Consider the following 256796-nt stretch of genomic DNA (forward strand, 5'->3'; position numbering starts at 1 on the left):
TTTGGACAAAGAAAAGTGAGCCCCGTTCGCAACCGTCATATGGACATGCAGTGCTGCACGGAGCCCCGCTGTAACTCAGAGAAGCCACGGAGGACTCTGATACTTCTCCCAGCCTTTAGTCGACGTGAGGGTGAGTAGATAATGAGAAATGAAATTTGAATTTTGGGTGAACTATCCCTTTAACACGTATTATTAACGTATCAAAAACATTTTAAAATGCATCACTGTTGCCATGGGTGACAAGCTCCTTCATCACCATGAGCACATAGACACACCACCCTGCTGCTCCTCCTATTTCCTCCTGTTTGTTTGATTCAGTCACAGTGAACACACTTTTTTTTGAAAAAAATGATATTTTCATCAGGAACCAGTGGGCTCAGATCTGAGAGCAAAGGAAGGAAGTCAGGAAGTGTCGAGATAGGACTGATCTGTTGATGATAAGAAAACACCAGAGTGATTCTTTAAAGATGGCGGAGGAGAGAAAAAGGTGCAGAGGAGGAAAAAACGACTTCTGAGATGAGGCAGGAAAACTGGCCAACAATGCAACCAAAGGAAGGAAAGAGGGAGGATGGAAGGATGAGTACAGGAAATAAAGACAGTAACAATTTAACAGAGACAAGGTTTAAAGGTCTCCCACGTCTAATCATTTATTTATCCAGAGTTTAACTTCACGTCCAGGTGAGTGTAGTGTAGTGGTTGACTTCTGACGGACAGGTCTGTGGCACAGCTTCAGTTTGCAGCAGCAGCACTGACCTCTGTGTTTGTGAAGGAACTATAACTAACACACTGTGTCTTTCTGTTTCCTCCTATCGTTTTTTTTATTATTATTATTATTATTAACTATGAAATATACAAATACATTGTCAGGATCTAACCGTCACCTCCACCGCACAGTAACAGCTGAAGTGGACTGAAATGTGAGCAGACTGTGTGAGTATGTCCAGGCCTCAGGATCCCTGCAGGCTGCGTCCCAGATTATATTTGATACGTGGCTCCTGTTTGTTGTTTTTGGGGAAAAGATCTATTTTACCTGTGTGTATCCAGTAAGTCGTGTTTTTAGGGTCCGTTGTCTTGCTGTGTGAGTTGCATCCCGCTCATGTAAAGAATAAAAACTTCACTCAGTCATGAGATGTTGTTCTAGCTGGAGAGCATTTTGCATTTTGTGTGTTTGATTTCAGAAATTCTAGATGCAATAGAATATAATTTACTGAGTATTCATAATGTTAACTGTGTTGAGTTTGAAAGAGGCATTTGGTGTCATTTTATAAATCCTTTAATTTTCTTGCAATGAGGATTTTTTGTTTGGCTTCTAATGTCACCTTTGTAAAGTTTTTGATTTAGCCAGTGTGTCATTACAGATTATACTACGTTTATTTACATTTATTTTCAATTATATCTCAGTTCTGTACTTTTGCCATATGATTATTGCAGTGTGTTACATATGGGAGAAATAAAAACATGATTTGTCAACAGAACTATGATTCTTCTTTAAAGTGGCAATTACTCCAAACAATCATTTAAAATCACATACTGTAAGAACTGGTTAAGGTCAATAATGAAGGAGAGTAAAGGTGCATCTCAATAAATTATGGAATCATTTTTTTAATGGTCTTTTGTAATATTCACATTTTTTTGAGATACTGAATTATAGGTTTTCATTAAATGTTTCATTCTGTGTGTAATGGATCTGTATAATGTATTAGTTTCACTTTTTGAATTGAATCACTGACATAAATAAACTTGTCCATGATTTATTGAGATGCACCATAGGATAAATAAAGTTTTCTTTGCATTTCTTTTGATAGTGTGAGAGAGATTCAGCAAAGTCAGGAAACAGCTGCTGATGCTACATCAACTCTGTCTTGTACTGTATTTAATTTCCCACATTTCTAAATAACAGGGGAAGTGTCAGCTTTGTTTGATAATATATAAAGCTTGACAAAGTCTAGATTGAAGGACACACAAGTTTCTCAACCACCAGTGAAAACAATTTTTGGTGTAATGGCTGCACAATATGCTGAAATGGAGAAAAAAAAGACCAAACTCTAAACTTCAACAAATCTTGTGCTGGGTTTACTGTGAGCTGCCTTTGTAAAAAAAAAAATTAAAAAAAAAATGCAAGTCACATTGGGTTTGTTCTGACCTCAAAACAAATAGAAGCAAAGTCCAAGATTAGTTTAGTTTTTCAAAACATAAAGATGTAGTAGCTAGACAGTAAGATATTTAGTGCAGCTGCGCTGATCTTTAAAGATCAGTTTCAGTGTCAGTGATGGTAAGGCTGTGAGCTTTACTGATCTTTACATCAAGGCAAAGTATTTAAATAGAGTACAGGATATTGCATGGTGGAAGTAAGAGAAAGTGTGTTATGTGCAGGGGAAAAAAAACCTTGTCATGGTGCAGGAGCTGAAGGAGTTCTGTGGTGTGGTCATATGGAGGCAGGGAAACAGGAAATAAGACATCTGTTGTTCAGTTTTGAGGTTTGATGCGCTGAGACCTCAGAGATGCTCCTCTTGGTTCTAACAAGGGGTTATTTTATTTACTGATGCATTTGTATCAACTCAGCCCACTCTGGCATCAACAAGGCCTCTTGGCCCAGAGAGCTATACAGCTCATTGGATGTTTTCTCTGTTTCTGACCAATCTCTGTAAAACTTTAAGATGTTTATGTGTAATAAAAATCCCAGGAGAGCAGTTCTGAAATACTCAGAACTCTGAACAGCTCAGCACCAACAACCACAACATGATGTTAGAAGTCACTTAAATTACCTGTCTTCTCCATTCTGATACTCAGCTTGAACAGCAGATTGTCTTCAACACATCTAAATAGCTAAATGAACTGAGTTGCTGCCTTGTGATTGGCCTATTGGATGTTTGCCTTAACTAGCAGTTCAACAGGTGTTCCTGATGAAGTAGCTGGTGAGTTCATAGGAGCCGTTATGCTGCCCCCTGCTGGAACCAGCTGGAATCACTGCAGGTCAAATGAGCTCTAAACAGCTGTGTTCTCTAATTAGATGTGATCTGTGTTCTAATCTGTTTTTTTGTTGTTTTTTTTACACCGTTTCTAATTAAATTTTTAGGTAACCCTTTAATTTACAGGCCATTAATTGTGATAATTACGTGATAATGTCAAGAAATAGCAAAATAATAACAATTAATTGCGTAGTAAAGTCAAGAAGTACCCTAGAAATAACACTCAATTTCATAATGTCATGTTTTTCATTAAGGCAAAAGCTTACACATGCTTTTTCCACATTTGCTTTCAATTTTTTTTGGAAAGGCGAGAATTTTTCTCCACCAAGTCCTTGCAATCAATCGTTATTTCTAGGCTATTTCTTGACATTATGATGCAATTGCTTTTGACATTATCACATAATGAGCGGCCTGTAAATTAAAGGGTTACCAGTTTTTACAGTGAGCTATCTTTCCAGTCAAAGACAGAGCAGTGTTCAACAGGACTTACCTCAAACATTTATCTGTGTGGATCACATATGTGTTGAAGTGTTGAGTCACATTATGCAGAGGTCAGTTAAGGCATCTTCAGCTGACAGATCAACATGAGCAGACAGACATTAACTCTCTGCTTGTTCTCAGCCACATGTTGAGAAAAGAAAAGGGACGCTTTAAAGAATTAGATTCTCTACATCCAAAATCCAACAGTGAAAGTGAAACTACAACTTTAATGTGTATCCATCAGAATGTCGGGAGGTCAACTGTACCCTGTAAACAACTCATTCACATTTAATGTTGACAGTTAAAAGCTAAAATGCTACACAATAACAACATTTACATTCAGTGTGACTCCTCAGTGTCATTCCTACAGAAGCTGAGTGTGGACGTAGATTATTTAGACTTTAGACTCACTGAGTCGACATTAGGATTAAAACCCATTATCTCAAGAAAACCAGGTCTGTGCTTGTTCTTCTCCTAAGATCAAGACCAGAAGAAACCAACTGCTGCCTCAGGATCATGCTCATCATTTCATAATCTGCACTGATGATGAGACTTGTCTTGTTAGTTTTTAATCAACATTCCTGCTCTTTGGTGTTGATGACACATCTGCTCATCATTTTGTGTTGAGCTTCCCTCTGACCGCTCATCGCTCATCACACAACGGAACATACAGTGTGTAAACTGATTTGTTATCTTGAGATAATGAGATTAGAATAATCAGCAGCCTACCTCAGCTTCTGTACATCTCCTTTTACAGCAGTGACAAACAGTAACAAGCAGGAATAGTGGACGGTGTCCAGCAACAGTAAAGCAGGGTTTGGCTCATTCACATCAAGGTATGTGGTAAAAAAAAAAAAAAAAAGAGTTATGAGAACAGAAGGTTTCCACTGACCTAATTATTTTTTAAAAAGTCCACAAAACCTCCTCTCTTGGTTTAGGTGGTAACATTAAAAACAACAGCATGTTATTCATTCACATGACAACATGAACACAAGGACACATTTTGTACACCTCTCTTCCTTCCACACGGTCTCCGGTCGGTGGATGGAAACGTTCCTCCTTCCTCTACAGTTTATGTACACGTGGACTTGTCAATCAAAAACATTGCTAAACATCTGATTGGCTCATTTCTTAATTTAAAAGATAAAGAGATGTGTTGGTCTGATTCAACCTGAAAGACATTCAGCATGTATAACCAATATGAAAATACAGGCTCATCCACTGTAATGTAGCTGTAAGCAGGACTAACACCCACAGACAGAAGCTGCTGTATAAACAGACAGTTGAATCAAACACAGCTAGAATAATATACATGTCTACATTCATTTGAATAAATACTTAAACATGTCCTTACTGTTGCTTACAACTGCATCATAGTGTTGCAGCTTGTTTAAATACTGATTATACACACTTAACACTTTCACTTGTAATATGATGCTGTAACAGAGATTTAAAAATATCTACTTTTCTTTCTCTGAATGAATTTCTGCAGAGCCTCCACACCACCAGCTGGGGGCGCTGCTGTACCTGATGGAGCAGCTCTGCTCCTTTCCTTCTAAATCGAAACTTCTTGTTGCAAGGAAAAACATTTTAAACAGTTCCAGGGTTCCCACTCTTTTCTTGAAATCATTTTCCAGCACTTTTCCAGGACATTTTCAGCTGCTACAGTATGACAGACATCACGCCAACACATCCTCCGTCCCATTCATGCTTTGGAGAAGTATTTTCAACAGTTGTAGCTTATTCTGTACATTTAACCACTTTGTTTCTATGAGAGAGAGGGATAACTCTCTATCATTCTCTCTCCCAGAAGTCTGATTTAAAGATGTGCAGTCTATGGCTCCAACTTATCTATGACATAATATCTTACATGCTTAGAAATTAAGACAATTTTATCATAGAACAACGCAAAAACATGTTGTTTTTGTTTTTAAACCACACCTACAACAGTTCTCTGTCATTATCTATCTGTCCTTCATCAGAGAAGACATTTGACTATTTTTCTCAATTTCCATGTGTTTTCCATGACTGGAAAATTTGTCAACTTTTTTCCAGGTTTTCCAGGACGTGTGGGAACCCTGAGTTCATTGCTTTAAAAAAGTCCAGATTTTATTTCCGTTGTGCTCCTATTTCAGTATCAACAAACTAAATCATGCACAAACTAACGAGGGAAGGATGCAGAGGAAGGATGAAGTGGACGACTGATTGTTATGTGCTTTTTGTGCCTCTTGCTGAGCCACTGACGTCTGATCCTGGAGCAGCTCAGATGGGTTCAGTCCATGGTGAACTGCTGTGAAGAACATTATGTGTTTCTGTTTGGTTTCCACGGCATCTCCACCTGTCAAACAAGTCCATGCAGTCACTTAAAAGTTGACAGAGACGTCCGCTTGGTGATTCCGAACACAGGGCGCGCAGATTCGGCTGCAGACTGAGCAGAATGTGATGAGTCAGTGTTTCCTGAACAAATTAAAGTAAAAAAAAAAAAAAATCTCAATTAAATACTGTCAGCAGCCTGAATCAAAGAGGCCACAGCTTCAGTCTGCAGTGTCTGACCGTGGCTGCCCTCTAGCGTACAGGTGCGTGTAGCGCAGCACCCAGACCCAGGTACTCCAGGTTCTCCGCCGCCGGGAGAAACACACCGTTGCTGGTTAGAGACGTGGTGGTGGTGGTGGTGGCCTGGGGCAGGAAGTCCGCCTGGTAGTCTGGGTTGTCCAGGCTGTCACTGGTGGGCAGGGGAAGTGAGTTCTGGGCCGTGTTCAGGTATTCTGGTCCCTCTGGAGCTCTTGAGGCCTTCAGCGAGGCAGCGCCCCAGCTCAGGCTCAGGTCCTCGTAGTTGGGATTCAAAACCTCAGACAGTCTGCTGCCGTGGCTGGTTTCACTCAGGCTCTGGTTCATGTATTCTGGAGGACAAGAAAAACATTTGATCATTCAGTCACTGCCTGAACATTTATCTCACTTTCCTTTCCTAGACTTTTATTTACAGTTCATGGGCCTCATTCACCAATAAAATGATTTTCTTAAAGGTACATTGTGTAAGAATTACTCCCATCTAGCTTTGCGGTTGTATATCGCACGCAACTCAATCGTATTTTTCATGCTGCATTCACATGAAATTGGGCAGACGGCAGACGGACAACAGCCGCTGCACGTAACGGCATAAACAAGCCTCTATGTAAACAAGTGGTCCGTCAGCACGAGGCAAAACAATACACGTGACAATATGTTGTCATGGCGATGTGGTATTGTTAACCTGACCCACGTTTTACCGGCTTTCTCTGGACTTCTGTGACTAAAATGACATCTGGTTTGCTAGCGACGGCCGTCTGCCCGACTGCAGGTGAATGCAGCATCAGTGTAAGGCTCCATTCCTCCTCACTGCGTTACCACGGTGACTTTTCACAGACGCCACCTCCACCTGAGCTGACAGCTCCGGTGTCTCCGCTGAGTTTCCGTGGTTTCCTACCGTCACGCTGCCACTGAACGTAAAAACATGGAGACACCACATGGCAGCAGCACCGAGCTTACCCGCTCCATGGAGATATGAATGATATGAACGGCTAATTCAGAGCTGAAAGGAACACTTCAGTTTGTTGATGGGGGGGATTACTGATTAATGAAAAACAGACTTTTGAAAGAAATAATCAATTTTCGTGATTAGATAACAGGAAAAGTTACACAATGTCCCTTTAAAGTTGTGAAGAAATTTCTCAAGAAAACTCTACGTCAGATTCATGCACGCAGAACTGTTCACAGCTGTGTTCCTACATTGATGAATACCATCTTCTCGTAAGTTGAGAGCGCGTGCCAAGTGATCCTAACATAGAATTAGCAGGTAACTGCCCCATCAATGTCTGTAAAAGGGCATGAGACTGCAGGGCCGTGTGCACACAGAAACAACAGACACTGAGCAGAGAAGGCCAAGTGAGAAAGAAAGTTAAAATGCTCTGCAGAGGGAGCACCAGACTTCAAACGTAAAAAGAACTTTACTAGTGCTGAAGTGGAGGAACTGCTGCAGGAAGTGAACAAGAATAGCTGTTATATTTAGTAGCATCGACAGTGGATGCAAAGTAACAAAAAAAAAGATGCCTGGGATGCTGTCATTGACTCAATGTTGTATCTGGAGAAGAAATGGTTTGATCTCAAACCTGTGGTTAAAAAACGTATTTGCAAACAAAGAAGAGAGATGCACTGGAGGGGGACGGGCTGGTCCAGACTGATCTGAGCTGGACCAGCACATCAGGTTATTATCAGAGTGACCGCACCCTCATAAATATCATCATATCTTCATATGATCAGTCAGATGCCACGGTGATTCCCAATAAACATAATTAAAGTGAATTAAGTGTCTATACTGTTTTTCAAGAGAGCCTAATGCTTTGTAAAATAATTACAATAATGATCAAAAACATCATAAATGATAAGAAAACTATTCTAATTCAAACCATATGATATTATACAACTGCAGAACAGAAGAAAACAATCAGTTATTTAGCACAAGTGTCAGCTCTCAAATGTGTGTAAGTGCTCTTGAACAAATTTGTTGGTTGGTTTGTGAATGAGGCCCATTGTTTTTTATTATGATGATGAATTTGAATGAGGTTTGGTGAACAGACGTGTACAGTACCATGGCTGGTGAACTCCTCTCTGTCCAGGGAGTTGTGAGTTGGGTCGGTGATGTATCGGTGAGCGATGCTGTTCTCTCTGACTGGATAACCGTTCTGAAAGGAACATGATAGAAACAAACAGTAACACAAGGAGGGGCCGTACAGTACTCACCGCAGGATGCATTTGCTTTTCAGAGCACTGGACCCCTTGCATCATTTTTTGTAATCCCACCCCACCACTACCCAGGTGTGAGGTGGGGGGGCAAGCGAGTCCCAAACCAATTTGACAGAATAGCCTTTTTAATTCTATCAATGCATATTTATTAAGGATTCCAAAAGGCAAATATGCTATTTCAAAGTTGTACACCATCTTCCTGTGCAATATTTCACAATAAAAGCCCAATTAAGAAATGAATGGACTGTTGACTGAAACAGGGGGGCTCAAAATTTGAAAAGAACACAGGAAATGTTGAGTTTGTAGTAACAGCATAATGCACTAAATTTAACAAGATAAATGAGTGAATCCAAACCATCAAGATGTGGTTCATTATTAAAATATGACCAATTGGGAAAAATGCCTAGTTTCTGCAGTTTAGACAATAATGATGGCTCCATTCACTATTTTAGTAAAATGATAAATGTCTGTAAAGGTCACTCAGTAAAATGATATTTTATCATTGATATTTCATCAAATGATATTTTATTATTTTATAGTAAGTACCTCTTGCAATTACACCAAGTATCACGAAAAGGGTCCGAGTAGCCCTGGTTGAGAATCAGTTGTCTAATGCAGTGTGCATTAGACAACTGTTCTGAAGTCAGGTCACACAAAGCTATGAGTGTATGTGAAATGTGTGCATGTGAAATGTGTGCATGTGTGTGTGTGTACCGTGGCACTGCAGGGATGGCTGTCATGGTTACTCAGTCCTTTATAAGGTAGCAGGTATTCTTCAAAGTCGACCACGCCCTCAGTGTCGTCTGAGCTCAGCAGGCGAGAGTAGAACCTGCTGTCTGACGGACTGGGGAGGTCGCCCTGAGGTCAGAGCACATTCTGGTCAGACTTTCAAACTTGTAGGTAGAAAAAGAGTTCTTCTGGTGCAGTTCAAGTGTTTTACTGTTGGCTTAGATAGGTTCACAAATTCACAAAAAGCCACAAATGTATCTGTGGTAACAGCACCGGTTTGGTTGGAAATATAAGAACATTTTCTGTCAGATATAATTAAAGATCTCATGAATTCACTTGATGAACAAGACTGACAGCTTTAATGTTGTAGTACTGGAGACCAGTCTTGGTCTTGAGACCACATCTTCAAGGTCTTGGTCTTGTCTTGGTCTCGGTCGAGCTGGACTCTGGATTTTTTCTCAAGACCAGTCAAGACCACAGCTGCAGTGACATCTTTTTTTTTTAACCACAAATGTCTCTCCATCTCTTGCTCATTTTGGTTTCTGTAATGTAATTCAATAACTTTAAGTTAATAAAATTGTTCTACTAAAGTATCTGCTTGTGTAACCATCTGAAAACTTGGTTGCATCAGTGTACAGAGTGAGAGACTTCAGCAGGTTCTGTGCTGTGTTCTTCTGTTCAATCCAAACTCTGTTTCAATTACTGTAAATATGGTAAGGACTTTACATAACATTATCTTTTCTTTTTTAGCTGAGGAATAATGTAAATATAAAGTCACATGAATATTATGAGCACTGGTACTGAATACAGTACTGGTCTTGAAAATGGTCCCGCATTGGTTTGGTCTTGGTCTTGACTCAATATCAGGTTAGGTGGTCTTGACTACAACAGTAAGCTTTAAAGGGATACACCAACATTTTTTTTTTCGTTTCTTGCTCCACTCCCAAGTCTATGACAAGCAGATAGACACCATCCTTTCGACTGTGCGTGCAGTAACAAGATCGCCCGTATCGCCCATAATTAGCTTAGCTCAAACGCTGGAAGTGTGGTAGTGTTAGCCTGCCTCCACCTAAGTCATCAGAGAAACTCTTCAGCAACTCTAAACAGAAATCTTCGTCTCAGAGCTGACAAAACTCTCCGGTAAGGCATCTTGAGCGGTCAGATGCCGGTAACGGGACGAGATCGGTCAAAACGGAGGGTTCAAGCAAAGACAGTTTATTTTGGTTCAAGCTAGCTACATCGAGGGTAGGTTAGCTTCAAAGTAAAAGCACAAATTCTATCGTCAGGGTTTTCTGTATGTAAAGGGCAACGGGTGTTTTATTTTGTTAAAGTAACCAGAAGTGCGTTGGTCACAACGGCTAGCTTGAGTAGCGCCGAATTTGTCCGAACAAAATTGTAAACAGCTGGTATTTAGACAAATTAACCACACACTGCTGATCTAAACGGCTACTTTCTCGCCTAAAAATGTTTGAAATGTTGATAATGTGATATATTTACAGAGTTTAGAGCTAAAATGAAATCAGCTTCTGACTGCTGATTTCGTTTCGGGTAGGAGGCAGGCTAACACTACCTATACACTTCCAGCGTTTGAGCTAAGCTAATTATGGGCGACATATCTCCCTTGTTACTGCACGCACAGTCAAAAAGATGGTGTCTATCTGCTTGTCATGGACTCGGGACTGAGGAAAGAGACGAAAAAAATAAATGTTGGTTTATCCCTTTAATAAACACTTGTTTACCTGTATGACCAGGTATCTGGATGGGTCTCTGGCCATTTTAGTGAACTCTCCAATCAGCTCTCTGAACCGGGGACGACTGGACGGCTCGATCATCCAACCTGAACAGAGGGAGAGAATGTGAATTATCCAGACGACTGTTGGACAGATTTTCATCAATGTTTATCACATTTTCACACAAAGACTTGTAATAATTTGACTGTAATTCTCTTACATTTGACCATGATCATATAGACGTCGATGGTGCAGATTGGGGGCTGAGGCAGCCGGTCTCCTCTCTCCAGCACCGAGGCGATCTCACTGGCCGGGATGCCGTCGTACGGTTTGGAGCCGAACGTCATCAGCTCCCAGACAGTCACACCTGGAGACAGACAAACACACACACACACACACACACACCAGCTGCTGTTACAGTAAAGCTGACTCAGGCTGGTGGAAGTATGTCAACATAAGTCCAAGACAAAACCGTTCAGAAGACAGTCATCTTTTAGGCACCTTTCGAAACAAAGACTTCATCTTGTGGTGTTCTGGTACTGGACCATAACCCAATATTTACAAATGAAATATTGTGCATAACACACATATGAACCTTTAGTGATAGCAGATATGTGTCTATCAGATCTGTTCTCACTTAATAATTGTTATTTCTCTCTGTTGTTGCACAGACTCTCCCTACACCCATATTTAAGTCTAATTTGTGCCAAGAAAACATCATAGTAGCATTTTTAAATCTTTCATATTGTGAAAACACTGTTATTGTTGACTCTTTTTTCCATGATAACTATGTAGAGAAAACCTGATGTGATTGAGCCAGTTATTAGATTGAGATGAAATCTGCCTGATCTGCAAAACCCCAACAAAGTGAATCTGAATGTCAGATGATTGGATCAGTTACAGATGACACTCATAGTTCATCTGTCTCAGTTATTTATATACTGTAGCCCACAGTGCGTACACACTGTTGCCCATAAAGTTGGAATCATTTTGTTTTCAGACACATTCCTCTTTTTTATTCTTTTTTATACACATCAGCAATCACCTTTACATACTCAGTCCCAGTTACCAGGTGAAACCAGTTAATGCTTGTGGACAGCATGCCATGATGTCTTAAAGGGATAGTTCAACATTTTAACAAATTGGCCCATTGCCATAATCCCTATAGTCATAGCAGTAGGTTTGTTACCTTTAATTGTTGGTGCAAGCTATTTTTAGAACGGTGGAGCAGAGCCGCAAGCTGCTCAGAGCTACGTTACGGAGGCTCATGGGATTTCTTGGTTTCTCTCATCAAACTCATCAAATACACAATCCAACAACTCCAAAACGCTCTGGTGGACAAGTTGTGACCTGCACATTTACCACACTATGAGATAATAACAGAACGTTGGATTGTGTATTTGATGAGTTCGATGAGGGAAACCAATAAATCTCAATAGACTCCATAGCGCAGCTCTGAGCAGCTCGCAGCTCTGCTCTGCTGTTCTAAAAATAGCTTGCACCGACAATTAAAGGTTAATGAACCTACTCCTAAAACTATAAGGATTATGGCAATGGACCAATTTGCCAAAAATTTTGAAATATCCCTTTAATCCTGAATACACAATTTGCAAAGGTATAATATGGTCACATTGATGTTTGGAGGAGATTAATCAATAAAATTTTGAGAAGACAGACTTTATCTATCAAGAATAATTTCATGAGAAGAGGCAAAAAAAATATTTTACCTCCACTTTATAAAACTTTATTCATCAACAGTGTATATATAGCTGAGACAGATGAACTCCAACATGTCTTTACCTGGAGACTTTAGCTGCCTGTGCTCAGGCAGATGTGAGACACAACACACAGACTCAGTTATTGCCACCAGGTGGCAACAAGACCACTGGGGGCAGGTAGACTCTGACTCACCGTAGCTCCACACGTCACTCTGATGTGTGTAAGTCCACTGGAGGATCGACTCCAAGGCCATCCACTTAATGGGAACCTACAGAGAGCACAGACAGGGAGGGAGGGAGAGATAACCTCACCTTACTGTGTGGTGGACAGAAATAAAACATCTGGAAATGTGATTATAATTAGCACTAAATCTAGGTGGAAAGGTGGACAAGATCAACAGCTTCTTCTCTGAGTCCAGGACAAACAGGTGCTCTGAACCTCACAATAAACCTCTCACTTTCTTCTTCATTTGTGTGGAGTTTTGGAAGAACACACACACACCTTCCCTCCGTCGGCGTGGTACTCCTTCTCGTCAGCAGTCAGCAGCTTGGCCAGGCCAAAGTCTGTGATCTTGACGTGGTTGGGAGTTTTCACCAGGACGTTCCTCGCCGCCAGGTCTCGATGCACCAGGTGACGATCCTCCAGGTAGCTCATCCCCTGCACACACACACACACACACACTCTTTAGGCGTGGAGAAACACATGTCTTGTTCATGTTTTTATTGATTGATCCATTAATACTGTTTGATCTCCCATGGTCTTTGATTGATCTGTGTTTGATCAGCCCTTCTTCTCTGGAGGAGGGTCTGGCGAGCGAGACAAGTTCAGCCCACTTGAGTGTCACCATGACTTTTATTTTATTTTATTTATTTATTTATTTATTAGCACATGAGACACTGTACTGTATAAAACAGCATGATAAAAGAGTAGAACAACAACAAAAGATATACAATATATAGAATAGATACAACAAATGTGCAGGAGAATCCAAAAAAACCCCTAGGGGCTTGTCAAGTGGTTCTCCTAGAGACAAACATTCAACATAAAACATAAGATTTACAATAATGTGAAGAACATCATAAAACAATTAAGAAAAGTGATGATATGTAGTGGTGTAGTTATGCATTGCTCAGCTGGGCCAATAAAAATGAATTATTTGTTTCTTGAAGAAATGTATGCTTGTGCAGTTTCTAATGTGAATTGGTAATGTGTTCCACTTTAATAGTGTTTAGCTCTAGTGTTGATGTGAAAAGTGACAGAAATATTTGTGCAAAACATTAAAAAAAGTTCAAAGCCCGGCTCCTCTCTCTCCTCCACACAGCAATCACTCACTGAGGGAGGGCTAGATGTTGTAGATGTCCTGACAGTGCGTGTGTGTGTGGGGGGGGGGGGTTCTGAACATAATCCACCCCCAGACACACAGTGCTCATGACCTTGTTGTTTGAGATTTTCCCAGCACTTAAAGATCCAAACGAGATTTAAAACAGAGTTGAACAGATTAACACTCTCTCAACACACACACACACACACACTGTTGTTTTCAGGCTAATAGGCCTCAGCAGGCTTTAGAGTGAGCTGCAGACAGAGCCGGAGCCTCAGGTGGAGACGGAGGAAGATTTTCCTCTAAACTGGTACATGAGCGGAGGGGCTGCTGCTTTGTTTTAGATTTACTCTGATGGTTTCCACTCAGATTCTGGGAGAGAGGCTTAAAGCCCCAGTATGTAACTTATTTGGCTTTTTATCAGCAAAAATCAAATATGTCTTGTATTTAACTGAAGTGGAATCACACCCTCATACAAATGAAAGCTTTCTGGTACCTTAGAATGAGTTGTTACAAGTCGTTACAAATACATAAGTGGGCGACGCACCGAACCGAGGCGGCCATGTTGCATCGCCATTTTTTACGTTGAGTGGCAGCGTGACCGTAGGTAACCACGGAAACTCAGCGGAGCTGTGGGCTCGGCCTGTTAAAACTGTCACCACTGTGTAGTGTGAGGAAGGACGGAGGCACTGATGTTGCATTCAGGTGCAGTCAGGCAGACGGCCGTCGGCAAACCAACCGGATGTCATTTTACTGGACGAGAGAAAGACGGTAAAACGTCACGCCTGTATTGTTTTGCCTCGTGCTAGTGGACCACTTGTTTACATAGGCGCTTGTTTATCCTGTTACATGCAGCGTCTGTTGTCTGTCTGACGTCTGCCCGATTTCACGTGAATGCAACATCAAGAATACGTTCAGATATGCAACCGCACCGCTAGATGGGGGGAATTCCTACATATTATACCTTTAAAAAAAAAAAAAAAAAAAATTATTTCGGCTCACCTTGGCGATCTGGACACACCAGTTGAGCAGCCACTGGGCCCCGATGTGGTCCCTGTGGTGTCGGACATAGTCCAGCAGGCAGCCGTACGGCATCAGCTGAGTGACCAGCTGGACCGAGGACGTCAGGCAGATTCCCAGCAGTCGACACACGTGAGGGTGATCCACGCTCGCCATTACATAAGCCTCCTATCCACACACACACACACAAATATATTAGTATCTGAAGCATCCGCAAAATTTCACTGAAGGATGCCCTGCTTGTCTCGGCTCTTGTACAGTAATCTAATTCTTTCACCCCCTTGAATTTCACTCAATTTAATAACTTGACCTTTCAAATGACTTGATTTAAGTCTTTTCTACTTTGAGAAGTGAAACTGGGAATTTATCCATAAATCTCAAAATATCCAAACTGAATTAGATGGAGGGTGGAGGCATGTGAAAGTGGGGGACTTGATATAATACAAAAAATATAAAAGGCAACAAATACTAAAGTAATAGTTATTTCGAGCACAAATCAGTGAAGAAGCAACGAAAATAGAAACAAATTATGCTGTAATGGCTCGAGTCCGGGCTATTTGTGGCAAAATTTCTGAGCAACAAACAGGAGAATAGGAAGTTAAGACAGATGACATTATAATGTTCATTTTGCACCAGTTGAGGTTTGAACCCACAACTTCTGGAACCAAAGACCATTGTCTATCGCCCTGAGCTATTTGGCAAGTGGCAATTCAGTAAGTGAATCCATAAGTGAATAATTGATGTTTAAATGCCATTCTTGCATTGACTCCAATTGTTAACATGAGAGAAAAAATCAAGAATTTGCAGGTATATGTTTACAGTAGCGTTTACACTCAAACATTTTGATGCACTGTAGGTGCAAAATCTGTGTAGGACAGTCTGAAGATGCTCTCTAGCAAGTTTGGTGTCAATTGAGGAAGAATTGTGGGAGGAGATAGGTTTAAGAAGGAAAAAAAACATAGTGATGGACTTTATAATTTTTAATAGGTTTAAATGTACAAAAGTTTCTTCAATATTGAAGCTACAGTTTGACGAACCTGTAGCACGTATGGTTGATTTGTTATGAATGTTCAAAGTTTTGAACTTTAGACGCTTGCTGTAGCGCCACCATCAGGACTATTGTCTTGAGTTTACAGCTGAGGTAATCTGACATGGGACTGGACCTTTGTGCAAAGTTTGGTGAGTTTTCACCCATGGGAAGAAGAAGAAAGAAGTAAATAACACCCATGGGAAGTATGATTTCCTACAATACAATAGTGTCCTGGCAGTTTAGCCGGTCGGACCCTAATGAAGAAGGGAAGAATCTTAGAAAGAAAACCAAAAAGAAGAGTCTCACATCTAGGATTTCTTGGTTGGCTTTAGGTGATGTGGCCTCCCTGAGAACTTTGATGGCGACTGGGATCTTCACGTTCTCTCCTTCAGGGATCCACAGGCCCTAAACACACACACACACACACAAAATCACACAGACCTGAATCTTCACCTTCATTCTTTCCCAATCAGCTCCAAACAGCAGCCGGTGATGTTAGTTTTACCTTGTAGACGGTTCCAAAGGCCCCGGAGCCCAGCACCCTGATCTTCTTAAACTCTGTCTCCTTTAGGATCCTCAGCAGCGCCTGGTTGGGAGCTTCACCGCTGGGAGTCAACGGCTCCACCAGCTGAGACCACACACAACCAAACACACCACTTTCAATAGATATGTATACACTATATCATCTGACTTATTAATTATTGGTCACAGTGATTGTGATGGAAATGAACACCGGCCTCTCCCACCTCTCGCTCCTGCAGCAGTCGCCGCATCGTCCTCTTCCTCCTGATTCGTTGTCGCCGTAGCAACACAAAGATGACCAAAGACACGATTACGGCGACCAGGAGCCCTCCGACCACGCCCGCCGCCAGCGTGGAGTGGGTGGCAACGCTGTGAGACCACACACAGCACAGGATGGTTGTGTTTTAGATGAGATATACAACAGAATAATCTGTAGAAGTTGTCTCACATTATCGTCTAGCAATTATTCATTCATTAAGTTTGTCAATGAGTTATTTACATTGAATTCAGAATTCGTATTTACAGGTGCATCTCAATAAATTAGAACATCATAGAAAAGTCCTTTTCCAGTATTTCACGTCAAATAGCCCCATTGAGTGCATATAGATGGACATACTTTTCAGAAGGACAATATTTCCATAAATGCTTTTTTAAATTGGTCTTGTAATATTCAATTGTTTTGAGATTTAGAATTTTTGGTCTTCTTTAAATGTAAGCCATAATAATTACAATTAAAATAAATGAAATAAAGACATTATATGTTAAATTCTGTCTATAATGGATAAATATAATGTATTAGTTTCACTTCTGAATTCAATTAATGACATAAATAAACTTTTCCATAATATTCTAATTTATAGAGATGAACCTGTACTTCCACTGAAATTCAACACAAATTGCACAATTCAGTTTAAATTGAAAATTAAGTTGAACAAGAGTTCAGATTGACACCCATTAAGTCGAATGTTCTATGGCAGAACTCCTTTGGATCTACCCTCTGTTAGCACGCTACTGGTAATCCCACTCACTGTCATTCAAATTTGGCAAATTGCGGGATGTTAATGAAGCAAAGTGAAGTACAGTGGAAGGTTTTTGTTGGCAGATTAGGACAAAATTGAATACACTCATCTTATTTCATTACACAAATTAAAACTTATTGGTGGAGCTCTGGAGAAACACCACAACAACACTGTTATCTCTCTGCTGAATCAAGACAAACTGTCCAGTAGTTTTACCCTGTGCATCCAGACAGTCCAGGACCTGAACACCTGGAGACAGAGAGAAGAGAGAACCTTCAACTCATCAGTCACCGTTACAGCGTAATCAGTCTGAATGATGATGTAGTAACATGTGTCTCACCCCTGGCTGCAGTTCTGGTGGCAGGACTGACACTGGCCTTTGTCGTCAGGATACTTCCAGATCACAGTGTCTTTGCCTCCTGGCACACCGTGGGGGCAGCGCAACACGCAGTGGGGGCCGTCTTTAAAATGGGCACACTGGGAACACTGGTCTGGACCCTGCAAGTGGGAAAGAGAGGAAAATCTCTGTCCAGTTGTTTTTTCTTTTTAACACATTGAAAACGGTCCAAAATATTTTGGAAAACAAGCAATATGTACAATATGAGATTAACTACTGGTATTCCATTATTTAAAGGGATAGTTCAACATTTTGGCAAATTGGCCTATTGACATAATCCCTATAGTTTTAGGAGTAGGTTCGTTATCTTTAATTGTTGGTGCAAGCTATTTTTTAGAATGGCGGAGCAGAGCCGCGAGCTGCTCAGAGCTACGCTACGGAGGCTAATGGGATTTCTTGGTTTCCCTCATCAAACTCATCAAATACACAATCCAACACCTTCAAAACACTCTTGTGACCTGCACATTCACCACACTATAACGGAACGTTACGAGACAGAGTTGTTTTCAAGGCAAATGCTCAGACTGCTTGCCAAAAACTGCCCCCGACATGAACGTGCATCAGCGGTTTTGCATGAATTTACCTCTAAAACAACTCTGTCTCACAACGTTCCGTTTTTATCTGGTGGATTTGCAGGTCACAACTTGTCCACCAGAGCGTTTTGGAGTTGTTGGATTGTGTAAAAAAAGGGAAATCCTCCGCGCTTCAGCTTGACGAACTCTGGATTGTGTATTTGATGAGTTTGATGAGGGAAACCAAGAAATCCCATTAGCCCAGTATAGCTCCGAGCAGCTCGTGGCTCTGCTCCGCCGTTCTAAAAATAGCTTGCACCGACAATTAAAGGTAATGAACCTACTGCTATATGTTGAACTATCCCTTTAACATTTCTATCACATTAAAATCTGCTGAACTTTTATTTCATGGCACATCAACAGTTCCTTCCTGTCCTGTTCATCCATGTTTTTGTATTTTCCATCATCATTTTATTCACAATGATTCATGTGTACTCATGACTGATCAGATACAGCTGTGTGTGTGTGTGTGTGTGTGTGTGTATGACTGACCGGTCCATGGCAGGTGGGCATCCCAGTCTTCAGCAGACACTCTGGGTGACACTCGACACAGCTGCTGTTCACCTCCACCTCTCTGGGTTCACTGCAGAAAAACACAGAGAGAGAGGGATCAGGAGTCTGGACGGAAGCCCACAGAGGACAAATTGACTTTACCTTCACTATAACCAGTGATAGACTGAGGAACTGTTCTGAGGTATTTGTAGTTGACCAGAAATGTATGCTTCATCAGGTACACATTTTGTTGTTATCCAGTAAATGAAGCCAACCACCAGTGTGTAACTGGTGTCATGTTTTGTCCTGCAAACATAATCTGTTCACCTTCTGTGTCATTTTGGTGTCTCATTTTTCCATTTCCTGCCATTGTGTGTGACCGTGGACCACACCCTGAATGTATTACACCTGTGTCCAGTTGTCTTTCCCTGCTAGTGGATGTAGTTTACTCACTTCCTGTCCTCTGTGCCAGCTCATCTTGGTTCTCAGTAGCACAGTTCTCTGTATTTGATGTGGTGTATGTACAGCCAGTTGCTGTGTTGACCTTAGCTTTTGCCTTTTGGATTTGTTTGCCTGGCTTGTGTACCGACCTAGTCTGACGTGAAAAGCCTCTGGTCTCTCTCTGAGTTGTATGTTGAGAGTCCCACTCTTTAAATGCTGCTCACATGTTAATGATAATCAGTGTGTCTTTTATATTTAGGTACATTTCTTTGATTTAACTAAAACCTTGAATGCAGCACGTTCACTGTGATGGACTGTTTCTACACTTTGCTAATGTTGCTTTTGTTGGATGAATAGATTTGAAATAATAAAGCACCTACAGTATCAATAGTTCTCTTGGATAACACCAGTTTATAATGTAGGTAATGGAAGATGCTATCTGTGCTGATTTACAACATTGGATTTCTTTAGCCCCGCCCCTCCTGCAATCATGGCCGCCTCTATCACAAATAAAAATGTAGCTGAACAACAAGTCGCAACCAGAACATCAAGGGCACATTCCTGATATTACAACAAGCATTCAAGGGAACTGAATTTAATCATTTTGGATTATTTAAAACATTTGCTTTAAGTTCTTGCTTATTTTTGCTTTTAACTTTTGTTTTTTCCAGTTACACAACCCTCATTCCTATGACTACATATAACACTCAAGGAAATCACGCTACATGTCTGATTTAAGCCAGTTAAGCCTGTGACTGGTGAGACCAGTGGGTGCAGTGTTACAGGATGTGAAGTAAGGGTAGAGTAGATTGAAGCAAGTTGTGATGTGGAAGATAAACTATGTAATGAGGCCTTTGGAGCTTTGTGTTTCTGTTTAGTTGTCTTTACGTTGTGTATGAAGTGTTGATTTGGTTCTGATCAGTGATGCACACACAGCACAGCTACAGTCACATTGTAATTACAGTTTTCTCCATTGGTTTTGGCTCATTTTTCGAAACAGAAATTACATTCTCAAACATCTTGGCAAATGTTCACAATTTGTATTTGTACACAAATGTATTTCTCATTCATTTCATCAAATTGCAAATGATGAGGATCAGGTAGCTGCAGTAGCACAATGTCCAGGTGAATAGATCTTGTTGATCTAAACTGATGGTTAATTCTCAGTCTAATGGTTGTTCTCTCCAAAACGTGTCAGCCTCATTTCATTGTACAAGTCGTCACATGCACAATAGTCTGTTCAATTGTCAAAATTAGTCAAGAACATAAAACCATGAATACCATATATTTATTTTCTTTTTTTATATTTATTTACAGACTGTAGGCTACTTATAATTTCCCTTGTTTTTGTTTATGTGTGTATATTATAGTATATTATGCTGTATACATTTTCTTATTCTGATGAATGGAAGTTACTTTATATGTGTCAATAAAAATGGCTACTTTTCCTTGACAGTATGAGTGCAATGTGTGATGTCAAACCTTATAGGCTACTCTTACCCTACAATCCTGTTTTTTGGGGTTTTTATTTATTTATTTTTCAGTTTTATACATAATTGTATTCTGTTAGCTAGACAAAAAAAAACTAGTGCAGAAACTATTGTCAATGAAGCACTGGGAGGGAAAGACTAGCTAACTGAGAGGAGGACATGAGGAATATTTCAATGTTCCTGCCATAGTGATTAAACATATGAACATTTGACTTGCGTTGCTCACACAATGCCAAAGGGACGATGCATTTTGAGGAAACTGACTATTTATATGAGAAGGAAATTTAGTTTTGACACATGAGTGAACTGTTTTGAGAGAGAGATGAGCTTTTTCCAGTGATCTATGGTGTTGTGTTGAACTGTATCACTGTTTTTTGCAAATGATCTTAGAATTTTGAGAATGTAATTTCTGTTTAGAGAAATGAGCCAAACCAATGGAGAAAAACTGTAATAAATGTGATATGCTGGTTGGAAGCCATGCTGCTGATGTGCTGTTGAGCCAGGATGCAGCTCCTTCTTACCCCTGCAGCAGGTTGCAGGACGCCACACAGCGCCCCCGACGCTCAAAGTGCAGACAGGAGACACACATGGCCGGACCGGGACCCCAGCAGCCCCCTGCTGTGCACTGCTGATCGCAGGTTTGATTCTGTTGTTCTGCACACACAAAAAGATCATTTTGTTATTTTAACTGCGACCAAACTCCAAAGTGAAGTCGACGCACATCCAGAGACCCACCGCAGTACTCGGCGGGAGCGTTGTTGCGCAGGCTGACGACCTGCTCGGTGGACCTGAACATGCGGGTCCACTGGTCGCTCTGGCTGTAGCAGAGCTGAGGGTTGTCCTTCAGCATCACCTTCCCAGCGCTCACCTCCTTCAGAGAGCGCAGCCCCAGCCAGTGCAGGTGCTTCGTCCTCACCACCGCCAAACTGTGCAGACTGGAGAGGAGAGGAGAGGAGGGGGTGTTAATCATCAACCACTGGTACTGTGTTTCCTCTGGGATGGTTTATCATTGGTTCATCTACAGTACTAACCTGGAAAATGATGTTAAAGTTTATTTTTACATTGCACATTTAACAGTCTAGATATTACTTTAGTGAGTACAAGAAAAAGGGTAACACTTTATAATAAGTACACACTATTAAGCATTAGTTAATTTTTAACTGTGTTTATAAACTACATACTAATGAGTATCCATGTGTTAATGATGAATTAAATATTTAATGCTCAACTAGAACTTAATAGTGTGTACAGACAGTTATGACTGAGCTTTTAGTTAGGGCTGGTTCAGGTAGCTCTGAACCATTTTATAGCTACGCTGCTATAGGCTTAGACTGCTGGGGGACACATCTGGTTACATGGAGCCCTCTCCTCTCCTCTCCCCTTCTCTCCAACCTCTCATCACATACTGTAATGTAAAGACCCTTACCTCTTTGGACCCCAACTGAATTGATTTCATGCATCCAATTTTTTATTATATTTATTTTTATAGTAAGCACATGGGCACCCTTTATTTATGTATCTATCTTTTATTTCTTTTCTTCTTTTTATTTAAGTACCTATTTATCTTCACTTATTAATAAATTATTTTAGTATTTATTTTTATTTTTTCCCTCTTTGCTCTTGGGGGATGTTCTTTTTCTAGTTCTCTGTTCTAATTCACCATATAAAAGGGGGGGGGGCAGCTGTGGATTAACTTTGTATCTTATATTGATACTTGTGAAATGCTGGGAAAAAAAAGATAGTGATGATTGATTGAACATTGAAAAACTCTACTATCAGAATACAGTAGAAAGCACAGAGCAACAGTGTTTCTTTCTGTTTCATTCTGAACCATCTCTGCCTTTCAGCTGCTGCTGATAAAAGGCCGATGTTCACTGTGATGGATTAACTGTGGAGCACTCTGCAAACATATCTGATACCGAGAGCTAAAAACATACAAAATCAAAATGGCAGAATTCTTTATAACAGGAAACCAATCATTAATGTGAGCATCATAGTGTCTGACAAACTGTAGCCTGTTGCTCCAAAAACCAATGAATAATTACTTCTAATTATGAACTCACGATCGTGTTGTTCTTCCTCTGATGATCTCCAGGTTCTCGAACACTGACAGAGAGGTCAGATTCTCTGGCCACGACTGGATCAGCAGGTACCCTGAGGACACATGGAGGTAAAGGTTTAAACTTTATATACTGACTCTGAATGGACAGAACCACGCTAGTGATCTCTGGCCTACCGGTGATCTCCTTCACTGTCCTGAAGTAGTCCAGCTTCTCCAGGTCCATGGGCGGGATTTTATAGTGTGCGTCCCTGGAACAGCCAATCAAAACAACCCTCACTTTTAAACTCTGTTGTTGTAGCCATTCAGAAGACCAGGGAGTCAACATGTATGTTTCAGACATGTCACTGCAGTTTACTAAAAGAACCAGTGGCACTAGACCTGTCACATTTATTACATAATCGCCTCATCGCAATTATTTTGCATAATGGTTAAAATGGTTTCCATTCATCTGTATAAAAACAGCTGGGTGTGGAGCGTCGTATAGCTCAGTGGATTGAGCAGCCATCCCATATACAGAGGTTATAGTTCTCGCTGCAGCCGGTCCCGGCTTGAATCCCAATCTGGCCCTTCCCTGCATGTCATTCCCCCTCTACCCATTTCCTGTCTCTCTCTGACTTTACTATCAATTAAAGGCAAATAAAATAAAAGACCCCAAAAATACTTGGTGGTGAGGTTTGACTGGTCCTCTTTTAATGACATCATCATCACACTGCGCCCCCTTCTTCTGCTATGGTTTAATGACACATGACTGGAGCCATAAACTGTTCATCTTGGTACTTCATTTCTAATATTCGAAAAACACATTTCATCTATTGACATTAGAATCATAGATTTAGTGTCAAAGCCTAAAGACAAACAGAAATGCAATTTTTATTTAAATGTTCCAATGTGCCAATAAATGGCTCTTCTTCTTCTTCTTCTTCTTCTTCTTCTTCTTCTTCTTCTTCTTCTTCTTCTTCTTCTTCTTCTTCTTCTTCTTCTTCTTCTTCTTCTTCATAAGGTGTATGTGAATAATTAAACTATGTTTATTCTTATACTATAATAGTGGCATAAAATGATCAGAAAAAGACAACTAAATCGTTAATCGCAATTATTTGTTTTCAATCACCATCTAAAATTTCATGATTGTGACAGGCCTAAGTAGCACTGACACATCAGCTTCTGGGGCCATGTCTGCTTAAAGGGGTAGTTCAACATTATGGCAAATTAGCCCATTGCCATAATCCCTATAGTCATAGCAGTAGGTTCGTTACCTTTATTTGTCGGTGCAAGCTATTTTCAGAACGGCAGAGCAGAGCCACAAGCTGCTCAGAGCTACGCTACGGAGGCTAATGGGATTTCTTGGTTTCCCTCATCAAACTCATCAAATACACAATCCAACAACTCCAAAACGCTCTGGTGGACAAGTTGTGACCTGCACATTCACCACACTATGAGATAATAACACAACGTTACGAGACAGAGTTGTTTTCGAGGCAAATGCAGAGACTGCTTGCCAAGAAACTGGAATGTACAGGTCACAACTTGTCCACCAGAGCGTTTTGGAGTTGTTGGATTGTGTATTTGATTGTGTATAATTAAACTATTTCTATTCTTATACTATAATAGTGGCATAAAATGGTCAGAAAAAGACAACTAAATCGTTAATCGCAATTATTTGTTTGGCAATTAATCACCATCTAAAATGTCATGATTGTGAAAGGCCTAAGTAGCACTGACACATCAGAAAGTCGTCCCACTGCTGACAAACAGTTCATATCAAGCCATCTTAGTACGGTGGCACTGAGAGCTCAGTGCACTGCAGCTTCATAAAATACACAACAAATTGAGAAAGCAATCATTTTGTCAATGCATGGCCTACAAAAACTCATACTGTAACATCTGCAAATACACAAATTCACAAAACATCTTAGATATGTTGTCATCAATTTGAAAGCACATGCACTGCAAAAAGTCACAACACAAAGCAAGTGTTTCCAGGGACACTAGCTTCACCTGAATCACGTGATATCAGTGTTACAATAAACCAGTCAAACTCATCTTACCGCCAAACCACATTGACACACCTTGCACCTACTGTATGCCAGGTTGTGAGCTGTGCAGTGCATGTTTGTGTTTTCTGAATTTACAGTGTGCATGTTAATCAAGGCTGTGAGCGCAGCACCCAAACTCTCACCCGGTGAAAGTCGTTTCGATGATGGAGATGTCCCCGTTGATTTTGGTGCAGTTCCTGAAGGACTCGATGTTGGAGGCGTTGACCGCCATGGCTTTAATCAGAGAGCCCACCCCGATGCCATCGCAGGCTGCAGCACAAACAGGACCAGGTCAGTTTACATGTTCAGTATTCATTATTCACATGTCTCTTTCTGTCTCTGTGTCGGTGTCTACCTTTAGGACAGGGTCCGTCACATTCTTTGCAGACTTGGACTCCGTTCTCCTCCACCTCGTACATTCCAGCGCTGCAGGTTCGTACACATGAGCCGCCCGTCACCACATAGTTATCTGTACACAAAGAGAAGTGTCAGGCCTGCACTCCACTTGAACCAGTTTTACCCTGAGGCAGCCCTGAGGCTAAAACTTGACTCCCATTACATGGCTGTTTAATTATTTCCCCAACCACCCAGAACCACAAAGCAGCAGCCTTAATTAACAGTCTAATTAATTGGCAGTGATGCTGATAATAATCACTGCAGTAGATCTTTGCTGTTTTCCCTGTAGAGTCGACATCTCTGGGTTTTGAGTGTTGGTGCAACAATGAAACAAAACTGAATATGATAACTTCAATCTATTAGTTATTTGACATGATTGTCTGACATGGAAAGCAACTGGTGGATTCAGCCTTACAGTTCTCCTCACAGAATCATGAGCTTGTCTGTTAATGACTTGACACACTGAGAAAAATGGTTTTAAAACACAACTCTACATCACATAAGCAGCAATTATAAACCAAAACCCTGAGATGAAGGACATAGGATCTGTAATATAATGTACCACCCTGGTGGAGATTTCTAATAAGATTTGTGAGAAATAAAGTAAATCTGGAGCTTTTGGGGTCATGTCTGCTTAAAGGGATAGTTCAACATTATGGCAAATTTGCCCATTGCCATAATCCCTATAGTTTTACTGTAGGAGTAGGTTTGTTACCTTTAATTGTCGGTGCAAGCTATTTTCAGAATGGCGGAGCAGAGCTGCGAGCTGCTCAGAGCTATGCTCATTCTTGGTTTCCCTCATCAAACTCATCAAATACACAATCCAACAACTCCAAAATACTCTGGTGGACAAGTTGTGACCTGCACATTCACCACGCTATGAGATAATAACGGAACTTCACGAGACAGAGTTGTTTTCAAGGCAAATACAGAGACTGCTTGCCGAGAAACTTCCCCCGACAGGAACGCGCATCAGCGATTTTGCATGAATTTACCTCTAACAACTCTGTCTGGTAACGTTCTGTTATTATCTCATAGCGTGGTGAATGTGCAGGTCACAACTTGTCCACCAGAGCGTTTTGGAGTTGTTGGATTGTGTATTTGATGAGTTTGATGAGGGAACCAAGAATTCCATTAGCCTCCGTAGCGTAGCTCTGAGCAGCTCACGGCTCTGCTCCACTGTTCTAAAAACATCTTGCACCGACAATTAAAGGTAACGAACATACTCCTAAAACTATAGGGGCAATGGGAAAATTTGCCAAAATTGTTGAACTATTCCTTAAATAGGTACAACCGAAATACTTTTTACAACTCATTCAGCTGTCTGAGACCTACAAATTAGTACACTGCCCTCTAAGTTTTTTGTTACTTTTGCCCAACATGTCCACATGATCCCCTTCAGAACAAATCACAAGGTTGATGTTAATAAAATCCAGGGTTCCATACGTGGGCAGGCTTTGACACAGGTCGCCCCAAAGGTGTACTTGGCGTTGGGGTTGACGACCACCTGGTATGTTTTGGGGTCATACAGATTCAGAGGAGGACATTCATTTTTACAGGTCCCATCGTCATAAAACTCCTTGCAAGCCTGAGGGGAGACAGTTAGAGACAGTGACAGTGAGAGAGACAGTGACAGAGTGAGAGAGACAGTGACAGAGTGAGAGAGACAGTGAGGTGCGTTTCCATTATCCCTAGAAATGCGCAAAACCTAAATATCGAAATAACTGGTAATGGAAACACCCGCAAATAGCAATTTCAGAAATATCGCTTTTATTTAGCGAAACTCTGTAATGGAAACGCAGCTAGTGAGAGACAGTGACAGGGTCTTTTAGTTTGTATCCACCTGCAAACCATTTAATCTATTCAAGTTAAAAGCATCAGAATAATGCAGTAGTACAACAGCTGACTACCTGACTAAATTATAAACACACACCAACACACAAACACACACACACACACACACACACACACACTGACCAGGCAGTCGGTGGCTCGTGGTCCGGTACACCCGGCAGCACAGTGCTCGTTACAGCAGTCGCTGGGGTTCGGACCCAGACACCGTCTGCTGCACTGCTCTGCACACTGCAGTTTGGTGACTGGAGGACACACAGGAGGACACACAGGAGGACAGGTCATTACAGGACTGATCATAATGATAATGTTTATATCTTTATTTATCAAAATTTTGAAAAAGAAATGATGAGATGGACTGAAAGCATTTTAAATGAAGTCTTCCACATGGTAAATAATCAATACATCCATTAATATCCTGCAGATAAAAGAAGGAGAACACTGTGGAAGAGTGTGTGCAAATGAGTGTGTGTGTGTTTACATCTCTGACAGTGATCCGGCCCTGCTGCCCAACACGAACCGTTAACACACCCTGGGTCGCACTTCTCACCTGTACACACACACACCACACACACATTAACACTGAATATCCTGGAGAATAATTACTGACAAAGTAAAACACAAAAATATCACATCATAATCATTCTACATACATTTACGGTCAAATGTGTCCACCTTGAAAAGCATTGTGGGATTGGTGCTTTTGTCCAGGATGTCCCACCACTGGACGGTCTCAGTGTTACAGAGCAGAGGATTGTAGGTCATCTTCACCCCGCCTTTCAGGATCTCTGTGAGGATGAGGATGGACACACAAGAGGAATTCACTAAAGGGGGTTAGGGTTAGGGCTAACCCTTTGAGTGTGTGGTCAGTCTCATCAGGAGGTCACTGAGGCTCAAGCTTGTGTGGAAAACAAACAGGTGTGGGTGTTTGGGTGTGTGCCATAGGCGTGTGTGGTGTGTGTTGTCCTTCAGAGTTCGAGCACAGTTACAATCTTAAAGGTATAGTATGTAGGAATTCCCCCCATCTAGCGGTACGGTTGCATAACTGAACATATTCTTGATGTTGCATTCACGTGAAATGGGGCAGACGTCAGACAGACAACAGACGCTGCATGTAACAGGATAAACAAGCCTCTATGTAAACAAGTGGTCCGCCAGCACGAGGCAAAACAATACAGGCGTGACAATATGTTGTCATGGTGATGTGGTATTGTTTACCTGACCCACGTTTTACCGTCTTTCTCTGGTGGAGTAAAATGACATCCGGTTGGTTTGCCGACGGCCGTCTGCCTGACTGCACCTGAATGCAACATCAGTGCCTCCGTCCTTCCTCACACTACACAGTGGTGACAGTTTTAACAGGCCGAGCCCACAGCTCCGCTGAGTTTCTATGGTTACCTACGGTCACGCTGCCACTCAACGTAAAAAATGGCGATGCAACATGGCCGCCTCGGTTCGGTGCGTCACCCACTTATGTATTTGTAACGACTTGTAACAACTCATTCTAAGGTACCAGAAAGCTTTACTTTGTATGTGGGTGTGATTCCACTTCAGTGAAATACGTATTTATGAAAGCAGTATTTTATTTTTACTAATAAAAAGCTAAATAAGTTACATACTGGGGCTTTAAGTATTTGGAGAAATGTGTCTGAAATGGTTCATAAAATAACGGCAGGATGACTCAGCTATTAATGCTTATTGTCACCATAACCCACTTGAAAACATTCCTAGAAAAAACTATTTTCCTCAACATTTTCTCTTTCTACAATTAAACCATTATCACATGACATCACACATCTGTCAGAATCTCAAGTTCCTGCACGTCCTGCGCTTGACAAATCTACAGCTTAACATACGCCTCCTCTCTGCCAACACAGCTCTGTGGAGGTACAGTACACTTAATACAGACACAGATGCAGAAAAGCATCGACACTGTGTGAGGTATCTACGTCATCAGGCAAAGCCTGTGTGGGCGCGGTCTATTTCCTGATGCCAGAGCACAGTAAAGTGTTGACTGAAGGTTTTATAATGGTTTGCCAGCTCCGCCCGCCTCGGCCCGCCGCCAGAGCGCTGAGTGAGGCGACATCCCAGCGCTCCCCCTGAGATTTTAAAGTGAAGTGAAGCAGAGAACAACTAGAAAAGGAGGAATTAAAGTATAAAGTGTTGCATTTACACAACGACAACCACAAAGCCACATGGTGGGTTTAATCACTTCATCACTTTTCTTCCATGACTTTCACAATCATCTAACAGAGGCTTCACTTTCCCTTCCCACTGGCAATTGGTGCAATAAATAACGTGTGAAAAAAAAGTGAACACATAAGCGAGTTCAGTTGGTCAAGGTGGAGATACTCCAGGATTGATGTCAGGAGTGGGCAGACTGGGGAGTCGAGTGGTTAAGAGCACGTCCCTTGTTGGCAATGTCCAATGCAGGGATCGCTGGATCGAATCCCATCTGTGCATATCATTCCCCTGGCCTCTCTCCACTATTCGGTCAATTAAATGCATAAAAGATATCTTGAAAAAAGAAGTGGACACACTGTCAGTCACCTCTGGATCCAGACTCTACTGTGACAGTCTGCCTCAGTGGGTCTCAACAGAAATCAGAGTGATACAATTTTAGGTTTTAGATCAGCAACTTAAGATGTCACACACTCACTGGTCTGCATCACAGAGCTGTTTTCTGTTTATGACAGGATACTGTAGCTGTATGGCTGCGTTTGACTGATTAGCAACAACCAACCTGTCCCACAACACATGTGGCAGAGACATGTGTCCTTCTCTTCCTGAACAACAACAGGAAGATCCAAAGATTTAACCCAGAGGTTTACTGAGCTCAGTAATGAAAGTGAACACCACTGACTGACAGAGAGCCTTACAATCACACTCTTCAATCTAAATGTTGTGTTTGAGTAATGACACCTCAGCTGGTGACACAGAGAAACAAAGTATCTGTCAATGTGAACGGTTAAGCCAGTGGAAGATGGAATGATCTCCTAAAAGTTAAACATGAAACACTCTTTTTCGATATTTCAATCAATATCAGTGTATTATTTAGTTTTCAGAGTGAAAAAGGAAAACAAAGCAGCAGCCTGCAACAGAATGGGAAACCCAGGAGACTTGAGCTCTCAGAGAACTTTGACCATGGTATCAGACAAGATATTTACTATTTACAAACTGTGATAGTTTCTAAAGGGGGGGCTACTTTGCTTTTCTGTCATTTTGAAAATGTAAAAGATGAAAATAAAAAATAAAAACTTCACATTAACAGAAATTTGGACCAGGGGTTCCCAAACTTTTTCATGCCACTGTACTTTGGGTTTGGCCCTCCTGGACCCCTGGCCCCTGAACTGAGACACAGTTTGTCTCTAGTCCCTCAAGGCCATAGTGCGAAATACGGGGGGGTTTGGGGGGGTCGGACCCCCCCGATTAACCCCTTGAGACCCCCTGAAAGACTCAAAAGCAAAATCTGAGGGGGGTCTCAATCTTGTCAAAAAAATAAATAATATAATACAATAATTTTATTGTGGTCAATTAAATGTGTTTAAGATCACCATGTCCAGTATTCATAATTCAAAACATTTATTCATTTAACATTAAGCTGAACCATGTCACCTGCGCATTATGCAAATTAGCCATGTGCGCCAGCCCAGCGCAGGAGTCGAGCCCACTCGCTATCAGAACAGAGGATCCCGTTCCTCTCCACCCTCTGCCGAAGAAAGTGAAGTTGAGGCCGAGTGCTCTGAAGACGTAGCCGCAGCCCCTGCTGCTAGCACTGGTGATTGGCCGCTTTTCTTTTTCTTTCTTTTTCTTTTTCTTTTTTTTTTTTTTTTTTTACACCTAAGCAAGTGGGGTAATGGAAATACCGCAACCCTTGGCTTGACATTAAGGCAGGAAAATAACTTAAGGTAAGAGGCTAGCCTGCTTCAGCATGCCTGAACCCCCAGTGGTGTTGTTTGGCCAGGCGCCTGTTGTGAGCTATTTGTCTGTGCTTTTTCAATTTTTATGATGGCCCGTTATACGAATGTGATTTGTGGATGTGTTCAATGCTGTGTTTAAACGTATTTGCTAGATGGGTGGTTAGATAAGGCTACATGATCGGTCATAGTTGCAGGCTGAGGATCTCGTCGTGCACATAATTGCACGTCAGTCTCCGATCTCCAGATTTATACAGTTGGTTGTTATTCGAGTGCACGAGTTTGGTGTCTTTCATTCATTTTAATTGTTGTATTTTATTTATTGTCTATTCGTTTCTGCATTGCCCTGATCGGGCCAGTCTCCTATACCTGGCATTTATTCATTGTTCAAGTGCGCCAGTGTGGTGCCAATTATTGTCTTTTATTTATTTGAATTATCGTCTATTTATCGTCAATTACTTTCTGCATTGTAATGCACAACTTTGCCTCTCCTTTTTAGGCTATAGGCTAATTTTCTTGGCTTATTGTAATGTTATAGTCCTACTTTATAAAAAGAAAAAAAAATAACGGTATTGCGCAACAATCGCGAGTTAGGGACCCCCCCGAATATTGATGGGTATTTCGCACACTGCTCAAGGCCGTTGCAGGACCCAGGTGAAACTGCTTCTGATGATGCTCTGGGAAAGAAAGCAGGTCTGGCAAAGCTGTGTTTTGTGTTCTGGTTTTAGGGCTGGTCCAGTCTGGTTCTCTCACACAAACCTGGCAACCCTGCAGCTGGCCGAGTCGGTCCAGACCTGACCCCTGAATTACCCAGTGGATCAGTGTATTTACGGGTAACTCTACAGTTTGAATGGCCCCTGAACTTCTCACTGATGACCAAGAGCCCTTGAACTACTCACCAGCTCAGTGAAGGGTATGTTGGGGTGTGTTTGTGTACATCATGTCTTGTGTTTATGTATGTGTGTGTGTGTGTGTGTGTGTTCATACCGGTCAGACTGCTGAGCTGCAGCTGTCTCAGGCCGCTGGTGTAGTTGAGTGTCGCTGACGAGTGGTTCCTGTTGTAGTTGGACATGACCAGCAGAGCGTACTGACCCTCGTACAGGTTCTGACCTCGGATCAGCCTCAGATTGACCAGCGGGATGGTCGCTGCCTCGTTCATGGCGATCAGAACGTAGCCACTGACTTCCTGTATAGACTGAGGTCGATAAAGAAGAGAGGAATCAATTTACACACTTTAATTTCCTCAGATTGTTTTCCTTTGAGGCTTTGATTCACTTAAAGGTCGTCATCTGTTATTAATTTTTAATCAAATTGATAGTAGAATATTTTGATGGACATCCTGCACTTAAGTCAGCTGTCTGCAGAGCACAGTGACTTAATGCTACTGCTGTTTTCTGTCTCATCTAATTTGTGTGACATTATTGAGTTATATTTTCCACTTTGAATTTGTTGAAAAGTAACAACAGGGAGTCAGAGCGCTGCGATTTGAAGTGATGAAATAATTTAATCAGATTTGCCTCTAAATTGCCAGATTACCTCAGATTTGGCACAGATTAAAGGTTATCACGTTGATCATTTAGGAAAACTCCCTGCAACTGCAGCTCGCAGTTTGTTTGAGACTGGCTGCAGAGGGTTAATCCGTCGCCGTCGGGGTGACGGTTACATTGATGTTTACTGGACGTGCAGCTGAGAGCGGCAACTGTGTCAAACTCCCCCCCGTTGCCGTGGTGAAGGCCGGGCGCCCCGACCCACATGATGTTGTTGAATCTGTGTGAAAACAGCTCCTCAAGGCCAAGCACCGTTTGGCATTTGACCATCAGTTCACAGATGTCTGAGCATCCTCGAATGCAACACAAGGGCAGTTTTGGAAACGCTGCTTGTTCACATCTGGACCCAGTTGTTCAAAAGGTGTAATCTGGATCAAAATTATCCAGATTTTGAAATCCCTTCTTTTGTTATCCAGGATCACATAATCCGTCTTACCTTTATATACTAATTGTTCAAAGCAAAGTTGGATTGAATCAGTCTGATCCTGATGCAAACTTTTTTAAATTACCAGATAATGAATGCTCTAAATGGGACTGTGTATCACACTGTATTGTTTTCTGTGCTGTTTGTTGTTTCTTCAATGTCTTTAAAACAGCCAGACTCCATCTGGTCTGGCTGTTTAAATAAATAAAAGAAATGAATATACAGCACATTAGTCAAACACACTGTGGATATTTCAAATTCAAACTAAACATTTCAAAATTCAAACTTCAAATTTCAAATTTGATTTAATTATCCAGTAGTTGGGGGAAAATAATCAAAAGTTATCTTCATTTACTTATCACTTTCATGGTTTAAAAATCAGGTGCAAGATATAAATCAATACATGTTTGTATACTACATTATAAATAAAGTTTACTTGACCAGTTTGAATTCAATTTAAATCACATTTTGTTCATGAACTCCACCTTGAATCCACCAAACTGCTGGGATCAGAATAATCCTGATCTTTTAGATCAAAGTTTCCCTGATCCTACTACAAAGTTTTAAAAGACACAAACTGAGGGTTTGATCCAGATTACAACCCAGATTGGATTACGTGATCTAATCCGATCTCAGAATCCGTTTTTAGTTTTGAACAACCCATTTTCAAGATGTGATCCAATCAATTATCCAAAATCAGATCAGATTATCTTTGAACAACTGGGCCCAGGAAAATGTCACTCTGACAGGAATAAAGAAGGCGACAGTGTGAGGCTACACACTGCTGTATAAAAAACTGGAGACTTATCTAATGATTCACTAGATAACAACAGTTGATAGGTTTTCCTTATGCTTCGTTTTGGTAACATCAACAATATAGGACACACTGATAATAACAATAATAATAATAATGGTGATATCATCGGTAATTTTCAATCAGACTACAATCTCTTACTGTCTGAAACCCAGGAGGAAACATAGCGCCAGGAATCTGTCCTCTAAACCAGCTCCTGGACATTTTCTAATAAACAGAAAATTACAAGGCACAGCGGCCGTACTCTATTAATAAGAGAGGCCTTTTGGTGAATTCAGTATGAGCAGATTTCAATTTTCACAGGGATTAAATAAAACCAATGGCTGCCTGAGGGGAGAGAGGTTAATAATAAAAAAAAAAGATGTTATAATAAAGTTAATTAGACCCACGTTAAACTGTGCTGTAAATAAAAAATGCATGAGTTCAGAGACAGACCTGGAGGAAGGACAGGTCGTGGTGCTCCAGAGCGTAGGTGATCTCCAGGTTCTCCATGACCAGGGAGCAGTTGGAGTACATCCTCACCATGTTGTCATAGTGATTTTCACGAGTCCCCAGCAACGTCAGCTGGTTACTCATCCCCTGACACACTGAAAGACACACAGACAGAGAGATAGATATTAAAGCAATGCTTTTGTAATTTTGTAATCTAATTGGTTTGTAAAATAAGACTGGGCACAGGAATACTTTACAAAATCCAGAGATGTTACAGGTTTTGATTGGAAAATTCCACAATCCACACACACTGGGATGCTTCTGTTTCTCATGTGTAAAATCCTGAACTCACATATAGCATCTTATAGCATCGTTCATGTCTTCTACACACTCCTCTCACCTCCCCATCAGATTCTATTGGTCCAAAGCCACATGACCATATTCCCAAACCCAACGGACGCAACTCACAGGCGGCCATATTGCGTTGGTCCATTCGCTCTGACTCCGGCTGCAGTAGATGGGTGATCCAGTAATCTGCACTAATACTACTACACTATTTATAACTCAGTGAAATTTTTGACCATATATAACTATTTGTATAATGTTACTTTCATAGAAATGTACATGATAAAAATGAATCGTAATTTTAAGTATTCCTGAAAATTGGCCAGAAACGGAGCAGGTTGTGGTTATTTCAGTAGAACATGCTCCATAGGTCTAATGCTCTGAGGCAGCGAGCGGACCGACGGACCGTGTGGCGACGCCGTGTCATTGGGCAGCAGCGTTGGGTGAGTCATCTGCCAATCCAAAAAAAAAAGTCACACACTCTAATATTTCGTTGAACCGCCTTTAGCTTTGATTACCGCATGCATTCGCTGTAGCATCGTTTCAATAAGCTTCTGCAATGTCACAATATTTATTTCTGACCAGAGTTGCATTAAAGCAACATTGCGAAGTTTGTTGGCCTTAAAATAATGTTTCCAGACTCATTGCAATGGTAGAAAAATGGTTAATAGGATGAATGGTGCTGCCGCTGCAGCCTGAGCCAGGTCGCGTCGGCTGAAACTGCACTATGTAACTTCCCTGCACGGGTAGGTGGTTGTTTAATAAATGAGACTGCATCAGTTAGGGTTAGATGCTGTAAGTTGTTGCCAGCTGAAACATCACCCATGCAGTAATTATCCAATGGGAGGCTCTTATCTAGTAGCTTAGTTAAATCCAAGTGGTGACTTCACAGGTGATCATTTGCTGTTATGTTATGTGGATGCATATGATTGGCTATGTTTGTAAACCTTTTGTTTTAACTCCTTTTATAAGTGTTGTTTTTTGTAATGTGTGTCTTGATGAGCTGATGAAGGCTATAAGCCGAAATCTGATAAAGTTGTTTTTCTTAGCTGCAAGTGTTGTTGGAGCTTTTTTGTTCTTTTTCAAGTTTCCTCGGTTCTCCATGCACTTTGTCAGTCTCTCTGTGAAACCTCAACCAGAAAACAAACTGGTAACTCAAAAGAAGTTTACGCTGGTATTTTCTAAAGTCTAAACCTTACTTAACACGATGACTTAACTTCAGATGAATGTGTCAAGCTCTGAGCCAGTGGAGGATGAGAGCCAGGCTTCATGCTAACATCCTGTATGGGTATTTCTCAGCGTATTATTTGGGTCGGGCGTCATTACACGAAGGAGTATTTACAGAAACATCCAGGGAGGAGCAGGAAGGACTCTTTTCCAAGACCATTTCCAAGAAACTACTTCCTGCAGAAACGAGTCCAACAGCAGCCTCAGGACACATCTGACACGCCGACGACCTGTGGCTGTCACCGTGGTGACTGAAACCTTCCAGCATCAGTGTGTCGCCCACAGTAGCTCACAGGTTAAAGATGAACAACAAGCCTCCAGCAGAGACTGAGACTCGGTCAGTTCACTTTGAAATCTGAAGGAAAATGCCAAATAGCAACTTGTGGGATTTAACTTGTTCTAAATGTGTCGGGAGGAGCTGAAGCTTTTAAAAGTTACATCACCGACCCATCAGCATCTGTGCAAACAGCCTGCGGACGCGTCTCACCTGTCTTGCAGGTTTTCCTCCATTCAGCAAGAAACACCGCATGACTGAAGCTAGAATATGTCACAGATAAACGTGTTGCAAAGTAGCAGCATGTCAGGTATTAAAGGTCCAGTGTGTGATAATTGGCAATGAATATTTGTTTAAGTGTATAATCGCTACAAAATAACATTTGTTTGGTTTTCGTATAGCCTTATAATTATTCTTTTATATTTATATACTGTATAGCAAGGGTCTTGCTTTAGAGAGTGTCGCCAGCTTGCGCCGCCATGTTTGTACAGCAGCCTTAAAGCCCCAGTATGTAACTTATTTGACTTTTTAGTAGCAAAAATCAAATATGTCTTTCATAAATACCTATTTCACTGAAGTCCAATCACACCCACATACAAATGAAAGCTTTCTGGTACCTTAGAATGAGTTGTTACAAGTCGTTAGCTACAAATACATAAGTGGGGGACGCACCGAACCGAGGCGGCCATGTTGCATCGCCATTTTTTACGTTGAGTGGCAGCGTGACCGTAGGTAACCATAGAAACTCAGCGGAGCTGTGGGCTCGGCCTGTTAAAACTGTCACCACTGTGTAGTGTGAGGAAGGACGGAGGCACTGGTGTTGCATTCAGGTGCAGTCAGGCAGACGGCCGTCGGCAAACCAACCGGATGTCATTTTACTTGACCAGAGAAGGACGGTAAAACGTGGGTCAGGTAAACAATACCACATCACCATGACAACATATTGTCAGGCCTGTATTGTTTTGCCTCGTGCTGGTGGACCACTTGTTTACATAGACGCTTGTTTATCCTGTTACATGCAGCGTCTGTTGTCTGTCTGACGTCTGTCTGATTTCACGTGAATGCAACATCAATAATACGTTCTGATATGCAACCGCACCGCTAGATGGGGGGAATTCCTACATATCATACTTTTAATGGAAAATCCAACCAGCCAGAGAGCACGTTTTACGAGTTTCGCATTCAGGAAAATGGTTTAGATCTTCAACTCATCGCTCCATGCTCCTGAAATACTCCCAGTCGTGGTAAACAAGTTTTTTTTGTGCTCGGAAGCCACCGTCACTTTGCCAATGGGAGGGGTGAGTGCGAGCGAGCGAGTGAGTGCTACAATTTAGAATCTGAACACTAGATATCACGGTTTTACGACCTTTAAAAGTCAAAGAGCATCAAACAGTGAAGCAAAGAAGAACCTAAATATACAGCAGCTACAACTGTTAATGCTCCAAAAGCACCTGATGCTTTATGATAAATAATAACTTTATCATAGAGTCCTTAATTGATTTAATTGCATCAATTAAATATGTTATAAAGTGTGTTTTCATGAGCATAAAGCAGTACAATATCATCATGCTGAGGTTGTATTCAAATACTGATCTGAAGTCAGCTGTATCATGTCTTGAGGTCATTTGTTGAAGTGAAGATTTAAACATCTGTTGCTGCTTCATCAACGTCTGCGCTGGATTAGACCAAATAATAATCATAATAATAATAATGCTCCCTGCCTCTCTCTGATTGGCTGATGGCTCACTTTGGGGCAACACATTGGCCAGACCCTCAGGGAGAGCGGTCCACATCTGGACACACAGACAGACACACCCAGATACACGCACACACACAAACACAAACACACTCTTCTCACTGTTGTTCACACTTGTGTCATGTACAAATCAATTGACTGTGTCTTTAGTCTAATAATAACAGCAGCACCACTCTCTCAGGTTACCCCAACAGTCACACTGTTTCTTTTTTCATTCAGCCTCCTCCCACTCATTCCTCCCTGTGGTCTCTTGTCTTCCGTCCTCCCCCCTCCTCCTCTGTCCTCCTCTGCTCCTCTGTCAACAGTCCATCTTTTCTACTGTTCCCCAAGTTCCTACATTCCTTCTTTTTCTTCCTCTATATCACTCTGTTCCCCACATCCCAGTCAGATCCTCCCGGCCTCTCTAAAACTCCTCTGCTACAGTTTGGGACAGTAACTCTCTGTCTTACATTAGACTCTAGACAACGACTCTCTACAGTTTTTACCTTTAACTAGCTCACATCTGTATAATTGTTTTCATCACCAGCAGTTTGATTAGTTTAGAGTATAACACAGATGCAGATGCTGAGCAACCACATTCAGTGCTGATCAGTAAGGACTTATAAATAAGTTTGATCAATAGGTGTAATAGGTGTCAACAGTTGGAAGATTATTCTGTTTTATGGCGTGAAAGTATCTTGGGAAAGGTTTGGTTAGGATTAAGATTAAGGAAGAATCATGGTTTGGGTTGTAATTATCGGCTTTGTTGCCAAGGTTACATCAACACATGCAGAGTGAATGCTAAAGAATCATTGGGCATGTGAAAAAAAAGAGAGAGTTAAAACGAGATTTGCAAACAACCTGATAAAAACTGGCATACAGTCTGAGGTGACCACTCACACTGCCAAAAAAATACACAAATCTACTGTATAGGCTATCCTCTAGTGTTCAGTGAATAAATCACACTGACAACTGTTACCTCCATCTGAGTTTTCATTGCTCTTTAATTGTCTATTTTTATACTTAGTTTTTTATACCTTTTTATGCTGGAATTTGTGATGTGGACACAAAGTAAGAATTTCATTGCCAGGTTTATATGAACCTGTGTGGTCTATTGGTACAATCACAAGTTCTTACACTGTGGAGGCTCCGCTCAGACAAACCTGAAGCCAGTTACACAAAGTCTCCTCAGTTGAGCTCATGTTCAACTCATGTATAGAACTATCTAGTGAGGGTGTTTGGATGGGTTCACCCTCTTCAATTATCACCATAAAATCAACTACATTGCAGTTAAGATGCAATGAATGCAATGCAATGGTTTAACTGAGTTAAGGACAGAACCTCAAATACTACTTTGATATATTTAAAGCAACATTGCGGAGTTTCAGCTCAGTGCTTCCACCATCTGGTGGGAAAAACAAAATTTAACGAAAACGAAACTTATTGGCCAGCGCATCCAGCGTTTATTCCCATTAATAAAGGACAGTATTTCCCACATGTTTGCAAGGAGACTGTATGGCGGGTGGTCGGGGGGGATGTGGCGGTGGCGACGACGACCGGAGGGGAACCGTAAGTTTCGCTTTTACCCACCACGTCTCTCCCTCGACGCAGAGGGGAGGAGGGGGAGGAGGGGGGGGGGGTTCGTACCCGTGCAGGGAAGTTACATAGTGCAGTTTCAGCCGACTCGACCCTGCTCAGGCTGCGGCGGCAGCACCATTCATCCTATTAACCATTTTTCTACCATTGCAGTGAGTCTGGAAACATTATTTTAACCCTTTGATGCACAACATATGCATACCCCCTCTAATGCGCAACATGGGTCTAAAATGACCCGCATTCATTTTCCATGTGAATTCATGCTGGGTGAGTGTTTCTTTGTGGTATCTTTTAAAATCAATATATTTTATGATTGAATCCTCCAAGTATCATTTGAATATCTTGTTTTTAATTAGTACAGGGTGTTATTTCCATTTTTACTTTCTTATTTTATGAACAAATAGACAAAAAGTCTCAGAGAGTGGACCAGTTAGCTAGCTAGCAGTTGACATTTCTACATTCTACTGTATTAGTTAACTACAGTAGAACATGTCACCAGCTAGCTAGACTGAGACATGTTCTAGCTGGTGTCTACATAGAATATTATTCTATTGTTGTCAGCGGAAGAACATGTCATCAGTTAACAGTTAGCTAACTTGCTACATAAGGTATTTCCTTTATGACAAGTAATGTAGCTACTTATTCAAGGTAACTAAAACCTTATCAATTATGCACAGTTATCTTTAATGAGTCATCAAATGTTTCTTTAGGTAAATTGGAATAATTGTAAAACAAGTAAATATGATTATATGTGCTTAAAAAAGAATATTTACTGAAGAAAATTGAAATAGCCTACTCAAATAGAATAAACTATGACTAGCTGTTGACCACAGTAGAATATGTCAACAGAGCTATTAATGGGGGAAAAAGGACAAGTAATGACTAGTCATTATTGTAATCAAGGAAATAATGGTCTGTGAGTAGATAGTGAGGGAATGCTAAAATTAAAGTATTCTTGCTATACTTGTTTTTTCAACCGGTCCACTCACTGAGACATTTTTGTTCATTTTTGTTCACAAGTTAGAAATGAAAAAAGGAAATAATGACCCCACTAATAAAAAACAAGATATTAAATAATACTTGGAACATTCAATCATAAAATAGATAGATTTCAAAAGTTACAGCAAAGAAACTATCACTCAGCATGAAATGGGGGGGGGGGGGGGTGTGGGTCATTTGTACCCATGTTGCGCATTAGGGAGTGATACAAAATGTGTTTTTATTAAAAAAGTGAAAAAGTAAAAAATAAAATAAGGATGTATCATGATCAAAAACAAGTTAATTGAGGAATACCTGGAATTCTATATGATGAAATAAATTTTTTGCAAAGATATAGCACAAAAAAACTCACTCGGGTCTATTTAGACCCATGTTGTGCATCAAAGGGTTAAGGCCGAAAAACTCCGCAATGTTACTTTAAAGAAACCTTAGGTAGAAAAAATATGTATTTATTTTTCATTTTAAGGAAATCTTAAATTGGACTTTGGGGAAACTTTGTGCAACTAGGGCCCTGGACGTTAAGGAATGTACATATGGTGTTGCCATGGAATCAGATGAACAGACTGTGACTAAATACTCACTACTACCTCTACTATATAAGAAGTTCACCATTTTCTCGCACTGTTCAAATATATTGTGAAAATGACTTATTAGATTTGTATAGTCCTGTAGACTGAGAGTTCCCAGTGAGAAGGAGGAGTGAGTGAGTGATTTCAGACCCAACCTGAGTGTGGGGTACAAGTTGAGCCATGTTTTTATTTACATTTTGGTGAAGTGGTACCTTCAGCAGCAGCTGAATCAGCTCCTGTCTGCACGGTAGCACTGGAACTGTCAAACTGTTTGCTGTTTTATTCCTGATAAATGTCAGTGATGATGATATCGATGCGGTTTAAGTTACACTCTAAAACCAGCTGATCTATTTCTTTGTGTTCAGGTTTGACTGAGTTTACACAGTGTTAAGCAATAACTGTGGTTAATATCAACACTAATGCTACCAACAATGGTGATTAAATGGGACTGAATGGGCGTTTGTCTGTGTGCATTAGAATGAAAGAGAAGATATGCTGGTAGTGACGACTTCATAAGTTCATCTTACGCAATTACACACACGTACACATACACATACACATAAAATACAGTTTGTTCAGGAACAGGTCTGATCTGTCAGAGCTACTTGGAGCGTGTCTTGCCGGTATGGGACAATGCATATGAAAGAAAGTGTGTGTGTGTATGTGTCTGGATGGGTGTGTATGAAGTGTAGTGTGAAGTATGTGCATGTTTTTTTGTATAAGTGCCAAAGATTATTTAATCAGACGGCCAACAGATGTTCATTGTCCCAGACACTCTGCAGGACAGTTACTCTCCCTTTTCACACATCGCAGCTCCACATCTGGTGAATCTTCACTTCCACTGTCTCTCTGCTTTCTGAGTTCTCTGGCAGGCTGACAGGAGCAGGATGAGCCCACTGAGCCGTGACACAGAGAAGTGTATGGACACATCTACTGTTTATTCAACCCAATAATGAGCCAGAGATTCATTTCTACTCATCATGAGTAACATGAAGCACCTGAACCACCGACCCGAGGACAACTGAGGACACTTTCCAACTTAAAGGAGCTACATGTAAGAAATGTAGGCTATGTATGAAAACCTAAAATCACCCAATATGTCACCAGAGAATAAGGAATCAATAAAAATACTACTAATACTAACTGACAGTAATAGTACAAGCTGATGTTACTAACATTAAAAGCCATTAAAACCAGGATCTGTACAGGAGATGTGTTTGAGAGATGGAGACAGCTGAGAGTAGAAAAGAATTTGAGGGGAAGGGGAACAACGCTCTGCAGTATTTTGAATTTGACTGCAGCAACAGTTTTCGCCACAGTCTTACATATATACTGTAGCTCCTTTACGATTTCCTTAAAGCAACACCATGTAGTTTTATGACCTTAAAAGAATGTTTCTAAACTCATTGAAGTGGTAGAAAAATGGTTAATTGGATGAATGGTGCCACCGCTGCAGCCTGAGCGGGGTTATGCCGGCTGCAACTGCATCATGTAACTTTCCTGTTTGGTATAGGAACTCAGCGTCACCGTGGTCCTGGTACAGTACACTGCAGTTCTGCTAAGCTCCAGAAACCAAGCTCAAGCCCGGTCTCCCTGCTCCTCTCACCCACACAGCACCCTGTGCTGGGCTGCACGGCCGACCAGCCTCCCCTTCAGAGCTCCGGCCACACACAATACCCTCTTTGCGTGGCACCGTCACCGGCTCCATCAACAACATATTCACCTAGGCTACTGTGCTTCTCCGGGGATACAGCATACAGTCCTATTTACAACACAGTTAGCAGACAGTTGCCCTTCTCAACCAGAGTAAAACTTACATTGTGTTGCTTTAAAATAAAAACTATTTCTCCTCTTGGCCTTTTACAATTAAAGCAGAAGGAGGCTGAATGTTTGTGTTAATATAAGTCTTAAATAGTTATATCTTCCGACGGCAATCACTTATATAGAGTGTTTGGTCTGAAACACGGGTCTGTCAGTCACTCTGCTCTGCTGTAAGCCCAGGAGAAAACTTTCCTTGTATCCTACAACCTTTATCCAATGAGGAGAGAGAATGGCACAAAGGGGCGGTCCTCTCTGTATCTCAACTGCAACATGGCCCAGCCTGCCACCAGAAGCTGCCTCCATATTCCATATTCCGAAACTGTTTTCTTGTCAACACACAAACACAACATCTATGCATGTGTGCCCGTCCTGGGTGAGGGATCCCTTCTCTGTCTCTCACTCCGAGGTTTCTCCTATTTTTTGTCTTGGGAGTTTTTCCTCAGTGGATGTGGGGGTCAGAGGTCAGAGGATGTTGTTATGATGCTGTGTAAAAACTCTTTGAGGCAAACTGTTTGTAAAAATGCGCTGTACTAATAAACTTGCTTTGCCAACATGGCTGAGGTTAAGGTGACACATGACAGGCAAATGAATAAATAAAACCTGAGCTCACAGAGAGAGTCTCTAAAAACTAATAAATCAAAAATAGCTTCTCTGATGCTAAAAAGAGTGACGTAAGAACCAGGATGTGTCTCATCTGACAGAATCACCAAACAGATGAATTAAAGACTAAGAAGCCACAGGCCAGACTCACAGTCAGGCCAGAGGGAAAAGACAAACCGGTCTACCATGGTTCAAACCAGGAGTTTAAATAAATGAATAAATGCTGAACTTTCTTTTTCTTGTCTCTCACACAGCTCACAGCTAGTTTAGTCTATTACTTCTCTCCTGCTCTCTCTGCTCGGTGCGCCAAAAACATCAAATCTAATCAAATGTGTGCTGAGTCTTCTCAAATTCCTGTCAAAGTGGCGACTTTATCCCTGTATTTTTAATTTCCCTTTATTGAGTCTGGTAGAGGGAGCAGATGTCCAACAGAGACTCTTCCAGAGCTCAGACATGTTTTTAGGATGATGCATTGTCTCTAGAACCGACCGGGGATTAAGACTTCCTTCACTTTTATATTTATATAAAGACTATATAGCAGCTATATGGTTTTATGAGTATCACGGCAGCAGGACAATGTGTGTGTGTGTGTGTGTGTGTGTGTGTGTGTGTGTGTGTGTGTGCGCATGTTTGTGAGTCCGTACAAAGCTGTGTAGCCTAACTGTGTGTAACTCACTGGTGCGTTTTAAAGGGATAGTTCAACATTTTGGCAAATTGGCCCATTGCCATAATCGCTATAGTCATAACAGTAGGTTCGTTACCTTTAATTGCCGGTGTAAGCTATTTTTAGAACGGCGGAGCGGCAGGCTGCTCAGAGGGAGGCTAAGGGAATTTCTTGGTTTCCCTCATCAAACTCATCAAATACACAATCCAACAACTCCAAAACGCTGTCGTGGACAAGTTGTGACCTGCACATTCACCACGCTATGAGATAATAACGGAACGTTACGAGACGGAGTTGTTTTAGATGTAAATTCATGCAAAACCGCGTATGCGCGTTGCGTTCAGGGACAGTTTTTCAGCAAGCAGTCTCTGTATTTACCTCGAAAACGGCTCCGTTTCGTAACGTTCCGTTATTATCTCATAGTGTGGTGAATGTGCAGGTCACAACTTGTCCACGGGAACGTTTTGGAGTTATTGGATTGTGTATTTGATAAGTTTGATGAGGGAAACCAAGAAATCCCATTAGCCTCTGCAGCGTAGCTCTGAGCAGCTCACGCTCTGCTCTGCCGTTCTAAAAATAGCTTACACCAACAATTAAAGGTAACAAACCTACATACTGTTATGACTATAGCGATTATGGCAATGGGCCAATTTGCCAAAATGTTGAACTATCCCTTTAAGACTTTGATAGACAGGAGTCAGCGTATCAGCACCTGGAGAACTGGGGCTTGACCTAAAGTAGCTGTGTGTTGCATTGAGGTTCGTGCACATGCATGTCATGATCCTCACGCCGCCCTGCTGCAGCCCACAGAGATAAACCCATGAATCAGAAAGAGAAAGAGAGAGAGAGAGAGGACAGACATGAAGAAACTGGATCTGTCAAATCCACTTCATCCATCTCTCCTCTGTGTTCCTGCTGACTCAGCGAGAAGCTCTGCAAGAAAAGAAGAGTAAAGAAAAGAAACAAAGAGAGAAAAGAGTTTCCATTTTGTTTTGTTTTTCTTACGCGGAAAATTAGCCAATCCAGCCCTAACTGGAACACAGTGTGTGTGTGTGTGTTTGGATAGACAAGCTGTTCTAGTTTTCAGGGTCAGACTGCCTGACAACAGGTCGTCTACCTCGCCTGAGATACGGCCCTGATCTGAGCTTAGCTTAGCGCAAACACTGGGCGCAGTGGGAAACTGTTAGCCTCGCTCCACCTCCCATCTTCATGTTGCATCTTGTTTAACACACTTTGACTGACCCACAGGTTATGATGTGAAGAGAGAAACTAAACCTACAGAACTACAGCCTCAGTTCAAACAGTCAGTGCTGGAGCTGCTACTGAGTCATGATCACTGACGGGAAATTTAAGGTTCATTGATAAATATCTGTTCATAATTAACAGATCATGGATGATACATCTCAGAGCACTCCATGATTCAAATAATCATGATTATAACTGACTCCAGATGGACCATCTGATTGTGTGGCGCAATGATCTAGCACTCAACACATCAAAGACTAAAGAGCTGGGGCAGATTCTAGCCTAAATAAGCAGCTGACCAGCAGTTTTGTGCAACGACCATGTCATTTTAATTATAATCATTCATTGAAAACTTTATGTGTATGACAAATTTTGGGAACACAGTTCCATCCACCTTATTGTGCATGGATTTTATAATAACATGTAAGTTTTGTTTCATAATGACAGAACATATTTTAGTGGTTCAATAAAAGACATCTTGTTTCTATTGTGAATCCTTATTTTAGTGTGTGTGTGTGTGTGTGTGTGTGTGTGTGTGTGTGTGTGTGTGTGTGTGTGTGTGTGTGCACGTGCACTCCCGGGAGTATCAATTATGCCTCATTCTTAATTTTTATATCAATATTTGATTATTTCATACAAATGTATCAATAGCGCGTACTTTCTTAGATTTCTTCCTTCTGCTGTTGGGGTCACAGTGTCCTGTTTGTCCTGGTTTTGTGAGTAGGCTACAGCAGGGTCAGAGCTGCTGTGGTGGTGCGCACATTCACTCATCAACTTGTTTTTTTTAAAATCCCAATCATTGCCTACAAGTGGTTTTTGCCTTCTTTTGTGCATACACAGCATTTATAAAGGACCACTCTCCACTCCACATATCGGGCTGAGATGGTGGAACTCCTTAAGTTCTTCAGTGTCACCATCTCCAAACAGCTGACATGGACCGCCAACACCTCTCTACTTGTAAAAAGAGCCCAGCAAAGACTTTTTCTTTATTTCAAGGAGACACATTATGTCCCCTTTCCACAAATTAAAATAGTTCCCAGGTGTCTTAAAGACAAAATCCCCCAAGGATCAAACATCACAGCTCTTTTCATCCTCTCAGCCCTGTTCAGAACGGCTGGTTTCAGTGTTTGTCCCTTTAAATGCAAATGAACCACTGCTTGTCCCGCCCCTTCTACTGGTACCAGGTAGGAGTGGGATTATGCAAATTCATAAACTAATGATATCATTGTCAGACAACTGATCAGCTCATAAAACCAGATGGACCTATAGGGAGCCTGCAAATTACAGATTTTTTTTTGTCAATTCTCACATTTTGGGGGCCAGAAGACAAGACAAACACCCAGATATATGTTATAGAGCCTTCAAAAAGTTATATTTCCATAATATGTCTCTTTTAAGGAAGCTTAAGCAGGGCAGACTCCCACAGAAGCTGCTGTTGAACTTTAACAACACTACAGTTGAGTCACAACCCGGTACCAGCTGCACTGCTGCTGAGAGACATGACCATAACTGGGTGATGAAGGTGGCAAGGTGCATCGTGGGTATGGATCTCCCAGAACTGGTCTCAGTCTACACAGACTAGATCAGGAGGACAACACACACAATATAGAGAGACTGCACTCACCCTGGACACTCTTTTTTGAATCCCTGTCATCTGGTAAGAGGTTCACATATTCTCTTTGTACTGCTGCTATAGTGACAAATAAAGTTTACTCATTCATTTATGAATGTGGAAATACAGGATTGGTTTGTATAATGGCTCTGGACATGTGTGTGAGAGAACCTGACACTGTGTCACACTGAACAAATGGGCCTCATTCACGAACCGTTCTTAAAAACAAATTTGTTCTTAAGTCCTACTTACGAAGTTTTTACAAAGATTGTGGCATTCATGAATGTTTTCTTATCCAGAATTTGTTCTTAACTAAGAACAAAATCTACGAACAGTCAGGAGTATACTTACGCACTTTTAAGTGCTGAGACTTCTGCAAAAATAACCATTTATAGCGTTTTCTTTTGTTCTGCAGTTGTATGACATTATAAGAATTATTTTATTATCTTTTATGATGTTTTTAATAATCATATATATTAATAATAATAATTGACAAATCATTGCAGTCTCTTAAAAAACATTATAGACACTTAATTCATATCATATCTTTTTTTTTTTTTTGGGGGGGGGGGGGGCATACAGCTGCCGATATGATTTTTTTTTTTCCTAATTGCGGGCTGCAACAGTGCACTTACTGTAAGTGTTCACACTACACACAATTGTTTTTTTTTTCATATGTGATAATATGATGATATTTATGATGGCACACGTGAGAGTGTGGTCTCTCTGATAACAACCGAAGAGCTGCAGCCACTGCTGACGCTACTAAATATAGCCTAAATATAAAAATATAAACTAAATATAAGCCTTTTGTTTGTTTCTTTGTTTCATTCCTGCCGCAGTATCGCCACTTCACTACTTAAGTTCTTTTTACGTTTGGAGTCTGGTGCTCCCTCCCAGATTTTCATTTGCGCATTTCAACTTTCTTTCTCACTTCACCTTCTCTGCTCAGTGCCTGTGGGTTCTGTGTGCACACGGCCCTGCAGTCTCATGCCCTTTTACGGGCGTTGATGGGGCTGTTACCTATGCTAATCCTATGTTAATTAGACTCACCTGGCACACGCCCTCAATTTACGAGGACACACACATAAACACAACTTACAGTAACATTACATGATTAAATGCTGTGGATAAATAAGAAATATGATCATTTAAAGTACAGACTATTAATGTGTCTTCATGTTGTTTTATTTTGACAGCAGAGAGGCCTTTATCCCTCATCATGCTGTCAAGTTCACTATAATATCATCATATATGTGGTTGCTATAATATAATTTCTGCAGTTTTGACTTTATCAATTGATTTTAAATGAATTTTTACATTAAAAGTTTTTCAGGTGTCCTATTATTGGAGGGCTTTTAATTAGAAAAATCTAAAGGAAGTGCTGAGTTTCACTGACAGCAGCTTGACAAGAGTCAGGACAAAGGGACAAGTACGAAAACTGGGATGAACAGTTCATGAAATAGCTTTTTCTTTTTTAAAATAGAACGTGTTAATGAATTTAAAGCAGAGGAAACTTCATATTGAATTTGTCATGTGAGCTACAGAGCGGCCTTTGTCTGCTCCTGACAGCCTCTCCATTTGAAGACTGGCTTTTATCTAAACGGAGTGAATTTCTCAAAGAGACACTGCGGGTGACGAGATAACACAGAGAATAAACAGGTTTATACAGTTTGTTTTCCCGTGCTGCCATCATCATCATCATCTGTTTTATCCAGATCGCAATCACAGCAGCAGCCAATCAGACGTCAGAGAGGAGCAAAGACCTCAAGTGTTTCTCAATCTGTTAGAGATGGAGGGAGATAAAACACACACGCACACATATACATACACACACACACACACACACACACACACACACTCTACACACCCTTGAACTGACACCCACCCACTTCTCATACATTTCAACCTCGTTCTCCCTCATTGCAACATCAATGTTTTCAGGGCTTTTTCACTGAGGAATTCTGTTTATGTGTGTGTGTGTGTGTGTGTGTGTGTGTGTGTGTGTGTGTGTGTGTGTGTGTGTGTGTGTGTGTGTGTGTGTGTGTGTGTGTGTGTCAATATTGAATTATCTCTAATGAGCTGCTGACTGCTCTTTAACACCACAGTCAGTGTTCACCATAATAATTGTCAGTGTGTCCACTGTCAGCAGCACTGAGACGGTCTGTCCACTTGTTGACAGTCTGGGTCGTCCAATCAGCTGCCGGATCCTGCACCCTGATCACCCTTCTCACCCCGATCACCCTGATCTTGTTCCCTAGTTTCTTTGGAAACTGTGTTTTCTGTTCATGAAAACATTGACATGTATTCGCCTCCTGTGGGTGGAAGCTGCTGTGACTCCAGTGAAATGCCACAGTGACCTGGTAACACAGCCTTTCAGTCCACGCTCTCAAATATGATCTTTGGTCTCTAACCCTGGAGTCCACTCCATATTTTCAAAGAGGGAGGAGAGATGGGCCAGTGTGTTTAACTGCAGCTACTATGAGTAAATATACTGGCACATCTCAATAAATTACAATATCATGGAAAAGTTCATTTCAGTCAGTCAATTCAAATAGAGAAACTCATATATTATATAGATTCATTACACTGACTGAATATTTCATGTCTTAATTTCTTTTAATTGTAGTGTAATGTAATGTAATATAGAGTATTGTGAAGAAGTTCACTATTGAACCAGTGTCACACTCTAATCAGCTAATGAGCTCAAAACACCTGCTAAGGTTTCCTGAGCCTAATCTGTCTTCTATGTAATTTTCACACTTGGCTAATTCATCCCGCAGGCCGATTGGACCCTCAGACGGTGGGTTTTGGCCCATGGCTGCATGTTTGACAGCCCTTCTTTAAAGGGCACATATTATGAAAATATCACTTTTTGAAGGCTCTTTACTGTATTTGGGTGTTTGTCTTGCCTTCCAGACCCCAAAATGTGAGAACTGACAAAAAAAAAAATCTATATTTTTTCCCGAGGTTGAAATCCATGCTGTTTTACGAGCTGTTCCCTCAGTTGTCGTACAATGATCAAACTAGTTTTCGAATTTGCATAATAATTTGCATAAGGGACAGGCACTGAAACCAGCCGTTCTGAAAAGAGATGTTTTAAACGTATGAAAAAAGAGCTGTGATGTTTGATCCTTGGGGGATTCTGACCGAAGCATGTCACAGACATGTCTTTAAGACACCTGGGAACTATTTTAATTTGTGGAAAAGGGGGATAATATGTCTCCTTTAAATAGTCTCTTAGTCTGGTTCAGCAGCTCCACTATCATGGGGAAGACAGCTGACCTCCATCATATTCTACTTTACTGAGATGCTCCTGTACATGTCACCACTGCCATCAGGTTACTTCTAGTACTTTCATCCAGGTGGTCCAATGGATGCCGCTCTTGCCTCTCAGCAAGAAGACTCTAGGTTTGACTGGCTCTGGCTCTAAACCAGCTGGGAGAGGCTCTGACCCAGCTGCACAGATAAGCAGCAGAGACTATGGATGGATGGATGTTTTCATCCAGTTTCATGTGTATTTCCCTGAGCAGCAGCAGGAGAGATTAGCTGTGAACATGGTGAAGAGCGACGCCAGTCTAGAGTTAGATTATCTTTACACTCATGTGTTTCATATCAGTTAAAATATCCGTCTACACTAACACACCTGAGAACACACTTTACGTCATGCAGACCAAGCATGCATCCGGAAGCAGACAGTCTTCTCAAAAACCATTGAGCCCAGTTAACATCAGGCTTTTGTCAGTATTGGAAAATGGAACAATCAGTATTCAGTCTGATCAGCACTAATTTAAATACAACCCCTGGGTGAACACACTCATTTCCATCCCAGACACTGTAAACACACACATGTCCAGTACAGATACTGTACACTGGGCAGAGAGTGAGAAGGAGTGAGCTGCAGCTTCAAAAGAAGTTTTAAAAACATGGACATGTCACACGCTGATTGAAGCATCCGCTACAGAAACTCTGACACTGACAGAAGACGAGTCACATGTGTTTTACCAGTGGCTGAGACTTCACTCTTCTACCACTGTGTGTGTATGAGTCTTCTCCAGCTGCATAAAGTGACAATGCTCCCTGTAGTGTTTAAAGGGATAGTTCACCCAAAATTGAAATTTCACTCATTATCTACTCACCCTCATGTGGACTAAGGGCTGGGAGAAGTTTCAGAGTCCTCCGTGGCTTCTCTGAGTTACAGGGGGTCTCGACGTAGCAGTGCATGTCCATATAACGGTTGCAAATGGATACCAACTGTCTTCGTAACAAAAAAACACACCAAAAAACATCCAAATACCTCCATGCTGCTCGTATGTAATGTCCGTCTTGTATTGAAGCCCCGAAATGCGAAATTGTCCCGAAAAAAATTAAATAAGTCTATATTTCAAGCTTGTTTTGTAGCGGAAGCTTCTGGAAGCGCCTCTTCCCGGTTCGTCAAATTTGGACGAGCCAGGGTCCGTCCTCTTCCCAGTTCATCCAAATTTGACGAACGGGGAAGAGGAGCTTCCCGGTTCGTCAAATTTGGACTCACCCACATGAGGGTGAGTAGATAATGAGTGAAATTTTAATTTTGGGTGAACTATCCCTTTAAAAAACCTGAATATGTCTCCTTTAACAGCTGGGACCACAATATATTTTCTTTTTGATCCTCAGGAACCTCGGAATTCAGTCACAGGCCGGATTGGAAGGTTTGGCGGGCCAGATTCGGCCCACAGCCCGCCAGTTGATGATCACTGACCTAAAGCAACACAGTAACAATGTGACGTGGTCATGGGGGCAAAGAACATAGATGGAAGAGGTCACATAGTGAATCAGGGAAGGATTCATTGTGACTGATTAGAGCCAATTGCAGAGTTTTAAAAGTATAAAAACCAAAACACTCTGGAGTTTTCAGACCAAACCGACTCCAACAGTGTTTGTGTTTCACAGCTCAGAGTGAGTGGGTCTTGAGGTCTTCATCTGAACACTGTGGGTGGTGTTAGGGGCTTTTAGGGAAACACACAGTGACTGATGATGTTCATAATGTCTGAGCCCTCCTCTGATCAGGGAGGGGCTCTTCACCCATAACGTCAGCGTGATTTTATGCATCAGTTTAGAAGTTCAGCTTGAATGTCTGAAGGGACGCCCTGCGATCCCTCTTTTCTCACTCTCCTCCCCAGCTTTTCTTTCTTTTCTTTTCTTGTCATCTTTATTTATGTGACCCTCAGCGCTGCAGCTAAATGAAAGTACAGTCGGAGCCACGTCCAGAGGGAGTGAAGTCAGAGTGTTCTTCACAGAGCAGCAGGACAAAATCAGTCTTCATAAAGGATCAAAGAGGAGAAAACAGAGGAGATGGAGAGCGGTCCTGCCCGCGACCTTCAAACCACGCAGATTTCACACAGAAACACAAACACTGAGATCTCTGTGTGGGTTTCTGTCTGCGATTAGTTTTGGATTAAAAGGATGAATTCACACGTCTGCTTTGAAACAATAATCAGGTGAGAGAGCGCCTCAGCTCTGATGGGTTCCTCTTACTGTTTATCTAGCGCTCTGTAGCTTCTAGTCTTCTAAATCTGTCAAGTCTGTCTGTTTGATCAGGCTAAGTCCAATATCCTTTATTCAGATTCACCCAGTGAGAGCAGAGTACAGTGTTGCTGCAGCTGAGCAGCAGGCAATATGCATTAATATATACTGTATCACTGATGTGAAAAGTAAATCGAGTTATGAAGTCACACATACATCACGTTCATGTGACACACTGGTCACAGCTAGAAGCTGTCGACTGTAACACTTCACATTTCAGCTGCAACAAAATTAGGTTGAACTAAATTAATTAATGATGAAATTATAAATACATATATAAATACACATTTTGTGTACTAAAAATGCTGTTCCTGTCATTTATATGTATTAGCCTATTTTATTTGTCTGTACATTTACGTCTACATTAATTAATTCATTTCCATATTTATTTCTTCATTTATTGCAGCATGTTTACATTTTTCTATGTGTGGCGCTACAGTATGGTCTTTCCCTGGTCTAAAGGCAGATTGGTTCCAGTGGTGTGATTGATTGGATGAATCCACCGCTGCCTTGACAACTCAGTGACCCTGACTCTAGATTTAGTGATTCTTTAAAGGCATCAGTTATGTTTTCTTCATAAAGCACCAAGCAACAAATAAAGTCACATTTTTTTTCTTAAACCATAACTCTTCATTTTAACCAGCGATGGCAGGAGAGTTTGTTTTCAACGGAGACTCGGGCACAAACAATGTTTGTAGCCTGTAACAGATTATTTCGTAACATGGCTTTGTTATTACCATATTCAACTATACACTGTGCTACAGCTGTTTCTGCTCACTGTTACACTGTTGTGTAAATCCACAGATGTTCTCTGTGGTGGCCATGATTTTTATTGTGTTTGTCATTTGTTCATTCTAAATACACACACCCAAAATCAATCATTCACCAATATTCTACTCACCGTCATGCCAAGGAAGGGTTTGGAGAACATTTAGAGTTATCAAAAGTAACCCTTTTGGAGTTCCAGGGGGGGTCCGGCTGGCAACGGATTTTCACCTAATGGCAGTGGATTGTACTTTTGAATCGTACAAAACACACACTATGAAACATCTACACATCAGGGTTAGGGTTAGATCAATACCTCCATACTGCTCGTCCGTACTGACCCAAGTGTCCTGAAGCCCCGACATGAAAAAAGTCAGTGTGAGATTTGCTGCGCGATGTTTGTTCGTAAACCACTGGATGTATGATGTACAGTAAACACGGAAGAACATCTCGCAGCAAATCTTGTGCTATAACAACAAGGATAAAAACAGAGATCACATTCATTTTTTCCAAACAACTTTTTCATGTGGCGGTTTCAGGACTTGGGTCAGTACAGACGAGCAGTATGAAGGTATCTGGATGTTTCATAGTGTGTGTTTTTGGACGATTCAAAAGCGAGCACAATCCACCACAATTATATGAAAATCCGTTGCCAGCCGGACCCCCCCCCCCGGAACTCCTAAAGAGTTTTGATGACTCCGAAGGTTCTCAGAACCCTTCCTTGGCATGATGGTGAGTAGAAAATTGGTGAATTATCGATTTTGGACGAATTAAATATGCTGGCGCTGTTTAGTGGTGTGCATCTTCACTGGCTTCACGATTCGATTCGATTATGATTCACCAGTCTACGATTCAGTTCAATTCGATTATATGATGCAATTCGATGCATCATATCCTGAATGTTCTATGTTGCCACACAGGAAATGTCTGTATGATGATACAATCAGCAGTGTAAAACTCAAGGATGTGGGATATTGAAACATCCTGAATGCTATGAGTGACAACCAATCGTCTAACAGCTATGTAGTTCAGTTGTGTGTTTATGGGCTCTATGCACAGCTCCACTACTCCCTGAAGCTCCTTTATTTCCTGTCTTACATTATTGGACAAACTGATTAATCCAGGTGTGACTGATCATTGTGACTACTCAGACACACCTGGATTCATCAGTTTGTCCAATACAGGAAATAAAAGAGCAGCCTTAAGGTCAGGGAGTAGTGGAGCTGTGCATAGAGCCCATTGACAACAGGAGAGCAGATTTTAAACTAAAACTAGAAAATTTCCTCTCGGGAAATTTTGAATGGGCCGCGGGGCTACTGCCGATTTTGCCATCTCTGTCAACATGGGAATCAAACCCACGATCTTAAGCGCAAGACAGAGCTGATCAGACAGACACATGATCATCTTTCTATAAGCACTGATATGGAGGAGCTGTAACCACATTAGGTTAACTGTGTGTGTGTGTGTGTGTGTGTGTGTGTGTGTGTGTGTGTGTGTGTGTGTGTGTGTGTGTGTGTGTGTGTGTGAGACACCAACAAGGTTTAACTTTAAAACCAGATTAAATCATTGTTTAAGTTTAAAATTCTGTTTGCACGTTAAACTGTGTTTTAATCACATGAAGGTGTGTGTGTGTGTGTGTGTTTGTGTGTGTGTGTGTGTGTGTGTGTGTGTGTGTGTGGTGTGTGTGTGTGTGTGTGTGACTGTAATCACATGAAGCTGGCTCTAGAGTCTGTGTGTGTGTGTGTGACTGACTTGACACATAGTTAGTTAGTAGCTGCATCCTGTGTCAGTCTGATTTAGCTGTGTCTGTGTTTATAAACATTTAAACAGGTGGATTGTTTATGAAGTTAACGAGCTCTGGCCTGAGGATCAAAGAGGTTACCACGGCGATAGGGGCCCCCGCAGGCTGAGACAGACAGAAACGTGGAGAAAAAGAGCCATTTTCTGCCTCTAAACCGGTCTCACATTTAGGCTTAGCATGACAAAAACGGTAACCTCCTATCAGAACAAAACACAGATCAACGTTTGCTCTAAGGACTTAATGAAAATTTCGGTACGATTTGGTGTTTCTACAGTAAATATTTTGGCGACGCTGGCAGTTTTAAAACATCAGGCCGTTCTGCTCCTCTCAGAAAATATTTGTATTGGACTCAATGAGGAGCAGAGACAGACGTGGCCGCACTCAGAGGCTGATTCTGTCAATTCTGTAAGTCTCTCTGATATTTTGAGCACATGACATGAGAGATAACAAGTTTGTCTTACAAATTCTGAAAAAATTATGTCTGTAGAGTGTAAATTGTGGCCGTGCTGACAGTTTATCCAGAAAAAATACAGAATGTTTCTTCACTCTCTCCCACTCTAACCGATGATGTCACGCACTCTGACACGAACATTCCATGCAATACACACCCATTATAACTCATAATTTCTCCAAAAATGATCATGGTCATTGATCAGGGATTGATCAAAAACTATATGACCTATCAAAACGTGGAGTAATACGACAATACACAAGACTTGTGTCTACTGTTTAAAGTTTAAATGGAGTCTCTAGGTGAAAGTATGCCTGAGCAGTAGACGTTTGTTAAACTCCAATGATTGGTCTTTTTCGCTCTTTTTTTTCCGCCCGTCCCATTGACTTACATGCAAAAATTTTGGCCAGTTTTTCGCGACTACGTCGCGAAAAATTCGTAAACTGTTGAGAAAAGTAATAGCACAGCGATCCCGATCAAGACGCACGTTTTGATATATAATATGTCCTGCAACTCTTCGAGTTGCAGGACTAGTAGCGAATCGAAATCTGGCCGGAAGTGGAAAAATAACTTAACTTAAAGGATTTCCAAGAATGGAAATGGTGTGACTGCTGACAGCAACTGAACGCTGTTGCAGAATTAGCAAATAGTGCAAGCAGTGATCACCATACAAATGTTTGACCAAGGTTGGAATCGAACCGACATCCTCATGGTCATTAGACTTCCACTCTGCCTCTAGGCCACAGTGCACACACAGTTGCAGAGACTGTTGTCTGTTAATGATCTGCACACTGTCAACATCAAGAAAGCTTGAGAGTCAAGCTTGAATGACTTAGAATGAAAATGTCTGTGAATTTCAGGCTGAGCACTAACCATATGGCCACAGAGAACCTGAGTTACAATGAGCTTTATACTATGAGGAATCAAAGACTGTCCAATGACAGCTGAATAATTGGAATCAAAAGTCAAGCAATGAAGTGAAAAGACTGAGGCAGGAATCGAACCCATGACCATATGATCACTAAACCTTTACTCTGCCACTCGGCTACAGAGAGCACACTGCTTTCAAAACTGTTGTCATTCATTGTAATGTGATGATGTGCTGCAAACTGGTATGAGTAATCAAGGAGATAACAAACACCTGTAACCAATTGAAGGCAGTGGAGGAGAGCAGAATTCAACATAACATAACAAGAGTTCTTCCCTTGGATTCGAACCAGTGACCTTAGGGTTGGCAAGCATCCACCCTAACCCCTACACTACAGTGGAGTTGTAAAGAAGAGAGGTTGAGACTTTGATGAATGTGAGATTTTTTGTGAAAAAGTTAAATATTTGAAAAAGTATAAATAGTTAAAAAGAGAAAAGTAATGCCGATAAAGTTCAAAAAAAGCTGCACGTTTTGATATATGAATTGTTGAAATAGCACAAAGTATGAAGGACTAGAAGAAGACCGTAAAAAGGCGGAAGAAAATGGCCAAACAGAAGAACAATAGTGTGACTGCTTCAGCAGTCACACTAATAACTAGGAAAAAATCCACACAATAACAGTAGTGCCCGGGCTTCGCCTGGGCACTGGTCCCTGCAGCTATTTCATAGCTGTTGGGACCAGTGCCCGGGGCGATTGCCCGCGGCCCTAATAACTTGTCGGTATGGTAACGGCGGACTTATCCGCCCAATACGTCCGTACTGTGCGCATATAGCCTACGGTGGACGTCCGACTCTGAAGCAATCTCTCTCCCCCTCCCCGTCTCTCTCCAGCTGTCCTTTGAAAATAAATGCATAAAAAGCCCGGAAAAAACTGATTGTTGTTTGAATTTAAAAATCGATTAAGTGACATAACTGCATCAATTCAGAATCGTCCAATAAAGAATCTCGATGCATCTTTGAAACGATTATTTTGTGCTGCTGTATGATAAACTTTTAGTAACATGCATTACACTTTTGCAGACTATTGACTATCATTACATTTTCTTTATCTATTAGTAGTAGTATTATTTGTTGCTGTGTGTTGTGTCAGAATTCATTAGGACCTGCCACCTCCTATAAACAAACAGCCCCCCCCTCCCCATAGCCCCCACAATAATAACTCTCTGGTGCCGCCACTGTTTTTCAACTCATTTCGCCCAATCCTTGTTAACCTGACCCTGACCTGCTTGATTGACTCTTCTTACACTGAATTAAGAAACACACCTGCAGGGAGCCATCTCAACACATACACTTACACAGAACACACACACCAACGGACAAAGGGGAGAAAGAGTGAGCTGTTACACTCTGTGCAGAGTGAAATAATGGATCAGTCACGTCTCATCCCTGTATCTTTGTGTTGCTGTCAAGTGTTGGAGCCTGTGTAGTTTTTTGGAACTCATCTTTTGGCTGCAGCTCACTCCTTCCTGCTTCAGGGCAGTGGAGCCAGTGTTTCTGGTTAAACTGCACCGTGTTGCACATGTGGCAGGTGTGTGTGTCTGAAAGTTGTTAGAGCAGGTAAAGAATGAGAGAAGAGTTTACATCACTGCCAATCAGAGCTGGAGCTGACAGACACCCACATCCACTGCAGAGTTATTTAACATATCACAGGTCATTAATCATCTACACAGTGATACAGCCGCAGCGTGGTGTCTGGAGAAAGTGACGTCACATGTAGACTGAAGAGATAAAAGATAAAAGTCTAGTCTAGTAAAAGTCTGGAAAGAAAAATCCAACCATAAATCTGAACTCAATCCTCGTGATAAATCAGATGCTTCCGTCCATGTTTTTATTGGACGGTTCCACTGTTTTGGCCTTTAATGACGCAGCAGAGATCAATTCATAAAAGCTTGTGCGTTTATAGAAATCAATGGTTTACTGTTTGACCTGCAGTCACCTTGCCTCCAGCTCCAACACACGATCAAATTCAAATATTCACCAGACAGGATCAATGAGAGCTTTTTATTGTTCCGCTCAATCAGACTGACTCTGATTTTTTAACTGTGGTTAAGTGCTTTTATTGATGCTGTTAGAGAACATGACAGAAACACTGAGTGACACCAAACTCAGATTTCAATTGATCTGCAAACTTCAAACTAAATGTTCAAATGGAACCAACTGTGCTGAAGTGATTGGACAGTGACGCATTCACAAGCTTACGTCAATGTAAAGTGAACTAATAATTCATATGATTAAAATGTTAGTTGAACTCAGTCTGCAGCAGAACCATATCACACAAATTGACATCCGTGTTTGTTAAAAGCCAGAGTTAATAGATCCATGTGTTTACCGCAACTATGACAACGACTGAAAACCATGGAAACGTAAACGTACAATTCCACCAAACCGGCAAAACCGGAAGCCGGTTTTGACCATAGATGATGTTTGGAAACTTGTGGATAGGGGAGAAAGGTGATGATAACTCTAGGGGCCCAGCGCCCAGTGGGGCCCACAAAAACCCCAGTAGTCTAATCTTTGTATGACTGAATTATTCTGCATAAGACCCTGACTAATACTCATAGTAATGCTGCATTAGCATCAAAACAAAGTAGGCTAAATAAAAAATGATATATGTAGTCTAAGAAAAAAAGTGGAAAAGTCGGGGGGTAGGGGCCCACTTTAGTATTCTTTCAGGGGGCCAGAATTCCTAGCAACGGCCCTGTCCTGCAGTAGGCCATAACAGGAACATAGTGGCCTTACTCCTCTGTATCACACACACACGCTTCAGGAATGTCTCAAGCAGCTGAGAATCGGTCACCACGCTGAACACTCACTCAGCAGTTTTGAGCCTCCACTGAGAAAATGACATTTCAGTTAGACTTCACTTTCACATGACATCAAATTAACAGTCTGATTCACTGGTTTGTTCCATAGTAGAAAAAACACTGCAGACCTCCACCTCCACTCCACACTGACAGCTACATGCACACACATTTTGACAGACAGACAGACATATTAGCAACTGCCAAACCACCTCTGTGGTTGTTTTTGCTACTGTAGGTGTTTCCACCACTACACACACACACACACACACACACACACAGGCTCACAAAGTGAAAACAACACCAACCACACTGGCTGCTAGTTGTCAGCTCATCAAATAAACAGTAACCGGTTGCATAAATTAGCTGAGCTCAGTGTTGAGGTGCTTGTGCTCTATGTGGTGCCACATACTTTACACTTCACCACTACTTGCACATGAGCCACTTCCTATAGATTAATGCTCAAAAAACATTTGCTAAACTTGAAATGTCATTGTTAAAGATTTGTGACCCTTATAAACAAAAGTCATGTGTGGTCATGTCTTTTCATCATGTGTGAGTTTTTATCAGCTTCACCACAGAGACACATTCCCTCTCTTGTTTCATTTCACCATAGTTTGAGGATTGACATGTTGAAATAATTAGAAAGCAAAGGAGAGGCAAGAATCCAAAAATATAAATGACTGTATTCAAATTTTGGTCCCATAAATCCCTTTAACGAGGCCCGACCCACCTCTCTGTCTTAATCAAACCGTTTTACATGTGATTTATTTGAGTGAAAATGTCAAACGTCACACGTGTTTTCTCTCTCTCAACGGTGTGAACAGAAACATGATCCTGTCTGACACAAGAAAAGCTGAATGGAACATCCTGAACAAACAGTTCCCCAATCAAAAACTAATCACTAAATCTGCACCATGTTTGTCTGCACAAGCCAGTTTGCATGTGTGTGTGTGTGTGTGGTGCATCCTGCCTGCAGCAGTGTTTGCAGGTCAGAGCGAGACCGTGCATGTCTGTCAGACTGGAGCTGCTTCACTCTCACTCTGTTGCTGTTCAAGGAAAATTCCACAAGGACAGGACAACTTCTGTCTTTCTAATATATGAGGTCTATTTTATCTCCAGTGGTGACGGACTGAGGACATGTCCCCTACGCTCCGCTGCAGCTGCTGAGAAGAAAAATGCTCTGAGCTGATGAGCTGCCCAGATAAACGTTGTACATTTCCACTGTCAGGCTGCACTGGTAATTTGTTTTTGCTCTATATGTCAGGTAGCTCTTTTTCCCAGGCTGTAACGTCAATCCCAGGCCTGACTTTAACCTTGATCTGATCTGAGGTGCAGCTAAGCAGAACCATCTGATTGGCGGTGGCTGGTAGGGAGCTCAACCACTTTCAGCCACTGCTTGGGGCACAAAAAGTATTAAATATTTAATATGTATATGAGATGTTGACTGGTTAAGACTTCAAGGTTTATTACTGGTGTCCTCTATGAGACTGCAGTGAATTATGTTAAAACTTAAAGGGATAGTTCAACATTTTGGCAAATTGGCCCATTGCCATAATCGCTATAGTCGTAGCAGTAGGTTCGTTACCTTTAATTGTCGGTGGAAGCTACGGAGGCTAATGGAATTTCTTGGTTTCCCTCATCAAACTCATCAAATACACAATCCAAAAACGCTTTCGTGGACAAGTTGTGACCGGCACATTCACCACGCTATGAGATAATAATGGAACGTTACAAAACTTGCAGAGTCTGCTTGCTGAAAAACTGTCCCTGAAGGCAACACGCATCAACTGTTTTGCATGAATTCATCTCTAAAACAACTCCGTCTCATAACGTTCCGTTATTATCTCATAGCGTGGTGAATGTGCAGGTCACAACTTGTCCACGACAGCATTTTGGAGTTGTTGGATTGTGTATTTGATGAGTTTGATGAGGGAAACCAAGAAATCCCATTAGCCTCCGTATAGTGTAGCTCTGAGCAGCTTGCCGCTCTGCTCCGCCGTTCTAAAAATAGCTTGCACCGACAATTAAAGGTAACGAACCTACTGCTATGACTATAGGTATTATGGCAATGGGCCAATTTGCCAAAATGTTGAACTATCCCTTTAAGTCACAGAATCTAATCATGCATAAGCCCCATAATGTCCTCATGGGGGACAACTTTATTTACATATTTGCACAAAATCAATCTAAATGAAACAGAATGAAACACTGCAATGTGATTGGAAATGTGAGTTTTGTGTTTTATGGTCACTATCAGCCAAAACTGCACCATGAGTCCTGTTTGGGGGGTGCAGTCAACTGGGTCAGGGAACAGGGGGGGCACAAACAGAAGAATTGTAAGATGTTGGGAAGCTCATCTGTGTTGACTACGGCCCCGTAACAACCAGAGGCATCAGTGCATAATGATAGAGGGGAGAGAGAGAGAGAGAGAGAGAGAGAGAGAGAGAGAGAGAGAGCATAAATAAACTAAAGTTACACAAACTAAGTAACTAAGGTCATTGAAAGTACCCAAATAAATCTATCAAACTCAGTCTGTTTGCATTTTTTCTACAGCCAGGCAAATCAATGGCATTCAAAGAAATTCATCATTTGAATGTGGCATGTTTTTTTTTAAAGATATTTTGGGGCATTTTTGCCTTTGATTGTCAGGACAGTGGAGAGAGACAGGAAAGTGGGGAGAAAGACACACAGTACAGATCGGCACAGCTGGGATTCGAGCCGGCGATCACTGCATTGAGCATTGCCAACATGGGACGTGCTCTTGACCACACAACCACCGAGCACCTTGAATCTGGCATGTTTACGATGGGTCAGACTTAAAACTGAAAATACTATTGGTTCGAAAATGAAAATAACAGAGGACCAAGGACGGAACCTTGTGGAACACCTCAGGACAGAGGGAAGTGGCGAATAAGGGGAGCTTCTTATAATAACACCATCTTTTGGTTGAAAAGCACAGTGATACCTGTAATGTATTAAATTCTTCACATTTTACACCACAGTTGATATAATAAAGCAAATACATTTCTTCTACCTGCTGTATTATAACAACAAATCTTTTTTTTCCTGTCAAATTTTCTGAAGACTTTTAGATTTAGAAAAGCTGGGGGAAAAAAATTCTTTCCAAACACCTGCTGGATGCCACAATAGCCACAGAAACTTGGCCTCATGCAGGTTACATGTGTGAAAACAAGTCAAGTCCAGCTGTTGATCCAGCTCTGTGTGAACCCCGACGTCCTGGGACTGACCCATCAGTGACAGCAGTTTGGTATGAGAGGGTCAAACCCGGGTTAAACAATTTTCATTTTCTTGCCTCAAACCCAGGATTTGCATGTTACAGTACAGAGAGAGTAGGTAGAATAAGAATAGAAGCCTGTATAATCCTGCTAACAGTTTCTGAGCTCCATTATTGACATTCCTCACATTCCAGCTCAGAAAATCCCCCAGGCTGCACTGCTGCCATGGCCTTCTGCAGGTCACACCTGTAACAATTATAGGTTACAACTGTCAGATTTTGCCATTGCTTTGGAAGCTACTGCACATCACTCTGAGTCATTACCAAGTACTTCATCTGAATGACAGATGTGACGAGTGTTAGTTCAGACTCACAGTTCTCATACTGCACGACCACAGCTGCCTGCTGTCCCTGAGAATCCCGACTCCATCAAGCCTCTTGATCTTTGTGATCAAATTGCTTATTAGAATCACATCTGACAGTTATTACAGAATGAAGCCCATATCAATGTGACAGTGACATGATCACTGACAACATTACAAGTTATGATCTGTCACCTTTGCTCACCCAGCCTGAAACTTCAACTTGTTTCAACCAGCTGTCTATGTGTCAGTGTGCAGGCTCAGCAGACAGCCCCCACACTACGTAAATCTCTTTTCATCTCAGTCTTTACTGTATGATGACTGATTCATTGTAACGCCCGCCAATGTAATAATGTCAACAAACGTAATAAACCATAAACGTTATAAAAAAATATGCAGCTTTTAATGTAATAATCCTGCAAACGTAATACATTTTCCACAAACGTAATAGCCGCTGTCTATACTACAAACCTAACACGCGATTTCCCACAAATGTAATAACTATTACGTTTGCAGAGATTTATTACGTTTGTGGGGTTAGTGAAAATCTTCAACTTTCAATATTGTAATAAAATGTAATGGCGCAATGAATAATGGTTGTTGTGTTGGTTGTTGTTGTTTATACCTACTAATAGCCTACTGACCGTGGGTGTGAAATCCAGCTGCTGACTCTCCGCTCCACGATCACAGAGAGCCCACCACCACCCTTCCCACCCTCAACACCCCGCAAGCAGCTTTGTCATTTTCAGTTCTCTCTCTCTCTCTGATCAGCAGGTTTGGTTTTTAGCCAGGAGCCTCCACTCTCCCTGTAACAAGCTACAAGTCATTTGTCATTACAATTAAAGTCCCAAGCAATTGAAAGATGGTAAAAATGAAACATAAGGTAAATATCCTGCATATTTTCTCTTTTCTGTGCTCCTCTGACCAGATGGCATCCAGCGGTGTGTTGACAACGGTCTGTTATACAGAAATAATAAAACACACACATCACATTATGAAAGTGCTTGTGATTGTTTTGGCTAAAGAGGGGGACAGAGCTACTCTGACAGCTCAGGTGAGCCAGGTGGAGAGCGTAGTCTATAGCGTGTCCTTCATTTTCTTATTTTTTAAGAAGGCACCGTCCTTACAGGTGAAGCATAAGCACACAGACGTTCCGCTTTTCGGGGTTCTATGTGATTCAGAATGAATACAATCCCATCTTTAATATAGGCTGTACACCCGTCTACATTCAAATGATAAGCTAGTTTGAAGTCCCCCTCCTTGTGACACGTCAACCCCAGTCTCCCTGAAACAGCCAGTTTGCGTCTGCCATTGGTTCACAGCAATTTGAAGGCAGAAAAACTCATAAATGCAATTTTGCACTTCCTTTTCTGCTGATATGTCCTCTAACACAAGAAAAATGCTACAGGAACATGTGAAAAGCACAAAAAACACAATTTTCATGGGAGGGGGTCTTTAACGTTAGATCGGAGGGCTCTCTGTGATCGCTGGATTTCGCACCCACGGTCAGTAGGCTATTAGTAGGTCTAAACAACAACAATCAAACAACAACCAACAGAACGACCATTATTCATGTCATTACATTTTATTACAACATTGAAAGTTGAAGATTTTCACTTCCCCACAAACGTAATAAATCTCTACAAACGTAATAGTTACTACATTTGTGGGAAATCACGTGTTACGTTTGTAGTAGGCAGCGGCTATTACGTTTGTGGAAAATGTATTACGTTTGCAGGATTATTACATTAAAAGCTGCATATTTCTATAACGTTTGTGGTTTATTACGTTTGTGGACATTATTACATTGGCGGTACACTGACATTTTAACTTTCATGAGACTAATGCAGAAAACTATAACGAGTAAACATGATGGAAAAAAAACTTGGAACATCTCAGCAACAGTAACAATGTGCTGTTAAGCGCTGTCAAATTGTTACCTATAAAATGTGCTAAAAACATGTATCTGACCAATCACTGGTCAGATACATCTCTCCTCAAATACAGGACATTTAGATGTTTGTGGCCAGACATCTAAATGTCATATGTCCATGCAGCCTGGTTTGTCCTCTCTGCTGCAGACGTGGCATCTGTGACTGACTGCTGACATGGACTGGGTGAGCGCTTTAATCAATCCCCAAGACCAACAAAAACACAACACACCAGACTTGTTAACCCCGGAAATTCCACTATTTTAATCCCGACGTCTTCCCGTTTACATATTTTCCCGTAAATCTCTCGTATTTCCCCTCCGGCCCAGCAGGTGGCAGTACAGTAGTTGTAGCACGCCAAGTAGGCTACACATGAAGATTTGTGAGATTCGAGTCGCGAGATTCAAAAATCACAAGTGCAAGCGCAAACCTCCCCACCACGGTCAGTCCCACCAACCATGACCCCTTACATTTTTATAAAAGTGTACAAGACACTTAAAGGGATAGTAGCATCTCTCTGCCCAGAGATTTACAACATACATTGTTGTGAACAGACCCAAAGAAATGGCCTATTTTCGTGGCCTAAAAGAGGTTTTACCTGAAAAAAAAAAAACACAGTTCCATTGTTCGCTATAATATCATTTTTTCCAGCCCCTCAAAGTGCAGGAAAAACGCAGTTTTTATTTGGACCTAACCAACTGCTGATCGGTGGGCGCTAACCCTGGGCGGAGGGATACGTGAGTTGGTTAGCTCCAAATAAAAACTGCGTTTTTCCTGCACTTTGAAGGGCTGGAAAAAATTATATTATAGCGAACAATGAAACTGTGTATTTTTTTTCAGGTAAAACATTAGGCCGCGAAAATAGGCCGTTTCTTTGGGTCTGTTCACAACACTGTATGTTGTAAAACTCTGGGCAGGGCTATGGGCTGGCGTTGCTAACGGGAGGAGTGCAGAGAGTCTTCTACTGCAATTAAAGTACTTAGGGGCTATTTGTAGATCATACAACCCCACTTTAAAAAAATGCTACAATCCCTTTAAAATGACCCCTAGTCAACCACTTACAAACTACAAGATGGTTTTCACAGCTCCTACTTCCTGAATTTAGGTGGGCATCTTTATTTCATCATGTCCACCACTATGGGATGAAGTGATTATCAGGTGTGACTTCAGTAACGATCAGGCACACCTGATTAATCACTTCACCCAGTAGTAAAGAGTAAAAAAAATAGTAGTAGTAATAGTAAAAAAAAATGTCCCTTATTTTCAAATCCCAATGTTGACAGGTAGGTATGCTAACACTACAGTATAACATCAGCATTGACCATTTCAACATGCAGATTTTCAGCATGGCCCACCCCCGCCAGCCGAAGGAAAACCACAGATCCCAGCTCAGTTTTTGTGTGTTTTTGAATCTGGCTGATTGTTGTTGTAGTTTCCAGTCAAAACGGTTCAGCTCAGTATGCTAATACTGTTGCCAGGGTTACCATGAGGCTCCAGCGCCTTCTTTATCTTCATGTACGGTTTCAGCTGCTTTCACAAGAACACACACACACACATACACAGACGCTAACACAAGCAAAAGCGCACACACTGCCAAGGTCTTACCGAAAAGTCAGACTCAATGGGAACACACACACACACACACACATTACACATAGAATTCACAAGAAGTCTCTGTTGGCAGACTGACAAGTTAATTCTGTCCTCTCGGTAGTCAGAACAGTCAGTGTTTTATGATTTACTGCAAGTAAAACACACACATGCACACGCACGCACACACACACACACACACACACACTACTAATGTGTGCAGATTATAATCAATGGACAATCAAAGACTAGAGAGAAATTAAATTGTATTGTTTAAGGCTTCATACAAATACTTAATTTACTCAGAGAACCTCTTCAGTGTTAGTCTGGAAGCTCAGATCTCTTGGAAACCACCAAGCACCTCTTCAACATCTTTGAGGCCAATATGGAACTTTGTGAAGGACCTTTTAACACATTTTCAGTGACCACTTCAACCTCTTCAACAACCACCAGAACCTCCTCCGACCTCCCCCAATAAGTCTGAGGGACCTGTGAAACCTCTTCAAGGGCCCTTTGAACCCCCCCACCACCCTCCAAAAGACCTTTACAACATTTCTGCAGTGTCCTCAAGGAACTTAAGAACCTTTCAAAGACTCTTCGAAACCCCCTCCAGAATGCTTACAACATCCTTAAAGCAGAAGTAAGCGATCCGGTGGTTTTGGCTAACTTCTTGTCAGCCGATGGAGTTAGCAGTCCCCGCCCTCGTCCCTACGTCACCACATTCACGTGCATCCCTTGGCTGCACACACAGAGAGGACCGCCCCTTTATGCCGTTCTCTCTCCTCATTGGATAAAGGTTGTAGGAGACAAGGAAAGTTTTCTCCTCGGCTTACAGCAGAGCAGAGTGACTGACAGACCCGTGTTTCGGACCATCTATATAAGTGATTGCTGTCGGAAGATATAACTATTTAAGACTTATATTAACACAAACATTCCGCTTACTTCTGCTTTAAGTACCACTGGGTCGTCGTTGTCTACAACTCCCTCAAGAACTTCTTCAACCTTTTGAAACTTATCTACAACCTCCTCCAGGGCTTTTAGACCATGAGATGGGTATTTTAAGCAAAAAGATTCATCAAAATTTGTTATTTGATTATTCTTTTAAATTTGAAACCAAACCAAACTATGTCCCTCATGAGTTCTGCCAGTTTTTGGACCAATAGAAGCCACTTCTGCAAAGTCCTCAAGGATCTCTAGGTCTCCTCAGGGACCTGTGTAGAGTTCTGAACGGGCCTGAAAATTACAACCCGACACCAACACCAGCATTGTTATTATCTGGCTGAACCCGGCCCGGTCCTTTGCAGCGGGAGCGGTGACACAGCATTCGTCTTCTGGCTCACATCACGTACCAGCTAAAGTATTGCTGTAGGCTAGGAGATTTAGGCTACGTTTACACAGAAACGATCTGAACAGAAAACACAAAAGTGGCATTGGGTTCTCACTTTTTATTTCGCGTTTAGACAAGCGTTTTTGGGGTGGAAATCGTAATTGGAAACGTAATGCTGCCCTCCATGGCCTCCACAGATCATAGCAATCAGAGCAGACGTTTCGCGTTTTCACCCTTTACATGGGGACGCAACGGCGGAGCATTTTTAAGATTTCCACTCTGGAGGGTGGTTTCACTTTTTTGCGTTTTCAAGCCCCGAAAACACTGTCGCCGTCTAAACGAAAGGCACATCCCATGAAATATTTTGCCATTTTCATCCGCAAGCGTTGTCGTGTAAACAGTGCCTTATCCCCCAATCAGTGCGCATGCTGTTGGCGCACAGCTGCAGCCTGTGGAGTAGCTATCGTCGGCATTTTCCGGCAGTGATGTTTCAGTCGTTCTGCCCACAGCAGCACAGGATGCAGAGTGGGATATTTGTCTGAGACTCACATGTGAACAAACAATTTACACCAGAAATAAGGGGTGTCACGATTCTCCAAATCCTCGATTCGATTCTCGATTTTTTTTCTTTTTCTTACAGCACAGAGGCCTATGCCATTTTCAGACTAGTCTAGTCTACGATCATTGGTTTTATTCATCAAATTTTGTACAGTAAATCTTATTTCAAAAGATGGGCTACATAGTATAAGTGATGCAATTTCCATAATGTATCACATTAGGCACTAATGGTCACATTTAAATAATTTATTTACAATATAAAGGTAACAATTTTACCAAGAATGCCCCAAAAATCATGATCCAGGGGCCAAAATTGCCCCCAAAGGTTTCGAAACAAATATATTTATACATGTACATTATCATAATTTTATTTTCATTAATTTAGCGTTGCGTCATTATTCTCCTGATGTCGGCTGGCCGTCTAGACCTGTGTACAACACAAAGAGGCATCTACATCACCTTGTACCTTATTTCTTTCTATTAGCATAAATTATCACGGGTATATCATGGTGCCCGAGGCGGAATGGTACCCTCAACCCAACCTGCAGGTGCTCAGACTGTCTGTCTGCGAACGTAAGTGGAGCAACACAACAGTCTGTGAAAACGGGGAAAGTCACACAAACACACTCAGTCATAAAAAAATCCTCACCATAATCAAATTGTTGTCAAGACAATAAGAGCGTGCAGTCAGCTGTTTTCACTTATAACTGGAACACACACACACACACACACACACTGAGATAACGGTCTAAACAGTTGAGCTCAGCGTTTCCTCTTGTCGTTCATTCAGTTATTTATTCTCTGCCTCTGTCTAGAGACAAAACTCTTATTTCAGATGAACAACCCAATTGGTCCTAGATACGCTCGAAGCACATAATTCACTCAACGCTTAGAATTCCCATAATGCCCGGTAGGCCTGGTTTTTGTTTTTCCTACATGCAGTTCAGCAAGAAATTAGTCAGACAGAAAAGCCAACCAGATATCTCTGTTAGGATCTTCCAGAGAGTTTTGAAACGCATTCAACGCGAACCAAAATCTCAAGAACTGCAGTCAGAACAGTTTCACTATGTAAAATATTCTCCATTAACACAGTGTTAAAGGTCCGGTGGAGGCTAGAAGTGGATTAAATTTTATCTGCTGTATATGTTATTTTAACACATTATTTGTGTGATTCTGTACAATAAATAATCAATAATAATGGTTTCACAACACAGACAAGGGGTGCTGTTGTTCCAGAGTGAACTGAGCTCAGGTTTGATGCTCTATTCACAGGATATTAATTTACACTGTACACACAGCTGCCACAAATCAACAGTGAAAATATTGTCAGAGGGATGGATTTTTAAAAAAGATTTTCTGCTTTGAGACAAGTAGTTTTTATTTTCTGACCTCATCTCCCTCTTCTTCTCTCTCAGGTTTTCACTCCCAGAAGGAAACTTCATCATTGGGTGTCATTGTCCACTCTGAGTGAACCTCCAACTTAAAGCTCCATACAGTATAAAGGCAGACGTTTGTATTAAAGGTACATTGTGTAGGAATTACTCCCATCTAGTGTTGTGATTGTATATCACAAGCAACTCAATTGTATTTTTCATGCTGCATTCACATGAAATTGGGCAGACGGCAGACGGATGACAGCCGCTGCACGTAACGGCATAAACAAGCCTCTATGTAAACAAGTGGTCCGAAGCAAAACAATACACGTGACAATATGTTGTCATGGCGATGTCGTATTGTTTACCTGACCCATGTTTTACCGGCTTTCTCTGTTAAAAGGGTTTTCTATGGAGTTTTTCCTCAGTGGATGTGAGGGTCTAAGGACAGAGGATGTTGTTATGATGCCATGTAAAGCTAGCAAATTACCTCTGCACGGATACTTCGGACACCCACCCCCCTCCCCACACACACACACTGTTTCGCCCCCCGAAGAGAAAGTATTCTTTATTTTGTTTTATAAGTTCATCTTGTGTGTTGTTCTGCTGTTTAAAGGGACAACGAGGAGTTTTGGAAAAGCAAAGTGTTTTCACACTACATTTATGAGCCTCCACGCACCGTGAAATTCTTTGACCGGCGCAAGACAGACTCTTGTTTTCATTCATCAAGAATTAAAGTCAGAGGTTCAAAGACGATCACATACCGTCGTAGTTCCAACCACCAACGGCGATTCGGCGGCGTTATTCTCATGACTCGCCACGAAACTGAAAGTAAAGAAACGCTGGTCGGCTCGACCAGCATTTCCACCACCACTAATAATAACAAAATAACGATAGAGACAAAACAATATATTTATCAAAAATGGGCCCATTAACAAGTGTGGGTAACGTAGATTCATCCATATTACTGTTTGCATTTAACGTTAAAAGGTTCATAATAGGCTATGCTTCGTTTTTGGAATAATGTGCTGCTTTTGGTCTATAATTGCACTGCTGCTGACAACCACCTCGTTCTGTGTTAAAAAATGTATCCTCACTGCGTTACCGCGGTGACTTTTCACAGACGCCACCTCGACCTGAGCCGACAGCTCCAGTGTCTCCGCTGAGTTTCTGTGGTTTCCTACCGTCACGCTGCCACTGAACGTAAAAACATGGAGACACCACATGGCAGCAGCACCGAGCTTACCCACTCCATGGAGATATGAATGATATGAACGGCTCATTCAGAGCTGAAAGGAACACTTCACTTTGTTGATGGGGGGGATTACTGATTAATGAAAAACAGACTTTTGAACCAAATAATCAATTTTCGTGAACAGGAGAAGTTACACAATGTCCCTTTAAAGCACCATACAGTATAAAGGTAGATGTCCATGTGTAATGTGATTATAAAGCAGCTCTAGGTTCTATATTAATACTGTGAAAGTATCAAAGCCTCAGTCCACAGAGAAATGCACACAGCCTGTATTGAGAAACTGAGCCTTAAAACCAGCCATCAGGACTTCTGTAACTTTGTGATGTCATGAAAAACCAATCACTGCTCCTTTACACGCCCCAAGCCCCACCCACCTGCCCACACCATCCATACTTTTTACAAGACAACAGCTACGTCCATCTCATGTATGCGGCATCTGAGAAACACCTTGACAAAGTATGGTGGTCAAAGGTCAAAGGTCAAGGTCAGCGTGACTTCACAAATCACTTTTGGCCATTACTTGGGACTTTACTTGGGAATTTCACACAAATGGCACACATATCTTGTCTGACTTTAGATAAAGAGGGGAAGAGATTCTAGTTTGTTGTCACTTGATCTTAAACAACAAAAAAACACCAAGCTATTTCATAACCCTAAAACTGTTGTATTAAAAGAATAAAACTACATGATAGAAAGTCACCATGCTGCATCCTGCTGTGGGTAAGTTTAAGGAGGTGCTGACTACTTCTGGCTTCCCCAGGTTCAGAGTCTGAGTCTGGCTCGAACATATAGGACAACATTTCCCTCTGCTGTGACCATCTATATCTACCTGTGAGTTTAGGCTGCAAATTGGAATGGCATGAGGAAATTTTATGACAGTCCTTTAATGAAATATGAGTCTATTTAAGTCCCACTCACCAGTTCCAGCCTCTAAAATATGATGCTCTTCTTCATCATAATTGATAATAAATAAACTGATCACATTTGGGATTTAAAATCCTGGTGGACATCTCAAAACATCTCCCCTGGCTGTGGTTTGTTAGTATTAAAGAATTAAACTGCTTTGTCAGAAAAATTGGATAATTAATCAATAATGAAAATAATCATCAGCTACAGCTTGACCACAAAAACATGTCTGGGAGATACAGGGTTTCCATCCCACCGCCACAGTGAGGACAATCACTGCTCGGACATTTGGCTCAACGGCAAAGTAAACAGGCGAGGAAATGAAGGTTTAATTGGTGATAATTGAGTCTGAATGAACTGTGTTTTCTCTGTGATGTTGTGATGAAGAGAAAATAAAACACTGATATTCAGCTTGTTTTCTTATTTAGGTTGAGGTCAGTTACAGCATACGTCCAACAGGATCTAGTCTGTAGTAAGTGTAGGGCATTTTATGTATATCAAAGACATTCCAAAACTCTGGTAACACAAATATTAACATTAAGGGAGACTATTAGTTTTATTAAATATGATATCCTTCTGATATTCCTGCAAGGTTCTATATACATCAACTGCTTTAATAGCAGCCAGTCTTGGCTTTAATCTATATTATGGTAGGTTTAACTATAAATAATCATCATTAATTACACTACTGTAGTATTCTTGCTCTATTCTAAACTTTATTTATGGTCCTTTTAGGAACTTAAAGCCACTTTTCTATGATGTAGCTTAATATTGTATCATATTTGATGATATATCCTAATATTTAAAGTGATTTTGTAATATTGATAGTGATTTGTGGTAGTAACCATACTATGATCATACTATTCAGTTAACTACATTCATTCACTGGTGTCTGAGGCTCCAGTAATGAGTTTATATCACTTTTAATTACAGTTTAGTGTAACTTTAAATTCCCTCTTTTTTTTCTTCCATTAAAACTATTGAATCTGAAACTTGTGGACAGACTGTGACCACGTCTAAACTTTTTCAGACAGAGCAGTTTAACCCGGGAACTGTCGCTCCCTCCCTCCCTCCCTCCCCCCACTGACACGCTCTCAGCCCGGAGCTTTCACCCGGGGCTCTCCTACCTCTCCTGCCGGGACTGGTGCAGCAGCAGCGGCCGAGCAGCAGCAGCAGCAGCGCCGCTCCGCCTCCGGACAAAAAGCTCATGTCTGCAGCTCCTTCCTTAATGATAGTCCCTCCAGGTGGTGCTTGTCTGCGGGCTGCGGGCAGACGGAACCTCCATGAGCCGCGGCGGTGGTGGTGGAGGTGGGGGTGGATGGACCAGTGTCGAAGTGTTGGAGCTGTGTGTGTGTGACGGTTCCTGGTGGAGTCGGTGAGAGCGCAGAGGTTCACTCCTCCTCCCAGTCCACACCTCTCACTCCTCACACCAATCAATTTACAGACAGGAGTTCAACTGATTGAAGTTCTCTCTCCCTCCTCAGTGTGAGTTCACCTCGGTTGTTTCATTCCAGACACATCAGTCCCAATAAAGTTGGACTTTGGATGACAAATTTGCGCAATGCATCACTTACTGTTATTACTGTGCAAATAAACTAAAACAAACTTAAACTGTTCATCTAAAGTGAATATCAAAGTATTACAATTCTGCGATGACATAAAAAAAAAAGTCTAAGGTACATAAAACTTAAAATGTCTCTTTAAGTTTATTTAAATTTTTTTGCATATTCATGTCAAATATTATAGAACAGGTCAGGTCAGGTCAAAAAGGTTTCAGTATTCACACAAGAACAGCAGAGACATAAACAACCCTTCAGTCTGTTTAAAGGGATTTTCGTGAGTTTGTCTTAAATGACTGTGAATATTAATAATTCACTGTTTTAAATATTAAATCTCTTCCACTATGTGAAAATCTCACATCAGCATTTTTCTTAGCGTTTTTCTCTACATGATATATAAAGTAGGCCTAATGTAAATAAAACATGTTCAAAGTGTTCACACATTGTTCAGAGGTTAATGAATTCATCAATAATTCCATATATGGTATTTGATATTTCTTACTGTTCTTCTTAGTCTTTATTTGTCTTTGTTTCATTAACATGTTTTGTGTGTCCTGCTCCTCTGTGGATGGCCAGTGGAACCAACACTTAATTGTTTCTCTCAGTGGCCCCCTGGTGTTCACTTCACACTCTGCAGCTGATCATTACTGATTAATCCATTCCTTATATTTTTCATTGATGGTTTACTTTGTAAAATGTCAGACAACAGTAAAACAGTAGAATGACCCCTGACTGTTGCCTGCCTCCACCATGTTGCCTCTCTGTTTATCCAGAGTCACAGTAATCATTTGTGTTGTCATTTCTGGGTCATGAGTTCATCCTTTAGTCCAAGTGAATGTTTGTGCTGAATCTGTGGACATTCCATCAGTAAAGAGAGATAAACCTGCAACTCACCGCCCCCGGTGAGTGGTGGGAATGGCTGTTTCATCTGAACTACTTTATTATCTTTTAATTGTTTTCAACCAGTAAGAAGGTTCTGGGCTCAACCTTGGTACTTGGTGAACCAGCAGCGTTCACAGCAATTTAAGTGGAACCAAAATGGGAGGACATTACTCTGCATTACTCAAAAGTTTTGCCTTTTTGCTCTATAATCATTCTTCAGTTTAAGTTTAATAACTTGGTCTGGTGTTGGAGTGACCATCTCTTCCCAGAGTTCAAAGATAAGAACTACTTGTCTTTATAAAGCCACAAAGGGAAATTCATTCAACTTGTTCTTTCTTGTGCTGCTTTAGCTTTTCTTGAGATGCCCAAATCACCACCAAACATTTAGTTTACTCAGCGGACCACAACAATTTGTTTTTTCTCCAGGTCGGTCTACTGTATCAGTCGCTGCCTTCTCCTCCTTCCTGCTCATCTTCACAGGCTAGAATATGACACGCCCATGGAAGATGTTATCGTTCTCAGGAAAGAAACAAACTATTTTTTAGTTCCCTTTAGAACCAACGTTTCAGGTTCTGAACCTGTTATTTTTTCGGTCTGAACGCGCCGGACGGTTCAAACAGGGTTATCCCTATGTTCCCTGCTGCTGCTGCACCAGTCCCGGCAGGAGAGGTAGGAGAGCCCCGGGCGGCACGGTGGCACAGTGGTTAGCACTGTTGCCTCACAGCAAGAAGGTCCTGGGTTTGAATCCCCGGCCGTCCAGGTCCTTTCTGTGTGGAGTTTGCATGTTCTCCCCGTGTCTGCGTGGGTTTCCTCCGGGTGCTCCGGTTTCCCCCACCACTAAAAACATGCCAGCTAGCCTGATCCTCCAGTCAGTGCCCCTGACCAAAGGCACTGGCTCATGATCTGGAGTTGGTCCCCGGGCGCTGCACCGCGGCTGCCCACTGCTCCTCAGGGATGGGTTAAATGCAGAGAAAGAATTTCACTGTACTAGCTGTATATGTGACAAATAAAGTACCTTTACCTTTACCTTTCCCTGGGTCCGATGTTCCCCGCTTTCCCCGCTTTTCCCCAAAAGGGTCGTTCCCCGCTGTGACCAGGGAACATAGAACCCTTTTTCTAAAAGGGTTCTATGTTAGTCGCTTTTCCCCAAAAGGACTCAGGAAACATGCAAGTTTTGGTCCCATACTGTACCCGGAAGTTGAGTTGTGACTTTGAGTGAGAAGTGGAATTGTCCCATTGGTTGGGTTTAGGCAATGAAGAAAGGAGTTGGTTAAAGGGATAGTTCAACGTTTTGGCAAATTGGCCCATTGCCATAATCGCTATAGTCATAGAAGTAGGTTCGTTACCTTTAATTGTCAGTGCAAGCTATTTTTAGAACGACGGAGCGGAGCAGCAGGCTGCTTCTTGGTTTCCCTCATCAAACTCATCAAATACACAATCCAAAAACTCCAAAACGCTTTCGTGGACAAGTTGTGACCTGCACAATCACCACGCTATGAGATAATAACGGAACGTTACAAAACAGAGCCGTTTTCGAGGTAAATATAGAGTAAATACAGAGACTGCTTGCTGAAAAACTGTCCCTGAAGGCAACGCGCATCAGTGGTTTTGCATGAATTTCCCTCTAAAACAACTCTGTCTCATAACGATCTGTTATTATCTCATAGCGTGGTGATTGTTCAGCTCACAACTTGTCCACGGCAACGTTCTGAAGTTTTTGAATTGTGTATTTGATGAGTTTGATGAGGGAAACCAAGAAATTCCTTTAGCCTCCGTAGCGTATAGCTCTGAGCAGCTCGCGGCTCTGCTCCGCCGTTCTAAAAATAGCTTACACCAACAATTAAAGGTAACGAACCTACTGCTATGACTATGGGATTATGGCAATGGGACAATTTGCCAAAATGTTGAACTATCCCTTTAAGTTTAGTAAAAAGACCAGGTAGAGGCTAGACAGGACAGATAGATAGAGAGAGTCCAGATAAGTAGAGAGAGTCCATCGACCGGCAACAGCGGGGAACATAGGACCCTTTTTGGGAAAAATGGGGAACATAGGACCCGGGGAACATACAGTAGGTACGCTCCTGTTCAAAATTGGGTTTGGGAACCGGAACCGGCACAGGGCCCTGCCAGTGTGAAGCCCCTATCTGGGTTCTCCATCTTCCTCCCACAATCCAGACACATGGACACGAGGCTGACTGGAGATTCTAAATTACCACAAGGTGTGAATGTTAGTGTGTTTGAGGTTTTTCATCTTTATATCGACCTTTCAGTAGACTGGTGACCTGTCCAGGGTGAACCCCACCCTCACCCTGTGTCAGCTGGGACTGGCTCCAGACCCCCCACAACCCTGCACAGATAAGATAATGGATAGATGGATATTTTCATGCAGTGTTTGGAGTGTTGATGAGTTAAATTACATTTCACATTCGATTTAAAGGCTTTTCTCTGTAGTTTTCTGTTTCCTGGTTGTTTCTGACTTCACATCAGCTAATCCATCATGTTTCATTCACTCCACTTTTCGAACTGACCAGTCTGATTTATTCAAACTGATTACACCCACTCTCTGCATCCATAATTAATAACTCCTCTCTGCTTTGTGTGTGTTTTTCTGTTGTTTACCTAAAACCGTTCTGTGTGCAGCTGCTTGTTTCTGTGAATGCAGGAGAAAAAAGCCTCTTAATGGATTTTCTCACTCATTTGTCCCAAATAGGAACCGACAGTCTGTCGCCGGGCAGGGACCGTGGGTGTGTGAAGCTGCACACCTGGTTCTGTTCACCTGGAGATCAGAACAACCAGGTTTAAAGGTAGCCTATAATATTTAGGAATTCCCCCCATCTAGCGGTGCAGTTGCATATCAGAACGTATTCTTGATGTTGCATTCACCTGAAATGGGGCAGACGTCAGACAGACAACAGACGCTGCATGTAACAGGATAAACAAGCGTCTATGTAAACAAGTGGTCTGCCAGCACGAGGCAAAACAATACAGGCCTGACAATATGTTGTCATGGTGATGTCGTATTGTTTACCTGACCCACGTTTTACCGTCTTTCTCTGGTCAAGTAAAATGACATCCGGTTGGTTTGCCGACGGCCGTCTGCCTGACTGCACCTGAATGCAACATCAGTGCCTCCGTCCTTCCTCACACTACACAGTGGTGACAGTTTTAACAGGCCGAGCCCACAGCTCCGCTGAGTTTCCGTGGTTACCTACGTCCACGCTGCCACTCAACGTAAAAAATGGCGATGCAACATGGCCACCTCGGTTCGGTGCGTCGCCCTCTTATGTATTTGTAACGACTCGTAACAACTCATTCTAAGGTACCAGAAAGCTTTCATTTGTATGTGGGTGTGATTGGACTTCAGTGAAATACGGATTTATGAAAGACAGATTTGATTTTTGCTAATAAAAAGCCACATAAGTTACATACTGGGGCTTTAAAGAGGCTCCAACAGTCACTGATTACAACAGAGCAGGGTGGATCACAGCATATAGGTAGGCTGCCGGGGGCAACGAGATATTTAACGTCACCGCTTTACAATAAGATCACTGATATACTGATTGAGTTCTTGACAGAAAGCAGATTAACAGATAAGGTCAAAGATAAACGTCACACACACACACACACACACACATAGAGTGAGAAAGAAGCAGTTTGAGTTCCCAGATTTTGTCCTGATTAATAAATTCATCAGTGTGACAGTTGCAATGTCTCAGCATGTCATCTCTAACAAGTTACAACCCCCCCCACACACACACACACACACCTTATTTATACTAACAGTTGAGAAAATTGTACCAATGTGGCAATATTAAATGGAGCAAGCGATGGAATCACCACTTCCAGGTAATTGTTGAGTATGTTCTGCATGTTGGGTTTGTTACAGTCTCAACAAACCAGGAGCAAACAAGATGTGCAGGTTTACATTCACCTGCTTAAATGTCAAATCTAAAAAACATTTATTCACAGCCAAGGTTATTATAGTTTTAAAATGTTCATTAGTTTTATTTAGTTTATCAGTTTGCTTTTCTATTTCAGCTTAGTTTTAGTTAGTTCAACAAGTGGTGAAGCAGTTTTAGTGTAGTTTTATTCTTGGTTTTAGTTTTTCAGGTTTCAGGAGAAGCTTCTTTGTGAGAGCTACAAAGATGAACTTTCAAATTTGAAGGATTTTTTCCTTTTTGTTGCATCACACAAATGTTCCCATCAGTCCTCATCACCGTACATGTAGGTCTTATCCTCATGTGGGTCCTATTTGAAAATAGTCCCATGTGCTTCGTACAAATTTGGCCACTTCCATGAAAATGAAAATTAAGCCAATTTTATTAGCAATTCAGTATGGTTTTAGTTAGTTTTGCATTATTTTTTATTTTTGTAAAAACTGTCATTTTTATTTCAGTTAAATAAATTATTTTTTCACTGCTAGTTTTAGTTTTTAGTTAAAGCAGAAGTAAGTGGTCCGGTCGTTTTCGCTAATGCTGCGTTCCAGGCAGGCTTTTGAAATCGTAAATTACAGCTTCAAGTCACAACTTACGACTTTGTAGCGTTTCAGGCAACCCACTCGTGTTTTTCCGACCTGTTTTACCGGTGAAAGTCACTATAACGGCCACTCGTAACTTCAGACCGGTGAACTCGTACCAGATCGAACTGGTACCACTTCACGGTCGGAAAAATACCTTCCTTGAACGCACCATAACAGTCCTCGTCGCTACGTCACCACATTCACGGCGTTCCTTGGCTGCACACACAGCCCTGCATGCCGTTCTCTCTCCTCATTGGATAAAAACTGTAGGATACGATAAATGTTTTCTCCTCGGCTCAGAGCAGAGCAGAGGGACTGACAGACCCGTGTTTCGGTCCAAACACTCTATGTAAGTGATTGCTGTCGGAAGATATAACTATTTAAGACTTATATTAACACAAATATATCACTTTCTTCTGCTTTAACTACACTACCGGTCAAAAGTTTCAGAACACCCTGATTTTTCCAATTCCTTTTGAAAATAATGCAGTTTATTGTCTCATTGTGCTCTGAATGTAATGAAAGCATAGAACAAATGAAAAAAGAAAGAAAGCATGGAATCAATTTATAAACTCATTAAAGTTGCCAGTTATAACAGCTGGCCACACTTGTGGCATTCTTTCTACATTGGAAATCAAAAGATCTTCACAACTTTGTTGCAGAAGTTTCCATAAATGTGCAGCACTTGTAGATTGTTTCGCTTCACTCTTCTGTCCAGTTCATCCCAAACCAGCTCCATGGAGACTGCGCTGGCCACCATGTTGTCAAGTTTATCTTGTTCTTCTTTCCTAAGGTAGTTGTGGTATAACTTGGACTGATGTTCTGGGTCATTATCTTTCTGTATGAAGCTCTGACCTGCATGGAGCTGCAGAATGCTGAGGTAGCTATTTTGGCTCAGGGTTCCTTTCACTCTGTATAAGTCCCCGACCCTGGATCCAGTCCCAGACCATCTACGTGTTTGACATTTGATGTCACAGACTGAGGAACTGTCCTTTCTCCTACTCGACTGCATAAGAATGATTACAAATTTTGATTCATCAGTCCATAACACCTTCTTCCAGTCTTCTCTAGTCCATTGGTTGTGTTTCATGTTCCATGCATTATTGCCTTTTTTTTTTTTTTTTACATTATCTTTCAATTGTGAGTAACCTTACCTTTAAAAAAAAACCCAAAAAACTAACTTGTATCTTGTCTGAACCCCAATCTCCTGCGCTGACCATTCAACCAAAGGGACGTCCTTGTGGTCAAGTAGCCAGGGCAGGGCACATGATCAATTGGAGGCATAGTGACAGGACCATCAACTGTCACACTTTGTTCCATTTCAAGCAATTAATTGGACTTGAACTGCTTGAATTTCAATATAAAACTGGATAAATTGGGGTGTTATAAAACTTTTGAGTTTCCCACCATCACTGAACATAAATGTGAGTTAAACTAAAGTGTTTTTTTATTTTGGGGTTGCACCACGTTCCCTTTATAAAACCCATCAGCTGTAAGTGAGAATCAGTTTGGGTTTATTGTTGTCAGCAGCTCCTTCCTTCCTTCCTCTGGTGTTTTCCTCCTGCATCGTCGCTCAATCAGTTCAGTCAGGATTAAAAACGACAGCTTTTTTCCTTCTTGCTGCTTTTACACACGGCCTGTGTTTGCAGGTGGAATCAGGTTAATCGACTGAGAGCTTCCAGTGGAAAATAATGGAGGAGTTTGGGTGGTGGTGGGATAATGGAAAACAAAAGGCTGATACGTCACATTAAGAATTCTGTGCTGAATTTTAACAGAAGGAGGAAAGAAACAAAGCAAAGCTGATGGAGCTGCACCGGTTCAATCAGGAACACCACCTTTCATTCATACCTCTCTTTCTCACTCTCTCACCCCACTTCTTCTAGTCAGCTGACTGAAGGTATTTTCAATTATAAATAAAATATCACCCTGATCTCTGCCAGTGAATCATATAGCCTCCAGACTTCAAATCCAGGTCCAGGTCCTTAGAGTCCACATCACAGCACCCAGACCTGCTGAAGCATCACCTCCACCAGTATCTATATCCTATACTGTATTTTTTTTTTGGATCACGGTGCAGTCTTATGACCACAGACACTCAGATCTCTCACTTTTCCTCTCCACGTGTGGAGACAACAGTTTATTTGTCAGTCCAGATTCAAAAACATCCGTCATCACTATGATGATGACGACATGCTCAGACAGAACCACTGACACAGGCATCACCTGATAACTGACAACCTAAAGTCTTCAAACTCATTCTCTCAGGCAGATTCATGATGTAAAGACCTTAGTATTACCCACAATACTAAATCTTACCTACTCTCCATTACATGACTCATACAACCAGGGCCGTTGTATAGGGGAGAAAGGTGATGATAAGTACAGTAGTAGTAGTGGTAGTAGTAGTTTTATTCGATCTTTAACACAAAATTATTTACAGTTGAGGTTCAATCACAGTCAGTCAACCTTCTATAATACCATCATTCGTTCAACTAGTTCATAAATAGATCAAAAAGGTGTAGGCTGAAGCTATCTAGCTTATAGATGCCTACCCTTTAATTCAATTTTCCATTATATCCATTAGAGCTCTTCATGATAGGGGCCAGCGCCCAGTAGGGCCCACAAAAAACTATATCGTCTAATCTTTGTATGACTGAATTATTCTGCATAAGACTCTGACTAATACTCAGAGTAATGCTGCATTAGATTCAAAACAAGTAGGCATGTTAAAAAATGATAATACATACGTAGTCTAAGAAAAAAAGTGGAAAAGTCGGGGGCCCACTTTGGTATTCTTTCAGGGGGCCCAGAATTCCTAGCAGCGGCCCTGTATACAACATCACTTAGTATAATGGCAGTAGCCTACCTATATTTTTGCCTCTCTTCCTTATTTATTAATTTATTTTAGCTCAGGAGGTAGCAGTTTGTTCTTTAATCAGAAGCTTGGTTGTTGAATTGTCTTTGGTCAAGATACAGAACCACAAATATTATTTGTTATTAGACAAATGTAGGCAATTCGGAGCAACAAGAGACGGAAGACAACAAGAAAAGACCTCTGGTTTTTTTAAGTCTGCTGAACAGAACTAAAGAAGAATGAGGTCTCAGATCCTGAATGAAATAATGAGTGTGTTTGGTTTCGAGGAAGTAGTTTTATCAAGGAAATTTCTATTTTTCTTTGATTTATACAGATTTTTTTTTATTATTAGTTTGAACTCCACACAGCTGCTCTACTTCATCTGCATCTACCCACAGAGGAGGAAGACGAGGAGCAGGAAGGAAACAAAGGAAGAGCAGCGGAGATTAGGAATGGAGGGGGAGAGAGGAGAGTAAACTAATTAGCCCAGATGGCTTATACCAAAACACCTGGACCTGAGAAGGAGATTAAACACCAAAAATTGTGTGTGTGCGTGTGTGTGAGCGTGTGTGTGTCACATGATGATCAATATCCACCATTATGAGTGAAAATATCCTCGGGCTAAACATTGACCTCACACTCCGACAGACGCTGTCATTAGTTCTGCACTTTGTTATGTAAATGAGGGATAAAATCAATTCCAGTCTTTGTCTTATTTCTGTACCATTGAACACTTAAGAACGTTCACATGATTAATTCATTAATGTCACAGAGCGTCCAACAGGGAGAGTAGAAGAAAGACTTAACTGTGGTGCTGAAGCACGAGATGTGTGACGTTGGTGTTAATGATAAAAGAAGCAGTGGTGATAATTGATAGTTCGTCTAATTGTGTTGTGATATTTTTGGAGGTCAATGCAGAGAATGAAGCTGTGACATCATCCAATGCTACGAATTGCCCAGAGGAAACACTGGTACAGTAACAATGTGTGTGTATATATAGATACAGTAGAGTGGGTACAGGAAGTATTCAGAGATCCTTCAATGTTTCACCATTCTTTATGTTGCAGCAGCTTCATGTTGAAATCAATGAAATCAGTGACATTCTTTTTTTCCCCTCATCAATCTGTACTCACTATAATCTCATCAGCTGCTGCATATAAAGAATGTATAGCAAATATAGTTTGCAAACAACCACCTATAAAGGCTGTGAGTAACTGCAGCCGTTCATGTGTCTGAGGAGAGTCTTCATCCAGCTTTGTCAAGTCACTCTGCCACAGCCCAGACTGGTGGAGGCTGCAGTGATGGTTGACCGCGGCCGCATGAAGACGCCACCTATAGGTGGCTGTGTGAAGATGCAGCCGTGATGTGGCTGCATTAAAGCAGAAGTAAGCGATCCGGTCGCTTTGTCTAACTTCCTGTCAGCAGATGGAGTTAGCAGTCCCCGCCCTCGTCCCTACGTCACCACATTCACACGCATCCCTTGGCTGCACACACAGAGAGGACCGCCCCTTTATGCCGTTCTCTCTCCTCATTGGATAAAGGTTGTAGGATACAAGGAAAGTTTTCTCCTGGGCTTACAGCAGAGCAGAGTGTTAACATATTAACACAAACATTCCGCTTACTTCTGCTTTAACCCTCCTGTTGTCCTTCTTCCACAGTCCTTTTCCCTTCCTTCTTTCCACAATCCTTTCCCCCTCCCTCCCTTCCTTCCTTCTTTCTTCCTTCTTCTTCCTTCCTTGAACGAATCTGTTACCTCCCTCCCTCCCTCCCTTCCTTCCTTCCTTCCTTCCTTCCTTCCTTCCTTCCTTCCTTCCTTCCTTCCTTCCTTCCTTCCTTCCTTCCTTCCTTCCTTCCTTCCTTCCTTTTTGACCCAATTAACCCAATCTGTTCCCTCCCTCCTTCTATCTTTCCTTCGTTTTTCCCTTCCTTCCTTCCTTGTTTCCCTTCGTCCTTCCTTCCTTCACCCAGGAGGACAACAGGAGGGTTAAAAAAAGAAAAAAGAAAAAGGTCAGTCATGGCCAACTGTTTACGGCCGGCCAACTCCAAAACACACAACACACAGTAACAGCTGTGGTAGTGCCAGCATTAGGGCAGCATGCCACACGATGAAGAGCTCTGGTCCAGCCTGGGTTCCAATCCTAGGATGTCAATGCATTTTCTTTTTTCATCATCATTATGATCACTGCTATGTATTATATCATAGCATGGCCTTTTGGTGCCAGTCAGTCACTGGTTCAAACTATTTAATTCAACACAAATGAAAGTGTAGAACCATCTCAAAGATGAATAAAAGAAACTGAAGACACCTGAATGACCTACACGAATGTCACAGCAGGGTCTGAAAACTTATGTTCAGGTGATATTTCAGTTTTTCTTTTTTAATTCATTTACAAAAAAAATGTTTAAATTCTGGGTTTGTGTTGTCATGACGGGATGGCGAGTGGAGATTAATGTGTGTGTGTGTATGTGTGAATGGGCCCGGCCACCCATTCTTTGGGTTGCCTCCTCACTACTCAGTATAGATCACAACTATGTAAATAGTAATTTCTACATTTTAGATGATTTTGTCCCCTGTCTGCTCCCACAGTGGTTTAGTCCAGTGGTTCTCAAACAAAGGACCCTTAAATTGATACAAAGTAGACCACACATCCCCATTGGACAAAATTTTGAAGCAAATATTTGTTCTGAGACTGAAGAATGTTACTTTTTTAGTCAATGTATATCAAATTAGGGCCAAAGCCGTGAATTTTTGTTAATATTGTAAAGAAATTTCTGGGAAAAAATGGTACAGTTTCTTCAAAAAAAATGTGGTAAAAATTCTCAAAAAAAAATCAAGAAAAGTAGTAAAATTTCACCCAAAAAAGATTTTTAAAAATTGTAGAAGAAACTGGTAAGAAAAATTCTCAAAACCCAACTTTGAGAAGCATTGGTTTAGTCCACAGCCTCCTGCCTGCTGCCTTGTCTCTGTGGCTCAGACAAACGGGAAATGGACACAAGATCTTCAGTTCTGCAAAACACCAGTAAACCATCAGTTATGATGAAATCATAAGAGGGGAAAAGTGCTGATAGAAATGTTAACAAAACAAAAGCAGACAGGGAACAGAGTGTCTGCAGGCTCAGGTGAAGTTTGTTCAGCTTGTGTTCATTAGTGTTTTGTGCAGCGTTGCAGAACAACACAGATACCTTTGATTCATAGATGCATCAATCTGAGTTAAACAGAAAGAAGCTCCTCCTCACGAGGCCGAGCTCTTCTTAACTTCATTGTTGCAAAAGGGAGGAATGAGCAAACACATGTTAGAAATCCATGAGGTTATTAAAAAGACCAGCTGTGTGTGATTAACAAAAGAGCAGAATCACTTGTTGACTGACACAGAGAAATGCACTTCTGGCCTAGTGCTTGCATGGGACAGACAGGCTTAATGTGTGTGTGTGTTTGGAAAATGAATGTGCTTTGATTAAAAATGTTCAAGTGTATTGTAATTTGAAAATGTTTGTTGACATGAATGAACCTGTCCGTCAGGTTTTTATTAGACATCTGTGAGTTGTAATTTAGTTTTCAATCTTGTTATTTGATTGCGTCATGTCAGCTGTCAGCTTCCACATGATGGCTTCACTTGAGCGCAGCAGTATAAACTGTGTGCGTGGGTGCAGCAGTTTAAAGGAGCAGTTCACAGTTCCTCTGTTCTGCAGGCAGAGCTCGCCCCCTGCTGGCTGCAGCCCATCAATACCAAACCTTATGCTCACAAAATTCTGTTCACTCACATCTGTTTGTTATTTTATTTTATCATCCAGCATCCCAGTTTAGTGCTGTGTTCAGGACTGTTGAGTTTCTGAGGATGCTGCTGTGCACAAAGGCAAAAAAGTCCCAAAACTGAATCACAGTTTTCTTTCATTCTTTTTTCCTTTCTAGTAGAAATTTTCTAATTCTAGTTTTCTAGTTGTATAAAACTATTATTTTACTGTGATACTTTAACAGTAAGAAGTAGTTTAACAGTGATATTTCACCTAAAGGAAGTAAATCACCTGTGATACTGTCACCACAGGAAGCTCATAATACTTGTGTGCTTTTAGTCAAGTGGGATTTTAAATGCAGGACATTAACCCGAGTGGTATTGGTGCGGTTGTTGTGGGAAATGACCTGTACAAAAGTAATATCCTGCCCCCTACTGACAGAAATAGCCACTACAGAGAAGATAAATCTGGTTCACTGGTGGATTTGAATGTTGGTTCAGACAAGTGTAGATTATTAGTAACATAGAAATCCCAGTTTCTGTCTTTTCAAATCACCTGTGGGAAACACGAGGAGCACAAGTTGATCTGCACAGGATCCTGCACAAGTTATTGAACAGTTATTAAACAAAAGCAAACTATAACTGATCAAACCTGACACACTAAAACAAACCAAAATGATAAACACATCATCAACATCATTACAGCATCAACTGGCTGGACCGCCTAAGTAAGAGAGAATCTGATTCTGTATTACTAAGTGTAATAACACCCTGTCCCTCCAGAATAAAATGTTTATTAAAAGTTACATTTCCAAGGAGTCAACTTCAGCTGCTACATGTTATCAATAGAAAATAGAAATACATGCCCCAACAAAATAATCAGACGAATAACATAACTGTTGAAGCTTCATTGACTTACACATCTGCTGAACCTGAACACAACACGATGACACTACAGATTTACTGGAACACAGTAAACACACTCTGACTCAGCATGATAATGATCATCTCACTTTTGTATTTCCCACTGTTATGAACCTTTTTTGTTATAGGTCAACTTCTTCAAATAAAAATAAAGACTAGGCCTATATAATGTTTGCATGATCATTTTTTATCACTGATTGGAAATCTACTAATATGAACAGACTATTTATTTCTATTCTTCTTACTTTATCTATTTGTAATCATATAATTTTGGAACTAATTAACGACCTTGGATCAAGGAAAATATAAGTCTGGCTTTTGGTGACAATTATAGCATTTGAATTGTGTGTGTGGGTGTTGTTTTAAGTGTGCAACAGTGGGATTAATGTGTAATATTTGTATTCTACAGACACCATCATCTAGAACAGCTTCCTGTTCTGAAGTCAACCAGATCATAACATTTTAAATCATATACATGAATAAATAATGAATTGTTTGGTTCATGTGGGTGAGTGATAATTATTCTGCAACATGTAACATATTTTTTTCTCTTGTGTTCCCTGCAAATTTACACTATGACTAATGTATAGAGATAGGAAGTAACAGTATAATGTGTGTACTCTGTGTAATGATTTCTGCTTTGACTTGTGTTTTACTTGATGCAGATGACTTTGACTAATGACTTTGTTTGGAGAGTTGGTGGATTACACAGCTGCAACAGCAGGCTTTTAATTAGAGCAACCTACAGAGTGGAGCCGAGCAGGAGGCATGCAGGGATATATGACTCTGTCTCCGTGGGAGTGGTCTCCTGCAGGTCACGTGGTCCAGGCCTTTGTTGATGTGAATCAGTGGAGAACGCACAGGAGGACAAAAAAAAAAAAAAAGTCCAGGTCCGATCGAACGACCGAGCGACCGCGTCCTGTCCGTCCTCTCTCCCCGGCGCACACTCACTCCGCCTCGGCCTGGATGCTGCAGGAAGCCCCTTCTTCGGACTTCCACCTGGATCTTTTATTCTTCCGCGGCGGCGATCCGCGGTTGTCCCCGCCGGTTTGAGTGCGAGGCAACGGGGACTGGGGGGATGGAGGCTCAGTCCGGGCTGTGAGCAGACTGGTTTCAGGGGGGTGGTGGAGGTGTGGGGGGTCGCTGTGTGAAGCCCCAGGCCCTGCTTTGCTTTGTTATCCCGGGCTTGGTTTTTTTTTTTTTTTGCAGCCCTCCTTCCACCGTTTTTCTCAGGCTGATTCACCATGAAGCCTTTTCCCTGAGAGTTCCACAGAGCTGGGAACACATGGCCACAAGCCGGATTTAAGGCGATTATTCTCCTTTTGCTCCGGTGTGTTTTTTGAATTGAGGATCCACAGAAAAACAGACCTCTTTTCTTTCTGTTTTCCTCCTATTACTCGTTCATCCTCCCTCTACTCATCCATCTCTTTGTGCCCCTTATTCACCAGTTCTCTTCTACTTCTCCATCTCCTCTTCACCTCCATTTATCTCTCACCTCTCATTCACTACCCCTCCATCTGTCTCTGTTCTATCTCTCCCCCCCTCCTCCTCCTCCTTCCCTTCCTCCGTCCTCCATCATGGCACCAGTGTGCCGGTTGTCGGGGTTCAGCAGCCTGCTGCTCCTCCTGCTCCTCCCCGCCGTCCGGACCTCGTTCCCCCGCAGCGGAGGCGGCAGCAGCGCGGAGTGCGGCCCCGGGAAGGCCGCCGACTGCCCAGGTGAGACACAACCACCTGGACCTGGTGTCACCGGCGATGACCTCAGGCCTGGTGTGGGGTGTGTGTGTGTGTGTGGGGGGGCTGTTGTATAGGAGAGGATGTTTTCTCAGGGTTCCCACGCGTCTTGGAAAACCTGGAAAATGGTTGACCAATTTTCCAGTCATGGAAAACACATGGAAATTGAGTAAAATAGTCAAATGTCCTGGAAAAGCTTTAAGTTGCCCAAGAAAATTATGTATCACATCATGACAGCAGCTGCCAGATCTCAGTTTGACATTTTCAGACCCCACCAAGGATTTCTTTCCCAATCCTAGTGAGAAAACTATCCACGTTGAGTTGTTGAGTGTTTCCTGTATTGGACCTGTTGTCTTCTCTGATGAAGGACAGATAGATAATGACAGAGAACTGTTGTAGGTGTGGTTTAAAAACAAAAAACAACATGTTTTTGCGTTGTTCTATGATAAAATTGTCTTAATTTCTAAGCATGTAAGATATTATGTCATAGATAAGTTGGAGACATCGACTGCACATCTTTAAATCAGACTTCTGGGAGAGAGAATGATAGAAACATAGAAACAAACTGTTGAAAAGACTTCTCCAAAGCATGAATGGGACGGAGGATGTGTTGGTGTGAAAATGATTCCAAGAAAAGAGTGGGAATCCTGTTTCTGTTCTGTTTCCCTGTGGCTGATCTCAGGTCAGAGGTCAGAGTCATCTTTCTGCCTGCTCCTCCATCTCTTATTGAATGCTTCAGTGCTGGCTGATCACGTGATCTATTTGTTGTCATCCACCCATCTTTTGTGTTTCAATCTGTTGTCATGGTGACTGTCTGCAGCTCAGGAGGAATCTGGGGGTTTTTGCTGTAGTGATGTCGGCTGGCGACCGCTCGCTGCCATCTGAGGATCACGTCTGTCTAACACCTTGATTGTTCTTGCGTTTGTTCCGTTGATACCTCAGATACCTGACATCAGATCAGTGTTGTAGATCGGTGGTGTCACCATGACAACAGAGACATTGGATGGAACCACCAGGCCCCAGCAGCACCTGTGCTGTGTGATCAGAGGGGGGGTGGAGGATGGTTTTAACCCTCTGAAGCAGCCATGTTGCTCATTGAAGTGTGAGAGAGGCGGTTCAAGGCCTCCATATGTCAGCCTGTGTGTGTGTGCATATGTGTGTGTGTGTGTGTGTGTGTGTAAATGTGTGGTTGTGTGTCCTGACCACTCCTCACTTTAACATGCTCTATTTTGGGGTTAATGACAGGGTGGAGAGCCGGGGCGAGGTTAAAGCCTATATGTATATGGACTCATGGACACATCAAACTGGAACCACATGCACTTTGAAGCAGCCTGGTGTTCTATATTTTTCTTCTAACCACAACATCACATGTGCAGCCAAACCAACACAGAACTCTATGTGTGTGTGTGTTTGTTTGTGTGTGTGTGTGTGTGTGTTTGTGTGTGTGTGTGTGTCACAGTCTGATTAGGTTTGTCGGACCCTAATCATCAGTTGCGTGAGTCCCAGCAGGAAAACTGTCGTCCCAAATCCGGCGTGGCCGATTGATGATCGCGACATTTTACATTGTCACTCGCCCCCAAATTCCTGCCACTTAAAAAAATGAACATCATTCATCTCTGTGTCACATGACGACACGTCTTCCTCCGCCCGCTGCTCCCATTTCCTAAAAGTCCAGACGCCACCACACAGAGGTCCATCCTCTACAGCAGCCTGGCTGTTCAATGACACATTCAGGTGGGCCAGATTTGAAAACCGAGACCTTGAAGGGATAGTTCACCCAAAATTGAAATTTCACTCATTATCTACTCACCCTCATGTGGACTAAGGGCTGGGAGAAGTTTCAGATTTATCCGTTGCTTCTCTGAGTTACTGTACAGGGGGTCTCGACGTAGCAGTGCATGTCCATATAACGGTTGCAAATGGATACCAACTGTCTTCATAACAAAAAGACACACCAAAAAACATCCAAATACCTCCATGCTGCTCGTATGTAATGTCCGTCTTGTATTGAAGCCCCGAAATGCGAAATTGTCCTGAAAAAAATGAAATAAGTCTATATTTCAAGCTTGTTTTGTAGCGGAAGCTTCTCGAAGCTCCTCTTCCCGGTTCGTCCAAATATGACGAACCGGGAAGAGGAGCTTCCGCTACAAACAAGCTTGAAATATAGACTTATTTCATTTTTTTCGGGACAATTTCGCATTTCTGAAGTATCAGAGCTGAGGAGTAAACGCTGAGCAGCTTGATTGAGTCATCATGAGGAATACACATCAGACATCAGGCTAACATAAACTTAGACACATTCTCCCAGGGTACATTTCAAAAGAGTCACTCATTATCTCATCTATTACTGTTACTAAACACCTAATCCAACATCTTTATATATCTGTAAATGTATGTGCGTCTATCTCTCTTATAACATCTGCCTTCGATTTGTTAACTTCTAAGCAAAACATGTCCATGAAGCAGAGCACCAATTCACACTGTCCTTCAGCTCCAAAAAAGGGCACACATACAAAGAAGAACATAATACATGATGTTAAAGCAAAAAGTTCAGGTGGATAATACCCTAGATCAGGGGTTCTCAACTAGTCTCACTCCGGGACCCACATGGTCATTAAGTCGCGACCCACTTTATAGAATTCAAACCAAGATAAAAAAATTTTTTTAAAAGCCTTTAAAAACTACTTTTGCTCTTTATTGAGCAAAGTGCATTTCAGAGCAGATGAATGAAACTGAGGAGGACCATGACAACTGCATGTAAGTGAATAAAAATATATCAAACTGCACAATATGTAGACCAACAAAATGATATATTTGACTTCTAATGCATCTCTGCATTCAGAGCATGTTCACAAAAGTGAATAAATAACAAATTGCACAAAATAAAGACCCACAAAACAAGGTATTTTCACTGCATTCAGGCCACATTAATAAGAAACTGATATCTTTGCATTCAGAGCAAATAATAAGAAACTGAGAAGGACCATTACAACTGCATGTGTGCAAGTGTCGTGTGCCTTTCAAAATAAGTTATATTTCAAAGTAAAAGACATATCCAACATCACATGCGCATTAAATATTTACTTTTTTTTGCCCAGCTGTCCGCGACCCATCCAGAACAGGTCCGCGACCCACTTTTGGGTCCCGACCCACCAGTTGAGAACCACTGCCCTAGATAATACACTACAATACCTTTAAGGGAATAAAGCCCTTTTCACATAGGATGCGGCGAGCGCAGGCTGCACACAGTTTACCATTCATTGTGTATGTGCTTTTCTTGGAAAGTAATGATATTTAGGAATCTTTACGATTCATTAATCGTGGCGTTTAATACCATGATTATTTGTAAAAACCAGTAATTGTGACATCCCTGGTCCTAAATATAAATAATCTGACCCTTCACATTGCTGCGTATTTCTGTCTATCTCTTATTTAAACTGCTCAACATATGGAAGAGGAGGATTCATCGTCCCTGTGGAGATGGATTCCGTCCTTAAAGGTCTGAAGGAGTTTGAGCAGACTGATTTGACCTTTCAGCCTGTGAGTTTGTGTTCTCGCTGGTGCTTTAATTTCAGTTTGAACCTCAGCAACTACAAGTCTTTACTAAGCTGCCCCACTAACTTCACTAAATGACTCGTGGAGATTCAAAAACTTGGTGCTTTATTTTGAAATCGAGTTGACCAACAGACAAGTCAAACAGTTTTGTCAGATTATTTCAAAGTAGATGGTTTCAGAGCTGTGTTAAATAGATGAGTGTTGCAGGCCCAGCAGCACACTGTGGTGATAATAGCTCTGTAATAAGTAGAAGGATCTGTGGCTTGTGGAGATCTGAGGAGCCAACGTGAACCCTGAGGGTTGTGTTGAGCATCTGAGCGTTACACAGACTGGGTTCAGCCAACAGTTGATGAATTCATGAAGGAGTCTGAAGTTTGTTTGCTTCAAATGATCCTCGACTAACTAAAATCAATTTCCCTTTCAACTTAGCGAAGAAAAACATCCGAGTCCAATTGATGTTTTGCTCCAAAATCATTACAGTCTACAGTCCAAAAAAAGAAGAGGAAGACTAAAAAAAAGTATTTGTCCACAGAAAAAAAATAATGGTCTCAGTGATTATTTTTCTGTTTGTAAAGGTTTCTGTCTCACCAGGAACCAAAGAGGAGAGACATGGACGAGAAGAAGACAAGCTCTCAGACGTGTCTCTGATCTAAATGTAGAATCAGAGCTAAAATAAGTCTCTGATCAGGAAAAACCTGTCTGGTCTGAAAATGTGTCTTTCAGCTTTTTTTTAAGGATCTAAAAGAAGAGATCTTTGATTTCTATTTTTAGAAGAGCAGAACTATATTGGAGCGTGTCCGCCCACTTCAGCTCAGTTGAGACGATCCACTTCGATCCGTCCTTTATGAGCTTGTGACTCGTTGGCTGTTGCACAACAGAAAGTGTGTCGATGAGCCCGACTAAAGAGTGGAAGTGATGATGGAGCTGAACATTGTCAGATCTGATCAGAGGCTTTGATTTGAGCTGAAAACACAGAATGGACTGAGTTGTCAGGCGTCGCTGCTGTAGTCTGGTTGTAGTGTCTGTCTTTCATTCAGGAAACTTCTTCAACTTGTTTCCAGAGGGAAAAACATCATCAGTTCATCACTTTAACCTGTTAAGAAGCCCATAGGGATGAGGTTCCTAAACAGACCTACCTAAAATAAATCAAGAATAGCTCCACAATCATCAGGTCAATGTACATAATCGTGGTTTTAATGGAGAGTCAATACCTCAGAGAATATGACTCTACTGCAGTAACACTGAGACTGTTCCTCTGTCTGAGCAAACTGATGAACCAAAAGAAAAAATACATTTTTCAGCAACTCCTTGACTACTGTACCAAAGTATATGAGAGTATCTCAGAGCATATAGCTTGTATAGAGGCTTTATAGTGAGGACAGTACCAGGCAGACTGCTGTTTTGACAAAATGCACCCAAAATTAAAAATTCCTCCATGCTGCTCGTATGTAATGTCCGTCTTATATTGAAGCCCTGAAATGCAAAATTGTCCCGGAAAAAATTAAATAAGTCTATTTTTCAAGCTTGTTTGTAGCGGAAGCTCCTCTTCCTGCTGTCCTCTTCCCAGTTTGTCCAAATTTGACGAACCGGGAAGAGGAGCTTCGAAAAGCTTCCGCTACAAACCAAGCTTGAAATATAGACTTATTTAATTTTTTTCGGGACAATTTCGCATTTCAGGGCTTCAATATAAGACGGACATTACATATGAGCAGCATGGAGGTATTTGGATGTTTTTTGGTGTGTCTTTTTGTTACGAAGACAGTTGGTATCCATTTGCAACCGTCATATGGACATGCACTGCTACGCCGAGACCCCCTGTAACTCAGAGAAGCCACGGAGGACTCTGAAACTTCTCCCAGCCCTTAGTCCACATGAGGGGGAGTAGATAATGAGTGAAATTAAAATTTTGGGTGAACTATCCCTTTAAGTGTTGTTTTAGTGGTGTCAGGGCTTTTATTTTGGAAACATTAGAAAGACAGTACCCCCATGGCATTTCATGAACAGGTTATGGTTATACACATGAACATTCCCAGTCCTCACTATCAGGTCCTTCACATTGGAACATTGGAAGTTTGGCTCACAAATGTGGACACACACAAATAATGCTCAGAACTACACCAAACTTCATCAACAGTACAAATAGGGTCCCAGCAAACAATACGAGGCATCATACACCTGCTAGCTTAATCTAATTCTTAGATAATTTTCTCAATAATTCAGGAAAACAGAGACTATTTGTGTCTGAAGTGAATGCATTACTCTTCTCTAAATCCATAACAAGCAGCTTAGCTCTGTTTGTAGTATTATATGGAGGCATTGTTCACAAACAGACTCACAGCTCATTAAATCCCTCTTAGAGCCTCAGTAAAGTGGCAGCCATTATGACGGTGAACACTATTAATTTTGCATGAGATGAGTTTGAACCTGTGTGAGAGCAGCTCCTGTGGTCCAGTGTTCAGCTGTTACTGAGTAGTATGTGAATAATGTATTTGGTTTTATAAAGAGCATTTTTATGATTCAAGATCATTTGAGTGATTATTATTTTGTTGTTATTAATATCTTAATAAGGACAGAGCCTTCTGAGGTGTCCCTGCAGCAGCTTCAGCCTCTGCTGCAAAGACTTGTCCATGTACTGCAGCTAGAGGCAGTTTGAGAAGAGATGATGGAGAGGAAGGAGAAACAGAGGAGGAGGAGGAGGAGAGGGATGATGATGATGATGAAGTCATTAGAGCGTGAGGGGACCAGGGAGATGGAGTGATACATTGGAGAGAGGGAATCAGTGATATTCTTCCACTTGAGTTAGAGGCTGACCTGCTTAGCTCACTGGCCTCAGATCAGCTCCTCTCTCCTCATCACCGCCTCCCATCAAACACTTGAAGGAACAGTTGAACATCCAGAGAGGGAACTGGCCTCATTCTCCTGCCAGCGCTCAGTCACCGCACAGCATGAAGACCGGCCCAAACCAGCCGAAAAGTAAAGTCACTCATGCTGGAACTATTTCTCGTCGATTAACAGTGTATCCATCCGCCTGGTGCTTTAACGCGACCTCTGAAAGCAGCTTTGTCTCTCCTGGTCCTCGGCCCCCGCTCTGACCCATCACACTCCACTGACTCATCAGTGTCTCACAGTTTTAAAACCAGTTCACACTCCGTCACACACTCTGTGGCACGGTGAGCCGCCGGGACACACGTCTGAAGACGGGTCCGGAGCAGAGGACCGTCTCTGTGGACAGAGTCTCTGCTGCAGAGCTCCAGAGTGATCTGACAGCCTGTTTTTTTTTTTTTTTTTCTATTCTCAGTCTGTTCAGGTGCAGGAAAAAAACAAGAACTAAACACGTTACTTTAAAAAAGTAATTACTATAGTTAGTAACTGAGTAGTTACTACATAATTACCAGGAAAAGTAACTATTGCGTTACTTAAAAAAAATAAAATGCTCAAATATGTCAAATTACTTGGACTCGCCCCCTAATCTCCTGTTTATCTGGAACTAACCAACTCGCCCCCTGTCTGTGTGGAGGAATACTGAGTGAGTCGGTTAGTTCCCGATAAACAGCCTTTTTCTGTCTAGTTGATGGACTGAAAAGAAAATGTGTACATACTGTACACTTGTATTATTTTGTGACAGGACTTCTTGTGTCAAGTAACGGCGCTATAACGGGGGAAACAGTAACTTTTTTTTATTCCCATCACTGATCACATCACACACACACCAGCCCAGCTCAGACTCAAACACACAAACAGATCCTGTTGAAGACTGAGAGCTCAGACACATCTGGGATCTAGTCCAGAGATCAGGTTAAACAAACTCTGACTCTGAACTTTGATTTGATGAACCTGAGTGTTCAGCTCCATCAGTTCTCTCTGAATTAAAGCTCCATGTAACTTATTTAGCTTTTTATTAGCAAAAATCAAATATGTCTTTCATAAATCCGTATTTCACTGAAGTCCAATCACACCCGCATACAAATGAAAGCTTTCTGGTACCTTAGAATGAGTTGTTACAAGTCGTTACAAATACATAAGTTGGCGACGCACCGAACCGAGGCGGCCATGTTGCATCGCCATTTTTTATGTCGAGTGGCAGCGTGACCGTAGGTAACCATAGAAACTCAGCGGAGCTGTGGGCTCGGCCTGTTAAAACTGTCACCACTGTGTAGTGTGAGGAAGGACGGAGGCACTGGTGTTGCATTCAGGTGCAGTCAGGCAGACGGCCGTCGGCAAACCAACCGGATGTCATTTTACTCCACCAGAGAAAGACGGTTAAACGTGGGTCAGGTAAACAATACGACATCACCATGACAACATATTGTCAGGCCTCTATTGTTTTGCCTCGTGCTGGCGGACCACTTGTTTACATAGACGCTTGTTTATCCTGTTACAGACAGCATCTGTTGTCTGTCTGACGTCTGCCTGATTTCATGTGAATGCAACATCAGGAATATGTTCAAATATGCAACCGCACCGCTAGATGGGGGGAATTCCTACATATTATACCTTTAAGTGCATGAGGAAAATAAAATAAAAATCATCAATGGACTCTGATTCATCAATTCAACATCATCATGGCAACTAGTAAATAAAGAGGAGACTGGAGCCTCCATTATAATTGAGTGGATGAATGTGTCTCTGCTGGCTGGTCAGAGATCACAGCAGCAGGACTTTATTCCAGGGAGCAGCTTTAGTGACAACACAGAGTCTCTTAACTCACTTCACTATAGCTCTGATTCACTCTGAGAAGCCAACCTGAGTTTCTGCTGTGATTTAAGAAGCTTCTGTTCTGTTCTGTTCTATCTTCCGACAGCAATCACTTCTATAGAGTGTTTGGTCTGAAACACGGGTCTGTCAGTCACTCTGCTCTGCTGTAAGCCGAGGAGAAAACTTTCCTTGTATCCTACAACCTTTATCCAATGAGGAGAGAGAACGGCATAAAGGGGCGGTCCTCTCTGTGTGTGCAGCCAAGGGATGCGCATGAATGTGGTGACGTAGGGACGAGGGCGGGGACAAAGTCAAAAAGCCTTGATGCTATAAACAAATTTATGTAGTACTTATATCATATTTAAAACCTGAAAACGGGTCACTGGTGACCCGAACACCAGAGAAAGGTTAAGCAAGATTTTTAAACACAGACGTCTTAAACTTTACACTCAGCTTCAACTTTAAGGCTTTTCCACCTGAAAATCAGGTGGATTTCCCCATCCACATCCTCTGTCTGCATCCAAAGAATAAAGTAATACAAACTTTTATTTACAAAAATAAACAGTTGTAGGTTTTTGTTCCTATTGTCTTTGTTTATACAAGAATTATATTAGTTATATTTTAATATGGATACATATAATTCTGATAATCTCACAACCTCAGAACTGATAAAAGCTCTGTGAAGTCTGCCTGAGGGGGGGCCCTGACCACTGACCCCAGGTTGGGAACCAGTGGATTAGAAAATAAAAGTCTGATAAATAAGTCTGGTGTCTAGAGGACGATGCTGATCCAGCTCAACTTCTTCACTGCTGCTGCTATTGTTGTTTTAAATAATAAACATGTGTTTACAACACATTCATCCACTTACCGTAATTAAAACGGAGGCTCCAGTCTCCTCTTTATTTACTAGTTGCCATGGTGAATTGATGAATCAGAGTCCATCGATGATGTTTTTTTATTTTCCTCATGCACTGATGGAGCTGAACACTCAGGTTCATCAAATCAAAGTTCAGAGTCAGAGTTTGTTTAACCTGATCTCTGGACTAGATCCAGATGTGTCTGAGCTCTCAGTCTGTTTGTGTCAGTGGAGATTGTTGCGATGTTGTTGCCCTCAGAAATAGCAAATGAGTATAAAACCTTATCCATAAATTGTGTCAATAAAGTTCTGTGCAAAGGCAGAACATGAAAGCGTCCAGCAGAGCAGTGTTTATGGGATACATCCGTCTGTCTCCAGCTGTGATTATTTTTTTATGTCACATAAAAGAACCACACTCTTCCTGACTTTGGTTCCTGCTTCACTTCCTGTCTCTTGTAGTTTCCATATCGTCTCCACTCTGACAAACATCTGTGTGCAGGTTGTCTTCAGCGTTGTCGTGTGTAAACGGAGCCTTTACTCACATCAACTCCCCACAGGCTCCGGACCCGGCTCCCTGCAGACCTGTCAGACTCTGTAAACAAGCTGTAATTGGTTCCTGATGCAACCGCTGGCTGTCAGATGAGAAGTTAGTAACTATAGCAACCAAACATTATTGAAAAGGTGTGTGTGTGTGCTGACAGCTGTGAAGGCTTCAGGGAGATGTTTGAAAACCTCCAGACGAGGATGAAGATCAGAATGTGAGCTGACAGGTTGTATCATCACTGACCCAGTTCAGTGTCTCAGACTGATGATGGAGGTGACTGGAGTTTAAAAACGGCTGTGTGAAGCTGTAGGTGCTGATGTGAGCTGATGTAGCTCAGGAAAGGCTGAACCGGACATATGGATGAGTTGTGATGGTGGATGTCATGTGTAGACTCTGTTCAGATGCTGAAATGAAGCAAAGAGCTTCTCTGTCTGGTAATCTGAACTCCTCAGCAGCTGCAGCAGATGTGTGTCGGGTCCATGTGTCCGTGTTTGTTTCAGTAAACCGACGCAGCTGCACGACCAGAGAATTTGAGAAATTTTTACCAGCTCTTGTGGAGAATCGGCTCCACCAGCTGTTTATCTCCGTCACCCAGTCAACAGCAGAGACCAGACCAGACCAGACTCAAGTTAGAGATGAAAACCTGATTCTGTTTCTTTCTTTTTGACCAATTTTTATTTATTTATTTAATTTTCAGGTGGATCAACAGTACATAGTGTTGCACAGCAGAGTTGAGACACATAATATTTGCAAAGAGTTTCAACATCTATTGCTTGTTTGACAATCGTTATCCACAGAGCTTTGACCCTGTGATCTGTAGCTGCTACTCTCTCTCCCAACCAAAAGACATGTAAATAGAAATACATTTACTACTATACTGTATATACTGTATGTATGTAGGCTATAACTTAACTTTAACTGCCTTGTGGAATGCTGTGTAAAGCACATTGTGCACAGAATGAAATGTGCTATATAAATAAAGTTTGCGTGCTTGCTATATATATTATATTAGTAATAATAATATAAGAGTTTCCTCTAGAAATATACAATATATACTTCTTTACCTCGCAACTATTCTTATGTATATTTAAGCAATACATCACGACATGCTGTGGTATAAGGTATAATGTGTTGCTTTTATAAAACGGTTACCAATAACGGCAATATGAAAGAGGAATACACAGTCAATTTAATGTAGCTTTTATTCAATCAGAAATACACTATTATCTAATATAGCCACACTGTAAAGGGAAAAATAAAAGGAATGGTCCCACCATCTCCAGACATTGGCTCTGCATGTCGTATTTTCCTCGTCTTTTTTTTGTGAGAGGGTCACGTCTCAATCCACTCTACCATTGTTAACCCTCCCCAGATGTGAAAGTTAACCTTGAACATGTGAATTCAACTAATTTAATCAATTTGTTAATGTCGTCAAAACACTGGCTACCTTTTGCTACCAAACAGACAAACTTCCTGTCATATTTCCCTGAGGCGGAGTGATATGCTGTGATAAGGCTTTAGAATTGCAGCTGTGGTATACACTCATTATGTTATATACACAGTTAACAACCAATCAGATTGCCAGATTTCACATTTCCATTATTATATAGTCATTGAACCACCACATATGGAATGTAGAATGTGCAGGATTCTGATAATAGATGTACAGGTGCTACCAGTTGATATCAGAGTAAAGCTTTAACACACATTTCAGGCCTAGTCCACACGAACACGGGTATTTTTGAAACCGAACTTTTCTGGACCCCGGTTAAAAAAAAATTTGCGTCCACACCACCGGTGTGATAAAAAATAACTCCGTCCACATGAAACCGCAAATCCGTCTTCATGTGCATTCCAAAGCAGTAGGTGGTGATATCACTCCTAACAGGAAAGCAGCTGTAACCTGTACCTACAGAGAGAGTGGAGGCTCAAACAGCTCAAACTGACCGGCACCGCGAGTCCGCGCTACTAACACACCCCGCCCGTAATCTCTTGTTTATGACAGATACGAAAATACACAAATACACACATCGTAACGACAATCCAATCCATCAATCCACTGATTGATTCTGAAAGGCTTCATTTAAAACAAATGTACAGGACGGAAGGAAGCAACACAGTGGGGAAGTGACCGCAATTTACAATTTGATAAAAGCCTATTTTAGCCATATCAGCATGGTGGGGTCCGCCCGCTATTCCGACATGTCTCTATTTAGACATCCCGCTATTAGACGACATCCCTCTATCTAGACATGCCGGTAGTCCGACACTTTTTGATACCGCTATTCCGATTTTTTTTTTTTTTTTTTTTACAGCTGCGATACCCAGGCGCGTCTCTCTCTCTTTTCTTTTCAGCATGCCTGTCACCGGTTTGATGAGGGAGTGATGTTCTTAATTTCAACAACTCAACTATCAAGTCGCAAACAAAACTAACACACATGATAAACAAACAGAACTATGCTGCAGTTTGTTTGTCAAGTTAACCTGTCACCTTCAGCACCACGGACAGCGGAGAGCTGCGTCTGTGAGCGTCTGGGCTCTGGGCTCAGGGCCTGGGGCCTCATTTATCAAAACTGTAAGTAAGCAGTGTAAAACTGCTGCTACTAAATGTTTTGCTTTAGGCCTACGGAGAAAAGACACCCAAAATATTTACACCTTTTTCAGATCTATCAAACTGTGCATGCACAACTCTCCGCAATTTCTCTTTGATAAATCAAACTGGTTACAAGAATGGTGTGCAGTTGTGCACGTGAACACACCTCTGCCCCCGGAATGCGTAGACACAATGGTCAGCACGTGCATATTAATTAGCCATGTGCTCTCTGTGGAGCAGCAACAAAGTTATTCTCTCTTCAGCTGACTTCAGTGACAGAATAATAACAGTCTCAGTAGCTGCAGATCAGGGGTGCTGCTGCCGGTGTGTTTTTAAACTTGGATGTTTGTTTTTTCTTCTTCTCTCTATAGGCCTATGTATTTGTGTATGAGAAACAGTGTCTCAGATGAAGAAAAAAAATCAGGACAGGTCTGACTATAATGTAGCCTAATCAATCAATGTCGGAAAAGCGGAATGTTTGAAAAATAGTAAAGTGCCCCCACTCCGACAATGAAAAAAGAATCTCGGACTAGTGGGACGCTTGAAAAATAAAATTAGAAGTCAATGTCGAAATAGCGGCATGTCGGAATAGCAGCATGTAACCACATATGGTGACCACGCGGTTTTGTATTAGTGTCCGCATGTTTAGTGATTATTGATATTCACAGGAGCGTCTGAGTGGTCAGTGCATGGTCAGCGTCGAGAACTTGACGTGCTAGCAACAGTAACTAGGGAGGGCAGGGATTTCTGAAAAATGTCCGGTTTTCCTGTCCACACGTGAAGCTGAAACCGGAGTTTTCGAAAAAGTTCACCCTGGACTCCGGTTACAAAAAACTCCGGTTTCAGGAGCCCAGTTCTGCGGTTACGTGTGGACGAAAGGCCAAACCGTGTAGAGAAACACACGGTTTCAAAAATACCCGGGTTCGTATGGACGGGGCCTCAGATTCTTTCAGTTTCAGTTTGAATCTCACAGAATAATAACTTCCACTGTTACACGCTGAGCACATGTGGAGGTTTCCATCTCATTTGAAAACCTGGTTCCCAGCTCTTTTGACCCTTTTGACCCCAACTTGAGTCCCAGGTTGGACTTCAGCAGGTTTCCTGTCTCCATCATTTTGTTAAACAAGATTCACGTCTTTCTTCACCTGCTGGCGCCGACAGATTTATAATGGTGACCCTCAGCATCTTTAAAGAGTCGTCAGTGTAGCGTCTGCTGAGATGGAAGTTTGTGTTTGACAAACTAATATCATGTGAGACCAGTGTGATGTCATCAGAGTCGTCATCAGACACATTATGAAGGAGGCTGTGGTCACTTTAACTCTGTTGTCCTTCTGGGTCAAACTGACAATCTCTTCCCTTCCTTCCTTCCCTTCGTCCTTACTTCTTCTTCCTTCCTCTTTTGATCCAGTTGACCTCCCTCCATCTTTCTTTCCTTCCCCTTTCCCTTCCTCCTTTCCACAATATTTTTTGCCTCCCTCCCTTCCTTCCTTCCCTTTGTCCTTACTTCTTCCTTCTTTTTTGACCCAATCTATCTTTCCTTCCTTTTTCCTTTCCTTTTCCCCTTCCTTTCTTCTTTTTTTCCTTCCTTCCTTCCTTCTGTCTCTTTATCATTCCTTCCTTCCTTCCTTCCTTTCATCTATCCCTTCGTCCTTCCTAACTTCCTTCCTTCCTTCCTTGGCCGAGGAGGACAACAAGAGGGTTTAGTCAGAGCAGTGATGTCAGCGGTCGACTCTAACACACCGACATTGATTCTGCAGCCAGAGAGGATCCTGGGAACTCTGTGTTTCTGCTTTTTTGTCCACCCATGCCGATGTGTGTGTGTGTGTGTTTGTGTGCACGAAGCAGGTTGTTCTGGCTGCCTCAGCACACTGAGGTATTTACTAATTACAGGGGAGGCAGGGGTCATGACCCCTGTAATTACCAGCTCTAATTGGCTAGCCTGCGGGGGCCAGCGGCCAATCGGCTGCCATCATTAAATTACTACCCTGGATAATAGTGTGTCTCTGTGTTTGCCAGTGGGTCTGCATTGTTGTTTGTGTGTTTTCATGTGGCGTCTGTGTGTGTGTGTGTGTGTGTGTGTGTGTGTGTGTGTGTGTGTGTGTGTGTGTGTGTGTGTGTGTGCGTGTCAGCCACGCTGCTGGTCTACATCTGTAGGACAGATCCTGTGGTCTGTGGTGATCCAGATCAGAAGGCTTCTCTGGCTCCGACTCAGCTTTGAGCTCATTACAATCCTTAATAAGTTTAATTAGTGACTCTGCTGCACAGATATGATCAGTATGTAAACACACAGATTGTTTAACACATTGTAATGTAGTTAGCAGCAGATAGAAGGCTGTTTAAAGTCATTAGAGCTGCAACAGAAGCTACAGTGTTGTCACTGAGCCATGGACTTGCTGCAGTCTTCACTTGGACTCTGTCTGTGTGAGCTGGATCAGCTGTGATCAGCTCCTGTCTGCAGGGCAGCATCATGTTCACACTGTTACTATGAAATGGAACAGACTGCAGGAAGACTTGAGGAGAGCAGAGAATGTGGACAAACTGAAGACCAATAGCTTTTCAGCCTGGCTTCACTGAATTTTATTATTTTTATATATCCATAAGACCATTTATTGTTTTAATTGCAGTATCGCTCTATCCCCTTGATCTGTCTATACATTATACATATCAATCTATTTTACTTTCCTATTACCTATTTAGTGACACTTTATAATAAGTACACACTATTAAAGGTCATAGCTACAACTTTTTCATCAAAAGGATAACATTTTCAAAAATAATGCATCCACAGAATGTCTAGAGGGGTGCAGAATAAAAGTATTAATTTTACTGAATTTTAGAAAAAATAGTATATAAATAATTGTTTAATAAATTTTGGTGGGTCCGAAATATATAAATATTTACATCTGGTTACGTTGGCAACGTCGGCATGGAATGATCTCTGTGGCAACAGCATTAGAACGTTGATGTCATGTGTAACTGGCAACCAGTAAAACAGAAGGTTGGAGCAAGAGCAGAGAGTGAGAGAGTTCTACACCTACTGGCCAGGAGGAATTAAACTTGTAGCTATCACCTTTAAGCATTAGATAAGTGTTAATAAATACTGAATTCTTCATTTATAACAAATGAATACACATTACTATGTAGTTTATAAATACAGTTAGTGCTTATCAATGATGAGTAAAACATTTAACTGTTTATAAACTAGATACTAATGAGTATTCATGTGTGATGATGAATCGGATGAATTCAGTATTCAATGCGTAATAGTGTGTACTTATTCTATTTTAGTTCATTTTTATTTTTATTTTATCCCATAACACTAATCTATTTTATCTTTTTTTTTTTAGTGTTTTCCCCATTGCAAGATAGCGTTTCCTCGATACCTTTAATTCTAGTGTTTTAACATTCTTGTGTGAATGCTTGTGTATATGTGACCCCTGTGTCCATCGTTTTTTTCATGTAAAGCACTTTAAACTGCTGTGGGCATGAAAAGCGCTATACAAATAAAGCTTGATTGATTGATTGATTGATTGATTGATTGATTGATTGATTGATTGATTGATTGATTGATTGATTGATTGATTGATAACTGTCACTGGATCACTGTGATAGTGAAGGAGACCTAAAAACAGGAGGATTCTCAGTGAGGGAGCGTCTCTTTAACATGTTTTTTTTTAATGGACTCTACCTCTGAGGTGGATGTTAGGTTGATATTGTGTTGTTGTTCCTCAGCTAAAGGCTCATGTCGCTCCGTCTGTATCTCCACCTCAGATCTGTCAGAGAAGAAGAGCGACCTGCGTGTGTGCGACGCCGGGACGTGTCGCTTCGGAGGAACCTGCCGCGAGAACGGAGCCGACATCAAGTGTGTCTGCCAGTTCCACGTGAGTCTCTCACACACACACACACGCACCTTTTGACTTTGTCACATTTTGAAAAAAAGACAACAAAAACTTCCCATACTCATGCTGCGTTCAAGACAACTCGGAAGTCGGAAAAAAACGAGCTCCGAGTTGTAAAAAATGAATTGAACGGCGCCGAACTCGGAAATTACAGGTCGGAAACTCGGGTATCATATTAGAGCTCCGACTTTCCGACTTGACGTCACGACAACATCAAAACATGGCAGCCCTCGTCTTAAACAGTTAGAATTTAGACATTTGAAGTTGTTTGTTGAGGTTTTAATGCATATTTTTGTGTATTATTGCAGTAGCCTATATGAAATACGTTTATATTAAGCTGTGATTGTTGTACAGTGTGAAACTGTGTTCCTCGTATATGACGGAAATAACGTTTAACTGTTATCAAGGCTGTAACATTATATGTGCACTCATCTGCAGCGTCTCCTCTCCTCCAAAATAAACATCATTTACTGCTGCATTGATTTTCCGTATTCAGCTATGAGCTACAATACGCCAAACTTCCTTCAGGTATCCATGTTTTTTCTCTTCCGAGTTCCTGCAGCGTGAACGCAATGATGTCGGAAGTCGGAAATTTCCGAGTTGGGAATTCCGACCTCCGAGTTTATGAACGCAGCATCAGGTTTTGATGCACATGTTGTTACCATGGATACAAAGTGATTGGCATTGATAGCGAGCACTGGTAAGGTCGCTCCTGTCCTGGTTTATCTTCCGAATTCAAACGTCTGTCACAATGTCCTGCTTTGGGGGCGGAGTCAGGCCTTTGATTGACAGTTTAGCACCTGCATAAACAAACCAAACAGCCTCATCCACTCTGTCTGTGGAGAGGAGATGAGGTTTCTATTCATCTCCTCTATTGATTTACCTTCACTGACACGTCCAAGGCCAGAATTAATGTTTGATGTGTTGATTATCAATATATAAAGAGGGCAGCTTGAGCTTCACAAGGTTGAAGGGTTGTTGTTGCCAAGGTAAACCAAGCTGGTGTGTGTGTGTGTGTGTGTGTGTGTGTGTGTGTGTTGCAGTGCAATAAAAAGTACGTCCCTGTGTGCGGGTCCAACGGAGACACGTACCAGAACGAGTGTTTCCTGAGGAGAGCCGCCTGCAAGAAGCAGAGAGGCATCAGCATTGTGTCAGAGGGACCCTGTTACCACGGTAACGCTCTTTTTTTTACTGACATAAACGCAGATCCACAACAATGTAGAGTCGGTTGATTACTTTGTAATCAAAAAGACACGATCATGTTCTCTGGTGCAGAGAGGTTTCTTGTCTCCTAATAAACACATGTCTCTGTCTCTGTCTCTGTCTCTGTCTCTGTCAGATGGTGGTTCAGGATCTGGAGATGGAGGTAAAGAAACGTATTTGTTGGTTTTCTTTGGAACATTCAAAACATGACCGATGCTAATGATAATGGTAGCAGGGGCGGTCTTCCATGGTCGCACAGGGGGACACCCGCCCCCCCCTGCAATCTGATAGCCCCCCCCCCCAATGGTCATTGACTTGTGATGTCAATCACTGTGTAAAGCTCTTCACCACTGCTATGTTCACTGGACAGAGCTATAAGGCTAATGCTGCGTTCACATGGAGTCCGGTAAACGGCAGACGGCATGCTGGACTCCATGTTAGTGGACGAGAGGATGGCGGTAAAACTTGGGGGAGCACGGCAAAAAATACTGTGAACGGCAAACGGCAATGACGTCCCGAGTTCAAATATTTTAACTTTTGCCGTCTGCCGCAACGGTAAACTCAACCGAACGTGACGTGTGAATATGAGTATGTTGACGTTGCCATAGCAACATGGTGACGCGTCTTGCCGTTGTGCTGTGCCGTCCGACAGTTTGTTTGTTTTTACCGTTCCGTCCAGCGGCATTTGCCGTTTACCGTCTGCCGTCTCCATGTGAACGCAGCATAAGGCTCTTAATCAACTCTGTACAGCAAACATCCCAGTGTTCTGTCTAGTAAATAAAGAAAATGGTGTAAGATTGTTATTGTTCTCAATTTGACCATTTGAGTCATTCTTGTTCTGGTTATTCTGAGATGTACAGAGTTGAGCTCTAACTACTGGGTTAAAACTATAAGATATTGATGTTCACTTGGAGAATTTATTGTGTTGCTTGCTAAGACTTCTTATTTACAAGATAGAGTTGATTATTGATTGATTATAATTTTACAACTGGAAAAATGAAAGGTCATAGTGAAATATTCAATGTGGCCAATGATACTGTAAACAGTGTGTAAGTGTACAATATCAATATTCAAGACAGCGATCAGTGGCAGCTTTCATTGTTGTTACCCGCTGTGCCCCCCACCAGAAAATACTCTGGACCCGCCCCTGAATGGTAGACAAGAAAAGACGTGTTGTCATGACGTTTTGTGTCTCTGCAGATGACGAGGGCTCCGGTCGCGGTGGTGGTAAAAAGGCATCGAAATGTGGAAACTGCAAATTTGGAGCCGAGTGTGATGAAGACTCTGAGGATACACTGTTAGTACACACACACACACACGCATGCAAGCACCATCGTGTTCAGATTTATCCACATTTCAGCTTTTCTCCGTTGGTTTACATTCTCAAAACAATAAGATCAGTTGGCAAAACAGTCCTACAGTTCAACACAACGCCATCAATCACTTCACTCAAAACAGTTCACTCATGTGTCAAAACTACATTTCTTTCTCATATAAATTGCCAGTGCCCCCAAAATGTTTGTCCCTTTTGACAAATTTTGACAATTGAACAGACCATTGTGCATGTGATGACTTATAGAATGAAATGATGCCATGCTAACTGTGGGCTACCTGTACCTTTACCTACCTAGACATTTGCAATTTGATGAAATGAATGAGAAATTCAATTCTGTTGTGAACAGAACAGTTGCCAAGTGGTTTGGAGGTTTGTCCATGTTGTTTTGAGAATGTAATTTCTGTTTCAAGAAATGAGCCAAACCTATGGAGTAAAACTGTAATATGAATATAGTGTTTCATAAATAACCTGTTTAATGGGCTTATTCCAGTAAGGCAGGCTGGAAACCATGGAAGCGTAAAACTCCACATAACCAGTGGAAACACTTTGTTTAATCCTGTTGTCCTTCTGGGTCAAATTGACCCAATATGTTCACTTTCTCCCTTCCTTCTTTCCACAATCCCTTTTCCCTTGCTTCTTTCCTTCCTTCCTTCCCTTCGTCCATACTTCTTCTTCTTCCTTCCTTTTTTGATCCAGTTGACCTGGTCTGTCCCTCCATCTTTCTTTCCTTACCCTTTCCCTTCCTTCTTTCCACAATCCTTTTTGCCTCCCTCCCTTCCTTCCCTTCGTCCTTACTTGTTCCTTCTTTTTTGACCCAATCTGTTCTCTCCCTCCATCTATCTATCTTTCCTTTCTTTTTCCCTTCCTTATTTCCTCCCATCGTTCCCTTTGTCCTTCCTTCCTTCTTCCCCTTTGTCCTTCCTTCCTGCCTTCCTTCTATCCCTTTATCCTTCCTTCTTTCCCTTTGTCCTTCCTTCCTAACTTCCTTCTATCCCTTTATCCTTCCTTCCTCCCTTCCTTGACCCAGGAGGACAGCAGGAGGGAGTCAAACGTGTCACAACCAAGTTATAGCTATTATCTAAGCAGCAAAATACACCCTTCAAAATAAAAGCCTCTCCACAGAAGATTCCCCAGGAGTTCATGATGAGTAAATCATACAACTGCTACACAACTAACTTTGTATTTGTGTTTGTGTGTTCAGCTGCATGTGTAACATCGTGTGCAACGGACACAACGACAACCCGGTGTGCGGCGGCGACGGCGTCACCTACGACACGCCGTGCCACGTCCGGGAGGCGTCCTGCCTCAAACAGCTCAAGATCGACATCAAACATGTGGGACGCTGCCAAGGTAACCAGACAACAGGAAGCTGCTGATCGATGAACACTAAACTCTCACTGTGCCGGAGTGACCTCAATAGCTCTGTCAGCGTCTAGCAGCAACGTGAGGAGCAGCAAACGTCACATAGAGAACAGGCCCCGAGGACAGAGAGGAGGAGGAGGAGGAGGAGGAGGAGAGAGAAAAGATGATGACAAGTAGAAGAGAAAGGGAGACAAAAGAAAAGGACTGTCACAGGAATAAAAAGAAAAAAAACAAGAGAAGACCAGACATGGGAAGAGGATGGCATGAAGGAAGAGAGTAAGAGAGAAGATGAAAAAACTGTGTGAGAGGGTGGATGACAGGAAGGGAAGGAGGAGATAACCAGAAAGAGAAGGAAAACAAAGTGAAAGCAAATGGGGAAAGGAAAGAAGAAAGAAATGTAGATGAAGACCAGAGGAACAGAGGAAAGGAAACTGAAGGAGAGAAGGGAGAGGGAGGGGTAAAGAGGAAAAACGACATGCCACTTTTTTGTCTAAAAGAGAATATGGAGGAGAAGATAGATGATGCAAAAAAGAGAGAATACATCAAAGAGAGAGAGAGAAGGGGGATGATCGAAAAGGAAACAGTAAAACATGGAAGGGATGGGAAAAGAAAGGATGGAGAAGAGGAGGAGAAACGGGAGGAGAAAGAAGGAGAACAGAAAAAATGTAGAATAAAGGGGAAAAAAGGAGACTGTCTTTCAGCTCATCTATATTGAATGATGACCTGACCCCAATCTGAAAACACACACACACACAGAGGATTAACATGGCCGACTGAGCAACCAGCTGGTCACATGTGAACATGACAACCTGCTCCTGTGTGACATCAGAGTCCCACTGTCTGTCTCCATGACACCAGGACAGATCCCTCAGGCTCTTTACACTTCCCATTTGTTGCCTATATCTGATCTTTTGACTGTGTGTTTACATGTTCTATCAGAAGTGACCCAGTTCAGATATCTGCTCAACACCTGCCCTGCCTGCCTGAAACAAATAAGATAGTTTTTTTGTTTGTTTGTTTAAAAGAGGGGAGATTATAATTCCATAATAATTCTAAACAAAGGTGAGTCTGGTGCTCAGAGTTTATATCCAACACCTCACTGTTTACAAATCAAATCAAATGAACTTTATTTGTCCCGCAAGGGAAATTTGTCTGGGGCAAGTAGCACAGGAAGAAACAACTGCCTTGTACATGCAATACATACACACAGCAGAATATACAACAGTAACGATGGCAAGCATACAATAAAAAAAGAGAAAGAAAGAAAGTGCGGTGAGTGCAATAAAGAGGTTAAAATACAGAGTTCGAGTAGATTATAATACAAAGTTCAGATAAAAACATACTAAAAACTAAAAAGCAAGGGATGTGGATTTAAGGCTTATATTGGTGACGTGCACCGTGACACAGTAAGTGCAATAAGAGCAGTAGGACAGCAGTGACACAGCCAACCTGGGTGTATAAGCCTCTACCTGGGGGCAACACAGGGCCAGCAGGTGGACAGGCAAACCGGACGGTGATTGACAGACACAAAGTGAACATCTAGTCTGTCCTTACAAAATAAAGTTAGTGATGTGGCTGTGTGGGGCGGAGCTGCTGAGAGATGAGCAGCTGACACTAGTTGTGCCTCCATTCGATCCTCTGTCACTCATGTAGTGAAGACGGGACAAAGCCTCTTGTGGACATTGTTTTTCCTCTCTTGATTTCTAATCATCTCGTTTCAGTTTTTGCCGGTAGTGAAACGTGAAATCTGTTGTTCCTCTCTTTCACACTCCCTCCCTCGCCCTGGATCCGCATAGAAATGAATGTTATATGAAAACAAGAACTAGTGAAAGAAAAAAACAGATGCTTGGACACCAAGAAAATGAAACACTGAAATAACTCCTGTGTCCGTGACCACAGCTGGCCACAGCTGGCCATGCTCCAGGTCAGTCCCACCGGTCAGTCACAGGCTACAGAGGTTCAGTGAAATGTGTGGGCACACAAATTAATATTATCATTGATGACGTACGACACGCACTGCCAGGAAAGATCCGACCTGTCTGTTTAGACTGCAGACGTATTGGCAGATATACGATTTGTATCTGATTTATTTCCACATATAACAGGGGCCTGAATCTGATCTGACAATTTACAATTCCATGCGTATTTGTCCCGTTTACACGTTCATGTTACAGATCTGATCTGAGCCCAAAAATGGGAATTGGGCCACTTGAACCATGTAAAGACTCTACATGATTCAAAAACCACTGCATGGTTCAAGTGGCTCCATAAAGTCAGAAAATGATCAATGAGCCAACTCTATATATATTTAACCAAAGGACTTTCCTCAAAGGTGATTAGATTATTATTATCCTTTTTATTATTTAAAAGGATACCCGGGCACTGGTCCCTGCAGCTATTTCATAGCTGTTGGGACCAGTGCCCGGTGCGATTGCCCGTGGCCCTAATTATGAGACAGAGTTGTTTTTGAGGCAAATGCGTAACCGTAACTAACGTTTTGGAGTTGTTGGATTGTGTATTTAATTTGATGAGGGATCTGTGGAAACACCGTGCAGCTTTCATCTCTCCTCCACTGATCTAGAAACAGCTTACACCGACAATTAAAGGTAATGAACCTACTCCTAAAACTATAGGGATTATGCCTGGCAATAGGTGAATTTGCCAAAATGTTAAAACATCCCTTTAACACAGAGAGGTCTTTATAGAAAATGCATAATGTTCATTCTCTTGAATATACATACAAGCACATACTGTACCAGTATCTATATACATTATAACAACACTACAGGAACATGATCATCTCAGTCCTGGAGGAGAAACCTGCACCACTCACATAGGACAGGATTGTGTGTGTGTGTGTTGTTTACAGCAGCACTCAGCACTCTGAGTACTGTGGTACTGTCATGTTGTCAGTGCACCTTGCTCCTCACAGACACTCACACCAATTGATGTGTGAACATCCTGAGCCTCTGTGTCCTCCTGCCTCCACTGCTCGTTCACCCACAACATTTACTGGAACAAGGGTGAAGAATTCCTTCCATCCTGATTAAGCTTCTGTGTGTGTGTGTGTGTGTGTGTTGTTTGAGTGTCTCCACCTCCTCTTTTGTGTGTTCTCAGTCAGCAGTGCAGAGCACCAGTGTGCGTCATGGACCAGGCAGACAGGAGTCTGTCAGGTCCTTTTGTTCCTTGGTTGTTTCCATAATCACTCACTCTGGTTCTCAAAGTGGAGTCCGGAGACCCCCAGGGGGCCTTTTTAAAAAAAAAGTTATTATATTTTACCACTTTTTCTTTTCTTTATTTTAGTTTTTTTGAGAAATTTTACCACTTATTTTCTAGAAATGTTTAAACATTTTTGAAAAAATTGTACCAGTTTTTTCCCAGAAATGTCTCTACAATATGAACAAAAATTCAGGCCATTGGACCTAATTTGAACGTACATAACGACTAAAAAAGTAACGTTCTTCAGTCTCAACACATTTTGGTGTATTTCTGGTGTTTGCTTCAAAGTTTTGTCCAATGGGGGTCCTTGGTCTAATTTGTACCAATTTAGGGGTCCTTGATGAAAAAAAAGTTTGAGAACCACTGCTCTATTTAGTCCTTTACATAGAGAGTTCACCATTGTAATGTATTCACTCACTGTATCCAAACTATGGTGTTGTTTCTTCTTCAGGGACAATTGTCTCCTTGTTTTCCTTTTCCCCACTGAGCATCAGCTGTGGTGTGGGAGACTTCAAATGGTCCAACATGGGGCGACATTACATGTAATGTGTAGTAATGCTCCCTGTTGTGTGTTTGTCCTCAACAGTCCCAATACTCTTCAAACACAGCTGTTGATGTAGTACCTGTTCTTTAAAAACAGCTTGTAACCGAAGTGAAAAATGATCAATTACAAGCGGTAATTTTAATTAAAAACCTTATTTGAAACAGTGCAAATGCTGCCACGGCTTTCTAACCCTCCACCACAAAGATAAGAGATGAGAATAATTAGAAAGAATAAAAAATAGTTTAGCAATGAAAGTAGATTTGGTGTCTTATCTTTTTCTTTCTCGTGTGTTTCAGACAAAAACAGGAAGGACGACAGTGTCAAGAGCAAACCAGATGTCTATGGTAAGAACCCCCCCCCCCGACACACACACACACACACACACACACACACACACACACACACACACACACACACACACACACACACACACCTGTACTCCTACAGTGCGTCTCTGTACCTGTCAGTCATAACCCAGGGTTTGTTTTCCAGCTGTGTCCAAGCCTGGTGAGGACGACGGCTTCATGGACAGTCCCACCCCCTGTCCTGACGACTACGTCCACTTCTGTGAACACGGCCAGTGTGAGATGAGACACAACCTGCCCACCTGCAGGTAACACCTGTGTGTGTGTGTTTGTGTGTGTGTGTGTGTGTGTGTGTGTGTGTGTGTGTGTGTGTGTGTGTGTGTGTGTGTGTGTGTGTGTGTGTGTGTGTGTGTGTGTGTGTGTGTGTGTGTGTGTGTGTGTGTGTGTGTGTGTGTGTGTGTCTGTGCCAGGTCTGGTCCAGGTTCTGCTGTTTGTGAGTCTATTAGTGGGGCAGATAAGCTCATATATGGAAGGTATTGTGCATTTTATGACTAAAGCATGAAACTTTCAGCATTTCATCTCTTGGTGGCTGACCTTTGGTGACCTTTAGGGGTCTTTGACCTCAAGATTGGATTTTTCCACATTATTCTCCATTGGAAACATATGAAAATCTGGGAAGTAAATCATTACCAAGAAATGTCTCCATCATTGTGTTTAGGAAGGTGTGTAATATGATGTAATAAAATGTTGAAATTCAACTCCCATGGGAAACCCCCTAAAAGCTACTCAAAGTTGGGGTCCCGTAACCAGATTTTTCGAAAGTTCCGAAATGTTAAATTTGGCCTTTAATATCTTGTGAGGGGTCAAACTAGAGGTTTTTCATGATTCTGAGTTGATTGCAAACATTAGTTTTACACCCAAAACACTCCTTGGTGGAGAAAAAAACAGCCACACCCACTTTTCCTGCTCATCGGAACCCCCACCACCACCAATAGAATGTATTGCAGAGAAGCCATTCTATTCCTTAGCATGGCAGAGGTTGTGTCACATATTAAATACTTAATAAATACTAAATATAATATGATTTATATTCTAGCATTTTTTCTTGTAGGACATTATACAGACCCTACAGGATTTTGTGATGTCACTAAATGTATGGAAACGTTATTATAAATGTAATTATTATGCGGTTCGGTAGCAAGCAGCGAGAGAGAAAAGACAAAAAGCTGGTTTTAGGATAAACGGTTATTTTGGATTAAACAGGATTAGGTTTGGATAATCCTGGTTTACTCTGTGTGTGTGTGTGTGTGTGTGTGTTTCAGGTGTGAGGCAGCGTACGGCGGCTCTCAGTGTGATCAGCTGCTGGACTTTAACATCCTGTACGTGGTTCCCAGTGGTCAGAAGCTTCACTACGTCCTCATCGCCGCCATCATCGGAGCCGTTCAGATCGCCGTCATCGTAGCCGTGGTGATGTGCTTCACCAGGTACTCCCACTCACTCCACCACTACTACTACTACTACTACTACTGCACTTACTCAATTACTACAAACACAGTGTATAATGTGGTATCAATGTGCAGCTGCAATGACTTCATAAGTGTATTCAAAACTCAAAGTCTGAACAAAACACAAATTGAGACAAAAGTTGCATCTACAAGTCTAAATGTGGTTACTGACCTGCTGCTGCAGTAAACATACTGATGGAACTCAGTAAAGCAACTACAAAGAACTTTTAACTGGATGTAAAAGTCTCTCATTTCTACTGATGTCTCTGTTTGACCTACAACAGCAAATAAGTCCATCGGTGGGAAGAGAAGCTATTTCCTTAATAGTGTAACTTAGGGAGGCAGCGGTCAGTCGGTCCACCAGACAAAACCATTTACGGCAGTTAGACCGCAGGAGACAGCACACCTGACCAGGCTATGAATTAATATTGAGATGTTGTTACATTAGACAGTAAAAACCGAGCTCATTTCCGTCGTTATATTTGCGTCATGGCTGATACTGGGACAGGATCAATTGACTGTAAAAAGAATGGACGTAGCACCCGTGACGTCACCCATTGGTTTGGGGGAGTCTCTTTTGTGATCCTAATGGGCATTTGAACTGCGCCATCTTGGATTTTAGTGGGAGTCTACTTTCCATATTTGGAGGAGATGCGGCGGTTTGCCGGCCGAGAATCCGCCCACTGAACTCGAAGCAACCAATTAACAGCCGGTAACTGTCTGCGAACCTGTTACTCAACGTAACCACGCCCCCATTTATGTACGAATTTGAAGCCAAAACAACACTTTTATGATAATATGACGCTTTTTCCAACTTGCCACGCTGACATTATTTTAACACCGTGGTACTTTTTAAGGTTTTTTACACTGTGACATTTTCAGCTACACTATGACTTTTAATGAAGCATATAGTGGAATTTTTTCATGACTCTATAAAATGACTTTTTGAACTTAGACATTATAGCCTATAGTAGTATTTTTTGACTCACTATACTATGCAGACGGTTCTTCATGTGTTCATCATGGAAATTAAGTCACACAATAACTACCGAGCCATCTCCGTGACAACTAAGCAAGTTGATGAAGACCATGAAAAAATTTCTTAGGGAGAATTTTGACAAAAATAATCTCCACTCAAAGTCCTGCTACAGTTATTTTCTCAAATGTCAAGAGGGAATTTCACACATGTTTTTGTATCAGTAATAAATCATGTTGGAGCTTGTGTTTCCATATGTAATGATGTCGTCAGTCACTGGTAACAGCTAACCCTAACCCTGTCCTGCAGGAGGTGCAACAAGACGAAGCGTGGGCGGAGACAGAAGCAGCACCTCGGCCACTTCCCGTCAGGAACGTCCTCCAGGATGATGTAGCTGCTCAAGTTTCTGTGAAATACAACAAGTCCAATTTTTCGTACCACACAGACAGACTGCATTTTTGATATCTTGACTTTTTGGTGCCTCTTTTTTTCCCCCCTTTTTTAAAAAAAGAATTATTTTATCTTTCTTAAGGGGCCTTATTTTGAAGATTTTCTGCCGTCTTTGTTTTTTTTTCTGTCTGCACATTTTTGTCTCTTCATCGTCTCCAGATGACTTTGTGTTTTCCAGCAGTCAGAGCGGAGACATACAGGTTGGTTTATGTTTGTCATGATGCTGCTGTCCTCTCAGACTCTGAACCACTGTGGATCGTCCAACAGGAAACATTATTTATCTGATTGTATCTTCACTCTGGACCGTCCTCATACTAATTGCAAAAATGTTGTCTCTTTGTTTTCACCCTGTGGGGCGCAGACCAGTGCTGTTTCTGTGCTTTTATGTTGATATTTAACACTGCAGAACACCTAATGCTGACATTTAAATACCACTTCTTTTTGAAATGGCCAGAAACCATTTGTGGCCAAATGTTTTTTGTTTTTTTTCTTCATTTTATTAACAATTAAATTAAAAAAATGTACATCAGGATCTGATAAACTGAATTCAGACATATAGATGTTTCCCATAGTGGATGCGTTGGAAGTCGTTTCTCAAGCACTCATAAGTTATATAACTTGAAGTCATAGGGGTGTGAGCCATATAGTGAGAAACAGTATGTGGATGCTGTTGGTGGTATTTAAATGTCAGTAAGTAGTGTTTTGCCTCTGTGTTTAGGATCCACCATAAAACTACACATCTGGATTCTTTTTCTGTACTTTTTGATGGAACAGTTAAAGGTTGATGCTCACTGTGCATCAAAACAGTCTTTGCAAATTAAAAATGCAGTGAGACGTTTGCTAGCCAGCACTGAAACTGTAACACCAGGGCTGCGGTTAAAGTCCATTTTCTTTGGAAAGCTTTCAGAACTACGGCAGAAATGAACTGGACGTATCTGAGTGGCAGCTACAATAAGAACCCAGTTAACATTAGCATTAGCCTAGGAAACATTAAAGAATAGACAAGACATTGTTGCAGCAACATTTACTGAGCCATGTCAGTAACATATAATAATATAACCCAGTGTGAATGGGCTGTGAAAGTGTAGATTCTCACATCTTGACTTAAGGATCAGTGAAAAATTGTTTGTAAAGGAGTTTTTGACCGCAGCCCTGGTTTCGTTTCAAACTAATATTTCCCATGACGCACTGCTGCTCATGGTTAGCCAGATTTTCTTTTTATATCGTTTGTCACCACTATGTAATAACGCCTTAATACTCTAGGGGCCGCTCTGTATCGGGACTACAGGATCATCAGGGACCACTAAGCCCTCTGGGGTATTTCTCCTGCAGTAGACTTGTGTCTGTGTTTGTGTTATTTTCTCTTTTGCTGCCTCTCACAGGGTCAAAAATAACTACATGTAACTCAGATTAACTTTATTTTAATTTTTTTGTATTTGTTATGATGAGACGCACCTGAAAACCAAAATGCTGTTTTTTCTACTGCTTGAAAATAATAAGGTACAAGCTGACATGTACAGGTTGTTGTTATAATTATTTTATTGCTTAATTTTCAGCTAACGCCATTCCGGAAATGGATTCCAATGTTTTTTTTGTGTTTGGACAAACTGATAATAATTTAAATGACTGTTTGTTTTTGTGTTTTTTGGTTTAGTTTCTTCTTTTTTATATAATTTGTAACAATGGTACGAAGTGTCCGTGTTGGTTGTTTTATTGTGGTAGAAGGAATAGATGAATAAGCTGGGCTGAGCTTCCCTGGGGCATCGCAGCACGGAGCCATATCTGTCATCTGCTGGATGACAAACACAAACATTTGTGGAGCCGTGGTCTCGGTCTTGTGATGCTTGTGGGAACCCGGTCTGATTTTACTGTAGTTGTTGCATACTGCATGAAACAGTGAAGTTGTTGTTTAGACTGTGCTGTAGATGAATTAGAATTAAATTATGATGTTCAAACCCACTGTGTCATTTTAATTTGTCCACATACTGACAGAAGGTTTGATGAGAAGTTTTTTTTAATTTATGGAGTTTTAAAGGTACAACGATGAGTTTTGGAAAAGCGAAGTGTTTTCACACTACATTTATGAGCTTCCGCGCGCACTATGAAAGTCTTTGACCGGTGCAAGACAGACTCATGTTTTAAGTAGAAAGTAAAGAAATGCTGGTCGGCTCACCCAGCATCTCCGCCACCACTAATAATAACAAAATAATGATAGAGACAAAGCGATATATTTATCGAAAATGGGCCCATTAACAAGTGTGGGTAACGTAGATGCATCCACATTAACGTGAGACTTTTTTATAACCAAATAGAAACTCCTCGTTGTCCCTTTAAAAGGACTGGTTCAGGTCTCAAAAGGCATTGAATTTCCATCAAAAGTATTTACTTAAATAATGTATTGGAGAAGTTAGAATGTGAAAAAAAAATCCAACATCATGCACATCCCAAAAAAACAGTAATTGCTGGGTGCTGGACAGAGAAGTAAGTACAAAAATCCAACATCCAACAGAGTCTGCACAAATACATTTAAAGGCAGCACATGGCCTTCAGGACAGCAGAACATTACATGAGGTGATTTACCATTAAATATATGTTGAGGGGCAGTTTCTGGTGTGCAGACTCTGTTTGATTTTTGTACTTCTTCTCTGTCCAGCACCCAGCAGTTACTGTTTTTTTGGGATGTGCGTGATGTTTTTACATTCGTAGAAGTTCAAATGTGACCTGGAGATGGCGCCAGAGGAAAGGTCTGTGGTTTGCCACTTATTACAGTTCATGTTGAGTGTCTGAATGACTGAATAAAAAGGCAGGTTAATATTTCAGTCTGGACCAAAGTCACATCCATAGAGGAACAGTACAGTACATGGAGCTGATGCTTGGTTTGAAAAACTGCAGGGAAGAACAGACTGATGAACCACATAGCCTTTAGCATTCAACTAACTACTGTAATTTTAATGCAGCCTTGGATTTGCTTATTATTGATGACTTAACAGATCAGTAAAGCTGAAAATTAAAGGACAATTCCGGGCAAATTCAACTCAGGGATGTATTTTCCTAACATTTTAGGTCTAAAAGAAGGAATCTGAAGATTTTCAGTTGAATTGCTCCTGTTTTGCGGTAGTTGTGTCTGCCCCCGCATCGCCACGGCAGCAATGAATGAGAGCGGATGGAAGTTCCGCTACTTAGTCTCCCGGAATCTCGCACGAGACCCAAGTTGCCGTGCTCGGTGTGTTCACGTGCAGTGGGAAAGCTACCGTTTGTGTCATAAACACAGGAATATCAACTCTTGGCACGAGACTTTGAATTAGATCTAGTTTTACAAACATGTCGGCTTGCTTGAAGTAAATAAACTTCTCGGTGCATGTTTGAGTCGCCATCTGACGCTGTCTGTGGAAGAAAATTGCGGCTTTGAGGGATGTAAACAGCCGAAGTATACAGCGGAACTTGCATCCGCTCCCATTCATTGCTGCCGTGGCGATGCGGGGACAGACACAACTACTGCAAAACAGGAGCAATCAAACTGAAAATCTTCAGATTCCTTCTTTTAGACCTAAAATGTTAGAAAAATACACCCCCGAGTTGAATTTGCCCAGAATTGTCCTTTAAAACACCAAAACTGTCCTCACCTTGGTGCCAAAGAACTGCACACATCACACTCAGAGGTAATGCAGGTATAGTCCACCTGGTGGCAGGCCTACTTCTGGGGTGTGGGAGGAGGCAGTTCCTCCAATGTCCACCAGATGCTGCTGGATGGAAACTGAAATACAAGACAGAGAGTCATGTCAGTTCAGTGAACTGGGGACGAATTAGCTAAACTCAAAACTCCACCCACCTTCGATGAAGGAAGGCTGACAGCCAAGCACTCCTTGTCGCTGCTGAGGCATTCATGTCTTCTCCTGGGAGGCGGAGTTAAATATAGCAGTGATGGCAGGATAAATATAGGCAGCAGCTGGTGGAGGGCTTTTAGATGGCGGGGAGTCCCCTTCTCTCTTCGTCAAATTCTATCCCTCCTTTCTCACCTCACCTCATTCTCTTCACATCCTAACACACTCCTCCTTCCACATCCTCCTTCTTCTCTGTTTGATCACCAGTCGGCTGTTGGCTGAACATTGAAGGGAATTTTGGCTTTGACTCAGACTGAATTCTGACAGGATGCTGCTTGTGTGTGCGAAAGCTGAGGAACCTAAGTGTCAGCTAATGGTCATCAAGAATATTTGGTCTGAAAAAACAAATGACGAACAATGAGCAAACACACAGGTAAAGCCACCAAAAACCTTTGGGTTTCCCAAAGATCAGTTGGTTACTTGTACGCTGTAAACTATACAACGCAGGTAAAATAACTTTGCATGCATTTAGAGGGTGGATACCCAACCTGAGTCCAGTGGGACCAGACGGATCAGGCTGGCTTTGGACAAAAATGTACAAATGATGTCTTGGTTCCGTCTTGTTGGTCTTTGGTACCCAAGTTCTAACCATCAGACCAACAGCATCATAAAAAACAAACTGAGCTTACACTAACTGGATCAGGCTGAGGTTTGGACATAAGAAGGCAGTGTGTCTGCAGGGTCAAGCTTAGTTAGCACTTGCATGGACAGAAACATGCAACAACCTGAGTCACACACCAAGTCTCAAATTAGGGCTGATTTTAAAGCTTTTAAGGGGAACATCATCAATTTCAACCACAAACTGACTTAATGTAAGAGAAATGAATTCTATATGAATATCTTTGAGTGTTAAGTTAAGTTCTGGGTTAAACAAAATATTTTCAGGTTTCCAATTACAAAGTTAGGTCTATTTGTATTTGTTTTCCATTGACTTTGAAGGTAGCTGTACTTCCACTAACGCTTTGACTGAAACTTCTGTCTCAGTTGTGCTGTTTACTCTTTCATCATCCCAACTTCAGGCCTTTGAAAGCTCCTGCCCTTCTGGCCAAACTGGGACTACCGGGTTCCATTTAACGGGGGTCATTCCTATGTTCCCACAGCCTTATGTTCCCACATTTCTAACTTTTGTTGTCACTGAAAATTAGGCCCTATGTTCCCACAGCCCTTTGGTCCCACCATTGGTTGGGTTTAGGCAATGAAGAAAAGAGTTGGTTAAGTTTAGTAAAAAGACCCAGTAGAGGCTAGACAGGCCAGATAGATAGAGTCCAGATAGGTAGAGAGAGTCCAGTGGGAACATAGGGCCTAATTTTGAGAAAAATCTTAGAACTGTGGGAACATAAGGCTGTGGGAACATAGGGCTGTAGGAACATAAGGCTGTGGGAACATAGGCATGGACCCCCATAACGCACTAAGATAGCAGTGATGGCAAGCGTTAGCATGAGGAATGCTTAGCTGTTCACTTGTAGGCCTGGGGATGCTAAAAAGGACCGAACCTGGAGGGATGGATTAAGACAGAACAAGTGAAAAGGTGACGGTTGATGGATGGGTGATGGAGGAATAGATGGGAGGGGGGGCGTCCATTCCTTTTAATACACTCATCTCCCAAAGAGGCACAGGGAGTCACTTTACCCTCACTGTATTTTTAGCAGCAGAGAACACAGGGTGAGGCTGGGATCTATGTCACTCTTTATCTATCTCACTCATTAACACATACATTCCGGCAATATCCAATTCCAATTTTAAATTCTCTGATTGGTGGGAGGTTTGCGAGTAGACCCGGCCTCCTGGAGCCGAACGTGACGTCTTGAAGTTGGAAGAAGATGAACTTAGAAAGAGATCTCTACTGGACGATATTCATTGTTACAGGTTCGGCACGTGCGTGAAAATCCACAACTCCACATGTTGATTAAACATTGTTAAAACCCTGATGATTCTCCATCTAAATTCCCCATGTGCATTTGACTTCCTTTCTCTTTTTAGACTTACCGTTCCCCTTTCATCCCTCCCTCCACTTAACTCCTGTCATCCCTCCCTCTCTCTCCCTGCAGGGTGGAGTCTGTCAGTTGATGTGACCAGTTTCAGGATCAACCTCCAGTTGTAGAGGGTGATCTGGTCCTCTGGTCCTCCTTCTTTCTGTCCTCCTCCTTTCGGGGGTTCCAATACCTCCTCCCTCGTCGTCCCACTTGTTCTTTGGATCCTCTGATGCCTCAACCTTTGGTCGTCGCATTTCTGTGTCTCTGATCGTCGCCGTTTCTGAATTTTTCAAGACTTTGCTGTCAGTCGCAACAGATATCCTCATCCCTTCTTCCGTTCTACATTTGGAACATTGGGTTCTAACGGTCTGTCAAGCAAGCAACCAGACTAGCTAACAGACAACCCAACAAGCAAGTATGACAGACAAATCAGGTATGCCGACGGGTGGCGGAGATGACGCAGGAAGCATCATGGCGTTGCTGGAGCGCGTGGCGGGCCTAATGGACAGCGTCCAGACCACACAGCAGCGCATGGAGGAGCGTCAGCTGGAGCTGGAGAGCACAGTGAAGACCATCCAGGCTGACGTCGTCAAGCTGACCAGCGACCACGCCAACACCAGCAGCACTGTCGACCGGCTTCTGGAGAAGACGCGCAAGGTCAGCCGCCACATCAAGGATGTCAGGGTGCGTGTGGAGAATCAGAACGTCAGAGTGAAGAAGGTGGAAGCCACCCAGGGGGATCTCCTTGCCAAGAACAAGTTCAGGGTTGTCATTTATCAGGTAAGATCCGTAGATTTACAAACGTCATAGTTTGGTCCTTTGGTTGTAAACTTGTTCCAGTGTCGAGTTCTTTGCTGTCCCTTTTGATGTCTCAAAGTTCTTCACCACTTGTGGAATTAGACCTTCAAGGTTCTGACCACTTGCCTCTGGGTAATGCTTGCTAATTCAGGTCTTCTTCTGAGTAATGGGGTTGATTCTCTGATTGTGGAGGCCAGCAGCTTAAAGCAGCATGACTAAATGCACCGTAAAATACATTTTGTGTTCTGGTGAGGATTCAAAGAAAGGTAAGCCGACAATGGCTCCTCAAAATATGGTTGTATTTTGGGCTCAGGCTTCTGCATCTGGATTATTGTACAATTCCAATAACATCAACTCCATAACTAACGGTAATAATGTAATACCTGGCGGCCATTTTCAACAGAAGACTAATTAAACAATTGGATTAAAAAGTTACACATGACCAGCATAAAAATTGATGTGGTTGGTTCATAGAGTTGGAGATGTTCAGTTTATTCTCTGAAGGATTGAATGGGATTTTAATGCATGATGCTTCATTTCCACACACTTGAGATCTTGTCCACAAGAGCCACATTGGAGTCACAATCAAGTAAAGATCATAGTCATGGCTGTCATTGCTCTTTCAACATTAATAAATTGTATGACTCAATGATTGTCTAGGTCTTGTAGATCTAGGGGTTGAAATAGCAACAAGCACACACACACCCGGCTTCATTTTACTTCTTTGGCCTTCACAGTTAACAGCTACCAGCTGCTGCCAGCACGATGGTGACCTGGTTATTTTAGCCCTGGATAAACGTCAGCATGCTGCAGTTACACCACAGATCTGGAGCTCATGGAGGAAAGGGCTTTGACTCAGAAATAACAATGTGTGAAGGACTATTTGTGTGGAAACAAAATGCTTTATTACTGACTTGATGATTTAGACTAAAAGTTGCATCAGTGTGGAAAACTTTCTTGCCTTCTATTTTTCTTGGACTTCTCGTAGTTGGTTTCTCTTCAGCCAAGCAATCTGATCTGGTCAAAAACACCACTGAATGAACTTTGTGACATTTGTAAAAAATGATGAGACATCAGTACTTTGTGCTTCTTCACCAAAGGACAAATTTGAAATGTCATTTTGGCTGCATGACCCTACGATGATAACATTAGAATACTGACAAAATACTTACTTGAATATTTATTATGAGTTAAGATGAATGCAACAAATGCCTGTACTGTACATTCTCTGGCTGCAATACTGTAAGTGAGGTCACATGTTGATTAATCGCTTGGAAGCCTGTGATTGGCTGGCTGCACCTGCTGGATGTCAGGCTACATTGTGCACACTGGTGTCATGTGCATGTTTATGTCTATTAAAAAAATCATCAGACGGTTGTATCATGCAAAGCCGAAGTTTTTGAAATTTCTCTTCACTTTGATGAACAAAATGTTCACTCAAAAGACAAAAAGTAGAATTGAAAAGAGTAAAAAGGAGCCTACTTCACTGCCTGTGCACATCTACACAATGCAACTGTAGATATTCTCTACATACTTTAAGGGACACATTGATTCCTGCACAGGGGGTTGGCACTGAATACAAACCATGACCTGCAGAACGACCTGATGTGGATGTTCACAGGTTGCTCTGGACAGCGTGGGTAAAACGAAGATTTGTTGAAATAAGTTGTGTTTGCTGAGTATTGAGTTAGCAGAGCTGCTGTGTAGGTTGTGTACTGTAAGTGACCGTGCCAGCTGAGCACTGACAGACCAGGTTATTCTGAGTCTCAACCTCCACCATCTCCTAATATAGTTGTCTGCTCTCTCTCTCTGGATGAGCTAGCAGCGATCTGCAGGGTGAGGGTTATTAATCATGTCGTTAGGGTTCGCTGTTTGATTTGCTCTGACACGGATGGAGGAAATCCTCCTGGTCAGCTGTGGGGGGGCTCAACGCATAACTGTGTTGTCACACGGGTCAAATGGGTTCATGACCCCTGATCCTTCCTCTCTGACTCATCCCCTCTGCCTATGGTTTCATAGCAGTGAGGCCTTAGCCTGAGTCTTGTACTCTGGCGGAGCGTATCTATGTTCCCCTCTTACCCCTGCAAAAAAGGTTCTATGTTCCACAGTTACCCCCAAAAAAGTTCTAAGTTCCCCATGTTCTATGTTCCCCGCTCACACACAAAAAAAGATTCAATGTTCCCCGCTTATCCAAAAAAGGCAAGAAACATAGCAGTAGCATTAATATTTTGTTTTAACATCTCTAATCGCACACAACGGAACATACACCCTAACCCAGTGTTTTTCAACCCCACGTGGGGTCGTCTGGAATTCAAATGGGATCGCTTGAATGTCTAGTAATTGATTTAAAAGAAATCACTTATGAATATATTTTTAAACTAATTATTATTCTTTTTAAAATTATGATTTAAAAAACACACACAATCTTAAACAAGTGTATTCTATACTTTTACTTTCTCAAATGTAAATCAAGTTCAAATTAATAAAAATATCTGAGACGACGCATCTTGATTGACGGCCGCGATCACGTGACTGCACATCGCGGGGTCGCCAGAAATTTTTGATGTCAAAATGGAGTCAAAAGTCAGAAAAGGGTGGGAACCACTGCCCTTACCCCTAACTGTGCATTCACACCAAAAGCTTCCAAAGCATCAAAATGCTGGAAGTCAATTCATTTTCAATGAGAACCAGGCGACACTGAGCGTCCAAAGTGTCAACTGGCGTCACTGAACTTCCAAAGCGTCCAAAGCGTCACCAGACGAGAAGTTGAGCCCTGGTTAACTTTAGGGTAATTAGCTATGACGCAGTTCGGCGGCAACCGGCGGCAGCCTGTCAGAATAGAGAGGTCCTATAGCTACCTTCTTTTCTTTTTTTGTCCTTCGGCTCCCCAATGACCAGCGCGATCGAACTTTGGCGTCAGTCACGTGACGAGCGGCCAAAGCGGCCAAAGCGGCTGAAAATATTTGCCGTTTTGGAAGTTGTCTTGTCTGAAGCGCACCCTTGATCGTTTTTGACGCTTTGGAAGCTTTTGGTGTGAACGCACAGTAACCCTAATGCTACTGCTATGTTTCCTGCCTTTTTTGGATAAGCGTGGAACATAGAACCCAGGGAACATAGGGATGATGCCCTGACGGTCTTTGAGCTGCTGTTCAGTTTTCTTGCTCTGTGTAGCAAATGGAATTGTTCGAATTAAGCTGAACAAGGTTTTTCTATGTCACAGAGAAAGACTGCAACTCAGCTCCAGCAGTGGTTCACTCTGCTACTTCATGACTTGACTGCGTGGTGAGGTGAAAAGGTGGTGGAGGTTAGCTTAGCTTAGCATTGAGACTGAGAGCAGGGGAAAGCACCTAACCTTGAAATTCAAATAAAAAAACCCAAATCAATCGATTCATCTAACAACATACGAGTCGATAGAAGACACACCTGACACTTGCTGCTGTTTGGAACTGTTACACAACATGGCCACAAGTTCATAGATTATAAGGTAATATTGTCTACAGCCACACTCCAAACTGTAATTCCATTGCACTTCAGATGATGCCTTTGCCACCAATGTGAGTGGAGTGATCACATCTGTCCATCAGCTAAGACATTAGGTGACGGAAATACTTGTAGTTGAAGTCGATGGGGTTTTGAGCACAGTTTCAATTTGTGCAAAAAATAAAAGAAAAAAGAGAAAAAGAACTGAGTGTAAATTCACGATCTTTGTCATGTGGAGAACATCTACATCTACGACTGTAGAATCAGCTCCAGCAGCTGTTTTATCTCCACCAACCAGCTCCTACTGTAATATTTAGAGAATAGATGTGAATGGAAACCTGCACTCAAATTTTCAACAGTTCAAATTTGCATCATGTTTTGATGGAAAACTGTGTACAGACCCTGTCCGATATGCTCAGTGGGCACGGCTAGCACACGGCAACACATCCTGCAAATTCACTGTCACAAGACCTGAGGAGGCTGCACATAGTCACTGAGGTGCAACAACAACAACTCCAGCATAAAAGACAAACAGTTAATGAACGTCTGTGATTTTGCACAGATTAAACAAAGCTATATGTTAGAACTTTAAGTGCAGTTTTGAACTTGGCTGACTTCTAGCTTGTTAGCACACTCTGCTTCATGCTCCCGCTGTGTAGCTCAGTTATGACTGTTATGCGTTCTGTCAAAGCTTTGGAAATGTCAGCACCTCTATCAAGTGTCATATAGTGCCTAAGATGCATGAAATCAAAGATCCTGATGCTCCCATTAGTGTGCTACAGACTGGCTAGAGGACTAGCATAAAGCTTTTTCTGATTCTATAGATCCCATCACCCAGTGCTTGTCAAAAACAGACAAAAACATTTCCCCAGATTCCTGATAGGGAAACCAATAGTAGTGAGTTTTCTTACGTTTTCAAACTTCATGCCTGGATTTCCAGGTCAGGTGTTTGGGGCCTTCAGGGGTTCTCAAGGAGGTTCAAGGAGGTCCTCAGTAGATTTATGGCCTTTCAAAGCCAGTTTAGTGTGTCTGTCCAGCTAACATTTCACCACAGATCACAATGTAGACAAGTTTTCTGCAAACTCCTGACAGAATGTGCAACAATTTTAGAAACTCATGGGACAGGTTGTAATGTTGTATACGTTTTCTAGATTTTTGGGGCCTCTGCTAGTTTTTTTTTTGGTAAATGTGTGTCTACTTGTAACAAGTGTGTGTTGTGTGCTGCAGCCGCACTGGTTAGCTGAATGACTGGGACTGAATCAGGGTGAACTCTATGTGAAAGTGGTCTGGAGGGATCTGGGTCATTATGCAGCTTCAGCCTCAACATTTTGTTCCACTTCATGTTCGGTGTAACCTGACCTGCCAGTTACAGAGCGATGCATGCCGTGACGCAGCCTGAAGCTGTAAGTGATCCAACTTTTCTCTCCGTGCTGAAGCCGGCCGATATGTTTAGCTTTCCCGCTGCAGAGCACTGAGCTGCAGAAACAGGTGCTGCGGTTTATTTATGGAGGGCAGGATCAAGGCCTTAAGTCTGCATGACACACTTCACTTTAACTACAGACAGATTTAAACCTGACATCAACAACTGGACTTTGTCCATTTGTATCAGCAGAGAAACAATTCTTTTCGTATTTAATGCACTTCCCACGGAACAAAGTCTGGTTATTCTGTCGTTTCCTCGTGTTGTTCTCCCAAGTTCAGACTGTTGTGTTCTCCTCCCTCAGGGTGACCAGGAGGTCAAGGCTGTTACACCGGGCAATGAGCCAGCAGAACCCAGCGGCAGCGGCGCCGCCAGAGCCGAGGTGGAACCGGACAAGTTCGAGCTCCCTCCAGAGTCCGACGAGGAGTACATGGTGGTGGAGGAGGCGGACTCCTCGGCGGCCGGCCGCGTCAAGAAGTCGGGCCTGACGCGCATCGAGAGCTTCAAAGCCACCTTCTCCAAGCAGAACATGAGCAAGACCCGCGAGAACCTGGGCACCAAGGTCAACAAGCTGGGCGAGCGCATCGTGACGGCCGAGAGGCGCGAGAAGATCCGCCAGTCCGGAGAGAGGCTGAAGCAGTCCGGGGAGAGGCTGAAGGAGACCATCACCAAGAACGTCCCGGCCAAGCTCAAGAAGGAGAGGACTGTGGCGGAGGGCCAGGAAGGAGCCGAGGGCGCTTCGGAGGGAGCCGTGCCCGTCCCTCCTCCCAAGGGCCGCAAAGGCAGCCCGGGAGCCGCCATGGCAGCAGACGACGGCAAGGCGGAGGAGTCCGAGGTCCCCATGTATGACATGAAGCAGCTATCGTAAACGAGTAAACGCAAGATGGCGGATGGATCTGGGGCGTTTTCTTTGGACTACTGAGACCACGCAGAGGGAGACGAAGAAGTTTTTAGGGCTGCTGCTTACCAAGCAGATGTGTAAGAGCGATGATGATGATGATAACGATGATGATGATGATGAAGTTTACCATTTCTTTGAAAGTTGTCGAGGGAAGCGAGCGAGGAGCGAGCCGGTCACAGATCCAATTTAACTGAACGTCAAGACAACAACCAAACAAACTCCTCACTGAGGTCATTTCATGTGCAGTTATGTGTGTTCTGGACATTTATCAACTCAGAATATATATATAGTCTATTTTTTTTGTTTTGTGCTCAATAAACACTGACTTTGGAAAATAAAAGAAAAAGTGTTCAGAATTCCTCCACAGAACTTTCCCATCATCACACCGCTGCTGCTCACTGGTTTGTGCATGTTGATGTTATTGAGGACAAAGTTCCAACAGGGTCGTGGGACATTTGGTGGTAGAAAGTTCTGCGCTCAGGTGAATTAAAGTGATTAAAGTTTAAAGGTTCAAACTGAGGATCTACGTCGGTCATCTGGACACGTGTGTGTGTGTGTGTGTCGATGCAGTATCATGATGGGAGTCTGTTCATGTTGAGGTTTTAGACATCATGAGCTGAAGTGGTGCTAAATCAAACCAAATATTATTATATATTAGGGCAAATACTGAATCATATTAAATATTATATTTCACTACAAACCTTCTATCATAGCCTATAAGTGGAGGTTAAAACCCTTTGATAATCAATGGATTTAAATATTTCATTTTCAAATTGTGTATTGTACAGTATAAAGTCTTAGTGAGTTACTGTTGAATTAGGGGAGTGAGTGAATATTTCATACAGTCTTGTAGCTTTAGCATTAATTAGCATTTAACCTGTCAATATTAAGTAAAGCTTACATTTTACTTCAAGAAATTCTTGAATCTTATTTAAGGTAATAAACTTAATGAGTCTACATTCTGGAAAGCAAATACATTGTGTTTTATGCAGAATTGATCATATTACATATTAGACAATGCACATATGAAGCTTCAATGAAATTTAGGAGTTTAGGAGTCTAAAATATAGGATTCAATAGCAATATCACTGAAATCTGTCCTGGGTAAAATTTTGCGGTAAATTATGTTTTTTCAAATGAGTGGTTCTAAAGGATAACAATGCCAATTTTCTTTCCACATTTGAAATATTTTATACATTTACATATTTTATTTAACTATTCATCAACTTTTAACTATTATGATTTTACAGTTGGAGCCTTAGTGCTGGTTTGGTAGCTCTGAGCAGCAGCTGCTGCCTCAGCGTGGCCCTCTGACAGCCCAGCTCTGCTGCTGGCGCTCATTCTGTGAGAAAACCTTGTAACTACGATGCTCTGACGAACAACATTTTTACAGTGTTTTGGTGTTTGTAGCTTTTGTTAGTGCATGGCTGTAGTGTGTAAGTGATATTGTATCAAAGCTGTTTGTCATGTCGAGAAAATAAAAGTTCACTTGAATCATTTCTGTAACCAGAGTCAAGTCTGCTCTTCATTACTCACAGAGTTTTTATTCATTTCAGTGTCTTCACAGGTACTGGACACTATGAGTTCACACTCAGAGAAGATATACAGGTCCCACACAGCATACATGTCATTATTTAAGCAGGTCTATTTTCTATATCAATTCTATCAAAGTTCCCATTTACCACAACCGTTACCTGTGCAGTGGAACAATAAACTTGTGTATCGTCACTCACAGTCAGCAGCTCACTTGCAGTCACAGAGCAGTGCAGCGCCGCGGAGAGTCCAGTGCTCCACCGGCTGCACGCTCCTGAGCTGCAGAGAGAAGATGAAGTTGAGGTCGGTGCGCCGCGGCTTCTTATAGACGGGACACGAGTACAGGCTGACCGCCCCAGACTGACGCTTACTGTCGGCCATGTTGGCCGCACTGATGGCGTAGACGTGGACGACAGGGAGGGGAGTGAAGAGGACCTGAGTGGAGACAGCAGGAAGAAACGTCTTATGTTATGTACATCTGTATGTGTTTTTTGTCATTGAATTTATTCAAATTAGTTCACATTATTTCTTTAGATCCTTAAGATTTATTATGTAATTTATTACAGATTTATATTCATATTATTTATATATTTTTATATATTATGTTTATTTTTTTTATTTTAAAGTCCCAGTATGTAACTTATTTGGCTTTTTATTAGCAAAAATCAAATATTGCTTTCATAAATACATATTTCACTGAAGTTGAATCACACCCACATACAAAGTAAAGCTTTCTGGTACCTTAGAATGAGTTGTTACAAGTCGTTACAAATACATAAGTGGGCGATGCACCGAACCGAGGCGGCCATGTTGCATCGCCATATTTTACGTTGAGTGGCAGCGTGACCGTAGGTAACCATAGAAACTCAGCGGAGCTGTGGGCTCGGCCTGTTAACACTGTCACCACTGTGTAGTGTGAGGAAGGACGGAGGCACTGGTGTTGCATTCAGGTGCAGTCAGGCAGACGGCCGTCGGCAAACCAACCGGATGTCATTTTACTCCACCAGAGAAAGACGGTAAAACGTGGGTCAGGTAAACAATACGACATCACCATGACAACATATTGTCACGCCTGTATTGTTTTGCCTCGTGCTGGCGGACCACTTGTTTATAGACGCTTGTTTATCCTGTTACATGCAGCGTCTGTTGTCTGTCTGACGTCTGCCCAATTTCACGTGAATGCAACATCAAGAATACGTTCTGATATGCAACCACACCGCTAGATGGGGGGGATTCCTACACATTATCCCTTTATGATTTTGCTGATTATTTTATTTAGCCTTTCTTTTTATTTTTTTGACTCCTTACACAATTATCAATTATTATTTAATATCTAAAAATAAAACACAGACTGACCTTGGGTGGGGCTTCAGAGAGTTTGGTCCCTCTCCGGTCCCATCCAGCCCCGTCCAGAAAGAGACCGTAGATGTAGACCCCGCCCACATCCTCCGGGGGCGGGGCCGACACATCCTCCTTCATCATCTTGGTGACATCATTGCTGAGAGTGACTGTGTCTAAGGCCCAACCCCTGGACAGGTTGGACCGCGTTGTCTCCTGACGCATGGCGGTCAGAAAACCCTTAGACACACACACACACAGAAATAAACACTCAGCTGGATGAAACTGAGACCACATGTTCTTTTTCTTTTTTTTAATATATATTAGGTGCTATGGTTACAGGACAGGTGGGGAAAAACACAAACATAGACATAGAAAACAACTTATTACAAGAACTGACAAGACAACTTAGACAAAATAACAAAGACAAGGGCTGTGATGTTAGCGGTGCTGTACATATATTGTGGTGGAAGGTGCATGTGATTATGTGTGTGTGTTGTTCTGTGTGTGCCTGAGGTTAAAGCTCCAGTTGGTAAGTTGACGAAAGTGAAAGTAAACTAAACTCTGCGATTTGGTTGACAATACACCGTCAGGTCCCTTTGTGAACACAAAGTAGCCATAAACGCACCCACAGAAGACGTACCGTATCCACAGCAACCAGACTCCACAACGATCTCACCTCTCTCTCACCATGAAACACTGTGTGTGTCTGCGTGTGTGGAGGGAGGGAGGGGGGTTGACAGAGGTGAGAAGAGGGAGTTGACGGTGTATCGTCTTGTCGTGAACTCTACTTTCACTTTCGTCAGCTTCCTACGACGTGTACGAGCTGTGATTGGCTGCTCCTCCTGCTCCCTCTACCTGACTGGAGGAGAATCTTCGGTCGCGTGGATTTTGGCAAATACGATTCCAGGCTGTAGGTGGAGCCAGAGGAGCTGGATTTTGTCCTAAATTACCCTTTTAATGTCTGACCATCAGAATATAGTGACAGTTCCAGCAAATATGACTGAATAACTGTTACCAACTGAAGCTTTAAACTGGACTGATTGAATAAAGCTAGAAAAGAAAGAAAGAAGGGTGAAAGCAAAAATAAACAACGGGGGAGAGAGAGGAATTTTTTTTTTAAAAGGCAGTGTGAACAGACCTGCGGGTTGAAGAACCCGGTGAGCCAGAACTGGTTTGGTCGGCCCGTGCTGGTCCAGCTGCTGAGCTGCTGGTTCCTCTCCAGCAGCTCACTGAACCAGAAGCCCAGTGTGGCCGACGGCCAGCTGAGCCGCAGCCACAGGCGAGGGATCCGGGCGTCAAACATGCAGTCCAGAGCATCACGCAGGTCCTCCGACATGATGATGGTCCCTGGAGAGCAGACCTGATGTCAGTATGCTGTCCTGGTCTGTGTGTGTATGTGTGTGTATGTGTGTGTGAGTGTGGTGACTGACCGTCAATGGCCAGTCTGAGGTCGGTCAGCGTGCTCCGGACGCTGCTGATGACTCGCTGCATGCGGTCCACTTCCTGTCGGAGGAAGATGTTCATTGGCTGAAGGGGCCCCATCCTCTGCAGCTGACCTTTGACCTTTCAAACACACTCAGAGTTACTCAACATTTCTGCAGAGAGGTGATAAAGTGTTTCTGTCTCATTTGATGTGTGACACTGTAAAGGACAGTCTTCAGCTGATACATCTGATCCCTTCATATTAAGTCATTTACTCTCATGCAGAGGAAAATCAAAAAGCACACAAGTTAGAGCAGCTCTAGGTTCTATATTAATACTGTACATTATCAAAGCCTCAGTCCACAGTGGAATGCACACAGTCTGTATTCAGAAACTGAACCGTAAAACCAGTTGTCAGGACTTCTGTGATGTCACAATAAAGGAGTCATGAAGCCCCGCCCACCTTGACCCACCATTCAATAACACAGGATTTTGGTTTTCTGAGTGTTTTACCTAAAATATTCTACATTATTACTGAATGTCTGAATTCAGTCAGTTTTGCCTCCAAAACACGATTTCATTTCATAATGTTCATGAAACATGCAGATGGCTGTTCTGAGCACAATCAGATGAAGTGTCCTACTGTTTTTATCCAGTGTATGGTATGTCCACCTTTTGCAAACAGCAGCACATTTCTCTGGTATACCGTCAAAAGCTCCTGAGAACTTCAACACTAATGTTCCCATCATGCCTTCTGCTACTCAAGCTAAAGGTTTTTCTTTGAATGTAGAATAAATCTGTCCAGTTTTTTTACAACACACCCCGAATTTGCCTGATGGGGTTGAGGTCCAGACTTAAAGGGCAACTTCGTTTTTTTTCAACCTGGGCCCTGTTTTCATATGTTTTTCTGTATATGTGAGTGATGGATAATACTTTTATTGAGGTGGCTGCAGTATTGAGCAGGGCAGGCAGCCTGCAGCCCAGCTAACGCTCTTCAACCGGGCAAGTGGCTCCCGTCAAAGTTGGCCCTATAAACGTGCATTTTTTTCAAACTGACAGGCTCAGATAGTTACAATGAGTGTCCAGCAACATACTAAAGGAGAAATGAACGTAATAGTCTCTACCTTTAGCTGGAGGTCGCTGTTTGCTGTGATCTGTGTCCAAATCTCACCACGCCAGAAATCTCGTTCCGAAATATTGCGATAACTTGCGGCAAAACACTGGTGGGGAATACTGTTACCTGACTGAGGTGAAGAGAGACGACCGGAGAATTTACAAATTGTAGCAACAAAATGTCGGGCTGCTCATCGCGCAGCTTTCACAGAGCTTTCACAAGTTAGGGCTAACAGTTAGCTGTGCTACAAATGGATGCTAACACTCCTGTCGATGCACTGCGCCGTCGCCGTGCCGACCACAGGGTCTGCTGTGACCACTTTGACCGGGGATGACTACTGCCAGTCAGAAGAAGAAGAGACGTGCTAAAGGTAGAGACGTTCATTTCTCCTTTAGTATGTTGCTGGACACTCATTGTAACTATCTGAGCCTGTCAGTTTGAAAAAAATGCACGTTTATAGGGCCAACTTTGACGGGAGCCACTTGCGCGGTTGAAGAGCGTTAGCTGGGCTGCAGGCTGTCTGCCCTGCTCAATACTGGAGCCACCTCAATAAAAGTATTATCCATCACTCATGTATACAGAAAAACATATGAAAACAGGGCCCAGGTTGAAAAAAACCGAAGTTGCCCTTTAAATAAATAATTTGCCTTCTTCTGTGAAGGAACATGATTTGTGACATTGACAGTGTTTTTTGTAAGGAAAATGACTCAAATCTTCTTGTGATGGCTCTATTCTGTGGTTTATAGAGCGTAATGATGATTTATGGCCAATTCAACAAAAACAACCCAAACCTCTGACATGTGCCAAGTGATCTATTAATATTAACCACCACTGTATCTTCTTATGGATCAACACTGAAGATAAAATACAGGAGGGGGTCGTATGGAGCTTTAACAACAATACGATCAACTGTAGAAAATGTCAGATTTAAGATGTTACTTAAATTAATAAAATGTGTCTTAATATCATAGTTGTTGACTCATATTTGTCCAGAGTCTTCCTGGTTCAGTGAGGCTCTGAGCCCTGTCAACACTTCAGCCTCACCTCATGTGGCACATAGTCAGGTGGAAGCTTCTCCAGCATCTCATTGGCCAGTCTCTGTACACTGGCCTCCCTGGTCTCCCCAGCCCCACCCCCGCTGTCCTTTGGTTGGATGTTGATGATGATGCTGAGCGTCTCATTGGCCAGGTTGGTCTGGTAGGTGATGTCAGCGTTGGGGTGGAGCCCAAACACCTGCAGACAAGAAGAAGGTAGAATGTTGATGCTGGTCTGGTGAAAGTAAATCTAGCCCAAGCATGTGTAATTAATTATATGTTGATTTTTTCTCAATTAATCATGTCAATCACAACTATATAGATATATATATTCTTATATTTTAACGAACCATGTCAGCCACATCTGTATAGATATGTATATTTTTATAATTCAGCGAATCATGTCAAGCACAACTTTATAGATTTATATTTTTATATTTAAATGAATCATGTCAATCGCAACTGTATATATTTTTATATTTCAATGAATCATGTTAATCGCAGCTATATAGATTATATACAGGGTGCGATTTGCCGGGGGGGATGGTGGGGATTTCCCCCCCCCCTCTGTTTTCGATGTCACCCCCTCTGGTCATTTATTATTATCCCCGGTGGGGATACGTGTTGTCCCCCCCTCTGGTCAGTAGGGAGCCTACTTTAGATCAAGTCTACATCATTTGAACCACGAGCCTTCTCATCCCCCCTACAGACTCATATGTAAAAAAAAAAAGGCGAGTCTCTAGATGCCGGTTGCACTGGGTCGGGTCTCTCTCCAGGTTTGAGCAAATAAAAGCCGGTCTCAAGCCGGGTCTGTTTCTATAGCCTATATATGCTTAAAGCAGATATCAGTGGAATGTTTTTGTTAATATAAGTCCTAAATAGTCCTATTTTCCGACAGCAATCACTTACATGAAGTATTTCAGCCTAAACACGAGTCTCTCCGTCACTCTGCTCTGCTGTAACCCGAGGAGAAAATTTTCCTTGTGGGATACAAGTGTTATCCAATGAGGGGAGAGAACGGCATGAAGGGCTGTGTGTGCAGCCAAGGGATGCGCGTGAATGTGGTGACGTAGCACGAGGACCAATTGATGCCTGACAAGGGCGGGGGCTGCTAACTCATGGTGCGTTCAAGGAAACTCGTACTTTGTGTTTTTCCTTCCTGTGAAGTCATACCAGTTCGATCTGGTACGAGTTCACGGGTCGGAAGTTACGAGTGGCCGTTATAGGGAACTTTCACAGACAACAGGACGGTAAAAACACGAGCTACGGGTTACCTGGAACGCTACCAAGTCGTAGTTGTGACTTGAAGCTGTAACTTACGGTTTCAAAAGCCTGCCCTGAACACAGCATTAGCCGAAACGGCCGTGCCGCTGTTATCTGCTTTAATGTTTGGGTGCAACAAAGTCACTGTTAACAAAATCAACATCTAATCTGTCCCTTCAAATTAAAGTTAGTGACATGTCTGTTTGGAGCAGCTGCTGACAGATGTGCAGCTGACAGTTACAGTTTCCTCATCACTAAACCTGGGCCCATCCGATCCTTCCTCGGGACAAAGTCTCTTGGACATTTAATGTATATTCTGTGTTTTTGTTCTCTTTAACCGTCTCATTTCAGTTTTTGCCGGTTGGCAATCATCTGGTGCACCCACTGTTTCTCTCTGGCGCTTGCTCACTCGCTCACTCACTCACTCACTCACTCTCGATGCGCATATAAATGTTATAAAACAAAATAAAAAGGAAAAAAACACAGATGCGCAAATTGCAATAACCTATAGTGTAGTCTATTCAATGACCACAGCTGATCACAGCTTGTCGTGCCACACCTCTCATGTCTCTATAAACACAACTACAGGCTTTCTTTTATTTATTTATTTTTGCCGCGGTCCGACCGCATCGGGTCCAGGGTCCAGGCTTCAACACTGGTCGGACCTGGTTGGGTCTCTGCTCATTTATTTGCTCAAACTTGGAGCCAGACCCAGCCCACTAGGAGACCAGAGTCTGGTTGAGAACGGCAGGTGCGGAGGTACGGTGCAGGGGGGGGGGGGGCAAAAGTGACTATAGGAACCCACCCCCAAACTATCCCCCCCTCTGTTTTTTTCACAAATCCTACCCTGATTATATATATATATTTTTTTACAATTCAGAGAATCATGTCCAACCCTGTAACTATGTAAATGTACTTTTTCTGTTATCTACTGGTCCCCCGTCTTTATGGACTTTTTATGTTAATTGTTGTATTGTTTTGGGGACTACGGATGTAATTTACAGTAGCACATGTGCTAAATCCGGTGTATTTACTGTGGGTACTCTAGCACTCACTGTTCATTAATATGCATTGTCCCGACTAAATAAACAAATAAAGTAAAGTAAAGTAAAGGTGGATCTCCATGGTGAACTTGTCTCTTGGACAATGCGGCGTGTCTGTGAGTGTGAGCCGACCTCTGGTGAGTCCAGCAGCGGCAGGGCCTCGATGTGCTGCAGGACGTCCTGGACCGTCTTGGGCCTGGCCGGGACGCTGTAGCCCCGGTAGAAGCAGAACTTGTCGCTGAAGGTGTTCTCGCTGAACCACACGCGAGTGAAGGTGTTCAGGAGACGCTTGTCCAGGTCGTCGGTGACTCGGCCGCCGTACTGGACCTCACCTGGACATGAGGAGAGTCAGGGGGAAGCCTTTTAAAAATGTCCGTCTAAAAATATCAGAGAATAAAATCCTGTTGTCTCATCCGTCTCATCCAGGCAGTGTGTTTGCCTGTGGTGTTGTTTATCTCATCCTGTATCTCATTATGTTCCATCTTGTTTGAGATTTTACTGTGCTGGACCTTCAAATCTTTTTATATCATATCATGTCTCATATTCTATCATGTCCCTCTGTGTTTCATCTTGCTGTCTCAATTCTTCTCACATCCTCCTGTGTTATGTTGTGTTTTGTCTCTTTGTAGTATCAGGTATCAGACTTTCTCTGTCCCATCTTCAGTTGAGCTCACTCTGGAGCCCTGTCCAAGCTCAGAACAGACACTGTTACTCACTCACCTCATTCAAATGTCTTGATAAAACACCCCAATTACCTTTAGTGATGTGTTTTTTTTTTTCATTTCAGATTTTATTTAATTTTCTGAATTTACATATCAACAATGCATATAAGCATACATCATTAAGTAGTGGTCTGAGCTAGGGGAGAAAATGAAAAAGCAAAATTCAGATAAAGTAGAAAATGAAAAGAAAAGAATAAAATAAATAAATAAAATAAAATAAAAGGGGGGAACAACAACCTATCAACAAATCAAGAAATATGCGCCCTTGTACATGTTAAGAGATATTTATTATCACTGGTCAGCTCAGTCTGGGACCTTCTAAGCCAATGTTTCCCTCTTGTATCATTTCACTTAGATATAAGGCAGTTAATCCATTAGAGGCTGCCATGCCCATCCTTTTAATTTGGTACTTCAGTCTTTCCATAGGAAACATTTCTTTGTACCACTGAGTTACAATGGGAGGTTTCTACTGATCCAATTAAACAATAAACATTTTCTGACCAAAAATAAGAGTTTATTGAGTAATTCTAATCTTTTCACATCACCTTTAATGATGTTTGATATGTCTCTTATTTATAATATTTTCTTATTTGATTGTCTTATACTCTATTTACTCGCTCATCAGGTTATATTTTTCTGTGAAGCTAATTGTAACTATGGTGATAAAGTTATCATCATCATAATCAACATCTTTTACTCATCTGTGTTATTAAACCTGGATCTATTAGCTCTGACAGTGGAGAGGTGATGTGAGCTTTGCCAGTCTAGTGAAGGTGATGTTCAGTTTGAGGTGGAGGTACAGACCCAGCATGTAGCGCAGGCAGCTCCAGTTCACTCCTTTCTTGGCGTCCAGGTCGTCCAGGTGGTTCTGGACAAACTGCATGCTGGAGGTGAAGTCTGCCTGGTTGAACTCATACGGGATGTTCCAGCCGAGAGGACCGAACTTACGCCGCTCCTGAGAGGAGGACAGAGGGACATCAGGCCATGGACGGACGGACCAGTGATGCTGACACTCTGAGCCAGTGGAGAGAGCGGTCATGGAGCAGATACCTGAACCGTGGTGTGCAGGAAGGCCAAGGCATAGAGCAGAGGTTTCCACTGAGGCAGGTTACTGATCTCCAGCTGGTCCTGAGTGACACCACTGAAAGTCCTCTTTAGACCGGCTTTCATACCTGAGTGAGAGTAAAGGAAAGTCCAGGAACAGCACATGAAAGAACCTGAATAACATTATTAGTATGGTGGGAAAATGTTGCTGAAATAGGAAAAGATATAGAAACAAAGAACAGAACTTAAAGGGATTTCAATATTGGCAAATTCGCCTTTTGCCATAATCCCTATAGTCATAGCAGTAGGTTTGTTACCTTTAATTGTCGGTGCAAGCTGTTTTTTGATCGGCGGGGCAGAGACGTGAGACATACGAAGGCATATGGTATTTCCTGGTTCCCCCATCAAACTCATCAAATACACAATCCAACAACTCCAAAATGCTCTGGTGGACAAGTTATGAAATAATAACATTAAGCGTAGCGTTAGTTCTGGCAGGCCATGACGTCAAGCTCTTAATCAGCACAGCGTAGCTGTCACCGGTGCAGATCAGCTGATGGCTCAGCTGACTCTCAGTGGCTGCTTCCTATTGGGGAACTGCATTCAGAGCGCGTTATTTAAACTGCTCTAGCCCGACATCACCTCCCTTGCTGCTGCTGCTTGCTCTGCCGGCTTATTTGCAACCCACCTCCACCCCAGTTCCTCCTGTCATTGTATTCATGTTGGTTGCTCTGCTCTGTCTGGGTTTTCTTTGCTGCTGCGCTCCCTGCTTATGCCGTTCATGATGGCTCGTGAAGGGCAGGGAGGTGCTCTTCCTGCCTCAGGCTTTCCACGCAAGCGCGTGGAGGAGCAGGGGGTCCCAGAACAGTAGCCTACCATACTGCCAAATTAAACTTGTGCAAGTAATTAAATATTATTTTGACATAGTGGTCCTGACAGAACTATAATTATGTAACATTACGGCATACGAAGCAAATACTCTGAACTACTTTTGAAGTCACTCCGCCAAGCAGCCGTGTCTGGAATGTAGTTCCGGCTATGCATTTGCCTCGAAAACAACTCTGTCTCGTATCGTTGTGTTATTATCTCATAGCGTGGTGAATGTGCAGGTCACAACTTGTCCACCAGAGTGTTTTGGAATTCTTGGATTGTGTATTTGATGAGTTTGATGAGGGAAAGCAGGAAATACCATACGCCTCCATAGTGTAGCTCTGAGCAGCTCGTATCTCTGCCCTGCCGATCGAAAAACAGCTTGTACCGACCATAGACTGTAAAAAGAATGGACGTAGCGTCCGTGACGTCACCCATTGGTTTGGGGGAGTCTGTTTTGTGCCGCTACTACGGGGGTTTGAACTGCGCCATGTTGGATTCTACTTGCCATATTTGGAGCGGTGCGGCCGTTGGCTGGCCGAGGGACCGCCCACTGGCCTCGTAGCAGCGGTCGCCGGACCTGTCACTCAACAGTTCTGCTCCCTAATTGGCCAGAACTTTAAACCTAATAATAGTAAAACGGTAGAGTTTTAAAAAAATTCACCCCCCTCAGAGTGTGTGCGGGGGTGGAAACTATCGATTGAGACCAAAAAAATAAAATGTACCAGGCTGTAAATATGTTTTTTTAAGCTGTAAAATCGGCTATTTTAACATGGGGCTCAATTGGAGTTGCTCCCTTCTGGAGCCAGCCCCCAGCGACAGCCGAGGGGATTGCAGCTTTTTGAATGCGGAAGTGAGCTTCACTTCTCAGACCGACAACTGCCCCCTTGGTACCGACAATGGGCTCTTTGCACAGCTCCACTACATCCTGAACTTAATGCTCCTCCTTTATTTCCTGTCTTACATTATTGGACAACCTGATTAATCCAGGTGTGTCTGAGTAGTCACAATGGTCAGACACACCTGGATTAATCAGGTTGTCCAATAATGTAAGACAGGAAATAAAGGAGCTGCCTTAAGTTCAGGAAGTACTGGAGCTCTGCAAAGAGCCCATTAAAGATAACAAACCTACTACTATGACTGTAGGGATTATGGCAATGGGTGAATTTGCGAAATAATTTTCACCTCTGTTTTTGTTGTAGTCCTCCTTTTTGGTTTCATTTTGTATGTATATCACGATAGTATATATTTGCTTTCATAACTATGGATTTGTATTTATGATTTAAATTTTTGTGAAAATAATAATAATAATAATAATAATAATTTAAAAAAGAAAAGAAAAAACAACACATGAAAATCATTATAGCAACAATAGAAATGTTTTGTTACCAAGGGGAGGCTCATTGGTGAACTTGATGGACGACTGAAGGAAGGTGATGGGGAATCTGCAAACACACACACACACACACACACACACACACACACACAAACACACACACTGAACTGACCCAGCTCACATGAACTTCCCTCTAGCTCCATCCTCAGGACAAACTTGACATTATAAGACTCCATTACCAGAGTTTTGTGTCAGTTACCTCGGGTGCACGTCGGTCGTCAGCCACACCCGGAAATCTTTGTGCGTGGTCTCCGGTGTTGCCGCGGTGACCGTGTCCAGCAGCTCATCCAGGAAGTTCAGGCCAAGGTGACAGTTCTGGAGGAGGAGCCAGCCGCCGTCTGTCATGCTGTTGGCCAATAGCCTGCGAGCGTGAACCTCCTGGCCCTGCCCCATGGAGATGGGGCGGCACGGCGCCCCCTACGGCCAGAGAACAAGACTCATCTAACACCTCACACATCCACATCTTTTCACTGGTGCATCTCAATACATTAGAATATCATGGAAAAGTCCATTTCCAGAAGTTCAAGACAAATACCCCCAACCTTGAGTGCATTTAGATGGACATACTTTTCAGAAGGACAACATTTCCATATTAAAAATGCTTTTCTTAATTGGTCTTTTGTAATATTCAAATTGTTTGAGAACCTGAGTTTTAGATAATTAAATAATTAAAGCAGAAGTAAGCGATCCGGTGGTTTTGTCTAACTTCCTGTCAGCCGATGGAGTTAGCAGTCCCCGCCCTCGTCCCTACGTCACCACATTCACGCGCATCCCTTGGCTGCACACACAGAGAGGACCGCCCCTTTATGCCGTTCTCTCTCCTCATTGGATAAAGGTTGTAGGATACAAGGAAAGTTTTCTCCTCGGCTTACAGCAGAGCAGAGTGACTGACAGACCCGTGTTTCAGACCAAACACTCTATAGAAGTGATTGCTGTCGGAAGATATAACTATTTAAGACTTATATTAACACAAACATTCCGCTTACTTCTGCTTTAAGACATGAAATGTTTAATTCTGTTTATAATGGATCTATATAATGTATTACTTTCCCTTTTTGAATTGAATTACTGACACAAATAAACTATGACATTCTAATTTAAGCCCTGTTTACATGACAACGCTCGTGGATGAAAACGGCAAAATATTTCATGGGATGTGCCTTTTGTTTAGACGGCGACGGCGTTTTCGGGGCTTGAAAACGCAAAAAGGTGAAACCACCCTCCAGAGTGGAAATCTTAAAAACTCTCCGCCGTTGCGTCCCCATGTAAAGGGTGAAAACAAAAAATGTCTGCTCTGATTGCTATGACCTGTGGAGGCCACAGAGGGCAGCATTCTGATGGCCGGCATACAGCCTGCCGGAAATCAAGAGGAAGAAGAAGAATACACATGCATGCAGACTTGGTGGTGTTGTGTGTTGTGCGGCACGCTGCCACCTAGGCGCTTGGCGTGGATGCAACATTGAATTCCTCAGACTTTTGCGTCACCGTATGCATGTATATTTCCTCTATTTATCAATCCTTCCCTTATCTTATCATGGTGTCTACTAACGTATCCTTCATAAATATGATTCTGATCTTTCTGATCTGCCTTCTTTCCCTCTCCATTGTTTACATTTCCTCCCTCCAATGAGTTGCTTCCTGGTCCCTCCTGCAGATCTCTCACCTTGCTCTTGGCGAGTCTCTCAATGTTCTCTGTGGGGTCCGATCCCATCGACAGCAGACACACCATGGGCGTCCTGGTGTCGCTCTCTGCCAGCATAGCATCCAGGTCCAGAACCAAACCCTCAGCGTATTGTTGACCCTGAGACTCTGAGATATAGCGCCGCGCCTGGCCAGCACACACACACACACACACACACACGGTACACATGAATAGATTTTAGCATTAATTCAGTAGGAAGTGTGGTGGTAGAGGGATCATCATGGACATTCCGAGGGCAGTCCAACCTGAGCGATGGTTCTGTCCGGACACCAGCTCCGGATGAGCAGAAGCTTCCTAAAGGAGTCCAGCTTGTCCTCGTAGCCGTCCGGCAGCGTGGCGTCCTCTGGCGCTGGATGGTCGAACCAGGCTCTCCAGGCACGTTCATTCTGGCTCACCTGGAGATGAGGAAGCAGACTCTCTGTAGGTCTAGGTGTGTGTGTGCTCTACACCTGATGTGTGTAGATGTGTGTGTCGGGCTCTAACCTGGTTCAGGATCTGGGTAAACGGAGGCAGACTAGACAGCTGCACCAGATTGAGCCACGTCTGATCCAGGATCCAGCGCCGTGGTTTGGACTCAACGGAGTTCAGGTCCAGAGAGGCACCACCTACACACACACACACACACACATACACACACACACACACACACACACACACACACACACGTGTAAAGTAATTAATCACAAGGAAAGTAACTATTGCGTCACTTTTTAATAAAATGCTCAAATATGTTAAATGATTGGACTTCCCTCCCTAACCCTTGTTTATCTCACTACTGCACTAACTCAACTCAGTATCCCTCCACACAGACAGGCTCTGTGACGCGCTGTATCACTCCGCCTATCAGCTGTTTGGATCAGTGGTGTGTGGACGAGGCGGAGTGATACAGCGCGTCACGGAGCCTGCCGTGTGGAGGATTACAGAGTTGGTTAGTTCCAGATAAACTGCTTTTTTCGAACAGTTGATGAACTGAAAAAAAATGTGTATATAACGTTCTACACTTAAAGGGATAGTTCAACATTTTGGCAAATTGGCCCATTGCCATAATCCCTATAGTTTTAGGAGAAGGTTTGTTACCTTTAATTGTCGGTGCAAGCTATTTTTAGAACGGCGGAGCAGAGCCGTGAGCTACTCAGAGCTACACTACTGAGGCTCATGAAATTTTTTGGTTTCCCTCATCAAACTCATCAAATACACAATCCAACAACTCCAAAGTGCTCTGGTGGACAAGTTGTGACCTGCACATTCACCACGCTAACGAACCTGGTAGCTTCCTGGTGGTAACGAACCTACTCCTAAAACTATAGGGATTATTGCAATGGACCAATTTGCCAAAATGTTGAACTATCCCTTATCTTCTGATGGGACTTTTTAAGTCAGGTAACGGTTTAATGGCACATTTTATTAACAGTAATGTAATGGGAAACAGTAACTTTTTGGATTACTCCTCCTTACTGAAAAACGTACTGCCGTAAGAAACGCCATTATTGGCATCACTGATTATCATATAGCCATAAGAGTCAGATATGAACCACTTTAGAGAAATCTTGTCATAACTGCTGAGTGAAGCATAAAAAGAAAGGTGCAGAGTGAGGAGGAGGAAGAGGAGGGGTGTGTGACCTTTGACGAAGGTGAGCACCTCAGGGTGCGAGATGTTTCCGGCCTGCAGGTCGATCTTCAGAGCCAGCAGCAGAGTGAAGAGCAGCTTGTGCTCCTCGTACAGACCTCTGGCTGTGTAACAGTAAACCTGACAGACAAACATGGAGCACTTAGAGCACCAGACTGTGATACACTCACACCACCTGATGCTGAACCAGGGTTCCTACAGCTCAAGCCAAGTGTAGTTGTGGAGAGGAGATGATAAACTAAAAAGGACACGTTTGCTCGTTTCGTATGTTTCCATCCAAAGTGATTCAAATAACTGGTAAATGCGCATTAAAAGAAATTTGAGTTCTGTGTGTTTCCATTAAAAGTACGGACTTTGGTGAAAACTACAAACTCGCATGAGTTTTCCAGGGCTGTCCTTTCAAAATAAATGCATAAAAAGTCCGAAAAAAAAAAAAAAACTGACTCGGGAGCTGGTGGCGGTGAGAGATTTAGCGGTGACGGTCGCCACTACCTTCTCTATGTCGGAATGTTACCAATTATTTTGAGATTTGAGACTAATTACAATCATAAAATCCCACTTACCAAATGTTAACATTTTTAAGACGTTTGAAAAATTGATTTAAGACATTTTAATGCCAATTAAGGCCTTGTTTTTAGATTAATGAATTCAATGCCTTTTAAGACTTTTTAAGGATCCGTAAGAACCCTGTGAACTGAGCAGGTCAGAAGCCGACACACACAGAGGATTATATCAGATGAGATGTGATGTCACCTGGTAGGTGAGGAAGCTGATGATGTTGCCGATGCGTTTGGTGGTGAGCTGCGACCTGGCGGAGTTCTGCATGGACGAGTCAAAGAGCCCCAGGAACTGACGCAGGGACGTCTGGTACATGACGTTGACCAGTGACATCTCCACGATCAGGAAGTACAGGATGCTGCCCCTGGTGGCCACGGGCCGGTACTCCTCCCGGGCCTGGTTGATCTTCACCTCCGTCTCCGCGGCAACCGACAGTTTCTCGCTCACCTGTGAGGCGAGGACACGAGATCATCTGGTTTGAAGAGCTACAGTGACACCTTTATTTATTTATTTTTTTACGCTCTCACAATTTCATTCATTTCCCTCTTTTTTTTTCATTCAAAATTTCATTTATGTACCCATCCTCCGCTCCAACATCCTATTTTCCCATTTTATTTGTTCTTATTTTTCTTTTCTCATTTTCAGAATTATTACCGTTATTATTATCACTATTAATAGTTGTGTGTTATTATTGCTGTCTAGCTAATGCTGTCACAGCTGTTAATTTTAATACTATTAATACTGTTGTTATTATTATTATGACCGTTATTACTATTATTATTCATTAATTTATTTCTTTATTACTGCTATCACTATTATAACCACCATTTATATTATATATTATACCTGAATTACACACCTTGTTCAAACTTTGCATCTATATACAGTATATTGCGTCTACTGTGCACCTACAACCTGGAACACTCTACACTACACTAGTGTGTACACTACACACACTACATCTTATTTTACCTCTAACTGCTCATGCTTTTAACTATGTTTCAATTTACCCTAGTCACCTTTAAATTCTTGTATTCTGTTATGTTTTTGTATGTTTCAAATGTCTTGTCTTCTGTCCTTATATGTTTTGTGTTTCATCTCGGCTATATTGTAAATGAGGTTACTACTCAATATATCTCAGAGTTTAAATAAAGGTTATGAAATGAAATGAAATATCAATGTATGTCCACTGTGTTGTTTGTCTCGTATTTCACAATAAAAAAAAGAAGAGCTGCAGTGACCAGAGTGTGAACCTGAAGCTGCAGGCAGACAGAGCCGTACCTCCTGAGCTGTTGTCTTGGTGACCCTCAGCACCTCGATCAGAGACTGGTCCTCCACCAGGGACCCCTGGGTGCTGGTCAGCCTGAACAGAAGACTGTCCTCCAGCTCCTGCATCTTCCTCTTGTTGGACGTCACCTCCTCCAGGAGCTTCACCCGCTCCGCCTCCAGCTCCTGTTCAGGTTCACACAGAGGACAAGGTCATATTCAGCTTCTATTTATTGACCAGTCTAAAGCAGCGGTTCCCAAACTTTTCAGCCTGCGAGACCCAAAGTAACGGTGCCATAGACTGTGACCCCCACTATCACTGAAGGTGACATTTGCACACAAAGAACAGAAGAGCCTGATGATTTATTTTACATATAGCTGTTTACTCTAAGATAAAAGCAGAATACCTCAGTCCAAGTAATATCCATGTAACAACAGAGTAAACATTGTTGCTGTCATGTGTTAATTTTGACACATTACTTCAGAAGATGAATATCTCAGTCAAAGTAATATCCATAAACTGTAGTACTGAGTAAACATTGTTGCTGTGCAAATTTACATTGAGGGAATTACTTTGTTTCAGCATTAATCTCTCCTTATGAGATGGTTTAATTTTGGAGACGGCCACTTGGAGATCATCTTTCATGTTTAGGGTTAGACATGATCTGTAGGCATCTAAAGATGAGGAGGAAAATGTATTTGCACGGTTTTATTTTTAAATCTAAAGGGATTCGCCTATTGCCATAATCCCTATAGTTTTAGGAGTAGCCTACAGTAGGTTCATTACCTTCAATTGTCGGTGCAAGCTGTTTTTAGATTGGCGGGGGAAAGACGCAAGCTCATCAAACTAAATACACAATCCAACAACTCCAAAACACTCTCATGGACAAGTTGTGACCTGCACATTCACCAAGCTATGAAACAATAACAAGCAAAATACTCAGAACTACTTGCTTTTGAAATCACTCCGCCCAGCAGCCGTGTCTGGAATGTAGTTCCGGCTACGCATTTGCCTTGAAAACAACAACAGGTCACAACTTGTCCACGAGAACGTTTTGTTGTTGGATTGTGTATTTAGTTTGATGAGGGAAAGCCGGAAATACCATTAACCTCTGTTGCGTTAGCTGAGCTGCTAGCGTCTCTGCCCCGCCGATCGAAAAACAGCTTGTACCTACGACTATAGGGATTATGGCGATGGGAATTGCCAAAAATGTTGAAATATCCCTTTAACTACTACTTTTATCTTTTTTTTCTACAATTACAGCTAAAATGCAGTATTAATAATATTTTTCAAATGTTATTTGATTTCTGGAAGTCGTCTCGCGACCCCACTCTCGGTGCCTTGTGACCCCCCGGGGGGCCCCGACCCCCACTTTGGGAACCCCCGGTCTAAAGAGCTGAGCAGCTGATCTGGTGTGGACCTGTTTCTCCAGCAGGATGACCCGTCCCAGCAGCTGGTCCTCCAGGCCTCGCTGGGTGACGGTGAAGTCCACCACGGCGGTCCTAGCGCTGATCTCAGGGCTGTAGGCTGGATTGGCCAGCTTGGTGGTGATGTAGAGTGTGAAGCCCTTCATCACATCCACCTCCTTATCTCCTACCTTCACCTGCAAGAGGAGGCGAGAGGAGGAGATGGTCACCAGGGAATGCTCCCGCTCTGTGACCCAAGTCTCCGCTGCAACTTGGAAATGACTTAGCCTACCTTGTAAGTGGATCCGGACTTGATGTAGTTTTTGTCCAGTATGTTGTCCAGGACAGGGTCCAGGTCCTCCCCTACATCCTCCAGCAGCAGGGGGCGCCCCAGAGACAGGCTGTCCTCCAGGTGGGAGCGGAAGTATTTATGGTTCAGAGACGTCACCTGAACCACAGAAGAAGAAGATCACCAATCAGAAATGAGATCTATGTATTGATCACCAGCAGGAGGACAGTCAGCTTTAAAGGGATATTTCAACATTTTGGCAAATTTCCCTATTGTCATAATCCCTATAGTTTTAGGAGTAGGTTCATTACCTTCAATTGTGGGTGTAAGCTGTTCTTTTTTCGCTTTTGAAGTCACTCCGCCCAACAGCCATGTCTGGAATGTTGTTCCGACTACAGATTTGCCTCGAAAACAACTCAGTCTCGTAACGTTCCATTATTATTTCATAGCGTGGTGAATGTGCAGGTCACAACTTGTCCATGAGAGCGTTTTGGAGTTGTTGAATTATGTATTTGATAAGTTTGATGAGGGAAATGTGGAAATATTGTGCACAGCTCACGTCTCTGCCCCACCGATCCAAAAACAGCTTGCACCGACAATTGAAGGTAGTGAACCTCCTCCTAAAACTATAGGGATTATGGCAATAGACACATTTGTCAAAGTGTTGAAATATCCCTTTAATGACTCACACTGTCCTCACCTGCAGCTGCTGGTCTCTCTCTCTGTTCTGGATCCAGGTCTTGCCCTGGCCCTGGGGGTCTATCAGCAGCGGGTAGCGTGAGGCCTTCGTCACCACGATGCCGTTCTGGATGGACAGGTCGTCGCTGGGTAAACCCTGCAGGTTCCACTCGCTCACCGTGGCGTTGTCCACCAGCAGACCAATCACGTTCAAGTCCTGCAGAGGACAGAACGTTTTCAACAGATCTCAATCTGGCTGCTACTCAGATTATAGATTATTACATTATATTGATCAGTGAAGTCTTCCAATCAGTTCTAACATGGACAGGGAGCCATTGAAGAGTGATAGTGATGTGTTTTTTTTTTAACTAAAACCTGGAAGAAACTGAGCTAAGAAGATGATTGATTTCTAAAGTAAAAGCTTGGATTAAAGCAGAAGTAAGCGGAATATTTGTGTTAATATAAGTCTTAAATAGTTATATCATTCGACGGCAATCACTTATATAGAGTGTTTGGTCTGAAACACGGGTCTGTCAGTCACTCTGCTCTGCTGTAAGCCGAGGAGAAAACTTTTCTTGTATCCTACAACCTTTATCCAATGAGGAGAGAGCACAGCATAAAGGGGCGGTCCTCTCTGTGTGTGCAGCCAAGGGATGCGCGTGAATGTGGTGACGTAGGGACGAGGACCAATAGATCCATGACGAGGGCGGGGACTGCTAACTCCATCGGCTGACAAGAAGTTAGCCAAAACGACCGGATCGCTGACTTCTGCTACTAAAACTTTTTAAAATACGAACAAAAATGTATCAATACTCTTGCAAAAACAGATCAATATGTGTATGTGGAAAGAGGTGAATCCTCAGTGAGCTGAGAAGCCTCACAGGACTGAAGGGGATGAGCTTGTCCTCCATCTCTGTCTTCCACAGCTCCAGCAGCAGGCTGCGGTACTCCTGGTTAAAGGGACCAGCGTAGGACAGGAAGCCTGTGGACAGGAGGACGTCCCCCACCAGGTGTTTGATCTGTGTCTGGAACCCAGCGCTGCTGTCGGTCCAGCGGACCTGAAACACAACAGGATGACGGTGAGTGACTGGGTGAAAGGTTATGGCAGAGTACTGATCCCAGACCAGTGGAGGCTGACCTTCTCTCCTCCCAGCCCGTCGATCAGAGCCGTGGCGTTGGACATCTTTTGGCGGCAGGCCTGGGCGTCGTCCTCCAGATCCTGCTTCTCCTTCATGGCAGCGTCGTAAAGAGCCTAAAGTTCGGGGTTAAAGGACAATTCCAGGCAAATGCAACCATGTAGTTTCCTAATGTTTTAAGTCCAAAAGAATGAACCTGAAGATTTTCTTTTTAATGCCTCCTGTTCTGCAGTAGTTGTGTGTCTGTCCCAAGGGGGCAGTTGTCGGTCTGAGAAATGAAGCTCACTTCCGCGTTCAAAAAACTGCAATCCCCTCGGCTGTCGCTGGGGGCTGGTACCAGAAGGGAGCAACTTCAATTGAGCCCCATGTTAAAATAGCCGATTTTACAGCTTAAAAAAACACATTTACAGCCTGGTACATTTATTTTTTTGGTCTCAACTGATAGTTTCTACACCCGCACACACTCGGAGGGGGGTGAATTTTTTTTAAACTCTACCGTTCTACTATTATTAGGTTTAAAATTCTGGCCAATTAGGGCGCGGAAACGTTGAGTGACAGGTCCGGAGACCGCTGCTTCGAGGCCAGTGGGCGGGTTCTCGGCCGGCTAACTGCCGTACCTCTCCAAATATGGCAAGTAGAATCCAACATGGCGCAGTTCAAACCCCCGTAGTAGCGGCACAAAACAGACTCCCCCAAACCAATGGGTGACGTCACGGGTGCTACGTCCATCCTTTTTACAGTCTATGGTCTGTCCCCACATCGCCACAGCAGCAAATAATGAGAGCAGACCGATCTTAGGCTGTTTAGGTTGTTTACATCCCTCAAAACTGCAATTTTTCCACAGACAGCGTCAGATGGCTTCAAACATACACAGAGAGTTTTGTTTACTTCAAGTAAGTGGACATGTTTGTAAACGGAGCTGTTGTCTGTGGGAAAAAAAGTGGTTTTGTGGGATGTAAACAGCCTAAACAGCGTAAGATCGGTCTGCTCCCATTATATGCTGCCGTGGCGATGCGGGGACAGAAAGAACTACTGCAGAACAGGAGCAATTAAAGTGAAAATCTTTGGATTCATTCTTTTAGACAATAAAACAACATGCAATAGAAACTCTTCTGTGACTGTGTGAGAGCTTCACCTGCACAGCGTCCAGCTCCTGCTGTTTAGCATCCAGCTGTTCTTGAGCTTTAGCAAGTTCAGCCTGAGCGACACCCAGACGAGCCTCCTGCAGGGCCAGGTTAGCCTACACACACACACACACACACACACACACACACACACACACACACACACACACACACACACACACACACATACACTTTTTATATGTATATACTGTATATATTTTTGGGGGCTTTTTGCCTTTAATTGACAGGTTGATTGAGAGAGACAGGAAATGAGGAGGCAGAGAGAGTGGGAAGGAATGACATGCAGCAAAGGGCCACCTGGGATTCTCCACATGGGATGCCTGCGCAACCCACTGAGCTAAACGGCAACCTGAGCTTTTATCACTTTGCACTCTAGCTCAGTGGTTCTCAAACCTTTTGACATCAAGGACACCTAAACTGACACAAATTAGACCACGGACCCCCCATTGGACAACATTGTTAAAGAAACACCAGAAATACACAAATATTTGTTCTGAGGCGGTGTGAATCATTTGGAAACATTTTGAGAAATTTCTGTAAAGTGGTAAAATGTCAAGAAAAAGTTGGGTAACACTTTACTTGAATATTTCTGGTGTTTCTTTAACAATGTTGTCAAAGGTTAAAATCTGGCTGAAACAAAATCAGAACTGTATGCATTTTTAATGTGTCATGACTTGGTATAATTTTAGATGTATTGTACATTTTATAGTGTTGTATGTAATTTTGATGTCTTTCTTCTTACTTTCTTTGTTTCTACTAAAAGCCTAACTAGGGATGGGAGTTGGAAACTAGCATTAGCTATAATCTCTGTCTGCAGAACATCAGTCACATTGACTTGTTTGTAATGAGTGGAAGTGTCACTATGTTAACCTGCATTGTCCCTATCAAATAAACTGAATTAAATTAAATTAAATTAAATAGGTATTCATAAGATTGACATAACAGCTGTCATAAACATCAATGAATACTTATGACAGCTGTCGTTAAGTGTCATTTGTTAAGTTATGTCACTTTAAATGCAAAGTTGACATTGTTTGAGATGTTTTTGTTCTGACAACTTGACATAAAGACAATTTAAACTGTCATAGCAGACCTAATTGCCAAACTTTAAAAATTATGTCAAGTTCTCATAACAAGGACATCTCAAATAATGTCAACTTTGCATTAAAAGTGACATAACTTACCGAATGACACTTAACAACAGCTGTCATAAGTATTCATTGATGTTTATGACAGCTGTTATGTCATGGTTATGACAGTTTTATGTCAATCTTATGAATACCTATTCAAGTTAAGTGTTACCAAAAGTTGAACTTGAACCCTCTCAAGGACCCCTCTAGTTAATATCTGAGTCCTGTGTTTGTACCTTAAGAGGCAGAACCTCCTTGTTGATGGCGAAGAAGTCCACCATGGCCTGGGTCCAGGAGCAGAGTCCTGCCACGTTACCACAGATCCTCTTGGCCGACTCCATGTTGTAGTCATCCATGTCCAGGTACGGAGCCAGCAGCTCCACCACCTCCTCTGTGATGGAGTCCTGCAGCACAGAGGAGTCACTATACAGTCAGGCTTTACGCCTCTCTTCTCAATGCACTGACAGTAGAACCCACACTGATTGCTACCCAAACAGGGAAGTTACATAGTGCAGTTTCAGCCGACCATTTTTCTACCATTGCAATGAGTCTGGAAACATTATTTTAAGGCCGAAAAACTCCGCAATGTTGCTTTAAACTGTGTGACTCAGTTGTGACAGACCCATTGTTACTTAATAATAATGAGAGGAATCATTAGTTAATGTCCTAGATAAAATACGAGCCAGCTCGCTTCTGGCTGATGATTGGTCCCACTGCACTCAGATCAGCTGAGCCAGCAGCTACAATCCAGTCCAAGTGTGGTGCATCGTTCATCAGGGCGGCTGTCATCAGACCTCAGCTCAGTGGGTGACAGACAGTGACAGACAAACAGATGTGTTAAAGATGGAGGTATGTGTAGTGTCAGCAACTGTATCCAGAAGCCTTGGAAACACACGCAGACACACACACATAGAGGGTTTTTCCAGCCCTAAACATATGTCAGCTCCATTAATCCTCAGCTTAGCAGGTATACAAGACACACACACACACGCTTCTATAAAAGCAGGTGATAGCTGCTGTGTGATACGATGAGAAGGGAGTTTCCCACTGACACACACACTGAGCTCTGTGTGTGTGCGCTCTTGTGTTTCTATCTTTGTTACACCCTGATCGTGAGCACATTCTGTCCTGTTGTCACCTCTTCATTAGAGCGAGTAAAGGTTCATTCAAACTGACTTGTTGTAGTCTGACACATCATGGCGTTTGATGTTCAACATGTTAGCGGTTACAGAGCAGCGGTGTTTGTGTGTGACCTTGCTGAAGTTGAGCAGCATGCTGAGGAAGCCTGAGTTCTGCATCAGCTTCATGGCCTCGGCCCAGGACGGCCGCAGACACGGCCGCTCAGGGTCACAGGTCACCGGGTCGATCTGAGGGAAACACATGGAGGGAGGAAGTCAGAATCTTCTGCCTGTGCACTCAAAAAAAGAAAATTAAAAATTGTTGGCCTAACAATATTTTTTTCAGTTAACTAAATTAGAAATATTACTATAAGCTATAGTGCATAACTTCTACGTGTCTGTATCCGTTTCACCCAAGCCACTACAAGAGGAGATGATACAACAACGCTGATTAAGCCGTTCACCTCCTCTAACACCTCGCCGTATTTTTCAGTATTTGTTCTTTTTGAATTTGGTGTCTTTGGTGACATTCCCAAGCTGGCGCACAGGAAATGATACATTCTACTCAGGTTTTACCTGACAAGAAGAAGGGAGGGGGGAGGAGAGCGCTGCTAGAAGCAACAGGGCGGAGAACCCGAAGAAGCAACCAAGAGGTTCAGAAGTGGATCCTACTAAAAAGAAAAAGCCTTACGTTCAGCAGAAGGTCTGTTGGCCAAGAAAGTGAGTGACAAATGATAGCGGTGGGGAGGGGAGGGGCTTGAATGAGATGAATCCAGTCCAGTAAGTCAAAGGGATGTTGCTCGATCAAAAAATTGGAGGTTGTGAACAAACTATAGGACCCAATGATCATGTTAATGTGGTGATAACCAACATTGTTGTCATTCTGCAACAGCAGGTCTTACATGCACGCCCCTATTTTTATGTATTTTTGCTAAAATAACATGCCCGAGTTGTGAGCAGCACAGAGCCCACATAGTTTGAGATACAGAGATATGTCTGGTATCATTGAAAAGGTGACACTCTCAGGATTATTTTTAAAGTGTTTATGTGATTCTGTGCCTTACTGACAAAGTGTGGCAGAGGTTAGAATAATTAAATTGTTTCCCCGCCCAAAAGTTTGCCTATACAATGACATGGGTACAGACATTCAGGGATCACTAGGCAGGATAAAGACACAATTAGGCCACAGCCACAGGTCTTGGCTTCATGCAGTCCATATTTGGAGTTAAAAGACCAAAAAATTAATTGTTTGAGTTATTTTTAACCAAAACCGCGTAAGCTCCTCTGCCGCACAGTAGAGGGCGCTCACCCATAGGGAATGGAGCGCACGCCGGGCACACGTGGGGTTTACCAATCCTGATAGAGTAGTGTCATGCACCGTCTAAAACCTCAGACTATTGGCTAAAAAGGTACTGTCATTTCAAACTTGTCACTTGTCACTCAAACAGCTGTCAATCAAACCGTCGTCACACATCCTCATTGGCTTTTGAGACATGTACCCCCCCTCCCTGCACCGATTGGCTGCTGAGTGGTGTCATTTCAAGCAGATGGACCTCGCGGGTGTAAACCATGGAAACGATCAGTTTGTAGCTGAAGCTCCCAGTGTTGCTCTGCCGGAATCTCGCACGATTTGCGGAGCCGTGAACTGGGTGTCAGTGCAAAGCAGTGAACTGAGACACTGGGAGCTTCCGCTACAAACAAGCTTGAAATATAGACTTATTTAATTTTTTTCGGAACAATTTCTCATGTCGGGGCTTCAATACAAGAGGGACATTACAGATGAGCTGTGTGGGGGTATTTGGATGTTTTTTGGTGTGTCTTTTTGGACGAAGGAAAGTGAGCTCCGTTCGCAATCGCCATATGGACATGCAGTGCTGCACGGAGCCCCGCTGTAACTCAGAGAAGGCACGGAGGACTCTGATACTTCTCCCAGCCCTTAGTCCACATAAGGGTGAGTAGATAATGAGTGAAATATGAATTTTGGGTGAACTATCCCTTTAAGAAATTTAATTCAGATTCAAAATGCAAAAACAATTTAATAAGCAGTTACCTTGAATTTTGGAGTTTTCATAGCTTTTTTATTTTTACAGTGTGTTTTCACTGAGGCTTTAACTACAAACTGACCTTTCTCTGGAACAGCAGCAGCACAGCATCCATGATCCTCATGATGAGATGAGGAGGCTTCTGCAGCTTCCTCACTGTGGCTATGTCGGATGGTTTGATGGTCTGTGAAGAGAGAGGGGAACATGTCTACAAAATCCTATATGTGTGTGTGTGTCTGTGTGAATGTGTGTGTATGAGACCTGCAGTGCAGCCTCTGCAGCCTCCATTGCTGGTTTCGCAGCCTTCAGTTTGGACTCTGCTGCTGTTTTATCAGCTTCAATCTCGTCGACGATGAGCTGAGCTTTATCCTTCACCTTCTGCACCTGCTGCTTCACCTGCAGAGAGAAAGACAGGGAGGTGATTCAACCACAGGGTGACGCCTCCACAACGGGCTGACACACACAGCCATGACATGAGTGTGCTGTTTGCTGCATGAATGTGTGCCTGTGACTGTGCTGCAAAACCAAAACCTCAGATCTAGGAGAGGCCTAATAGATTCCTGGGTTAGCTCTCCACTGAATGGTTAATGTGTTAGAGTAGCAGAGGTGTTTCTTAATGTGTTGACTTGTGTCAGACCTTCTCAGCAGCCTGAGCCTTCGCCGTGACCTCCTTCAAAACCTCGTCTGCCTTCTGGGAGGCGACAGCGAGCTCCTGCTCCTTCACCACCAGCTCCTCAGAGAGTTGAGACACAGACTGTTCTGCTTCCATCAGTTTACACAAACCTGGAAAAACAGATAACACACACACACAGTTTAGAGACCTGTATTTCTCAGCCTCAGCCTCAGCCAGAGCTTTAGCCTCATCCTCACCCCCAGCCTCAGCCTCAGCCACAATCTCAGCCAGAGCTTCATCCTCAGTCTCATCCTCACCCCAGTCTCATCCTCATCCTCATCCTCAGCCTCATCCTCAGCCTCATCCTCATCCTCAGCCTCATCCTCAGCCTCATCCTCAGCCTCAACCACAGCCTTAGTAGTATCATCCTCAGCCTCAGTCTCAACCACAGCCTCATCCTTAGTCTCAGTCTCAACCTCACCTGTCTTCATGCGCTCGGCCAGTGTGCCGACGTGAGCGATCTTCTCCGTGTAGATGATCTTGTAGCTGTTGATGAAGGACAGGTAGGATTTCGGCGTCACGAAGGTCTGGCGGCGGAAACGCTCAAAATACTCAGCACATTTCTCAGCCACCAGGTCCTGCAGGGAGGGGGCAGAGTCGTGGTCACGTGATCTGGTTGTGCTAATTAATAATACACACCTGAACACAGTGTAAACGTTACCTGGAAGGTTCCCATGGTAACCACCACACTCTGCTTCACATCCTCTGAGCAGCGGAGGTCCTGGTACTGTGACAGGAAGTGATGCGATACAGCGACCAGGGCGTCCCGAGGCCAGCGCTGGAACCAGTCCACAGTGCAGCCTGATATCAGGCCTGGGAACTGTCAGAGGTCAAAGGTCAGAAATCACTATCTCAGCTTCCAGTCCGGTCATTCCCTCGGGTTCATATTTATCACTTCTTTAAGGCAGTTAGACATTTTAGTTGCAGTAATTTGCCACCAAAGCCCAGTTTAGACAGGAGGAGTGAGTCCAGCTGTGGTTCTCAACCTGCTGCTCCTGAACCCTGGAGGGTTTCACAGTGAGTTACATACATTAATCAGAACCACAGTAATCATTCAAAACACAGTGTCTACACAGAGCTGATTATTCTAAAAACAAACTGAGCTTTAATTCTACCTTGACTGAATATTATTGTGAAGAAAAATTGAATTTTGAGTTGGTTTTTGGTTATTTGATGGTTTGTGAATATATTTTTTAATTTATTCATGACATTCGTTAATCATTGTTCATAAAAAAAATAATTATTAAAAGACAAAACAAAGACAAACAACTTTCTATTGTTCAAGATAAAGGGACATATCAGAGGATCAATCTGCAAACCAACCTCATCAGCAGTGTATGTTTTTCATTTTGGGACTTGGATACAGGCGGTCAGTGTTTGGGAGACATTGTGTATGTGTTCTTTGTGAAGTTGGATGATGTTGAAAACTACTGACAAAACAAAACTTTTCAATTTTCAGTGCCTGAGGAGAGACCTGGACAACTCCCAACTAAAACAACACAAAAACCAACCACACCAATCAGCAATCAGTTACATCTCGTTATGAAATGAACATATATTGTCACTGTAAATGTGTTAATGACCACACTCCACCTCACCTTTAAAGCACGAGTCCGAAACTTTTCCCCGACAGGTGAGAAGCAGAGGACGACGTGGAGGTTGCTCCTCACTCGGGACAGGAAGAAGTCGTAGAGGTTTTCTGAGGTTGGGGGTCGGCGGGGGTGCTGTCGCTTCATGACAGGGATCAGATCCTGTGTGATGTCATCCAGCTCGTCACGAGCAAAAAGGTTGGAGACTTCCCCACTCGCCAGGACGTTATTCATGTATTCTGTGGAGGAGGGAAGCAGCAGAGAGACAAGTCCAGTAGGGACGGTTCAGAACAACTGGGGAAATGTCCGTGGTCTCCAGAGGACGGCCATAATGATTCTGTACAACTTCTGACTTCATGTACATCCATCAATGCACAAAACTCTACACAAACAATATCAGGATCTACATTATATTGCAAAACCTCCCCATCATCATGCAAACAGTATTTTATGTTACCAACACAGTTTCCTTACACTCCCTACATTAGCACTGGAAATGACAAGGCTACGACAGTAGACAGACAGTGTCTGAGGTTTAAAGGTTTGGTCCATCGCCACCTCCCGGCTCTGAAGGCTTGTTTGAATATTTCTAGTGGTTTTGTGCTCTTGTGAGTATGGAAATATTGCGTAAAGTGAAAGTTGTGTGGACAGAATTGCTTTTTAAATGAAGGAGAAAAATGTTTGTGTGTGTACACAGCTTCACATTCAGTCACAGTCCTGTAGTCAGGGCCTTGCAGTCAGCTTCAGTCAGATTAGGGAGCACAAATGTTTCATTTGCTGGTTTTCTTAAGGGGTCAGGATGCTGCTGCAGTATGTTTCCCTTTAAGGTTTCTGGATTTATCTTCCTACAACACAAAAGCATTGTGGGTAAAATTCTATATGAACGCTCAGGTACCCAGGAAGGCTTCGTCTTTGATGTCGTTGTCAGTGAAGAGGAATGTGACTCCTTTTCCCTGCTGACCAGCGATACGATACAGAGTCTTCAGATCCTCCAGCAGGTTAGTGCTGCTGTAGGTCCTGCAGGACACACACACACACACACACACACACACACAAAGCAACAACCAGCGTAGATGTTTGTATGGATGACCTTTTCAAGCCTTTTAACAATTCAAACATTGTTAATTACACTACAACTGCAGGTTGACACACAAACGCAACGCAAAAAGCACCAAATAAAAGTAAAGGAAGCCCAGAATATGAAGATAAACTGCTCCCCCTGGTGGTCTGGAGGCTTCATGTGCTGCATTGTCTCTTATTGGAGACCTTGGATATACTGTATATGTTGTTCCCCACCTCATCCTCCCTTCATTCCCCACCATCATACTGTACAGATGATCAGTGTTATACTGCTATAGGTGGTCAACACCTGTTACCACACACAGCAGTGATGTCACAGTGTTGTGCAGCACACATGTGCATCACTGCTGCAAGGAGAAAAGAACCACTGGAGGTCAGCAAAGACAAGATCTTCAGTTAGAGATCATATAGATATATACTCTGGCGCTGCTGTCCATTGGAATGATACGTCAACGCGGCCGCCATCTTGGGTCTGGGAAGCCATATCTACTTACTGCATTAGTCAACAAAGGCAGAGGTCTATCAACGATTAAAATCGCCATAACTCACTGAATATTCAACTGATTTTTTTATATTAAACATACACTACACATGCATACATACACTAAATTTAAAACTAATTTGTTCTACAAGGGTCTGACCAGGTCTCACTGCTTGTCAGACATATATATGTCTATGGTCAGAAACCCCGACCCAAGATGGCGGCGCTGTTGACGTACGCTGAGAAGCAGAAGGCAGCATCTAGTCAGAATATATATCTATGGTTAGCGATAATGAGATAATAATGTTTACTGCTACATACAATAAATAAACAGTGTAGATGTGAGGTGTGTGTGTGTGTGTGTGTCAGACCTGGTCAGTGTGATCTGGAAGGTTTGGTATCCTGCGATGAATGACGCCAGCCTTGTGAGGCTCTGCTTCCCCGACCCCCCCACTCCAACCAGCAGGGCGTTCCCCTGCGGCGTCCGCAGGATCCGGGAGATCCTCATCAGGTGGGTCATCGCGTCCTGCCATTGGACCAAACACAGAGGGTTGTTAACCAATAGAAACAGGGCCGAGGCCAGACAGGTGTAACAGTTTCAAAACAGAGAAATGTTTCCATTATATTTTGGATGAAACTGACCTGATACCTTAAGTCTGTCCTCTGCACTTTACACTTTAATCTGCTGTGACTACCTGCTGCTGTGTTTTAACTACGTGTCTATTTGATTCTTTTCGGTAACTCTAATTATTTATTACCCAAGGTCTGTTTTTCTCTGACAAGTAGACCTATATAATACAATAGGTCTACTAAACTGAACTGAGCTAAACGGTTCAGTAGATCACTCAGACAGAAATCATGTTAACCTTGAAGAAGACCAGGTCCATGGCTCCGCCTCTCGCCGCCTCATTGTACTGCTGCTGGAAGACGGACAGCCGCTCTGCTAGAGCATCCAGCGATGGGATTGGTTCATAGACCTGTCAATTCAATCAAAGTTTACACTAATAAAAGTGTGGCGACTTTTGCATTTGGAGGACTTCAGAATAAAAAAAAAAGTAAGTTGACATTACATTTTAACATAATAATAACTTAAGTATATGAATCATAAACAAAATGTGATTAATTCAGCTTGTCTGTTGGTCAGACCTTTGGAGCTTCCAGCTCTGTGTCTTCTGGTTCGTCTCCTGTCGCCTCCGGAGCGTCACGCAGGAAGTCCACAAAGCAACTGTCCCACTGAGCATGCTCAGTCAGCGCTTTCCCATGATCCTCCACTGTGACCTGAGGGACAGTTGCATGAAGAGAGATTTGCAGCAGGTGTCATGCTGATGTTGATACTGATACTGATACTCATAGTGTATAGATAAACAATGTATTCACACCATGTATACAGTATTAATGTATATTAATGTATATTAAATATCTTCACCAAATAATCAGTTCAGAATGAATAAAATTGATGTTTCTCACATGAATATTTAAATGGAATAAAACAGACAAATTATTATTAGGAAATAGAAATAAAAACACTGAATAAACTAAATCTCAGCCACCTGCTCCATGATGCGACTGAACGTCTGTCTGTCGCTGTCGTCAATGAAACGGTCGGCGATCACTCTGCTGCACTCGTGATGGAAGAGAGAAGAGAGGAGCTCAGAGCTCTGACACACGTCACTCTTCACTGTCAGGATCCCCTGAGACACAACGCATCACAATGTAACACAACAATAATAATATACAACACTGCACAGTGGAACAATACACTAAACACACACACAAGACATCACACAAAACTATGCAATCCAATGACACAAGACAACACGTCATGTAACAAACCAAAAACAAAACAAAATAAAACACACACAGATGTACCAATGGAATTACAAATTCTACTTTAAAAATGAAAAGACGACACCGTTGCTGTGTTTTCTACCTGCCAGATTCTGCTGAGGTCCCTCAGGTTGAAAATGTAGTGAAACTTTGCAGGAGACGGTAACATCTGAGGAGACGGAGGACATCTGGTCAACATCAAAATGTTACAACCTAAACTTCTCTGTCAAGGAGATGAGATCTTTTTAATGGAGGCCCCTCAGGGACGACATGTGGAAATAACTGATATTGTAAAGTGTGCACATAGTTTTGTAAAATAAGAAGCAGCAAGAAGCAAGTTGCACATGTTCCTCTGTGATACACAGATCTGGCCGCCAGACTAAAAAGAGAAATCTCTATAAAACATATTTTCTTTCTTATATAATGTAATGCATTCATCATCAGTCACTGATGAATAAATTTACACACTAAAAACTGGTGTATGGAAGTCCCGACAGGCAAGAAATAAAAAAATAAAAGAATAAAAATCTTGACAATTTTTTTTCACTTGCCTCTGGGCTGCCCTACAAAGGCAAAGTGCAGTATCTGTATTTTTCCTTTTTTTTTTGACCAATCAAAATTGTGGCATATTCTCTTCAATCTGGTAGAATTTGATATTGGTACTGCTAAAATTTCCAGAGTTATTGGGCTTTTTATTTTACTGCCCATCCAAAAAAGCACTGTGAAACCAAGGGAAAGTGCAGTATCTGCAAAGAGTACTGTACTCCCTAGATTCTATAATTTACTCAATGATTCCATTGGAGTAAAACCAAGGCAAAGTGCCATATCTGTAGCTAATACCGAGCCACAGAATATGCAATAAAACGAAAGACAAACTACAAAATACATTTAATTCAGTCCACCTTTATCTAATCAATTATAGACTTGGTAGTTATTCATAATTTGATGCTTAAACCTGAAAATGAAAAACACAAAAAGCTGTTATTCTCAGTTTTGCATTTTTACAGATACTGCACTTTGCCTTTGTAGGGCAGTGGGCTTCCGTACCGCTGCGTATTGAATCTTATATTTCAGATTTTTACTGGATTGTAATAAGTTATGTGCAGCATGGAACACTCATAAAAACAAAAATCATATAAAAACTATTTTTAAGATGTCAGGATGAAGATATGGGCATGTCATGTATCAATAAGCATTAAGAATATTTTACCTTTGCCTTCACGGCCTGCCACACCCGTCTGGTTGTGGGAACGAGGGCTGCGGCGAGTTCACAGACCCCATCAGGGAAGCCTCTCTCTGGGCAGAAATATCCCTGAGCCATGGTGCCAAAGACCTTATCGATGGAGGAGTTGGAGGGCAGAGTGCAGTTAAAGGTGGAGAACTGCCTCTTCAGACGCTGAGGGATGTCGTTACGACCGCCGCCCGGGTGGATCATGGCTGCCACCAGCTGTTTAATATCATTACAAGCAATGCTCAGTACTGCTGCACCAGGGTTTGGGTTTGGCAGAGTTTAGATGTTCTTGCATTCATCCAGTTCCAGTGTCACGTGTATGATTTACTTACATGGTCTAAGATTTTCTGTGAACAACTATTGAAACACAGTGATTAGCATGCTAATCCCACATTAGCAATACAATAAAGGAGGAGTGAAATCATATATGCATACGTTTTTCCATGTGGCCATAGATCCTCACATAGAGCTCATAACTGTGCAACAAAAATGAACCTCAAGGTTTGTTCTAAAATCCTAAACTGCATAAGGAAAATGAAGTATTGGTGACTTCTATCTGAGGGGCTGAAAACAGAAGATGAGAATATAAAGTAAAATAGAGTTCAGAGAGGAACCCTGACAGGAAGAGATAAGTATGTTACCTGAACATCCACCACAGTGATGAACTCTCCTGGACGATCCAAACTGTAAAACCCCCCCTGTTCCATCAGCTGACGAACAATCTCATTGGTAATCTAGGAGAGATAGAGCGTGGGGTGTGGAGCAGAGCTCAGTTAGGTGTGTGTGTGAGATCGAGGTGTAATTAGGACAAAGGAAGTGACTGCACTGGTTCTAAGGAACTTCAGGAAAATGTATCAATAATCTTATCAAATAAGTGAAACAAGGGTAACACTACAATAAGTTTAGTAACAGTAACTACTCATTAGTTCCTCAGTAACTACTCTAATTTTGTGTTATTATTACTTATTGTAAACTAATGTTGTGTTATTATTACTTATTGTAAGAGAGACATTGTGTACCTCTGTTCCTCACTAACTACTTATTAGTTCCTCAGTAACTACTCTAATTGTGTGTTATTATTACTTATTGTAAAGTGTTACCGAAAAGAGACAAAACACCAAAATAAATGAATTCATGTGGACCAATCAGAGAACCTGGAGCCAACCTGGTCTCCCCATTCGTTGATAATGGGCATGTTGATGTCGTCTATGAAGACGGTCATCCTGCGCCCGGCTGGCGGCCCGTAGGTGGCGCCCATTCGTTTATCAATGTAGCTCTCAATAGTTCTCTGGAACATACTGGGCAGCGTGGCGGAGGAGAAGTTGACCGTCTTACTGAGGTGCTGCTCTGGGTCCAGCTTACTGGTGTGGCCCTGCAGAGAGAAACACAACATGTGTCAATCCAACAGCCTTTGAGAGCAGGTTGCTTCCTCAGTGTTGCCCCTCTAGTCTTGTCTCACTTTGATCATGACTGTCTTGGCAGTTCCCTGCTCTCCAATCAGCAGCACAGCCTTCCTCTGCTTCAGGATGGTGTGCATCAGGAAGTCCGTCCTCACGTTGTCCACATTGGGAACCAGGATGGATGAGTAGTCAGGGACCTGGTCTTTGGGGTAGACGTACTCTGGGACCTGGAAAGTAATAGAAATTGTAAAAAGCATTGGCAGACTCTGGTGGTTACAGGAGTTCAGCTGGTCAGGGACATTAGATGTAGATGGGTATGGTTCTATGTCAACAGACCTTGTTGGACCAGTGCTCCCATTGTCCCTGCTCAGTGACTGTGAACTCAAAGATGGTCTGGTCGTCCTGAGTGGGTGGCAGGTCCAGAGACGAGCTGTGGCTCTTCAAATAGAAAAAAACACAACAGGAACCATAAGTGCCAGTGCGAAAAAAAAATGCGAGTGATTAGTGCAGATTCAAATGTGTAATGGTTTGGAGGTAGGTGCTGTCTCTAAAGCCAGATGTTCTACATTTAATACTTCTGTATCTCCTGCCTGATGGGCGGAGCTTAAAGAGGTAGTGTGCTGGGTGAGAGTGATCTGCTATCATTTTATTGGCCTTCATTTTAACTTGTTGGTCACTGAGGTTTCCCTCATTTACAGGAACGACAAGTTTACAAGCAGCAGCAGAACATAAATACAATTAAGTCAGACACCATACGTTTAAAATCAGCAAGAGAGGGAATATTCTCCAGCCCCGAAGTATGTTGGAGAGTATTCCACGAGTTTGGAGCATCAAAGCAAAAGGCAGATTTACCAAGCTCTGAATGTACAAAAGGGACCTTAAGAAATAATAAACCACTAGAGTGAGTAGAATAAGAGATGAGATGTATGGGGGCTGCTTACCAGTAAGGGCCTTGAAGATGAACATATACCAGTGCTTCATGCATCATAATGTCTAGAAATAACGGTCAAATTCATAGTAATATCGAGAAATATAGCCCAGAAATAACAGCCAATTGCAAGGACTTGGTGAAGAAACATTCTGGCCTTTCCCCAAAAAAATCATCAAAGCATGAAAAGCATGTGTAATCTTTTGCCTTTATGAAAAACATGACATTGCATTGAAATGTACTGTTATTTCTAGACTATTTCTTGACATTACTACACAATTAGTTGTTATTTCTTTGCTATTTCTTGACACTATCACATAATTAGTAAATTAAAGGGTTACCAAAAAGATCAGAGCTGCAGCAGCACTCGACATGTAGATGTACAGTTTATCCTGAGGCTGGTGAAAGAGGATCAGAAGACCCTTGGCTCTATCCCCTGTGAGTGTGAAGCATCAAAATCGATGCTGGATTTCGATGGCAGCCCTCAACATAACTACAACAAAGAGAAGGACACCTTCAGGAAGGCCTCCATCTTGGCTCTGTCGTCCAGCTCCAGCAGGGCACCAAGAGACCACATGACTGCAAACACAAACAGTCGACCCAGGTCGCCATGGCAATCCTGTTTGTCCTCTGCTGCCGGGAGCAAACCCTGAACACATGAATATGAAATATAAACTCCAGGACTGGGTGAGCAAGAGACGACAACTTCACAGTACAACAACACTAAATGTATCTGAGGTCTTTGTTGTGTTTCACTGGTGTTTCCCACCTGCAGCAGGTCGATGGTCTGTCTGATGTACATACACTCCAGCACCTGCATCTTAGGAGACACAGCAGTGAAGATAAAGTCCAACAGGTCCTGTAGGTGGAGCAGAACAACAGGAATCAGGAGTCTTGCTTAAACTTCTTAATATCATAAACATATTATTTTTGTGATCAATTGTTTTTGTTCCAAGTGAGTCAAGATCAGTCAACAACACAGACAAACATTCCCCCACATCCAGAGCATGCAGGTGGTGCGCAGCTCCACAGCCTCAAACCACCAGGAAGCACAACCCATAATCAGTAGTTCAGGTCCTGACATAAAAAACATATCCACTGATCCTTCCTAGATTTTTGAAATGACGTTCCTTCAAAGCTCATGTGACTGTGTTTTAAAAGGTTCTGTATTAAATACTGTAAGCTTTAGTATCATTCTTATTTTTTACTTTCTTTTCTTCAGTTTTCTTTTCCTCTTTTAATTCCAGTTCAGTTAGCACAGCATCAATGGACAAAACCTATAAACATTCAACTCTTCACCAGCTTTACACAACATTAAACATGTTTTTTCCCACTTGTTTTCAGTGTAAACAAGTGGTAAACACTACTAACATTTATATATTAAAGGGATAATGAAGAGTATACCGCACGCACGGTAAAATTCTTGGACCGGCACAGGACGGACGTCTTGCCAAAAATGTTTTCATTGATCAAGAATGAAAGTCAGAGGTTCGAAGACGATCAGATACCGTCGTAGTTCCGAACATAAATGGCGATTCGGCGGCGTTATTCTCATGACCCACCGGGCAGTGTCCGCGAAACCGAAAGTAGGAAACGCTGGTCGGCTCGCCCAGCATTTCCACCATTAATTAAAATAACAAAATAACGACAGAGACAAAACAACATATTTATCGAAAATGGAGCCATTAACAAGTGTGGGTAACGTAGATTCATCCACATTAATCTGAGACTTTTTTATAACCAAATACAAACTCCTCGTTGTCCCTTTAAACCTGTTTATTTCAACATCCAACCACTCATCAAAATGATGATATCATGTCCAGTGTTTCTCTCTTTTAGCTCTATGTTTTGTCTCCACCAGTACGAAGGGAAATATCTGCTCTTTAGCTACTAAATCCTCCACTATGTTCATAAATGATATAAACTGCTTGGATGATAATTTAAAGGTGCTCATGACCCTCACGAGGATCCTCCTTTCATCACCTGGTAGCAGCTGTTGAAGCAGAGTTGAAGGGCGTTGGCCTGTGGATCTGGAAGCTTCTGTAGCCAGGCCTGCAGGATGGGGCTCCAGCTGAGCACCGAGGAGCTCATGAACACCATCCCGTTCCTGGACACCGTGGCCGGGGAGGCGTTGTCAATGTTGTGAGGCTCAAAGACGATCTGAAGGCAGAATACGAGCACATGTTTTCACTCCATCGACTCTATTTGAGTCGATTTCTTGAATTAAACTGACTATAAAGTCCTCAAAACCCTGGATTCAACTCATGGACACATTGTAGTGTACACCTTAACTTCCTTACTTTAATATCTTGAATTGTCTTGTGTTCTTCTTTGTGTGTGTGCTTTCTCTGAACTGAAGGAATGTGTGAACTGATGCTCTGCTTCATGGGTTCCATATCCTGCCTAGAAGCAATTTGGTCTGTTGGAAAGTTGATGATTGTTTTGTTTGGGTTATAACTAGGTGGATGCTCAGTCACTTGCCAAGTTAACCACATTTTTGTGAAGAGAAGTCATAAGCAGGAGGGGACTTCCTGACTGAATATTTTCAGACAATAGAAAGGAATCTGTGGATACAATTTTAAAAATTGATTTTGTAAAAATAGGGATTTAAGTGTAATGTCTTTATGTGCGTTTTATGTTTGAAATGTATTTGTTGTTGCAAAGATACTGGTTTGTTTTCTCTCTCCCTCCTAGAACATATTGGAGAGAGATCACTGTGAAAGTGCCAGGCTGTTCGGGGACCCGGATGCTCTGAGGAGATTCAGACATCTAAACATGAAGAATGTGAATGAATTGAAGGGCCCTGAACATGGACACTAAAGTATTTTTACTACACTGAGAATTGAAACTGTGGAAGAACTGCAGTGTAACTTAATTTGGTGTTTTTATGGTATGCTTTTTGATATTAAAGTGTGATGTCTTGTAATGTTAGGCAGGGATAGGTCCAATGGAGGATCCGATTGGTTGACCAGCCTGAAATTGGATGTTGTTTGATTTTATTTGTCTGAGGTCTTCATATGTATCTACTTGAGTCATTTTATATTTAAAGATTTTCTTCTTTTTTGATTGGTCTGGAGTGCTAAACAGTGGTTGCCTAAGGCAGAGGGACCGTGAGAGAATCATTTGACTGTATGTTGTCTTTTATGTGTCGAGACTCTACGAGCCTCCAAGGGGGGAAATATGTAGTGTATTATACACCTTAACTTCCTTACTTTAATATCTTGAATTGTTTTATGTTCTTCTTTGTGTGTGTGTTTTCTCTGAACTGAAGGAATGTGTGAACTGATGCTCTGCTTCATGGGTTCCATATCCTGCCTAGAAGCAATTTGGTCTGTTGGAAAGTTGATGATTGTTTTGTTTGGCCTAAAGGCTGAAACCTTAGGTCAAGGGCATCTTCTTCCGTTGACCTATGGTAGCCCAAAAGTTATCGATTTGGTCAAGAGGTTAAATGCCAGAAAGTAAATGATCCAGATCAAGGTTGTCTTTGTTGATTAGTTGCATTCCTTAGTTTGGAGAAGGTGGAGTGTTTGGAGTTAGAAACATATATAAGGTCAGAGCTTTGGGCCAGTAGAGGGAGATCTCATTTTGGACCAGAGATGCTCCAGGATTCGGCATTTTTGTACACTGATCTTCTTCTTGTTAATAAACTCCTTTTTTGAATACAAGCGAAGACGTGTCAGCGGTGATCCCTTCTTTTCATCAACACATCAATATACCACAACATGACAGACAGTCGTTGTGATGTCACCTTGCAGCAGGGGGCCATGGGGATTCGGTCTCCGTTCGCCAGTGTCAGAGTTTTGTTGTCATCCAGAACTGAGTTGAGGTTCTCGATCCAGATGGCGTCCACCGGACCATCCAGCACAATCCAGATGTTTTCCCCCTGACACACACACACACACACACACATAGACATTATGTTCATGAATGTATGTTCATGTATCCACACAGAACATGAATTCATCAAGTCTGTAAATCTGTGGAACAACCCATTGAGGCATTGCAGCACCTTCTTAGCTTTGAGAGTCTTCCTCCACAGTGTGGAGAAGACGCCGTCGGTCCAGTCGTTGGTGGTGACGTCCAGCGTGCCGAACATCTGCGAGGCCGTGATGGCTTTGGGATTCATCCTCATCTCGCGGTGGGGGGAGCCGCACTCCGACATGGCCTTCATCAGCGTGTGGATGCAGGCAGATTTCCCGGCGCCGCTGGGTCCCAGTGTCATCATACCTGCAACGGAAGTGGACTTTAAATGATGCTGCTGGTTGCTTAACCCGAGGCTGATCCCAGAACAACACTTCCAGCTTCTGTCTTTTACTGATCCGTACCGTGCCGGACTCTCTGTGTCTCGTAGAGCTGGACCAGTTTGAGGATCCAGGGGGGGTGCGGGATCAGACCAGCCTGCTGAGCCTGACTGAAGATGGACGATTCCAGGTCTGGATACCCTGCCTTATCCAGGACTGCAGGGAAGGATGGAGCAAGGGTGGATGGGGGTTGGGGGGTCCAAAACAAACCAAATATACAAAACATGGTTTGTGATCCAAAAATGAACAAACTAATGAGTAGTTAGTGAGGGACTGAAGTACACAAAATACGAGTAGTTACTGAGGAACTAACTATTAGTTAATGATGAGTTCTTACTCCTACTGAAATTACTGAGGAACTAATACCCAGGGGGCAAAATCCCAGTTTTTTGGAAAACAGACACGGAGCGTTGTAAAAGGTTTGACACCAGAAATGATATCTAGGAACTTCAAGGATTAAAACCTGGGTGGACAACCCGGTCAACTAGCTGCTGGAAAGCTACAGGGGGGCAAAACCCCTTTCTTGGGTAATTTTGCTGGCGTAATTATGTAAATGCAAATATTTTGGTACTACAATGGCATAAATAGTCATACAACTATAACATTTGGCAGAGAGTATCTTGACACATAGGGGGAGGCATGAAAAAAAGATTCTGGGGTTTGTTGCAACTGGATTTTAAGATATCACCCTCAACATCCCAAAAAAGACAAAATAAAGTACTGTTCACCTGACAAATTCTCATGAAAATTATTTTTCAGCACTTTATGGAGAATATCTATGCCTAACATATATATAGAAAACTTCCTTAATTCATAAGCTTCCATTTGAGTCCAAGATAGCCTTTCTACTAGCTACTGGAAAGCTACAGGCTGTTTGCAACACCTATTGTGAAAAACTCCATGTTAACTGGCATGATCAGAAAACACTATTTCCCTAAAGTGAACAGATAGATAGAGAAGACCGTTGGCCACAGCAAGTGGGGCTTTTGAGATAGAAAGGCTATCTTGGACTCAAATGGAAGTTTATGAATTAAGGAAGTTTTCTATATAAATGTTAGGCATAGATATTGTCCATAAAGTGCTGAAAAATAATAATTTTCATGAGAATTTGTCAGGTGAACAGTACTTTTTTTTTGTTGTCTTTTTTGGGATGTTGAGGGTGATATCTTGAAATCCAGTTGCAACAAACCCCAGAATCTTTTTTTCCTGCCTCCCCCTATGTGTCAAGATACTCTCTGCCAAATTTTATCGTTGTATGACTATTTATGTCATTGTAGTACCTAAATATTTGCATTTACATAATTACGCCAGCAAAATTACCCACGAAAAGGGGTTTTGGCCCCTGTAGCTTTCCAGCAGCTAGTTGACCGGGTTGTCCACCCAGGTTTTAATCCTTGAAGTTCCTAGATATCATTTCTGGTGTCAAACCTTTTACAACGCTCCATGTCTGTTTTTTTGCTTTGCCCCCTGGGTATAACTATTAATCATTAACTTTTTTTGTGTACCGTAAAGTAAAGTGAGACATCAAAATGAGTAATAATTTTGTGTACCTCAGTTCCTCACTAACTACTCATTAGTTCCTCAGTAACTACTCTAATTGTGTGTTATTATTCCTTACTGTAAGGTGTTACCAAAAAGAGACAAAACACCAAAAGAAATGAATTGATGTGGACCAATCAGAGAACCTGGAGCCAACCTGGTCTCCCCATTCGTTGATAATGGATCACAAAACATGGTTTGTGGTCCAAAAATAAGCAAACAGCTACACAATAAAACACTAACTCCATGGTTAAACACAAACAGGAAATGTTCATGTGACACCACATCAGAAACTGCCACATACATACGTATGTGTAGTTTGTGTATGTGTGTTAGTGTGTTACACAGTGAGAGAGAGAGACCTACCAATGCCAGGAAACAAATCATTGACCAGACTCATGAACAGAGGCTCATCCTCGTCCACCTACAGAGAGAAACAGAGCCCATGTAACTCCTGTGAAAATGTAATCATACTAAAAAAGCACCATTTCAACTGATCTGTAACACACATACACAAACACACACACACACACACACACACACACACACACACACACACACACACACACACACCAGTTTGGAGAGGTTCATGTCTCTCAGGACCCTCATCACCACCGTCTTCTCTGGTTCTGATGGGTTGGATCTCTTCACGGCTCCCAGTGTCCTCAAAACCGACAAAATGTTCCTCAGACCAAAATCGTAATGGACCTGGTGTAAATAGAGACGTGTTTAATATCATTGAGCCAATTTAAATAGAAAAGTATGATTATGTAAGTCTGTTACATTTTGAGAGAAACAGGAAAAATCTGATTGAAAACAAGGTGAAGAAAGGTTTAGTTTACTTTTAGGTATGGAAATTTAAGAAAACGGAAATCTGTCAGTATGTAAAAGTGGAGAGTGAAGGAAATAAAAGCCGTCACGTGCCTGTTGATGATTATTATTTTATTAAGAATCACCACTGTCATTTTCCAGACCTGTTTGGAGAGCTGCTCCTCACACAGTTTGTACAGGGTGTAGAACTTCCTGCTGAGAACCTGGTTGTCACGAAAACCGGCACTGGCCAGTTTGACCCTCATGATGATTGCTCGGTCTGGGACCATCATGGCCACTGTACGGAACTGAATCTTCAGGTTCTCTGGCAGCTCCTGGCGACCAGCGTAACCAGGGTTCTGGAAGAGCAAAAGTTTATGTGGAAAGGTGAAGAGGGCCCGGGCGGGCTTCCAACCCCAGACTCCCGGGTAACAGTCATGCACACAAACCATTCAGCCAAAGGGACATCCCCTTGGCCAAGTAGCCAGGGCGCATGATCAATTGGAGGCATAGTGACGGGACCCTCAACTGTCACAGTTACTTGTGGAAATCCAGGACTGTGATTGGTTTTAGTTTAGTTTAGTTTAGTTTAAGTTTATTTCGGACATGTTAAAATAAATAAAACATAATACAGAAATGGACAGACATAACAAATAAAAACTTTGCAAAGACAATTATGAACAAAGTAAAAAAATAAATAAATAAAATAATTTGATTTATTTGTTTGTTTGTCTGTTTGTTTTTTCATATCCGAAAAGGAGCGGGAAGAAGTAAAACTTATTTACTCCCACCCCTTATTCATAAATTATCTATCAAGTTATCTAGTCATTATAGTCTATACAATAAATTAATTTATGAGTTATTTAACTGGATTTATTCTAATATTATATTGGTCCTGAGGTTGTACCTACCCTGCTAACAGACTGGTTCTGGGAGAGTTAACCTCCTCTTCTCTGGTTCTGTGTCATGATTTCTGGAAAGGTTCTGAGCTAATTCTGGACTAAAACCGAGTTGTATAGCCACTGATTTCTGGTTCTGAGGTTGTTCAGGGCTGAATCTCTGTTCTGAGTTTGGTTCTGATCACACTGATTTTCTTTTGCTTTGCTGTCAAGGATCATAATCCCTATAGTCATAGTAGTAAGTTCGTTACCTAAGAGCTACGCTACAGAGGCTCATGGGATTTCTTGGTTTCCCTCATCAAACTCATCAAAAACACAATCCAACAACTCCAAAGCACAGTTGTGACCTGCACATTCACCACGCTATGAGATAACAACAACAAGCAGTCTCTGTATTTCCCTCTAAAACAACTCTGTCTTGTAACGTTCCGTTATTATCTCATAGCGTGGTGAATGTGCAGGTCACAACTTGTCCACCAGAGCGTTTTGGAGTTGTTGGATTGTGTATTTGATGAGTTTGATTAGGGAAACCAAGAAATCCCATTAGCCTCCAAAGCGTAGCTCTGAGCAAAATAGCTTGCATTCACAAATGAAGGTAACGAACCTACTGCTATGACTATAGGAATTATGGCAATGGGCCAATTTGCCAAAATGTTGAACTATCCCTTTAAGCTCTGAACATCCCCACACTAACAGGCTCTGTATGTTTTTGTGAGTAGCAACCCAAACCCCCTGCAGGGTGCTTCATTAGTTCTTGGTTACCATGGTGAGGAAGATGCCAAACTCAGGGTCCATGTCAACCACATCTCCATCAGTGAAGATAAACTGCTTCTTCTTGTTCTTCTTACACTGCAGGACGATGTAGATCTGCTGGGCAGCGACAGACAGGACTGGAAGCTCGATGCGGTTGAACTCATCAAAGCAGCCCCAGGCTCCGGCCTGGGCCAGACCTGCACACACACACACACACAAGATAGATACATAGTCTTTACCCTTTAAAGGTTATAGCTACAACTTTTTCATCAAAAGGATACATTTTTCAAAAATAATGCAACCACAGAATGTCTATAGGGGTGCAGAATAAAAGTATTAATTTTACTGAATTTAAAAAAAAATAGTATATGAATAATTGTTTAATAAATTTTGGCGGGTCCGAAATATATAAATATTTACATCTGGTTACGTTGGCAACGTCGGCATGGAATGATCTCTGTGGCAACAGCCTTAGAACGTTGATGTCATGACGTCTACTGCTGTAACTGGCAACCAGTACAACGGAAGGTTGGAGCGAGAGCAGGCAGTGTGAGTGCGACACTTACTGGCCAGGAGGAATTAAACTTGTAGCTATCACCTTTAATTTGTTTCACAAGAACACACACAGCAGCAACCAGAAAAGTTACTTTGCACTTTGTTTGACTGACCATAACCCAGTAGATCCTTCAGTGTTGTCTACATGTGGCTGCTCAGATGTGAGTTTTTCATTTTCATTTATTGTTTATTTGTTGAAGACGATGCACATTAACACTAGAACCGCCAAGACGGTCTCACAGACCGTTTGCGTTTTTCTTATGTAAATTACTTTGTTTACATTAAACCTACAGGTCTTCCAGTCCGTGACTTTTCCTAAATATATGTGTTTAATGGTTTCTGAAGCTTACAACTTATTAAAATGAAACACACTCGATTTCTGAGCAATTATACCTCGGACCGCCAGCAGCGGTCCCACAGACCGTTGCATATAAACAGCAGTTATAGATCGCTGTGTCCAGCTGTGATCACACAGCAATTATTACATTGTTTCCATTTTCCGTTATCACGCTTCTTTTTTTCACTTATTGTTTTCCTATGTGGCTATATTTATTTTTATATGAGGAGAGAGAGAGAGAGAGAGAGAGAGAGAGAGAGAGAGAGAGAGAGAGAGAGAGCGAGAGCACGAACGAGACACCGGGTTTAGCCTACTGTATACGGGCAATAACTGAAACAGGCCGGTTAGAAAAGAAAAAGGAAAATCAGAGAATACAGGATATGTCCAGGAGACTCCTCGGGACGTGAGGGAGGGGGGATCGGTTGGTGGCTCAGGTAGTGATGAGGAAATTGTAAGCTGCATCTGTCAGATATACGCATCTGTCAGCTGTCAGCTGACGTGTGCTCCGTGCAGATGTAACGGAGGTGCGCGGACTGTCTGTGTAACGGAGGTGCGCGGAGCTCCGTTACACAGACACTTCACAAACTTTATTTTGTGGGCTCAGGACAGACTAGATCATGATTAGTCTGTGTTAGATATAAAGCGCCATAATAGCCTACTCACTCTCGTTTATAATGATTATTGAATTATAACGTAATAACAGGCAGCCTAATTATCTCGGCTGCTGTCCAGTCCGGTAATAACGGGTTTCTGTGGGCGTGGAGCCTAAACTACATAATATCCAGGTAGAACAACTGTAAAACACTGGAGTTGATAATAAACAGGCCTAGAAAAAATAAAAATCCAGTGAACAGCGACATCGACTCTTGACATGAGAGCAGCACACGTGTCCAGATGCGTCACTTTCAGCTGTAGGCAGAAGTGTGTGCTGTAGGTGCAACAAGCGGTGCTGTAACATCACTCAGTCTAACCCCCCAACCACATCTAATCAAGACCCCAACACAACATAATATGAAGAAGGACTAACACTACTAAAAATTAAATCTTATTTTTTCCACTTACAGAACTGTTTGCGACTGGAAACAATGTAATTACACGTGACGGTCTGGGAGACCGCTGTGGCGTTTTAAGGGGGATTAGAATGTTGGCGGTTCTAGTGTTAAAGGGATAGTAGCATTTTTTTTAAAAAGTGGGGTTGTATGATCTACAAATAGCCCCTAAGTACTTTAATTGCAGTAGAAGACTCTCTGCACTCCCGTTAGCAACGCCAGCCCATATGTCCCAGTGTTGTGAACAGACCCAAAGAAACGGCCTCTTTTCGTTAGGTCCAAATAAAAACTGTGTTTTTCCTGCACTTTGAAGGGCTGGAGAAAATGATATTATAGCGAACAATGGAACTGTGTAATTTTTTTTCCAGGTAAAACCTCTTTTAGGCCGCGAAAATAGGCCGTTTCTTTGGGTCTGTTCACAACACTGTATGTTGTAAATCTCTAAACAGTGGTGTTTAGTAGGATCCATTAGCAGTAACTGAATGCAGATGGTAGCAGGCAGGAAGTCTGCTGTAATCATCTGCTGCACACACACCTTTATAAATGCGTCCCAGCCCTCTGTAGTCCATCTGGTCTGAACAGTTGAAGACCACCACATATTTTCCCAGACAGCGACCCATGTCTTTGGTGGTCTCTGTCTTACCTGGAAAACACACACACACACCTCGAAAACAAGTCTGTCTCGTAACGTTTCGTTATTATCTCATAGCGTGGTGAATGATGTGTATAATGATTGTGTATTTGATGAGGGAAACCAAGAAATCCCATTAGCCTCCGTAGCGTAGCTCTGAGCAGCTCGCGGCTTGGCTTGGCCGTTCTAAAAACAGCTTGCACCGACAATTAAAAGTAACAAACCTACTCCTAAAACTATAGGGATTATAGCAATGGGACAATTTGCCAAAATGTTGAACTATCCCTTTAAAAGCCACTGGCAGGATAGTGCAGTAGATATATACTGTATTACCTGTTCCTGCTGGACCAGCTGGGGCTCCACCCATACTCATGCCCAGAGCCTGGGACAGAGTGATGTAACACCTGGACAGATGTTCAGAAGAGCATTAAAGGGATAGTAGCATTTTTTAAAAGTGAGGTTGTATGATCTACAAATAGCCCCTAAGTACTTTAATTGCAGTAGAAGACTCTCTGCACTCCTCCCGTTAGTAACGCCAGCCCATAGCCCTGCCCAGAGATTTACAACATACAGTGTTGTGAACAGACCCAAAGAAACGGCCTATTTTCACAGCCTAAAAGAGGTTTTACCTGAAAAAAAAAATACACAGTTCCATTGTTCGCTATAATATAATTTTTTCCAGCCCCTCAAAGTGCAGGAAAAACACAGTTTTTATTTGGACCTAACCAACTGCTGATCGGCGGGCGCTAACCCTAGGCGGAGGGATACATGAGTTGGTTAGGTCCAAATTTCCTGCACTTTGAGGGGCTGGAAAAAATTATATTATAGCGAACAATGGAACTGTGTTTTTTTTTCAGGTAAAACCTCTTTTAGGCCGCGAAAATAGGCCGTTTCTTTGGGTCTGTTCACAACAATGTATGTTGTAAATGTCTGGGCAGGGCTATGGGCTGGCGTTGCTAACGGGAGGAGTGCAGAGAGTCTTCTACTGCAATTAAAGTACTTAGGGGCTATTTGTAGATCGCACAACCCCACTTTAAAAAAATGCTACTATCCCTTTAAGGTAAATGGCAATGGCTGGATGACAAAAGCATCATATGTCCCTCAGCAGTCGGTGGGTTCAGTCTGTGTACCTGTCTGTCAGCGGGGTGATGACCAGTCTGTCCGTGCAGCCCAGGTATTCATTGCAGTAGCTGAACTCCACATCTGTAATCTGGATGACACATCTGTCTGTCTCGTCCAAGAAGTAAAACCTCGATTGTTTTTGCCACTCGAAGTCTGATGCTGATCGCACATTTAGACGCACCTGATGGAGATAACGTAACAACTGTTGTTAACCACCCTGATCCATATTAAACTGAGTGTTTGTCCCTCTGCTCTGTCCAGTGTCCACCCACCAGCTCGTCAAAGATGTCTCTCTGGTGGACATGGATGGTGATGAGGGTCTCGTACTTGGTCCTCTCATTCCTGCTCAGCTCCTTGGTCGTCATGTCGATGAGCTCATTGAGGAGGTCGAGAAACTTCTGATTGGTCGTCTGCATGATCTGTCAGTCAGAGGAGGGATGGTGAGGGAGGAGGACCGGGCAGTACACTGCACGTTTCCCTTATGCTCTGTTTTTTCAAAATAAAAGCACCTTCTTGTCAGACTTGCTGAGGACGAGTGCGTTCTCTGCGTCTCTGGTCCAGATCATCTGGATTCCCAGTAGGCCGACCTGTGCAGGGAACGCTGACTGGAACTCCAGCAGCTTCAGGCCCGGGTCGCTGATGGTCAGAAAGGCCTGACGAATGATGGTATGGAGGGTGTGCCTTACTCCAGCCAGCAGCTGTCCAAGCCACATCTCCACGTTCCCCTGGAAGAGACAAGACTTACAAGTAAATCTGCAGTTTCCTGGAGTCAAAGAAAAAGTCTGAGTTCATTATAATGTTCATGTGTTTTAACAGAGAGTCAAAAATAGTATCAATCCTGAGCCAACACGATTCAGGATATTGATTTTCTAAAAGCTTCATACAGTCTAAAGGTAGATGTTTGTATTAAAGCTCCATACAGTATAAAGGTAGATGTTTGTATTAAAGCTCCATACAGTATAAAGGTAGATGTTTGTGTTAAAGCTCCATACAGTATAAAGGTAGATGTTTGTGTTAAAGCTCCATACAGTCTAAAGGTAGATGTTTGTGTTAAAGCTCCATACAGTATAAAGGTAGATGTTTGTGTTAAAGCTCCATACAGTATAAAGGTAGATGTTTGTGTTAAAGCTCCATACAGTATAAAGGTAGATGTCCATGTGTAGTGTGATTATAAAGCAGCTCTAGGTTCTATATTAAAACTGCGAGGGGCGTCGCGTGGCGTAGTGGTTAGAGCGGGCGCCCCATGTATAGAGGCACAGTCCTCGCTGCGGTCGGCCCCGGTTCGAGTCCCGCGTCGGGCGCCATTTGCTGCATGTCATCCCCCCTCTCTCTGCCTCCCCCGGGAGGAAACTGTCTGTCTCAACTGTACTATCTATAAAGGCATAAATGCCCCAAAAAATATACTTAAAAAAAAAAAAAAAAAAAAACTGCGAGAGTTTCAAAGCCTCAGTCCACAGAGAAATGCACACAGCCTGTATTCAGAAACTGAGTCTTAAAACCAGCCGTCAAGACTTCTGTAACTTTGTGATGTCACAACAAAACAGTCAACACTCTCAGGCACACTGGCGGAACACCCAGATAATTCCTCGTAATGAAGGAAATGTCACCACTTCCCTGTTTCTGACGCCTCTTTGCAGATTTGCTGTGTTGTGCTGGCTGTAATGTTATAATAAGGTGTTAGATTAGGTTTTACCTGTGCCAGGACAGGTTGGCTCAGCTCCACAGTTTCTCCTTCTTGAGACTGAAAACTGAGGATCTGGTCGTAGGTTTTCTCATTGAAAACAACTCTGTTAACATTGTCGAACAGACTGAGCAGATGAGCCTGACAGAGAGAGGAGGGAACTTGAATTCAAATATGACTTCATCAACGACAACAAAAACAGTAACACAGGAAGGAAGGCAAAAGACAGATGGACTAAAAATGAAAACTAATGATAAATATCACTTTTGTTTGAATTGTCTACATGTGTGTTACCTGTATAGTGTGTGAGTCAGAGGCCTGACCCAGGATCTCCAGCAGGGCGGGGTCGGACACAAAGAAAAAACGAGGGAACACCAGGCGCTTCTTCTCCAGGTAACCGGACAGCGACTTCTGACAGAGCTCCAGCTGCTCCAGGAGGTGAGGGAGCAACTGGAGAAGCGGGAAGAGAGACTCTCATTTAACAACCGTGTCGACTCGGAGCATTGTGAGTGTTAAGCTGCACAGAGGCACGTGGGCAGGCGGCACCTGGGTAAGAGTCTCGTCTCCCACGCAGCACTGCACCACGTTGGGAATCTCATGTGCTCGCTGCATGATCCTCTGCCATGACTTGTCAATGTTCTGGAAACGTTTGGCCTCCTGAATGAGAAAAAAGGCTAATTCAAATTCTGATTAATGTGGGTGGAAATTTTCAAGCAACATGTAACATAACATGACAAATGCTCAAAAATTTATTCTACCATGTTTTAAAGGGATAATTCAACATTTTGGAAAATTGGCCCATTGCCATAACCCTATACTGTAGTTTTAGGAGTAGGTTCGTTACATTTACAGAAATTGTCGGTGCAAGCTATTTTTAGAACGGCGGAGCAGAGCCGCGAGCTGCTCAGAGCTACGCTGTGGAGGCTAATGGGATTTCTTGGTTTCCCTCATCAAACTCATCAAATACACAATCAAACAACTCCACAACGCTCTGGTGGACAAGTTGTGACCTGCACATTCACCACGCTATGAGATAATAACACAACGTTACCAGACAGTTGTTTTAGAGGTAAATTCATGCAAAAGATGCGTGTTCATGCGTTTCAGATGCATGTTCCCGTCGGAGGCAGTTTTTCACCAAGCAGTCTCTGCATTTACCTCGAAAACAACTCTGTCTGGTAACGTTCTGTTATTATCTCATAGCGTGGTGAATGTGCAGGTCACAACTTGTCCACCAGAGCGTTTTGGAGTTGTTAGCCTCCATAGTGTAGCTCTGAGCAGCTGACGGTTCTGCTCCACCGTTCTAAAAATAGCTTGCACCGACAATTAAAGGTAAGAAACCTACTAAGACTATAGGGATTATGGCAATGGGCCAATTTGCCAAAATGTTGAACTATCTCTTTAACGCAACGTAACCAGAGAAACTTTCTGTACTGTGGTGTTGAAACTAGGTAGATGAAGGTAAAGGTTGGCATGGCAACAGGACATAGTGAGGCTGTGACCTGCGGCAGCTGCTTGGCGATGTCTCCGCCCACGAACACAGCCTCCAGGTAGATCCAGAGGTTCTGAACCGACAACCACTTCTCAATGACCTCGGAGGTGTTGGACAACTTCTGCACCCACAGCTGGATGGAGGGCTTGAATGGAGCGTTGTACCTGCACAGGGGGGAGGAGCGTAACCATGACGACCTCAGCACTGCACAAAGCCTTAAGATCCTAGATCAAAAACCTAACTCCTACCATCATTGCCTTATTTTAAAAAAAGCATGATCTTCTGAGTTGGGATAATTTAATAAAGTATGCAAATCTCTGCCTGGTCTTTAAAGGAGCATTATCGCAAATCCAAATTCTTAATTTGGCCACTAGATGGAGCCAGGCGGAGCATATCAGATATAAACAAGTGGGCAGCTGTCAGAGAGAGAGCAGCCTCGTTTGGTGATAAGAAAAACAAGCTGTACTTCCTTCTCTTGCTTTCTCTCGCTCTTCTTCTCCCTGTCTGCATGTTATGTCTGCATGCCATGAGCTTTTGTCATGCTGTATGTCAGACTTCTTACCTGTTTTACTTGTTATTATGAGCTTTTACTAGGTAGATTGTTATGTAAGTTGTGTTTTGAAAGTACTTAATTGTTGCCCCTTTTTTTGGCTTTTAGGTTGCCTTTAACATCTGGCCAGGGACAACGGATGAAAACTAGCCTTGTTGGCTAACTCTGGCCCACTTACAGTTTTTCTTTTAACTCTGTTGATTAGTGGTGCACTGTCCCTATGAAATAAACTAATAAATGAAATGAAATTTGTTTGTTCAGTCATTCATTACCTGAATATCCACCGCACCACTGTTTTTTGCTATTATCATGTCATTGTCTATCATCGTCCCCCCCCACCTGTTGCTAAGCAGCGATGTCAGCACCATCAGACTGTCCTCCATCATGGAGATCTTCTCGGCCGTGTCGGCTCCTCTCAGCAGCAGTTCTCCTCTGGTCCTGAAGGAGGCGAAGCTGAGAGTGTGAGCGCTCCACTCAGCCACCACGTCCTTCAGCTTGGCCTCAATGTCGCGCTCCTTCACCGCGCTGATACAAACATCCTGACACACACATACACAAGGTTACAACAGGGTCTGGATTTAGGGCCCATTTCAGGAGGGGGGTCAGACTGATATATTTTTTAGGACCTCTCACCTTTCAAGTTAATAGCTCAAACAGTTCTTACTGCCTCTCCCTCTTTCTTTTTTTTTCTGTTTCTAACCTTGGTCTCAAGAGGAGAATACCAGACTCTGACAGGCTTTTAAAAGTAATTTCCACCTTTGGATGGTCATATATTGGACGTTTCAAGGTTATTCTCAACTTTTCAATGAAGGAAACAAGTTAAAACTGAATATGGAATATGTGCTAGTATGAGGATGTTTAAAGGGAAACTGTGCAATTGCTTTTCTTCTCTACAGAACTCCGTCTACAGGTTTGTGTGTGAATATCTCACGACAAATTCAAAAAGCAGTCCATGTTTCTCGCCAGATGAAATCTGGGACACCAGGTCAGAGGCAAGGCAAGGCAATTTTATTTGTATAGCCCGTTTTTCCAAACAGTTTGTCTCAAAGGGCTTTACATGGCATCGCAACAACATCCTCTGCTGTTAGACCCTCACATCCACTGAGGAAAAACTCCATAGAAAACCCTTTTAACAGAGGCGCTGATCTTGTGAGAGATGCTGGGTGGAAGGCAGAGAGCCTCCATTCTCCTCGTAACAAGTCACTTAACCATCAAACCCACTCCAAAGCTGTTTAATTGAGGTACAAATCTTACATAGTTCCTCTTTGAATGGGAGAAATTATGTAAAATTAGGTGGATTTGCCTCTTATTATCAGATTCATCAGTACCTCGATGTCTTCCTTGTGTTTGAGCAGTGGAGCCTCCATGATGTTTCTGAGGGAGAAACTCTCTGACTCCACCTGGAAGCTGTGACCAGTCAACTCACTGAGGCGAGTCCAGTGTCTGGGCAGCATGGCCTGTTGGGGACAGGAAGTTAGAGCTTTAAAGGAGATTTACATGGCAACTTGTTAAGATCTGTAATTTGACTAAGAGATCTCACATGAATCTGGGAAACAATGTCACCGAAGTGCAGTAGAACTTTCAAACATATATCTGGAATATTATAAAAAAGGTCCAACAGACGGGCTCATTGGGCTGTCCCACCTTGTTGGCCATCATGTAGAGCAGTGGGCAGGTCTCTGTGAAGTCATCAATGGTTTTCTTCAGATCTCTGAAGGCCTGCCACTCCTTCAGAGCCTTTGGGAGCTTCCTGATCCTGTAGACCAAAAAACAGAAACTTTGAAATGGATGCTACGAAAAGCACTGGCACCTTTCTCTTTTTTCGGCAATGAAAATGTTTAGCAAAGTAGCAACTCCTTCTTATACTGCACCTGTTCTGGAAGTCCTGCAGCTCAGTGTTGACCTTCTCAATGTTGAGGTCAGACCACAGGATGTCGTAGTAGCCGGTGACGCTGTCGATGACTGAATTATACAGACTGTAAAGTTTGGACAGCAGAGAGAGCTCCCGCTTGATTCTCTGAAGCTCTGGATACTCTGCGGGGAAAGAGCAGGGCTGGTTATGAAGGAAGTGAGAGGAGAAGGAAGGAGGGAGGAGCAGAGGGAGGAGCAGAGGGAGGTCAGACAGTCTCACCTTTCACAGGGAGTCCAAACAGCTCCTCTCCTCCAGAGTAGGTGATGTATTTCCTCCACAGCTGATCGAACTCAGCCTGGAAACTCTGCAGCCGCTCGCTGGCTTCGGCTGGAGCCACGCCCTCCACCCCTGGACCTCTACACACACACACACAGTCTTTACTTTGCTGTGCACACACATTATCACTGTTTGTGCTTGATCCGTGTACCTGTGGTTGTACTCGGTGCAGAAGCTCTGGACCTGGTCCTGGAAGCTCTCCACTGCAGACAGCAGGTCTGCCTTCATGCTGGGTTGAATCTTCACCAGAGTGTTCTGGTTCTGCACCACCTGTAACACAACACACACACAAAAATATACCACTGCACTGTCAGCTTTCTGCTACCATATTGTGTTAGGGTTGGTTTTGACCCAAGTCTTAAGTCAGCTGTATAATACACTAAAAACAATTGTTTTCATCCAATTTGTTTTTCATCTCTTGGTTGCATCGTTAGGCTTCCTTATCCATGAAAATGTTGGGTTTAATATGTTTGGTGTGGGCCCCTGGGCCTTTTGTGTCAGTTTACCCCTTGACTTCAATGTAACCTTCATCTTGTGTTAGCTTTCTGCTACCATCTCTTGTGTTAGGGTCGGATATGACGCAAGTCTTCATCCTATTTGTTTCTCATCTCTTGGTTACGTTGTTAGTAGGGGTGTGACGAGATCTCGTGCCACAAGATCTCGCAAGATTTACTTGACGATATTTCTCGTCGTGTTAAAAATCTGTCTCGCGAGATTTGTGAGCTATCCAGACTTCTATTTGTGAGTGGGGGCAGTAATGCGCCCTGCTAATATTCTTTAAAAAGAACATGGCTGTGTAGTTGCAGCAAGTTGTCAGTGACATACTTGGTCAGGCTCTGTTTGCACTATTTACACTCTGTATTGACAGAGAAGAACTTTGATTTGGTTTTGCACAATTTGTTTGCACTACAGAAATATTTTATTTTATTTTAACTTTCATAGATTTTAGTTTTAGTTTCAATTTGTGGAAGAAGAAGTTTATTAAAAGCTCATGCTTACATCATGCATGTAAAGAGTTATAATAAAACATTTCAAAATGCATGTGCAACTCGGTCAAATAAAAGTCTGTTGGTCCAGTCATATATTTTGTCGTTGTAGTTTTCTTAAAATCTCGGCTCGTTCTCGTGAACCCAATATCGTGTCTCGTCTCATCTCGTGAGCTGAGTGTATCATCACACCCCTAGTTGTTGGGCTTCCTTATCCATGGAAAGGTTGGTTTTACACTTACTGCACAGTATGATTTCAGTTTTAACTCTCATTATTGCTCTTATTGTTATAACCGGGTCGAAACCGACCCTAAAAACACAAATGTCATCATTTTGACCAGAGCATTTTGAAATTTTAGTGGAAAAAAAGAGTTTTATTTTGTTTAAATATTCCTGACAAAGTCAAAAGGCCATGATGCAATAAACAAATGTATGTGGTACTTTAAAAACCTAAAATCGGTCAGTGGCGACCGTAACACAAGAGGAGTCCTTTCTCCAACCTTTCCCTAAGCCTCACCAGAGCGTTGAGGTTGCTCCAGGCGTACGTCAGGCCGTCCACACGCTCTGCGTTCCCGCTGTTGAAGAGCAGCTCATGTTTGTTGAGCAGAGCGAAGGATTCCTCCACCGGACCAATCGTGGCGTCGATACGGACCTCAGCCTCCCGCACCTTAAACAGTCATGAATGGATTATCATCAGTTAGAGAAGGAGTATTGATGGGATCATTAAATCATAGCATAAATGAAAAGTTGTCATTAGAGTGGTACGTCCAGAAACATCTTCATGATGCTATGCTAAGGCGCATCATGATCTCTTAACATCTGTAGTGAGATGCTGCAGATGTTTTATCAGTCTGTGGTGGCAAGTGTTTTATTTTAATAAAGTCATTTGTATTCTGTATTCGTATTCGTATCATCAGTGATGTTACCTGGGTTCATTGAGTCTTTTGAACATCATACACCCTCACCTAGGCCAGATGACCCAGCAGAGTCTGATCAGACCAGGCCTGTGCCACAGTTATATCAGTGTCACTGGCCAGAGCCACAGCTGGGACTCCTCTGATATCTCTGCCGTTTATCAACTATTTCACTCATATTTCTGAACCCTCACTCCCATACATTTATATGAAGTCTCTGAAACACACCTAGACACACACACACACACACACACACACACTTAACTCTATGTGACAACATTTAGGAGATTTAAGTTGTATGCTTGAGTCTCACATCTCGTCCTGACATGCAGCGAGCAAGCGAAACGGCAACGAAAACTCGCGCGAGGGTGTCCTGATATGCAGCGTGACGATTTTGTTGCGAGTATATTCTATTGGTTTAGAAACCAAACCAATCAAATTATAAAGGGACGTAAACAAACTTGTGGCGCTATTTTGAGATTCCTGGCATTTCCTGGAATGAATGGTGAGACTAATGATCAAACACAGCCGACTGAGGCCAGGCAGCCAATCACACGCCGGCTGACCTCTCTGAGCGCCCCCATGGCTCCTCGGACATCCTCCAGGTCTGTGATTGGACGCTGCAGACGCTTGGTCAGCCCGTCCACAAACGACAAGATGTCTTCCATGTCGGCCGATGCCCGGTCGTGCAGCGCGGCGCCGAAGGCTCGTTTCCAGAGCCGACACTCCTGACTGAGAGCCAGCTTCAGCTCGTCAGTGTGGAAGAAGACCGAACTCACTGTATAGAAGGCTGGCAGCTCTGAGATCTGCTCCTCCAGCCTCTGCAGGGACAACACACACAGAGACAAGAGATCAGCTACACAGGTTCAGGCTGAGCGAAAGAAAGTGTGGCAGAATAATTAGATTATTGGATCTTAAAGGGATAGTTTACCCAAAATTTAAATTTCACTCATTATCTACTCACCCTCATGTCAACTAAGAGCTGGGAGAAGTTTCAGAGTCCTCTGTTCCTTCTCTGAGTTACGGGGGGGGTCCGCGCAGCAGTATTTGTCCATATAATGGATGTCAATGGATACCAACTTTCTTCATCCAAAAAGACACACCAAAAAACATCCAAATACCTCCATACTGCTCATCTGTAATGTCCCTCTTGTATTGAAGCCCCGACATGAGAAATTGTTCCGAAAAAAAATGAAATAAGTCTATATTTTAAGCTTGTTTGTAGTGGAAGCTCCCAGTGTCTCAGTTCACTGATCTTCCTGTGTCAGTGCAAATCTTCTGAATCTGATTTGCACTGACCGGCGAACCAATTCCTCACGTCGGGACTTCAATACAAGAGGGACATTACAGACGAGCACTATGGAGGTATTTGGATGTTTTTTGGTGTGTCTTTTTGGACGAAGAAAGTTGGTATCCATTCACAACCATTATATGGACAAATACTGCTTTGCTACCGTAACTCAGAGAAGGACTCTGAAAATTCTCACAGCTCTTAGTTGACATGAGGGTGAGTAGATGAGTGAAATTTGAATTTTGGGTGAACTATCCCTTTAATCTATGAACCCTGATCCTCAGTAACAGCTGGACTCACAGAGTAGAAGGAGATCTGAGAGCTGAACTCGGTCTGTGAGGGGTTGGACTGCAGTAAGGCCTGGACCTGCTCCTCTGGGTCCTGAACACATCAGGCTGTTATAGTCTAACTCAACAAAAACAACAATAACCTTACACACAAACACAACACACACACACTTACCTGGTTCCACAGAGTGGAGAAGTGAGAGAGCTCATTGAGAGTGTCTGCAGCTGGAGCTCTCAGACTTGACACGATGGAGCTGAGCTGGATCACCAACCTGCTCCAAACAACACCAGCAGGCTCATGACTCCATGTGGATGGAAGGTCCAGTGACAGGTGTAATGATGAAACAGGCTGACTTTGTATCCAACACGTCCTTCTGTGATTTAAACTGCCTGGCTATGGGTGTGTACTTTTATTGGCAATGAGCTAGTGTGTGTGCATATGTGTGTGAGGCTAAGACTTTGGTGCTTTCTGGTTTGTTGCAACTGCCAACCTGTCACTCATAGAAGCCACACCCTCAATTCTTCATAACATTAAGCCTTGAAGGAATAGTTCAACATTTTGGCAAATTGGCCCATTGCCATAATCCCTATAGTCATAGCAGTAGGTTTGTTACCTTTATTTGTCAGTGCAAGCTATTTTTAGAATGGCGGAGCAGAGCCGCGAGCTGCTCAGAGCTACGCTACGGAGGCTCATGGGATTTCTTGGTTTCCCTCATCAAACTCATCAAATACACAATCCAACAACTCCAAAACGCTCTCGCGGACAAGTTGTGACCTGCACATTCACCACGCTATGAGATAATAATGAAACGTTACAAGACTGAGTTGTTAAAGAGGCAAATACAGTACAGAGACTGCTCACTGAAAAACTATCCCCGGCGGGAACACGCATCAGCGGTTTCGCATGAATTTACCTAGAAAAAAACTCTCTGTCTCTGCGCCGCCGTTCTAAAAATAGCTCACACCAACAATTAAAGGTAACGAACCTAGGGATTATGGCAATGGGCCAATTTGCCAAAAATGTTGAACTATCCCTTTAACTGAATGCAAACAGGTGAGTTATGTAAAGAACCGTTATGAAGGAGAAAATTAGCTGCAGACCCCAAAACTGTTCTGTACCAGGCTGTAAACATGTTATAAAAGTGGAATTTCTAATATGGCGGTCTATGGGGACTGGCTCATGCGATGGCACGTTTTATGCTGCGTTCAAGACAACACAGAAGTTACAGAGAAGTTCAACTCAGAAATTTTCGTTTTCCGTCATCATAGTGTTCACAACTCGGAGGAGAAAAAAACATGGATGCTCGAAAGAAGTTTGGCATATTGTGGCTGATTGCTGAACATGAAAAATATATGCAGCAGCAATTTATTCTTATTTTGGAAGCAGATGAAGATGCATGAAAACATTGACATTGAAGTCGCTCTGAGATGATACCAGAATTTTCTTTAATTTCCGAGTTTGACGCAGTTCAATTAATTTTTCAAAACTTGGAGCAAGTTGCAAGTTGTCCTGAACGCAGCATACGTCTCGGCTGAAACGTATGTTGATTTGATCAGTTCTATAAAAACATCAGATAGTGTTTGGACTGACTTGGTGATGTCTTTATGTTCTGCCAGCTGTCTGTCCAGAGGTTTCAGCACCGGCGGCTTCACCAGGACATCGTCTCCTGCGTCTCGGACTGCTGCCTGCTCCACCTGCAGGAGAGAGACAGAGAGAGGGAGAGAGAGAGATGCTGGCATGTGATTGGCTGTCTGCTGCAAACACAACCCGAGTGAGACGGTCATGAGTGTACCTGCTGCTGTCTGTACTGCATGTGAGAGTAAGTCCACAGAGGGATGTCTCTGGTCACGGACAGCACAACGCTCACAAGCTTATTAACTGTGGCCTGAAACACACACACAGATGTCATTAAAGGGGACATACATGTATTATGGAAATATCACTTTAAAGGGAGTTAAAGGCTCTTTAACATATATCTGGGAGTTTGTCTTGCCTTCTGGTCCCCAAAATATGAGAATTGACAAAAAAAATCTGTAATGTGCAGGCTCCCTAGATTGAAATCCAGCTAACACTTTACAATAAGGGTCTCTAAATTAACATTAGTTATTACATTATTAAGCATTAATATATAAACTATTGTGTTAATTAATGCTGAGTAATGCATATATAATGATAACTAATTACATTATTCAGCTTTTATTTTTACTTAATAATTATTAACTAACTTTGAGTAGGAAACATTAATTAACTGCTTTCTAATAGGCTAGATTACAGTAATTAATGTGATTCCTAATCCTAAGTAATACATAATAATGATTGTTAATATATCTGTAAACAGTTAATTAATGCTTAATAATGTACTAACTAACGTTAATTAAGGGACCCTTATTGTAAAGTGTTACCGAAATCCATGTGGTTTTACGAGCTGTTCCCTCGGTTGTCTGTGAAGCACCTGAATGTCGTCCAGACTGGGTCTGAGGACGATGTTGGGGATGGACAGCTGGATGGAGGCTTTAAAGAGAGGAGGAGGAGCTGATTGGCTGTTGCTGCAGGAGGAGGTGGAGGAGGAAGGCTGGTACTTGACAACATGAAGTCTCCTCCTCAGAGCATCCAGAGAGGATTTGGTGGCTGGGAAGAAAATGGAATCGGGACTTTTATCTGTCTATCATTTGCACTTAAACAAAAACAAAACTGTGTGAATAAAGTGAGTTGAAGAGATGAAGAATGAGATGGATTGTGGGTTTTTTCTATGAAGCTCCTTTGAAACTGAGAAAAAATTATTCTTAATGTCTCACTTATTTCTACTGTTCTGGAAGAAAAGACAGAGAGGATGGAGGGAAGGAAAGAAGGACAGAGGAGACATGGAAGGAAAGAGGACTGACCTTTGACCAAGGCTTCAGTGTTCCGATGACAGAGCTGACCAATCAGGTTGTAGAAACGACAAGGAAGACAAGACTGACAGCGGGTCTTCTGTTTGGAGTCTGGGTGGAGACACTGGAGAGACTCCTGAGGAGGAGGAGGAGGAGGAAGAGGAGGAGGAGGAGGGAAGATGATCATTATTCTTTTTGTGTAATTTCCTTGTAAATTTTCATTTATTTCTATCATCTACGTATATATTTCTGATTGCTCATATATTTTGTTTTCTTTAGTATGATATTATATTTTATTGTTAATTATAGGTGGAGGCACCTGGTAAGCTCATTGAGTTTTCGCCTCTTCCTGGACTTTAAATTGTTAAATTGTTACTTTAACTGTGCAAATAAATAAATAAATAAAAGAAACAAGGGTTGGAAATGAGGAGAGGAAAGGAGACAAGGAGAGGACAACCACAGAGGAAAAACTCAGAAATGGGTAATAATCAATTTAAGTATGACACATTACTCTGTGTGTGTGTGTGTGTGTGTGTGTGTGTGTGTGTGTGTGTGTGTGTGTGTGTGTGTGTGTGTGTGCGCGTGTGCGTGTTACCTCCATATTAACAGTCTCTGTTGGCTTCATCTTCCTCTGCAACTCCTCAATCAACTCAAACACATATTTCTCCACCTGCTGACTCTGCCTGTACACACACACACACACACACACAAATACACCATAGTGTTTGATAGCCAGGTGACCTTGCTGCTGTGACAGTGTTAGATAAATCACGAGTGTTACCAGTTGAGTGTGGCGGCAGCAGCGTGGACGGAGGCGTCGGTCTGCAGCAGCAGCTCCTCGGGGGGGACGGGGTCTTCAGGCAGGACCAGCAGACAGCAGGAGGACACGGCACCCAGCAGCCGGCCGATGCAACAGTCCAGCAGATCTGTGGCCACTCTGGACACCTGGTCCAGTTCTTTCAGAGCTACATACACACCGTCTATGACTGAGATACAGGAGCTCTGTTACCATCACATGTTTCTTCACCTTTCAAAGTGCTCATGTTTACTGATAGTGAAATGCAAAAGTTTGGGCACCCCTTGTCCAAATGTCTGCTAATGTGAACAGTTCAGAAACTGGAAGATGTAATGATCTCCAAAAGACATGAAGTTAGAGGTAAATTCCTCCCATCTAGCGTTGTGGTTGTATATCGCAAGCAACTCAATCGTATTTTTCATGCTGCATTCACCTGAAATTGGGCAGACGGCAGACAGACGACAACTGCTGCACGTAACGGCATAAACAAGCCTCTATGTAAACAAGTGGTCCGCCAGCACGAGGCAAAACAATACACGTGACAATATGTTGTCATGGCGATGTGGTATTGTTTACCTGACCCACGTTTTACCGGCTTTCTCTGGACTTCTGTGACTAAAATTACATCTGGTTTGTTAGCGACGGCCGTCTGCCCGACTGCAGGTGAATGCAGCATCAGTGTAACGCTCCATTCCTCCTCACTGCACCGCAGCTCCGTGGTTTCCTCCCGTCACGCTGCCACTGAACGTGGCAGCATGTGGAAACATGGCGACACCACATGGCAGCAGCACCGAGCTTACCCGCTCCATGGAGATATGAATGATATGAACGGCTCATTCAGAGCTGAAAGGAACACTTCAGTTTGTTGATGGGGGGATTACTGATTAATGAAAAACATGACTTTTGAACCAAATAATCGATTTTCATGAATAGATAACAGGAGAAGTTACACAATGTCCCTTTAAACATAAAATAATCTTTTTCAATATTTTAATCAGTATCAGTGTATTATTTTAGTTGTTTTTTTTTTACAGTTTTAGAGTGAAAAAGGGAAACAAAGCAACAGCCTGCAAAAGAATGGGAAACCCAGGAGACTTGAGCTCTCAGAGAACTTTGACCAAGGTATCAGACAAGATATTTACTATTTACAAACTGTGATAGTTTCCAAAGGGGGGGCTACTAGCCACTAACTATGCAGGGGGCCCAAATCTTTGTTTGTTTCCTTTTCTGTCAGTTTGAAAATATAAAAGATGTAAATAAAAATTAAAAATCTTATCGTTTAAAATGTAAAGGGAATGTGTCATCTGTAACTTCATGCCTTTAGGAGATCATTTCATCTTCCACCTGCTGAACTGTTCACATTAACAGACATTTTGACGCGGGGTCACTGTATTGGTTTAGTCTGCTCCTGCTTACATCCGTCAGTATTGAGTGCGGTCCAGGACAGTGTGGTGAGTCCGGGGGAGAGCGCTGCCTCCACCTGGCTGATGAAGGGCTGCATCAGAGGGAGGAGGAGAGGCGGTATCCTGGCGACCACACAGCTGTAGTCCCGGAGCAGCTCCAGCAGCCTGGAGCACAGAGGAGAAGACGTTAAACCATGTTAGAGCTTAGTGAAGACCAGTGTTGGGCATGTTACTTTTAAAAAGTCATTATTAAAGGTGTACAGAAAAGAAAATTGAATTTGAGCCCACTCTGGGTCATAAGATTAGTGTAATAACTCATCTATCAGATGATGTAGGCCAAACTTTGTGCAAAATTCTATTTTTGAGTAAATCCAGGATAAAAGTGTGGTATTTTTTTTCCGCATTGGATAATGCAGGCGCACGGATTATATGTCAGCCTGTACACGATTCACCAGCCACTGATATTGGATCTGTCATCCGTCATTCAAACGTCTGAGACACGCACACACACACGGAGCTCGGTCTCGCTCCAAGCTTTGAATATCCCGCCCGCTTGATAACGACCAATCAAATTCGTTTTCCTTACTTGGGTAAATTCGTGTTGCAGCTTGTGACAACTCGGCGCGACAAACAGGACATTTCTCTACACCTTTAACAGTTACTAGTTACTGAATTAGAATTAGTAACTGAATTACCTCCTGTTTATCTGGAACTAACCAACTCACTCAGTATTTGTGGAGGAATACTGAGTGAGTTGGTTAGTTCGGCCTTTTTCCGACCCGTTGATGGATTGAAATAAAATGTGTAGGCCTGTACAACGTACACTTTAACGGGTGTGTTATTTTGTGACGGGACTTCTTGAGACAAGTAAAACAGTGTATTTTATTGTCAGTAAAGGTAACGGCATCATGACGGGGGAAACAGTAACTTTTTTGATTACTCATTACTGAAAAAAACATTGTTATTTTATAATGCCGTTATTCCCATCACTGGTGAAGAGTATGTACACAACCAATATAAATCCAGTTAATCAAGGAGCAAAAGAACAAGAACAGAACACCAGGACTCACAGGAACCACAACAAAGGTCTTGTACATTTTTATTTATAAAAATGATACTGATTGAAATGCAGTGTGAGATAAGTTTGGTTTGGATGTGAAGTGGTCCCTCAAATTGGGGAGGTGGAGGCTGCATCACAGCTGCAGTATCCCAGAATGCATTGTAAAAGGTAAAGAAAGAAGAACTCCTGAAATTCAGTTTCCACTCCATTTCACTTGTTGATGTTTTGAGTTTAACATGAAAAAATGTGACAAAATTAAAACAATCTGAAGAGTTAGTTTTGTGAAATAATTTTTTTTCTGTGACATTTGTCATGGATAATAAAACATTATTATCTACAGTGTCCTATAACCCCGTGCTGATCCGTCACCATTTCTACAAATGAAACAAGTGTCAGCCGTATCTCACCGGCTGTGTAGGGATTTGAGCTGAGCCTCTCTGGTGGCCATCTTCACGATGACTCCTGGTACAGTCACTCCCAGTTTGGTCATCCACCTGGTCTCCTGCAGGACCTCCAGGACTACAGGGTCCAAGTTCACAAAGATCTCCTGGGAAACAAAACCACAACAACAGGAGTTTAAAACGCTGGAGGACGTGTTGTTGGTGCTCGGTCGGCCTGCTTCGTCCTCACACCTGTCCTACAAACACTGAGATTGTCCTCACGTCCACTCTGAGTGGTCAGTCATACTGTACCTTGCTGTTTTCATGTCTGACCAGCAGGGCGGCGCTCAGACAGCGCGGGGCGCTCTCTGCAGCCTGACTCCACCCACGCAGGTGCAGCGCCTCGTACTGCAGGAACACCACCGCCATCTTGTTGTAGGTCTGGATCACCTTGGTCAGCTCCGGTCCCTGTGAGGGAGACAGGAGGCGGGGCCAGTGAGGTCACGCTCAAATCAAATCAAATCAAATGAACTTTATTTGTCTCGCAAGGGAAATTTGTCTTGGGCAAGTAGCGCCGTAAGAAACAACTGCCTTGTACATACAAATACATACATACACACCAGAATGTACAGTAACGATGGCAAGCATACACCAAGAAAAGAGAAAGAAAGAAAGTGCGGTGAGTGCAATAAATAGGTTAAAATACTTATAAATCAAAGTTCAGATAAAAACATACTAAAAACAAAAAAAAAACAAGGGATGTCGATTTAAAGCTTCCACATGATCCGTGACGCTGATGTGAGACTGTACCTTGAGGACATCAAGCTTCTTCTTCAGCATCAACATGGGGGCTTCGATCTTCCTGTAGAGCTGACGACACCACAGGACCCTACCTGCCACCTGGGGGGGGGGGGGGCAGACAGACAAGTGATGGCATTTTGCCAATGGGAGGGGTTAGCATGAGCAAGCGAGTGAGTGCTGCAAACTACGATCTGAATGCTGGATGTCACGGTTTGCCCCCTCCCCCTTTTTTTGCCACTTATTACGTGATATTGTCAAGAAATAGCCAATAAATAACAAGTAATTGCATCATAATGTCTAGAAATAGCCTAGAAATAATGGCCAATTCCATTGTAATGTCGAGAAATATAGCCCAGAAATAACTTGGTGGAGAAAGATTCTGGCCTTTCCCAAAAAACACAAAGCATTGAAAATCATGTGTAATCTTGATGAAAAACATGACATTACTTTGACTTTGACTGTTACTTCTTGGCTATTTCTTGACATTGTCACGTAATTAGTGGCCTGTAAATTAAAGGGTTACCAAGAATCAGTCTGCATTTATAACTGCAGAATCCTTTTTAAAAATCCAAATATTTGTTTTTTCTTTTCTATCTTACATGGACAGTTAGTTGATCAAAACGAGAGAACTGAACATGTCATAAAAACAACAGTTTTTTATGATAGGACAGTATGAGACAGGAAACCAGGGTAGAGAGAGACGGGGATGACATGCAGCAAATGGGTGCAAATCTGATTTGAACCTGGGCCTTGACCTATGCCTATGTGGGCATAGGTCAAGGCCCAGTTCTCTTGTATGCATAAGTTCAGTCAATAATGAAAACAGCTGCAGTCCTGAGGTGTTTGTACCGGCGGCAGGTTGCGTCCGATGGGCGGCCGCTCCCTCTGTCTCTGGTAGGTCTTCCTCAGCAGCTCCAGCTCTCGGCCGTAGCGCTGCAGCAGCAGCAGGTAGTGCTGCTTCAGGTCCAGACCAGCTGCTGGACCCGACTCAAACACCAACAGCAGCTCCAGCATCCGCTCCGTCTGAAACATAAAACACTCTTCAGCACTCAGAACAAGGAAAGGTTTGTTTTTACACAATGTCAAAGTCAGCTTAATTGTCAATTGTACAATATGTTTTTTTTTTTAAACAATCCACAAATCTAGAATATATACTGTACATATATAAATAGGGGCATATAAAACTAAACTAGTAGCCTACAAATAAAAGTAGAAGGCACAGTAGCAGCAGCACAATTGCAAATGAATAACAGTGGTGTTTTTTTGGACTGGTTAAAGTGGACTGAAGTGTGGAGAGCTGGAGTCAGACTCACTGTGAGAGACTGATTGAACCAGAAGTCCAGCAGAGACTGAAGAGACTGTAACACACCCTGGACCTGGAGCTGGAAGTCTGCATAGTCACTGTCAAACTAACACACGCACACACGCACACAGAAAAAAGTTATAATTAGTAACGTTTCCATGTTATCCTTCTATCCTATCCCATGACATCACCAAGCTCTGTCTGAATGATGTCACAGAGAGATCCCTTGAGGCAGGAGTTACACTGTGCCTTCACATTTCCATAAAATATCTTCACAGCAGTTAATTTTTCATATTTAGGGTCCAGACAGCTAAGCTGCCTGTATTCCTAGGAATTCTTTCTTTCTTTCCTTCTTCTTCTCCTTCTTCTTCTGAGGAAACCATACTTCCCATGGACGAAAACTCACCAAACTTTACAGAAACGTCCGAGCCCATGCCAGATTTTTCCTCAACTGACACCAAACTTGCTAGAGAGCATCTTCAGACTGTCCTACACAAAATGTGTTTCTCAGATTTTTGATTCATCAAAAAATGAGCCTACTGTGCATCAAAATGTTTGAAGCACTATTGTAAACATGTCTGCAATTTCTTGCTAATTGCATTTTCAATGTTCATGAAAAAAATGGACAACATTTTGGAATCATGGTAGATGATGTGTGGCAAATCTCAGAATTTTATCTCAAAAACATTTGAATTCTGCTCTCATGGGAACAATTGCAGTCAGTGCAAGAATGGCATATTTAAACATCAGTTTTATGGAGCAAATCAATCATTTTAAAAAACAAATTAACAACATCTCCATGCTGTTTTCAGATGAACATTGTAATGTCAACTGTCTTGTCTTTCTATTCTCCTGTTTGTTGCTCAGAATTGTCTAAAATTGCCAAAAATATCCCGGACCCGACCCATCACTGCGCAGCAGCTATAATTTTAATTCTGATTACCTGCACTTGTCTTTTACTATTGGTGAAGCTCACTATACTACAGTGTGTTTTGTGTCTGTTGTGTGCAATTGTAATGTATGTTAGCCTGTGCATATTCTCATTTGTCCAGGTCATAGTATCTCAAAGGAGTTTAAGTCAAAAGCAACTGGACTTGGTTATTATATAACCTAGTCCAGTGGCTTTTGACTTAAAGGTACATTGTGTAAGAATTACTCCCATCTAGTGGTGCGGTTGTAGATCGCAAGCAACTCAGTCGTATTTTTCATGCTGCATTCACGTGAAATCGGGCTTAAGGCTGTTACGACCCGGCTCAAGGCAGACAACATGGAGGGAGGCAACACACAACTTTAGGCCCCGACCTGACCATTTATTTAACAAAAATGACTGACATACTGGTGAATGTATGTGGTGTGGAGGTAAGAGAGGGATCAGTAGTGTGTGCGAAGCATGGATGCTTGGACGTGTGTGGTGTGTGTTGGATGGTGAGCAGCAAACCAAACAGATGGACGACAGCCGCTGCACGTAACGGCATAAACAAGCCTCTATGTAAACAAGTGGTCCGTCAGGACGAAGCAAAACAATACACGTGACAATATGTTGTCATGGCGATGTGGTATTGTTTACCTGACCCACGTTTTACCGGCTTTCTCTCTTGACTCTCTAGACTTCTGTGACTAAAATGACATCTGGTTTGTTAGCGACGGCCGTCTGCCCGACTGCAGGTGAATGCAGCATCAGTGTAACGCTCCATTCCTCCTCACTGCGTTACCGTGGTGACTTTTCACAGACGCCACCTCCACCTGAGCCGACAGCTCCGGTGTCTCCGCTGAGTTTCCGTGGTTTCCTACCGTCACGCTGCCACTGAACGTAAAAACATGGTGACACCACATGGCAGCAGCACCGAGCTTACCCACTCCATGGAGATATGAATGATATGAACGGCTAATTATACAACAAGTAGTTCCGACCAAGCAATCTGATTGGTCAATAAGACATTTAGAACGTGCTCAAATCAGCATTACAGCACGGCTGACTCATCACTGAAAATATTACTTCGCCATGTCATGTTGTTTACACATCTCCATGGCAACAAAAAAACGTAATTTATTACTCGTGAAAATAAATCACAAACTACATTGACCTCCTGTAGGTTGTTCCTGACAGCTGCCAAAGTCACATTTGTTGCTTCGTTACAGGTTGTAGAAGCTACATCTGTGAAAGGAAAAAAAACGGCATCTTTGTTATAATTTGGGCGAGTTTGTGCAGTGTTGATTTAGTTCGGGAAAGTCCGAGACCGCGTTAAAACATGAACGTCAGCTCATCTGGGACTAGAAAATCCTTTCTGTTGCTAGGTCGTTACTAAGGTTCGGACTATTTGCTGTAGAGGTGAACTAGGTTCCATTACACATAGGAGTCTACTGACGTGACTGATTGTGTTTCAGTTATTAGTCAGACCCCATTTATTCCCATGGAAACGGGAAGCACACTCGCAATAAACTTTAAATTTTGAGAGCAAAACGTCCATCAGCATGAATATTGATTTAATTATATTAATCGCAATATTACCCTCGAGGGTGTGCTTTAACGTCATTTGAGCACGACGGTGATGCGGTCAGGACCGAGGCGCTTGCGCCGAGGTCCGCAAGCATCACTGAAGTGCTCAAATTACGTTTAAAAAACGTAATATTGCTTAATTCAGAGCTGAAAGGAACACTTCAGTTTGTTGATGGGGGGGATTACTGATTAATGAAAAACAGACTTTTGAACCAAATAATCGATTTTCGTGAATAGATAACAGAAGTTACACAATGTCCCTTTAAACTCCTTTGAGATGTAATGTATGTTTTGTTTTATTTTTTTGTATATGTGTTGGGACCCCCTCGAAAACGAGATGCTGCATCTCTAGGGGCTATCCTAAATACATTGAATACAGCATCCCATGTCGTGTATAAGGTCACCTCCAGCTTGCGGTGGTCCAGGATGTCGTAGGTCTTGGATTTGATTGTGGAGACGATGTTCAGGTAGCGAACATAGATCTTCTCTACACCCTCCACCTGAAACACAGTTCAGCTCAGTGTCAATCACTCTTCTTCACATGAGCTTCAGCATCATCATCAAGAACCGGACCTTGCGGAAGCTTCAGTGACAACTCGTCATTTTACCTTCATGTTTTGCAGCGCAGCCAGGCTCTCCAGCGTGGACGCCACGTCAGCAATCTTCTCCAGACGCCTGCAGAAGGCATCAAACTTCCCGAAGATGTAGTTTTCACTGGGAGAGAACGACGACACAGAGACAGAGAAAAGTTGGTTTGAGGAGTTGAGAGAATGAAACTAGAAGAGGAGATGAGTGTTTACCTGAAGTCAAACTGTCTGTTCTCTGGACTCTCCCTCAGTTTGTCTCTAACGCTGTGGAAGCTCCTCTGGTACTCCACGTTCAGATGACAACACTCAGAGATACGCTGCAGCAGCACCGGTCTACACACACACACACACAAACATAGACACACACACACACACACACACACACACACACACACACACTCAAGATTATATGCGGCCCATGAAGTTATCACAAGTGGGCTGGTTAGTCATTTTCTAAACAGTATAATTTCGATGAAAAGATGTAATTAACATAAAACTAATGTTTTAAAATCAAATGATCTTTTAAAATCTAATTAATTTTTTCTCTCTTCCTTTGCTTCTTTGTCTCTGTCCAATCACAGCAGCCTCATTAGTCAGTTTTTTACTCGTCATCCCGTCGACGGCGTTCTCGTATAAAACAACAACAGGCGAGAAACCCCAGGCAAAAACACTGTTTTTTCATGCACTGATCAATTTAGAGATTTTTGGCTATTTTTCTTCCTTAACATGTATTCTTTCAGAAAAGTGAAATGAAATGGTAGAAAATCCACATTAAGGTGGTTATTTTACTTCATTGTGTCTCTTTCATCAGTAGATTTCTTCTAAATTCGCCAAAAGTTAACAGCTACTGTGACATACTGAGCTGTACCTGTTGTCTGACCCATGTCATGTCAGGTATCATTAAAGCTCTCTCTCTCCTGAACAATTATGTAGGCTTCACAAATTGTCATCTCCTCCGTATCCGCAACCAATCGCAAAAGCAATTTACATTAACAATCTATGGAATTTTATAGTACAAGTCTTTAAAGGCTGTTTTCTCAAAATGAGTTTTTCCTCATACTCCAGAAATCTCCACTTCAGCAGCAGTTACAGACACCAAACCTTCCAGTTTTATTTCTGTCTGTATTCTGAAGGTTTTTACAAAGGGGATTGTTGATATATCATTCACAGCCTGATTTATACAACATTTTAGTACTAAAAACATGGCAAAATTGGATTTTAGGGATTTTAGGGCTGGTGACAGTATTTTCTCATTTACAAAGTGATAAAAAGAGATATCCAAAATCCTCTCTGTAAAAACTTCTGACTCTAATATGTCAACAAAATAAAACAAGAATTTTGAAAGGGGCTTTATCCATTTTTCAGATTTCAGGTCTGGAAATGTATGCAAATTAGCGCATATTTCATCAGATATTGCCTCATTTACATATTTAAACATAAAATCTGACAAAACTTGTAATACAAAAAATATTTGTCTTAATGTAAGTGATAACCTTGGGAAGTTTCATGGTGATATCTATTATTTAAAATTTTTTACCCTATTCACCTGTAGTGTCTCCCCTTTAAGAACTAAAAACCTTTGCTTCTCTCATATTGATGACGATCACTGTGTTAAGCTAATGACAGAATAAAAGATATCATGTTGCACAGCACAGCATCATATTCTTGTTTCTAAATGACACCCATAGCAACAACTGGAGAATCAAAAGAGGTAGTTGGTTAGCAACAGGAAGAGCTGGAGGGAAACAGATGGAGTGATCTCATCAAACAGAAAAGAAGATCTGACCTTCCCCTGCCTTAAATACAGAATATAACAAATGTTCAATTGTTCTCATAAAAAAAACAGTGCTCTGATGACATTTTATGTAACATCTGTATCGTTGGAGAGTTGGCGTGTTGGATGTGATTGACACTCATTTTTGTTTTGTATTATTCATTTATGTATGTATTTTAATTTTTTTCCCTTATTTCCTTATATTTACTGTTTAATCTCTTACTTTTCTACTTATTTGTCATTATTGTTCAATTATTTTCCTATGTTGTTGTTTTTAACCGTAACAAATTTGATCTTTGAATATGTTGGGTGAGGTTTTCATATAAGCCCTTCTGGGTTTCATACCTCCCCTTTGCACATCCCAGTAATGTTGATAGTTCATGTAGTTTTTTTTTATATGATATTGTTTGTGCTAAATAAAAAATAATAATAAATGTAGGATTTTAAGTTATTTTGATTGTTTGCTATGATCCCGTCCAGTTGTAGTTTCATATTCTCTCATTTCATCTATTTTTTTCCATTTCACCTGTCCTGTCCTGTCTTTTTTTCTTTCTTTTTTTTACTCTCACTTCTAACTTTCTACATTAAAAAAAAATAAAATCTGTTTTGAGGTTTCTGCACATTTTGTTTTACAGTGTCAGGTCACTGCTAACATGCTGAGATGCATGAGATCCACGCCAACGTGGCTTCTGTTAGTCTGGTCTGGTCTTATTTGATCTAATTTTATATTCTCTAATCTCATTTGCTCTTGCTTGGTCGGACATCATGTCATTTTTTCTTCTCTAGTCTCTTTAGCCAGATATTCCCCTCTAACAGTCCTATAGGTCCAGGTCCAGTCCCACAGTCCAGTCCTCTGTACCTGCTGTGGTCCCAGATGCGGGTGACGCCCTGCGACAGGTAGCTCCTGCAGGTGGTGATCATCTGGTTGGTGACCTTGAGCAGCAGAGAGGTCATCCTCTCTGAGGTGTTGTAGAACTGGGAGACAGTGTGGATCATCCTGATTCTGGTCATCAGACTGGGAATGTGCTCCAGGATACTGGTCTGTCAGAGCCAGAGGGAGGAGGGAGGAGGTTAGATACACCACAGCAGCTCCAGCAGCCTCCATCACCTCAGGGACCAGAGACATCATATTCTGCCACATTCTTCTTCCTCTTGAAAACCTACTGCTTTCATTACCCAAAATGCACCTGTGCCTGACTGACTGCTCAGACAGAGTGGCTACGTAGAAAAATTAAATGGAAAATTTGTGCAAAAGGCTTATCTCTTACACAAATATGCATCATGAATAGAAGTACACTGTTTAATGTGCAGTTATTATATCTAAACATCTGAGTTTATGTAAAACACCACTGTAAAAATATATACTGTACATAGGTCTGCCACACAAGTAAATCTTAATTACACTTTGTACATTTAAAAAAAAAAGAATCCCTGTGCTAGCTTTCTGGTTCCTGGTCTCTGGTTTCTTTACAAAGACACAAGCAGTTTATTTTTTACCGGAGTGCATTTCCCCAGCGGTCCAAAGAACTTGTCCAAGGTGTAGAGGTACTTCACGTTGTCTTTGGCCTCGTTAGCCACGACAGTGATGTCTCTGTCCTGATAGAAATCAATTCAGCAATAATCAATTATGACATCAGCAACTTCATCTGAACTTTAACTACTTCTTAGATCAGAAGCTGACCAGCTCTTTCCAGGTCCGCAGAGTCCGGGATTTGGCAACCTGCAGAACTCCCACAGTCCTTTTCACCTGAGGGTGCTTCACCTCCTCCATCAGACTGACACACACAGAAGATAGACAACGACACTGAATTAGATTGAATAGGGTTTAAGTAAACTTGATTACATCACACTGGATAAGATTAAATTAGTTTATAATGAACTGGATTAATTACACTTGATTAAAATACATTGCTTATTGCAGGTCCTCCGTGGCTTCTCTGAGTTACGGGGGGGTCCATGCAGCAGTATTTGTCCATATAATGGTTGTGAATGGTGCTCACTTTTCTTCGTCCAAAAAGACACACCAAAGACCATCCAAATACCTCCATACTTCTCGTCTGTAACGTACCTCTTGTATTGAAGCCCCGACATGAGAAATTGTTCCGCCGGTCAGTGCAAATCACGCGAGATTTGCACCGACACAGGAAGAGCAGTGAACTGAGACACTGGGAGCTTCCGCTACAAACAAGCTTAAAACATAGACTTCTTAAATTTTTTTCGGAACATTTTCTCATGTCCGGGCTTCAATACAAGAGGGACATTACAGACGAGCAGTATGGAGGTATCTGGATGTTTTGGTGTGTCTTTTTGGACGAAGACAAGTGAGCTCCATTCACAACCATTATATGGCAAATACTGCTGCACGGACCCCCCCGTAACTCAGAGAAGGCACGGAGGACACTGAAAATTCTCACAGCCCTAAGTCGACATGAGGGTGAGTAGATAATGAGTGAAATTTGAATTTTGGGTGAACTATCCCTTTAAACACAATAATAGCTGACGTCCACCTGTTCAAAGTGACCATGCGTCTCTTCCAGTGCTCCAGCTCAGCTGACGGCCCAACGTCATCGGCCTCCTTCCTCAGCTGCTCGCTCTCCGTCAGCGCCTGCTTGATCTGATTGGTCCACACAGACACCACACCCTCTAGATGCTCCACCAGCTCGCTGTTATTGGCTGAGAGCAAATACATAAAAATGAGGTATTTCTACATAGAATATCATTAAAGAAGTCATCACCTGTTTTTTTACGTATCCAGTCCCCTTTGAATAGCTTTGAATCAATTCTTAAAACTTATTAGAAATTTCTTATTTTAAAAAAAATCAAACATAGAGCTTGTTCTGACACTTTTTCATACGGCAACTTTCTCTCGTGAGAGTAAGCGCGAGGTTTTAACTGGTCCGGATGTTCATTGTATTAATATGTAATGAGGCGCGCATTGATTGGACGCAGGAAGGACAGAGCCGGCATGGTGGCTGACCCAGTGGGCTACATGCAGGCATTGCTGTATTGGAAACTGCACACTATGCTGCTCTCTGTCATGTACCGTAACTATGTAAACCTCTACAAACCTGCGGGTAAGTTCATTAGCGATTGTTTCCTCCCCCGGCATGACCATAGATATATAAACGTAGATGCCGCGTTCCATACTGCCGAACAGCGCCACCATGCGTCTGCTGGCCGCCATGTTGTGCAGGACATAAGTTCTAAAGGACTGCCGTTCTAAACGCTGTAACCATGGTTGTAACCCCAGATTTTGATTAAATCTATTCACAGGCGTCATTTACGCTGGGGACGTTAACTACATTATCCTAGAAGCAGCCAAAACACTGTGCACGGCGCAGAGCTTCCTGTACGCCGGAGCCAACTCGCAACAATGTAGCTTCAATTAAGTAGTTCTCAGACTCTTTTTTCTGTCATCTCCCGCTTTGGACAAAGAGGGATTTCAAGACGCACCCATAGACTGTATAAAAAAGACGCACCACGGTGATGTGGGTGCAACAAAGTCCCTGTTAACAAAATCAACATCTAATCTGTCCCTTCAAAGTAAAGTTAGTGACTGTTTGGAGCAGCAGCTGACAGTGACAGTTTTCTCATCACTAAACCTGAGCCACCATCAGATCCACTCAAAGTCTCTTATTGTATATTCTGTGTTTTTCCTCTCTTTAACCGTCTCGTTTCAGTTTTTGCCCGGTCAACCTGCATCTGGTGCATCTGCTGTTTCTCTCGCGCTTGCTCACTCGCTCACTCGCTCACTCTTGATCCGCATATGAATATTAGCCTATATAAAAAAATAAAAAGGAAAACACACAGAAGCGCAAATTGAAATGACCTACTGTAGTGTAGTCTAACAATTCAGTGACCTAGAGCTGTAGATCTGTATATCCCCAAAGAAATTTAAATCAAACGCAACTGGACTCAGTTATTTTGTCTAGGAAGACGTTTCACCTCTCATCTAAGAGGCTTCATCAGTTCATGTACGCAACTGATGAAGCCTCTTGGACCTGGACAAATGACCTGGACAAATGAGAATATTCACAGGCTTAGACGTTCTGTGTCCTGCACAATATGGCGGCCCCGCTGACGTATCGCCAGATATAGAACGCGGCATCTACGTTTCTATATCTATAGGCATGACGACATAGTTTGGCCGGCTAACGAGCTCGGCAGACGGGTTGCTGAGGAGCAAACTTCTAAACAGCCGTTATTTGGATAAAACCGCACATTGGGGATCTAAACCCTTACTTTCTCGCTTGAAAAAATATTAAAACTTAATAAAGTGACGAAATAGCAGCGCTACAGTGGGAAATAAAACAACAAGTAAGTCGTGGTGGTGGAAGAGAGGTGTGTTTATGAAAGCAGTCTCCACGGTGACGTCACCGTAGGACCAGAGTCAAAATCTGGTAATTTGCGGTGTGCAGCCTCATGAGCTACTCTGGCTTAAACAAAGAGCCCAAACGAAAAAAAATTCAGCCACTTTCAAACTCCAGATATTCAGGCAAGTTTCCACTGAGGTCCAACACCAGTATACATGTTTTAACAAGGAAAAATGCGATTTCCGGGTGATGACTCCTTTAAAGCTATTTTGTTTCTGAGTAGCTACAGTACAGTGATGTTGCTTCAGATCAGTGTGAAAGCAGCAGCAGCAGCAAAATGAGCAGAAGGAGAAGACGTAGAAGAGCTGTGCAGCAGTTGACCCTGTTACCTGCAGAGGTGTAGTCTGCGGGGCTGCTCAGCTGGCTGATGGCGTCAGGAAGGTCGACCTGCTCCAGCTGGAACTTTCTCTCCATGTTGAGTCTGGCGGAGCTCAGATTGGAGACAAACTGGTCCAAGGAGGACAGAAAGGACCGGACGTCTGGGTGGGACGCTCCCCCCTCCAACGAGCCCCATGTCTGAACACAGCAGAAACAATCACAGGTTCACATCAGGCTGAGTACAACCCTCATGCCACATTTTTTAACTGTGTTTATAAACTACATACTAAGGAGTATTCATGTGTTGTAAATGATGAATTCAGTATTTAATGCTTAACTAATGCTCAATAGTGTGTACTTATTATAAAGTGTTACCCAATTCTCCTCATAGTTTACACTCAGTGGTTCATCATATACTGCCTATTTATAAAACGGAAAGGTGAAATCAGGCAATCTGATTGGTTGTTAACTGTGATGTAGCTAATGAGCGTATACCACAGCTGCAATTATAATATCATACATCAACAGTGAACATTTAAAGCTGTACAGAAAAGAAAATTGAATTTGAGCCCACTCTGGGTCATAAAATTAGTGTAATAACTCATCTATCAGACGATGTAGGCCAAACTTTGTGCAAAATTCTATTTTTGAGTAAATCCGTGATGAAAGTGTGTATTTTAGTGTAGTTTTTTTTTTTCGTATTGGATAATGCAGGCGCACGGATTATACGTCAGCCTGCTATACGTCTGAGACACGCACACACACACGGAGCTCGGGCTCGCCCCAAGCTTTGAATATCCCGCCCGCTCGATAACGACCAATCAAATTCATTTTCCTTACTCGGGTAAACTCGTGTTGCAGCTCGTGACAACTCGGCGCGACAAACGGGACAAACGGCCATTTCTGTACACCTTTAAAGTAACCCTTACCAGAATGGTACTGTCAATTCAAATATTCACAGAAAAATCAATGTGTTACAGTGTAAACCTAACATCCTGACTGTAGATAAAGCAGGATTTGTATTAATATTAGCCTATTTAGTCATTTTTGGGGTTTAATATCAATTGAAATATCGTTGAAAATGTGTTGATGTTTAGTTAGGTTGAAATTTCAACATTGTTTCAATATTTGTGTTAATTGAAATACCATTGAAATTCTGTTGATCTTTAGTTAGAAAAGCACATGTTTCAATATTAATTGAGGGTTATACACCTGTCACTAGGTTTCGCATGAAACTGATACCAAGTCCAAGCTGTACCATGTCCCAACTTAACGCAATAGGATGTTATAAACACATGAGCCGCGTTTCCACTGCAGGAGTTCCTGGTAGGAACTTCTACAGGAACCGTCCTCTCAGTGGCCGTGTCTCCACTGCAGACAGACACCCACGGGGCTCTTATGGCAACGTGCAACAGTTTTGATAGCGCAGTCGTTGTGCAGCGTTTTTTTTTTTTTTTTTTTTTTTACTGCTCTTGTTGATGATGTTTTTTTCTGTCAATATAGACGCTTTCTTAAAAAAAAAAAAGCTGTCTCGATCGTCACATAATCCCGTGATCTCGTAGCCTATTTACCACTCTTTTTTACCAGGCCTACTGCTATTCTCGTCTTTTACTGAGTTATTTTCTCTTTTTTCTGGCCGTTTTTCCGTTTTTAGTAACGTTGGGTTATAAAAATGCATCTTATTTTGGGGCTTTCTCTTAGTGTCACATGAGCCTGCTTTGAGTCTGACCAATCAGCACAGAGAAGGATCTCAAACCCCACCGGGACATTTTCAGGGCCGATCCGAGTACCTACCCCCAGGCAGGGACTCCGTTAGGCCCCGTAAAAGTTCCTGTAAGCGGCCCTGTGGGGGAGGTTCCTGCAGTGGAGACATGCACCCAGGGGTGCAGATCCGATGCCAGGATTGGGGGGGACACAAAAGAGATTTTTTTTTTTTTGCCCATATGCAACTCATACCATGCCGCCATAAATCACAACTCTGCAGAGTTTCGGCATATCATTCAAAAAGTACTGCACAGGGAATCAATTATTGTGCTTACAGTACCTTTCTTGTTTATTTGTCCTAAACAGCCAACAGCCGTATCACTGCTGTTATATTAGTAAATTATAATTTTAAGGGTCTCGGACATACTGTACATATCTACTCATGTTCTTATCTTTCGCCTCCCACCAACCCTCCCAGATCCCCAATTCTTCTCACCATCTTCCTTTTCTCCCAGTGTATGGGACTACTTTATGCATGATTAATTGATATGGATGAATATCAAAATATGAAGCCCTAAGATTGAGGGGGTTGTTTTTCTAAAGCCTGCTGATGTCATCAGCGTCTGTGTAAGAAACTATCCATTCATTTGCATCGTAGTGCAGGAGACCAGAGATGGGATGTGGAGTCAGAAATATATTTGTCAAACATTGTTTGTTCCACCATTTCAAAAAATTATTTTAGATGTGAAGAATGTGAAGCCTGAAAATACATTTGTTAAATTTTGAATAGTTTGGGGTATTTTTATTGGGGGGGGGTGGGTTCATGTTTTTCAGAAATTAGGGTCCCCCCCGTCTCCCCCGGGATCTGCACCCATGCACGCACCAACGGGGCTGGCCCCGTAAAATGACCCCCAAGTTCCTGCAGTGGAAACGAGCCTAAGATGTGGGAATGCCCCTCTGTTGAGGCCTTTTGGGGCCGGGTGTCCAAAGTCTTGTCTGAATTACTAGGTACTGCTATAACATGCAATCCAATCTTACTTCTCCTTAATGATGATTCTCAAATATATATAAGTGAGAAACAGCGTAAACTATTGCTAAGCGGCCTCACAGCTGCCAAAAAACTCCTAGTGCAAAGATGGCTACCACCTCATGATCTTAGTACTAGGAAATGGTTGACTTATTTTGTGTGTAGACCCTCAGAGCACTGATTCCAACCTAATATTCTAATACCTGCATTTTTACTGTATTGTCTACAAATTGTAGTTCAGTAGTTGTATTGTTTTTGACCTCACTCTGAGAGCCTGAAAGCTGTTTTTGGGTTAGTTTGAAGTCAGGGTTTAGTTTAGTAGAATTTGTTTTTGGTGCATGAATGACTTTCTTCATTTGGAGTTTAATTCATATATCTTCTAGTCCCTCCTTCTCCTGGCTGTCTGTCATGTACCTGCTGTGACCTGAGTGCCGGTAACATGACGTGAGTCAGCAGAGTTTCCAGACCCTTCAGGACGCTGTCGTCACTGCAGTCCACCATGCCGAAGTTCACCTCCTGCAAACACAGCATGAAGACATCACAGCGCTGCCCCAGCCACAGAGCTCATCACTCTGAGTCTGTGAGTCTGATCACTGACCTGCTGCACGTTGGCCGTGGTTATTGCCTTGTCAGTAGTTCTCAGGAAGAACAGACACTTCCCCAGTAACGGCTGGAAAAAACAACAAAGAGGTGATGTTCAGCTTCAGGTTCATCAGGCTGGCTGCACTGTTACACTCAAGGGGCAGAGAGGAGCTCTCAGCCAGATACATGGAGCCAGCACTGTGAGCAGAAGCACTGAGTCATGTTTTCCTTCAGCACCATTTTACTGAATAAAGCTCCGTCCAGTATAAAGTAGGCGTAAACCGATCGATTATCGGCATGGTCAATAATATCATAATTTGCATCAGGTGTTTTCTCCATCAATAACCATTCAAATAAATGTATTTCAAAACATGCTGCTTTGGCTCTGATGCAGCCGTCTCTCAGCCTGAAGTCACCACACTTTCTGTTTTGAGATAATTAGACATATTGCTTCAAGGCATTTCAACCAAGATCTGTGTTGGAGTTTGGGTTTATTCTACAAAAAAATGTAAGTCTTTTATCACAGATTTTCACAGTGCACAAAAACAAACTGTATACTGTCAAAAATTAAAAAAAAAAAAAAAAAAAAACTTCCAGTGCACACTAGAGCGTATAGACAGGATTTATTACCAAAAGTTAAAAACAGAAGGGGCGAACAACTCGTTTCACATGTTGCTTCATCAGATTCGCTCTTGATTGTCATCAGGTGTGTGCCTAAAGTCCACCAATCATTCATCCCAAGACCTGTTTAGCTATTCTGTTTTTTTTTTCTTTCTGTGTTGTCATGGAAGCAGCTGTCATCCTGTTTCAGATGGAACAAACTCTTTTATTTGAATTCACAAAAGATCAATCAAGATTCATTAGCTCCATTATCAGCATGTAGCTTGTCTCTCTTCTCTGGGTTTCTCAGACGGCAGTTTGACGAAAAGAGAGACAGAAATTGGACACCAACCAGTTTCCAGGCTATATGGTGATCTTATAAGCTGGAGTTTGTTTTGTTTCTTGCTAACTGTCAAAGCACAGGATTTTTTGCCATAGCAACGCAACACAGACTCAACTAGAGTCTGTTTTTATCTCTGAGGCAGGGCAATAGAGGCTGAGACTGATTGTTCTAATGTTTTGTTGGTGGAAATGTTTGAATGTTTTGTACTCAGGGACACATGAAACCTTTGACCTAAGACCTAAGGAGCTTTACTTACATTATAACATTACTCTATATCCATCAAATACCTAAAAAAAACCATCCTCAATTCCAGAGTTAGGCACAAAATCATTCAAGGAGAAAAGTTGCACGGAGACCGTGTTGTCTTGTCATGTCAACGAAAAGCATTTTTGGTTGTCAGCATACACAGAAACTAAAGCTGACTGGCTCGTGTTGCTGGGATTTGTACTGTAGTTAGATAGGACCGGTGATGGCGACATGCAGCAGCAGTTGAGCTAGCTGCTGTGTCGAGCACCTGTCGTATATTGTGTAATGTAATGCTGTGTGTTTAATATTATTTATATTGTTTTATATGGCTGTGTTTGCTATTGGCTGTACAACTATTTGCTCTTTAAGGATCACCTGGGCTTTTCCCTAGATTGTGGCTCAGTGACGAGCTCTCAGAGTCTATAACTGGTGTAATTAGCTGCTGGTTAAGGCAGTTAGTGTTTACCTCGGAGCTCCCTGTAGTGAGGAAGAGTTTCTTCTGAGGCACAGCGTCCACAGAGGAGGACTGACTGGACAAGAGGTTCTAGGAAGAAAAACATGTGAGTGAAAGAGGATAGTGGAAAAAGGAAAATAGAAAAGGGTTTAGAAAGAGATGCACTGATGCACATTCACGTTGGGAACAGTCTTTTGGAAAGCAGTCTCTGCATTTGTCTTCCGTCTCATAACGTTCCGTTATTATCTCATAGCGTGGTGAATGTGCAGGTCACAACTTGTCCACCAGAGCGTTTTGGAGTTGTTGGATTGTGTATTTGATGAGTTTGATGAGGGAAACCAAGAAATCCCATTAGCCTCCGTAGCGTAGCTCTGAGCAGCTCGTGGCTCTGCTCTGCCGTTCTAAAAACAGCTTGCACTGACAATTAACTCTTTCACTGCCAAAGACGAGTTATCTCGTCTTAGCGAATCCAAGCGTAGTCTGCCAAAGACGAGATAACTCGTCTTAGCGTTTTTTTAATGGCAACGCCATGTTGAATGTCTTGCCCTACTCCTCTGTGAAGATCAGACTTGTATCATCAAAATAAAGTGCAGAAAAACACATTTGGATTGAGAGATATAAAAAATTTAGCGTGTTTTCCCCCTCACGGAGCGGTGCGGGTGTCTGACTGCAGCGGCGCCGCTCCGTGACACTCTGGCCGCCGGTGAGAGCTTAGGGGGCGGCGGCGGGGCTCATGGCGGCTCGGCAGCTCGTCGAAGCTCCGTGCAGCTCCGTGATACAAAGCACACACGTTAGTAACAACAACCCCGTTGATCGCTCATCGTTAGTCGTCAAGAGCGTTTGGAAAGTCGCCAGATTTTGCGAGAAATCACTCGGATAGCAGCTTGAAAATCCCGCGATCTAGTGTGGATGAGGAACGGACGGCGCCGGCGAACGTGACGAGAGCTAAAGATGGTGGGAGTGTCTGTTGTGAGCGTACAGAGACTGTCTGTGGTTGTGAGTTCAGGGGGCACGTCAGCCAGAGCTGTGTGTAGATGTGTGTGTGTAGATGTGTGTGTGAGACAGAGACTGAGACCGCTGCCTGCTGACCAGAGGAAGCTGGATCTGATCTAAAGCGCCGTGTTTCGGCTACAAAAACCTGTCGAACTGATCCGCGCACGCGCGCACACGCACACACACACACAGACACACACACACGCACGCACACACACACGCACACGTACATGCACACGCACACGTCACGTACGCACACACACTAAAAAAAAGGAAAGAAAAAGTTGTAACTCAAAGAAAAGAAAGAAAAGAGGCTGGAGTAGTGTGTGTCAGTAGCTAAATGTTTTGTCTTTTGTCATCAAAAGTCATTTGTCAGTGTTGATTTAGTTGTTGTTTACAAGAGAACAACTGTACAGATGCTGAGGCATCACTAAAGCAAAATATAAAGGAGCCAATTGTACTGGTACACCTGAGTATGACACCCGACACAAAAACCTCTTTTTCTGCCAAAATGGCATTTTGGGCTAAAGCAATCTATATTCAACCGCCAATTTCACAAGACTGGAACAAGATAGAAACAAACAGTTTTTTTTGCTGGAAACTAGAGACCGTCATCTTTCCTTTGATGGGTTGAATGTGTATGTAGTAACAGTACATAATATATGGTGGGTCTACGGAAATCAGTCAAAAATCTGGAAAATGCCTGGCAAGCTGGAGGAAGCTGCTGTGAGAATGGCTGGCAGTCAAAGAGTTAAAGGTGACGAACCTACTCCTAAAACTATAGGGTTATGGCAATGGGCCAATTTGCCAAAACGTTGAACTATCCCTTTAAGAGCGAGAAGAACAGACAGCAAAAGAGGTATCATTTCAGACGGATTAAATATCAATTAAAATATATTTTTATGTGAGAAAAGTTACCTGATTGACACTCTGATAGAAGAACATCAGCTTCTTGGATCCATTGGCAGCAAAGAAATCGTCGATAAGACGGAACTGGAGGAATCACACATTGATCCAGAGTTTAAACACTGATAGTTTCTGTTCTCTAGAATGTCAGAGCTGGACTAGGGGGGGCTACCTTGTCCTCAGAGACCAGGGCGTCCTCCACCTCGGCCTCACCCAGCGTCACGGCGTCCGACAGCCTGCTGATCAAGTACTTGTGTCGGGCATCCAGCGCCGCTCGTCTCTCCTCCTTCATGGCTCTGGCCTGCTTCGCTATCTCTCTCCTCGCCTCATTGGACAGAAGCATCGTCCTTTTACCAGATACCTGCACACAACTTAGTCACTGAAGACACTCTACAGAAGGACTCGACTGTGGTACACCTCTGATCCTAGAGGTCAGAGCACAAGTGCATCTCTCTGAGTCAGTTCTTTTGTTGATGTTGGATTAATTATTACATCATTTTGAGGACCTGTGCCATGTTTTGTCTACTGTCTGAACAGATTCTAAAATCACTTAATAAATCTCGCTCACCCCGTTTACACCTGGCATTAAAGGGATAGTTCACCCAAAATTCAAATTTCACTTATTATCTACTCCCCCCTCATGTCTTTGTCCAAAAAGATACACCAAAAAACATCCAAATACCTCCATACTGCTCATCTGTAATGTTCCTCTTGTATTGAAGCCCCGACATGAGAAATTGTTCCGAAAAAAATTAAATAAGTCTATATTTTAAGCTTGTTTGTAGCGGAAGCTCCCAGTGTCTGCCGGTCAGTGCAAATCACGCGAGATTTGCACTGACCGGCGGAACAATTTCTCATGTCAGGGCTTCAATACAAGAGGGACATTACAGACGAGCAGTATGGAGGTATTTGGATGTTTTTTGGTGTATCTATTTGGACAAAGAAAGTTGGTATCCATTGACAACCATTATATGGACAAATACTGCTGCACAGACCCCCCCCGTAACTCAGAGAAGGGACGGAGGACTCTGAAACTTCTCACAGCTCTTAGTCGACATGAGGGTGAGTAGATAATGAGTGAAATTTTAATTTTGGGTGAACTATCCCTTTAATGCCAGGTGTAAACGAGGTGAGTGTTTCATTTCGTTTAGCTCCGTGTTTGGTCTCCACCAGCTCCTGGGGGGAAAGTCTGGCTCTTTAGAACTGAACCGACAACCACATGATGCTAATGTTTGTAAACCTGCTTTGTCTTGAATGTACTAAAACGCACCCAAACAGTGCAACGGTCCAAGTGTTATCTGGCATGAATCACTTTTTATTAACATACAGTACTTTCATTCTCATGCTTGCTATTTTGACTGCACAAGTGTGTTCTTGTACCAAACTAACACGTCTCTTTACATCTTCAGATAATGATTAGTTGGCCAGGGTGTGCGGCCAACTAATCAACGCTTAAGATGCCAACAGTGCATCACAATGTTGTGACACATCTTACCATTATCAAAAAAGAAAAAGCGGTAACACTTTATAATAAGTACACACTATTAAGCATTAGTTAAGCATTAAATACTGAAATCCTCATAACATATGTAGTATGTAGTTTATAAACACAGTCAATAATGTTTTACTCATCATTGATAATTAAGCACTAACTATTTATATGAGTATTCATGTGTTATAAATTAAGAATTCAGTATTTATTAATGCTTAAAGCAGAAGTAAGCGATCCGGTCGTTTTGGCTAATGCTACGTTCCAGGCAGGCTTTTGAAACCGTAAATTACAGCTTCAAGTCACAACTTACGACTTTGTAGCGTTCCAGGCAACCCACTCGTGTTTTTCCGACCTGTTTTACCTGTGAAAGTCACTATAACGGCCACTCGTAACTTCTGACCCGTGAACTCGTACCAGATCGAACTGGTACAACTTCACAGGTCGGAAAAACACGAGTTACGAGTTTCCTTGAACGCACCATAACAGTTCTCGTCCCTACGTCACCACATTCACGCCGTCCCTTGGCTGCACACACAGCCCTGCATGCCGTTCTCTCTCCTCATTGGATAAAAACTGTAGGATACGATAAATGTTTTCTCTTCGGCTCAGAGCAGAGCAGAGTGACTGACAGACCCGTGTTTCAGACCAAACACTCTATGTAAGTGATTGCTGTCGGAAGATATAACTATTTAAGACTTATATTAACACAAACATATCACTTACTTCTGCTTTAACTAATGCTTAATAGGGTGTACTTATTGTAAAGTGTATTATAAAGGGAAAGAGGAGCAGTAGTCTTGGCATCTTAATTTCCATGATGCATAAATGAGAAAAGCAGCTGTCTGTTCCTGTCGTCATTTCCAGTGAGCGTATATTAGTGCATCTGAACACAGTTGGTCTGTCTGGCTGTTAGACGTGACAGTTTCTACTGGTGTGTTACCCTTCCTTCTACGGATAGTTTTGATTTCGTCTTGAAAGGACAATTCTGGGCGAATTCAACTAGGGGCTGTATTTTCCTAACATTTTAGGTCTAAAAGAAGAAATCTGAAGATTTTCAGTTTAATTGCTCCTGTTTTGCAGTAGTTGTGTCTGTCCCCGCATCGCCACGGCAGCGATGAATGAGAGCTGCTTAGGCTCCTCAAAGCCGCATTTTTTTTCCACAGACAGCGTCAGATGGCAAGCAAGTCAAGAGTTGATATTCCTGTGTTTATGACACAAACGGTAGCTTTCCCACTGCACCTGAACACACCGAGCACGGCAACTGGGTCTCACGCGAGACTCCGGGAGATCTAGGAGTTTTACAAACATGTCGGCTTGCTTGAAGTAAATAAACTTCTCGGTGCATGTTTGAGTCACCATCTGACGCTGTCTGTGGAAAAAAAATGCGGCTTTGAGGGATGTAAACAGCCTAAGCAGCAGAACTTACATCCACTCCCATTCATTGCTGCCGTGGCGATGCGGGGACAGACACAACTACCGCAAAACAGGAGCAATTCAACTGAAAATCTTCAGATTCCTTCTTTTAGACCTAAAATGTTAGGAAAATACAGCCCTGAGTTGAATTTGCCCGGAATTGTCCTTTAATTACTGTGAGGTCAGAATGTGTGTAGTGTAGCGCCCTCTGTGGCAGGCTGCTGTTACTGTTTACTCACTGAGGTGCCTGCGGTCGGGGACCGAGCAGCTGCTGGAGACGTCACATGATTGATGGCTCTCGGGTTCTCACCTCCTATTCGCCGGTGTCCTCTGCCAACGGCATCTGGGAGTCAGAAGAATAAACAGCAGAATTATTACTAGTCTTACACCAGTCAGCACTAATTGGTCGCAGTATAAGTAAGCAAAGCAAAACTCTGCTGCTTAGTGGCTCTGGAAGGTGAGGTCATGATTCCCAGGTTTCTAACTTGTGTGACAGTTTCCAGAGACAAATGTGAGAGTTTAAAATGTATTAAAGTAATATCATTTGAATTAGTAGCATTATGGATCCTATATGTGTTAGTGTTAGGCTAGCCTGAGGGCCAGTGTCAGTAAAAGCGTTAGTAGCAGCTCATTCAGCAACAGACTAAATTCATGCGCTCTGTGCCCTGTACATGCACTTTTGACCTATTTCACATTTTTTAATGACAATGACAATTTTTAATGTCTTTTTGATTTATGTTTTTTTTGGTATGCCATTTCATTCAGCTGCTATGACATTTTACATTTCCCCTCAGGGATTAATAAAGTTATCCATCCATCCATCCATCCATCCATCCATCAGTGAGGTGTCTGTACCTCTGCGCAGGTGGAGCTCAGGAGGTTTGACTTTGCTACTTCCTCCACCTTCCTCCTCCTCTTTTCCTCCATCAGGGCCATTCAGGTTCTCCATCCCAGGATTGAGACTCTGTTCTGGGGCAGGATGGAGCTCAGTGCCTGGGGACGGAGTGGAAACGTTCAGCCCAGGGTCGGAGCTGTCAGCTGGGGGAACAGCAGACGCCTGCTCCATCTGAGAGACCTCGGCCGGATCTGCCATCTGAAAGTCAAGACATACTGAGCTTCAATGTTATAATTCATTTGATTTAATGATGAAAATGTATATGTATGCATATATACAGTGCCTTGCAAAATACCCCTTGAACTTTTCCATATTTTCTCACAAACCACAAACTTAGATGAATTTCATTGGGATTTAATGTGATAGACCAACACGAAGTAGAGCATAGTTGTGAAGTGGAAGGCAAATGATACATGGTGTTGAGGATTTTTTACAAATAAAAATCTGAAAAGTGCATGCATGTATTCAGCTCCCCAAGTCAATACTTTGTGGAACCACCTTTAGCTGCAGGTACAGCTGCAAGTCTTTTGGGGTATGTCTCTAGTACAGTAGTTTAATACAGGACAATCCTGGTGGAAAACCTGTTGGAGGCAGCAAAAGACTTGAGACTGGGACGGAGGTTCACCTTCCAGCAGGACCACCACCCTAAACACACAGCCTGAGCTACAATGGACTGGTTTACATCAAAGCAGATCCATGTGTTAGAACGGCCCAGTCAAAGTCCAGACCTGAATCCTACTGAGAATCTGTGGCAAGACTAGAAAACTGCTGTTCACAGATGCTCTCCATCCAATCTGACTCAAATGGAGCTATTCTGCAAAGAATAGCTCCATTTGAGTCACACACCAAAAGACCTGCAGCTATAACTGCAGCGAAAGGGCTGAATACATGCACACCACACTTCTCAGATTTTTATGTAACAAATCTTCAACACCATGTATCATTTTCCTTCCACTTCACAATTATTATATGCTCTACTTTATGTTGATCTATCACATTAAATCCCAATAAAATACATTTAAGTGTGTGGTTGTAACGTGACAAAATGTGGAAAGGTTCAAGGGGTATGAATACTTTTGCAACATACTGTAGCTATACTCAGAAGTCATCACCTCTGTGTTGACTCACCATCTTTCCAAATTCATGCTTAGACATTAGACATTATGACAGATTCAAACAACTCCTGACCAAAAATCCTCCCGTAGAACAGCTGAGCTGCCCGAGTGCCTCTGAGCCACACAGAGAGCTGCTGCAGAGTGAGGCTTAAAGGCTGCAAGAGAGGAGAGCAGCGGTGACTGACCTGTGTGTCGTCTGTCCTGCCTGAGGACGAGTCCCTGCTGCTCGGGACAAACTCCACGGATACAGAAACGAACAGGATCAGAGTCACGGGGGAGAGAGAGGCTCCGAGACGATGACCAGGAGGGAGACGGACGAGGAAGTAAATCAAAATTGCCTCTACAGAGGAGAAGTTTCACTGTTGCCACGGTAACCCCTGGCCGGCAACTAAACACACAACAAAGCTGCCTCCCACCACAAGGAGAGAAGAGAGACACTAGTGCAACCAGTTCTTCAGTTTGTTTTTTTGTTTTACAAAACACAACACTGTAGGTGAAGGTGGGGGTGGGGGTGGGGGGGGGGTCAGAGGGTTTAACTGACTTAAAATTCAAATTGGTAGAGACAGAATTGTGGTGAATCAATTAAATTTTTTTTTTTACTTAAAACAAGAAACTTGTGGTGACTTGTTACATTGGAATTAGACGGGCTGTTAATAAAGGGTTTATGATAACAATCTGTCATCTGTACACTAGCTTTATGTAAACCAAATACAAGTGTAAAAACATTCACACTTACAATAACAATTTTTCAACTCTTAGTTTGTCCAATCAGATAGAAATGTTGAAGAAAGCTGCAAAACCCCCTTCATCCACAAGATGGAGGTACAACCATAGTGCGAAATACGGGGGGGGGTTGGGGGGGTCGGACCCCCCCGATTAACCCCTTGAGACCCCCTGAAAGACTCAAAAGCAAAATCTGAGGGGGGTCTCAATCTTGTCAAAAAAATAAATAATATAACATAATACAATAATTTTATTGTGGTCAATTAAATGTGTTTAAGATCACCATGTCCAGTATTCATAATTCAAAACATTTATTCGTTTAACATTAAGCTGAACCGTGTCACCTGCGCATTATGCAAATTAGCCATGTGCGCCAGCCCAGCGCAGGAGTCGAGCCCACTCGCTATCAGAACAGAGGATCCCGTTCCTCTCCCACCCTCTGCCGAAGAAAGTGAAGTTGAGGCCGAGTGCTCTGAAGACGTAGCCGCAGCCCCTGCTGCTAGCACTGGTGATTGGCCGCTTTTCTTTTTCTTTTTTTTCCCTTTTTTTTTTTTTTACACCTAAGCAGGTGGGGTAATGGAAATACCGCAACCCTTGGCTTGACATTAAGGCAGGAAAATAACTTAAGGTAAGAGGCTAGCCTGCTTCAGCATACTATGGCCTGAAACCCCCAGTGGTGTTGTTTGGCCAGGCGCCTGTTGTGAGCTATTTGTCTGTGCTTTTTCAATTTTTATGATGGCCCGTTATACGAATGTGATTTGTGGATGTGTTCAATGCTGTGTTTAAACGTATTTGCCAGATGGATGGTTAGATAAGGCTACATGATCGGTCATATGCACATAATTGCACGTCAGTCTCCGATCTCCAAATTTATACAGTTGGTTGTTATTCGAGTGCACGAGTTTGGTGTCTTTCATTCATTTTAATTGTTGTATTTTATTTATTGTCTATTCGTTTCTGCATTGCCCTGATCGCGCCAGTCTCCTATACCTGGCATTTATTCATTGTTCAAGTGCGCCAGTGTGGTGCCAATTATTGTCTTTTATTTATTTGAATTATCGTCTATTTATCGTCAATTACTTTCTGCATTGTAATGCACAACTTTGCCTCTCCTTTTTAGGCTATAGGCTAATTTTCTTGGCTTATTGTAATGTTATAGTCCTACTTTATAAAAATAAAAAAAATAACGGTATTGCGCAACAATCGCGAGTTAGGGACCCCCCCGAATATTGATGGGTATTTCGCACACTGGGTACAACACACATCAAATCATTCAAGCTTTAATACAACAAGTGTTGAAGATTGTCTGAGGTGACCCAGAAGAAGAAGCAAAACCTGAATAAGGACAAGAATGAGAATCTCATGAGACTGAGAGATTCTGGTGCAGGCAGAAGGTGGACGGAGGAGTCCCAGGGACGATGGTGGACTGGTCTCTTTGAACTGACCTCAGACGAAGGAGTCGTCTCCGCTTTGATCTGATTCCTCCGTCGGTCACTGCTGGATGAAGGAGTCCTCTCCACTCCGCCTCAAAGCGTCTCCACACATACGCAGCTGCAACTCCTATCACAGCTCATCCATTCTCAACACACACACACGCGCACGCCATCCTCTTCACTCTCATCATTACTCTACCAGTAATGCCATGGCTGCCATCTGTGGAGAGAGGAGAAGAGACAACACAAGTGATTTAAAGAGCTAAAATGTTTGTTGAAAATGGCCGATATAATAACCGAAATAAGTTTAAAGCAAAGAACAGATCATTACCAGAACATTTACAAAGCTTGTTTAAATTGGAGGAAGGGGACAACGGACTGAAGCTTGACTTTAAACATACATTTGCAAGGTTGAGCTTAAAACAAATGTGTATTTCTGTTGCAGGTGTAAAAGTATGGCATTCACAAAGCAAGGAATTGAAAAGTTGTACAAGTAGCCTATGTCTCAGTTCAAGAAAATGTTTAAAAAAGAAAAGATAAGCATCTACAAAAAAGAAGAAGGAGAAAGAGAAAAAGAAGGGAAAAAAGAAAAGATAGACGAGTGGTGTCTACCGTTATTTTGTTTGTTTTCTTGTCATTACTATGTTTCATCATTCTTAATATTTTGAAACAGAGAATAATATTGGTGTGGAAGTAAGCCAATGAAATTGTAACAATAGAGAGGGGCAGGTACTATAAGTTTTCTTTCTTCATCCTGCTCCTTTTTGAATCTGAATTTTGAAAACTGAATTTGAATTGTGAGAGAGTTGTATTTTCAGTGAGGATCAAATTTCATTGGCTTTCAATTTCAAATTATACTATTAAGATACAGTTTTTCAATGCAATGATTCAAATTAAACAATACAATTTCAAATTATGTGATTCAAATTCAAATTTTCAATTCGATTATTCAAGTTCAGCAATTCAAATTCAAATATGATTCAAATTCAGTTTCTGGTGGCACATATTTCTGCCCATAAACTATCCTCTTGTCACATGATGAGATTGTGCTGCTGCACAGTGGACACTTTGTTCATATACAGTAAATTCTCCAATAGAAGCCAGAGCTTTTATTTGCTTTAACTGTCGAACTGACCTGGCTTTTATATGCTTTTATTTAACTTTGAACAAATCTTATGCTCAGCAACAATGGAAAATACTCACAAATCATTCTACTGTTTAAAAGAGTACGAATAGAAGGAAAGAGCCAGATCTGGAGCACACATTCATTTCATGGCAGTGATTCAGTGATTCATGGCAGTGATTAAACTTATTCATTTTCAGGCCCATCAAGAACTCTAGCATGAATTAAGCAGCTTAGAAACTGCTCAAACGGGCGATCGTGGGCTTTGAGAGGTTTTGTACATTCACAAGAACTTGCAGAAAATAGAAACAGACCCAGCGAGTCCGGCTTTTATTAGCTCAAACCTGTTGTCAGACTGTTTGAGACTCTGCTTTCATTTGAGAATGTATGGTTTATGATGATGAACAGTGGGAGAGTGGGTAAGTTAGGTAATCAGAGTCTGACACCATGGTTAGCTGCCACAGTAGCCCTTGTTGGAGCCATCCATTGTAAAAGCTTAGTGTCATCACAATTTCCACATCATATTCATCCCAACACAGGACTAAAACATGGTGTCTGACCTCAGAATCTCTAGTCGACACTCCGGACTTCTCAGAAAACCACACACCAGCTCAGCTAATTGATCCAGAAAGTCATGGTTTTCACCCAGGTTCAGTTCTGTCAGATGGGAGGGGTTGGACTTTAGAGCTGAGATCACAGCAGAGCAGCTGATCTCTGTCAGTCTGCAGCCATGCAATCTGAAAAAATTCAAAATGAAGATTAAATAATTAATAATCAGTTAAATATATCCCTGCCAATGGGCTTCTCTCTAAATGAGAAAACAAGAACTACAATATTTCTTTAAAATTCTTTTATGTGGATTAAAGATACAAGATCTGCAACAGTAACTGACCTCAGATGCTCCAGTGCACATTGTGGATTCTTTAGAAAATCTACCAGCAGCTCCACCCCTGAATTAGGGGTGGGCGATATGGCAAAAATATCATATCACGGTTTTTTTAAAATGAAGTCACGATTTCGATTTCATCACGATCTTAAATCGAAAAAAGGAAAAATAGACAATTTAGGCCAAAGAACCTTTCTGAACAGATTTTACTCTAAATAGTTGCAGTTTTGCCAACATGTGCAAACAACGTAAACATAGTAAAAGGTAAACAACAACAAACACTCTGATAAAGTGCACTCTTGAACATACAAGGTAGCTTTCAATAAACATGAAAGTAAAATATCAATGAAGACATTACTGTTTGTTTTATTCAACACAGTCATTTTAACAGGATTTTAAGTATATCAAAACACTAAATAGCTGATTGAAAAGGGTAACTGTTGTTATCTCTTTTAGCAAACTTTGCAAATGTCCTTTGTTTGTGCTTTGCAGCATAGAACTGCAATTTATAGAATGTGCCCCAGACGATACAATCTCTGCACTTTGGCAGATCGTTTACACGCTCTAATCCTTCACGATCTAATATTGCCATATCGCCCACCCCTACCCTGAATCCTTCAGCTTGTTGGTACTCAGGTCCAGTTCTCTCAGATGGGAGGGGTTGACTTTTAGAACTGAGGCCAGAGAAGAGCAGCTGACCTCTGTCAACTTGCAGAAATTCAAACTGAAAGGAGAATATAAAAAAGAATAAAATATGCAGGTTTTGGGGAGGCTTTCCCAGGCTACATGAGAAACTCCAAAATTATAGCTCACATTAAAGGGACAACGAAGAGTTTTGGAAAGTGAAGTGTTTTCACACTACATTTACCATGAGCCTCCGCGCACATGGTGAAATTCTTGGACTGGCGCAAGATGGACATCTTGCCAAGAATGTTTTCATTCATCAAGAATGAAAGTCAGAGGTTTGAAGACGATCAGATACCGTTGTCGTTCCGACCATAAACAGTGATTCGGCGGCATCATTCCCATGACCCGCCGGGCAGCGTCGGCTCGCCCAGCGTTTCCACCACTATTAATAATAACAAAATAACGATAGAGACAAAACAATATACGTATTTATCGAAAATGGAGCCATTAACAAGTGTAGGTAACGTAGATTCATCCACATTAAGGTGACACTTTTTCATAACCAAATACAAACTCCTCATTGTCCCTTTAATTAAACAAGAAAAAATATGTTCTACTGACCAATGCATTAGTGTTAGCAATGGCTAAGAAGAAGGATTACAGTACATGACCATCTAAACAAGAAAATGACGACGTTATTCGTTATCACGTTATGGCCGGGGGGGGGCTGGCAGCGTCCGCAGCAGGAACCAGGTAGAAGACGACTGTGTTTAGGTCAGAAACAGAAAGTAATAAAAACAAGTCTTATTTAACGCTAGACAACTTGTATTAACTCATAAAGCAACTCAGGTGTTTCGGGGCCACAGGTGTTTTAGGGTACGGGGCTGGTCCTACTCGGAGCCGGTTCCGACATGTCTCGGGGCTGCTTGGGGTCAGAACTCAGATTTATAATAATAACTCGGAAACAATTTTCACGGGTCCATTTGGGTTCGGGTCCATCAAATTGCATCCTTGAAGACCTCTACCTGGAAGGGTTATGAGTTGGTCCATGGATCCATGGATCCATGGATCCATGAATCCATGCCCATTCGAAATCCCTATTGCTTGAAGTTCAACAGTTAGTTAGAACCTCCTTTCCAGCACCCTGGCATATGTGTTCCACGATAAGATGAGCACCATGATGACTAAATGACTGGGGGACACCATCTGGCACCACTTTTTGGCTACGAGAACACCCACTCTGGTTGCCAAACTCTACTGTTTGAGCGCCCAGTTTGGGTCAGGACCTCCTTCCCCTTCCTGACCCTCTGGTGGTTTGCCAGAACTTGCTCAATGCCAACTAAAACTCCTACATCAAAGCCCCCCAAATCTCATCCCAGAGTCAGACACAACGGCAACAGAAAGCACCAGTCTGTTGCCTATCTAACCTCGGCCCTGACTCAAGTTTTTACATCTGCAGCATCCACCTGATCCAGCCGCATCTGTTCTGGTCCTACTGTACTTGTCTGTATCAGAAGACCTCTTGGTCAGGCCCGGAGTCGAACTATGCAAGTCTGGTTGCGGCACGGTGGCACAGTGGTTAGCACTGTTGCCTCACAGCAAGAAGGTCCTGGGTTCGATTCCCCGGCCGCCCAGGTCCTTTCTGTGTGGAGTTTGCATGTTCTTCCCGTGTCTGCGTGGGTTTCCTCCGGGTGCTCCGGTTTCCCCCACCACTAAAAACATGTCGGCTAGGTTAATCCTCCAGTCAGTGACCAAAGGCACTGGCTCATAATCTGGAGTTGGCTGCCCACTGCTCCTCAGGGATGGGTTAAATGCAGAGAAAGAATTTCACTGTACTAGCTGTATATGTGACAAATAAAGTACCTTTACCTTACCTTACCTTTCCTCTGTGTTGCTAACCCTCCACCTGGCCATGTGCATTTGTTTACAACAAAGCCGTCGAAAAATCAATACATAGAGCGGTGGATAACGTTATACAACATACGATGCTACTAGGTGTATATCTGTGCGGTCTTAACTGTCTAAGCAAAAGATTGGGGGTTACGGAGCATCAGGTTGTGTCGAGTTGTGCAGAGATGAGAGCTGGGACACCGGGGCAGCGGCGAAGTACTACACTGATGTTGCAAGGTTGGTTTTCAGCCATGAAGCGCCATGTGGAAGGCAGAGAGCCTCCATTCTCACTCACAAGTCTATCACAATTACTCCAAAGCTTTTTAATTAAGGTAAAATTGTAGCATAGCCACAGGAGAAATCTTGCTTAGTTCCTCTTTAAGACCAACAACAGAAACTGCCATTAATCAATTAAAAGTGAATGGATTCAAATTATATATGCAAAGATAAATTAGGTTCAGTTATGGATTAAAGGTGTATGACTTACAATAAGAACAGAGAATAACTGACCACAGAACTTTTAGTTTACAGTCGGGATTCTTCATAACACCACTGAGCAGCTTCACTCCTAAGTCCCGCAGGTCGTTGTTAGCCAGGTACAGTTCTCTCAGATGGGAGGGGTTGCACTTCAGAGCCCAGGCCAGAGATCCACAGCTGACTTCTGACAAATTGCAGCTTTCCAGTCTAAAGAAATAATAAAACATGTGTTCATCATCTGTTCAGAAGGGTTTTTGTTTCGCTATTGATAATGAGACAGAATGTCAGATGTGGTAGTGACTACTGCAGTGGTCTGTGAGCATGCTGTCACTGATCACAACAGTCTTATGTTTTAATCTTCTTCAGGTTGGCTTACTTAAATTTGGAGGGTTATAAAATCAAAAATTAATTATGCTCTGATGGTGTTTTTTCTCTATTACTCAGTGGTCCAAAACCAAGAGGAAAACATACTTTACCATGGAGATCCTCTGTGTGGATCAATATAATGTCAACCCCATATCTGCAGGTTATTATCAACACCACTTTCACATCACATTACTTTCAGCACAGAACTAAAACATGGTGTCTGACCTCAGGAGCTCCAGTCGACAGTCTGAACTCTTGAGAAAACCACACAGTATCTTCACTCCTGCATCATGCAGGTCATTGGAACACATTTGCAGTTCCTTCATATGGGAGGGGTTGGATGTCAGAGCTGAGGCCATAGAGATACAGAAAAAATAAAGAAAAGAAAAAAACAAGTGACTTTAGGAGACAAAGTTCTCCACTGGTGAGACAGAAGGTGAGCTGTGGCAAATATACTGAATACACTTAATCCAGCATGGCTTGCTCTATATGGGGTGTACTATAAAATCATAAACACTGAGTATAAAATGTAACATTATTGCTGGAATGTAAGTGCTGTCACGGAGATTTTCGGATGAGGTTCCTGACAAACAGGGTCTGACACAGCAGTGACAGTGGTTACAGGATGGAATAGACATGTACTGTTAATATTAATGAGATAATCAGCACATTTTGAACAACAGCATTACTATGATTAGACTTTAAAACATTTCACTCTAACACAAGATTTGAAGTTAATGGAGTGTGATATGTCAAAGCAACAGTCTAAACCGAGTTTGACAACTGAAAAGTAATTGAAGAAAAAAATGAAAATATGGAAGAACCACAATTCATGAATGCACTCAAGTTATGAATGAAGATAAGTGAGATTCAGTCCAACAGTAGCAGACCTCAGAGTCTCCAGTCTGCAGTCTGGACTGTGCAGTAAAACACTCAGATCCATCATTCCTGAATCGTAAAGGTCGTTGTTGCTCAGGTCCAGGGGTCTCATTTATAACCGTTGCGTACGCACAAAACGGGCCTGAAAGTGGCGTACGTGACTTTTCACGCCAAGATTGTGATCTATAAAAAACAAACTTGACAGGAGAATGTGCGCAGCCCTAAGCAAACTCTGAGCCATGCGTACGCATGGTTTGGAGGAAAAGGGGAATTGGCGACACAGACGGTGTGGTGGTGAACTGAAGTCAGACTCAGGAAATGATGATTGAGAAGAACGATTATGTTTTTATTATCGGCCGTCACACATTTAATTTCAACCCATATGCGTTAGATCCATGTTGCCACGGTGATTTAATTCAACAGCGCCCTTATTTTGCATCGGACTGGTGTTTCAGAAACATCTTCTTAGAATCTAACTTAAAATTCCAAATCAAAATTCCTTCTCTATATTTAATCACCACCGTCTCTCCGTCATATTGTAACTAATAACTAATAACTATATGTTCCTATGATACTGTGAACATATGATCGAGAGTCAATTAAATCTCAAACCCTGGGGAAAAAAATCCAGTAATCGTTCGCACAATTGTTACATTCTGTTTTCTTGTTATCAAGAGAAGTGTCATGTTTGATCATCCCTCAGAATGTAACAGATTCTGCTAATGAGTCAAAGTTTTATCGATCAGTCTAATTACTGTAAATAATACAGTGGTGAGCCCCGTGCGTAATTCTGCACCACGGCACCGCTGGAGGAGAAAGGAGGGAGAGGGAGACCATGATGAAGGTTAATAACTGGTTTCAGATTAAAACTGTTGTCATTGTTGTAACTATGTGCCGAACCAGGTCCAGCATTTGAGAGGGCAGCGCAACAAAACTACACCGCGTGTGCTCTGAGCCGCTGACGCCGTTAACAGCTGCAGCAACACGTCACGTCGCCACTTTCACACCTGCAGCTAATTCACAACACCGACAGAACAAGAGCACATCAGGCTCATTGACATGCAGACCGCATTCATGTGGTGGTTTGCATTGACCATCTACGGTTAAAACAGGGCGTGTACAGGGCGGAACGTGAAGCGGATTCAGCTGCACACACTTGTAGGAACTCTCTGATTTATAAAGGGAAGTTTGCTTGCAAGTGTGCGTACGCAGGGTTTTATAAGTCTGAATATTTACTGGCGCACGCAAAACTTGGCTTTTGGGCGTACGTACACTTTTAGTAACGATCCCACGCACAGTTTTATAAGTGAGACCCCAGGTGTCTCTGAGATGGGAGGGGTTGGCCTTCAGAGCTGAGACTAAAGAAGAAATGGTGATCTCTGACAACTCGTTGCAGCCCAACCTGGACAAAGAACGAAACATGTCGGTAAACTCACTGATAATCAAACATGTCTAATCTAAAAATCGAATCTAAAATGTTTAAAATGGCTTTGGCCCTCTGTTGTTGTGGATAACCACCATACTGTCAGCCTTTTTCATGTTGGCACCTTGTATTGTGGATGCAGTGCTGAAATCAGTACCAGTCAGTGAACTGACCTCAGAGACTCCAGTTGACAGTTTGGGCTCTCCAGCCCGTCACACAGAATCTTCATCTGTGAATCAGGCAGCGGGTTTCCCCGCAGGTCCAGTTCTCTCAGATGGGAGGGGCTGGATTTTAGGGCTGAGGCCACGACTTTCAAGTGAGAGTCTAAGAGTTCACATTCGTTAAATCTGTGGTTAGAGAAATATAAAATGTGTTACCGTGGCAAAAGTACACTTAATTCATATGGTAAAGAAACAATTAATTTGTGTTTGACAGGAAACAGTGAAAATGCTACAAATAAATGGCAGGAGATGGGGTAACGCTAAAAGGATAGTTCAACATTTTGGCAAATTCACCTATTGCTATAATCACAGCAGCAGTAGATTTGTTACCTTTAATTGTCGGTGCAAGCTGTTTTTAGATCGGCGGGGCAGAGACGTGAGCTGCTCAGCTCATGCAGTGGAGGCTCATGGTATTTCTATGTTTCCCTCATCAAACTAAATACACAATCCAACAACTCCAAAACGTCACAACTTGTCCATGAGAGCGTTTCGGAGTTGTTGGATTGTGTATTTGATGAGTTTGATGAGGGAAAGCCCGGAACTACCACGCGCCGAGCTCACGTCTCTGCCCCACCAATCTAAAAACAGCTTGTACCGACAATTAAAGAATTATGACAATGTTGAAAATGTTGAAAATGTTGCCAAAATGTTGAAATATCCATTTAAAGGCCTCATGCTGTGCACTTTTCTCTGGGTTTATTTAAGTACCTGTGACCAGAAGAGAGAATGAGAACATCTCCTCTGATTGGCTGACTGTTTTTGAGTGGCGTGTGGTCGGGCCAATCACAGGCAAGTAACTGAAACCTAAGCTGCATTCAAAAAAATTGAAAAGAAAAACAACTGGTCACGGTGGGCGGAGTTACCTTGTGTGTGACATTACACAAAGGAGGATGCTCTTCTTAAAAGAGACAGTTCCTACAAATGCGCGGTGTGCGTTTCTTCGTTTATGACCAGTTTGATGCATGGGGCAGTATACGTGGCCGAGAGACCTCCCCAAGCGCGAAAAAATAACCAAAATCACATTTTTCATGCCATGGGGCCTTTATGGCGTCCATGAAATCTCATGGGGTCCAATCTCTTACTGCCCTGAGCTGAGGCTGCCTCACTTCATCCCAATTATTTGACCACAATAATTTTGTATAATTGTTGAAAAAATTTCCATTCATTTGGATAAAAACAGCTGGATGAAACTAACAGATATGTCATATTTCCATCACTGTTTCTTCTTCGTTTTCCATCGTTTAAGGTCTGACTGGTCCTCTTTTAATGACATCATCATGTTGCGCCCCTAATAATAATATAATATTCGATAACTGCATGAAGATGAGCATAATCTAATCTATTGACATTGCATCATGGGTTTAATTGCAAAGCCAAAAAATGTCTCTTCTTCTTCATAAGGTGTATGGGTATTATCAAACTATGTTTAGGCTTATACTATTAGTTGCATAAAATGATCAGAGAAAGACAATTAAATCATTAATTGCAATTATTTGTTTGGCAATAAATCGCCAACTAAAATTTCCTGATTGTGACAGGCCTAAGTGGCGTTAAATCTACACTGAAGCAAATATGCAGGTGGACTGTGATGTTCTATTTGAAGAGGGAGAGGACGAAGCTTGAAGTGAGCCGGTGAGATAAAGTGACAGAACTCTGGACTCACTCAGCCTTCCTGCACTTCCTCACAACTGGAACCAGTCTCCATCGTCCCTTCTTTGTTGTGTTGTACTTCCAAGGGTTCAACACATCCAGAACCTCCTCCGACGTCAGCATCACGCGGGCCAGAGCCGAGCAGTGGACCCTGGAGAGTTTCAGCTTGGATTTATCCTCCGCCTCCAGGAACTTCTGGATCTTGCGATAGACTCTCCGGTTGTGCAGCTCCATCACACAAGGCGGAGGATGTTGATGTTTCTGTCGGGACAGATATCATGACAGCTTATCCCTACCCTCCCCAGCTTGAGAAGAACCTCCCTGTCAGCCTCCATCAGCTTCTGTGGACTCGTCTCTTGTTCCTCATCTTACTTGTTCCACTTCCTTGCCTCAAGTGGGAGCTGAACATCAGCTCTTTGACCAAGGTATCAGACAAGTTCACTATTTACACACTGTGGTAGTTTCCAGAGGGGGGCTACTAGGTACTATAGTAACTAACTGTTCCTTTTCTGTCATTTTGAAAATGTAAAAGATGCAAATGTGAGCCACAACCTACTCTGCCCCCCCACACACTAATTTGTCCATAATGCCACCACTACATTTTTGTATATTTTATATTTTCTTATTTTAATATATTATACAGCTCTGGAAAGATTTAAGGGACCACTTCAAAAAGATCAGTTCCTCTGGTTTTACTAATTATAAGTATGTACGTGAGTAAAATGAACACTTTTGTTTTATTCTATAAAATGACAACATTTCTCCCAAATTGGAAATAAAAATACTGTCATTTCAGTTAGAGCATTTATTTGCAGAAAATGCCAACAGGTCAAAATAACAACAACAACAACAACAACAACAACAACAAAAAATAGGCAGTGTTTTCATCCTCGGATAAAGCAAAGAAAAAAAAGTTCATACTCATTTTTAAACTTAGGAAGAGTTCAGAAATCAACATGGGTGAAATCACCCCAACTTTTAACCACAGCAGTGGTTTAAATAATCTTCCTCGTTATATATGATTTGGTTCAGGTGATCATCTAATTATGTTAAAATCCAGAGTCCCCCATTTGGGGGACTTGAAGACATGCATAACAATAACAGAGCCCCCAGTGCACTGATTATGAAAGGATATGGTCATATTATATGTCAAATTAAACAGCAGAAGCTGGGCTACAACGTGTAAAAAACCATGTTTATATGACCCAAACACAGCCCAAACACTACTCAAACAAACAACTAGACATCAAACTTCATAAAGCACCTCTGTGTGGACCCAGTCGCCACATTTCTGGCTCGTATACTACTGTACATTATGCAAAACACATCAGCGACCTCTCATCTGAACGTAAACATCGGGGCGTTCCCCAACAACCGCGGCTAACACAGCAGCTAGCTGCAGCACGGCAGAGGGAGAAGACAACAACCAGCAAAGTCGAGCAAAAACAGACGCTGCGTGGCCAAAACATGGTCGTACATTTGCTCTTACCTTTGCTGTTTTGCCGTGAAAAGGTTGTGTTATGGGTAAATCCACAATATTTCCAGTTGAACTCTGCCTAGTGTTTACATCTGAATCAGCCGGACCGCAATCCAACGGCTTTAGGACCCTGCACGGAGCGCACACAACCCCACGTTCATAGATATATAAACAACGCGGCATCTACGTTTATGGTTTATATATCTATGCCCACGTTGGCCTGCACGTGGATCTGCTGATCTGATTGGTTCAAGGCTGTCACATGGCTGCCAGTGCGGCCAATCACATCGACCTGGGTCTAGCGTCATTCTCTGCTCTCTATTGGTTAGAATGAGCCGTCGATCACTCGAATCGACCACTCCGCTGCAGAGATAGAGGCTGAAAGCCAAACCCCCCCAAATAAGCTGCTCTGAGCAGCAGGGCGCAGAGACACTGATTCCACTATGTTAGTTATTTACAATCGGTTCCAGTAGATTTATTTTCAGTTAGTTTATCCAAATTGTGTGAAAATAAAGATTAAACAATAGTTTATAGTAGCAGGTGGTTCCAAGCTGTGCCAAAAATGGACATTTTGGAAAGTTCGCCTGGATATTTTGTAGTAAAATCTCAATAATTTTGTCCTGCTTCAATTAATCAGAATCAACCACTGCAGAGACAATGTTCACATGTTGTACAATGATTTTATAGAGAGTTTGAGCTTCATCAGCATTATTCTAAAGGGCACTCATCAAAAATATGATTTTTTTTTAGGCGAATATTAATTTTATTAATTTTTTTCTGTGTGTCATCTTCATTTACTCTTCACCAGTAACAGATATACTGAAATTTACACATCTCAGCAATTCCTCATTTTTTCCCCTTTACTATGACACCAAAAGTATTCAAATAGACCTTGTGGTTGCAGAGTATACTCATTTTATTATGGATATGCAATTTTCGAGAAAAGGCCTAAAAAATAGGCTCGATTTTAAAGGGTTTTAAGTAGAATGAGGTGTGCTTCTGTTGGAATTCAATAGCCACTGAAGATGAATGGCTGCCAAACATTTTGGGGTGGTCTCTTTCCAGAGCTGTATATTATGTTCTTGTGAGTAGGCTACTGCTGCCTTTCGCTAAAATAAACCTTACATATCACCAATCACCTAAGAAAATTCCTTGCAGCTGTTATAGTTTGGCATGAAAGTGTTTTCTATCCATGGTGACAGAAAACACAACAACAGGATTGTGGTAGGAATAAGTCAGATATTCTCAGCAGTTCACCAGTTTCTGGAAATTTGACCAAGCCAGGGTGATTCTGTTTTAAAAATCTGACTTCCGTTCAAAAGTGGACATGGCACTTTTGACCGGACTTAACAATGATTTGGCAATTTATTACTATTACTAATTTATTTTTAAATGACTGTGTCTTCTGTTTCTCGGGCCTACGGGAATAAAAAGGTATCTATCTATCTATCTATCTATCTACAACGTCATGTTTGAGGACAGGATTCAACTGTTGACAGTTGACTTGACTCAAGTTGTAACGTAAATTAGTAGCCTATTTCTACCAAGAACTTTACTATTGTTTTTTTTAATCAACAGGAATTTATGTAGGCTGACCCCATCTTAAATAAACAAGCTTTGGTGTTTAGTATTCATTTACATTAACGTTACACATGAAATATAGGCTATTAGGATGAAATTAGGGATGCACATTTTGAATTTTTTTTCTGACCGATAACCGACGCTCGTTAACCGATTATTAATCGTTAACCGATAAGATTAAGAATCTTGCGGCGCACGACCAAAAAAAAAAAAAAAAAAAAAATTGATCTGCGCCGCGACAGCTGATCAGTGCGCTCTGTCTCAGCTGATCGCGCTCTGGAGGTTAGATCGTCCAATGTAGAACTGTTTTTATACAAAGTGCAGCCAAACACCAGGCTGAAGGAGCAGCAGAGCTCCTCTGACAGCTCCTCTGTGGAGCTGCAGGAGAGCTGCAGGTGAACAGGCTGGAGAGCAGCGACGTCCTCTTTTTTTTTTTTTTTTTTTTTTTCCAGCGCCGTTGTTACAGGTGATGCACATCTATGTCCGTGTAGGTTACATTTATTGTCTGATCTTCCTTCATGGGGGCTGCTGCACATACTGTCAGTCCTCCTGTGTAACTTTTTGCTGCGAAATATGACTGAAGGCACGTGAACTCTGCACGTGTCGACACGCCCCCATGAGTTGACGACATAAGGAGCTAATAAAATAAATAAATAACCGATAGTATTAATCGGTCAAAGTTCTTGTTATCGGTTAACGGTTAAACGGTTAATCATGTGCATCCCTAGATGAAATTATTGTTCAGTAAAGAGAAGGCAGCGACATGACGACATTTGTGTTAGCAACCGACCGGGACACGGCAACGACGACCTTCCGTCCCGTGTTCACAGACCGACTCAGGTCAGTCACCAACCACGAGGCTGGAGCAGGCTCTCTGACAGGGAGTTAACAACCACACACCACAGTCACACTACACACCGTCACCGACGCTGCTCCATCTTCAACAACAGTCAATCTTCCTGGCAACGGAAACCACCTGACTTCCGTTCTCTCCTTTCAAAATAAGACTAATCCTCTGTAGACTGAACCTTCCCTAAATAAATCAAACTTGCAATTTTAATAACTGAAATGAATAAATGCTAGTTAATATGTTTTGTTTTTAGTTAATTTGTCTAATATCTTGTTTCCGTGGTCAAGTAATTATTACATTTTGTACATGTATAAAAGAAGGTTTTTGCTTCATTTTGACAGCTGCTTTGAAAAAAAAAAAACACACACTTCAGCTACACTTCAGCTCTGATCCAGGATATCCTACACAGGATTTAGAGAGTTGGTTAATCAGTAGGCTAAGTGAAGATAAATAAAGAGAATTAGATTTGGGACAGATCACTGGATGTAGCCTAATGTTTTAGCATCACAAATTGTAAAAGTTCTGGCATTTGAAATTTACACATTTACCCTACATTTAATCATAAATCTTTAATTATTATATACTAGTTAAATGCCGAAAAAAGGCAGAAAATGGTCGAACAGAATAACAATATAATATCATATACATATATATATATATATATATATATATATTGTTATTCTGTTCGGCCATTTTCTGCCTTTTTTCGGCATTTAACTAGTCCTTCATACTTTGTGCTATTTCAACAATTCAAATATCAAAACGTGCAGCCTTTTCGGGACAGGTGTGCTATGACTTTTCTCTTTCATACTATTTATACTTTTTTAAATATTTAACTTTTTCTGCAATTTTTTTCCCCATAGGAATGCATTGAAAACATCTTCAAACTTTTAAAATCTTCTTACTTCTTTGAACCCCTAAAACTTCAGCCTACTTCCTCCCACAGACTCCATTTGTCTTTTTAATTGTAGACAAACTTTTAATCTATTCCCGTATGACTCATCTTATTGATATCTTCAACAGTTTTAGATTGTTGGCTGTTTTAAAATCATTAAAATTTTTGACAAAATCCAACTTTATAATGGGTGTGTGTTGCGTCTAACGAGCAGGGCTTAGAGTGAGTGACATCATCGTTAGAGTGAGAGGGATTGAAAAAACATTCAGGATTTTTTCTGGATAAATTGCCACCACGGCCACAAATTAAACTCTAGACACATGATTTCCTCACTGTTTGTAGCCACACTTGTCGTGTCTCATTTGATGTGCTCAAAACAGCAGACAGACTTACAGAATTGTCTCAGTGAGCCTAATTGTGCAGCTAGACCCGCTCCAGTGGCTCATCGACTTCAATATAAAAGTAGGAGCTGATTTTTTTTAGAAAAACAGAAATGCCCCCCTTTTCTACCTTGCGACCCTGAGAAAAGTTTTTGCCCTACAAACATTTAATGCACATCAATGTGCTCAGGAAGGTCTCCTTGCCCCAGTAGTCATGGCCACATTCTGATAAGAGGTACGGTTCTCTTTTTATGGGCTGTTTTCGGAAGCTGCACAGAGCTCAAATCTTTCTGCTCTGCTCTGCTCTGTGTGCAGTTGGTCCAGCTGTAGCGGCCAGCTCGTTATCATGTCTATAAATAGAACAGTGCAGGTGCAGCCTGGCCGCTCGTTAAGATGTTTTTAAACACAGCCCCACACACACACATGATAAACCAGACTGACAGAGGATGTCCACGCACAAACACAGGCATCACACTCACACAGACAGACACTCACGCACAGTCACACATGCACACATACACAAACAGACAAACACACAAACACAACACTGTTCCACACAGTAAAATGTAAGCAGTTAGTTGAGTCACCATGGTAACTTCTGAGGGCAGGCTGCCACACAGGTGTAATCAATCAGATCATTAGGGTGAGAGGAGTTCTGTGGCGCTTAACAGTTTGACTTTCTGCACATGTACATGCAGACAGAGAGACCGTCAGACTCACACACCCAGACACACACACACACACCCAGACACACACACACACACACAGGTTTTCAGCTCACATTCATCAGCCTCTCAATGATTTTATACTTTTGATGTAAACATCTCCAACAATTTATATTTTTCTCATGAATTTAAGTTCAGACGTTTAGTCTTTCCAACTCTATTAATAGTAGTACAATTACAGGTGGAGCCAGGACATAGGATGCAGCTTTTAACATGTGTCCTATCTATCTATCTATCTATCTATCTATCTATCTATCTATCTATCTATCTATCTTCAAACCCTTTGTCTCTTTTTCTTTCTTTCTTTTACTCCTTCATTTGTATTTTACATAACTTCTTTCTATCTTTCCCTCTCTATCCATCCATCGATCTATCATCCCCCTCTCTCTTTTTCTTTCTTTCTTTTACCCCATTTCTTTTTACTTCTTTGTTTATTTCTTTCTTTCTGTCTGTCTTTCTACTCCTTTTCTCTTTCTTTGTTTCTACACCATTTCTTTCTTTCTTTCTTTCTTTCTTTCTACCGCTCTCTGTATATCTCTCTCTTTCATTTATCCACCCCAATTTCTTTCCTTCTTTCTTACTACCCCTCTGTCTCTTTCATTCATTCTCTATTCTCTTTATCTTCTTATGCTTCCAGCCTGTCTAGCCTCTACCTGGTGTTTTTACTAAACTTAACCAACTCCTTTCTTCATTGCCTGAACCTAACCAAAGCGAAATTTACTTTTTTTCCCCCCTCTCTCTCAGTCTGCTGTCAGCAGCAGCGGCGGCTGCAGCAGGCTCGTGCCCGTGAAGTGAGCTCAAGCCGGCCAGGTTCAGCCGTGCTCGAGCGGAGGGGGGGGGGGGGGGGGGGGGGGGGAGTGTATTTCTTTTACTCTGTACTCTGGGAGGGGGGGCTTTGATTATCAGTTTACACATCTTGATCAGCATTTATGATGGTTGTGTGCGATCTGACTCAATATGGTGATATTCTGGGCCGCGCGTATGTGTGTGATGTGCGTATAGAGAGAGAGATGCATGCTCCTATCAATGGAAGAGCTTGTCACAAAGTAGCGATGACTGTTCGAACTAACGGGACCACCCATTGGTTCGTAGCCTACTGAAATTATAGATAAAATTAGTTTTCATCTTTGTCAATTTCGGATTGATATGAAATTGATTCAGGCATAGGCGCCGATTACGTGGCTGCTCCTGTGCATCCACTGACCAGGTTGAGCCAGATGCCGCGCATCGGCCCCTCAGCTGTGTGTCTGTGGGTATGTGTATCCTGTGTAGCCCATATGTTTGTGTAGCCTGTGTGAATGTGTGTGTTAATCTCTCTCGCGCTCATGAATAAACACACGAGCCTGGCACAGAGGCCCGCGCTCTGGCGCATCTGGCACAATCGGTTAACGGCACCGAAAGGAAACTGGCTCTGCTCTGCGGCTATTTCACGTCCGACGTCCATGTTAAGCACACGTTGTTATTGATATTGTAGCGTCCGACCCGACGTAACTCCAACATCATAACACAACACACGACAGCTCTCACTTCTACCTCTGCTCCTCCTCACTCACTCGCACACAGACACACACACACACAGCTGTCTTCCTCACCCCAGCCCCTCAGCTTCTCATCCAACCTGCCCGGCCCGTACCATACACATTGACAGTCAGTCAGAAATCACACAATTTAAACATCATAACAAGAACATTACTGCAGGGTCGCTGCTATATTATCAGCTGTGCAGTTGGCTATTGAGTCCCATTGCTACGTAGCATGATATGCGCAGCAGTGTTTGTAGAGCCCGGTTCAGGGGTGCTGTGTTCACTTTGCTACTTTATGTTAAATACAATACAACATGCGAGGTCGGCTACTGTAAGCCTATTGTTACTTTACTGTACTGATATGTAAAAAAAAAACTGCAGTAACTGAACACATTTGTTAAATGGTATCTTTTGAATTTTATTACACAATACTTGCTCTGATCTTTTTGAATCCTTCAACTAACAAATAACCCAAAGTGTGAAAAAACTAAAACTAATACTAAAACTAATAAAAACTAATTCTAAAACTAAGCGTTTTGAAAAAAAATTAAAAAAAAATAAAACTAGCAAACCCGCTCTAAAAACGAATTAAAACTAACTGAATTAGAAAAAAATAAGTCAAAACTAAATAAAACTAAACTATAATTAAAGCAGAAGTAAGTGATATATTTGTGTTAATATAAGTCTTAAATAGTTATATCTTCTGACAGCAATCACTTACATAGAGTGTTTGGACTGAAACACGGGTCTGTCAGTCCCTCTGCTCTGCTCTGAGCCGAGGAGAAAACATTTATCGTATCCTACAGTTTTTATCCAATGAGGAGAGAGAACGGCATGCAGGGCTGTGTGTGCAGCCAAGGGACGCCGTGAATGTGGCGACGTAGGGACGAGGACTGTTATGGTGCGTTCAAGGAAACTCGTATTTTTCCGACCGTGAAGTGGTACCAGTTCGATCTGGTACGAGTTCACCGGTCAGAAGTTACGAGTGGCCGTTATAGTGACTTTCACCGGTAAAACAGGTCGGAAAAACACGAGTGGGTTGCCTGGAACGCTACAAAGTCGTAAGTTGTGACTTGAAGCTGTAATTTACGATTTCAAAAGCCTGCCTGGAACGCAGCATTAGCCAAAACGACCGGACCACTTACTTCTGCTTTAAAAATCCAAAACTATTATAACCTTGTGCAGCGTTAAAGGGATAGTTCAACATTTTGGCAAACTGGCCCATTGCCATAATCGCTATAGTCATAGCAGTAGGTTCGTTACCTTTAATTGTCGGTGTAAGCTATTTTTAGAACGGAGGAGCGGAGCGTCAGGCTGCTCAGAGCTACGCTATGGTGGCTAAAGGAATTTCTTGGTTTCCCTCATCAAACTCATCAAATACAAAATCCCAAAACTCCAAAACGCTTTCGTGGACAAGTTGTGACCTGCACAATCACCACGCTATGAGATAATAATTGAACGTTACGAAACGGAGCCGTTTTCGAGGTAAATACAGGGTAAATACAGAGTCTGCTTGCTGAAAAACTGTCCCTGAACGCAACGCGCATCAGCGGTTTTGCATGAATTTAACCCTGAGCAGCCTGCCGCTCCGCTCCTCTGTTCTAAAAATAGCTTGCACCGACAATTAAAGGACAATTCCGGGCGAATTCAACTCTGGGGTGTATGAATGAATCTGAAGATTTTCAGTTTAATCGCTCCTGTTTTGCGGTAGTTGCATCTGTCCCCGCGTCCCCACGGCAGCAATGAATGGGAGTGGATGTAAGTTCCGCTGTTTAGGCTGTTTACAGCCCTCAAAGCCGCAATTTTTTTCCACAGACAGCGTCAGATGGCTACTCAAACATGCACCGAGAAGTTTATTTACTTCAAGCAAGCCGACATGTTTGTAAAACTAGATCTAATTCAAAGTCTCCCGGAGTCTCGCGCGAGACCCAGTTGCCGTGCGCGGTGTGTTCACATGCAGTGGGAAAAGCTACCGTTTGTGTCATAAACACAGGAATATCAACTCTTTACTTGCTTCAAGTAAAAAAAACTTCTCGGCGCATGTTTGAGTAGCCACCTGACGCTGTCTGTGGAAAAAAATGTACACTTCAAGCAAGTAAAGAGTTCATATTCCTGTGTTTATGACACAAATGGTAGCTCCGACTGCGCCTGAATACACCAGCACTGCAACTTCGGGCTCGCGCGAGACTCCGGGAGACTTTGAATTAGATCTAGTTTTACAAACATGCCGGCTTGCTTGAAGTAAATAAACTTCTCGGTGCATGTTTGAGTAGCCATCTGACGCTGTCTGTGGAAAAAAATTGCGGCTTTGAGGGCTGGAAACAGCCTAAACAGCGGAACTTACATCCACTCCCATTCATTGCTGCCGTGGGGACGCGGGGACAGATGCAACTACCGCAAAACGGGAGCGATTAAACTGAAAATCTTCAGATTCATTCTTTTAGACCTAAAATGATATGAAAATACACCCCAGAGTTGAATTCGCCCGGAATTGTCCTTTAAAGGTAACGAACCTACTGCTACGACTATAGCGATTATGGCAATGGGCCAATTTGCCAAAATGTTGAACTATCCCTTTAAAAAAAACTCCCTCTGGTGGCGTTAGTGGCTGTTTTCAGCCACTAACTTTGACTGCTGTAAAAACATATCAGATAAATATTTTTTCCAATTTCTGTTATCATTCCAAGGGCCCGCCCACGGGCCCCCAGGGGGGTTTTAAACAGGGAGGTGTCATAGAGGATGTCACCAGTCACTTGAAATAGTCATGCCACATATCGTTGGAAAGCTAAAACTCTTGTGATTAAAGATATGCCGACCATTCCTAAATATAATCATCACAGCAACACTCGAATCAGACTATAAACATGCTAACAAAGTTCGTAAAAAGCCGATATAACTCACGATTTGTGTCAGGGCAGGCTCAGGATCACAGGGTTTCCCCACAAACTTGGTGTCGTTACATTCAGAAAAGTCCAGTAAATCCAATCCAGTAAAGTATTTAGTCCAAAACACACGGTTGTACCGGTAGATAGCCTCATCCCGCTGCTGCATCTTATGAAATTACGCATTGTATATCCAGTAAATCCGTTTATTTCTCCTCATAAGTCCGGCGTTTACATGAAAACAATGTTTATTTCACTTCACAAAATGGCGCTGCACTCTGAGCTTTCGATTGACAGCTCACTCGACCAATCACAAGCTCCCTGTCCCCGGCTGCTGCCTGCAATAGCGAATGAGTGGCTGTGTCTGATGAGGAACATCCCCTCCGACAGCGCTGATTGGCTTCAGCCAATAGGGACCGATCCCGATGGCAACTGATGCATTGAATAGCCAATGAAATTCCGAAAAAAACCATGTGCTGCATTCACGGTCCCTGGGAAAAGGCAGCACTGCCATTTTCATGCGTAACTTTGCAAAAGCTGCACTTTGGCGCATGTATTGTTTCTCAATGGCAATTTTAGGAAAACGCCTAGATATACACTTAGAAAAACATGTGTAAAATACTAATTTTTAGCAGGATTGTTATAAAATTTGAACTGGGGCCAGGTAAGGCTTCATGCTGTGGTCCCATTGTGTTTTCCAGCTAAAATTCTCAGCTACACTCATCTTCAGGCATCTGATTGCAACAAAAAAATTCAGGCGAGAATAAAAACATTCTAATTCAGTGTGTTCCAACTTAGATTACTCAATGATAATAGCACTTATAGTGATTATTTCAGTTTGGGGAAAAACTTCAGAGTGTTACCTTTCAAAAGAGACGAAGCCCATCCATATTCTCCAAACAGTTCAAGAACAGCATTCAATTTACTTTGGGTACGCCTTGGATAGGCGAATATTACAGAATTTATAGGAGTGGTAAGAGGATAAATCTGTTAATCAACTTCAGTCCTGATCAAAACTACTAAATATATTTTTTAAATTCAAAATTTTAACCCTTTAAATGCCAATTTAAAAGATGAAGTCACATATTTTGGGACGGGAAAAACACAAAATTACCTATTTTCAATATAAAAAATGATTGGATACAGGAGATTTTTTACCTGTTATCAAAGTCTTGGATGTGTCTTAGATTAGTAGCATAATTGGTTTTGATGCATATTTAGTTTTTGTGCAGAAACAGATTTTCAAAAAAACTCCCTCTGGTGGCGTTAGTGGCTGTTTTCAGCCACTAACTTTGACTGCTGTAAAAATATATCAGATAAATATTTTTTTCAAATTTTTTTGCATAAATCTGTTAATCAACTTCAGTCTTGATCAAAACTACTAATTTTTTTTTTCAAATTCAAAATTTTAACCCTTTAAATGCCAATTTAAAAAATAAAGTCACTGATATGGGAAAAAATACACACAAAATGACCTGTTTTCAATATAAAAAGTGATCGGACATCAGAAATATTTTACATGTTATTGCAGTCTTAGACATGTCTTAGATTAGTAACATCATTGACTTTTATGCATATTTAGTTTTCGTGCAGCAACAGATTTTCAAAAAAACTCCCTTTCGTGGCGTTAGTGGCTGTTTTTGCCCCATTGACTCCCATTATAAACACATGTTTTGAATGCAGAGACATGACACTATATAAATATGTTTTTTACAGTCAGGGTGATCAACCCTGTTCAGAAGGGATCAAATTAGGTAATTTTACTGTTGACCACCTGGTTCACCCATTTACCCATTACATAGGCCTGTTGTATTACTGCCTAGTTTCTGCATTGGATATAATGGAGTTTATGAGCATATTAGTACATTTTTCTATCTTTCTATAAAGAAATCTACTCAGCATCAGATTTATGAACATAAACATTTATTATTCACCAAAATGAAACAACAACAACCTCAAATAAACAACAACATAAATTATTTAACGTGTGCACACGCATGTGTTCGATTAGGGTGTGTGTGTGTGTGTTCGATTAGGCGTGTGACCTTTGTGCACTGACGTTGATATAGCCATAAAATCAAAACATGCACCCCAGCTCTCAGAACTACAGAGAGACTACATACAGTAAACAAAAACTAAGTGTAAATGTGATTGTGCATGTGTGCGCGTGTGTGTGTGTGGGGGGGTACTTTCACCAGTGCCAGTGCAGCAGAAACTGTTGCTCAAGGAAGTTGCTCTAGACTTATACGTTTATACGGAAACGATCCGAACACAAAACGCAAAAGTGGCGTTGCGTCTTCACTTTTTATTCCGCATTTAGACAAGCGTTTTTGGGGTGGAAATCTGCATGCATACGGTGTTGCAAAAGTCTGTGGAATTCAATGTTGTAGCACGCCAGTCGCCTAGGTGGCAATGTGACACACAACACACAACACCACCAAGTCTGCACGCCTGTGTGTTTTCCTCTTCTTCTTCTTGATTTCCAGCAGGCTGTACGCCGGCCATCGTAACGCTGCCCTCCGTGCCCTCCACAGGTCGTAGCAATCGGAGCAGACTTTTCACCCTTTACACAGAGACGCAACGGCGGAGCGTTTTTAAGATTTCCACTCTGGAGGGTGGTTTCACTTTTTTGCGTTTTCAAACCCCCAAAACACAGTCGACACACACGAAAGGTACATCCGATAAAATATTTTGCCATTTTCATCCGCGAGCGTTGTCGTGTAAACAGGGCCTTACTTTGTTTATGTTTACTCTATATAGACTCTTTGAAGTTTTGGGTGTGTGAGTGCCAAGGCTCCTCTTCTCAAGATCAAAAGGCCACCTGGCCAACAGGCGCACAATCACACTTACACTTTGTTTTTGTTTACTGTATGTAGTCTCTCTGTAGTTTTGAGAGCTGGGGTGAATGTTTTGATTTTATGGCTATATCAAGGTCAGTGCACAAAGGTCACACACCTAATCGAACACACACACACACTATTCTAAGGTTACCCTGTTTTCTAACCGCCCCCAAAAAGTTGTTCTGCATTGTTGTTTACCTTTTTACCTTTACTGCTCAGGGTCAAATAATTTATGTTTCTGTTTATTTGAGGTTGTTGTTGTTGCATTGCATTTTGGTTACTAATAAATGTTTATGTTCATAAATCTGATGCTGAGTAGATTTCTTTATAGAAAGATAGAAAAATGTACTAATATGCTCATAAACTCCATTATATCCAATGCAGAAACTAGGCAGTAATACAACAGGCCTATGTAATGGGTAAATGGGTGAACCAGGTGGTCAACAGTAAAATTACCTAATTTGATCCCTTCTGAACAGGGTTGATCACCCTGACTGTAAAAATCATATTTATATAGTGTCATGTCTCTGCATTCAAAACATGTGTTTATAATGGGAGTCAATGGGGCAGAAACAGCCACTAAGGAAGTTTTTTGAAGTTTGTTGATTAACAGATTTATGCAAAAAAAATTGTAAAAAATATTTATCCAATATATTTTTACAGCAGTCAAAGTTAGTGGCTGAAAACAGCCACTAACGCCACCAAAGGGAGTTTTTTTGAAAATCTGTTGCTGCACGAAAACTAAATATGCATAAAAGTCAATGATGTTACTAATCTAAGACATGTCTAAGACTGCAATGGTATGTAAAAGATTTTTGATGTCCGATCACTTTTTATATTGAAAACAGGTCATTTTGTGTGTATTTTTTCCCATATCAGTGACTTAATTTTTTTTATTGGCATTTAAAGGGTTAAAATTTTGAATTTTTTTTTAATGTTTAGTAGTTTTGATCAGGGCTGAAGCTGCTTAATAGATTTATGCAAAAAAATTTGGAAAAAATATTTATCTGATATGTTTTTACAGCAGTCAAAGTTAGTGGCTGAAAACAGCCACTAACGCCACGAGAGGGTAGTAAATTTACCAACAGTGTATTATTGACCTTGTGAAAATTTTGAAAAAATAATTTCAAATTATATGTAAAATTAAGGTTTCTCCCCAAAAATCATGCCATTTGATGCAATACAGTGGGAGTTATAGTCAAATGAAGAGGAAAAAATGCCCCTAGTGGCAAGGGATAACCTTGACCCGAACTAACCCTTTAACTTCTAACAAGGACCCTCAGCATCCTCATTAAAGAGCTACTACGTCAAATCGCAAATTCCATTCAAGCTTAACAAAGACATAAAAAAAACCCCACATGACTATTAACTCTTTCGCGACCACACTAATTCCTCAGCACATCCGCTCAGGACCACATGTTTTTGGCTATTTGTTTGTAACTCTGTACATCACCTAGAAACAAACGGTCTTCACGTGGTTGCAGAGTGACTTTCCAACGTGCTCCTCGAAAAAAAACACACTTTTGTGTCAAGTGGCAATCGGCTTATTTTACCGGTACTCTGCAATGTGGCGTCTCCCAAATCATTTCTACGGCTAAATAAATATATTTGTAGGCAAATCTGGGGGGTGTGGCAGCGTGGAGAGCAGCGGTGTGGGTCTCTGGCTGCAGTGCAGCAGCTCTGTGACACTGCTGTGTGACTGGCCGGCGATGAGTGCTCTGGGGCGGGGGCGGCCGGTCACAGCACCCGCTGCTCAGCACCCGCTCCGCTGCACGGTGAAAACAGCTGTGATAACGGGCTTTCAGATCCGCGTCTCCAAACCAGAAACGTTTGTAACAGCACCGGGAAAAGTCGCCACATTTGTCGTCGGTCGCTTTTGTCAAAAGAGGGTTTGGAAAGCCGCCAGATTCAGCGAGAAAGTTGCAACACTGTAGCCGACAGCCGCACAGTGCTGCACGCTGTCCCCAGATAAGAGCAGCATTCAAGGAGAACGATTACTCAAACAAAACCAAGATCACACAGTTTATAAAAAACATTGTTTTGATTTTAGTTTAAAACAGTTTTACATATCAGAGGACTGCCATATTCACACACAGGGTACCTCAGAGTGTTAATTATCTTAATCTGTAAAAAAACGGTTTTGACGAGTTTACTCGTCAGTGGTCGTGAACGTTCGGCGAGTTAATTACAAGCCAATAATTAAAATGGAAATACATAGGACGCAACTCAACTGTGTCAATACAAAATATCTGATGGTGAGATTTATCATGTTTTTATTCTCTCTGGGTGTTTTTTTTCCTTCAAGAAATATATTTAACAAATCCATACTGGACTTCCTGCTGTTCTGTGAGCACTTGGCACTGCCGTGAAGCGTTGATGTACATGCTGCAGCCATAATGTGAGGGGGAGGCAGGAGGCTTCAACTGCGATTATTTAGTAAATCGGATTTACTATATAATAATAATATTCGCTAGTCGCTAACTAGTGACTCGTATTCTGATTGATTACTCTGCAAAGTCTGTGCTCACTGGGCCACTGAGTGCTGGCTGTGAGTTGAGCTGAGACTGTGTCACATAGCCTACATGTAATGCAGTGAAATGTTAACAGCCGGCCCTGTATCCTAAGTTCTAGACAGTCTAGTGAGTTCTAGACAGAGTAAGGCAATTGGCAAGGCAATTTTATTTGTATAGCCCGTTTATTACAAACAGTTTATCTCAAAGGGCTTTACATGGCATCCTAACAACATCCTCTGCCCTTAGACCCTCACATCGACTGAGGAAAAACTCCATAGAAAACCCTTTTAACAGGGAAAAAGCGGAGAAACCTCAGGGTGAGCAACAGAGGAGGGATCCCTCACCCAGGACGGGCAGTCGTGCAATAGATGTTGTTACAGACAAGACAAAAAAATTTACAGTTTATGACACAGAATGTGGGAAACATGGAAATGTAGCAAGAGTCACACTGGTCCATGGGAAGGGGGGCCAGGAAGGGGGGGGGCGATGTAGGCAGCGGCTGGTGCAGAGAGATGGAGCTCCGGTGGATCTGCGGGAACAGAGAGAGAGAGTGCGAGACACCAAGGCCAAACTACAACGTACAACAGAAACTGACAGTTCAAAAATGTACCGAGAAGAGAGAGCTATGAGCTCACAGGGCCGCTGAGTGCTGGCGATGGGTTGAGATGAGACTGGACGGAGATCGGCACAGGGGAACGGGGTGCCTGACGGGCAACATCTCCATGTGGAAGCTTCCACAACCAAACGCAACTTTTAAACCCTTTCGCCACTTTGACAGAGATCTCGTACTACCCGAACCTGCTGGAGGAAGACCAGTCCAGCTGTAAGTGCAGTCGCCTCTGTTGTAGCCCCGGGTCCGAACAGAGAGTGACATGCACCACATCACTGCACGTGATCAACCCCCCCACGGGATCGGTACAGGGGAACGGGGTGCCTGACGGGCAACATCTCCATGTGGAAGCTTCCACAACCAAACGCAACTTTTAAACCCTTTCGCCACTTTGACAGAGATCTCGTACTACCCGAACCTGCTGGAGGAAGACCAGTCCAGCTGTAAGTGCAGTCGCCTCTGTTGTAGCCCCGGGTCTGAACAGAGAGTGACATGAACCACATCACTGCACGTGATCAACCCCCCACGGGATTGGCACAGGGGAACGGGGTGCCTGACGGGCAACATCTCCATGTGGAAACTTCCACAACCAAACGCAACTTTTAAACCCTTTCGCCACTTTGACAGAGATCTCGTACTGCCTGAACCTGCTGGAGGAAGACCAGTCCAGCTGTAAGTGCAGTCGCCTCTGTTGTAGCCCCGGGTCCGAACAGAGAGTGACATGCACCACATCACTGCACGTGATCAACCCCCCACGGGATTGGCACAGGGGAACGGGGTGCCTGACGGGCAAAATCTCCATGTGGAAACTTCCACAACCAAACGCAACTTTTAAACCCTTTCGCCACTTTGACAGAGATCTCGTACTACCCCAACCTGCTGGAGGAAGACCAGTCCAGCTGTAAGTGCAGTCGCCTCCGTTGTAGCCCCGGGTCCGAACAGAGACTGACATGCACCACATCACTGCACGTGATCAACCCCCCACGGGATCGGTACAGGGGAACAGGGTGCATGACGAGCAACATCTCCATGTGGAAACTTCCACAACCAAACGCAACTTTTAAACCCTTTCGTCCCTTTGACAGAGATCTCGTACTACCCAAACCTGCTGGAGGAAGACCAGTCCAGCTGTAAGTGCAGTCGCCTCTGTTGTAGCCCCGGGTCCGAACAGAGAGTGACATGCACCACATCACTGCACGTGATCAACCCCCCACGGGATCGGTACAGGGGAACAGGGTGCATGACGGGCAACATCTCCATGTGGAAACTTCCACAACCAAACGCAACTTTTAAACCCTTTCGCCACTTTGACAGAGATCTCGTACTACCCAAACCTGCTGGAGGAAGACCAGTCCAGCTGTAAGTGCAGTCGCCTCTGTTGTAGCCCCGGGTCCGAACAGAGAGTGACATGCACCACATCACTGCACGTGATCAACCCCCCACGGGATCGGTACAGGGGAACGGGGTGCCTGACGGGCAACATCTCCATGTGGAAACTTCCACAACCAAACGCAACTTTTAAACCCTTTCGCCACTTTGACAGAGATCTCGTACTACCCGAACCTGCTGGAGGAAGACCAGTCCAGCTGTAAGTGCAGTCGCCTCCGTTGTAGCCCCGGGTCCGAACAGAGAGTGACATGCACCACATCACTGCACGTGATCAACCCCCCACGGGATCGGTACAGGGGAACAGGGTGCATGACGGGCAACATCTCCATGTGGAAACTTCCACAACCAAACGCAACTTTTAAACCCTTTCGCCACTTTGACAGAGATCTCGTACTACCCAAACCTGCTGGAGGAAGACCAGTCCAGCTGTAAGTGCAGTCGCCTCCATTGTAGCCCCGGGTCCGAACAGAGAGTGACATGCACCACATCACTGCACGTGATCAACCCCCCACGGGATTGGCACAGGGGAACGGGGTGCCTGACGGGCAACATCTCCATGTGGAAACTTCCACAACCAAACGCAACTTTTAAACCCTTTCGCCACTTTGACAGAGATCTCGTACTACCCGAACCTGCTGGAGGAAGACCAGTCCAGCTGTAAGTGCAGTCGCCTCCGTTGTAGCCCCGGGTCCGAACAGAGAGTGACATGCACCACATCACTGCACGTGATCAACCCCCCACGGGATTGGCACAGGGGAACGGGGTGCCTGACGGGCAACATCTCCATGTGGAAACTTCCACAACCAAACGCAACTTTTAAACCCTTTCGCCACTTTGACAGAGATCTCGTACTACCCGAACCTGCTGGAGGAAGACCAGTCCAGCTGTAAGTGCAGTCGCCTCCGTTGTAGCCCCGGGTCCGAACAGAGAGTGACATGCACCACATCACTGCACGTGATCAACCCCCCACGGGATCGGTACAGGGGAACAGGGTGCATGACGGGCAACATCTCCATGTGGAAACTTCCACAACCAAACGCAACTTTTAAACCCTTTCGCCACTTTGACAGAGATCTCGTACTACCCAAACCTGCTGGAGGAAGACCAGTCCAGCTGTAAGTGCAGTCGCCTCCGTTGTAGCCCCGGGTCCGAACAGAGAGTGACATGCACCACATCACTGCACGTGATCAACCCCCCACGGGATTGGCACAGGGGAACGGGGTGCCTGACGGGCAACATCTCCATGTGGAAACTTCCACAACCAAACGCAACTTTTAAACCCTTTCGCCACTTTGACAGAGATCTCGTACTACCCGAACCTGCTGGAGGAAGACCAGTCCAGCTGTAAGTGCAGTCGCCTCCGTTGTAGCCCCGGGTCCGAACAGAGAGTGACATGCACCACATCACTGCACGTGATCAACCCCCCACGGGATCGGTACAGGGGAACAGGGTGCATGACGGGCAACATCTCCATGTGGAAACTTCCACAACCAAACGCAACTTTTAAACCCTTTCGCCACTTTGACAGAGATCTCGTACTACCCAAACCTGCTGGAGGAAGACCAGTCCAGCTGTAAGTGCAGTCGCCTCCGTTGTAGCCCCGGGTCCGAACAGAGAGTGACATGCACCACATCACTGCACGTGATCAACCCCCCACGGGATTGGCACAGGGGAACGGGGTGCCTGACGGGCAACATCTCCATGTGGAAACTTCCACAACCAAACGCAACTTTTAAACCCTTTCGCCACTTTGACAGAGATCTCGTACTACCCGAACCTGCTGGAGGAAGACCAGTCCAGCTGTAAGTGCAGTCGCCTCCGTTGTAGCCCCGGGTCCGAACAGAGAGTGACATGCACCACATCACTGCACGTGATCAACCCCCCACGGGATTGGCACAGGGGAACGGGGTGCCTGACGGGCAACATCTCCATGTGGAAACTTCCACAACCAAACGCAACTTTTAAACCCTTTCGCCACTTTGACAGAGATCTCGTACTACCCAAACCTGCTGGAGGAAGACCAGTCCAGCTGTAAGTGCAGTCGCCTCCGTTGTAGCCCCGGGTCCGAACAGAGAGTGACATGCACCACATCACTGCACGTGATCAACCCCCCACGGGATTGGCACAGGGGAACGGGGTGCCTGACGGGCAACATCTCCATGTGGAAACTTCCACAACCAAACGCAACTTTTAAACCCTTTCGCCACTTTGACAGAGATCTCGTACTACCCGAACCTGCTGGAGGAAGACCAGTCCAGCTGTAAGTGCAGTCGCCTCCGTTGTAGCCCCGGGTCCGAACAGAGAGTGACATGCACCACATCACTGCACGTGATCAACCCCCCACGGGATTGGCACAGGGGAACGGGGTGCCTGACGGGCAACATCTCCATGTGGAAACTTCCACAACCAAACGCAACTTTTAAAACCTTTCGCCACTTTGACAGAGATCTCGTACTGCCCCAACCTGCTGGAGGAAGACCAGTCCAGCTGTAAGTGCAGTCGCCTCTGTTGTAGCCCCGGGTCCGAACAGAGAGTGACATGCACCACATCACTGCACGTGATCAACCCCCCACGGATTGGCACAGGGGAATGGGGTGCCTGACGGGCAACATCTCCATGTGGAAACTTCCACAACCAAACGCAACTTTTAAACCCTTTCGCCACTTTGACAGTCTCATCTCAACCCATCGCCACGAGATCTCTGTGTCACATACAAATGCAGTGAAATACTAACAGCTAGCTCTGTATCCTAAGTGATCTGAGGGAGTTCTAGACAAGAGTAGAGAGAGAGTAGAGAACCGAACACACCTTTTAAACCTGAATCCCAGGCAGGGAGAGCTGGCCAGCTCAATGGGGAGGACTGGGTGGCACACTGGTCCATGGGAAGGGAGGCCAGGCCGTCTAACAGCAGAAGGGGGCGGCTGGTGCAGAGAGATGAAGCTCCAGTGGATCTGTGGAAACACAGAGTGCGAGACACCAAGGTGACCAAAATGAAAATATATTTAAACCAGAGCGAGAGAGAGAATAAATAAATAAATATTTGATTCACAAAATACAACCAATGTTCAATCTTTTTTGTGAAAAGTAATTCAATAGGGAATGGGCGCTGTGACGTCACCCCAGGAACTCGCCGCTACTCATCACACACTAACTGTGAAACCTTTGCAGAAAGACATGCAGTTGCCCTCAAAATTAACAAATAAATGTTTCTCTGCATGCATGTGTGACATGAAGGAGTTAATATCAACATTTACAGGCAGGGGTAAGTGTACCTCTTAAGCCCACCAAGTCTGCTTTTCAGCCAATTTTAATATACCACCCCAATTTAAGTGAAAACATTTTAGTTTAAATGATAGTCTAATGTCTCATTTGAAGTGTCAAGTTAATGTCATACCTAAAATGTCTAAACATTTTTTACATCAAGAAGTGTCACAAAAAACAGACAGACAATGTATAAACAGTCGCACTGCAGGATACGTTAATTTCCTTGAATCGGAAGCTCGAACTTCAGCGTCGTAGTTTTAAACGTAGTTTTGGTCAGTGATGTTGCCTGTTTTACTATCTCGGACAGAGCCAGCTGTTTTCGATGGTCTGCTGATTAGAACACAAATAATATGCTGCACAGTGCTCTGGCACCCTGTTACTTCTGCTGCTCAACTGAATCAAAGTCCTTCTAGGCAAGTCATGCCACTCGGCGGCCATCTTGGCGACGAAGAGACCAGACCCCTATCTAAATGAATGGAGGGGTGGTCAAATCCACCCTTTAACGTGATAGCAGGGCGGAAAAAACATACAGACGTGCTAGCCAGTGAAATAAGATACAAATAAAAACCAAAAAAACATAGACTTTACCGCAGAATGACATGGATGTCATACAGGATTTAACCACAAGGTGGAGCGGTCTGTCTGTCATAACAAGAGGCTGTGTAACTGAGCCAGCGAGCAAGTGTGTAGGTGCTAACAAGGTGCTAACAAGGTGCTAACGGTGCCGGAGCGAGACAAGATCGATACAATTGAGTGGCGACAGCTTTTGATGTCGCCGCCAGCGCGGTCACGTGGTTCATGTTCCAAACTAGGCTGCCGCTGTCATGTTTTTCTATGGGACAGACAGCAGTGAGCTTGCTTTTGAAGCATAAAGTCCGCTAGCTTAATGCTAACGTTGTATAATGTAAAACACCATAGACGGGCTAACAGAAATTAGCATTGCTACAACCATAGCAGTAAAGCTGCTAAAAACTGTTTTAATTCTGGCTTTAGCGCTGTTAACACGTCACAACATGAGGACCAGCTGGTCTTCCTCCATAAGAATCTGGTTGCTCCAGAGCAATGATTTGATCACTGAAGTTGAAGTTACACAGCTTGCTCTGTTTTTATAACAGTAGGCTAAAGTAAAATGTGTGCAAGCTGGTTGTTCCAGAGCAATATTATTTGATCACTAGTTACGTGTGTTGTGTTCTGTTTTTATGTGTACATTATCTAAAGCCTACAGTAAAATATGTGTTGCATCTGTCTTTCAAAAAAAGTGACTTACTAATTTAAATCTCCTTTGTGACACGTCCAAAAATACAAAGGGTCCATGATCAGTTAAAGTAACTTATTGTAACAAAAAATCCAAGAATCAAAAAATGAGCCAACAAGCGATCAACGCACAAAGAGAAAATTAATATGTGGTTTTCAATAAATAAAAATAGGCTAATAATAATTCAGCAACTGACTGATAATAATCATGACAATAATCATTAATAATCGAAAATCGAATCGATAATCGTTAATAATCGAAAATCGGTCTGTAATCGAATCGAGACTTCAATAATCGTAATCGAATCGAATCGGGAAATTGGGCCAATTAACCACCCCTACTGTACGGCTGTGTCCGTGATCTAGCAGCAGCCCGAGCATACCTACACCGGTCTGCACTGCTCTACCTGGAGACATATCGGCATGAGTCTGGAGATTTTTGCTCAAAAATAAACGCTAGACTTACATGAAATCCGTCTTAATCATCACCTATGGGCTCCTAGTTGTGCGTGTGGTGTCTGATCCCCCCCTCCCACGATCCCCACTAACGTTAGCTGTCTCGAGTCCTATCTACTCTATCGAGTGCTAGCATGGATGTATTAGTGCTAGCATGTCGTCTCAGCAGCAGCAGTCAGTTAAAATAAATAAATACAGTCCGAGTGAACCGCTGGAGCCACGGACTGATTACCGACCATCACTGACAACTAAAGCCTCGATCGGTAACAAGTATGAGGGGCGTTTGTTGTGCTGAGCTAGCTCGATGCTAACTTCGACTAGCGGTTAGCATCCGCCGCTAGCTTCAGTTAGCATCCGCCGCTAACAGCCGCTTCTCAGTTTTGTGTTACAATGCGTGGTATTTATTCAGTTTGGGGGTATCAGGATGTGTAGAAAGCATCAGTGGCTCAGCTGACAGGAAAGCTAACGGCGGTAGCTAAGCTAACGGCGGCAGCTAAGCTAACGCAGCTAAGCTAACAGGACGTCAGCTGTTAAAACCCTCCCGTTGTCGGACACGACATGAAACTACTCTTGTTAGCTCAATCATGTTGTAAGATATTCGCCGGAAAAAATATTTTTTCATGGACCGTTTATTGAGCCACTGAGCTATTAAAGTTAGACAGGTAACCGTTAGCCCTACCAATTTACGTAACGCACGTAAACGGACCGCAATGGCTGATGGGTAATATCGGTTGTCAACATCCGGTGAACTGGGCGAAGTGAGGAACCGTTGTTCACTCCTTCCCTGCACAGTTCACAGTTCCCTTCAAACTGCTCCCTGCGGTTTGGAACCACACTAAACATGGCGGAACACCCTGTGCAGTCCACTGCGCAGGGAACTTCAGGTCTATCGGAACGCACTGAATGACCGGTCAAAGATGGCGGCCGCATTTCCCGCGCCCCAGCGTTCGATGCGGCGTCTACTCATTCTGTGTCTACTGTGTTAACAGCAATCTCCGTGTGTCAGTGCTCTGCTCACACAGAATATAAAACAAGCGCCCCTAGAAGACACAGGAGACGCACACAGTCAGACTTGCAGGCTCCAGGGTGAAACTGCCTTCAGCCGTCGACTTGCACTGACTATGGGCTGCACAAGCGCCAGCGTCCCAGGCTGCGCAGCCCGGAAGTCGACGGCTGAAGACAGTTTCACCCTGGAGCGACTTGCAGTGTGCCTGCGCCGTGCTCTACTAACTGTGAATAACGTAGTGTAGGGTGTAGGCTATTTGAAAGAGGAAAGTCTCCCGGTAGTTGAACCGCTTTTCTACAGCATAATATGACCGAAATGGACCCCAGGAAGAGTAGCTGTTGCAGTTGTAACAGCTAATGGGGATCCAAATAAACAAATAAATAAACAAAAGCATGTCAAGACTGTTGCGTCGACAACCAGAAAAGCTCCTAACAAAAAAAGAGGTTGCACTCTCATTATCTCTCACTGCAGACAGTTAAGTTACCGTAGCTAACATTACCTCTTCTGCAGCCCTGCTATGCTAGCACAACGTTTCCTTCCGGAGAGCGGCAGAGCACATAAAAAAAACACAGACATGCATACCCAAGTATGTTAACAATATACTAATATTAACATTCAAAACTTACAGCGAGTTCGGTGATGCTAGCTGCAGTCCTCCGCTTCCTCCGTGCTGTGTTTGCTGTTGCTGCTGACTGCTTGCCTTGGTTCACCTCTGGTTCACCTTATGTTGTTTTCCAAAGAGCGGAAAGCAATCAGTGTATTATGCGCATTAGCGCCACCTTCAGCTTCGGAGGGTGAACTACCCTGGCTGGAATAATGATTCTGCAGCTGCACAACCCGTTAATATAATACATCTGCTCAACACTTTCAGTTACGGAGCCCTTGATATATCATATAAAAAAAATATAATTTGTGGCCACGAAATAGCAATTCGTTCCCACGAAATAGTAAGTCGTTCCCACGAATTAGTAAGTCGTTCCCACGAAATAGCAAGTCGTTCCCACGAAATAGTAATTCGTGCCCACGAAATAAAAACGTGGAAAACACGTTAAATCGCCTTTATTTAATTCCGCTCAACGTCTGGAGGTCGGGAAGCGTTCTGATTGGACAGAGGGTACACGTGTTTACGTCTACCGGAAGAAAACAAACTCCATTGTGTGAAGTGAACAGAGCTGCAGCCGCGAGCCGCTCCGCTGCTCCTAAACTTAACAACAACTTAAGCAGAAAGTTTCTCCTCTTAACTGCCAGGATGGCCTTCCCTGGGTGTGTGAGCCCGTCGCCGCTGCCGCTACTGCTACGGCGGGGAAGGCGAAGCTCACTGATCGCCTTCCCCGCCTGGCCGCCCCCAGCGGCGGCGGCGACGGGCTCACACACCCTCACTGCCCGGATCGCCTTCCCCGGTGTGTGAGCCACCGGCGGCCGGGCACCGGGGTCTGTGGAGCGGGTTCATGAAGCCTGGTTGTCCCGACATGATTCACTCACAACACTGCGGCTGTAACGTTATGTTATAGCCTACTTTTCGGCTACAACATACACAACACTGAAGCTCAATCCGAAACTACTAGGCTACAACTGTTGCGGCTGGACTTTCTCTCAGCTGACACTTGCCACGACAACGGGGGCCCGCAGCAACCACCCGTTGCTACCTTACGCCATCTACTGGCGTAAGGTGGTTATTTTAGTCCAGCCTGAATCAGGTGTGTCTGTCTACACAAATAAACTGATTAAAATGATCAGGGTGCCACACCATGGAGCTATTAATTCTTTAAACTGTTGTGAAAATAAGACACACCACAATGCAATTGAATCAACTTTTATTGCATTGTTATATGTAAAGGTCACTTAAAATTTATCTCTGTATTTTACATTCATATCAACACACAAAGATGTGAGGAAATGTGAAACAGGCTTATAAAATCTATAGTCAATCTAAGGAATGTATGTGACAGATGATGTTAAGATATGACATATATACATTAACACCCCCTACACAAAACCCTCACAGGTCAGAGGAGCAGCCGCAGTAAAAGGCTCATCTCCCTGACCTGCAGAACTGAAAGATTTAAGAGGTAATTTGTTCCTGCTGCAACACTTGTTAAAATGTTTTTTGTGTCATTGTTGTGTGAGCGACTGGACTAATTTGAATTTCCCTGCTAGGGATGAATGAAGTATTCTCTATTCTATGGTGATTATTGTTACAATAGTGTAAGTTTGTGCAGGTATTAAAAGCTGTAGATTTGATTTAAGTCAACTAACCAAATAATACTGATAATAGAAAGATAATGAAGAAATCAAGTCACAGAAATCACTTTCATACTTTTTTTAATATAGCAAGAAGCACAACAACAACACAAGATAAATAATAACAGTAGGCTAAGATTACCAACCTAAATAACAATAAGATGAAATATAAATAAATAAAATAGAAGTAATAATAATAATAGTAAGACAAGCAACCTAAATAACAATAAGATGAAATATAAATAAATTAAATATAATAGTAAGACAAGCAACCTAAATATTACATTTTAAATATACAAATAAGATACGTAACAAAGATACAAACAAGTGAGACGCATGGCAGGTTTAGAGGAGACAGGCCGGAGGAGACCCAGTCCTCCGACCTATGGCAGTGTCAGTCCTGACGTATGGCAGTGTCCTGAACTATAGCAGTGATGGTCAGAGGAAGCCCAGTCCTGAACTAAAGCAGTGATGGTCAGAGGAGGCCCAGTCCTCTGACCTATGGCTAGAGGGGACAAGTGGAGGCAAGTCAAAGAAAAATACATCAATTTAAAACTACTTTCTGGAACTCTCTCTTGAACAACTTGAACTGAATGAAAGTGCAATATAAACTCCCACTGCATGTAAATAAAACATTTTAAGCTGGAGGGTCGTCATTTCTGGCCCTTTTTCTCCCATAACCCCGCTGCTCCAGCACAGCCCTCCATTCTCTGTATGTCTGAGTCTCAGACTTTTCACAGTACCAGTTTCCAAAGTACTGGAGATGTGATGGTGGCTTCCTCTCCTGACTGCACTTGCTGCAAAGGATGACGTCTGTCTTCTTTGTGTACTTTCTGGTCACAGTGCCACTGTGCTCCCTTTCTTCTTTCCTCTTTCTGTACTGCTGAGTGGTGTATGGGACAGATTCCTGCATCTGAGTTGATGGTGATGGTGCAGTTGAAGGAAGAGAGAGGTTGAAGAACATTCCAGGTGCAGACTGCTGCCCTAGGAATGTGCAGGGTCCTGGCACTGGAGGAAGCTGCGCAGAAGGAAAAATGAAGGGGAGAGAGACAGGCGGTGCTGGTGCAACGGCTGAAGCTCGTGGACGTTCAAGCTTCGCCTGCCCAGCAGTGTTTGGTGGCAGGATGAACAGGTAAGGCTCAGCTAAAGTGGCAGGATGCAGAGTTGGTACTTTTTGCATTGCTGCAGGAAGCTATTCAGGTGCTTGCATGGGTGCTTGTGGAGCTTGGATACCCTGCTGTAAAATGCTTTGCTCCTGTGACCTGCCACGCCTGCTGAACCTGTGAAAACATAAAACCATCAATATTAACATGCTTTTAATAATACACAAGATACACAATAATATTCCAATTTGATAATACCCAAAACACAAGAGAATGAAAATCAATTGCTATTTGATGACTAAGATATAACAGCATGACAAAGCTGTGATCACAGAACAACTCATCAGATTTTTATTATTGCCTTTGTAAAAAATGGCTGCTTCATTTAGATTTACATGTCATTTACTGAGCCAGCCATCATGTCATGAAAACTGATTACTGCTGGAATGCAAACTGATATGAAATGGAAAGGATATCGAGTATTCTAATGTACTCACCATTGTGTCACTGTTGCAGCATTGACTTCTGGGAGCTGGAGAGTGGTGTCAGTCATCACCTTCGCATTGGTGACGATGCATTCCCGGATGTGCTTGTACACACGCGCCACCATCGTAAAACGAGACATCCTCACTCCCTCACACCGCACAGCATTGGGGTACAGTGCACAAAGCCTTACAAAGATGGCCTCCACCACTCTGTTACAGTCAGGCCACTGTGCAGGACTGTGAGCCCCAATGAAACACCTGAAAATGACAGAATACATATACAGGGTATAAAATTAACTTTTTGACTTTTTTTACCGGCCAAAATGTTTTCACCGGCCACTGAACTGCTCACAACACAAAGTCATTAAAATCAGCAGTGTTTTCCCCATTGCGTTAGGCAGCTGCCTTAACAACACACACCTGCCCCCTAAACTAAATTGTTGCAATAAATATACAAATATAAAAAAAGGTTTAGATTAGCTGATGGAATGACAACAGAAATAGGCTTTCAGAGGAAGATGATGTGAGTTTTGAAACTTAGCCTACATTTAATTCAGACTGAATAGCCTAAGTGGTGTGAACACAGGTTTTTTTTTTTTTTTTAAATGTAGATTGCCTACTGTTCATCCTACAGTAGCCTATAGAAGGATGCAACTTTCTTTTGAAATATCAAAGAAAGAGAACTATGGACTGTGGAAGTTTGAATAGCCTAAATACAGAAGTTATCATGATGTGAATCATAGCCTATGTTGCGGTGTAAAAAAGAAAAAAAAAAGACCGTTGATTCGGTGGCAAGGCTTTACGGACGGGGGCTGCGGGGGAAGCCTATATTTATGGCCCAGAGTGTCACTGACACTGTTGAGCCCAGTGTTTGAATTTCTGCCACTCTCGTCTGTGATCAAAACACAGAGTTTCACCTGATCACGGGCAGAGTCGGCACCTCTTCACAGGATTGCGAGTGGGGTGATGCTGCATTCAAGTAAACTCGGAAATACGAGACAAACCCGGTCCCGTATTGATGCAAAACAGGACGGGGTTATTTAATCTGCAAATGTGGGATGATTCCATATTGTCGGGGACATGTGGTAACCCTGGTAACCCTACCCCTCACCATCGTGATGTGTCGCCACATAAACACGTTACCACAAACTAAAGTCACTCGCTTCTGACCGCCTCCTCTGAATGACCGACTGAACGCGAACGTTACAGCAGCAGAAAAATTGATACATTTTCTTAAATGTTGAATCACGGAGGATAACGAGGGACAACTCCGACATTCGAAACACAGCCAGTAGATCTCCTGTAGCTGTAAACTGTGTTTGTTTCACTGTCCAGCATTTATTATGACAATTATATAGTGAAGTTGGCATATTCCAGCTGCCGGCCAATGGCGAGTGACCTAATAATTTTACTCGCCAAATCATATTTTTACCCGCATTTGGCGAGTGGCGGGTGCTAATTTTAAACCCTGCATATATCATTATCAATAATAATACAAGTGTGTAATCAACGTGTGATCCTTACTCTGTGGTGTTATTGTTCAATTATCCCTTTTTGTTTGTTCTGTTTTTTGTTTTTCTTATTTAGTCTTCAATGTTGTGTTGTCCTTCTTTTTTAATGAATGTTTCTATTTGTTTAAGTTGTTATTGTGCATCATATGTAATGGACCCAAGGAAGATAAGCTGATAAGATAAGCTTTGAAATATCATCTCTATCTTTAGTATAGTTAATCAGTGTCATTTTCTTTAAAGATGTTTAGACAATCAAGTCGCTGTGTTAACTTAGCATAGGCTACCTTTTGGTGCTCTCTCCACCTGGTGCCACAATCTTTTTAGTGGCCCTGAATCGGCCCTGCTTTAGGGTGGCCTGGTGACGTGGACGGTAAACAGTCTTTTTTTTGTCATACTCACCCCAACGCCTGCCACAGGGTGATGACCTGGTCACATTCTTGTCCTGTCAAGGCCAGACGGTGGTCTCTGAGGCCAACCAGAAACTCAGCCAAGTCCTGCACTGCTCCATAGCCCTCAACATTGTCTGGTCCAACCGAATCCTAAAATGAAATATAGTTTTAGAACTTTTGATAGTAGCAATAATACTATTAATCCCATGAAAGCACAGACTACAAAAATATATAAATTTAAAAAAAGGAACCTGGCCCTTACATCATGTGAAATGGACGCTTCTTCCATTAACTGGTCCACTGGGGAAAGAAGAAGGTAAATATTAAGTTGAAAGTTGTGTTATTATCTTTATGACGATTACATATCTATGACAAATACCAAAACTATATTAATACTGTAGTAAAACTCACAGCTATGTGCTCCAGGAGGAAGTACGGGAGGGACCGCAGATGGTGATGTCACAGGCCATGGAGGGACAACTACAGACGGTGATGGAGGCACGACCACAGGCGATGGAGGAGGGACAACCACAGACCGTGATGTCACAGGTGATGGAGGAACCACAGATGCTGCAGATTGTGTGGACACAGGAGGTGCTCTTTCTGTGGCAAAGGTCGGGACAGTGATGTCTTGAACGTCCTCAACCTCCCCACATCCTTCATCCACCTCCACAGCAACATCTGATATCTCAGACTCCTCTATCGCGGACTTGTAGTCCTGCAGCACTTTCCCTGTTTGGTGGTACAGGTACTCCATGCCCAACAGCTCACCTTTAAAATATAAAAAACATTGATAAACAATTAAACATATCAGGACAATATATAGTAAGTGAGTGTTAGAATGTGTTATGTTCTGTCCTGTTGTTTTAAAGCTCAAAAACATTTTTTTTTGAGTGTTTTTT

General features: G+C 42.5%; 6 protein-coding genes and 1 pseudogene across 6 annotated transcripts; 2 read left to right on the forward strand and 5 right to left on the reverse strand.

Moving 5' to 3' along the window:
- Positions 1 to 3653: 3653 nt before the first annotated feature.
- LOC146966958 (melanoma receptor tyrosine-protein kinase-like) lies at positions 3654 to 72935 on the reverse strand. The gene is made up of 27 exons (XM_085763565.1): positions 72848 to 72935; positions 34190 to 34341; positions 31957 to 32164; positions 27706 to 27840; positions 27534 to 27602; positions 27179 to 27297; positions 26648 to 26789; positions 25161 to 25274; positions 24949 to 25075; positions 22947 to 23020; positions 22774 to 22864; positions 21446 to 21645; positions 21232 to 21364; positions 18780 to 18870; positions 17659 to 17816; positions 17535 to 17567; positions 16524 to 16668; positions 16283 to 16405; positions 16084 to 16182; positions 14730 to 14915; positions 12908 to 13063; positions 12599 to 12674; positions 10908 to 11054; positions 10697 to 10794; positions 8943 to 9086; positions 8074 to 8167; positions 3654 to 6349 (listed from the first exon to the last, which is right to left on the reverse strand). Exons 1-27 carry the CDS (start codon positions 72927 to 72929, stop codon positions 6015 to 6017), a joined length of 3531 nt encoding a protein of 1176 aa, XP_085619691.1. The 5' UTR covers positions 72930 to 72935; the 3' UTR covers positions 3654 to 6014.
- A 14129-nt stretch (positions 72936 to 87064) lies between these two features.
- On the forward strand, positions 87065 to 115012 carry LOC146966959 (tomoregulin-1-like). The gene is made up of 10 exons (XM_085763570.1): positions 87065 to 87905; positions 103935 to 104044; positions 105106 to 105235; positions 105402 to 105428; positions 106466 to 106562; positions 107803 to 107951; positions 112023 to 112070; positions 112219 to 112339; positions 113354 to 113515; positions 114822 to 115012. Exons 1-10 carry the CDS (start codon positions 87767 to 87769, stop codon positions 114904 to 114906), a joined length of 1068 nt encoding a protein of 355 aa, XP_085619696.1. The 5' UTR covers positions 87065 to 87766; the 3' UTR covers positions 114907 to 115012.
- Positions 115013 to 120936: 5924 nt separating this feature from the next.
- On the forward strand, positions 120937 to 128921 carry LOC146966960 (caveolae-associated protein 4a-like). Its single transcript, XM_085763571.1, has 2 exons — positions 120937 to 121596; positions 126819 to 128921. Exons 1-2 carry the CDS (start codon positions 121234 to 121236, stop codon positions 127380 to 127382), a joined length of 927 nt encoding a protein of 308 aa, XP_085619697.1. The 5' UTR covers positions 120937 to 121233; the 3' UTR covers positions 127383 to 128921.
- Positions 128922 to 128950: 29 nt separating this feature from the next.
- Positions 128951 to 213905, reverse strand: dnah5l (dynein, axonemal, heavy chain 5 like). The gene is made up of 97 exons (XM_085764017.1): positions 213668 to 213905; positions 213052 to 213155; positions 210080 to 210268; positions 209920 to 209994; positions 208021 to 208098; positions 206382 to 206453; positions 206198 to 206299; positions 203064 to 203250; positions 200869 to 201034; positions 200043 to 200136; positions 199859 to 199957; positions 199221 to 199402; positions 196801 to 196920; positions 196609 to 196714; positions 196405 to 196500; positions 193514 to 193609; positions 193050 to 193223; positions 192210 to 192299; positions 191712 to 191867; positions 191427 to 191566; positions 189973 to 190124; positions 188542 to 188746; positions 188356 to 188443; positions 187773 to 187896; positions 187343 to 187518; positions 186683 to 186775; positions 186481 to 186584; positions 185065 to 185161; positions 184903 to 184983; positions 183878 to 184132; positions 182915 to 183064; positions 181563 to 181681; positions 181355 to 181491; positions 181095 to 181257; positions 180868 to 180979; positions 180552 to 180680; positions 179563 to 179762; positions 178684 to 178837; positions 177728 to 177838; positions 177476 to 177631; positions 177194 to 177322; positions 176010 to 176225; positions 175773 to 175919; positions 175509 to 175681; positions 174712 to 174782; positions 174283 to 174390; positions 171816 to 172003; positions 170319 to 170513; positions 169918 to 170052; positions 169711 to 169768; positions 167830 to 167961; positions 167514 to 167731; positions 167253 to 167387; positions 165488 to 165664; positions 164274 to 164363; positions 164017 to 164153; positions 162913 to 163012; positions 162636 to 162803; positions 162342 to 162548; positions 161818 to 161910; positions 161156 to 161392; positions 160049 to 160114; positions 159669 to 159809; positions 159265 to 159396; positions 158985 to 159095; positions 158490 to 158644; positions 157453 to 157574; positions 156567 to 156796; positions 155630 to 155788; positions 155390 to 155546; positions 154933 to 155078; positions 154557 to 154691; positions 154378 to 154479; positions 152389 to 152502; positions 151372 to 151539; positions 149996 to 150100; positions 148863 to 148976; positions 148606 to 148782; positions 147747 to 147941; positions 147050 to 147205; positions 146772 to 146954; positions 145366 to 145536; positions 144280 to 144531; positions 143520 to 143646; positions 142383 to 142504; positions 142145 to 142294; positions 141861 to 142025; positions 140397 to 140614; positions 140191 to 140246; positions 137938 to 138059; positions 137692 to 137842; positions 136298 to 136497; positions 133870 to 134058; positions 131720 to 131852; positions 131428 to 131636; positions 130305 to 130526; positions 128951 to 129383 (listed from the first exon to the last, which is right to left on the reverse strand). The coding sequence occupies exons 1-97, from the start codon at positions 213903 to 213905 to the stop codon at positions 129159 to 129161; spliced, it is 14064 nt and encodes a 4687-aa protein (XP_085620143.1). The 3' UTR covers positions 128951 to 129158.
- A 3268-nt stretch (positions 213906 to 217173) lies between these two features.
- LOC146966962 (uncharacterized) lies at positions 217174 to 222710 on the reverse strand. The gene is made up of 6 exons (XM_085764019.1): positions 222573 to 222710; positions 222015 to 222188; positions 219594 to 219711; positions 218994 to 219049; positions 218662 to 218838; positions 217174 to 217198 (listed from the first exon to the last, which is right to left on the reverse strand). Exons 1-6 carry the CDS (start codon positions 222704 to 222706, stop codon positions 217174 to 217176), a joined length of 684 nt encoding a protein of 227 aa, XP_085620145.1. The 5' UTR covers positions 222707 to 222710.
- A 195-nt stretch (positions 222711 to 222905) lies between these two features.
- On the reverse strand, positions 222906 to 226777 carry LOC146966963 (uncharacterized). Its single transcript, XM_085764020.1, has 4 exons — positions 226534 to 226777; positions 224823 to 224996; positions 224499 to 224628; positions 222906 to 222944 (listed from the first exon to the last, which is right to left on the reverse strand). Exons 1-4 carry the CDS (start codon positions 226752 to 226754, stop codon positions 222906 to 222908), a joined length of 564 nt encoding a protein of 187 aa, XP_085620146.1. The 5' UTR covers positions 226755 to 226777.
- Positions 226778 to 254840: 28063 nt separating this feature from the next.
- The window catches only part of LOC146966964 (uncharacterized), a 2938-nt pseudogene continuing 982 nt past the window's right edge, over positions 254841 to 256796 (reverse strand).

The sequence above is a fragment of the Trachurus japonicus genome, chromosome 20 (genome assembly GCF_045865225.1).
Source record: "Trachurus japonicus isolate A0001 chromosome 20, Traja_1.0".
NCBI lineage: Eukaryota > Metazoa > Chordata > Actinopteri > Carangiformes > Carangidae > Trachurus > Trachurus japonicus.

What these genes read in the sequence shown, in the direction of transcription:
- LOC146966962 (XM_085764019.1), bottom strand. Translation starts at nt 222,706, where the DNA reads ATGGCCTCAGCTCTGACATCCAACCCCTCCCATATGAAGGAACTGCAA. An exon ending in ACAAGCTGAAGGATTCAGGG is followed by an intron (nt 219,050 to 219,593) that starts TAGGGGTGGGCG and finishes CCTAATTCAGGG; the next exon opens with GTGGAGCTGCTGGTAGATTT. An exon ending in TGTCGACTAGAGATTCTGAG is followed by an intron (nt 217,199 to 218,661) that starts GTCAGACACCAT and finishes CTCTCTCCACAG; the next exon opens with ATGGCAGCCATGGCATTACT.
- dnah5l (XM_085764017.1), bottom strand. Translation starts at nt 213,905, where the DNA reads ATGGCAGATCCGGCCGAGGTCTCTCAGATGGAGCAGGCGTCTGCTGTT. An exon ending in TGCACCGAGTACAACCACAG is followed by an intron (nt 181,492 to 181,562) that starts GTACACGGATCA and finishes GTGTGTGTGTAG; the next exon opens with AGGTCCAGGGGTGGAGGGCG. An exon ending in ACCTCAGCAGAATCTGGCAG is followed by an intron (nt 159,810 to 160,048) that starts GTAGAAAACACA and finishes GTTGTGTCTCAG; the next exon opens with GGGATCCTGACAGTGAAGAG.
- LOC146966959 (XM_085763570.1), top strand. Translation starts at nt 87,767, where the DNA reads ATGGCACCAGTGTGCCGGTTGTCGGGGTTCAGCAGCCTGCTGCTCCTC. An exon ending in GAAGGCCGCCGACTGCCCAG is followed by an intron (nt 87,906 to 103,934) that starts GTGAGACACAAC and finishes TCTCCACCTCAG; the next exon opens with ATCTGTCAGAGAAGAAGAGC. An exon ending in GTGGTGATGTGCTTCACCAG is followed by an intron (nt 113,516 to 114,821) that starts GTACTCCCACTC and finishes CCTGTCCTGCAG; the next exon opens with GAGGTGCAACAAGACGAAGC.
- LOC146966960 (XM_085763571.1), top strand. Translation starts at nt 121,234, where the DNA reads ATGACAGACAAATCAGGTATGCCGACGGGTGGCGGAGATGACGCAGGA. An exon ending in TCAGGGTTGTCATTTATCAG is followed by an intron (nt 121,597 to 126,818) that starts GTAAGATCCGTA and finishes CTCCTCCCTCAG; the next exon opens with GGTGACCAGGAGGTCAAGGC.
- LOC146966963 (XM_085764020.1), bottom strand. Translation starts at nt 226,754, where the DNA reads ATGGAGCTGCACAACCGGAGAGTCTATCGCAAGATCCAGAAGTTCCTG. An exon ending in AGGAAGTGCAGGAAGGCTGA is followed by an intron (nt 224,997 to 226,533) that starts GTGAGTCCAGAG and finishes CTCTAACCACAG; the next exon opens with ATTTAACGAATGTGAACTCT. An exon ending in GTGGGATCGTTACTAAAAGT is followed by an intron (nt 222,945 to 224,498) that starts GTACGTACGCCC and finishes CTGCTGTGTCAG; the next exon opens with ACCCTGTTTGTCAGGAACCT.
- LOC146966958 (XM_085763565.1), bottom strand. Translation starts at nt 72,929, where the DNA reads ATGAGCTTTTTGTCCGGAGGCGGAGCGGCGCTGCTGCTGCTGCTGCTC. An exon ending in AGAGGAAGAACAACACGATC is followed by an intron (nt 21,646 to 22,773) that starts GTGAGTTCATAA and finishes TCTCCTCTCCAG; the next exon opens with TCTGCACAGTTTGGCGGTGG. An exon ending in CCAACCAAGAAATCCTAGAT is followed by an intron (nt 14,916 to 16,083) that starts GTGAGACTCTTC and finishes GTGTGTGGATAG; the next exon opens with GAGGCTTATGTAATGGCGAG.